At 40.5% G+C, this 288358-nt stretch overlaps 2 protein-coding genes and 2 pseudogenes across 2 annotated transcripts; 2 read left to right on the forward strand and 2 right to left on the reverse strand.

Moving 5' to 3' along the window:
* Positions 1-17923: 17923 nt before the first annotated feature.
* On the forward strand, positions 17924-161566 carry LOC113837788 (annotated as a pseudogene).
* A 1663-nt stretch (positions 161567-163229) lies between these two features.
* On the reverse strand, positions 163230-164351 carry LOC100761927 (protein FAM118B-like). Its single transcript, XM_035450146.1, is given in 3 exon segments — positions 163230-163403; positions 163405-163472; positions 163475-164351. Coding segments are annotated over 3 exon segments (1056 nt in total). The 5' UTR covers positions 164328-164351; the 3' UTR covers positions 163230-163268.
* Positions 164352-173857: 9506 nt separating this feature from the next.
* LOC100765332 lies at positions 173858-180828 on the reverse strand (annotated as a pseudogene).
* Positions 180829-285101: 104273 nt separating this feature from the next.
* LOC100765911 (ras-related protein Rab-1A-like) lies at positions 285102-285610 on the forward strand. Its single transcript, XM_035450197.1, is given in 2 exon segments — positions 285102-285153; positions 285156-285610. Coding segments are annotated over 2 exon segments (507 nt in total).
* Positions 285611-288358: the final 2748 nt, after the last annotated feature.

Raw genomic sequence — 288358 nt, forward strand, 5'->3', positions numbered from 1 at the left:
TACCGATGCCGATTGCAATCTGCCTAAGGACAAAGTTGGTGACTCTGGGGAAACAGAACTAAAAGAGAGACATACAGGAAAAAAATGAAGTATTATGCAAAATACTCTGCCCAGTGTAAGGAAGTATATTAGATGATTAATAAGGAAAGCATTGAGACGTGAAAAAGTATAAAGGCAGAGCCTATCTAGCTTTAAACTCCTAGACAGGCTAAGGTGGAAAAGGAGCAGGGTCATTTTCCAAGAGTTGCTTCTGAAGTATGTGATGTTTTGTGCTGTTGTGCAGTAGATAGGAAAATAGTCTTGAAAGAAGCCACAAAAGCAAATAGGAAAAGGAAATCCAACCGCTATAAGGATATAAGTTGAGTTGCCAGTTCATATATTACAACTGGAAAAATAAAGCTTCATTCATCAAAAGTTACCTTTAGATTATAAATATATACATGCACATAAGCGAAAAATAATGAAAGCCACTGCTTTGTAGGATAACTAAAAACACTTTAAAAAGGAACAAAACTGAAAAAGTTTTAATCTAAAAAAAACCCAAAAAAACAAAAAACAGGAACAACTCAACCTTGCACATTATTTGAGAACCCCAAACCACAAAGCAAAACCCATTTCAAACCAGGAAATGAAAGGTACTTGTTTTGCACACAATTACTCCCTTGCTGTCATTTTACATGGTTTAGTTTTCACACATTATTTTTCTTCAGGTTTAATAACATTCCTTTTTTTTTGGTTTCTTTCTGAAACAGGGTTTTTCTGTAGCTTTGGAGGCTGTCCTGGAACTCGATCTATAAATCAGGCTGGCCTCGAACTCACAGAGATCTGCCTGCCTCTGCCTGCCAAATGCTGACATTATTTTTTAGTGATTTATTTGTTCTCACTTTATGTGCATTGGTGTTTCACTTGCATGTGTGAGGTCTCTGGATCCCTGAGCTGGAGTCCAGACAATTGTGAGCTGCCATGTAGACGCTGGGAATTGAACCTGGGTTCTCTGAATGAGCAGCTAGTGATCTTAAGCACTGACCCATATCTACAACTCCACAATAACATTTTAAAATAAAAAGAATATGAGCAAAATGGATGTAGAAACATGGATATGATTTGATTCTAGCTTTATATTTGTAAAGAGTGAAATATACTCCTAGTTATATTCTGTTTTTTTCTTAAGATTTATTTTTATCGTGTGTGTGTGTGTGTGTGTGTGTGTGTGTGTGTGTGTGTGTGTGTGTGCATGCTCATGTGTGCAGGTGCCACAAAGGTCAGAAGAGTGAGTCAGATCACCTAGAACTGGAGTTATAGGCAATTGTGAGCTGCAGGACATACATGAGTGCTGAGAACCAAACCTCAGTTCTCAGCAATATCACCAAGTACTATTAACTACTGAACCACTTCTTCAACAGCCTCCCCTGCCCCATTCTTAAACTGTTTGGAATCAATACGTCCAAAACATTGTGATTTCTGCTACCCTAAGGCACTATTGTGTTTCTTATGGCATGACAACAGAATGCTCAAAGGAATGTAAGGAGAGCAGATTCTAGCTTGGACTGACTCTACATCATCCCAGAGCCAAGATCTTCCATTCCTTCCTCCTCTTCCTGCTGCCTCCTTCTGTTTGCTGCTTGTCATGATCTCTCCTTCTCCTTGTCCTCATCCTCATCACCATCCTCCTCCTTTTGAGACAGTCTTACATAGTCCAGCTAGCCTCAAACTCAAAATCCTCTTGCTTTAGCTGCCAGTGAACTGGCATGTGTCGTTCCATTGGAGCCAAAATGTTCCTTTCATCTTCTAGTAACTCTGCTTTGTTTTGTGTCATATCCCAAATTTAGGAAACTACAAATGATTGTGACCCAGAAACTACTTTCATTGTGTATAAAGAATTGCCATTTCTTCATCATTTTCTTTTTCTTCTTTTTTCATTTCTCTCTCTCTCTCTCTCTCTCTCTCTCTCTCTCTCTCTCTCTCTCTCTTCCTCTCTCTCTCTTTTGAGAAAGGGTTGCCTTGGCTGTCCTGGAACTCACTCTGTAGAGCAGGCTGGCCTTGAACTCACAGAGTTCCACCTGCCTCTGCCTTCTGAGTGCTGGGATTAAAGGTGTGCACCACAAATGCCCTGCTGAAAGTCATTTTTTAATAAGATTGACTCAACACTTCTCCCTTCCATTTGCTCAGCAGAAAATATACTTACAATGAATATGTACTAAATAAATAAGTGAATGGGGAAATGGCTACCTAAAGGAGGAGCCAGATCACTTACCTAACTATCCAGTACATTTCAGTTCAACATTGACTACACCATGTGGCCTACTTGGCACTGTGCTGTGGGACTTAGGATGGCTAAAGCACCAGCCATGTTTTCATTATCTTTTGGAGTGGCAATACAGGGCAGTAATTGAAAGACCCCTGGAGGCTCAGGCCCCCAGGATCTCGGCCCAGGACTGCGGCCACCCCAATCACTAGGAGGAGGCGAAAGCTTGATGCAAATAACAAGAGGCTCTATTGCAGTTGTTTAATGAGCTAACCACATTAGCTCAGGCCTTTCATCCACCCACCATGGTGGATGGCTGGGAAAAGAACCCAAAAGCCATGGGACAGAGAGCTTATAGGGCAGTGTCAGGGGAGTGTCTAGGAGTATGCACAGGCTCAGGATTGGTGTATCTCCAGGCTTGGAGGACTTGCCCCAAGTTGATTGGTCAACTGGTTGTTATGGCCCATAGGCCCTCCCAGGGTGGTTGCTATGCTCTGCACGTCATTGCTGTGCACTTGTCCATAAAGCACACCCAGAGCCGTAAAGCATAGCACCACCAGCTAACTTGTGATTCCTTGCTACCAGGCAGGCATCTGACCTCCTAGTGACCAAGGCAAGTCAGGCAAGCACGTGTTAGGCTGTTATGGCTGCCGAAATGGGGAACTGGTCCCCTTCATAATGACCTGGTGCTTTTAATTCTTTTGAGTTTGGAAGACATCTATTACTCTTACGGAAGAAGGGTGCATTAGAAAGGCAGCTCCACCAAGACCCTTCTAGCCCCATGACAGCCTGAACACATTCTCAGCAATCCTGAGAGGTAGAAGGTTCTTGTTATCAAGTATTTCACTTTATTTGTATATGAGCAGTAGTATTTAAGTTTTTTTTAATGCGTGCCCCAAATATAGAACCCGATGTAAAAGGGATGCAAATAGCAGGAAGATCCTTTACTTGGGCTTAAAATGTAAGTAAAACTAACACCGTTCAAGCAATTCATGAAGGGAACAGAGGACCTTAGGTAAGGCCCAGAATGTTTCTAGGAATAAATGTGGGAGGAAAGATTTGTATATAGTGATTAGAATTTAGACTTTGAATATAGACCTTTGGTTTCTTTTGTCTTTTAAACGGCTAGTTTGGGGTTTGCTTAAGACAAGGTCTCACTATGAAGCCCTGGCTGATCTGAAACTCTAGAGAAAGCTGGACTCAAGTTGTGGTGATCCTCTGGCTTCTGCCTTCTAAGTGTTAGGATTATTATAGGCACGTGCCAGTCACGATGGTTGTGCTGGCTATGATGGTTGTGGTGTCTGTACATGTTAGAATGCTATCCTAGTTCCCCACAGTCTTCTGTTTGAAAGCTGAATTCCTTTTCACTACCAGGCTGCTGGAGGTATGTTCTTTTTTTTTCTGGTACTGGGGATAGAAGTCAGTTCCTCAGGTGTGCCAAATAATTGTTCTATGCCCCAGCTGCATCTCCAACAGCAGCATGCTCAACGTAAGGCTAAGTTTCTACTCACAACAAAACTTACATTATAGTCACTTCAAGGACCGGGAAAGGGTAAGGTTAATGAATTAATATTATCCCTGCCTCATTTATTGTACCTAGAAACTGAAGAAGCAGAAAAATGCAAACATGAACAAATGAATATAGCAGTGCTGTGGAAGGGTAGGAAGCAGGAGCAAAATAAGGATGCAGGGTGGCTGGGATGGGGCTCAGTAGCAGAGTTCTTGCTTAGCATAAGAAAGGTCCTGCGTTCCAATGCCAACATGGAAAACAAAACAAAACAAAAATGCTCAGAGTATAATGGCCAATGGTAAAGAGAAAAAGGAAAGGGACAAGCAGAAGATCCTTAAACAGGGCATGCTAATGATTCTAAATAGCAGTGTCAACTCTGCTCCTTCCTGCATAGGCTCAGAATGTGGGGAGTAACTATTTGACCCAACCTCCTTGCTCTACAGAAGGAAAGGATGCCATTAGGAAATAGCTTGCTCAAGGTCACACAGGGAGGCATTAGCTAAGCTAATTTTAAAATTAAGACCTTAAATCTTTCAAGTTTTTTTTCCCCCCATGCAATGGCAGGTGAGCCTCTTAAGAGAAGGGCCACTCTTTTGTTTTGTTTTGTTTTGTTTTGTTTTTCGAGACATGGTTTCTCTGTGTAGCTTTGGAGCCTATCCTGGCACTCGCTCTGGAGACCAGGCTGGCCTCGAACTCACAGAGATCTGTCTGTCTCTGCCTCCCGAGTGCTGGGATTAAAGGCGTGCGCCTCCAACACCCGGCTGAGAAGGGCCACTCTTATAAAGGAAAACATTTCATTGTGGTGGCTGACTTACAGTTTCAGAGGTTCAGTCCATTATCGTCATGTCTGGACATGGAACTGTGCAGGTGGACATGGAACTGTGCAGGCAGACATGGAGCTAGAGAAGTCCCTGGGAGTCCTTTGTCTTTATTGTTGCCCTCTCCCTACCTTCTTTTCTTAGTGCTCGACTTCACTTCAAGTACCTCCACCTTCTGCTTTATTTTGCAAATATTTTATTACCATGCAACCATTTAGACTTCTTCCTCCCTTCTCATAGGCCCCTTTCTATGCCCTACACACACACACACACACACACACACACACACACACACACACACACACACACAGGCCTCACCCGTCCCCCATACTTAATTTTAACACTACAACTTGGTAGGGGGACTTATTTAAACCATTGCAACCATGAAATGAGTTGAGTAGGACAGAGATAGGTGAGTTCCAGAATCCAGGATCTCTTTTCTTTATTTTTTCATTGTTAGTGTTATATGAGAGGCATGGGTGTGGTTGTGTGCATGCCATGGCACAGGAGGAGGGGTCAAGGGACAATTCTGTGATGTCCTGCTTCCATCTTTCCTTTGGTTCTAGCAATTGAACTCAGGTTGTCAGAGCTCAGGCTTTACTTGCTGAGCCATCTTGCCAGTCCCAGAATACGGGATATCTTAAGTCTTTAGGGATGTCATGAATTTCACTGTTTGTAATGTGTCCCAAGTCATTTAGTTAGTGAGCAAGCCCAGCATCCACACCGACATTGTCATCGTCAGTGTTAAGTTCCATGCCAATTAAAGAGGGCAATACCAGGGTCAGTGGTGGCTCTCTTCTTCCTGGTAATCAAGTCTAGACAGCAGCATGAAAGTTCAGTTGAAGGTTCTGCTTCAGGAGACCAAATTAGTTTAAATTAGCTCATCAAAGGAAAACCAGAATTTTAATGTAGGGTGAAAAGCACTGAGAAACACAAATGAGTCAATAAAGAAAGAAACAGTGGCATTTGTGAATCTGAAGGGTCTCAAGGTCTTCAGTCCTAGCCAAGGAGAATGCTATTGGTATACTAATGTTAGTACTCTGGTCTGACCTCAGGCCTTCCATCCCTTTCTGTGTGCAGAGTGACTTGGTATCAGTGGCTTTATTTCCCTCAACTGTTTCTACTTACAACTTATTTGCTCCCAGTGTTTACTGTGAGAGTATCCTGGCTTCTGTCACTCCTACCCTGCAAGATCAATATCATTCAAAGAACAGATGTCAGAATAGATAACATGAAACAACACCACAAAGTGGCCAGCTACCTTCAGCCGTTCTTGTATGATAATGATAGTCTTTAAGAACCCATCATTTTGAGATTTCAAACTACTAGAATACATTCTAACTGGGCTCACATTCATTGTTCCCAAAGTGAAAGGTAATCGTGACTCTATTTTTCTTCTTGCCTAATTGCTTCCTACAATGACGAGCGTCTGGTGTCATGTACAGTGCTCTTTACAGCATGCACAGCTGGTTTCTGGTTTTGAAAAGGCCCATGTTTCGAGGTGTTATGAACAGACAGCAAATCTTAGGTCCTTGATTCAGTGAGTATTTTGACCTCAACTTCTCAGCCAAGATTCTAAAAGGTCTGGTTTTATTTTTGGTTTATTTTTGAAGTCTAATATACTTTTGGGGGTGGGAGCACATGAGCACACATCACAACGTGTCTCTCTTTTTATGTTCACTTACTGTCAAGAAATAAATGATTCTCATTTCTCAGGTCGTGTTGGGTCCCCATCCTAATGCGACTAGGTCCACCATTCCAGTCCTACCTACCTTTTTTACCTCCAAATCTGGAAATAGGGTTTGACAGTGACGAGTGTGCCCTCTGCTGACTGGATGTCTCCTCTGCAGCTATGTTCACAAAATCCACTCACACCTGCACAGCTGCTACCTCAGTTACCTGAGAGACACATTAAACAGAGAGGAGACCTGGACACCTCACCATCTCCTTTCCCTCTTAGAAAGAGTCTACCAGCTTCCAAGCAAAGTGTCACCTCTGAACCCTTGATCGGTCCCTATAATAAGAAAACTCCCTTGCTTTCTTTCCAGAAGTTTCCAGGGGCTGACTTTCTACCAACTGAGGCACAAAAGTGCATTTCTAGTCCTTGCCACTCTTGCAGCTGACACACACGGTTATAATGTATAAGCTACACTTTCCAGTGTGAGATATAACTCAGTACAATAACGAGCTTTTAAAACAGGGCTTAAAAACGACCCCTTTTCGGAGAGCATGAAAAGTAATTAGAAATACATTTTGAGTCCTTCCTAGATCCTCAGCTCTCCTGGGGTTTGCTTTAGGATGTGTCACTTTTCTCACACGCCTCCTCCTGCCCTCCCCCCACCAGAGCCGCCTTGGGAGCCTCAGCCTCATTCTCAAGCCTTTTCAGCTGGAGGCCTCCTGCGCCTTCCCAGCACAGCTTTCTACCAGGGCCTCTCCTTTCCCACTCCTTTCTGTTTTTCTTTCTTTGCCGACTGAGAGCAGGAGAGGCACCTCCAAGCTTGCATGCAGCCCCACAGGAACAGACCTTGGCATGGATACTGGAGTATGTTTGCCACCTGCAGAGAAGTGCAGCCACCACTGAGGGACAAACACCAACCCATTTGGAAGCGTTCCCTTCATAGGCCTGCTTGGGTGTGAGATGAGTGGGGAAGGGGCTGGAATGTCATGGCTGTCTTCACATGCTCTCAGACCACGTTGTGGGAGGGGACAGATCCACAGTTTGCCTTGAGGTTCTGACTCTGTGGTATTTGGATTCTTTCCCCAAACTCAGGTGATGAGAGGTCAGGAAAGCGGTCCTGGACAGCTTGGGGTTAAAAGCAACAGCAGACGCTTCCGTGGAAGTTTCAGATTCAGACAGGACAAGGACCAGAAGAATCATCAGATGTATCCAGGATGACGGAGTAAATTCATGAGGAGCCAGGTAGAAGGACCACCCCCAGAAGGCTCGACAGAACCAGAACAGGCATTCAACCCTAAGCTAGGGAAAGCAGGGCTGACTCTGTCACTACCAACTACACAGGTGGCAAGTGGCCACCTATTCGAACTCCTGGCCCTGTAGTTTGGGGATCACTGCTTCCAAATCTAAGAAAGGAGACCTCAGAACCTGTTTAGAAAAGATAATGTCAGAGTTCATGACAGGACATTTTGAGTGTTTCCCCAACTTGGGGGAGTGGCGGTGACCCAAGAAAAGGTTGGATAAATTCTCAAGGCCGATGCTTGCTTAATTAGAAGATGGAAAAATATCATCTAGAAAAAGTTAGCATCATTTGTTGTGGTGAGGAAACCTTAGGGTAGATTGTAGAACATGACAATAGGGAATAGAGAGGAGGGAGGGGAGTTCGGCTGCTGGGTGTTGGTGGCTGGCGCTTAGTTCTACTAGACCCTCCCTCTATCCCAGGGCTATCGCAAGGACAGTTAGAGGAGAAACCCGACCCCTCCTCCAACTCTAAGGACTGCCGTGTAAAGTTAGAGGTTTCATGGGTTTGGTGACCGCGGTTGGCAACGTTTGCGGGAGGGGGTAGATAGGGAGAGAGGGGCGGAGCGCCAATGTGTGCCCCTAGGGGTGTGTGCAACTAAGGCGCGGAGTTGATCTTCACTGTCTGTGGCTATAGGCATGAATTGTGCCCAAGTATTTTGTGCCACCTTCGCCAGTTTTTAACAGATGTTTCTGAAATGTCCCTGGGGGAATTTCAGGTCCACTTTCTTCACAAGAAACCTGAAATGTCTAGAACTGTGAGAACCGCGTCGCACTCCTTTCTCCCCTGTGCTTGGTTGGCTTTGCGACAGGTTTGGGCTCCCCACCTGCGCCAGATCCGCTCCCCACCCTTCCCACTCCATCTTCCCGGCCTGGCAGGGGCCAGAGTGGTCCCAGACCTCAACTTGAACCAAAACCCCATCCTCCCTCGCCCTCACTACCTGTATTTGTGGGTCCCCCAAATCCTAGGCTGGCCGCTATGAATGTGTTGTGCAGATCTCAATGTTGATTTAATACAATGGCACCGTGAACGCGGAAAAATAAATAGAAGGGCCGGACATATGACTCTCGGTAGTGAAGCCTTTTCGAATAAATACGAGGCTGAGTTTTCACTGTTGAATGTAAATTCCTTTCAAGTGGAACTAATCATTTCAAGATAGTTCACGTTGTCCTAACAACGCGGTGAATGGCAAGGGCCCTTCTTTTTGTTAAAGATATGTTTTCTTTCTTTCAGTCAAAACTGATGATGATAACCCTTTCACGCTCTGTCCTCCAGGATCGTAAATCTCCACTCCCAGCTACCCAAACCGCACTTTCAGAAGCCAAACCCCCGCGGGTGATCGCTTCTCAGGAGCGGCTCGAGTGCACCAGTTTCGCGTCCACTCGCCTCCCGCCAGCCCTCAGCGGGTCCCCGGCACTTGAAGCCCACCAGGGTCCACCTCCCGGCCGTAGGGGGCGCTGCGGCCAGAGGAGCGCGGACCAGCCAGACTCTGCTTGCAGCTGCCCGCCGGATAGGGCAAAGTTCTGGGACTCACAGACTGCGAATTTTATACTGGGAGGACAGATAGGGTGACCTTCACATATTCTAAGTCTCTTTGTCAATCTTCCTCTAGCCCCGGGAATGTGAAAACTTGCACAAAAGCTGAGTTTCCCTTACCCGCGCTTATCATAAAGCAGCCGGTGCCTACTTACTGGGGGAGAAAAGGTCACTCCAAAACAATCCGGTCCAGCCAAGCGGTTCAGATCTTAACTTTTCTTTCCCAACGGGGGCCTCCCTCAACAATCCCGAAAACCATTGCGGCCCAAGCCCCTGGCCTCCCTGCCTACAGGACATGTAGCCCACCACCCCTCCTTCAACGTCCTGGGACCTCGAGGCCACGGTTTATTTGTGCCCCAAAGAGGGGCGGGCTGAATTTCACAACCTAAAGAAAGTGTACTTGTGACTAGGGTAGGAAGAAAGTTGCTTCTAGTTCACCTACTCAGAGGCGCGGTGGTGGGGGAGGTTGCTGCAGAAGGTCATGTATGTCCCCCCCCCTTGGACCCTAGAGGTGTTAAACCTAGGTAGGACTCGGGTGGATAGCTGGCTTCCCCGTTGGGTAGTCCTCATCCTTCTGCCACCCCCCCAAAAAAAAAAACAAGGAAAAGTTACATGCTTCGGAGCAACGAATGTAACTGGCCCTGAACAGCCTGACAAAGTTAGGCCAGCGCTGGACGGTCCCTGGAGGAGCTTGGTGAGTGGGAGCTTTTCCGAAAGAAAGAAACTGTCTGGGCACTTGGTTCCCAGGTTCAGAGACAGGGCGGGATTCCTGGAGGCCTAGTCCAAGCTGACTTCATTCCCTTCCCCGACTCTCCAGAGCACGGCCCTGTAAAAATCAAATGCTAAAGGCGATTCCTAAGGGCTTATTTATTCCTTTTACATCACGCCTTGCATCTGCGGAAAAGAACACTGCCCTGGCCCGGGTCCTAACGTGTACCTTTTGTATTCGCTTGGGTTTTAAGCTCTTCTCCGCACTTGTGGGGGTGGGGGTCAGAGCCAGTATGCGCGTGGAGAGCGATCTCTTAATAAAGGCAGCCGGTGCAGCCTCCCTAAAGTGAGCGAGCCGGGATGGGAGGGCCATCCATCGACACCCCCGCCCACTCGCGGTCTAGGTGGCGTCCCACTGCCGGGCCGAGTCAGCACTGCCCCTCTTGCCCGGCTGTACCTTGCCAACACGGAGGATCCAATTTAGATGGACCCTCAGAATGCCAGGGGAAGCAAGCTACAGAAAGTTCACCAGCTGGGCGACTCCGATGAACTTGGAGCGGGACTTTAGCTTAGCTCGAGTTCTGATTACTCAATCGAGCGCGTCTTTCTTTGAAACAAAACGAAACAAAGATTCGAAACTCGACCGGAAGACTTTCCACCGCTAAGCAGGAGAAATAAGCTGGGTCCTGCAGCAGCTTCTACGCTGTCCTTTTATGTCCCCTAGACAAAGTTATCCTGTATACTATTTGGAGGGCTTTCCGACAAATTAGCGACGGTTTGTGGCACATATTTCCTCCCCCATAAAAGCCAGCTTGGTCAATGAGTCAAGGTAGCTAAGGCGTTGCTGCCTAGAACTCCCAAACGTCCTTCCTGCCTCAGTTTCCGGATCTGTTAAGGACTAAGAGTAATAACTTCCCATTTATTGCTTAGTGAAAGGAAACTAGTGTTTGTGAAGTACAGGGTTTGCAGCACACAGTAGGTGTTCAATAAATCCCCCCTCTCTCTGCATCCTATAGGCCCTGAGCCCTTAATCCACACACTTGGCTATTCAAAAAGAGTAAAGAAAACCCGCATGAGCGACAAAGGTGGCTTCATTGTCCAAATGCTTGCTTGCAGAGTGAGTTTAGGGCTCCATGTCCAGAATCCCTGGTTAGTGTGGTGCTAATTTAGTTGCTTCAGCCTAGCAGTCAGGACTCAAGGGACAGCGGTCAGGGGCCGCTCCTCCCTGCCTAGCCTCCCAGCCTCTGGTGTTAAGGCCTGAAAATGGGCTTAGGGGAGGTCTCCTAGCTGAGCAACAAGACCCTGGGGCAGCGTTTTGCAACTCTGAGTAGGCAGGCGGCTGGCACACGGTCTCTCTCGGCAGGCCACTCAGTTCTGGTTTACTGTGGGGCTGTGCGCTTCAGGCGGAGGGGGCCGAGCTTGGAGCCTCCGCTTGTGCTCTGTTTGGCCCGGCAGGGAGGCTAGCAGTCCTTGGCTGGGTGGAGCTACCCTAGAGGTTCCTGCCCGCCACGGCGTCTGCTGAGGAGGTAACATCTGTGCCCACCCCCACACCCGCTTCCACCCTCCACACCACCTCTCTCCCCCAACCCATTTTTTTTAAAGAAAGAAAACGAAAAACCAACCTTCCTTTCCCTCCACAATAGACACAACGGGGGGCCTTTCACTTGGCCAATCTCAGGAGTTTCATATGAACTTCATTAAATCAATTACTCGGTGAACACATCACAATTTATTTGCAATTAGTATCAAAATGTCTTACTTTTCTTAATAGGTCGGAGCAGATGTAGCTACAGAAGGGACAACGCGTTTTCGTGAAATCTATCTCTTGCAACATATTAAATCTTCTGGTCAGAAGAGAAGGAGAAATTCAAAGGCAGTTTAGAGGAGGAGTGAAAAACCACGCTGGAGACAAATGCGATCCGTGCAGGTGTTGGAGCAGCTTGCGTTATAATTGTATCTAGCGAAAAGGTTGCCTTTATTATCCGTAATGATCGAACAAAAGTCACCATAATTAAACGTCTGGTTTTCTCCGATGACTGAGAGGTGCGTGTTTGAAAGGCGCTGGGTACAGCAAGGGACTTCAGAAATGGTTAACAAGACGCCTCATTCTTTGAATAGTGGCTTTGTCTTAATGGGGTTGGGGTGAGAAGAGAGAAAGAGAGACAGTTATCTAATTTTTATTGCCCCAAACCAGAGATTTATTGATTGAGACAACAGTTTTATTGTACTAGGGGAGGGGGTTGCTGCGGGTTTACAGAAACTCATTTACTTTCCTTTGGATGTAAATTCATCTGCAACAGCCTCCCTTTGGAAGGTTGGACCTCAGCTCCTGTTAATACCATTAGTGACACAGGATCGAATTTCAAATGAAGCCTGGTGACAATTACAGACGGAAACAGATGCCCTTGGAAATTTAGGTCAAGTGTTCAAGATTCTGGTTTCATGGTCAAGGCTGTCTTGGGGGTAGCCTTGAGGAGACCTTCATAAATCTGTCCTCTCTGAATTGGGGATGAGCCTCGTAGGGGCTGGATTTCAGGGGGTGGGGAGAGAAATTTTTTAGAGGGGTGCTGAAAAAAAAGCTCACTGAAAAAAACGAAGACATGCCAAAGTGCTGTAAAGTTGAGCGAGTGTGCTGGACTGGACAGTGGTCATGTGCCGGCAGAGAGCAACAGCCCATTCCCGGGGCTCCCTGGAAAAACTGCACTGGCCCCCAGGGAGAGACCTGGACCCCAGCATCCTACTTAATCGTCAGCAGGCATACACCCGCACCATGCCTCAGTCACAGAGCCTTTTCTTAACCCATCTACGAAATGGGAATCAAATCCTTGGCCTGCTCTTCTGGAGAGTGGCTTCGAGGATCAGGGTGATAACGAATTTGAAAGCGGCTCAGCCCCCTTCCTATGCTTTTTAGTCACTTGCCCCTCTGCTAAGTGGAAAGGACATCCTGTCTCTCCCCTTCTCCCGCTGGGAATCGTCCTCGAGAGCCCTGAGTTGGCAGCACCCACGCCTTCCTTCGGGTTATAAAACATGTCTTTTCACCATGTTCTTGGTCCCAACCCGCTTCTTTGAGCATGGCAGTCTTTGGGGTTTACGTCCCTCTGGTGGGTGTTTTCTACTTGACAACTCTTTTAAAGACGCAGAACCATATTTTATTTACTGCCAACTATAAATTATTTACTAGCAGGCTGAGGTAATTCCATTAAAGCCGCACGGTTTGTTTATACTAAATAGTTATCTGGGGACTCCTTGCTCAGTTTGGAGCTGCAAGGCTCGGGGGTGGGGGGAAGACAGCGAGGGCAAGACGCCCACAGAAAGGAACACATTCTTTGAAAACGAAAACGTCGTCATTTCTCTTTATGAATCATTAAAAATTAAATGTAATTTAACCATCGTTTTTGTTGTGAGTTGTCATGACCGGCCCGGCTTCCTTACTCCCCTGCCTGCCCCCTCATCCATACTCACTACCCTTTCCCCCTGTTATGGACAGGTTTCCACTTAATAGCAGGACGACTTCTTTCAAGGAATTGAGTCCACAGTGGCATCAAACAGATTAGGTAGAGGAAAATGTGTGAGGAGGCCCTTCCTGGCATGAGGGGAGGGGGTGGGGAATGAAAGCCCGGAGCTCCTAGCCCTGGCTACTGAGCTAAGAAAGAATGCTCCTCGAACTTTGTCTCTGGTCCCTTCCCCCAACCTTGTAACTAGGCAGAAAAGAGTAGAAAAAGCCAGCCTGAGGGAAGGGAAGGCACCAGGCTTTATAGATTGTGTGTGTGTGTGTGTGTGTGTGTGTGTGTGTGTGTGTGTGTGTGTGTGTGTGTGTGTTGCGCGCGCGCGGGGGGGGGGCGGGGGGGAGGGCGTGTACAGGCACGTGCGTGGATGTGTGTTTGTGAGTCACAGTCTCCTGCCCTGGCCAGTTGAGATATTTCTATTTTTTTTGACTGTGTGCACTTTGTGTCATATAAAACAATTGATTTGTATCTCTCCTCATTGGGACTTAAGTAGAGACATCAAACAAACCAAGAAACATACTGACCTTTGGGGGACGATAGAGGGGGTTGCACAACTGAACCTTAAATGAAATTTTCATTTGAACTTGCTGCTTTGGGTTATTCTGGCCTTAGAAGAGGGGCGTGATTTGTGTGGAAGTTGCAGAGCTTTCTCTCTCTCTCTCTCTCTCTCTCTCTCTCTCTCTCTCTCTCTCTTTAGAGGCTCTGGAGGAATGTAGCAAGGGAGTGTGAGTTTCACACCTGGTTTTGCACAGAGAGATTTGAGAATGTTTGGGCTATCCCTGAAACACAGGGAGATATAACTAAGCACTTTGACAAAAGGCCAGTTGTCTAAAGCAAAATTGGTAGGGTGCACAATAAGCAGAAAGGGTACTTATTTCATAATTTGTTTTCTATTTTGTCTTTCAGCTGAAACAGGTGTGCAAGGCAGGATAACACAATCCTGCTGGTCCCAGTGATGAAATACCTACGTCCTTTATTACACAGGTGAAGGATGGGAGTTAACCAAAGCATTTAGGGCATATCTTGTATTTACAGTAGTTAGGTTCCCCAACAATTAAAATCTCAATGACATATTTTTTTATAACTTAGTCTCCCTTGTTAGTTTAAATCCTGCTTTTATCAACACTAAAGGAAAATCAAACACCTATGTACACCTCAAGTATGCGAACACATACCAGGCATGTTGTGATGATGGAAACGCATACTAAACTTATGAACACCGAGTCAAATATTTATGGTTTAAACATAGCCCCTTTTATAAAGTCTTTCTTGTCTTTAAAAAAAAAAAGATTGGCATGACATAAAATTAAGTGTTTAAGAATGAATAATAGGATGATAATTAGCACACTCACCCTATTTTACAGCCTCCTAGTTATAAAACTAGTATGTTTACCTACCAAAAGTAAATCTTTCTACTCAGGTGGGTCTTACTTTGCTTGTCTCAAGCTCAGGCAAATCTTTTCTTGCCACTTTGATTCCTTAAAAATAACCATCTCTCAGGCAGCGTTTCTATATGTTACTGTTTCCTTCAAATCTATTATATCACATTCTATTTCATACTCCTCTAGCTACACATACAAAGAGAGAGGGGATAAACGACATAATCTGCTTATTTGTATTTGTTCTAGAAGCCAATAGGTTTCCAGATCCGTATTTGCAACATGAATCTTTTTAATGAGCTGTGGATCCCTGGGCAACACTTCCAAATACTTGGCTAGTCATTGTGGGAGAGACATGAGCTTGAGGCATCAGTTAATCTTGCTGTCATCAATAGAACGTGGATTAGAGTGGCATTTTCTCTTTTGAAATGTGATTCATAAAGTTTAACAAAGCAATAGTTATAGTCAAACTTCTGGAAAAAGAAAAGAGTGCTAGGATGAGTTGGAGCAAACCATTTGTTTCTGGTCATCAAAACTGTGCCCTGAATTTACAATACTGGGAAAACATTGTGACTAGCTTAGAAGAGCCAGTCTCACTTCCTTGCTCTTGCGTGTGCTAATGCATTCATTTGTTTCACACAGGCTCAACACAAAGGCGAAAGGAAATATGACTGTGGCTTAAGAGTTTTATTCAAAATTGAAGCCACTATTCACATAACTGGGACCCCAATATCCACGGAATTTGGAGGAGCTATTTCTGTAAGACAGCAGTAAGAGGTCAAGATTGACCCAGAGTCATGACCTCAGGCAGATTTTTGAACTCAGTTTACCACCCTGCATCAATGTGGAATTAAGGGGGTAAAGAACGTATTAGTGGGCAAAATCTTGGGTGGCCAGTCCTGTAGTTTAACATTTTGCTTCATTTTGTTTAGAGGATGGTAATTTTCAGAAAAGCTAGCTGACAATGACCCACACTGAATACTACAAAAAAGTACTTTGCATTGAAGTTTTGAAATAGTACATTACAAGAGGGAAATATAAAGTGATACCTCAAACAAAACGTGAATTCCTTTTGGCACATTCTTTCAATGAAACATATTTCCTTTTGACCTTAAACATTTTTTTCTACATCAGAAGTTTTCAGACGTTTCACTAGTGACATTTAGGGCTCTATTCCTTTTTGTGAGAAAACTGCCCTACACATTCCAGGACACTTAAACATTCTTTACTCCTTAGTCACAAGATGTGAGTCACAACAGGTCTCCAATTATTTGTGTCAAAATTAGACCTAGAAACTGTTAGATGTTTTCTCAGGACAAAGAATGCAATCAGTTGAGGAATAGTTTTTACAGAACAGAGTTGTATTTTAATTTTGAGGTAAACATTTTGTGTGTGTGTGGCAGATCTGGGGATTTCATACATGCGAGGCAAGCACTCTATCTATCAAGGAGTCGCATTGCAGACCCCAAACTGTTCTCTTGTTGGATGAAGTTGGTAAAAGACAATCTTAAGTCAGAAGAGATCATAAAGTTTCATTATTTATCTCACAGGGATGTTGTTAAGGTCACAGACATGAATATAAACCCCATACTCTGGCTCTGTGACTTCAGGAAAGCCATGGGGCCTCTGGGAACCTCAGGGTCTTCCCGAGAGAGAGGGTCAACCAAAGATCCATGTGAGTTGGAGCTGGAGGTGAAGTTCAATCATATGGCACTTGTTCAGTATGTACAAATCCACTTGGATTTAATATCCAACAGTGCATATTGAAAACAAAACAAAACAGAGTTTATGTGAGGACCACATAAGATAACAGGCTCTCAGGGCTAGCACAGGGCATGGCATGCAGTGGGAAAGTCATGCATATACCCTACAGCTAGTTACTAAGCACCAGTTGTGTGAGGAACCCTCATGTCTATTTAGGCCCAACATTCCTTATGAAAACAGTTACCAGTGAGCCATGACAGTTCTTCTCAGGAGCTCTACAAGGATAGGATTTTCTCCTTGGTCCTCAGAGTTTGGTCTTCATTTTTACTGGGGCCATTCCCTTAGGTTCCCAATGCCAAACTCATGTTCTCTTCTAGTTCCTGTGACTCAGGGCCAGCTAACGTACAAAATGCCCCTTACCCTTGCCCTTAGCACAGCTGGGAAACCTGACATTTTCCAAAAGAACTATATTAATCAGTAAGAAGAAACAAGGGAGGAACATAAAAATAGAGTCCTAAAATACAGGCTTCTGATTCTTACCCTAGTAAGTGTCACCAAGAGCCTTTCAGACGGCAAGTCTCATTTTAACGGAATTCTACTGTAGTAACTAGCTCCTAAGAAAACAAGTGCAGTTATTCATTTAACAAATTGTCATGATTGTCACAAAGACAAGGAAATCAGGTGTTCTAATAATGATGGCTGCATTGGGGTGAGGAAGTTCTCGGTGCTTTTTTTTTTTTTTTTTTTTTTTTTTTGACATGGTTTCTCTGTGTAGCACTGGCTGTCCAGAACTTACTCTGTAGACCAGGCTGGCCTCGAATTCAGATATATGATCTGTCTGCCTCTGCCTCCTGAGTGCTGGGTTTAAAGGTGTGCACCACCACTGTCCAGCTTCTGGGGTGCTTTTGTGAAGATGGCATTTATGTTGTGGTTTTGAGGTTGAAAAGGTGCTTCCTAATGATGATCTGATGTAAGAATATTCTAGACAAAATATAAATCCTGGAAAGACAGCTGTACAAGCCTACCATTATAGTAAGTCTCCCCACTATATTCCATGCACTATTTGAACAATCTTTCATACAAAAACTCATCCAATTCTTACAGTTAAGGAAGTTATTACCCATGAAATGGAGATCTTTGTTTTATTTTCAGATGTGGATTATTGAGGTACAAAAATCCCAAGTCAGTTGTCTAAGTTACCAAGTTGCTACATGGTCAAGACCAAGCAGTCTGGTTACAGAATTTAGCAGATAGCTAGCACTCCATTCCTTTGCTTGTAGCATGGTATATAGGGAAGAAGTATGACTTTCAGGGAGACCAGGGTGTTACAGCTGCTTCACCATCCATGTGGGAATTTTATATGTGTTTGAAAAGGATTTGTCTTTGTCTTTTGAGAATGGGGAATCCCTGAAATACTTTGAGTCAAGGAGTGACACGATCTGGTATGTATGTTCAAAGATTGCTCTCTTTTCTTCCTGAGAACAAGCTGTAGGGCCAAGAATGAAGTAAGCAAGACCACTCAGTGGTGTTATTTTTATCCAAATGGGAGATGAACGGGACCCTGACCAGGACAATGACAATGGAAAGAAATGGAGGGATTTGGCAAATAATCTGAAGACTGAGTTGATTCAATCTCCTGCTAAAACAGATGAGGAAAGTTAGGAGGTCACTTCCAGGTTTGGATTTGAAGCCATTTGCTTTCTTGATCTCTGGGAGCTGTTCAGCCACTGAATCTTTGCTCCTTTCCCAAAATAAATACCATCTCCTAGAATTCTCAGAATACTTAAATTCCACCCACTCACTTCCAATGTTCAAGTTGAACAAACACATATTTTAGAGCTAGTTTTCAGGGCAAATATCAATGGTAAAAAACCCTGAGCTGTGTTCAGTTCGTGCTTAAAGCACCCTCGGAAGCTTCAGATGGTATCACTTCCCACATATCTGGAGTAAGGAGGCAGAAAGAAAGAAAAGCCTTAGATTCTGGAACCAGATGCATTTAAATCCCTCAACCACTGTTATTGTCTATATCATTTAAAGCAAAATCTCAAACCAAACCAAAACAACAACAACAAAGCCCTCACCCTGAAAGTACCGCTTTTCTTACCTGCAGATTGGATATAATTGTTTTCATTGTTAAGTGAAAGGACACGTGTAAAGGACTCAGTAAATACCCAGTTCCCCAAATCTGATGAAGTCGTTCAGTTCATTATTACCATTTCCAGCCCATAGCATAGCTCCTGCTGTACAAGCCTACCATTATAGTAAGTCTCCCCACTATATTCCACGCACTATTTGAACAATCTTTCATACAAAAACTCATCCAATTCTTACAGTTAAGGAAGTTATTACCCATGAAATGGAGATCTTTGTTTTATTTTACAGATGTGGATTATTGAGGTACAAAAATCCACATTATTGAGGTAATAAAATAAGCCTCTTCCTCAAAGCAGCCTTTAGCATACTGAGAAATGTCTGCATTTCCAGAGTTCTCTTCATCTTTAGCTTTTTTTTTTAAAAAAAAAAACTTTTATTTATTTAATTATTTACTTATTTTATTTGCATTGGTGACTTGTTTGTGTGTATGTGTGAGGGTGTCAGATTTTGGAGTTACAGACAATTGTTAGCTTCCATGTGGGTGCTGGGAACTGAACCCGAGGCCTCTGGAAGAGCAGCCAGTGCTCTCAACTGCTGAGCCATCTCTCCAGTCACCTGTCTTTTGCTTCTTAACAATGTTTCCTTACCCACTGTGCTGCCGGCCCAGAGCATAAGGATAGTCTCAGCTGAACATTTGATTTATAAGTTGCAGTATAGTTTTTTTTCTAATGAAAAACTAGATTGTCCTGGAGATCATGGGAGGCTGTCCCTGGGTAAGCCATTAAAACTCTGATCCAGTTTCCTTTTATGTAAAATAGGTGGAGTACTTACTAACACTAACTTCACAAGAACATTGCTAAGTATAAGTGAGCAACAATGCAGAAACACTCAGAGAAAACAGGAAGACTAAAACATACCTTTCATACCTCAAAACTGGGAAATACAATATGACACAGTACGGTTAGTAACCTAATTTGCATATGAATTATTGGGGTAATGTTCAAGTGACAGAAACTTCTAAAAAAGTTTAAAAATTGTAAAGTCTGACATTTAGTCTTATGTTATAAAAAACTGGAAACTCATTGTGAGCAAAGACAATGGCATTGCAGGGAACCAGCTCAAATGTGTGGCTAGTTGCCAGGTTATGTATACTGTGGTTTCAAATGTTTATTACCTAACCTGCAGTTCAACCTTGACATGCAGAGTAGAAATGTCACACTCAATTCAAGATTTACAAACTTAAGTTCCCCCTATAACAGAGAAAAAAATAGAAAAGCAAATGCAAAGCTTTTGTGCTGGGTACTGTGATAAATCACATATTTATTTTTAAAAATTGAAAATAAAGATGCATCATGAATAAAAGAATACTATTTCTATGTTGTACTTATGAATATAATTTACTAAGAGATTTGTAGCAACAATAAAAAAGTATTTCTCTGTAAAAATTACTTACACTATTTGCAAATGTTGAAATGCTGTTTCCAGTACATTTTTCATCAATGACTGTACTATTTGGATATTCCAGATCTCATCAATTATATTTTTTTGCAGACTTCTTAAAATTATAAATTGGAGGAAGTGTACCAGTCTCTAATAAAAGATCCTGAAGTCTTAGAAATATGTGAGGTTTGACTTCATCAGAGCTGAAAAATCATCCTTGCTGCTTTCTATGCAAGCTTCAGCACTTTTTGAATTGTTTTTCAAGTGCTGAGGATCAAATCTAGAGCCTGGCACGTTCCCCACTTTTTAATTATTTAATAGCTGTAAAAGATCCATGGGGCCAAGTATTAACAACTGATACATCTAAATAAAGGCTATATATGTTTAAATTTTTTGTAGCTTTAAAAATTTCATAATGAAGTTCTAGAGAAATGTAAATTAAATACAGTTTAAAGTTCAAAAGAGGAATAAACATTTCGGTGCATATCAAAAACATAAAAATTCATATATAAATAAATGCAAATTGGCAAAATGTAAATTCAATTTATTGTGAAATATATGGATTCATGATTGACCTAAAATAACATTCACAAAAATAGATTTTGATTTTTGTTTAACTACCCTTATTATTGCTTTTGAAAATACTTCATAGCCTTCCATTTCTATAGTCAGTCCTTCCACAGATATTTATTGAGCACTGCTACCACAGCTAGTAATTATTTAGATGCTATGTGAGATACAAGGATCTATAAGACACGGCCTGTGCCCTCAAGGAATTTACAAGCTAGAGGCAGTATCATATTCTTCAAAAAGAATTCTCTGACTGTGTAAACAGAAACTATAAGCTTATAAAAGAAAGCCAGTAAATCTACTCCAGAGGTCTGTTTTGCAATATCACCACCTCTGATTCTGCACTGAATCCTACTCTAAAGCAGAGACAACTATGTCTGTCTTGTGTCAAATGCCACTGTCTTGTGATTCTCTTTTAGTCTTCCCTTTCTTACAGCTTCCCTTTCCTTCATTGTTCATGGTGTCACATTTTCATCCATTTGTTTAAAATGCTTGACAGTATTTTCATCTTTATAGCATTTATTGTTTTATGCTTTTAAATAGCACAAAAGCTAGAATAGTGGTTCTCATTTCGTCCTAATGCTGTGACCCTTTAACACAGTTCCTCATGTTGTGGTGACCCCCAAGCATAAAATTATTTTCTTAGTATTTCCTAACTGTAAGTTTGCTACTGTTATGAATCATAATGTGAATATCTGATCTATAGGACATCTGATATGTGACCCCTGTGAAAGGGTTGTTTGACCACCTCAGGTTAAGAACCAATGGGATAGAAGGACCAACTGTAATTGTCATATGCATATTTTGAAAATAAAAATTAAAAATTAGCTTTTAATTATTTTTATTTTTGCATTAAGTAGTGTCTCACTATGTCTTGGTTGGCTTGGAACTCACTATATAGACCAGGCTTGCCTCAAACTTATAGACACCAGCCTGCCTTTGCCTCCTGAGTGCTGGGATTAACAGCGTGTGCCACCATGCCCCAGCCTGATATTTTTCTTAAAATATATTATGACTGATAATTAGTACAGCTTTTTGTAGTTGTTGTTTAATTGCTGTCATTGTTTTCATGGTATATTTGTTTTCATCTTCTTACTTTCAACCTTCTAGCATTGTTGAATTTAAAATGTATTTCTGTAAAGAGAACATAATCATAGCATGCAATTTTTAGAATCAACCTGCCCAACCTCTGTCCTTTTAATAGGAGCCTATGATCAACCTACAGTGTGTCGATTAGTCTAATTAGTGCTAAGGTCAGATTTTCATCTTCCATTTGCTGTTTGCTTTCCAGACGCTTTGCATTTCTTACTCTTTTATGATTTTTATGTTATGTGCTTTCTTCTGTACTATTTTAATGCACATGCAATTTCCTTTATGGTACCTTTAAAAACTTATTTTCTTAGCGGCTGCCCTGGAATTGAAAACAATATCTTGTCCTAATAATCTATTTTAGATTAATAGCAAGAAAATTCCAATTGCACATAAAAAACACTTCTCTTAAATGCCTCCTTGCTGTCCCACCTCTGTAATATTACTGTCATACACATTACAACTTCATTCATTGTATGATCATCAAAACACAGTTACAATTAATGTTTTATGCAACTATCATTCAAATAAGAGAGGAGAAAAATGAGTTGTGGACAAGGATACAACTTAACTACACTATTTGGAGATTATTTATACCCACTTTCAATAATGTCTCTAATAAGGAGATAGAAGGTGACCAGAAAATGGGATATTAAAGAACCCCAAACATAAACTAGAATTATTACACACTCATAGGTTACTCTCCACAATAATGGTGACTATACAGCCTTCACAAGTGTACATGGTAGGTTCCATAATATTGAACATTGTTAGGTTAAATAATGTTACATAACCAAATTTCAGAATCAATTTGCTAGAAAAATCATAAAACATTTTGTCTATCCAGCGTGTCATAAAATTAAAAAATAAACTATTGGGGAAAATTCAGACACACATAGAAATTAAAGAATACACATCTTTAAAAATGTTAAGTTATCATACAAAATGAGTTTTATTATATGTCTTCGTGTGTGTTTAAAAAAACATACTTTCTAAATCAATGAATCCAAAAAGAAATTATAAAATGCTTACGTACAAAACAAAATAAAATCTAACTTATCAAACTGTATGAGCTGTAGTGACAGACATGTGAAGATCGAGCACTTATGGCATTTATATGTATATTCAAAAAGATAATCTTCAGGCTATAGATGCATCATGCATGCATCCACCAATACACGCATTCATACACGAGTGCACACACACACACACACAAATGGAGTTTTATAAAGAAGAACAAAATGCAAATGATGTCACGTGCAGGAAATAGATGGACCTGCAGATTGTCATGTTACATGAAGTAAGCCAGGCTTAGACAGAAAAGTATCACATGTTTTCTTTCAAATATAGAATCCAGATTTTGTTTAAAAGACATGGACGTAGAAATGGGACTATATGGAAAGAGGATGGGGTCTGGGGGAGAAGCAGGCCAAGAGAACATAATAGGAGATAAATATTATAAAGGGTATATTATATGTATGCAAAAAAGTCTCAATGAAACCCAATATTTTGTCCAAGTAGTATAAATTGATTCAAAACATAGCAAAAGAGGTCACACAATGGATCCAATAAAGGTATATAGTTGTTACATATTGAAATAAAAATTTTAATGAGAAAAATTTTATATGTAATGATAAAGAAAACCAAACTGTCCAAATTTGAATTTGCCTATTGATAGTGACAATCCCATATCTAGCAATCTGGCATATTCAATAATTAGTTTCAATTCTTCATTATATCAGTAGTTGAAGTGTATATCCACACCATTGTCTTTGCACTATGGTGAATGGCTTCTGGAGCCATTCAAAGAGCCAAGTGATTTGTGTTCTCTAATGTAAGAGGTTATATGCTTGGGCAGTTGGACACGCCCTCTTGCAATCCTATCATTGCATTTTGTGTATGAGGACACGGCACTGATAGCTAGCTTCTGGCTTTCCATCTTGGACTGTATGATGACATGTGTGGGGCTTAGTTCCCCGATGGACCCACCAACTTGAAAGCAAGAAAGAAATGTTTATTGCCACATACCACTGAAATCTGGCAGCTGTTTGTAGCACTGCCAATGATGACAGATGCATGATCAAATAACCCAAGCATTTCTGTGGTTCACAAGACAAAAGTTTAGTGCTTAGTCATGCTGTCCATCTTTTCTGGATTGACTTCAGCTAGTTTTATCAGTATTCATTCTGGGATCCTATTTGAAGAAACATTCCCCTCTCCAACACTGCTGGTCTTGTGGGCGAAGGAGAAAAGTAGTGAGCCCTCAGACAGTTTTTTTGGTTTTTATCTCAGAACATTTTATTTACATTCATGTGTCACAAGACACATACATGTGGAGGAAAAAGAGGGCTCTTCTCACGGAGTAAGGCATCATGGGTCACAAAGCCAAGGCTGATGTCAACATAACAGGGAGAAATGATCTTCCCCCAGGCAGGAATAGACAGCCTTTTTGAAACTATATTTTACTCACCCTTTCCCACCCAGCTTTGGGTTTTATATTTTTTCCTCATTGAATCTGCTTCATGTTGCCCAGGTAGTCTTGAAAGTGGGGGCTGCCCTGGAGTGTGGTTGACCTGCCAGGGGGCAGGCACATCATTAAGGAAAAGTGACTCTCCCTCTCCTAGCAGCTATCAAATAGCAAAAGCACCTCACTCAGTGGTGGGGTTTCCCGCCCACTTTCCTCCCTTCTATGTAGGAATTTTGTCTGGCTAAAGCTTCCAGAAGTCTTATTCACTGTGAGTTCATATGTGCAACTCCCCTGGACATATGCTTTTAAAAGCCATGGCACGATACATTTTAGTGCCCTTGGTGTTCTCTGAGCTCTCTGTGCCTTGCTTTCCTCGTCTCTAAAATAGAAATGACAATAGAACCTGTCTCATAAAGTTATGAGAATAAAAAAGACAATCGTTCGCATATTTAAAAGAGTGCCTCTCATATAATGAATGTTACATAAGCATTTGCAAATACAAATAAGCGTGTACCCACACTAGTGTTTCCTTTTGCCACAGTGGGAAAAAAAAGATACCTTAAAGGCATCAAAACAGCAAATCTTTTTTTTTAAAGTCTGTGATTTAAAAGTCAAGCGTTCAAAGGTTGGGCGATTGCTTAAACCCCTTCAAACATGCCCTTGTTGTGGGCTTGCAGTCCGATCATTTCTCGGTGGAAAAGGGAAGAAGAGATTCTGTGTGGTAGGAACAGGACAGCAGGTGGTGGTAGTAGAAAACAGAAGAGAGGCTTCATGGCTGGGAAAGGACGGCAGCCGATGGGTCCAAAAAGCTCTTCAGAACAGTGATACAGTCAAGAACCCAGGTGTGGAGCTGGCGTCTGAGCTGCCACCACAGTCACAAGAACACAGAGTTTTAGTCATATCGTGGCTTTCTTTTCCCTGATGTAGTCTAACTGTCCAGTTGCATATTATGACAAATACTCTCCTCATTCAGCGGGTTTATTAATGCCTCAAGCAGCATTCAGCATCCACTTTGCATTTATACAAGTGCTGAAAGGCTACCTTCACCTCACTCAGTTGCTTTGCTTTTTGCATTTAAAGGGGCAACAATTGATCCACACTTGAAAACAAATGAGGAAAAAAACCCAGAAAGGATACACAAACCCAGCCTGCTCCATCACCTCTTCTGGTCCCTTCCAAGAATATTACTATGTGAAGATGGAGAAGAAAGATATCTGATTGTTTTCTTATAAGACTGCCTTGTACAAAGTAAGCTTTAATCAGTGCCTATGGGGTTGCCCTTGCCATTACTTGCATCTTGACAATGCATACCTTATGATGTTTAATGTGCCTTCCAGCTCTGGAGATTCTGTACTGGATGTAAACATTCTATAATGTCTCACTGTGGGAATAGGGTGTTAGATGTCTTTAAGCATGTGTGTATATATAACCTTGCATTACAAAGAGCAGATACATTTTATGGATCCCTTAACAGATTTCCAAAATGTCTGCAGACCTGATTTACCTGCTGTAGATTCTACTGACTTTGCCAGTTTTCAAAGTTGATAGCAAAGCTTTAGTAACTACTATAGATGGCATTCTCTTTTACCACATGCTAGAGACAATACTATTTCACTTAACTTTGTGATTAAAGTTATCTATGCATCATCTCCATTTCACAAGCGAAGAAATGGTTTCCTAAGGCTGAAGATATGGCTAGGTGGTAGAGGGCTTGCCTACCATAGACAAGGCCTTGGGTTCCATATATAACATCACACACACACACACACACACACACACACACACACACACACACACACACACACACACACACACACACACACCTTAAATAAAAAGAAAGATATTAATGAAGTCCCTGAAAGATGATGTAAAAGTTTCAAAATTAGGATACAAGGGTTATTGAGTGGATTTTGAAATGGGACTCCTTGTTTTTAATTTTGACTTCATCCAACTTTAATAAAAATACAAATGGAAGTAGTGCTAAGGCAATTGGATATCCATGGACAAGAGAGGAACCTTCATTTATCTCTTTCTAAATCCAAACATCATCTTGAAGTAGACTATAGGCTTAAATGTAAAATACCAAACTACAGATCAGGCATAGTGGCACATGCCTTTAATACTAGCACTTGGGAGACAGAGGCAGGTGGATTTCTGTGAACTCAAGGCCAGCCTGGTCTATGTATCCTGTTTCAGGACAGCCAAGGTTTTCTAGGAGACCTTGTCTAAAGAAAATGAACAAAACTGTCTTAGTTAAGGTTACTATTGCTATGATGAAACACCATGCAAGCTGCCAAGAGAGAAGAACAATCAATAGTTTTATCTATCTATGAATCTATGAACCACAACAATGACCAGCATGGCAAGGCCCATTGGATAGGAGGAGTTGAGATTATAATTAGATCATTTCCTCTTTCTCCTTCCTCCTCTAAACCATCCCATATACCTCTCCTTTCTGTTTCAAATTCATGACCTCTTTTTTCATCACATACACACACACTCCTAAATATGTAAGTAAAACCTGCTCAGTCTGTATAATGTTACTTGTATGTATGTTTTCAGGGCCGACCATTTGGTATTGGATAATCAATTGGTGTGCTCTTCTCTGGGGAAGACTATTTCTCCCATTCTTAGCATCCTTAGTTGCCTGTAGTTTTTTTTTTGTCTAGGTTTAAGGCCTTTTAGGATTTCCCCCACCCATATTAGCATCTCTATTGTTGTCCTTGTTCAGCTAATGATCAGGCAGTAAGGTTGGTGAGACTTTTTGAATAGAGCTTCTGACATTATTAGGAAGCAGTCTCACTGCAAACTCCCTGTTTCTTTGGCTCTTACAATATTTTTGCCCCCTCATCTTCAATGATCCCTGAACCGTCGGTGCAGGAGTTGTATTGCAGATGCATCAATTAGGACTGGGCTCTGGAACTCTACATTTTGATTGGTTGTGGTTTTCTGTAGTTTTCTCCATTTGTTGCATGAAGAAGTCTCCTTGCCGAGGGATGAAGACTACACTGATACATGGGTATAAGGATAAATACTGATAATATAGTTAGGGATTATGCTGGTTTAGTAAAGTGGCAATTGCAGGTTCTCCTCCAGGAAGTATCACTTCAACCTCCCTGGGTGGTTGGCTAGGTTTCTGGTACCAGGCATGATTTCCCTCTCCTCTTGTTGAGTGGGTCTGAAATCCAATTGCAGACCTGTTGGTTATCAGCCAGATATGCATACCACTACTGCACACTTAGGGCTATTGTGCCATGCTGGCTGTTGTTGTGATTCCTAGGCACCATAGCTTGATAGGACTGTTGACTATTTGCCCTCCTTTGCAAGCTTACATGGTACATTGTGTTTCTCAGGGAGGAGGAGTTCAGGTCAGTTCCAGCTCAAAGGCCTCTGGGCCCTGTGTCTGTAGTACATGGTGTCTTCAGCAATAGGACTTGCCTTCCATATTTGGGAAGCAATCAAGGGCAATAGCAATAGACTGTAATGGTTTTTCAAATTACTTGAGGCTTCTTTTGTGGCCTAACTCATGCTGTACCCTGGACAGTGCCCTGTGGGAACTTCAGAATATGTATTCTACTATTGTGGGTGGGAGGTTTCACAATTCAGTAGACTTCACTGATGTATAGTGTTCCTTCAGTTCTCTGTCTCTACATTTCCCATGGCATTTTTTTATTTAACTGTTTATGCTGCTGCTGGTACTTAAGTGATATAAGCTGGACAGAAGAACATAAATTATCCTATGATGATACATATGTAAAATATCTGCAATGGGTAAATTTATAAAGACACAATATAGTTTAAAAGTGGCAAGAGGCTTGAGAAGGGAACTGGGAACTATCAATGTTTACAGAGTCTCTGTCAGAAGTAATGAGATAGTTTTAGAAACAGCTAGTGGATACCGTTGTACAATGTTGAAAATAAAATCAGTGCTGTAGAGCTGTAATGTTAGGATGGCCAAGATGTTGGTTCATAAAATTAATGCTGTATGTTGTCACTCATCATTGAAAAATCAAAAAAGGTGGGTATTGTAAAACTAGAGAGAAAATCGGGGACACCAGAAGCTGGCAGTGCTAAGGAGCAGGTGGCATAGAGAAGGGATGATAATCAGATATAACATACAGTTAGATAGGAGAATCAGGGTTTTATGTTCTGTGGCACAGTAGAGAGATGGTAAAGGTGTATTGTATAGGATTACATTTTTCCCCAACAAAAGGAAATGCCAAGTGGTTCAAGCAATAGATATACAGTGTAATAAACCTGATTCTATCAATAGCACATTGTTTGCATATATCAAAGTAGCGCACTGCTCCTCACAGAGTTGTACAATTGCTACATGTCAATTTGAAATTTTAGAATAGTTAAAACAGCAAATTATTAATAACATGTGTCAAAATTAAAAAATGTAAGTAATGAAAATCAGTATTTTGCAACAGTGAAGACAAACAATTCATGTTTCTTTTTATCAGTCTAACAAAAAGATTCATAGACAAGCAAATTGCAAAAGACTGTGCATATTATCATTTCATTTCCTTGAATTTTAAACATAGGCAAATGTCATTTACACTAAGGATATAGGTATAGGCTCAAAACTATAAAAGAAAGGAAGGCAGTGATTACTGCAGAGACTAGGGCAGTGGCTGACTGCAAGAGTGAGGAGATAGATGTACGGGTGGGAGTCTTTGAGTTTGCTGGCACCTTTCCCTCTTGATGTGCCTGGGATGTGTTTGCTATACATACATTCTTCTAACGCTTACTGCTAAAAGTCTTGACATCATTGGAAGCCTATTAGAAGGGCAAAGTGTCAGACTTTATCAAAAACTTGAGTTCCAAGGATCCTCAGACGATTTCTGTGCATATTATAGTTTGTAAACCTGACATGCACGCTACATAATTTTCTTTTTGTCTGAAGGTGACATGCGCATTGGAGTTAAAATTATGTTATCTGTTTGTTTTAGTTTCTACTGGGCTATCTGTTTTCCTTGAGTGATAAACACATAGGCTAATGATAGTTCTAGGCATTCTATGCCTGTTTTAGCAACTCTGAAAGAAACAGCTTGTATTGTAACCTTATTACAAACAAGGAAATTGAGATGCTGAACAAAGTCAGCTCATATATACGAGATATGAGACACTTCATTAATTTCCAAAACCCTCACATAGAAGCCCTGAATGAGGATAAGGGGGGCATGGAATTATTGGGGCTCTGGGCAGCTGTGCTGGTCACAGAGGCTGTGACTACCACAGCCGTGATGACGCCCTTGAGTCTGCCACTCAAATGGGTCTTTGTAGGCCACACCTTTATCCTAACCTTTTTGCAGGCTCAACCCATACCCCTCTTTTGGCTGCGGGGCATGGGAGTAGCTGCTGCTCTTCTTGTTTCTGATTTACTGAGGGCTTGGCCTGCTACTCTCTCCTGCCCTTCCAAAGCAGGTGGGACACAAAGCCACACAAAGGGGTAAAAGCTCTAGTGTTGCCCCTTAAAGTTCCTAGCCTTGCTCCAGAGGCCTACCCAGGGAGAAATCTCCTGGAGAGTCCTTGTCTCTCAAAGGGACACTGAAGGCCCTGGTGACAGGCCAGAGAGCTCCCTGGTATGCCTCACCTAGCAAACAGTCCAGGCTCATTGCTTCCAGAACAACTGCTCTGCCGCTGCCTCATTTGCAGAACTTCCTGGGCTCCGTTACTCCTTAACTGACAGAGAATTTTGTGCTTAATTTCCCCTTGCTAACCCATAAATAGCTGCGATTTTCTGACATTCCCTTCCCCCAACATCGGTCTGCGCAAATTCAGTGTGAATCACTGCTCCTGTAAATAAACGTCATGAGCTTTTAACGACGTTTTGAATATCACCTCGGGTTTCCACTTAATGCCATTGGTTAACTGACAATATATAGTTGTATTTTTAAAACATAAACTTAATCGGTGGTGAAAGGTAATGAGAAAATATTGTTCTTGAGGACAAGTCTGAAGTGCAAAATGCTCCAGAAAATCAATACTGTACATGGTAACTTACTACAGGAAGCGGTGTTATTTTTTTTAGTGATTTATTATTCATTAGGGCTACAATGAAAGATGCATGATATTAGGACTTCAAGCTTTATAAATCCAGCTGTTTGTTTTCCATATTTGTGTATACTTATTAGTTTTAATTACACTAATAATTTCCCTGGGTTCTTAAATTTACATTAGCTCTTAAAATATAGAGAAAACATTCCTCATATAATTTAATCATTTGTGTAAATGGCAGACAAGGAAGTTATTGGTTCATATAGTAATTATTGCAGTCCATGTTTTGAGCTCATTTGTGCAATTGCTAAATTAATAATTATCATTTACGTAAGCAGATTAGGTCATCTGCACTCATTTACAATTATAATTCAGAAATGATTGGATGTTCTTCAAATTTCCCAATTTCTTTAATGCCCTTATTAAAATGGTACATTAAAGAATTTTCCAATTAAGTCTATTATCATAAGTAAATTTGGCTTACTACGTGTAATTACTCCCATGCTATTGCATATAAATTTTCAATTAATCCATCTCTTTTCTAAAATGCATGGCAAAACAAGTTGATTGTCATAATGTTGTTTGCAGCACTTGCTTAAAAGCCAGCTTTGCTAAAATTCCCACTGCCACGCCATTATGAGTAGCAATGTATGAAATTATTCTATAAAATAGGCAACATGCCAGGGATAACTCAACACTTTCCACTCTTTACTGTGATATATAGTGTGCAAGAAATGAACTTTTGACGTAACGGCAAAAAATTCGCAATTTTATATAATGCCAAAGACTACTTAAAATATTTAAAACCCACATATAGTTTTAAAATGTCAAAATTTTCATTGATAAATGCAATATAACACATACTTGTTGGATGGTTTTTGGTAAATACAGAAATGCAAGAGGAGCTGGGTGGTGGTGGTGCATGCCTTTAGTCCCAGCACTTGGGAGGCAGAGGCATGCGGATCTCTGTGAGTTCGAGACCAGCCTGGTCTACAAGAGCTAATTCCAGGACAGACTCCAAAGTCACAGAGAAACCCTGTCTCAAAAGAAAAAAAAAACAGAAAAAAAGAAATGCAAGAGGAAGGAAAGAGATCATATATAATTTCATCAACCGGAGATAATCTTTATTTGTATCCATTGATTAGCAATCTACCCATGTGTGCCTTCAATATGCAGTCATAAAATTGAGGTCATATTGTACTGAAGGCTCCAGTGGAAAAACATCACTTACTTTTTGTATTTGTTATTAAAGTTTCATACTTGGAAGAAATTCTCTGTAGGTGAAGGTACTTCATTTTCAACCTTTTACACTTACCAGCTGGGTGTTCTTGGGCTTCAGCCTCCTCACTAGGAAAATGGAGATACTGATGCTGTGACTACTTAATAGAATTACTGGGAGGACTAAATGGACCAGCTTCATCACAGGAAGCTCACAGAGCAGCTATGCAGGAAATGTTGTCTCTTCTCTATTATTTTGCTAGCTTTCTATTGGCTAGACAATTAGTTTGCTCCCAAGTCTATAAATTCTTCTTATAAATTATGGACACAGACTATAGAAAGATTTTACTGATTTGTTTACAAAAGCAAAAAAATGTAAAGAAATTAAATTTATGATTGTATAATTTACAACCATACATTACACTGCTTGAATTTCTTCAAGATACAATTTGATGAGTTTTTATAATTATTCACTAGTGTAACCACCACCAAAATGGACCATTCTGTGAGTTACTGAGTTTGCATCTTCTATAATAGAAGTCTACAAAGATGTTCCTCAGTTTACCATGGCATTTCCAGACGATGGCATTGTAAGTTGAAAATGCCACAACCAACAATGCATTTGATAGGCTTTACTCAACATCCTAGTTCAGCCACCCAGTTCACTATAGCATATTAGTTTTTTTTTTTCTTTTTCTGTCTCTGCAATATGACTGTCTGGGAGATGCCAGTATCTGCCACTGTCCAGCATTAAGAGAAAGAATCATATCATATCACATGGTATTTTGGGGCCACATCAGTATCTAATCTTCCAAATGTGAATGCATATAATTTGCACACGATATATATAATATATATATATATATATATATATATATATGTGTGTGTGTGTGTGTGTGTGTGTGTGTGTGTGTGTGTGTACATATATATTCTATTGAGTCCAATTAGTGTTGTCTATATGTACATGGTGTAGAGTGTAGAGCCTGGACAACCTTTTAGGGAGCTCATCCCTGAAGAAAAATAATTCTATTTCCCTCAGAAGCCATCAACCTGAGCAATGTTCCCTTTTTATTTTTATATGTGTGCTTGCGTCTGTGTGTGGTATGTGCATGTGAACACAGGTGTTTACTGAGGCCAGAAGAAGTTGTCAGATCTCCTGGAGCGGGCCAGTGTAGGTGCTGGAAACTGACCCTCTGCAAGAGCAGTACTATCCTTCACTGCTGAGCTGTCTCTCCAGCTCCATTAGGCAGTCTTATAATTTGAACCATTCTAGCAGTTGTGTAGAAGTATCTTGGTGTAGTTTTAATTTGTCTTTCTGTGGTGAAGAAGATGATATTGAGAAATTCTCATGTCATTACTGGCAATTCCCATACTTTCAGCATTGAGTTTCTATTCATGCTTTTGACCATTTGGTGGTGGAAGAGTGTTTGCTTTCTTCTTACTGAATGGTGAGGCTTCTTTATACATTCTTTTCAATTAAAAAACTGTTATCAGTGGATGATGGGGAGTAAGTATATGCACACCACGGCACACGTGTGGAGGTCAGAGGATAACGTTGCAGAGCCGGTTCTCTGTTTTGAACTTTTTGTGACTTTGTGGTGATGAAACTCAGGTGACAAGGCTCGCACAGCCCATGCTTCACGTGCTGAACTATCTTGCAGGCTCTTCTTTACTTATTCTTGTTCTATGTCTCATATCAGACTTCTAGCACATTTCTGATAGTTTCCTCTAGCCAGTGGCTTCGCTTTGTTCTAATTATGAATACATGTATCTGGGTATGTGCAACTGGAGTGGCAGGTGATTGGTTGTTGGCCTTTAGATGAGGGCACAAGGAACCAAGCTCGGGGTCCTGAGGAAGAGTACCAAGTACTCCCAACTGTTGAGCCATCTCTGTAGCTCTCTTTTCATTTTCAAATGATTGTTTTTTTCAAACGATTGTTATAAAATTATACTCTAACAAATTTTCTTTTTAAATTTTAAATAGGTTTTTTCTCTTTTCTTTTTTTGATTTCATTTTGCATTCCAATCCCAGTTCTCCCTCCCACCCTCTACCCACTATCCTCACCTCCTCCCACCCTCCCTCACCTGCCCTCTTAGCCCACCCCAGTCCACTTCTCCTCATGGGTTAGGGCTCCCATGAGGAGTCAACATAGTCTGACACAATAGGGTGGGGCAGGGCTCAGCCCCTCTCCCATGCACTAAGGCTGAGCATGGCATCCCACCATAGGGAATGGGCTCCAACAAGCTAGCTCATGTACCAGGTTTGTATTGTGGTCCTACTACCAGGGACCTCTCTGATAGTCCAAGCCTCACATCTGTCTCCCCCATGTGGAGGGCCTCATTCAGTTCCCTGGAGTCTCCACAGTTGTATGTCTAGAGTCCAGGACTTTCCATTAGCTTGGTTCAGCTGTCCTGATCTCCCTTGCTCATATTAAAATAGAGTTTTTCATACAATATATTCTGATTACGATTTCCCATCCTACAACTCCTCCAATATCCTCTCTATCTCTCCTCAAATTTTATTTTATATTTACTAATTTTGTTTAAGTCAAAGTGGCAGGTTCTCACATTGTAGTCAAGGCTAGCCTGTAACTCATTATGTAGCTCAATATGGCCTCAAACTCATGGTAATCTTCTCACCTCAGCCTCTTAAATTCTGGGATTAATACACAGCTCAAGGCCACATACTTCAATCTCTTCTTCTGGAGGTATTATAGTTTTAGATATTATGTTAGAGACATGATCTATTATATATGGTTTGAGATATGCATTGATGTTGATTCTTTCTTTGTATGGATATCTAATAGTTCTAAAATTATTTATTCCTCCTAGACTTATCATGGAAGAAACACCCATGAAGTCTCAACATGGCTGTCTAAACAAGTCCTGAAGAAGGACAATACTAATGGACATGCTAACACAGAAGGGGAAATCCCATAGGGTCTCAATTCTAGATAAAGGACATAGGCAACTAAAAAAAGCTGAGAGCAGGAGAAATATTTTTCCCAAGGAAGAGCCTCACCACCACCCTCCCAATTGGTTGTTCAATACTGTCTTAGGGTTTCCATTTCTGTGAAGAGACACCATGCTAATGGTAACTCTTACAAAGGAAAACATGTAATTATGGCTGGCTTATAGTTCAAAGGTTCAGTCCATTACCATCATGGTGAGACATGGCAGCATGCAGGGTGACATGGTGCTGGAGAGGTAACTGGGAGTTTTATATCTTAAGCAGGCAACAGGAAGTGTTCTAAGACACTCGATGGTATCTTGAGCAAATATGAGACCTCAAAGCCCACCTCCACAGTGACACACTTCTAACAAGACATGCCTATTCCAACAAGGCCACACCTCCTAATAGCACCACTCCTTTTAGGGTCCATTTTCTTTTTTCCCCCTTTTTAATTTAAATTAGAAACCAGATTGTTTTACATGACAATCCCAGTTCCCTCTTCCCTCACCTCCTCCCCTGCCCCCCACTAACAGCTTACCTATCCCATACCCTTTCTGCTTCCCAGGGAGGGTAAGGCCTTCCATGGGGGGATCTTCAGAGTCTGTCATATCCTTTGGGATAGGGCCTAGGCCCTCTCTTGTGTGTCTAGGCTGAGGGAGCATCCCTCTGTGTGGAATGGGATCCCAAAGTCCATTCTCATGCTAGGGATAAGTACTGATCCACTACAAGAGGACCCATAGATTTCCCAGGCCTCCTCACTGACACCCACGTTCATGGAGTCTGGTTCAGTTCCATGCTGGTTTCCCAGTGCTCAGTCTGTGGACCAGGAGCTCCCCCTTGTTCAGGTCAGCTGTTTCTGTGGGTTTCACCAGTCTGGTTTTGATCCCTTTGCTCATCACTCCTCCCTCTCTGCAACTGGATTCCAGTTCAGTTCAGTGTTTAGCTGTGGGTGTCTGCTTCTGCTTCATCAGCTGCTGGATGAAGGCTCTAGGATGACATATAAGGCAGTCATCAATCTCATTATCAAGGGAGGGCATTTAAGGTAGCCTTTCTACTGTTGCTTAGATTGTTAGTTGGTGTCATCCTTGTAGATCTCTGGGCATATCCCTAGTGCCAGATTTCTCTTTAAACCTATCATGGCCCCCTCTATTATGGTATCTCTTTTCTTGCTCTCCTCTATTCTTCCCCCGACTCAACCTTCCTGCTCCCTCATGTCCTCCTCACCCCTCCTCTTCTCTCATTCTCATTCTCCTAGCTCCCTCTCCCCTCCTCCCATGCTCCCAATTTGCTCAGATATTATCACTTTCCCCTTCTCCAGGGGACCCATTTTCTTTTAATCCACCATAAATACCTCCTTAAAATCATATACACACAAGTAACATTATATAGACTTAGCATAGTGTATTATTATTAATTATTCAACAACAATTAAAGATAAATAGGTTAGAGGTCATGGTTTCAAGAGACAGCAAGAGGGAGGTACATGGGAAGGGTTGGAGGGAGGAAAGGGGAAATAATGTAATTATATTCAAATTTAATTTTTGTAAATTACATTTTTTACCCTACATAAATTTTTAAGACAGTTTTGTTGAAAATCAGTAAACTGTGTATGTGGGTTTATTTCTCCACTCATCTGCTACATTCACCTATATGGCTAGTCTTTCTTAAAGCTCAGAGCTTTGTATACTGTAGGGAGGTGTTCTACCACTGAACTAAAACTCTATTTGCCAAACATTGACTAAAGTATCCTTACAGTAAATTTCGAAATGAGATAATTTAAATCTTTTAGCTATATTCTGTTTTGCTTGCCATCATACTTCAAGGTCCAATGGCTCTAAACTTTCCATATCCTTATTCAGATTCCAAATACTCTCCAAATCCTGTTTTCTCTCTTATAGCCAAAAAATCTATTTAGCTTTATTGCCACTATTCTCTCTCAAAGTACCTTTGCCTCTTCTAATACATCCACTGATTATTTTTCCTGACAGGAGCTCATAATGGCCCTGTCAAGAAATAATTTGTTCTCTAAATTATTATTATTATTATTATTATTATTATTATTATTATTATTAATGTGTGTATGTGTTTCTGCATGCATACATGTCATTGATCATATGTGGAGGTCAGAGAACAACCTTCTTTAAGAGTTGGTTCTTATCTTCCACTGTGAATTCTGGGGGTCAAAATCAGCTCCTCAGGCTTGAATAAAAAAGTACTTTTATCTTCTGAGCCACCCCACTGGCTTTAATTTCTTCTTTTACTTTTATATGTGTGCAGTTGTGTCTATGTGTGCACATGCTATGTGTGAGTGCAGTGTTAGAGGAGACTGTAAGACTGCTTGAGATCACTTGGAGCAAGAGTTACAGGCAATTGGGTGGTGGGAATACAACGTGGGTCCTGGACAAGAGCAACAAGTGCTCTTAAGTGCTGATATTTCCTGTCCCTAATCTCTTCTTCTTTTTAAAATTTATTTATTTATGTATTTATTTATTTATTATGTATGCAGTGTTCTACCTTCATGTTTTGCCTGTACACCAGAAGAGAGCACCAGATCTCATTATGGACGGTTGATGAGCCATCATGTGGTTGCTGGGAATTGAACTCATCACCTCTGGAAGAGCTGCTAGTGCTCTTAACCTCTGCGCCATCTCTCCAGCTCTAATCTGTTCTTCTTAATTCAGGATTTGATTTACATAGAGCATGGGGATATTTAAATCATCCACTGGCTAATGTCACTATCCATGCCATAAAATAGTTAAAGGCATTAATAACGACATCCTATTATACTCAGAGTAAAAACCAACCCCCCATGCTCTGCAAAGACCTAAAAGATGACTATCCTGTTGATCTATCCTTATTCTGAGCCACTCTGCCCACAGCTCTTTACACAGAAGACACATAGCTCCTCCATTATTATAATGTTTCCAAGATCTTTCCCACCTGCAGATCCATTAGCCTGATGTCCACTTCCAACCCCACCTCTAAATCTTTGTCTGCTCACATCCCACTGAGGCAGAAAAGCTCTGTGGTTCCTAGCTCAGTTACCCACTACAGTTAGGTGCTTTCATAAAATCCTACTCTTTTCATTCAAGCAATTAGCAGAGTTTATAACCATGCCTTTTTGTGACATGAAAAATTTCTTTTTTACTTAATGGACCATAAGATCGGGAAAATAGAGACTGTCTCTTCTATCTCAGAATCCTTAATGGCACAGATACTGACACATAGTAGACACTTAAAACAAAACCTTATTGAATGGTAGATTTTCAGTTGTAACAGAAAGTTTCTCATTTGTCTATCCCCTTAATGAAAGCGGAATCCTACTTAGCTTAAGCCATAAGATCCCCAAGCTCTCTGTGTGCCAGAGACTAATCTTATTAACTTGTTTTGACTGCAGGAGTAGCTAACACCTGCTCCTGGCTTTATTAGGTGAGATTATACCAGTGCCTTGTATTAATTTCCTATAGTGTTCTTGAGAATTTCCACTGGAAATAGCTTTATGTTTTCTGCTAATGTACTTACTGGCTTATCCTCACTGTGCTCCATTCTCCAAGCTCTACCACCCACAACCCTATGTTATCCTCACAACTATGTCTGTACTTACTGTAGTCAAGGCAAACCATGAATTTAACATGGGAAGCCTTCTGGAAGACACTGTTTTAGAGTCAACCATTGGCCTCTGCTGTATGATGTAGGCATCTCAAAAGAGATCTATGGGAAGATTATCTACTCAAAAATCTTCTAAGTCCCCATATCAAGGGAATTATGACTGTGGGCCTTGAGTCCATTCACAATTATGCTCAGAGAATGTAATTCTCTTGGTTTATTACAGTCGCTGTGTTCAGATCCAAGCCCTTCTCACTTGCCTTGACCAAGTAAGTTTGCTTCTCTTTGCCTAGTCATATTAATTTCATTTGAGGATGCAGCTTACCATAATAGCTACGACCTTGAACTCCAAAGCCAAGCTGATAGGACTTGAACCATTCAGCAACTATTAGCTATGTGACCTTGGGTAAGCTACTTAACCTGACTGTGTAGCAGTTTCCTCAAACATAAAATTAGCATACTAATATTACCTCCTTTATATGATGAATAAAGGTTGGAGTGTGCACCAAAAGATGAACTGTAATCCGTGATAGTAAAGTCTCTTTATTCAAGAAAGCACCAGGGCAAAACGCAGGCCAGAGTGAGGTTACAGGAACCCAGCAAGCACGGCCAGAAAGAGAGGGCTAGGGTCTCCACGTGCAGCCCTTAAGAAGCTCCCTTATGTCACCCCGGCTTTCCTTCACCACGCCCTTATGGGCGAGTCCCGGGTCCACCTGGTACCTGTCCCAGGACTATTGGGCGGGGCTAGTGTGTCTCCCTACATTTATAGTTAGAAAAGAACACATATTCACATTGCTTGCAGTAAGGCTGGGCATATGAAACCTATGCTAGTAATTTATATCTGTTTATTTTCATTTTAAGTAAAGCTTTTACTTAAAAAGTGGAGCATGCAAGAATTTGTCTTACCTTTCTTACACTAAGTATTATTATTATTATTATTATTATCATCATCATTATCATTATTTTATTTTGTTTTTTTTGAGACAGGATTTCTCTGTGTAGCTTTGTAGACCAGGTTGGTCTCAAACTCACAGAGAACCGCCTGCCTTTGCTTCCCACATGTGTGCTGGCCACCCAGGTCTACACAAGATGGATCCAGTCCTAAAGAGAAACATTTCACATAAAGATGATCTCAGAAATTGGGATCACATGCCTTTAATCCCAGCACTGGAAGGGTGTAAACAATAGGAGCAGGATCTTCAGTATCAGGCACTCATTCTCCAGCCTCATTGAGGATAGGAAGACATTGAAGTCTCAGGATTCTCCAGCCACGCTGAGGAGAGGCAAGAGTCTGAAGCTTAGTGAGAGTTCGTGGAGACAGGCAGCCCATTCATCCTGAGGTAGAGGTAAGAACTAGTGGCCAGCTGCTTTGCTTTTCTGATCTTCAGCTTGAAGATTGAACCCCAATATCAGTCTTTGGGTCTTTCATTAATTCATATTACACATGTATTTTAAGAAATAAAAAGTAATGCAAACCATGTCATATCCAATTTGTCATCATTCCTTAAACTACTATCAATTCTAAAATTCTTTTCTTCTGGAGATGGATTCTGGGGCCTTCTCCATGCTGAGCATAAACCCTGCTGCTGTGCCACACACTAAGCCCTGACATAACTTTATGAAATGGCCTAGAAATGTAAAATAACCAAGGGCTACTTTCATTTTTACTTACCTTTTGATTTATAAATTCTTTCATTTTCTTTTATTAAAAGTGAAGCAAGTTCTGGAAAGCCTGTCTGCTTTTAATTTTCACTGCTTTAGTAATAAAGAAGGAGCTTTAATGTGGCAAACAAAACAGTTTGACAGTTGAAAACATTTTGCAGTAAAACTTTCTGTAGCTCAAACCTGAGAAGCCACTCAAGATAGTTTAGCATGTAAATTCGTATACTTGAGTTTAGTGAGGGAAGATGTGTCTGAGAGATTAGCCGTTGAGAGTATGAGATAAGGAAGGGTGGTAAAGTACAAAGAAAAGATTAGTGAACTTAATCATCCTTAAAGAACAACGTTCCACATCTTACTCACAAATTTTCCAAACTGCATGATGCCACTTGAAACGGCATGTAGAACAGGAATTGGTTTCACCAGAGAGGAGTCTCTAACTGAAGAGAAAGGTGTATGGGGGCAGATAGTAAAATAGCAAGTGTTGTAATTTTTAAAAGTGGCACATGAGAGAAAGACAGAGTTTAAGTGGAGAGTTTTTTTTTTTTAATTTGGGGAAAAGTTAATGGGAAAAGCAGGGAGGGGAGAAGGGAGAGTGGTCTCTGGAGACAAGAGTGGCAGAAGAGGAGAGGCAGAGGGAGGGAGGAGAGAGAAGGAAAGACAGAGAGACCAGAGACAGAGAGACAGGGAGACAGGGAGGGAGGGAGGGAGGGAGGGAGAGGGAGGGGAGGGAGGGAGAGGAGAGGGAGAGAGGGGGAGGGAGAGGGAGAGGGAGAGGAAGAGGGAGAGGAAGAGGGAGAGGGAGAGAGAGAGGAAGATTGGAGGTGGGCAGGGCCCCTTTAAAAGGGAACTTAGTGAATGTGCACAGGTGGTGCTCTTAGTGGCTGCAGCTGAGGGAGTATCCTGTCAGAACCCCAAGGACAGACCAGTACAGATGCCTGAATACTAACACAAGTATACCTGTATTAAAACACCTTATTAGAAAAGGGCATGGCACACAGTAGGCGCACAATAAATACTTGCTGAATTGATTGCATGAATTACACTGAAATTTACTATGAGAAGAACATACTGAGCTGTTTTTTTGATTGCCTACGAGGAAAGGGATTTTGCTAAGCAGCCATTCGTCCTTAATACAAAGATATGTTTCCCACATTGAGTATCTAAGCTGGCTCTGGACCTAAAGTAAATATCTGTGTGTATCTACAGAATTTGGATACACAGGAATACATTTTGCAGAAAACTTGGGATCTTAGGCTACGAGCCAGCTAGCTTCAGTAAGGTGGTTTGGTAAGGTGATTTAAAAGCTAGCTACTGATAAAACTCCAGGGAGATTTCTCTGACTTTGGAGATGTGTGTTTACTTTTCCAGGCAAAAGAAGCTAGGAACCTTACAGATGCTTCAAGGTTGTGGAAGTTGAAGACTTATTTGGTCCTTAGAAAGATTCATTATATTTTTAGGCTAGAGTAAGAACCCAGGGTCTGTTTACCTGTCTTTCTTTGGAGAGGAAAAGAGGAAATGGCTGCCTCTTTCTCTTATATATGGAGAAAACCCCACTTTTCTCTGTTCCTTACCTGCCATACAGTATGCATAAGACATCTGACCCGCTTTCATGGTGTCACCCCACGGGTGAGAATCAAGGTGAGCTGAACAGAGGCCATTATTTGCTTTATAACTGAATAACAATAATCTCTTCTTGATCCAGAACACCTCGAGTGCATTCAGAATAGAGTTAATGAAGATGAATATTAAAAAGCCAACACAAATGAATTTTTTCCAAGAACGGTTGTCACAGATGTATTTTCATTCAACTAAGAGTACGTGCTGTGCAAAGCACGTACAGGATTCTCAAGTATAATACTTGAAAATAATAACATGACAGACTCACAAAAAAGAAAAGAAAAACAAAAAAGAAAAAAAACAAATCTCTATTAGTCTGAGTTCTCCTCAAGGGTGGCTAGCCATCTGATTAATAGAGCCTGTATGGGGGCATGATAGAAATTGAAGCTCATATAAAAGATATCTCTCCAAAGAGATAAGGGTTTTATTTTGGAAATGCGAAGAGTGCTAAAATCTTGAAGGCTTTTTATTTTGTGTTTATTAAGATGATTCCATTTGTTGGTAACTTACAAAGGAGCTATCATAGCGATCGGCAGATAGGCCATGCCGGAAGGCACTACTACAAATGTGATTTCATTTCCTGCCCATACACATTTGAAATGGCTTAGAAAACTTACACAATATTTTTCAATTTGTGATAAATGGAAAAAAAACCCTTCACTGTTAGGTTTTTGTGTTCCATTTGGATCAAAATGATAAGAGACACAGAGGTCAGGAAATGTAGTTCTGGAAAGTCACCTGACATTTTGGCAGCAGAAAATAGCTGACCTACATTTTCGTTTTGTTTTGCTTTGCTGGTTCCAACTGAGACACAAGAATTGTATAGAGAAAGCCAAGGCTAAGCACAGAATCACAGAATGTCAGAGGCCAGCTTCCTGCCTCTAGCCTATACATGCTCAGGTCTCTGGGCATGATCTGTAATGATATGGCCCAACACTATGCTTCCTACCTCATCTCTTCTCTTGATTTCTGGCCATAGGAGAATTTACATTACTTCTGTAGTGGCAAATGGGCAGTATGATATATTTATGCATTTAATCATACTGGCCTCTCACTTAGAAGTCTTATGGTCTTGGGCCCTCACTTCACTTCTTTGACAAAAGGTAATCAATCCATCCTTTTGAATTGTGCTTTGTCATGACTTTCTACTCCATCATCTCCTTTAGATTATACTTCTCCACAATATCTCTATGACTTTGTCTGTCTGCTTCTACATATCTCATTCTTTTTATTTGTTGTTGTTTTTTTCTTCCCTAGGCAGGGTTTCTCTGTGTAACAGCCCTGGCTGTCCTGGAACTCACTCTATAGACCAGGCTGGCCTGGAACTCACAGAGGTACACCTGCCTCTGCCTCCAGCATGCTAGGATTAAAGGCTTGTGTAAGTCATTCTTTACTGGAGTTATCTGTGTTTATCTTTCTAACCTATATTTTGAGCTCTTATATTCCTTTACTTAGCGCAATACCTGGGATATAGTAGCCAGCCATTCAACACATTCTTGTTGAATAAATTAATGGATGACTAGGATTATACCACCCACCAGTGGATGGAAACATTAACAGCATAGCATCCATCCCTGTCAGAGGCATAGCCAGCTCTAACATCGCAAGGAAATAGTTTCTGCTTCCTGAGTCAATGAATTCTACTACTGGGTAGTTTTTATTTCTCTAAAGTTTATTTGTTCTGTTGATCTTTAATGTGCTTTCTTATAATGGCCACCTATTTGTTTTCAGTCTCTCTCCTGCAGTGATGAAAAACAATTGCATGCCTCTCTCCCATTTCCTATCTTGTAAAGAGTCAATATTTTAGAGCTTAGTTTTCTTCTTCAGTGGTCAAATATACAGTTCCTTGAACATTTTTAATTTTGTTACACAATTGCAACATCTCTCCTCATGCTGGTTACCTTCTTGGTACATTTCCATCCTTCCATTCCTGAATGTAATGTCTATATTTTAACGCGATGTTCTAGACATGTTCTGACCCCTGTCCAGTAAGGGTTACCACTTTACAGCTTTCATCTTGGGACACCAGTGCCAATGATGCCATCCCAGATCATCTTCTCCCATTACTCCTACCACTAATTCCCATTTCTGCAGTGCACTAATATTCTTGAAAGGAGTTTGAATTTTTTCTCTCATATTGAGAGGGTGTTCTGCCTATTATAAGCTCGGCATGGTGAGTACGGATGTATAGGTTGGTGAGCAAAAAAAAAAATGTACCTCAAAAGAAACAATAAACAAACCAATGCTGTAAGATCAGGACAGCATTACTTTAATGCACAAATTGGATCTTCTAGGCAGGCTGGCAATTACCTCCTGTACTGTCACCAGTTTGGTACACATAATAGAAAATGGAGATGGGGATAACAAGGCAAAGCTTTTAGCAATGTTGTTACATGAACATTCGGTCTAAAGACACAGTCTCACCTCACACCTCCACATACTGACATGCAAAATGACTGCTGCAGTCAATTTTGCCAGAGTGTGCTGGTAAATGACGCAAGCCTGCTATAGAGTTCTGACAACAGCCAAGAAACAGGTATATGAAAATTGGATCTTTCTGTCCTAGGGAGCATTGACAGGAGCAGAAGACTCTTTGTCAACAGATGGGATGGTAATTATCTCATGGTTTGCTCCCTCAGGAGTCTCTGATGAAATAACACCCACCTAAGTGGGCAGAGGGAAATCTCCTGGCAGCAGCCTGAGATTCCTATCTTTCCATGGCAAGCACCTACACAGTTTGACAGAGCCACTTGTGCTCTCATTCTGTTGACAAGAAAAGGATATTAAAATTTTTGTGCAGAGGAAGATTGAGATTGCTGTTTTCTATGATTAGAAAGTACATCTAATTGTTCACCAGGATGAAACTACTAATCACAACTCTCTATACACTGATTATTAAAGGTCTGTATGGGAAAGCTACTTTGTATAAGGGATACTCATACAGGCTTAGCATTTTAAGGAATCCTCCTGGGTGTGTGCTAAGGAGTTTTGACAATTTGGGCTTTAATAAGTTCCGCAGACTTGCCTGTGTGTGCTAATCTTCTCTTTTCTTGTGGGCATGTGTGTGTGAATGCCTCCCAAATCGCATGTTGTTCCCTGAATCCTGATAAGGCCGAGCTGTACTTCAAAGTGAATTTCTATATTCTTACATTTAGGGACATAACAGAAAAGTCATTGGATTCCCAACAAATGCAGCAAATCCTTTAGCATTTTCTTTCATATGGGCCAAAGCACAAGCTAATGGGAGAATCAGTGATCTCTGTATTCTGGCATTTTTTTCCATAGACATAAAGCATCCGGCATTCACTTCTTTATTCTTTGAGTAACAGCATTTTCTGAAACAATCCTACAACATGAAAGGAATTACATCATCCGTGCTTTCTTGTTGATCAGTTTGGTTCAGTTGTTTAATACTCTTTGTTAGCTCATAAATGTTATAGTAAGTGATAAAAACAATTTAAATGATATATATTTTCTGATGGTAGCTACTCATAAAAACATTGAAGTACTGAGGTAAAATACTAAGAATTATTTTAGTTCTCGATTACAGTATGGCAGTTCCACCACTGTACTACCCATTCATCCATGCTCCTTTATTTATTATTATTAAACCTCATGCAAACATAATGGGACAGATACTGCTGCAGTTTTCATTTTTTAGGTTATAAACCGAGGGCCAAGGAAGTGAACTGGTTTTCTCAAATTTACTCAGGTGCTAAGTGGAAGAGGTACTTCTTAAGTTCTGTCCTGTGTCCCTCATTCTCGACAGGGGAAAAACTGAGGGCCAGAGAAAAGAAGTTACTTTTTTTAAAATGCCTTGCTCCTGTTAATGGTGAGTCAAGGCTACAGTCTCAGCTTTGACTTCTAATTCAATGTTCCTTTTACAACTTCCAGCATCTAAGCTCTTCAGGGAAATGGACTATGTTCTGGACAACTAAATAAATGTTCCCTCTTCATCAAGACCTAGAAGCAAGAGGCGAGCAGGAAGTCGTCCTGGTTTTGTCTTGCAAAGCTTATTCATTAAACAGAAAATGAAGAAAGAAAATTGTCCATCCTTTAAAACAGCCCTTTCTGGATGTGCTGCTACATAATGGCATACTCAGGCAAATGGACATGGATCGATAGGGAGGCACAGAACAGTCTTCTCCGCACCAAAATGGTTCAATAGATTTGAGCTGGCTGGCTGCTTCAGGCACTAGTTGCATGGTACATCCATTACCGGGGAAAAGCTAAGCAGTTTGGAAATACTTCTCAATAATAAAGGAAGCTATCTTTCAAAAGCAAGAAAATACGTTTTGGTTGCTGTCCTTGGACATGGTTGATATGTGGATAAGGGGCAAGGGGTGGCACTCTTTGGAATAGGTATCATTGCCTCCTTCCTCTGTGTCTGAAGGCAGCAGATCAGTTGCTGGCCTGGTCCAAGATAGGTGCAAGTCACAGGTGAAAGTCATTGAGTTTGGTTGCAGCTTCAATAACCCTTGGTTACAAACTGTCTCAGAATGCCCTCCTATGTGTCCCCTGGACCCTGCTTTGCAGTCTCCTGGTGTGCCAAGCGTAGCATATGGTAGGTACTGCATAATTGCAAGCTCAACCAGTGACTGATGGGTCAATTTGGCTCAGATCACCAAGGGCTCAAAGCAGTGAACCTTGCCTTTTGGAAGGACTTAGGAAGCATAAAAGAGGATATAAAAGAGTGATTTATGATGCTTTTGGGAATGGGGCAAAATGTCTGTAAGGATTTGGTACTTGCTGTTGCTAGTATTCCTCTTCACACAGGGCACTTACTACTCCATGTAGACCCGTAGAGAGTATGCTGGCCTTCGCTCCAGACATGAAATCTGGATGTCTTTGCTGACACATGTGAGATGATCACTTGCCCTATGCCATGACAAGGCCTGTGGTTTGCCAGTTCACAATAGCACAGATTAACACACACACACACACACACACACACACACACACACACACACACACACACACACACCCCACACACACACCCCCTCTGAAGAGGCAGCTTAGTACAAGAAAGAAGCCATTTCCAACCATGGCCAGTCTGTTAGCACTGAAGGACAGAGAAATGTGAAGGAAGCACAGAAGGAAACTGCTACTGAGCTTTTTGGTGTTGCCCAGTCTTCACCTACAGGTCCCCTTGGCTTGGTCTTTTATAAAGGCTTTTTCCCGATAATTGATGTAGAAAGTAGAAAAGGAAGCAGTTGATCAGGGCAGAAGAGATAGAGTCAATCAAATCAGAAACACTACCTGCCACTGCCCATTTCTCAGAGAAGAAAATGTCACTGATGAAAACTTTTGACTGATTAATGATTGCATTGCCCCCAAAGAGTTCACAGGTGAAATACCTTGAATTTGACAGTGTGGGAGCACAAAAAAATATTCCTAAAGGAAAGAATGATAACAAAAAATCCAAAGCTTGTAGCAAGCATGCACTTATGTAGCTTGCATGACATGCCCCTCCCAACCTCTTCCAGCATTAACTGAGCAAGGCATGCTTTGAAGGTCTACCATTCAAACATGGTATCGGCACTGAGGGAATCCAGGGGATCTGAGGCTGCCCTAGGGACCAAAGGAGTGCTTCTACCATGGAGTAAGCAGACAGAAAGGGAGGAAGAGAGAGGGAAGGAGGGAAGGAGGTAGGGAGGGAGGGGAGGGAGAGTTATCAATTCTGACTCTGGTACTTTCTGTTGTCTGCTCTTCAGCAGGTCAGCTGCCCTGTCTGGGTCCCAGTTTCTTCATCTTTAGAGGAAAGGCCTTGAGATAGATGCTTTCAGCCGTCCTTCGGTGTGTCATCAGTTTATGAGTCATCACCACTTGTAATCTTCTTTGACGATGGTACAAGGAAAGCAAATAAAAATAGTTTCATTTGTATCAAGATAACCAATTTCCAGAGAGCTGGCTATGAACCAGGACTATCATAAATTTCTATGAGAAAAGCAGAAGCTGTTTGTTTGGCTTTAGAACTGCAAAAACATGGGCTAATCAAAATGTCATTTCCTCTCAGTAATTACAGCCCCAGCAAGAAATTCAAATGCAGCCAACATTTCTTGGCATTAATGCGTGTGAGACGAAGTAGTGGGAAGAGCTAGGTTACAGTTTGGAGTCTAGAATGCAAATGATGCCTCAACCTCTGATTAGCTATATGGCTTTGGGGAAGGTGTTTTTTCTCTCCACACTTCCTACCCCCCACACTGTTACTCCCCCCCTGTTTTAATGTACATTCTCACTGTGTAGCCCAGTCTGGTCACAAAGTTTCCTGCCTCAGCTTCCCTAGTACGGGGGCTGCAGTCATGTGTTACCACACCCAGCTTGGGTTCATTTCTTTACATGTGAACTACTGTTTGTTTCTTCTTTTTGTTTTGCTTTTTTGGTCAAAATTAATATATGTAATTAATTTATCTCAAATCTCCAGAAAGTAGCAGATGATCAAGAAATTATTTCCTTTCCCCTTTGTGCCCACCCTGCCAAAGTAATACTCAGAAAAATTCAGTCTCTTTTCTTTAGAAACGTACAATCTAGTGAATACAAAATTAGGCAACTGTGTTTGTGTTACCCATCAGGTAAAGACCCAAAGTACTGCAAAATAGACATGTATAGTCATAGAAATTTCTTATAGGAAGACCACATTACATTTGCATCTTTGTATCTTAGAACACACACACACACACACACACACACACACACACACACACACACACACACACACGGACATGGACAGAGAAAGGCCAGAAGAAGCATAGCAGAGTCAGAAGGAAACTGCCACTGAGCCTTTTGCATCTCCCAATCTTCACCTACATGTCCCTTTGCTATTTCATAAAGCTATTTCCTGAGAGTTCATGTCGAAACTAGAAAAGGAAGCAGTTGATCAGGGCAGAAGAGATAGAGTCAATCAAACCTGAAGCACTGCATGCTACTGCATATTATACACAGAGTTTTGTTCTGAATATAGAGACAAGGAAATAAGCCCAGTGGAGAGAAGCGACTTACTTGAAGTCATACAGTTTATGATTCAGACAAGATCTTAGACTGAGGTTTGCAGGTTCTGGTTTTCAAAGCAAACAGGCTGAGTCTGAATGGATAAAGAGGATTCAGTTAGGAAGGAACAGTATGAGGCAGGAGGTATGGCAGGAAGAGACACTTCTCTGGACAGATCAGACATCAGAGAATTAAAGAGGTCTACAAAGTAAAGTCTAGAACTAGATTGATAACAGGTTGTTTATTAAGAAATTGTACTCATGCAAGGGAGCCAGTGACCAGGTTTCCACTGGAGCAGGAGTGACCCACAAGATGCCTCCTAGTCCATTCAGCCAGGCAGAAGAGAGAAAAGAGAGGCCCATGTGCATGCCTCCCAACTACTTAAACCCTTGTTATGTCACTCAGGGCACCTGTGGCCAGGCCCAAACAGGCGTGCTCAGCAGTACCTCTAAACATGATTTCTCCCTACAGAGAATAACTGTTTTTTCTGTGTCTTCTACTCAGCTGGATACACAGGCTTTTTGCTGTGGGGTAAAGTGTTATTCTTGATCCCCCAAAACGGCTAGGTTAGCCCACCTTTCCTTTCTAAAGGATTTACCCTTATGATCCTTCCGTTTCCCACTTTCCATCATGACTTTGCTTCTATCCACAGGTTTCCATTTGTCACTCAGTTCTTTTTATAACTTTTATTATTTTCTCACATATTACATTCCAAGCGAAGTTTCCCTTCCCTTCACTCCTCCCAGTCTCTTCCATCCCCTCTCCTCTGCCCCAGATCAACTCCTCCCCCTTTGTTTTCCTTTAAAAAAAAAGAGCAAGCCTTCCAGGGATATCCATCAAATACGACCCAACAAGACACAATAAGAAACTTCATTGAAGGTGTTTATCAGTTGTAAGGGTTCCCTGGTAGAGTTTTGGTGGTAACTTATGTATACTATCATATCATCTGCAAATAGAGAAAGTTTGAATTCTTCCTTTCCAATTTGTATCTCCTTTTGTTGTCTTATTACTCTAGCTAGAACTTCAAGTTCTTCTACATCAAATAGATGATCATGTATTTTTTCCTTTCTGTTTGTTTATATCATGGATTACATTGACAGATTTTCATATGTTGAACCATCCCTGCATCTTAGGGATGAAGCCTGCTTGATCACTTGATCATGGTGGATGGTCTTTTTGATGTGTTTTTGAATTTGGTTTGTGAGTATTTTGTTGAGTATTTTTTACATCAATGTTCATAAGGGAAATTGATCTGTAATTCTCTTACTTTGTTGAGTCTCTGTGTGGTTTGGGTATTAGGGTGACTGTGACCTCATAAAATGAATTTGGCAATGTTCATTCTGTTTATATTTTATGGAATAATTTGAAGAGTATTGGTATTATCTCTTCTTTGAAAGTCTGGTAGAATTCTGCATTAAAACCATCTGGCCCTGGGCTTTTTTTGGTTGGGAGAATTTTAATGACTGTTTCTATTTCCTTTGGGGTAATAGATCTATTTAAATTGTGGATTTGATTTTGATTTAACTTTGCTAAGGGGTATCTATCAGGAAAATTGTCCATTTCTTTTAGGTTTTCCAATTTTGTGGATTTCAGGCTTTTGAAGTATGATCTAATGATTCTTTGGATTTACTAGGTGTCTATTGTTTTTGTTTCTGATTTTGTTAATTTGGGTATTCTCTCTCTGCCTTTTAGTTTGGATAATGGTTTGTCTATCAAAGAACCAACTCTTTATTTCTTTGATTCTTTATATTGTTCTCTTTGTTTCTATTTTATTGATTTCAGTTTGATATTTCCTGCCATCGGCTCCTCTTGGGTGTGTTTGCTTCTTTTTGTTCTACAACTTTTGGGCATGCTATTAAGTTGATAGTATGAGATCTCAGCAATTTCTTTATGAAAGCACTTAATGCTATGAACTTTCCTGCTAACAGAATAGATTTCGAAGGAGGACTGGGGATGAGTGAGGTTGGAAACTGGAGGAATTAACTTTGGGGGGGATACTGGGAGAAACCACAGGAACTGGGGGGCATTTCATGGGTGAGGTAGAAACATAGTGCAGTGGAAACTCTATGGAGTCTTTGAACATGACCCTAGCAAAGACTCCTAGGAATGGAGGACACAGAGCCCGAACTGGCCATCTTCTGTAACCAGACAAGGCCTCAAGTAGAGGGATTGGGACACTAATCTAGTCACAAAACTTTGACCTACAATTTGTCCTGCCTACTGAGTGTTCTGGGACCACAGCCTAGCAGAATCCTCACCAAAGAGACTAGAGACACTTCATCCAGTAACTGATGGGAGCACATGCAGAGATCCACAGCAAAACATTAGGTGCAGCCTAGGGAGTCCTGCAGAGGAGGGGGAGAAGGATCAGAGGAACCAGAGGAATCAGGGACACCAAGAAAACACGGTCCACAGAATCAATCAATCAGGACTCATGGGGGTTCACAGAGATCAGGGAGCTTGTATGGGTCTGACATAGGTTCTATGCATAGATGTTATGGCTGAGTAGCTTGGTGTTCTTGTGCGATTCTTGATAGTGAGAGTAGGGGTGGTGGCTGACTCTTTTGCCTACTTGTGGGATCTTTTTCCTCTACTGGGTTGCCTTATCCAGCCTTGATGTGAAGGTATGTACCTGGCTTCAGACTCTGTGAACCTCTAAGAACCCTACTTAGATGATTCTGTGGTCATATTCTCCTGGATATACTCAGTTCTTAACTGAATTCATTTCTTACAATATTGGGCATGGCTGACCACTGCTCTTTTCTGAAACTTCTTTCTTCTTTAGGCTTCCAAACACCCCTTTTCTCTTATTTGGCCAGTCCTACTCTACCTTTCTCGCTGATGATTCTTTATTGTCTTCTAAATGATGTAGGAACAAGACTCAATTATTCAATTCTATTATGGGATTATTTAAGCTTTGGGCATTCTTATCTGTTAGGTAGGGATGATAGAACCCAAGCCTACATCCCCAGACCCATCCTTTCAAATTCTCAACCCTGAGTCACTCAATGTGACCATACACAGGAACTGAGCCTTTTAGTTGGCTAGTGAAAGAAAACAGAACTCTTAGGGTGGATTCCAACCTAATCTGACTGGTGTTCTTATAAGAGAATATGTGGATACAGAGAGATGCAAGAGTTATGTCTACAGGTACATGGAGAAAGTAGATGTCTGCAAGGTAAGGATGGGGGACCAAAAATTAATCAGTTCCTGCCAACATCTTGATGCTGTCCTTCTTCCCTTCAGAACTGTGTGAAATATATTTCTTTTGTTTATGTCATTAAGCCTGTGATGTTCTGTTATGGCTACCTGTGTATACTACTACAGAGCTTATATCTGTTCTTAATGGTGATAACTACTGTTATTCTGATTTTTATCTAGCCTTTTGGCTAAAAAAGCCATCTATTTGCTGAGACATCCTAAATTTATCTGTCCATTTTCTATAGCCAACCACATACTCTTATAGCCAACCACATACTCAAAGTATCTGGTTGGTGGCTTAATAGGCAGAATCAGAACTAATACTCATGCCTTTAAGCATGTATTAGATTAGAGATATTTGTACTAATGTGGGATGTGATTGTGCTATTTGATTTCCTTTGGTCTTTTGTTGTTCTCATCAAAATACTGGTGACTCACACTGTCCTTGAAAGATTTGTTTTTTTTGTGTGCTGTCAGGACAAATATTCCTCATTATATAGTTTCGCAATTGACATTTCCAAAATATAAATTGAGTTCGTTAACATCATTTTGTGTCGATTTTCATCTTTTTGGCTTTTATTTATGATTATAACTCATTAAGATCTTATTATGACTTAGCTATGTCAGCCATTACATTTGCTCTCCGGCCTATGTTTGTTTCATTCATGAACTTGACAGGCGTGAGTTTTTTAGTACACAGCTTCATGTATCCAAGACTGACTTTAAATTCACTATGTAGACAAGGACGACCTTGCGTTTCTAACTTTCCTGCTTCCATCCCATGAGCGCTGGGCTTACAGAAATTTGCCACTGCATCCACTGTTGGGTACTGAACTCAGGATACAGCATGCTTTCAAAGAAAGAGTTCTTACCTACTGAGCTGTCTCTCTGATGAATTTTAAAAGTGCTTCTGGAAAATTTATTTGCAGAATCTCTTGAAGGTGTTCTTGGAGATTCCTTTGCTCATAAGTAGTATAAGCTACTGGTTTAAGTACTTAGAAAATAAAGCCACATGAAGGGTTTTAGAAGGCTTATCTATTCCCATTGTAACCATTTTTCAATTGGCTGCCCATCTCACATTTGTAAGTAGAACTTAAATGTTCCACGTTGGATTTCTTTCCTTTTTTGAGTAGGTTTGAGACAGGCATCTCATGTATCCCTGGCTGGCCTTAAACTTGCTGTATGACAGAAACTCACCCAGAACTCCTGATCTTCATGTTCCTGCATCCCAACTGCTGGAATTACAGACATATACCAAGACATATAGTTGATAAGTTAGTACTGTGCTAGAGATCAGGGCTTCAAGTATAGTAGACAAGCACTCTACCAGCTGAGATATACCCTTAGCTCAAAAGTTTTTATTTATAGCTCTCAGTAACAAGAGCTCTAAAATGTCAGAAATCCAAGTATAGAGTCTAACTGTAAAGACTCACACATAGATCAAGCTATTCAAATTTTACAAATGCCAGACACAAAGTTTTGTCTACTCACCAATGGGTTTCAGTCCTATCATTCAGGTATCTTCACTTTTCCTGCTAGATGTTGAGTAAATACACAGTAGGCAACACAGATGTGTACCTTAATACCCAATATCCTTATACTATATTTCTTATAAATATGATTTAAACCATGAAAGCATTATATTTTCCACATTTAAACAAATAAAGAGGGGGCATTGTTACAAACAATATGTATTGGGGGAAACCAAAATTCTCCTTAAGCAAGTTCTCCATTTACTTATAAAGTAGTAAAGGGCCAGCTAAAAGACTGGGATGACATTAAAAAATATAATCACACGCTATACTTCTGGATCCAAAGTGTTTTTACATGAGGCAACATCTTTTCCACCACGGGTTGTAGTTTAAAATATTTCATTAAAGGCCAGTCAGATGGCTCGGCAGGTAAAGATACTTGCTGCCAAACCCCGCAACCTAAGGATTCTCTGGAATCCACATGGTGGAAAGACAGAACCAACTCCCCTGAGTTCTGACCTGACCTCCACATGCACAGCATTGCACTCATGCATGCATGTGTGTGCACACACACCCACACATTGATTATATGTAATAAAATATTTAATTAGGGCTGTATAGTTTTGATTCAAATGTAAATTAATTGACGATCTTGTGTAGTAACTTCTAAAAGGTTTTTATAATGTGGGAAGTGGCAATTGCCTTATTTTTCAAAAGCAAGAGATTTCAAGGATATATTATAATTCTCAAATGAAAACATAAATTATTTTCTTTTGTATTTGATGCCATCCCAATTCTTTTAATCTTTATTTTTACATGTTCTCTAACCTATTGCATTAATTAAATCTTTCACAGAGTTCTTTGTTTTCACGTACAGTGGATTCTTGATTATCACAATTCAACAGTGCAATTGAACAAATATTTATTGAGCACTTGCTAATGGTGCAGCTAATCTAAACTAGCAGACCATCTTAAAAATAATTCATACTTGGCTTTGTAATAAATTATGATTTTATTATAAAAATACCTTGATTTGTATAGTACTCTATGATTTTCAGAGTCTTTTCTCATATATTATCTCATTTCGATTTTATGCAGATTCACTCCCCTACTCCGGAGAGGCTGATTTGGCTTAGGCTGATTGATATTAATATTAATTTGCATTCACTAAGCACACACTGGCTGAACAGCAGGAGCAGGCGGCTGCTGGAGTGTGTTGAGGAGCAGTGGGAGCTTGTCTGCGATTACAGCTCTGGGGTGGACAATAGAACTGATGCACATAATAGGGCAGTAATGACACACACACACACACACACACACACACACACACACACACACACACACACACACACACACTCTCACACTAGCATATATGCATGAATTTATTTCCCATTGCTATTAACCACTGAAACAGGCATTTTGAAGGTTTAAAAGGCTTAGCTAATTATGATGGTCAAATAGGACGGCATAATAATTGTGTTTGGATGAGTCACTCACTCGAGATCTGGTAGCTGAAGAAATCTTTGGGACTATCAGTATTGACACTGGAAAATGAATTTAAATGGAAATGAACAAAGCAACCACCGAAAAGACTTCAGCAGCACCTCTGAAAGTGGAGGCCAATGGCAGCAAGTCCACCAGTGGAGGAATGTTATATACCAGTGGCTGTGTTCCTTCTGGAAGCACATTTATACCTTGCCTTCATTGGGAAGTCAATAAGAGTGATATGGACAATGGAAACACTAGTGTTGGAGATTGGTATTGGAATTTAAGAGATGAGCATGTATACAGCTCTCAAGGTTTCAGGAAATTGCATGTATAAAGCTTTTGACACAGTGACTGGCACGTGCTCCATATTCAATATATGGTAGCTACCTACTGCTATAGGTTTTTTTTTTTTTTTTTAATCCTTTGAGCCACTCATGTATACTCCTGGACTAGAGGCAGCTGTTTGGAAACAGAGTGACAGCAGTAGGATATGGTTGCTCTGGGAAGCAGATCAATGCACAAGGGCAGGTAAGTAGTGACGGAGGAAAACCATATTGCTTTCCCTTATCTGGAAAGTGAGCATATATGGTAGGAAAGAATTTAAATAGAATGGTCTGCAGAAGCATTCGGGAAGATGCATCTTCCATTATTAGGGAGCAGATCACAAGGAAGCCTGCAGAAATGACTTATTTCCCTCAATCACCTGCAGCTTCCTGAAGTGGACCTGGGTTCTGCAACTCCAGCAGCACCAGAGCAGCAGAAGACCAGAGGGTATGTAGCCAGGGAAAGAAGAGCACATGATTCAAGGCAGGCACATGTGATGATCAAGGCATCTGTCAGAAGGATGCAAACAGAAAGAGAAAGAAACGATGCTCTAAGACAGGGGCTGAAACAGCTTATGTAGCAGTCCTTTCTGAAGAAGGCAGTGCAATTAAAACAAGGAATCAAAAATTCATACATCGAGTTTTTGTAGACAGGGACAGTTCTGTGAGTCTCTGAAGCTGTGACTGTCTATAGAGATCCAGTGATCGTAATGTGCTCTCTGGAAAAAGCAGATAGAGATCTCCCCAAGAAATGCTACCTACAATGGGAGTGGATTTGCATATCCCCTTAAACTCACTTTACAAACCTATGTTATCTCTGGTGGAAGTTAGATCAGAATTGATAGAAAAACATCAAACCAACCAACCACCACCACAACAAAAACAACATGAGTGGGGAGTTTTAAACCACAGGAGATAATCAAAGAGTTGCCCAGTTTATTTCAGTGCTTTTGAGGTGTTATTCAAAAATACTGAGTGAAATAGGAAGAAGCTAGTACAACTTTCACATAGTGCATGGGATCTGCCAATCATAGGCAACTGTTCATGAATGAACAATCCCTAGTGCCCACCAAAGTAAATCCCAAGCAACCTCTTGGTTCCGTCATGAGTGAATGCCTTCTAAGTCCACAAGGCTGTTGTATTAAGAAAAACAAAGCATGAGCGAAACTCTACAAATGTCTTCTGCCCCAGTGAGCAAGAGGCTAATTCAAACCTTCTGCATACAATCTGTTACCAACCTTTCCCCGTATCTCAACACTCTGCATTAAGATGACAGCATTGGCCAGAGCTACCGTGTATTTAATGTACTATTGCTTATTTTCTTAGCCCTACCAGAAGCACAGACAAGCTGCAAAGGTGGAAGAGTACTGGGTTAAGTACTCAAATGGCCACGGATCAAGTCACCATAATAAATAATGGAATATTTCTTGTTTGGACACTTTCAAATTCCACAACTCCAGAAATAGCAATTTAAATGACTTAATTTTCTTCTCCATTGATTTTAATGAAGATCTTCTTAAATTCAGCCATCCGGCAAAGCCAAAGCTCTTTCAACTATTGCTGCAAATGTTTGACTTGGGCCAGAAATGTCTGAGAAATGGAATCTGTTTATGCAACTGAGATATAAATTTGGATAAAATGATTTAATAACAAAGCCCCAAAAGGTGCTCATCTTAAAAGTTAACACACGCTAGCATGACTGCAGTAGCCTTTCAAACATCAAAGCTGACAGAGCTCAAACCTACAGACATTTAGGCTTCTTTTCATTTTATTCTTTCCTGCCAGACACTTTGGAAAGCAGCTATCAGACTGGAGTGTTGGGCATAGGCTGTTTTCCTTGTTGCCTTCCTAAGGCCAAGCAAAAACAAATGCGTGTCAGATGCAGTAGCTTACATCTGTAATGAGGTAGAGGTATATATATGGGGAGTGGTGGTGTTCAAGGCCAGCCAGGGCTAAGTAGATAGAATATTTCTCAACAGCAAAACATACAGACCTCAATGAGTCCTTGTCTGTTTTTAGATCTAAGTGCCAGCACTAGGTGGTCTTCTAGGGTTCCTCCTAGCCCCCAAACCCCAGATTAGGCTGAAAAACACCTAAGCACAGAGACGTAGGCTTAGACAGACAATGATCCTTTTAAGAAACCTGCAAGTTGGACACAGAAGAAGACTAAAATAAGTGGAGGATAGAGAAGACAGCAGGTGGCAGACAGTGTGACAATGCAGAACCAGAAACTCTTAGTGAGAATGACAGCCCAGTTTTGGGTTTAAGATTAGGAGGAAAACTGTATGCTGTGGAATAACCCTTTTGTATACTGTGAAGATTTGTTGTTGAGATTGGTTTAATAAAGAACCTGATTGGCTAGTAGCTGAAGAGGATAAAGTTACGTGGGACAGCCAGACTAGGAGAATGTCGGGAGGAAGAAGGGTGGAGTCGGTGGAGACGCCAATCAGATACAGAGAGAGCAGAAGATAAACATGCCAGCTAATAAAGGTCCAGCCAAATGGCAGAATGTAAATAAGGAATAGGGGTTAACTTAAAGCTAGTTACTTATAAGCCTGAGCTATTGGCTGAGCATTTATAATTAATATAAGCTTCAGCATGTTTATTTTTTTCTGAGACAGGGCTTCTCTGTATTGCTTTGGAGGCTGTCCTGTAACTAGCTCTTGTAGACCAGGCTGGTCTCGAACTCACAGAGATCTGCCTGCCTCTGCCTCCCGAGTGCTGGGATTAAAGGTGTATGCCACCAATGCCTGACCAGCATGTTTATTTGAAGGTATCTGTGGGCTAGGAAAACTCTGTCAACAATTGTGTGTGTTTAAGCTCAGCAACTCAAAAGTAACACCAATGGGAATGACCCTTGTTATAAGCACCTTTTTTGACATTTCTTGTGTTTTAGATGACAGCCTTTAGATGACATTAGCAAAAGTGAATTGTATATTTGTTGAGATGTAATCAGAATATTAGGTTAACAATGCTTCTCTCTTCTTCCTTATATATTTGTTTTGTTTTTTTGAGACAGGGTCTCTCTATTTTGTCCTAGCTGGCCTCGAACTCTCAGAGAGCCACCTGCCTCCTCCTCACTAATGCTGGGATTAAAGCTGCACGCCACCACACCTGGCTCTTCCTTAGTAATTTTTACATGGATTACCATTTAGTCATAAGTTTGTATTGATACTAAATTAGTATCATACCCGGAGAATTCCCTTCATCTGCCAGCATTTTCAGGATATTAGGCCACCAGTTTATAACATTAAATTCTCTGAATGGTGTCAACTGATATTACATAATTGCCAGGTCCCTTATGTCCTCAGTCTGTGTTGTTGAGACTTAACTCCAACACCCCATGCATATTCCTTGGTAGGAATGTAATTGTTGAGAACAGCATGAATAAACAGGTGAGACCAAAACTCATTTCTGTACCTTCAGTCTCAAAATTGAAGGGCTGTACAATGTCTGCTCTGAGCTGATGCTGATAACCTGACTCCCAAAGTCCACCAGCTTTTGATTAGGCGACATTTAGTTTACTCTACTCTCTGCTTCTCACTCAAGTTGATACAGACTACTTTTGTTTTTAGAAATGATAAGAAGACTGAAGAAGGTGAAGACTACCTCATATTTAGGCCTTCCAATGTGACAGGCATTGTTCCACAAGCATTACCTACGGAGCACAAAAACAGTGGTGGCACATGCCTTTAATCCCAGCTCTAGGGAGACAGAGGCAACCAGATCTCTGTGAGTCCCAGGCTATCCTGGTCTACAAAGGTAGTTCCAGGACAGCCATGCCTACACAGAGAAACCCTCTCTAGAAAAAAAGTAGATAGCAGAAAGTTCCTAACATAAATAAATCATAGATGTTTAAGGTAATTGGTATACCAATTGTCCTGATGTGATTGTAACAAATTACATATATGTATTGGAATGCCATACCACACTCTATAAATACTTGTAAATATTATGTTGATTTAAAATGAGAAAATTAAAATTTAAAGTGGGGTGTTGATAGATCAGCTCTTGAGATACTGGAGCATCAATACATGGGGTTACTGGACTGAGCATATAGTGAACCCAAACTTCCACACTAACCTTTGTTTGACACCATCTACTCCATTGTCTTTATCCATATATCCTTTATAAGGATTCAGGCATTATGCTGGCCTGCCCCTGTCATCTGGCAGAATGCACTCAGGCAGTACCCTGGTCAGCCCAGGTACAAAGGAACCCTTTAAAAGAAAGACCTCTGCCCACTTATGCTCTCTGTCTGCTCTCTCTTTCCCAATCTCTCTCTCTCTCTCTCTCTCTCTCTCTCTCTCTCTCTCTCTCTCTCTCTCTCTCTCTTTCCCACTGTTCCCATGAGGCCTACAGGACTTTTCCTGTCTCCCTCTTCTCCTCTGTCCTCTCTCTGTCTCCGTCTCTTCACCTCTTTTCTCTTTCCTCCCCCTCCCCCCCTTTCTAATAAAACTTCTCACTTAAACTCTGTCTGCCTCGGTCAAGCTCGCTCGACATGGAATACACCAATGTTCCCCATGCAAGGTTCCCCTTGATCTTTATCCTAACATCCTTCTCCTTTGGGCTGTTATAATTTAGAGTATGGAAAACCCAGTTTGTCAGTCCTGAGCTTTTCTTCCATTATGAGTAGAACAGTTAGCTTCTGGGGCAGTGCGGGCAGAAGAAAGGGGTAAGGGACTCCAATGTTTTGAAGAATTCATGTTTGTTCTGGTCAGTATTCAAAAAGAGCACAACAGATTATCTGCAGTCACCAGCACTGCCTTCCATCCTGCAGGGACAGTGTACAGGGAAAGCAGGCTGAAACATGTTTTGGAGTGAGCATCCCAAGGAGGGTGCAGAGTCATCCAGTGGATCCAACATATCATTCCCAAACTGTTTGCATGTAGGATTTTGCATTCTCTTGGTCTTCAAAATTAGACCATTGAAACTTACAAAAGCTGCAAAATAGATATTTGGCTAATTGTGATAGTTTAAGATCCCAATTATAGAGAAAAGCTGTTAAGAAAAATGTGTACCTTTGAAACTTGGTCCCAAGTCAAATGTTGCCACCAAATGTCTGTAGTTAATCAGAGAAATTCAAGTACAGCCTTGCTGATTGATAGGCGTGACCAAGCAATTACCCACACTCTATAAAGCGGCCTCCCTGCAACCACCCACACATTTGCTGATACCTGGGAGAAGCACAATGTAGTTCAAGCTCTGTTGGCAGTGAGAGAAAGCTCTGAAAAGGCTGGTTTTTTCCACCCCAGAAATAATATATTGCCCATGACCATCAACCCTCAGTCTCCCTAAAGAACGAGCCTTCAAAGATTTAGATAACTACAAGGGGATTTAGAAAGTCAGACCAGAAAGAGCCACAGGCAAAGATTAGTGTCAGGAAGGCTGACAGGTAAATTGTCATTGTGGTGTGCTAGGTGGAGAGAAATGTGTGCGGCCGTCACTAATTTCCCTCACTAATTTCCCCTAACAATGGGGTGGCCCAACCCACATGATCCAAGTTCACAGATTAGGAAGAAAGCAAAAATAATAATAATGAGTATAAATCGAGCTTACTGCATCACCAAACATATTATTATTATTTAACACTTAATGAGCACCCACGGTATGCTGGAAGCTGGTTCATCTCAACACTAGCAGCTTATTTTTATTCATAACACTTCATGGAAACTGAGTAGCATAATACAGTAGTTCAAGTTCACTTCAGGATTCCAGTTCCTCAGCAGCGGGGAATAATGTTATTGGGACCAGGCCAGATCTATAAACCCAAGGAGAAATTGTTCCTTTTGCTTGCTGTTAGCTTTGTCTGAACAATGAAAGAGGGAAGGAACTAAAAGAAGGAAAAGAAGCAAGCCCGTTACACAGAGAGGCAGAACGGGCATGGGGGTGGGGTGGGGCTGACTACATGTAAGAATGGGGGAAAGTACCTGGGTGAAACGGGGGCTTTGGGGGGGGGGTTGTACCTGGTTACAAACCAAGTGAATGCTTAGCTGCTATGTAGGTGAATGTTCGTCTAGCAATTATGCCTGTAGACTGGGCCACATCTTAGAACAAGAGTCAAATCTTTACCTGAATGTGGGAGCTCAGACCTCTGGCTCCCCAGGTACAATGTAAATCTTAAGTATACATGAGTGTTCAATGTCAGTGGTGTCTCAAGCTGTTTGAAAAAGGAAGATAGCCTAAAAGATCATGTTGACTGTCATCCGAACAGGAAAGATCTCCCAAAGCTGAACAGTTACTAAATAACAAAGCTAGAATTTGAGCCTAGGTCAGCCCAAGTTTAAAGGCAGACACTTCTAAGAGGAAACAAGACCTGTCCAGGAAGGAACCCTTGGGAAGCACACAGTACGCTATCAGCTTCCATGGGGAGAGAAGTGTTGGTGGGGAAGAGCCCGGGCTTAGAACCCTGGTGTGCCTCCTTTACTCCTTGGATAGGAACATATTTACTGAACCAGGCTCTGAATGTCTTCACAGACATTTCAGACAGAACAAGAATATGAATCAGTGTTTCTCTGGAGTGTCATTGAGGCAGCCTTGGCAGAGATGAGCAAAACTGTGGATAGTATCTTCATGAAGCTTCTGATCCTAACAGGAAGACACGTCTTAGTCAAACAGTCCCAGCTATGTGGTAGTGGACTAGGATATGTGCTCCAACAGGATGGAACACGTGGTTTTGTGAGGTCTCATTGAGGCCAGGGGCTCGGGGAAAGAGGAATTCTCTAAGAGTGATGCTTGGGCTGAGCTCTGAGAACAAATAGGCCGCAATCATGCAACTACACAGGTGACAGACATTTATGACAGAGGGACCCTGTACAACGGCTCAGTGCATTTGAGGGATGGAAGGGAGACCAATAACATGGTGTAGAGCCCTATGAGAGAGATGCAAGAAGTTGGAGATATAGGAACCAGAGAAGCAGAGAAGTACATCCTATGCAAATCTTACCTATTGATCTCTAAAGTTTTTGTGTGTCTTTTAAAGAAACAGGCATGAGAACATTGCTGAATGACATAAGTTCTTTAGGTATGGCAGGAAAGTCTAGCATGCATCATTTTATTCTTTTTTCTTGTTGTTGAGGCAGGGTCTCACTGTGTATCTCTGGCTGTATTGGAACTCACAATGTAGATCCAGAAGTTGCACTCAAATATGAAGTTGGAGTAAGAGGGGAAAGCCCCTAAAGGATGCTCCGGCCATGATGGTTCCCACTTTGAGAACCCACCCTTTGAGAGCCACTGTTCTAAGGTCTCCTGAATACCTGTAAAAACTTCTATTAAAGACTACCTCAGTGACGAGCAAAGGTCTCAAGACCAGGCTGGTGAAACTCATAGAAACAGCTGACCTGAACAAGGGGGAGCTCTTGGTCCCCAGAAGGATAGCTGGGAAACCAGCATAGGACTGATCCAGATCCCATGAACGTGTGTGTCAGTGAGGAGACCTCGGAAATCTATGGGGCCTCTGGCAGTGGATAAGTTCTTATCCCTAGCATTGTGAATGGACTTTGGGAGCCCATTTCACATAGAGAGATACTCCCTCAGCCTAGACACATGGGGGAGGGCCTAGGCCCTATCCCAAAGGATTTGACAGACTCTGAAGACCCCCCATGGAAGGCCTTACTCTCCCTGGGGAGCAGAAAGGGTATGGGATAGGTAGGGTGTTAGTTGGGGGCAGGGGAGGAGGGGAGGAAGAGGGAACTGGAATTGACACGTAAAACAACCTTGTTTTTAATTTAAATAAAAATGAAAAAAAGACTACCTTTATGCCAAAGAAAAACATAACAGAAAAGTTGCCAGAAGGAAGGAATACATTGTCAGAACCACCAGACCATCTTAAAAATAGACTTGGCCTGAAAGAATAGCCCTCTATGAACTGGAGCAGTTCAGGAAGTCGAGTGGCTTGAGTGCCAGGATGAAGAATGGGCTAATTTAAGGATTGGCAAGTAGGTACATAATGCCACTCAGGAGTTGGTGACACACTAACTTCCCAGCTGGGAAAGGCCTTCTTAAGTAGTCTTATTTTTATCTCAAAATTTGAGAATGGCAGGGCCAATTAAACACCCACTCCAGTGTTCCAAGCTAACCCATTTTGATTCCATCCAACCATTATTATTATTAAAGATAATTGTAGGTACAGGAGCTGAATCCAAAAATGTCCCTTGAGTCCCTCACACCCTTTTTAGGGGAAACACAGGCATACATTGTGACAAGGACAGAACCTTGCTGAGTTCTGTTTTTTTTTTTTTTTTTGAAAAAAACTGGCCATGTGGAATATGTTCACTTATGAGTTAGCAAATTACAATTACTGACCCCAGGGGTAGGTAGAGGAATTCTTTTTCAGCACTGGTTACAAAGGAACACTGAATCTGATAAGCAAGACAATCCTGTGCCTACATTAAACTCATATTTTTGAAAGGTAAAGGGCAGGGTGGGTGGAAAAAAAAACAGTGAGCTTCCTGCAGGCTCATATTCAAGGGGAGTTTAAGACTTCACTCCCCCGCTCTCAAACCTGGGAAGGCAAAATCCTTTATTTGCCATGGAATTATTAACTGATGATGGGATGTGTTTTAAAAGAGTAGACTGGGAAATAGAAGCTAAGAAACTACATGGCTTAAGAGTGTATGGACGATGTTCATTCCGAAAACTGACTAATGGGTCCAGAAGAGGCCAAGTGTAAGGTAAGGTAGCTTTGGGAGAGGGGTAGATGCTGCCTGGCCAGCTCCTAGAGGGTGGAGACCCACTTTTGGGATTGAATTGTGCTTACCAATAGTTGCCTTTTATGTGCCATGGTGCCTGTTTCCTTTGGCAACACCCTGTCTCTTGTTCATGTCATCTCCAGGAGTTCCTGCTGGCTTGCTGAGACCCAGAGAAGGAAAACAAAGTGAACTAAATTGCATGTTCTTCTTTCCAACTCTGACTGCCAGGGCTCTGTGAGCACAATGCAGGGAAATGACAAAGCCTGGAGGAGGTTTGACTATTCAGATATTCATGTCTCTGCCTTCTGCCTCTTCTTCTTGCCTCTTATCACTATCATGCATATAGGCCCACATGTGCACATACATAAACATGTGTTCAGTGCTTCCATACCAGGTGTTGTGCAAAGCTATTTTGGAAGTGGAAAAATTAGATAGTTGAGTAAACATGAGCTCAACTAAGGCATTTTGTGGTGAGACAAAATTTCATGTTTGATCTAAGTATCTGCAATTTGGAAGCTCACAGTCACTCCTGTGTAAGCATTTTTGGCTAAGGATGGTGGAAGGAAAGTCCCAAGAATCTGCTCAAGGGGTTACAGAAATAGGCAAACCTTCTGGTGTTATGTGTAACAATGAGGAAGCAGTACTCAGAAAGAGGACTATGGCATTCTGGTGACTGCTGATATATTCTGTCACAATTATGCTGTCCTGGTTAACCAACAAAAGTGGTACCTATATATGTCCTTCCCAAGTCTGTCTAAACATATGCACATGCATGTGTGCTTATGTGAGTGAATATATATATATATATATATATATATATATATATATATATATATATGCTATCTGTGTCTTCTCTCTATACACATATATATGAACATGTATCTCCTCAAGTCTCTCCAAATATGTATGTATGTGAATTAATATATCATTCATATATATTTTACTATCTTCCTTATATATATGTATATATTATATGACTATGTTACACACACACACACACACACACACACACAGAGTTTTGGTTTTCACGGAAACTTGGTTTCACTGTCACTAGCAGACATTTATACTTCACTGGCAGAGACCTTGGCAGACAGCAGTGATCACTCCACTCACCTGTCTGCTTTTGTTCTTGAGTCTTTGGCATCTTAGCTACATTCATCTTCTGCAATCCCGTGCCCCTCCACCCCAGGTTCTTTGGAGGTTGGTGTCCTGCTCTGGTTCAGTTTCTCTTTACCTGTTTTGCATCAGATCCAGTCACTCTCTAACAATTATAATTGCTGAGCCAGACACTTTATTAAGCCAACCACATTGGCTCAGAAGCTCATCACAATTTTGCCTCTACTATGGCAGAGACTAAAAATTCAAAATGGTTTCCTCAATAAGTCAGGGTATTTGCAAGTGAATAAAACAATTTGAGAAAAAAGCATGGTGTTTTTAAACTTCATGGTATTATAATTTCAGAACATTCCAAACCTCTGAGTTCCTATATGGATACTTGCTTAGAGTGTGATCTTCAGGGTATTCTTTAGGCTTCTTCATGCCTTAGCTGCATTATTATTAAATATAAGAAACAAAAGCCCTTACCTTCCAGAGTTGGTGAGAATACAGAGTAAGAAATTTGTTCAATGCCAAGCAGATAATAAATACTGAAAAAGATGTTATATTTCTTCTCTTTAATATTTGTCTTCAATGGCTCTCCTTATATACATCTTTTCCCTTATATGGAAGCAGTATTCCTGATTTCTCTGATTCATTACCATGTGAAATTATCTGGTCAGTGTATATAAAGATGTGCTTACGATATGCAAAGCCTGAACATTTCCCAGTTACCACACTCAACTTAGTAGAAAGTACCCAACACAATAAACAACTAAAATTATGATTCAAAATGTCCCTTTTAACTTCAAGAACAATAATAAACATATAACTTGATATATATCTTATACTAACAGAAATCCCTTAGCTTCAAAAGATCCTTTTGTAGTATTTGTATATTACTACCTGAAGAGATGCTTGGAGGTCCAGAGACTTTTATCTGTATGTAACTTACCTGGAACACAAGTCAAATACACAACTGATGGCGGCATTCAAGTTCCTCCAAATGGAGAGGGAAGCAGGTAGGTGATGTTCAGAGCTTCATCCTCCCATCTCTCCTCCTAATCCAATACCCCAGTTTCATCCCCAGCTCTGCATCGGACCACCTGCTTTCCTATCCCTTCCTCTTTGGCCCCATTTCTAGTAGGTTACACAGATCTCCTAGTTTCCTTCACCTGCCCCATCTTTGTCACAGTTGCCAGCTCCTGCAGGCATTCCCTGAGAACCCACTGGCCATGCTAGCTAGGGAAGCAGATAAGCAATATTCAGATCTTCATCCTGCCTCCTCTCTTCCAAATCCAATCCCAAAGTCTCATTCCTAGATCTGTACTGACGACTGGCTGTAGCCTCTCCTCCCTTTCTGCCCCCATTTCTAGGGGACTAAGTAGATGTGGTTAGAACATCCTAATTTCTTCCTTCCTGTGGACCCCCCCAGCCCCACTTCTAGCCCATCTCTATCCCTAAGTATCATATCCCAATATCAAACACATTCTAACCAGAACTCCCACTGTCTACACATGGCAGGATCTCAGAATCATTCTATACCAGGAAATTCATAGCAACTACACTCTCCTAAGTACCAGAGAGGGCTATAGAAACAAAGGAACAATACACTTACTCAACAAAAACAAGACCAAAGATGAGCACCTAGAATTATAACTATCCAAAACCCACATGCCTAGATAACAGTGTGAAAATACAATCAATAATGGCTAGGAAAATATGGGTCCATGAGAGCCCAGTAAACTTACTTCAGTAGACCCGAGAAATGCATCATAGCTGAAGCACAAGACAGAGACTTTAAAATAGTCTTTATGAGTATGATAGAGATCCTTAAAGAGGAAATGAATAAATCCTGTAAAGAAATCTATGAAAACACGGTGAAATAAAATGAAGAAAACTGTTGAAGACATGTAAGTACAAATAGAATTAAAAAAACTGAGAGAAAACTTGAAATAAAAAAATTGAGGTACTAGAATAGAAAACTCAGGGGCAAGCCTCACTAACAGAATACAAGAGATTGAAGACAAAATCTTGGACATTGAAGATATGATAGAAGAAATGGATATATTGCTCAGAGAAAATATTAAATCCAAAATCTCCTGACATAAAACATCCAGGAAATCTGGGTCATTGTGAAAAGACCAAATTTATAAATAATAAGAATAGAGGAGTGAGAAAAAACACAGGTCCAAGACAGAAAATATTTTCAACAAAATCATAGAAGAAATTTCCCAAACCTAAAGAAGTAGATGCCTATTAAGGAAAAAGAGACATGCAGAACACAAAATAGACTGGATCAGAAAAAAAAATCCCCACATCTAAAAGTGTAGACCAAAGACAGACTATTAAAAACAGCAAGGGAAAAGGACCAAATAACATATAAAAATAGAAGTTCCCCAAAATGGCTGTTAGCTAGCAGAACATAATATTTGACTTGCAAAGCATATTATAAAGTTCTCCAATGTGTTACAACATGAGAATAGTTGGAGAAAGAAGCAAGATAGTGAAGTCAAAGGTCACTCAACAAATCAAAGGCAGAGCCCACAAGCTGTAAGCTCTTGTTATTAGATCTTAACCATTCTTCCCACAGCCTTTACAGGATCTGCTATTGTCATAGGAAGGCTGCCAGGGCTATAGCAACAGTAAATAGTTAAATTCTCATGGCTTTTTTTTTCCTCATCTACTGGCCACTTTCTAATATTCTCTTTTTCTTTTCAGGAGCAACACCTGCCTTATCATTGCAATCCTGATTTGTTTCAGGCTGTGCCCTTTTCAAGACCCCAGAGAATTCCTGTGAAAAATGATCCAGAACACAGCTGGCTCAGATGGAGTCTTCAGCTAGCTTCTGAGCTCTTGGACTGTGAGCTGAAGAGCCAGTATTTGGCATTGTTCGTTGTAGTCAACCTGGGTTGAGAGGGAGATTTTGCTGTTGGAGCAAGAGGTTAACAAGAAGTGATTAATGACAAAACAATGAGGGATGACTTGGCCCAAAGGTCCTCAAGAGAATTTGGTTTGAGTTGGGTTTGTGTAGCCACAGAAACACCTGGCAGAACATTTTGAATACCTTGGTAAGGCTTGGGCATCTAGGGTGACAAAAGTAAGGAAGCAACCCTCTAAAAGTGCTGGAAGAACTCAGGAGGCAGAGGCAGGAGGATCTTTGTGAGTTCGAGGCCAGCCTGGTCTCCAGAGCGAGTGCCAGGATAGGCTCCAAAGCTACACAGAGAAACTCTGTCTCGAAAAACCAAAACAAAAAAAATGTGCTGGAAGAAAAGGAAGGTGGCTGAGGAGAACAGAGAATGAAAGGCTGAGAGCTGTCTGTGGAAGGTCTATGGATTCCAGCCTTCTCTATCATCTACAGACAATGTACTAGCCTCAACTATCTCATAATTAACACCAAATTCTCAGTGAATCTGATATAGAATAATGGCACAAGCTACAACTCAGGTTATCTCAATGTACAGTAAGAGTTATTTACTCATCAGGGAGGTCAGCCATCACACAATGTTGACATTCAATCCATTTAATGCCTGCAGCACTGGCTACATCTGTGAAGGGATTTATTTTAAAGATAACTCAGATGATTTTGGCAGTCAGGAGCATGTCAATGACTGCATTACTTATAAAGCCTAGCTAGTTCTTTTATCTCAAATATACAAAACCCAAGAAAGGAAGGCAACTAATAGAATCTCTATTGTTTACTGTTTCGGGGACTGAAAGAAGACAGCTGTGTTCAACTAATCCTTAAATTTCTTCACAGCTTGTTAATTTGAAATTAATTATCATTTGACTTGTATGTATGGGAAGCAGTATGACATTTTAATGTGCGTTTATAATATCTAAACATACTGTTTTTATGTTTTAGCGAACTTCTCAAAGAGCAGAAAAGATCTCTGTAAAAAAATGTTATGCAAAGTAGCAGAGTAGTATTTCCAGAAATTGTCATGCCAAAGAATAATCGTTTATTTCCTTAAAACTTTCCTATGTTGAAGCCTTAATTGTTAATGTGACTATATTGGACATCCAGTCTTTAAGGGGGAATTAAGGACAATTCAGCCAAAAGGGTATAGCTATAATTCAATAGGTCTGTTGCAGTACAAAGATGGAATGACACCAGGGATCTCACTTTCTCTCCAGGAAGATACACCCAAAGGAAAGGCCATAGGAGAAACCAGAGAGCAGAGAATGCTATCTGCAAGCCAGAAAGAGGGCTGTCACCTGATGCTGATCACACTGGTACTCCAACCTTAGACTTCTGCCTCCAATCTAGGAGAAAGTAAATACTGTTCAAGCTACTCAGTCTATGGTATTTTGTGGTGGCAGTTTAAGACTAATACGAGACCCTAAAGAACATTAGTCCTATGATGTTTGACTGTAGATCATCTTCATGGATTTCCTAAGATCAAACCTCTTCAGTAGGGCACTCAAAGTTTTGTAAACTTCTGCATCAAACTGTATTTTTAACCCCATCCCCCCAAACTATGTTATTATTTCAAGCTTTGTTCACATCTGTTCTCTCATTCCAGTTGTTCCTACTGTCACTTATCTTTCTTATACCTTTGCCACCTTATAATGGAGAGCAATGGAAAATTCTTTCCTTTATCCCCAGTCTCTCCTATCTTTCAAAGCCCCAAGCAGCCCAATGACTCAAAGACCCAGTTGCATGTATACTGAGCATTAGATTTGCAGCACTACACTTCTAAGTCCATTACTGGACATTCAGAGTTGAAGGCTTGGGGCCCTTTTGATACTTTTTGCCTATGCCTGGAAGAATAGTTAAAATTTTGTACATTGTATACAAAACAAGGATTAAAAACAAAAAAGACCTTCTGAACAATGAACTCTGAACCAAAAAACAGCACAGTGGGGTGGCCCCTAGGTTTTCCTTTTGCCATAATAACTAAAACTGCATGGTAGAGATGCTGGCAAGCTAGAAATGCCAGTAGACACAGGTAACCAATGTCCCAATAAGAACTAACTCAAATAGACAAAAGTTCTAGGGAAAGGCAAACTAGCAAGGCAGGAGCTTTTCTTTGATAACAACCACTCTACACTCTACACCTGGCAAGCATAAAAGTTCAGTTATACCATTATGTGAGCAAAAGCCATGTGAGGAAATTAGATGTTCATGTTCATACGGCGGCCACCATCACTGTCCAGTACTAATGAGGATACTATCCATCATCTTCATGATACAATCTCTCAGAAAACAATTAGAGACATGAAAGGTATTTTTCAAAGGAGCTAAGGTGATATTTCTATAAAGCTAAAATACTTTGTGTGAGATGAAAAATACACCGAGCAGCATTAATGCCAGACTGTATCTCACCAAAGAGAGAATTTATGAACTAGTGGCATAGCCATTGAAAATATCCTAAACAAAACATGGAGAGAAAAATATTACTGAGAAAAGGCTCAGGAAGCTCTGGGCCAACTTCAAGTACACAAATGTTTATGTAGAGTTCCTGGTGGAGCAGAGCAACTGAAAGTACATCAGAAGAAAATCAACTATGACCAAGTTGGCTTCATCCCAGAGTTTCAGGCATGGTTCAACATATGTAAATCAACAAATGTAATCCACATTTAAATAGACTGAAAGACAACAACCATACCATCATCATATTAGTTTAGAAAATGGCCTTTGACAAAATCCAACACCCCTCGCCTTGATAAAAATCCTGAAGAGACTAGGGATACAAAGGACATAATAAAGGTAACTTACAGCAAGCCTACAGCCTACATCATTTTAAAAGAGAGAAATTAAAAGCATTTCTACTAAAATCAGGAAAGAGAAAGGGGCATGCTCTCTTTCCATTGCTATTCAATATAGTACTTGAAGTCTTATCTAGAGAAATAAGACAGTTGAAGGAAATCAAGAGGATACCAATAGGAAAGGGAGAAATCAAAGCATCTTTGTTTGCAGATGATATGGCTTTATACATAAAAGATCCAAAAACTCCACCAAAAACTTCTACAGATGGTGTGTTAGTTTGAATCAGAGTGGCTCCCATAGACTCATATATTTTGATGCTTGTTTGGCAGTTGGTGGAAGTATTTGAGAAGGATTGAGAGGTGTGGCCTTGTTGGAGAAAGTGTGTTACTGGGGATAGGCTTTGAGCTTTCAAAAGCATAAGTCAGGCTCAGTCTCTCTTTTTCTGCCATATGCTTGTGGATCATCTAGATGTGAGCTTTCAGATACTGCTCCAGCACCATGCCTGATTACCTGCTGCCATGCTACCTGCCATAATGATCATGGATTAACCTGAAACTCTAAGAAAGTCCCCATTTAAATGCTTCTTTTTATAAGTTATCTTGGTCATGGTGTCTCTTTACAGCAACAGAATAGTAACCAAGAGAGCTGGTAAACATTTTCATTAAGGTGTCAGGATGCAAAATTAACACACAAAAATCAGTAGCCTTCCTATATGATAGACTAAGATATAGTCTAAGTCTATATATGTCTTAGTCTAAGTCTTAGTCTACAAATGATAGACTAAGAAAAAAATCAAGGAAACAGTACCCTTCACAATAGTCTCAAAAATAGCTTGGAATAAGTATAATTAATCAATTTAAAGCCATGTATAATTAAAACTTTAAAACATTGAAGAAAGAAACTTAAGAATACAACAGAGGAGAGAAAGATTTCCCACAGTCATGGATCAGTTGGATTAATACTATGAAAATGGTCATCCTACCAAAAGTTCCAAAAAATAACCCTAGACATCAAGAAAATAAATAACCAATTAAAAATAGGTTATACACTGTACAGAGTTCTCAAATGGTGAAAGGAAAATGGTTGAGAAACACTTAAAGAAAGTTTCAATATTGTCCACCACTAGGGAAATGCAAATTTCAACTAAAATACTTTGAGATTTCATCTTGCACCAGTCAGAATGGTCAAGATGAATAAAAGAAATGGCTGGACATGCTAGTGAGGACTTTGGGAAAAGGGAGCACTTATCCATTGCTGGTGGGAGTACAAACTTGTATAGCCATTTTATTGAACTGCTGAGACACTTGTTCTACCATGTTAAATGCTATTTTATTCAAAATAGCCAGAAATTGGAAACAGCCTAGATGTCCATTAGCTGATGAATGGATAATGAAAAAGTGGTATACTTACATAATGGAATATTATCAAACTGCTAAGAAAAATTAAATTATGAAATTTGTAGGCAAATGTATGGAGCTAGGAAAAATCATTCTCAGTGAGTTAGCCCAGATGTAAAGAGATAAATATTGTGGGTTTCTCTTAAAAGTAGATGTTATCTTTCAACCATTTAATATGAGTTAAACATTCTGAATAAGCATAGAGGTTAGGTATCTAGTAAGGGACTAGGGTGGGGGTAGAGAAAAGATCTTCTAAGGAATGGGAAATAGAACTTTTTGTTATGGTGAAAGGGGGGAACCTAGAATAGGAAGACTAAATAGGGAAGGGGACCAAAGAGGGTCACGTAGGAAATATGGGAGAGAAAACGAACACTAAAGACAATTTGAAAATCCCACTTCTATATAAGCTTCCTGAAACATATACATATGAAAGAAATCTAAATGGATTTACAAAATAAGAGGGAAGACAATGCCCTAGTTAGACAATTTATGCCACCAAGTAAAACCTCCAGTGCCAGGAATGGGGTATATCTTGTTGAGTCACTGGCCAAAGGGGTCCCTTGGAAATTTCCAAACATCATAGGTCATTTCCAAGTCTATTTGATGCTCTCCACAACCTGATAGTAAGCCCACTATTGCTGAAGAGAACACTTACATATATCATCAAGCATGGGGAAATTGAGCTGGTGCTTAACTAGAAGCTTCACCCCTACTGACTAGAACACATGATTCTAAAGTATGCTCAGCATACTACTAGAGGAGAAAGGTAATCATCAATATCTACCAACTAGAAACCATGAGACTTACAACAGTGATCTGCCTGCAAGATGTACTGGTGAATATTGGCACAAATGTTATGTTAGTAACCAATCACTTTCTTGTTGTATTTAAGGACTACTCCATGAGATAGAACTCATGACTGACATCACTAAAGTGGCCAAGAGCCTGAGACTAGATAGGGCATGGACCTAGGAAAAGCCTAATACTGTTATACTGCTAAAGGAACACAGCAATAAAATGGCTCAGCACCCAGCACAGAATGTTCTTGCAGTAGATGGGGAGTAACACAGAGACCCACAACTGGACAATATACAGAGAATAAGAGACATTGTAACACTCAGTCCTAATTGGGATGTCTCCATCAAATCCCTCCCTTTGGGGCTTACACATTTATGCAGAAGAGAAAGCAGGATGATTATAAGACACAGAGGTGGTAGTTGACTTGAAGAAATCAGTGTCTTCTAGATATAAAAGAACCGATGCACATATAAACTCACAGACGGTGGTAGCATGCACAGGGAATGCACAGGTCCAAACCAGATGTGGTCCCAGTACTGGGAGTGGGAAGTTGACATGGGCTCCCAACTCTAGCCAAGAAACTATGTCAATTGACACCTTCTGGCAAAACAAAACAAAAAAAATCAGGTTTTTGAAATGGGGTCTTACTGCGCATATTAATGGCACTTCAGGTCAGGGTCCATTCTCCAGGAGTAGTGAGTTAACTCAAAAGGAATGAAATGGCATTTTAAAGACTTTTTGTCTTATTTTGGTTTGCTTGGGCATTTTTGTCTTATTGTTATTTTGCTTGTTTACTTTTTTTTTCATTTTTGGGCTTTTGTGGGTTTTTTAATGTGTGTTTCTTGGACTTTGTTGTTTTGTCTTTGTTTTTATCTGTCATAGAGAGAGAGAGAGAGAGAGAGAGAGAGAGAGAGAGAGAGAGAGAGAGAGGAAAATAACAAAGTTGGGTGGATAGGAGGTGTGGAGGTTCTGGGAGGAATTGAGGGAAAGGAGAAACATGATCAAAATACATTGTGTCAAGTTATTGTTTTCAATAGAAGACGATCTAACATGAAATGAAGAAAACACACACACACACACACACACACACACACACACACACACACACACACACACAACTTAATAACCCCTCAATTTAAGTTTGTGTTGCCCATAGACTTATTAGTGTTGGGCCATCTACTGGAGCATGATCACCCTATCAGAAGTTACCCTCTTAAAGAAAAACATTTATATTATTTTGACAGTATCAAAAGAATCAAACACTTAGCAACACATTTTGCAAAACAAGTGCAGACCATGTGCATACTAAACACTATAACACATTCTGAGAGAAATGAAAGAAAACCTAAAGAAATGGAGGCAACGATTTTGTTAATTGATTGAAAGACAATGCTCCTAATATGGAAATTCTCCCCAAATGGCCTAATGATCTGGACAGATTCCATGCAATCCCAATGAAAACTCTAGCTGACAATTAGAGTCTACATTTAACATAGAAATACAAAATTCCCAGAACTGCCAAAATTAAGCTGAAAAAAATGACAAAATGGAGAATTTAAAGGCTTTCTATAAGGTGTCAGTAATCAACTCAGTGTGGTATTAGCATCAAAAATGGGGAAAACAGAGTCAGAAATAGACCCATACAAATATGAACAACAGATTTCAGAAAATGGTACAATTAAATTCACTTAGAAATGAAAACTTTTTCAACAAATAATGCAAGAATAATTGGTTATCCACATGCAAAGTCACCTCAAATAATATCTTGTACCACCCACATAAATCAACCAAAAATAGATCATAGGCCTTAATGTAAAACCTTAAAAGGATGCAAGAAAAAAAAGTATTCTAACCTTGGGTTAATGAAGAATTAATAGATATGACACCAAAGCATTATCTATCAATGACAATGATTAATAAGTTTTGCTGAATTGTGACTCAACCCTTCTTTTGCTCATCAAAATACATGCATATAAAAATAGAAATGCAACCCACAGACTACAAGCAAATATTTTCCAAGCACATTCTTGATAAAGAACTTGTGTCCTGAATAATTAACCCTGAAAACACAACAATAAGAAAAACTCCATTAAAAATGGGCACAATATCTCCTCAATAGTTGATTTACCAAAGTAGATAAAAAGACAGCAATTAGCTGTATAAAAAGATGCTCAACAGCATTAGTCAATAGTGACTAATTAAAGCACAAGAATTTGTATAGCTAAAATTGAAAAGGCCAACCACTCCATATGTTGATCAGAGCAAAGAAAAACAGGGACTTTCTACAAACCCTGAAGGAATCGAAAGCAGTACAATCACTTTGTAAAACGACTTTGGAGTTTCTTAAAAACTTAGACATATACCTACCATACGATCTATTCCTAGAAATTTACCCATGAAAAAGACATAATATTTCTGTATAGTGGCTGGCACATGAATATAAATAGCAGCTTTGTTTGAAATAGCTACAACCTAGAAACAACCCGAATGCCTAACCACAAAGGCATACAGAAATAAATTATGGTATATGGATTAATAAATTATAGATCAGCAACAAAAACGGTGAACTCTTTGATATATGGAACTGTATCATTAAAACTCAAGGTTTTTGCTTACATAAAGAAACTAGAAAACAAGGAGTATGTATTGTATGATTGTTTCTAAAACATTATAATGTGCAAATGAATGTCTAATAGTTTACTGCTTGGGACGAGGGAGAGCCAAAGTGGGGAGGAAAGATTTAGAAGGAGGAACAAGGAAACTTTTAAAGCCACAGTGTATTCATTATCTTGATTACATTGGTAGTTTCGTGTGTGTGTGTGTGTGTGTGTGTGTGTGTGTGTGTGTGTGTGTGTGTGTGTGTACAACTATTAAAGTATATACCTTTAAATAAATTCAGGTAACTGATTATCAATAAAGGAAAGGAGACAGAGAAATTCCTTCATCTTGAAAGTACTGGCACAGACTTAGCTAGGTTTAGGGTAACACTGGAAATTTATTTCCCACTCAGTTTATGAGCAAATTCCAGTTGCACCCTTTTGCCAAGCCATGTTTACTTTCCCCTTTACTTTTACCCATGGGGATTAGAGACCTCCTTTTGTAGGGAACTGCTTTGGGGAAAAATAGAGTCAAGTCTGTAAATCTTCCTCACATTGAAGCTGGCTGCATGAATGCATTCAGATAGATCTGAGATTGACCAGGGTGAAGGCAGCTTGGGCACCCAGACTCGTCTGTCCATGTGCTGCTCACAGAGGTCCTAGCCTCCAGGACTAGTACAGAAAAGTCAGGTTTGGAGTCCCCTGGTCTTGGCCTTCAAAGATTCATCCCAGCCAACTCTTTCAGGCTGTTGGGACAGTCTCCCTCCTCCTTCTTCATATTACTATGTTTTCAGAGTTAACTATTCTGGAATAAGTTCTTTATGAAAAATGTGCTTGGGAAATGTTTATTCACACTGCATTTAATCCATCATGGAATCACATTTCCCCCTGGCATTTTGTAGTAATCTCTCTAGAGCTCAGATTTCTTTTAATGGTGAATCTCAAATCCCTCCATTCTTAAATTATACTTGGTGAAGGAAGCTTCTAATCCATCCAGGACCTGGCGCATACATACATAAAGTCATGGACAAAAATGCCCCTTTCCCTTGCCCCTTGCTGTATAACAGAGATATTTTTGGAGATGCATGTAAAGTTAGAGAGCTCCTTTTCCACATGTATTTCATTTGATTGTTGGAAGAACCTTCCAGGAAAACATAACTGAATCGCCTGTTTTACAGATGGAACCGAAGACTTGAATGACCTAAAATTCCTTGACAAAATGAAAAGTGCTAATGAGTGATACAGCCTCAATTCACATTTATAGTGAATCTTCCATCAAAGCACGTTGGAAACTAAATGGGACAATGTCCATCAAGTGCATAACACAGGGTCTGGTCCAGCCCTGGTTCTCAGTTTTCTCTCTTCCAAACCCCATGCTTTATCTACAGTGCCTCCCCCTTAATAAAGAAAGTGGAGAGAACTCATTGCTCTTTGATTATCATACAACTCTTAGTCTTGATCTCCTCATACACACCCTCAAATCTGGGTTACACCTCTCATATTTGATTTTTACTTATTTTATTGAGATGGAATCTCAACTATGTAGTCTAGGCTGCCCTGGAAGTTGTAATATTTTTTTCTCAGCAGCTAGAGTGTTGGTATTATAGGTATGTGCCACAAAGTCCAGCTCATCTTGTATTTAACAGGTCCGTATTCCATTAACTCTAATGAGAAATAAGACCTTTGCTTCATAGGCACCCCCCAAATCTCTCAAACAAAAGCTCTAGTTGGTGTAGATAGAATTTCTGTTCTGCCTGGCCTGGCTACTGTCCAATCAGTGTTTTATTCATCAACCAACAAGAGAAACATATATACAGAAGGACATCCCCCATCAAGTTGGGTTATATATATAACCACTACCTCTTATCAGAGTATTTTTGAAACTGTATCTTCTGGTTAGAACTTTCTGTTTGATTCTGATAATTGATATCAGGTATCCTAACAAAAATGCTCAACTTTCCTACTCAAAACAATATCCTTCATTTTGATAAGAATATTAATGGGAACAAAAATAGGGTTAAAATTACTTCTGGTTAGCTGGATATGGGAAGGATTCATGCTTGAATTATTGTTGAATTTGGGCTTTGGGAAGGCAGTGTTGAATAGACAGAATGAGAGAATGGAGCTGAACAGGTTAAGGAAGGTAGGTAGGAAGCAAGGCATAATGTTTGGCATGGAAAGTGATCTTATTTGCCCATAATTATAGGTGAGGAGGAAAAAGAGAGGGCAGTGGAGTTAGAAGTGATAATGATGGCTGTGGTAATGGTCTTAAAGACATTGGGAGAAAAGGACATTGTTGGAAAACTAGCCTAGGGCGATGTTTTGTTTTTTGTTTGTTTGTTTGTTTGTTTTTTTGAGACAGGGTTTCTCTGTGTATCTTTGGAGCCTATCCTGGCACTTGCTCTGGAGACCAGGATGGCCTTGAACTCACAGAGATCTGCCTGCCTCTGCCTCCTGAGTGCTGGGAGTCAAAGCCTGCGCCACCAACGACCGGCCAGCCTAGGGTGATGTTAAAGAAAGGTTTGGTTGGTTTTATGGGTAAGAGGACTATCAAGGGCAGGATACAAGATTAACTCAAAAAAATTCAGTAGCCCTACTATATACACATGATAAACACGCTGGGAAAGAAGTCAGAGAAACATCACCCTTTACAATTGCCACAAACAACATAAAATACCTTGGGGTAATGCTAACCAAAAATGTTTTCTAAAAAATCCTTCTATGCAGTGATTATATTATTGGTGATAAGGATGATCATAATGATATCTAGTATACCCATCACCACGTATCTTTATTTTTACCTGGGAACACAACGTGTATCTTTCACTTAGGGGACCACAGAACCATAGTTTCTCCAAGAACCAAGTTTATATCATGTTCCAGGCCCAGTGCACACATTAACTCACAGTGATCAAAGAAGCTATAATTTCAAAACAGATGAGGGAGGGGCTTAGTCTCTACCCAAAGCTGAGGAGCTACTGGCAGTTGATGTCTAGTTGAGGAAGAAGTATCTGTTTACCTCAGCTATGTGATCCCTGGCATGCTGCCCATACTATAGTGGATGTCCCTACAAGCACACATATTAGACTAATGGTTAATAAAAAAGAGTACATGAAGTTGAGAGGGAGATGTGGAGGGGTACCTAGAAGGAGTTGGCAAGGAAAGACTGTGGTTAATTTGATCAAGACACATGGCATGTATGAAATTCCCAGAGAGCACATTATAAACACATTTAAAAAAGCCTATTAAAGATGCCTTGCCAAAAGATATTGCAAGCAAAATAGATGTTTTCCATTTGTACTTTTTCTTGCATGATCTCCCCATAGATGGAGGTTTTGTACTTGGGTTGATGGAATAGATGAGAAGGGTAAAACATAGAGTCGTTAGTCAGTGTGCTTGCTTCCCGTTCAACATTGCAACTCAGATGCCTTTCCTTCCTTCTCCAAGTCCTTCACCCAGCTTCAAGGCACTTTGTTAGTTTCAGATATTCTTTGCACAGCTTTCCACAAGCTGGAAGTATATTTCTACTTCACAAATAGATTTTGCATTATGAATCAATGTCAGGAGGCAGTGAAATGATGGCAGTCATGGTCTCTGGATGGGGAGATTAGAGATGATTCTTTATTTTCTTCTTGCTTATCTGGACTGTCTGGACTTGCTGCAGTGAATACATATTGCCAGTGAATGGAGCCATAATCAAAGCAGTCTTAAAGAAAATTCAATTTCATTATAATGTCAAAGTAAATAAGCCTAGATGGAGAAGTGTAAAAGCAGCAAAATCTTGACTTGGTGAAACAAATAACTGATTAGGCGAGCTCACCCGAAGGAGCTATGAGGGAAACATGTCCAAATATTCCTACTTGCCTGGGGCATCAGGACACTGCAGGCAGGGTCTGGGCTAAGGGTGAGAAAGGGAGGCAAGCCACTAAATGTTCACAATGTCAGCTGCATCTCAGTGGCAAAGTCTAACAAGCATAAAACCCTAGGTTTGATCCTGAACACTATAGAAAACAAAGTAGCAGCTGCAGATGAAAGTCCCTATAAGGAAGATCATGAGCTCATAGTTAGTCTCTGCTATATCGCAAGTTCAAGGCCAGCCTTGGCTACAAGAGATCCTGTCATGAGGTCTACATTATCAGAGTCATGCAAACACAGTACAGGCATGTGAGAGTGAGGCCTTGTCTTGGCTTCACAATTTAAACAACCTCTCTCTCTCTCTCTCTCTCTCTCTCTCTCTCTCTCTCTCTCTCTCTCTCTCTCTGTGTGTGTGTGTGTGTGTGTGTGTATGGGGTTGTATGCGGCACTGTGAATGAATAGAGGTCATACAGCTTTATCGTGTTGATTCCCTTTTACATCTATGTAGGTTCCAGGGATTGAACTCAGGTAGCCAGGCTTGCACAGGATGCACTGTTACCTGCCCAACCAGCTTGCTGGTCCTCAGCAACTTCTTTTGGAAGGACTACTTGCTTGTTGACTTGTTATGGAAAAATTCAGTGTATCAACCATTTCTCTTGAGTCTGTCAGCTTTGTGGCATCTCTGTCTTGTTAGATTCCCAAGTGTGCTCACTTTCAACTATTCTTTTTACCAATACTCTGAACTCATTTGTCCTTTTGTAGTTCTGATCATGAGTAAGCCAACAAACTGCTTTCTCTAATCCTATGTAAAGACAACTTCCAATGTTAGCTGAGAACTTGTTTTAAGTGTTTCAGACAATTCTGCATGTCGCTTGTCAGCTCCATGTTCCTTTGCTCATAGACCTGATTTCCAACCCTTCCCACTGTCCTTAATCTATCCCACCGTATTGTTTTCTTCCCCAGTTAATGATTTTGCCTGCTTTATCCACCTGGGCCTTGTCAGGAATCAAGTGTTCCATTCACAATGGGCCATTGAAATGGATAATGAAGGGATTATAAAGGTGAAGGCACAATTTCAGGATACTAACATGAGTGTTGAAACTGGCACTACCAATAGGAGCATTCTAACTCTATGGTCTTGGCAGATTCAGAAAAGCAAGTGGTCATGAGAAACTTCTGCCTCCTAGGAGTGTGTCTTTCATGGAGAGAAGTCACTCTAAAGCAACCCACTAAAGGAGGTACAGGGTAAATACCAAAGCCTCCCTTGCCTCACCATTATCCACTTCTTGTTGGCACTTCCTCTTGTCACACCCAGTCTGATGCTCCACATAGATCAGCATCCCATGTACTGAGCACGGTGGAGAAAGGGTATGACAGATCTGAAGGCAATCACATGCTAATGCTGGGAAGGGGCCATTGGGAAGGATTTCCCTCCATTTCTCGGATTCTTTCTGGATCTGCCTACAATCTTTTAAAATCTCTTTTCCACATCAGTGCAAGTGATGACTCTCGTCCTCTACTGAGTGAGTTACATGCTAGGTCATCATGTATCCTGACTTTCTGTCCTTCACTCACATCACAGTCCTATCTTTATTCTTTCTTTAAAGGTTCTGTCATACGTAGGGTTTACATTGCTGAAAAAAAAAAAAAAAAAACACTACGAGCTACGAGCAAAAGCAGCCTGGGAAGGACAGGGTTTATTTCATTCTACAGCTTATGGTCCATCACAAAGGAAAATCAGGGCAGGGATTCAAGGCAGGAACCTGGAGGCAGGAACTGAAGCAGAGGCCATGGGGGAACTCTGCTTACTGGCTTGCTCCCACACATTCAGCTAACTTTCTTACACAGTCCAAGACCACCTGCCCAGAGGCAGTATCCCCACAGTGGGATGGGACCGCCACCATCAATCAGTAATCCAAGAAATTCCACATAGATTTGCCTATATATGATCATGGGAGGCATCTTCTTAGTTAATGTTCCTTCTCTCAAAAGACTCTAGCTTATATCAACCTAACCAACAAACAAGCAGTGCAGGGTTCTTACAATTGAGTACATCAACATGCATAGGCCTCTCTCGTGTGGAAAATAAGCGACAAAAGAAAATTAGAACATGTTTTCTCCTAGTTTACCGACTCTGCCTTTGTACTTGCCCTCCTCTTCACAGACAAGGTCCTGATAAAGACAACTACCCCTGAAAACCTTTCTGTACCTCCTCCCTGACCAGTTCCTTCCTGATCAATTGAGCACTGACCCTTGACAAACCACAGAGAGAGAGAGAGAGAGAGAGAGAGAGAGAGAGAGAGAGAGAGAGAGAGAGAGAGTCGGGCCACAGAGTCAGCCCAGAGCTATGCTCTGCAGAGGATTACTGTAACTTGTGGGTTATCACTTTCCTGAAGTTTGAAACTGAGCTAGTAATATTAGCAATCCTAAGGCTGACTAGGAAGGTAATGGTCTCATATAAGGAGCCTAGTTCAATTTCTGACATCTGGAAAGCACCTCATACACGAGAACCACAGCTCTCTCTGTTTCAAGAATTATGTGTTTTGTTTTTTTAAAAAAACAATTTTCTGTCCTTTGTCCATTCTGCATGTTAAACTCAGTGAGAACCACTGTTTTAACTATAATTTTCTATGCTGTTAACGTCTACTCTCTAAAATCAATCTACTTCTCCCTCCTATGCTAAAAACTGCTGAATTCATGTAAGGTCCCATTGGCATGGAAAACTCCAAGCTAAAAATCACACTCAGGATCTTGCTTTTTTCTCCTTTTCTTTCTCCTTCTCCTTCTCCTTCTTCTTCTTCCTACTTCTCTTCCTTCCTTCCTTCCTTCCTTCCTTCCTTCCTTCCTTCTTTCCTCCTCCTCCTCTTCCTCCTTCAAGTCAGGGTTTCTCTCTGTAGCCCTGGATGTCCTGTAACTTGCTCTGTAGACCAGGCTGGCCTCATACTCAGAGATCTTCCTGCCTCTGCCCCTCCATGCTTGGATTAAAGGTGTGTGCCACATTACCACCTGGCTCCAGGGTCTTCTCTTCGGTTGTTCATTGATGCTCCTTTTCCCTTGTTCATTATCTCAAAGAATATCACCCAAAACTCTCAGCTGCACAATTCAAAATTAGGCACTCCTATGGCTCACTCACTGTTCTTAAGGACTGTTCTCTCTCAATGTCATCAGTCATCTCCTGCTGTCTGTACTATTGCTTTAATTTTTGGTAGATTATTTTATTTATATGAGTATTTGGACTGTCTGAATGTGTACCACATCTATGCCTGGTTCCTATGAAAGTCAGAAGAAGGTATCAGATCCCCTAGGACTAAAGTACAGAAAGTGTGAGCTGTTATGTGCGTGCTTCTCAGAGTCAAACCTGGGTCAAAGACCAGAAAATGCTCTTAACCACTGGGCCATCTCTCCAGCTCCCTGTTTTATTTCTTTGCATATTTTACATGCCTACACATCTCCTTATCAATGTTCACAGTTTCATTACTTTTTCTATCACCACTGCAATCATTTCTTAACTGTTACTAGTCTACTACATCACCCTCCTAATATGACATCTTCCTCTGTCAGAGTGCTCTTTAGAAAATGGGATTCAATGATGCCACTGTTCCCCACGGTCTTCAAGATAAAACATAGAATCCATGGACCAACATATAAAGTTTGTCATGGTCTGGCTCCTGCATATTTGTTCTCATCTGTACAGGTTACTTTATTACCTCTCTAATACCTGCTGTGTACTTGAGCCATAACAACTATTTTTAGGTCCATCAACTCTCCATGTTCACTTAATAGCTATCGCTGCCACTGATTTTCTCCTTGGAAGATTTTCCTTCCATTCACCCCCTGCCTTGTCCTGCTTTTACTGACCAGCTCGTCGTACACATGCATCAAGGTTCAGCAGTAATTTCACCATTTCCTGAATGATGTTCTTCACAAAATTTTACATTTACTAAACTGAACTGTAATCTTTGATGTGCTTTGATACACTGTTTTTAGGAGTGAGGAATCTATGCTCTACCTTCTGTTTTTCTTTTTCTTTCTTTCTTTTTTAAATAACGTTGTGGTGCAGCACAGCCATTGCCATTCCCTATATGTTCCCTGTTGCTTTGGAATTTCAGTCAAAGCTGAGTAGCTGTAGCAGAAATAAATGCCTGGTCTAGAAAGTCTAAAATATTTACTCTCTGGCTCCTTACAGAGAATGTTTCACATCCCCTGCTCTCAATTAGTGGTTTCAAACTCTAGCTACATAATTAAACCACCCAGAAATATCCTGATACCTAGGTTGAATATCTCCCATAAACAGATTCTGATTTTGTTGCTATAGAAGCAGTATTGAGAGTTTTTAAAGTCTCTTAGGTGACTTTGACACATAAAATTGAAATTCACTGCTGCAGACTATAAATTCTGTCAGCTGTAAAACTACAGCTTTTCATTTCATCTTTTGATCTCTTAGCTCTAGCAAAAACAGACCTCATGGTAGGTGGTTGATAAACGACTGCTATACAGGTAACATTAAAGGATATAAGATAGTATTTCTTAAGTATTTACTTATTCCTCATACACTACATCTTCTGTTTTCAGCATAAACTTGCAAGTATTATTATAGTCCCCATTTTACATAGGAGAAAATTGATAGCCAAAGAGCTTGAGTGACTTATTCATGGTCAACTAGTTAGTAGGGAACAGAGTTACGACTTGAAGTTAAACTAGTCTAAGTTAGAATCTGTCTTTTCAGTTTTTCTTATATGCTATCATGCCCATAGCATTGTCCATGCTAGGTAAGAGTTCTACCTCTGATCTATACCCCCCAGCCTACAACCTGAATTTATTTTAAAAAATATACTGCATTGATGATATGATAGTCTACATAAGTGAACCAAAAAACTCTACCAGGGAACTCCTACAGCTGATAAACACCTTCAGCAAAGTGGCAGGATACAAGATTAACTTAAAAAAAGTCAGTAGCCCTACTATATATGGATGATAAATGTGCTAAGAAAGAAATCAGAGAAACATCACCCTTTACAATTGCCACAAACAACATAAAATATCTCGGGGTAAATTTTGAGTCTTTAAAGAAAGAAATTAAAGAAGATACCAGAAAATGGAAGGATCTCCCATGCTCTTGGATAGGTAGGATCATGTCTTAGTGACATGCCTGTTTACATGCTGAGCCATCTCAGCAGCCTCAGAACCTGCATTATTAATCACACCATCTACTGTATCACTTTGAAGAGTGACCAGAATTTTTTAGGGAAGAAATTACCTGCCTATTGAGAGTTGTTATTCTATGGAAGTGAAATGCTTTTAATAATCAGAGACATGAGATGATTTTAGCAATGTACACAAGCAACGATAATAGCATGCTTCATTTCTTGAGCATGTAAGTGGAAGATGCCAGATGTGATGGGTGTTGATCTTGATTGCCAATTGGACTATCTAGAATCACCCAGGATAAAGCCTCTGAGCATGTCTTTGAGGTATTATTTAAGTTAGAATAGTTCATGGGAATGTCTGTGGGACATTACTTAGATTAGGTTATTTGAGATGAGAAGACCCACCTGGAATGTGGGCTGCACCGTTTGGGGTCCTATAATAACACAAAAAGGATTCATCTCCTTTGCTTCCTCATAGTGGATATAATGTGACAAGCTGTCTTAAGATCCAGCTGCAGGACTTCCCTGCCATGACAGGCTGCAGCCCCGAGACTGTAGAAGCGAAGTAACTCCTTCCTTTCTTAAGTTGCCTTTGTCAAGGCATTTTGTCACATCAACAAGACAAGTAACTGATACAGAAAGTAATCATCTTAAATCCCATTGCTTCATTACAACCTGGCAAGAATCTTTCTAAAGAGATTTCAGTCTTAGGCTGGGTAACATGGTGATGAATCTCAAGCAAGCATAAAATGAAAGCGACTCTGCAGGCTTTAGGGGTTCCGGATAGCAGAGAAGGTAAAGATACTGAAGACAAATATTGTCTAACTTGGAGTGTTCACTGGGGCCAGATTTGCCTACATAACAAAAATAGCTACTACTATCATCAATTATAATGAATTCATATTTTATATCAAACTAAGAGTATATATTATCTCAATTTTTCTTACAATGCCTATGCAATTGGTATTATATTTAATTTTACAGTTAAAATTACCCTGAGACTTAGGGAGATAGAAAGCATCTCCAATACTGTATGTTTGATGGGTAGTATAATCTGGATTCTAGGTCAAGTCTCATTTAAGTCCAATGTTGGGGTCCTTGCCACACTATACATGAATACATCAGCTATATGGAGCAGGGTGCAATGATGCAAACTTAATGTCAACTGCAGATGAAACACTGTAACTTAGAACTCTTAAAACTTGGGCTTTGGGACCTGGAGAGATGTCTCAGTGGTTAAAAACACTGACTGCTTCTTCAGAAGACCCTGGTTCAATTCCCAGCACCCATATGGAAGCTCACAATTGTCTGTAACCCCATTTCCTGGGGACCCAACACCCATGGCAAAATACCAATGCACATTAAAAAACACTTGAGCTTTCATGATGATCCCCCTCTCCAAAATCAAGGGTCTAAAGAAGGAATACATGAACCAACCTAAAGAGCAAAAAAAACCAAAAAACCAAAAACAAAAAAAAAAAACCAAAACAACAACAAAAATAAAACCAGCTTTAAGCATCTGTGCAAGCCTGAAAGCACTGATGCTGGATTTTCATGGTAGCATCAGTAGAATAAGGGCACCTTCCTTCCTTACCTGTCCTCTATGTCCTTTCTTTGACCATTGAGGAAGTCAAGGACCATGGTGAGCTAGGCATAGGGAAACAGTGGAAGCAAAAGGTTTAGAACCCAACAATCAGATGGCCAACACGTCTCTTTCCCCCTTCAGGTCCTACTTGGATGAATGGAGAAGTGTTAGCTTGAAGAGACGGTTTTTTTGACTTTTAAGTACAATTGGATTGGTCGCTGAAAATAGTATGTGTTATATGACTTGAGTGGCCAGGAAAGTCAGTCAGAAGACTTGACTTTCTTCAAGGGAAGAGATAAAATCTAAGGTCCATCAAGTAGGTTTGGATGGCTGGTGAAGGAGTCCCACTCATCCAATGGGCCAGACACGTATTCTGAATATATAAACATTCCATTAGTAGGCAGAGGATGAAACTCATTGTCCAGGCCTTAACAACCTATGGTCCTGTAACTTCACCTAGGCTACTTAATCTTGCAGTGCCTCCACTTCCTTATCTGAAACCTAAGGTGTCTCTCATGGTATCACAAAGTTGTGAGGAGGATATGATGAGATAAAAATATATAGTGTGGCTGTACACACATAAGAGAATACTAACATAAATATGCACAAATTTGAGAGGAAAAACATCACAGAACTTAGGGAAGAAAGTTACTAAGGGTTATTTTAGTGTGTGTGCTTGTGTGTGTGTGTGTACATGTTAGAAGTTAATGAAACATAAATCAGTAAATCAATAACCCACATTTGTTGTTTAGTTTTTCAAAATCCAATTTTTTGCTCTTGTATAACCAGACAGGCAATTTCCATGGCTTCTTGATTCCTCATGTTGTTTGTTAGGATTATACAAACAATTCTAGCACCTCTTTCCTAATGATATATTGTAAAGTGAGATATAAGTATGTGAGCTATTCAAACAACAGCATTCTCTTTCCTTGTACCTTCTCTCCCCTTTATGTGTATATGCAATAAAAAGAAAGAGGGAGGGAGGGAGGGAGGAGAGAGGGCGAGGATGGGAGAGGGTGAGTTAGAAAGGAATGCTAGGAGGGAGGATCGCTACTGGGCTCATGTTATCAGGAGCTTGTCACAACTTTTGACACTTTGCCATTTGTCTCATGAACTCTGGTGCCCTAATATTACTACAAGAAACCACTTTTCAGGTTGTCAACAAGAAATGCTTAACTTTTGACCTTCAAAACTAATGAGTTTTTCATTTCCTCCAGAGTTATTTTCTGTCAAGGCTGAGTTTTCTCCACAGTTGCAGAAAAACTCCTGTCTTAGTTACCTTTATATTGCTCTGATAAGACACCCTATAGAAGAAAGAGACTATTTGGAACTTACAGTTTCAGAGGGTTAGAGTCAATGACCTTCGTAACTCATAGCAGCAAGCATGACAACAGGCAGGCAGGCATGGTGCTGAAACAGTAGCTGAGAGCGTTCATTTTGAGATAGAACCATGAGGCAGAGAGAATGACATCAAGCTTGGCCTGGGCTTTTGAAACCTCAAAGTTCACCTCCTCCTCCAAGAAGGTCACACCTAATCATTTCCAAACAGTTCTACTAACTGGGAGCTAAGTATCCAAACATATGAGACTATGGGGGGGGGAATTCTCATTCAAACTACCACATTTCCCATCTATGCCTAAATTGTATTTCAGATATAAGTAGTGACAGTATTAGGAGTGTGACTTCTTAATACTAAAAACAAGGATGGGTGCAACACAGTAATGTAAGGCAAAGAAAATAACCATCTTAGTTATTCACAACACTGGTGAATGGTAAATGGATGACTGAGCTAATAATTATCTGTCGATTAGCCTAGCTGTACCTCATAAACAATTATCAATATGTACATAAATCAATTTTATTCCAAGATTCTTGAGATGATATCAGAAGATTCAAATTATGATTTTTTATTCTGCAACCCAGTTGAAACCTGGGCGCACATTAGATATGCTGTCTGGTTTTATAGGGGTGGGGGATAATTAGCATGCCATCCACACAGGAGTTGCCTTACTGACCACAAGTGTGCCATGCAATTATAGTTTTCTATTGTAGGCAGAGTTGAAAGCATCACTTGAGGTTCTTAATATATTTTACACACAAAATTTCATAATGCTATATGTTCAAGTAAGATCTACCTCATAAATTTTAGGGCCGTTGGCCTGACAAATGATCAGGATAAAGTAGAATGTTGATGTCTTTGTGAATTTCCCAGACTAAAGCCACATGAAGAGCAGAAGACGATAGGTTTGCCAGTTCAGTGATTTGCTTTCAACCGTCACGATCTGAAACCTCCACAATAATACCTTAGATATGTCTAACCTTGTGAATTGACTCCTCAGTAAGATGAGCCTGAGGAGTGTCAGTAGAGAGCATCATAATGCTTTCTGTGGATCAAGGACACACCACGTGAAGCAATCAATCCTTCCCACCACTGTAGGGGCAGGTGTGAGTACCATCTCCATTTTACATAGCAGGAGGCAGACAGAGGTCAAGACTTGAAGGAAAGAGATATTCTGGAGTGAAATTCTAATGTTCTCTGACATTTTGTGACTCAACAATAAAGAGGGCCATATCACAGGCAGAACCAAAAGTGGCATCTTTTTTTCTGAACTGTCTTGTACCTTACTTGTGCCTCTTGTAGCCTTTTTACTGCATTTGTCCCTAAGGTGCAGTTACTTTTGCATATCTTTCATCCAGTCTCCAAGGTCAGACAAAAATCAGTGTCTGTTCCATCTCTATAACCAAAAATATTTAGCACAGTGCCTGGAAACTGTATCTAAATGAACGTTTCACAGAGACTAACACTGAGCTTCACAGAAATGAGAGTTGTATCCCAATAACAGGATAAATAGATACGATGGGTCTTCGGAGTGTGGTTCTGCTTGGAATATTTCTTTTCATCAGTAAAGCAATGTTATGTAAATTAATCATAAGGATACTATGACATTATACTGAGTGAGATACTATAACTCTTGTTAAAAGAGAATTCTTATTATATAAATAGCTAGCTACTAATATTATACTTGCAAAATGTGCTGAGAGCTTTATATGAATTCTCCCACTAAATCTCCCTTTTGACTCTTGAGTGAGGTCTGTCTTCAACTCTACTTTCCAAATTAAGAAAGTGGGGCTCAAAACAGCTCAGGAACTTGTTCCAAATCACACAGTAGAGCTGGAATCTGTAACATCTAACCATTTTTTTTTTGTAAGAATCTGTGACATCTAACCATTTTGTTGTAAGTTCTATCTGAAAGAGCCATTTTCCTTCCCTATCATGGACAAGGAAAACAACCTGTTCTTAATTCTCCTACTGGGTGAACATGAGTGCACATGGGTGCGCGCATACACACACACACACACACACACACACACACACACACACACACACACACACACACACGTGCATGCGCCAGAAGGAGGAAGGAAGTTGTTGACTTCCTAGATATCCCATTAGCCTTAGCAATAAATACTCAGAACATGGGGGATTTTAATAATCTTTTTCTTTCCTTCTACTTAATCTAACTTAGAAGTAAGTTATTGGGGAAAATTGTAGAGTCATTTTACCCTGATCATTCATAAACATTAAAGTACCAATCTTTCAGAGATGTTAAGTTCAACCTTCCCAAAGATTTCATCTAAGTCTGAGATTTTGAATAAAGAAAGCAATTATTACTATCAAATATTGTTTTGTTGTTGTTTTTGTTTTTGTTTTTCAAGACAGGGTTTCTTTATGTAGCTTTGTAACCTGTCCTGGAACTCACTTTGTAGACCAGACTGGCCTTGAACTCACAGAGATCCAACTGCCTTTGTTTCCTGAGTACTGGGATTAAAGGTGTGAGCTACCACTACCCTGCCCAAATATTTTTTATACCTTGAAAATTGTCATGATACAACATTGCCTTTTGAAAGAAGCACCATGCAGAATCCTAGAAGAAAGAGAAATTATTTGCCTTCAATGAGCATACAATTTAAGTGAAGAGGTAAATCAATTCACCATCCCTACTATTTATAAATGTTGATGGGGTTCTTATTACATGCCAAAAACTGTGCAAGGAAATATGAGACATGTGGACACCCAATTCTCAATAAAAACATGGGAACATATCTGCTGATAGTTTATAAAAATACTGGGGTCAAAACACATATGTATGACTGACCTATGCTTTATTGGTATATGCTTTCTGCCACTAAGAATCTCAGAATCATGGAAGAGTAATAATGCCACCACAACATTTTAGCATGTATATCATGCCCCATCCATGCCCATTTTTATAAGAGAGGAACCTGAGGTAAAGAAGGATGCACACCAAGGAAGTGGCTATATTTGTCATGGATCTCTATAGAGGTAGGATGAACAGTGTGTGTGTGTGTGTGTGTGTGTGTGTGTGTGTGAGAGAGAGAGAGAGAGAGAGAGAGAGAGAGAGAGAGATACAGAGACAGTGAGACACATACAGAGACAGACACAGAGACAGAGACAGAGAGACAGAGAGGTGGATAACAGGATTTGCTGTAGAACTTGACTCATGATTATGGTGACCAACAGGTCCTACCATACAGTGGTGTAGTTTCCAGAGGCCAAAGGCCTGAGAAACAGGAGCTCTAATAACTGAGGACCAAAGAACATGGGTGTTTCAGTTCAGGACATAAGTAGAAACTCTCCTTCCCTCTGTCTTACTTTTCTTCTATTTGAACTATGAAAATATTGGATCATGACCACCTATGCTGATGCCGCCAGTCTTCTCTACTGATTGAAACAATAATCTCTTGTGGAAGTACCCTGACATACCAGGGACTAATATTTTACCACCTATCTGAGATTCCTTAACCTAGTCAGGTTGACATATAAAATTGACCATCACAGTGAGTAATCATGCTATTTGAATCCAGGTCAAAGCAAGTGGACTAGGGGGAGCGGCAGGTAGATTACAGTGGGTAGAAATTAATTTGTAAGCAGAGAAACAGAGGGGACCATAAATGACTCTTTTCCAAATCCATGAATTTCAGAGAGAACTATGTCAGAAATCTGTAAGTCTGGGGAAGTTTGTTGTCTTGCTTGCTTTGTTTGAGCATGAGAGTGATGAAGTATAGTGCTTGTCGTCTGTAAACTACAGAACTGAGCACTATTCAGTTTTTGCATGTAAAATACAATTTCTAGGATGCATATTACTTGAGATCCATAGATTAATCATAGATATGAAATACTCTAATTGATCTTCTTTGCTATTCAGTAATTCGTAACAGTCCTTAAACACAGGAAGCAGAATGGTGTCACCAGGAGCACAGGAACTGACTGACACTTTGCCATTTGTCTCATGATCTCTGGTGCTCTAATATTACTACAAGAAACAATTTCTTCAGGTTGTCAAGCAGAAATGCCACTGTTTTTCTCCTTGGCAGATTTTCCTTCCATTCACCCCCTGCCTTGTCATACTTTTACTGACCAGTTTGTACATATGTGTCAAGGTTCAGCACTAACTTCACTGTTTCCTGAATGTTCTTCACAAGCTTTTGCATGAATCTCAAGCATTTATAACTTGCTCTCTAGTACTCTCTGGATATTCAGTCACAGTGGACAAAGGTTAAGCTGCCTGCAGAGTCCTGCCTTTTCATGTGAGGGCCCTGTGTCATGCTCTTAAGAGTAATTCCAGCACTCGGGAGGCAGAGGCAGGCAGGTGGATCTCTGTGAGTTCGAGGCCAGCCTGGTCTCTAGAGCAAGTGCCAGGATAGGCTCCAAAGATACACAGAGAAACCCTATCTCGAAAAACCCAAAAAAAGTAAAATAAAAATAAAAAGAAAAGAAAAGAAACAACAACATCAAAGCATGTGACCTGTGAAGGCAAAGTGAGCTATCATTGCCATGCTTGTGGAGTTGAACCTGAATAGTCTGGGTTAACCTGGTGAGTACTTTGAAAACAAACTTTGGCTGCTTGAAGAGAAGGCTGACAAATATTTGTAATTTGAGAAGGATTTGGTATACTATTATAACTTTAATACAGAAGGAACCCCATGGCAAGTGATACAGGCAACCCATGAGTTGAAGGTAATCTTTGGTTGATAATTCTCAAAGAAAGAAGGACTTCAGTGCAATATTCTCCATGAATTGAGTACAACCAACAACTTGAATGACTTTGAAAACACATTTTTTCGGCATCAATGGGAAACTAAAATCTCAACACTTGAGAAGCTGAGGCTAGCTTAAGCTATATAATTTGTTCAGGGCAAGCCTGGGGGGATGGGGCGCAGGGGAGAGTGCATCCAGAAGCACTTCCTGATTAGCTCTCCCTTAACTGTTCTCCTGAGAGCAGGGACCAGGCCTTATACATCACCAGTCCTTATACATCACCAGTCCTTATACATCATCATGCCTTTTGCTCCTTGTAGGGCCAGAAACAAACAAAAACACTCAAGTACATAAAAATTACACTGACTAATAAAAACCAGAGAGTAAGTTTTGGATTGGGCATAGTGACACACACCTTTAATCACAGCACTCAGGAGGCAGAGGCAGGTGGATTTCTGAGTTTTGAGGTCAGCCTGGTCTACAGAGTGAGTTCCAGGACAGCCAGGGCTGTTACACAGAGAAACCCTGTCTCAAAACAAGAGGAAGTTTTGCCTTATCAAATCACTGGAGAAGTGCTTCCTGGGCATGGATTTTTGGTGTGAATGTACAAGAAAGTACCTCTTGCACATGAACAGCTTCAATATCAAGTTGTAAGAACTCAGCTATTATGCAAAGTGAGGGAACACTTAGGTACATCTGTGTATATGGTATAAACATAGCCCCATCTGTGCTGGCAGCTCTGTTTTCTGTACTGCTTAGACAGATGTTTTTAAACCCTAGAAGATGTGCATAATCCAAACAAAGTTCTCTCCAGTGTCTTTATCCTTCACTGTGGATCCTGAGATATGCATGCAGATTGACTACATCTCTTTACCTTACACATGTGTCAACAATTATACAGATGTGACTCTTAAATTCCCTTGCACTGAAATAGAATTTGTGTGCTAAAGAGAGGGCCCACTAGTTAAGAATACTTGTCGCTCTTGCAGAGGACTACAGCTCAGTTTCCAGCACCCACATGGTGGTTTACAACCAAACATAACTTTAGTTCCAGGAGATCTGGTGTCCTCTTCTGACCTCTGTGGGCACCAGGCACACACGTGGTCCATAGATACATGCAGGCAAAACATTTCTACACATAAAGAATAAATAAATCTTTCAAAATAAATAGAATTTGGGACAATGTGTCCAAACAGGGTTATATAAAGATACAAATGTCACAGGAAAAATAAGACTCTGTGTTACATAATAATTTAGTTTCTACCAGCAGGTTACAATTTAGTTTACATGAACATACATGCCTCACAAATGTGTGCTTTATACACATACATACTTTACAATTTATAAAGTTATTCTGCATCTCCTGTGTTATTTGAGCTTCCCAACTCTCTGAGGCAGAAAGAACAAAGAGTGTATCTCATTTATAAGTTACAAATTAAGGCCAATTGAAATAATTTGCCCAAGTTCACACAACAAATCAGGGGAATTGCTGAAGGAACTAGCACCCTACCCCAGTGCATACTGGTGTCATCTGCAATAGTTACGTATTATATATGCTTTGGACCAGCTTTTGATCAATACCTGGAGATATTCATGAGGCCAATTTATAGGTATTGGTTAATTGAAAGCCCTTTTAAGTGATATATTTTGTGGTCCTAAAGATTACATTTTGGGCCTTGTACTTGCTGAAAAAGTGCTATGCCACTGAACTATCCCCTAAGCCCTTAAAGTTATTTTAAAGTCAAACTGTATTATACCCAAAGATGTGAAAGTTTTTTTATCCCATATTCTTCAACAAGAACCTTTTGAATGCCTACAACAGGTACTGCTGGTGTATGCAGAGATACAACAGTGGACAAGAGAGTCGCTTCCTTGGGATTTTCATGACTTATTCACTGAAATTTGTAGAATTTCCACTACTGATTTCAGCAAAGATGCTCACACGCTTTCCTCTTTGACTCCTTCAAGCAGAAGTGAGTTTCTACCATAAGGGAGAACTGTTATTTTAAATACACAGGACTTAATTTTGTTTTTCTGTCACACAATTTGTTGTAAGGAAGATTCACCTTTGGTAACTACCCCGTTAAAAACATAATTCTTCCAAATGGCTAGTAATTTTAGTCATATTCAAATTAGATTGAAGATATTCTTGGCACCTGACAAAGAACATTTAGGTACTGACAATAAATGAACAAAACATTTCTGTAACTAAGCACACAGAAACTTGTTGCCATGGGTCTGTGACCCATATAACCTATCTGTTCACGGGGTAGTGAATACTTACTGCCACTGTAGACATACTTCTCCAGTCCATAGTCAATGCTTCAACACAACAAAGACCATAGATCTCCTTGGCAACCTTTCTCCAAGTAACTCAGTGTGATGCCCCCATATCAGAGAGATTATTGCCAACCTCATGAAGACAAGGGTACCGTCTTAAACTGCCTAGACTTGAAGAAGCACATCATAGCAGATCATTCCTCATGATAAGAACTTTAAATAGCCCTCTAAGAAAGACTGGGAAATGTGCTCTTCCTGGGTGATCAGGAAGGGGAAATAAGATGATGAACATAACATTATCTTTGCCATGTGTGCCATGGGAGGAATCAAGTGGCCCAAATACTTTTACTTCTGACTTAATTCTAGTCATACCCCTTTTGCTTCATTGTGGCTTGACTTGCCCCAAACCCATTATCTTCAAGGAAAATGAAGAGAATATGGCAAACTTCAGTGGAACTAGTCTTGAAACAATGACAAGAGCATAGATGGCTACTTTCTCCAAGCTCTCTCAGAGGCTGCCATTCATTCATTCATTCCTTTCATTGTAAGTATCTGCTTAACTTTGTATATTTTCTTCATTCATCTTTCTAGAGATCTGGTTTCATAACACTTCTACCTCTTCCATAGCCCAGAATGGCCTACCTGGCCCTGAATCTCCCTTACCACTTCTACTTCTGTAGAACAGTTCCTCTTCCCTATGTAAAACTCCTGAGGGGCATAAGTCTATTTGTCTATGTGTGTTTTATTTTCAAATCAGGCTATCCACAGCCAAAACAACCCTGTACAATAAAGGAACTTCTGGAGGCATCACCATCCCTGACTTCAAGCTCTATTACAGAGCTATAGTCCTGAAAACAGCTTGGTATTGATACAAAAATAGACAGGTAGACCAATGGAATAGAGTTGAAAACACTGATATTAACGCACACACCTATGAATACCTGATTTTTGATAAACAATTCAAATTTGTATGATGGAACAAAGAGAACATCTTCAACAAATGGTGCTGGCATAACTGGTTGCGGACATGTAGAAGACTGCAGTTAGTTAGACCCAAGCCTATTGCCTTGCACAAAACTTAAGTCAAATGGATAAAAGACCTCAACATAAATCCAGCTACATTGAACCTATTAGAAGACAAAGTGGGAAATACCCTTGAATTAATTGGTACAGGAGACTGCTTCTTGAACATTACACCAGTAGCATAGACACTGAGGTCAACAATTGATAAATGGGACCTCCAGTAGCTTCTGTAAGGCAAAGGACACAGTCAGCAAGTCAGCACAGTCAAATGGCAGCCCACAGACTGGGAAAAGATATTCACCAACCCCACATCTGGCAGAGGGCTGATCTCCAAAATATACAAAGAACTCAAGAAGCTAGTCTCCAAAACACCAAACAATCCAATTAAAAAGTGGGGTACAGAACTTAATAGACAATTCTCAATAGAGGAATCTAAAATGGCTGAAAGACACATAAGTTCAACATCCTTAGTCACCAGGGAAATGCAAATCAAAACAACTCTGAGATACCATCTTATTTCTGTCAGAATGGCAAAAATCAAAAACACCAATGACAGTTTATGCTGGAGAGGATGTGGAGAAAGAGGAACACTCCTCCACTGCTGGTGGGAATGCAAACTTGTACAGCCACTTTGGAAATCAGTATGGCAACTCCTCAAGAAAATGGGAATGAGTCCACCACAAGATCCAGCAATTCCACTCCTAGGCATATACCCAAAAGAAGCACATTCATATAACAAGGACATCTGTTCAACGATGTTCATATCAGCATTATTTGTAATATCCAGAAACTGGAAGCAGCCTAGATGCCCCTCAACCGAAGAATGGATAGAGAAAATGTGGTACATTTACACAATGGAGTACAACTCACCAGCAAAAAAAAACAAACAATGGAATCGTGAAATTTGCAGGCAAATGGATGGAACTAGAAGAAACCATTCTGAGTGAGGTAACTCAATCACAAAAAGACAAACATGATATGTACTCACTCATATGCGGATTTTAGACGTAGAGTAAAGGATTACCAGCCTACAATCCATACTGCCAAAGAAGCTAATAAACAAGGAGGAACCTAAGAGAGATATACATGGTCCCCTGGAGAAGGGGAAAGGGTCAAGATCTCTTGAGAAAATTGGGAGCACGGGAAGAGGGGGAGGGAGCTAGAGAATGAGAAGGGGAAAGAGGAGGGATGCAGAGAACATGAGGGAGCAGAAAGGTTGAGTTGGGGGAAGAATAGAAGAAAACAAGAAAGGAGATAACATTATAGAAGGAGACATTTCAGGTTTACAGAGAAATCAGGCACTAGGGAAAGGTCTGCTGATCTACAATGACACCAACTAACAATCTAAGCAACAGAGGAGAGGCTACCTTAAATGCCTTCCCCTGATAATGAGATTGATGACTGACTTATATGCCATCCTATAGCCTTCATCCAGCAGCTGGTGGAAGTAGAAGCAGACACCCACAGCTAATCACTGAACTGAATTGGAATCCAGTGCAGAAAAGGACGATTGAAAAGCAAAGGGGTCCCGACCAGGCTGGTGAAACCCACAGAAACAGCTTACATGAACATCCAGGACCTCTTGCTCCCCAGACTGATAGCTGGAATACCAGCATGGGACTGATCCAGACCCCAGGAACATGGGTTTCTGTGAGGAAGCCTTGGAAATCTTTGGGCCCTCCTGTAGTAGTAGGTCAGTACTTATCCCTAGCATAGGTGTGGACTTTGGGAACCCATTCCACATAGAGGAATACTCCCTGAGCCAAGACACATGGGGGTGGGCCTAGGTCCTATCCCAAAGGATACAATAGACTCTGATGACACCCTATGGAAGGCCTTGCCATCTAGGGGGAGCAGAAAGGATATGTGATAGATAGTGTTTCAGTTGGGGGGGTAGGGGAGGATGGGAGGGAGAAGGGAATTGAGATTGTCATGTAAAACAATCCTGTTTCTAATTCAAATAAAAAAAAGCTGAAAAAAAAAGAAAAAAAAAGAAAATAAAATCCATGTTCCAATTTTAAAATTAAAAAAAATAGGCTATCCACATCACACAGGTCCCTGACAAGACTACATGGGAGCCACTGCTGGGCTCATCCCTGATCACATAACATACATCCAAGAGGGTGGGTCACACAATCCATTGGCCATTGAGCAAGGATGTGGGACAGATTCTCTTGAAGCATCTTTTGCTGTGGGTGTGGCAGACAATGGCTAACCTAATGATGAGTTTATGATAGTGTGTCTATCTGACCATAGGGCAGAAACATTTTCTGTGCCACAAACACTCAAGGCTAACAGACTAACCCAGAATTATTTTGTGAGGATGCTGTATATCACCTCACTCAGTCTCTAATTAGGCCTCCTTTGGATATCTCTTTCTGTGTTTCAGAACTTACAAAATTAGAAACTACATTTTCTAGTCTCCCCTGTTGTTAAGCCCTTGACATAAAATACATTCCTGCTATGAGATGCATTTAATCATATTTTTGGAGGTAGAAGCAAAATGTAGACAATTCTCCACCCTTTTAATTATTTCCTGATTGGCAATCAAATTCCATGTCCCATTTCCCACGTGTTTTAGTTAGGGTTTCCACTGCTGCAATGAAACACCACAACCAAAAGCAACTTGGAGAGGAAAGGGTTTATTTGGCTTACACTTGCACATTGTAGTTCATAATTGAAGGAAATCAGGATAAGAGCTCAAACAGGTCAGGAACCTGGAGTCAGGAGCTGATAGAGACCATGGAAGGGTGCAACTTACTGTCTTACTCATCATGGCTTACCCATTCTACTTTTCTAAATACAACTCAGGAGCACAAGCCCAGGGGTGTTTCCCCCCACAATTATTTGGGCCCTCTCTCATCAATCACTACTTAAGAAAATGCCCCAACTGTCACCCACATTCAGTGGGCCTAGTTTCAGTCTTATGCAGATTCCTCAGCTGTTAGCCTAGAGTCAGTGAGCTCAGGTCAGCTGTCTCTGTGGGTTTCCCCAACATGGTCTTGACCCCTTTGCTCATATTATCTCTCCCCTCTCTTCAATAGTTTGGCCTAGTGCTTAGATGTGGATCTCTGTATCTGCTTCCATCAGTTACTGGATGAAGGCTCTATGATGACAGTTAAGGTAGTAATCAATCTGATTACAGGGGAAGGACAGTTAAGGTACCCTCTCCACTATTGCTTAGATTCTTAGTTTGGGAAGTTTGTAGGGCCATTAGCAGGAGGACCATTATTTATCCCTAGGAGATGAGCTCCAAAAAGCCAGCTTATACACAGAGATACCTTGCCCATCCTAGATTGGCACCTGGTGGTGGTGGGGGGCTTTGTCTTGCCTGAAGTGATGTGACAGACTTAGTTGATTCTTCATAGGAGGTCTCACCCTCTTTGTGGTGTGAACTGGGGGGAGATGGTAGGGGTCATGGGAGGATTGGAGGGAGAGAAAACTGGGATTAGTATGTAAAATATGATTGTTTTAAAACATTTTTAGAAATGAAAAAAAAGCAAAATGCCCTACAGCTAGATCTTACGGAGGCATTTTCTCAACTGAGGTTCTCCCTTTGGGATAACTCTAGCCTGTGTCAAGTTCATGTACAACTAGCCAGCACACCAGACATCTTCACTCTAGAGACTAAGAGGCAAATAGGGTAGGAACAATGGGAATGCTAGCTTCCTGAATCCAGAACCACAGAAAAATTAGTGTGGTCTTGGATTTGGCAGTCAAATCGGTGACCTTAGAAATAGCAGTTATTCAGATGGGTCATTTCAATTATATTCTAGAGGTCATATTTCAAGGTCCAGCATTGAGTCCACTCATTTATCCTTTTAAATAGTTTTAAGTATAATTTCAAGGGTGTATAATTTCAGTAGTTTCTTATTTTCTTTACCCTGAATGGTGAGGGACACATCAGCATTTTGAATAGATAGTTCAGGAGGCACGAGTCCAAAGTACACTCATCAACCAAGCCTGATACATACAATTTTGGTGAAAGTTTGTAACTGGAAGATGCTGATGTGTCATCCCCCACAGTTATTTTAACTCCAGAATGTAAACAGTTTCATTAATCACCTAAGGGCCTTTGTCAAAAGGCATGCTGCAGCAAATTTCAAACTTATAACGCAACTGATTTTCGATTCATCCCGGCAAACAGTGATTGAGCGCATCCTCTTTGCCAGGAATTACACTGAGCCTGGATGATGCAGAGATAAGTAAAACTTGGTGGCTGTTTCCTGACAGTGTGCTGCCTTTGTGTTGCAGAGAATCACTTTAATATTAGGGAGTTCACGATAAACATCTAAGAAGAATTCTAGACAAAACAATGCAATGGAGCACAGAGGATAAAGAAAGAGATAAAATCTGCCTGGGGTGAGAATGAGAATGAGTCCTACATAGGGAGTCAACTAAGATGGGTCTTGAAAGATGAATAGAGTTTTGTAAGTTTCTAGGAAATCTGCTAAACCTTAAAAACTTCAATGTGAGGCTATTTTTCACTATACATTCTTTTCCTACCTCTACTTTTCCACTTGAAGTATATGTGAGCTTCATATACATCTCAGAGCAAACAGGGAGTGGAAATATCATAGAGATAAACTTTACTATGAAATGTTCAGTGAGTAGGCACTGGCAATCCATGATGGGGAGGCAACTATTAGAGCTAAGCACTTGCTGAAATTACTTTCTATCAGTGATACAAGATGTAATCAAATTAAAGAATATAGGCCTTGGGCAAAATAACAGAGGATGAATCCATGTGTGAAAATTATTTTCTAGGGGCCTCACAACAAATCAGAAGAAAGTTGAGGAGGAGGTGGAGGAGGACACAGTTGAAAGAGCATGGCTCAGAGGCACAGAGAACTCCAATGCTGTTCTTTCCTCTGACATTCACGGAGGCTGTGATCTCAGAGCCATTTCCTTTTGTTAACACTTAATGATTTATTTATTTTCATTTGGATGACAAAACAGAGACAAACTGTGGCCAGCAAACACTGGGCTAGATTCCAGAATCCAAGAACTGAGACATGAAATAGGCCCTGAGGTGAAATTACCACAGTCCCAATGTTCCCCACTGCTACCTTCGCTAAAATCTTTGGAAGCAAGCGAGCTATACTCTGCAATCTCCATTGAAACCCCAGCCTGGAGAAACCAGGTTGCAGCCTGCTCCCAGTTGAAACCCTTTTCTCCGGATCAGCATGTCAAACTCTTCACAGTACCCTACCTCCAGTTAGTCAATGACAACAGGAACACGGGCCCGGGAAACGGCATAGCTGGTGGGTAAGGAGAGCACAAAGGGACTCGATTTCTTCTCTAAGTCAAATGGCCTCAAGGCTGTCTCCAGAGCCCAATCCGCATTCCAAAACGGAAGTTCTCAGTTGCCTATGTCTCGAAACAAAATGGATAAGGCCAGCCTTCGGAATCTCTGTAACTGTATGAGAGACAGAGAGAGAGAGAGAGAGAGAGAGAGAGAGAGAGAGAGAGAGAGAGAGAGAGAGAGAGAGAGAGAGAGAGAGAGAGAGAGACAGAGACAGAGAGAGAGAGAGAGAGACAGAGAGAGAGAGACAGAGAGAGAGACAGAGAGAGAGAGACAGAGAGAGAGAGACAGAGAGAGACAGAGAGACAGAGAGAGAGATAGAGAGACAGACAGACAGAGACAGACAGAGAGAATTATGGATCATGAGTTTTAGACTCCAGTGTTACTGACTTATCTAAAATAGCCATGATTTAGCAGTTTGGAACAGTTACTAATTACAACTCTCTTGGGGCCTACCTATAAATGATAGCTTCACCGAAGCCTTTTTGAGTCCCTGAGTGGAAGACTCAGCTGAGGTGGCTTCAGGTTGGGAAAAAGAGCCCATGGCTATAAGCAGGGTTCACTGTGCTGCCACAGAGGAACTCACATCAGCGTCCCCTCCAAGGCTCACAGAAACCTTCTCTATTTTGCATCTGGTTTTCCAATGGAAGTTTTCCATATTATTATGAGAAATTTAACAAGCACTAAAAACAATGATTTCATTTTGTTACCTTTCAGCACTTTAGGTCCCCAAGTTAATAGAAACAAGTGCTAACAGAAATCCTGCCTACTTTGCAGGGTTGTTTAGAGGACACCATTAGAACTTACAAGTTAGTAAACATTAGTGTACTGTAGCACAGAGGGTTAACTAACCCTACAATAACCTACTATGCATTTTACAAAGAAGTAGAAGCAAGGAGCTTAAAGGCTCTAAACACAAAGAAATAGTGAGGAGAAGGAAGTGCTAGTTACTCATTTTGATACATTCTACAATACATGTGTTACAATGCCATATGGTATCCAGTAATATGTACAAACTGGATGAGAGTTTTTAAAATAATTGAATTTGATAAGATATGTGGAAAATTCTCACATAGTAGCATATTCAAGTAGGTTTTAATGAATAGTAGCCATGAAAAGGAAGACAAGAGAGCCCCTGTTGGAGGTGGCTAGTGATCTCCCAGGCCTCTGGGAAGATGCAGCACACAGCTCTCCATCTACTGCCAAGTTCCACTAGAAAGCTTAACAAGAGTTGTGTATGATGTGTTCAAGAGCTGTTTGGGAATGAATAGCAAGAAAAGTCCTATAACTTTTTAGAAAAATATACTAAATGGTAAGTAGAAAATAACATGTTTTCTCATTGAACACAAGGTTCAAGACCTATGTTAGTTCATTCTACTACACAATTTGAAGGTTAAAAAAGGCATTTTTCCTTAATCATGAGTTTATACTCTTTAAAAGTGAGCAAAGTAGATAATATGTTTTCTTTTGTTTGCATAATTAGAGTTATCGTGTGTGTGTGTGTGTGTGTGTGTGTGTGTGTGTGTGTGTGTGTGTTGTGTTGAAAAGTAATGGGATAACATTCAGGTTTTTACTTATTCTTATATATTCTCCATTTTATTTTTATAGGTTTCTTGTCTTCTATGAACATTATTACTTTCCAGTCCTACAGTATCTGACTTTACCAAAAGCAGGTGTACACAAAGCAATACAGGGAAATGCCTCAACTAATCAAAAGTGATATAACCCATGGTTTGTTTGGTTTGGTTTGTGTGTCATTGTAACTATAGAAGAGACAATGAGAAACTCTGGTAGAGGGTTAGTCCATGAACCAAACCCAGTAAGCATATTTGTAACACATAAATAAATGTTAACATAATGAAATATAATCTCGGTAGTTTTTAGGTATTTTTGTTTGTTAGACTAAAGCCAAAACCTGATGAATCATTATTTTAAAAGCATTTTTTGTATAATACAATGCATAGCTGGATTTTAGCCTATCAATTAGGTACTGATGATATTTAGCGTGTCATTTTTCTTTAATCATGGCTTGTACCAGCTCTTATAAGACCCTGGCTTCTACCATTCAGAGGCAATGGTCTGACCCAAATACTGACAGTTTTTATAACTGACCAACTCAATTATATAGAAGCCCTACATGTTCTCTTAGCTTAACTTGGCATGCCTGATGACTAGATGAACCTCCACACAAGTTTAGCCAGTCCTCAGGTAGAGTGTTCCATGGTAAAAGTAGTATGAGAGTTGCCAATACCATCAATGTCCAGAGGTATCAGTTTAATTACTCAGCTATTATACTATTTACTCTCTTTGGGGATCCAATTATTTATTGTAGTTTTAATTCTTTTCATTAGTGTATATTCATTGTGTCCTTACTCATATATTCATCATGAGAATTGAAGTTGTTTGGTCATCAAAAATGTATTTCAAGAACCAGAATTATCTACAGTTATACATTCATGTTGGTGTGCCTTAGTAAAATAAAAAAACAAAAAAACAAAAACAAAAAACATTTCTACTCTTCTTTCAACACAACAGAAGTTTCATAGTCATGAATAGCTTTTAGTTTTGTCTTATAAAACTGAATATGGTGATAGGAATTTTTCATGAAAAAGATTGCCATTCTATCTCAAATGGTAATTATCAAATTGTCCTTCATGCCACATGATTTTAGCATCTCCCGGTTTATTGACTTGTTAGACAAGTCCTGAGGACCAAGTTTATTAAATTAAATGCTTTCATTCCTTTGTTTACTCTACTAGAATTTAGTTATCATTAACAACTATTTGTTAAGAAAAATTTCCAGATATTTTAAATGTTAGGTACTTCATTCATAAAAGGATGTTTATGCTAAGTTTAAAACATGAGGAAATTGAAGTTAATGGAAGCACAGCAAGTTGTTTTTACCCATCCCAAACTGCATGATTAGTAAGTAGTAGAGCTTGAATTTGAATAGAGTTTGTTAACTCAACTAAATAAGAACATGGACTCCCCAGCCAGATCCAGCTGAGAGTGAAAGGTATCTCTCTTGAGGCCAAAACATAGCTCTATGATTTCAGGCAAAATAATCATTGTCTTCAAAATTGGCACACTCCACCTCCACAGCAAAGTTGTAAGAATCAATGGGGCACCACCATGGAGATTTCTGAAATGTTAAAACAATACACACTAGCTTCGTGTGATAAAGGAAATTAAGGGCAGTGATGGAGCTTGAACTAAATGAAGAGCTCAGGAGGACAGAGAATGCATACTTTTCTTCTGAATCTTTACTGTGTCACGGGTGCTACTCTGCCCATGGACAGGCAATAAAGCATTGTTGAGTGTCATAACTTCAGATACACCTGTGGCTCTTATGATTCCCTATATCAATTCCTGTGAAAGTTGTCTATGAACCACATATATAAAATGATGAAGAAGAAAGATGTAAGGGGCTGGAGAGATGACTAAACAGTAAGACCACATGCTGTTCTTGCAGAGGACCTAGGTTTGGTTCTGAGCACCTATCTAGAAGCTCATAACCATCTGTAACTCCAGTTCCAGGGAATCTGAAACCCTCTTGTAGTGCCTATGAGCACTGCACCCATGTAGTGCACTCCTGTAAACACAGGCAAAATACTTCTATACATAAAACAAAATAAATACATTTTAAAAATACTTTGAAAAAGAAGCAAGGTATAATAACACAGGTGAGTGAAGGAACCTAATAGTTTCAATGAATGAGCATACTTTTGGAAAACATTTAGTAGGAAAATAAGAGCAAAAACTAAAAGAATAAAGTAATGACAGTGCATTGGAGTGTACCAGTGGAAACGGGTGTGTGTTTAATGTAAAATGATTCCAAGGTATGTTATCTATTTCAAATGGCCAAAGCACATTCTGATTCTCCATCCCCTTCACTACTATCATCAGAACCATTGGTACAGAGTATTAAAGATGATCTTAAAACGATGAGTTACTAGATCATTTTCAGTAAATATCTAAAAAGACTAGCTATTTCACAACTATTATAGAGTCCATTTACTTGCACAAAAAAAGAAAAGAAAGAAAAGGTAAAAGGCCATAGCAAATAAATTTCAGCAAGCTGACTTGACCTTATGAAGGAAAATTGAGTAAAAGGGTTTTTGATAGTATTATATCATTTCCATCAGTCCCAGAAAACCAACAATATCCTCTCTATAGGAAACTGAACATAGACTTCCACACACAATGTAAAAGTGAATGGCTCCCATGGAATCACCATAGACTTTTTTTTTTATTTATCAGTTTAAAGGTTTAGCTTAAACTGAAAAATAAATTTGTTTAAATTAAATTTCTTTTAATTTTAACAAAAATTGAAAGATGCTACACTTCAAAGGGAATTTGAGTTTACATGGTACACACAAAGGTTTTAGGAGCTGTCCAAGGTCATCTCCAAAATTTCCTATCTTCACAATGAGATACATTCTCTTCATCCTCACCAGAGTAACTGCCCCGAGACTGCAAAAGCCTTGAGGGAAGATATGCTTACTTCATTTTCATTTTTAGGCTCCCACAATGACACACAGAGGGGATTCAAGTCATGCTCACTAAATAAAGGGGGGGTTCATTGGCTGCTCAAAGCCCCTTAAACTAAGTTCTGCTCCTGTAGTTTTTAAAAATTCCCTGCTAGTGGAAGATGGATGGATTAGGAAAACAGAAGGACAGTTAGAGATCAAGTCCCAAAGAGCTTTGCATACCAAAGAGTGTGGATTCTGTTCTCATTGGGAAGGGAAGATATTAGAGGGTTTAAAGGTGAAATGATCAGATTTACATTTTACAAAGCTCAGTCTGCTCACTGAGCTGGCAATGGACTCGAAGAAGCATGTGAATATGAGGAGGGTGTTACAGCCAGACCCAGGGAGATACTGATAGCCTTGATGAGGGTGTTTCATACTGAAAGTACAGGGGGATATAAGGGGATGTAGAGGAAGCTGTGAGAGGCCAGGTCCTCTAGGGCTATCTAGGCAATGGGAACTACTTGGGACATTATATCTACTGTAGTGTGAAGCCTGGAAGATTGAAGCAAGAGGCAAACATGAATTACCCAGGCTAGACAAATACTTTCCCTCTGTCTGGCCTTGCTGCCCACCACCCAGGCCCAGTTTATGTTTTAACAAGGTTTTTAATAGGTTTTTACTTTTCATGGACACTGGACTACAGAGAGACAAGAGTAGATGTAAGGAGAAAAGTAGAGATTATTAAGTGAGAGCTACTAACTTGGGAAAAGGTTCTAAAATACAAGCCTCTCTTGCGAAATATGGATATATTGCAAGGCATATTTTCTCAACTGATGAGATACAATATTCTATCAGTTTCAAATATATGTTTAACTGGATAAGAAATTGACTGGTCTTGAGAAATGATATGTAATATATTGCTTTGAACTTGTATCCATCTGAGAGAGAAATTCCAGAAAACTATGGTAAAATACTGTCATGAAAATCTAGATTACAAATTCTTTGCCCATTTCCTCAGTCCATTTTTATTGGATTATTTGTTTTCCTTCTTCTTTTTTCTTTCTTTCTTTTTTTTTTTTTTACAATTTTTGTTCTTTCAGCTTCAAAATATTGAAATAATGGATCACCCCCAAAGAATTAAATTTTCCACAAGAATTTCATACTGTGGAAAGAGAAAGGTTGAAGTCTGGTGCCAGACTTCAGTTAAATTGACATAAGCGTATTTCCTGTCTTTCTTTCATCTTTGCTATAAAATTATAATACCACTATGAAAAAGCTTGAGAAATAAGCAGTAGCCTTTCCTTTGGGGTTTGGGCAAATTATGAATAAATACACTTATTTATTTATTTATTACCAATTTTCCTTTCCCACTTTATTTTTAAAGATATTGGGGGTCTTCCCTCGACCCTCTGCCCTCCACCTACAGCCTGAGGTAAGTCTGGGTGATGCTCTGCTCCCAACTTCGCCCATCACCCACTCCTTGCTTCTTCCTGAGCCTCCCCCTCCACAAGAGTAGACCTGCCCAGACAGGAAGGCCCACCCTGAGTCTGGCCATACCTCACCCTTGTCTTGCCTCCACCCTCCACTCTCTGCCTGCCACCTGAGGTGACTCTGGTCACTGCTCTGTCCCCAACTTCCCCCACCACACCAACCTGTCTTCTTCCTGAGCCTGCCCCTTGAGTAGATTGGACCTACTCAGACCAGAAGGCCCACCCTGAGTCTGGCCATACCTCACCCTTGTCTTGCCTCCACCCTCCACTCTCTGCCTGCCACCTGAGGTGACTCTGGTCACTGCTCTGTCCCCAGCTTCCCCCACCACACCATCCTGTCTTCTTCCTCAGCCTGCCCCTTGAGCAGATTGGACCTACTCAGACCAGAAGGCCCATCCTGAGTCTGGCCACACCTCATCCTTGTACTCCCTCTGCCTTCTGCCCTCTACCTGCCACCTGAGGTGAGTCTGGGCACTGCTCTGCCCATAGCTTCCCCCATCACCCCCAGTTTGCTTCTTCTTGAGCCTGCCTATCAAGTAGAGTGGACCCTCCCAGAGCAGAAGGCCTACCCTGAGTCTGGACACACTTAACTCTTGGTCCCCCCTCTGCCATCCACCTTTTGCTTGAGGAGACTAGAAGAGAGGGAGAGACCCCACCTGCACCCACTGGAAGAAGGGATGGAAAGATGACAGAATAAGATCACACTCAATAACAGAAAGACCAATATGACACCACCAGAATCTAGGGACTCCACACTAGCAAGATCTGAAAAGCTTAACACAGAGGATGAAGAAGAGATCAACCTTAAAAATTATCTTTTGAAGATGATAGAGACCATTAAAGAGGAAACAAGAAAATCCCTTAAAGGAATAGAAGAAAAAACACCAAAAATTACATGAATTGGAGGAAAAGACAAAGCAAAAAATTCAAGAAATGAACAAATCTCTTAAAGAATCTAAAGAAAGCCAAGAAAAAAAAAAAACAACCAAACAAGTGAATGAAACAATTCAAACAGTTCACGGTTTGAAAGCTGAATTAGAAACAATAAGGAAAACACAGAATGAGGGGATGCTGGAAAAAGAAAAGCTGGGTAAATGATCAGGAACCACTGATATAAGTATAATCAATAGAATACACCAGATGGAAGAGAGAATCTCAGGTGTTGAAGACTCACTAAAGGATATACAGTCATTGACCAAAGAAAATCTCAAGTCCAACAAATCCCTAACACAAAATATCCAGGAAATATAGGACACCATGGTAAGACCAAACCTAAGAATAATAGGTATAAAAGAAGGCAAAAAAATTCAGCTCAAAGGTACTGAAAACTTATTCAACAAAATAATAGAAGAAAACTTCCCCAACCTACAGAAGGCTATGCCTATGAAAGTACAAGAAGCTTACAGAACACCAAATAGATAGGACCACAAAGAAAAGTCCCCTCGGCACATAATAATCAAAACAACAAACTTACAGAATAAAGAAAAATATTAAGAGCAGCAAAAGAAACACTAACCAAAAAAGTGAAAGACCTATACAATAAGAACTTTGAGACTTTAAAGAAAGAAATTAAAGAAGATACCAGAAAATGGAAAGATCTCCCATGCTCTTGGAGAGGTAGAATTAACAGTAAAAATGGCAATCCTGCCAAAAGCAATCTACAGATTCAATGCACTCCCCATCAAAATCCCAACACTGTTCTTCACAGACATTGAAAGAACAATATTCAACTTTATATGGAAAGACAAAAAACCCAGGATAGCCAAAATAACTCTTTACAACAAAGGATCTTCTGGAGGCATCACCATCCCTGACTTCAAGCTCTACTATAGAGCCATAGTTCAGAAAACAGCTTGGTATTGACACAAAAATAGACAGATAGACCAATGGAATCGAATTGAAAACCCTGATACTAACCCACGCACCTACGAACACCTTATTTTTGACAAAGTGGAAAAAAAGATAGCATCTTCAACAAATGGTGCTGGTACAATTGGATTCGGACATGCAGAAAATTGCAGATAGATCCATACCTGTCACCATGCACAAAACATAAGTCCAAATGGATCAAATACCTCAACATAAATTCAGCCACACTGAACCTCCTAGAAGAGAAGGTAGATGGTACTCTCGAACAAATTCATAAAGGAGACCACTTTCTGAACATAACACCAGTAGCACAGACATTGAGATAAACAATTAATAAATGGGACCTCCTGAGACTGAGAAGTTCCTGTAAGGCACAGAACACAGTCAGCAAGACAAAATGCCAGCCTACAACATGGGAAAAGATCTTCACTAACCCCACATCTGAGAGAGGGTTGATCACCAAAATATACAATGAACACAAGAAGCTAGCCACCAAAACACCAAACAATGCAATTAAAAACTGAAGTGCAGAACTAAATAGAGAATTCTCAACAGATGAATCTAAAATGGCTGAAAGACACTTGAGAAAGTGCTCAACATCCTTAGCCATCAAGGGAAATGCAAATCAAAACTACTCGGAGATACCATCTTACTCCTTTCAGAATGGTTAAAATCAATAACACCAATGACAGTCTATGCTGACGAGGATGTGGAGAAAGAGGAAACTCCTCCACTGCTGATTGGGGTGCAAACTTATATAACCACTTTGGAAATCAGTATGGCAGTTTCTCAGGAAAATGGGAATCAGTCTACCTCAAGATCCAGCAATTCCTCTCTTGGGCAGATACCCAAAGAATACACATTCATACAATAAGAACATATGTTCAACTATGTTCATCGGAGCATTATTTGTAATAGCCAGAACCTGGAAGCAACCTAGATGCCCCTCAACTGAAGAATGGATATAGAAAATGTGGTACATTTACACAATGGAGTACTACTCAGGGGAAAAAACAATAGAATCTTGAAATTTGCATGCAAATGGATGGAACTAGAAGAAACCATCCTGAGTGAGGTAACCCAGTCAAAAAAAGTAAACATGGTATGTAATCACTGATATATGATTTTTAGACATGGAACAAAGTATTACCAGTCCATAATCCATACTGCCAGAGGAGCTAGGAAACAAGGAGAACCCCAGAAAAAGATTGAATAGTCCCTTGAAGAAGGGGAGGAGGACAAGAACACATGAGCAAAGTGGGAACACGGGGGGGGGGGTGGAGGAGAGGAAGGAGGTGGGAAGGGAAGAAGGAGAGGGAGAGGAGAACAAGAGGACTGAGACAGGGGAGGAACAGAGGAGGACAAGAAAGGAGATGCCTTGATAGAGGGAGACTCACAGGTTTGGAGAGAGGTCTGGCACATGGCAAATGTTAGGGGATTCACAGGGATGACCCCAACTAAGAATCCAGGAAGTGGCAGAGAAGATGCCATTAATGCCCTTCCCCTATAATGATATTGATGACTACTTTGGTTACCATTCCTAGAGCCTTCATCTAGTAGCTGTTCAAAGCACAAACAGGCACCCACAGCTAAACACTGAACCATACTCCTGGAATCCAGGTGTGGAGAGGGAGGAGGAATGAGCAAAGGAGCCAAGAGCGGGCTGGAGAAACCCACAGAAACAGTTGACCTGACCTACTGAGAGCATGGAGACCCTAGTCATAAAGCTGGGGAAACCACATAGGTCCAACCCAAGCCCTCTGAATGTGGATGCCAGCTAGGAGGTCAAGACAGTCTTTGGGACCTCTAAAGGTGGAGCCAGTCTTTAACCCTAGAGCACAAATGGACTTTGGGAGCCCATTTTCTATGGAGGGATACTATTGCAGTCCAAATGCAGCAAGGAGGGCCTAGGCCCTGAAGGTCCCCTGTGGAGGGCCTCACTATCCCTGAGGAGAGTTGGGGGATAGGTTGGGGGGGTTGATGTAGAACATGGGAGGATGGGAGGGTGAGGGAATGGGGAGGATGGATATGTAAATATGAGTAGCAGTTAAAGAATAAAAAAAGAAAAAGAAAAAATTAAGAAATAGACATGAAAAGAAGATATTAGGAAACCATGTTGTGAGTTTCTAAATCTATGTGACCAGCTAACAGAGGATTGGATGAAGCATACCCACAAGAAGAACAATCCACTTTACTAAGATTTCTGAATTGAATATTACTCCCTCACCATACATGCGCGCGCGCGCGCGCGCACACACACACACACACACACACACACACACACACACACGAGAGACGGCTGGAGACAGAAAAAGATGGAGACCTAGAGAGAAACAGAAAGAAAGAGATCTAAGAAGATATTTGGATATCCTGTAATCCAGTCAAGTTGACACAAAATTATTTCTCACAGGGGGATTTGCAGCCAGACTAGCTGGTACCTTTGGGTTGCTCAGATAAGTAGGACTAGAGGTTGATGAAGCACAAGCAAGCCTGGCTTCAAGCATCTCCAAATTATGCTGTATTCAGTGCTCACAATAGCCACTTGAGAAAGGGTGCCATCATCATTTGCCCATTTTACAGATAGAGTCAGGATTCTGTTACATGATTTCCAAACAGTCCTCCAGCCTGTATGTGGCAGACCTAGGACTCAAAGTCATGTTTGACTGACAACTGGTCCCAGTGATTTTCAGTAAAGCATCCTTCTTGTCTGTAAGGGTTTAAGTTGGACTACATGACTGCTCTATGAATGGTATCATCTGTTCTCTGGTTTCTGGGGACATAGAAGCTGGCTGGAGGTTATGGCTCTTCTAAATTTGTATGTTGAAAATGAATCTGCAATGCATTATTAAGAGGTAAGGACTTGCCTTAAAAAGATCTAAACAAAGACAATGCCACCACACATGTAAACATGCAAGGGGGAAATTACATGGGCCCCATTCCTAATTAGGCAGCGAAAGAATGTTGAAAGAGGGAGAAATAGTCATTCCCAGCGAGAAGGCACACACTTGATTATCCAATACCAAGTGGTCTGCCCTGAAATCATGTATATAAAGCAATAATGAACAGATGCATCAGGCTGTATTTACATGTGTATAGATGTATATATAACTATAACATTTAAATGAGGAGGGTTGGGGAGATGTGGAACAAGTTGAAGGAAGAAAAGGGAATGGAGGGAAATGATGTAATATATTTTAATTAAAAAGGGGTGGAGCTTTTTGGAGGTATTGGGTCTTAAAGGGCATTTGTATCTTCATAAAAGAAAATCCAAGGGTGCTCTTTTGGCTTTCTTGTCACTTAGAAACATAGAAGAAGGCTCATTTATGAAGGAGAAAGTAAGCACTTAGATGATAATAAATTTGTCAGTACCTTTATCTTGGATTTCTCAGCCTCTAAAACTATGTGCAATAAAATTTCCATTGTGTGTAATTGACATGGTCTAAGGTGAACTGTGAGAGGCTCTGAGACCAAAAGAATGGCCAGAACAGAAAAACACGTGGGGGAGGGAAAGCCAAAACATCAGGAAGGGATTTATGCAGAGGAGCTGAAAGTGTCTCTAAAAGTTGGGGTATACAGCCAGGAATAAGGCGTAACATATATTAGCTGGGGGCTCACAGAAATGGGGGAGAGAGGGGCTCTTACAGCCAGTCTCTTTCTGGTGTATCCCTATGACACCACTGATAAAGTGCTGACATTTTTTGAACCAAACACTGAGATTTCCCAGAATCACCCCCATTTTGCCCTTCAGCAGCTCCAGAGAGTAATTAGATCAACCCTGCACTTTTTTTCTGAGGGTAAACTGAGGCTCAGAGTGATTAAAGGACTCAGACATGGCCGCACAGCCAAGGAATGCTAGATACGGAAAACAGCTCAGGTCTGGCTTTCACCAGAGGCCAAGCTTTCATGAGTGAACCTTCCTGATATGTTTCACAAATATGAAACCCTGGTGAGTGCTCACCTGAAGGCCACAAGGCCAAATGACCTCCATCTTTCCAACCCTGCCAAGCCAGGATCTGTTGCTGGTAATATCTGAGACTGACAATTAGGATTCTTCTGCCTCTTGCCAACTTTTCTCCAGGCAATTAAATTCTGTCTCCCAAGAGGGGAAAGTGATTTCTAATTCTAATTTATAGTCAACCCAAACTTTCAGAAGACTCTATAGAGTTTGCTTCTAATTTTGCATAAGTGGATAAGTATAGCCTGCAGGAATACCACAGAGATTTTATTCATTTATCTCCCATATTAACTCATCTATGGCCTGTGGGAAGTATAATTAAAAGTGAAGTGGCACAAAAAATTAATTAAAAGAATTAAACAATGTTAGAGAGATTTTACTTTTCAAACCCACTGACAATGGAAGAAAGAAAATGGTCAGAAGTTCAAGAAGGAATAGCGGGGACCAGGCTGTTGGTGTAGCAACTATCTAGGAGGCTGAGGATCAAGGTCTCAGAGAACAAGCACAGATTCATTGAAAATCATAGTTTTCAACTTAACTGATCCTACCAGATGGCCTTGGGCTGAATGTGCTCCACATGTTCCCCGAGGTTCACTGTCTACTCTCCTCTTTACTATATATGTCTGCAATGCCAACCTATGTTAAGACTCTCACCTGGGCTCCTTAATATTCTGTTTTCCAATCAGAAAGACTACTGAGAAGTTGCGGTCCTGATTTTCCTGGCTTTCCATGGATGGGGCCACCACTTGCCAGTGACTAGATTTCTTTACCAAAAGCTACTCCACCTGCCGTAGTCACTCTTTCACAGTTATCCTTTCAATGGATCTCATACCTATGCCTTCCCAGTTCTCATTCAGGTGATGGGCGGCAAACAGCTCCCTGCACTAGCTAGTCCCTGGCATTTTTACCATTCTTTTATTAATTCCATTTCCTTTACCCAACCAACAAACATTTCTTTGTAAGTATTCCTTCCATGCACTCCCTTTAAATCATGCCTTTGGGTATGCCAGCTTTCTCCTGCTGATGCCATGCTGGACAGATACATAACCTCTGTGGGGTCAACATCTCTGCTTAGGAAATGATATTTTGTTTTCCATCCTTCCTGGGGCATTCCAGAATTCAACCAATATTTCTGGAGTGCTTATATATGTGGGTGCCCGGAGTAGAAATCAGTAGGTAATGTTGTCTTTTGGTCCTACTACTAAGAGGAGATACTACTTGCATTTTAGGAGGGGACTGAGTGGCATTCGGCTCTGTTGTTTCTAGCAGGGAAGTTAGAGCTACATCAAAGCTGCCTGCTTCACAAAGGAATACCTGCCGTCCAAATGAAGGCTTCCTTCTCAAGGATCTTGGCTTCTGGGTTAGTAGGTACACTGCAGGATGTAGACCTCAGGAGTCGTGGAGGCTGTAAACAAACCTCTCATGATAATTATGTGATAATTATAACCACGATTAAATGTAAAGCCATCCAGAAACCTTGAGGTTTAGGCCCAGCTACTTAAATGAAGAAATGTATCGAAAGACGTAAGCACAGAGTCTGGCATATTCTGAATATGTTGGTAATGATAACAGTAATGGCTGTGACAATAACTAATACTTAAAAGGGGATTATAACATGAAAGGCACTGTTTGAAAGACCTTTACATGTACTAATTAACTCACAACAAGCCTATGATGTGGGCTTTAGCTTTACTGCTGTGTTTCCAATCGAGGAAAGTTAGGCATGGAGACTGTGCATTTCCAATGGCTTATACTACAAATTACCAGTTTTGTTGGCTTAAAATGAGAAAAAAATCCTCTCACATTTCTGACTGTTAAAATTTTAAAATCAGTGGAATTGGATGGCAGGTTCTATAAGCAAATCCATTACTTGGTACTTCCAGGTTTGATGGAGTCTCCTGGGATCCCACACAAGTCTTTGGCATATCCTTTGACCCACAGAGGCTTAGCCTCACTAGCCATGGAGCAGGTCAACCATGCTCTAAATATTTCAAGGGCCATTAATGAACGTACCATGAGCACATTAAATATCTCATCTGTGGTCACACAGAAACTATATACTTTACTTGTCATGATGACTAAAATATCTACCAGAAAGAATTTAGTGGATGAAAGGCTTATTTTTGCTAGAGTTTTCAGAGGGACTTTGGTTCATCATGGCAGGGAGAACATGCCAGTAGGCAAGAAGTCTATCAGTGTATGAAGAAAAAGTGAGGTAGAAGCTTGCTTCCATGATGACAAACCAGGAAGCCAGTATAACTTTCAAAGACCTGCTACTATAACCCAATTCTGTCAACCAGGCAACACCTCCTACAAGCTCTACAGCATTGAAAACAGCACTCAAACCACAAGACTGTGGGGGACATTTTAGACTCAAACCATAACCTATTATTAATTCTGTGTTACTACTCAAATTTGATTTGAGACAAATTACTTAACTTTATCTGTGACATGGTAGTAAAAATATCTGCCCTCTGGTACACAAAGGAAAATTATCAAGGTCACCAAGGAGACTGTCAACATAGAATGGCAAAGCCTCTGTCTTCTCACCTTTCTGTCTGCCTCAGCCTATAATAAGCACTAAGAACAAATGCTTGTAGGATTTGTTAATACATTCATTAATGCTAATAGCACAATATATTCTACTAAATTTCCCAGTGTGCAAGGTCCTCCATATTTACTATTTTATTTGCTCTTTCAGTAGGCCTCTGAAATTGATAGCACTAGCTCTGTTAACCTAATTTTATCCAAGTGAAGCAGGCTCAAGAATGCTAATAAGAATAACTTCAGTGACAGTATTGCATGCCAGGTGCTGTGTTAAGCCCTAGTTCAATTTTATGCAGTGCTATAGTGAGTAGGTTTTGAGAGGTAAACAAGAAAGCCAAATGATCTTTCAAACTGGGATTCTCAGGGCTGAGACCCAAAACTGTGTAGGGCTAACCAAAGGCTCTGGGTATTTTGCCTGAAAATGTCTAAAATCCCTGGACTTCGGAAGACCAAGACACATGACTACTTTTGGGTTAGAGAGCCTGTGTCATAAAGATATCAGTGTAGGCAGAGTTTCTCTGTGTTCTAGCAGCTCTCAAATATCCACTTAGAGACTTATTAATTACAAATGCCCAGCTCATAGCTCAGGCTTCTTACTAGCTAACACTTACATTTTAAACTAACTCATATTTCTTATCTACCCTCTGCCATGTGGTGGTACCTTTTTTAAAATGGCATGTTCATCTTGCTTCTCTCTGCATCTCTCACAACTCTTGAGACTCCACCCTTTTTCTTCCCAGTATTTTCTCTGCCCTGAAAATCCTGCCTAGCAATCAGCTAATCAGCTTTTTATTAACAATGAGAGCAACACAGTTTCACAGTGTACAGAAGAATTATTCCACAGTATATCAGTTTGAAAGTGGGTTTCATTTTTTTTTTTTGACAAAATCTACTTCACCTCGTTTGTTCTAGTTTATTTTCTGTTGCTGTGATAAAACACTGACCAAAACCAAGTTAGGGACGAAAGGGTTCATTTCATTTTAGTTACAATCCATCACTGAGGGAGGTCAGGGTAGGAACTTCAGGTAGGAATCTGGATGCAGTAATTAAATCAGAAACCCTCGAGGAACACCTTTTACTGGTTTATTCCATCTGTCTTGCTTGGCTAGCTACTATTTTCATACATCCCAGGCCCACCTACTTAGTGATGTACTACTGCCCACCATGTCCTCCCATGTTAATTAGCAAAAAGAAAATTCTCCCACAGATACACTGACAGACCACTCTGATCCATATAACCTCCAATTGAGGTTCCCTCAGATAACTCTGTGCTTTATCAGTTGACAGCTAAAGCTAACCATACAGTTAGCTTATAAGATCTTTTGATCCAATTCCCTCCTATTTGACAGTTGTTAGAACACTGAAGAAAGGAGGCCTACATAGGCACTTAGTACAGGACCCACAAACATATGGGGTTCAACAACTATCACTACTCTTGTCACCATTGGTCCCAGTGCTGTTAACTTTAGTAATATGTAGCCAATGTGTACCTGCAGACATCCATAACCTGAACATAGCCTAAGCCATAGCTTTCTTTCCTGGTCAAGGTAGTTTCCATGGCCATTGAATTAAGCTGCTTTCCCAAGGTTCAGATGTCTTCTGTGGTAGGAAAGAAAGTGGTGACACTTAGAACCATTTCAGTTACATACTGAGTCTCTCTGGTCCTTGGCCTCAGCCTCCTCCAGGCCTGACATGCTCCTGCTGACCACTCAGTCTACCTAGACTCTATCAGAGATACCTCAGGCTGCACCTTCCTCTGGTGAAGACCTGACTTTGGTCACCTGGTTACCCACAGAGAGATCACTTATCATAGCCCTCGTGGCCTTCTCAAGGAAAGGCTTGTAACTAGCTGCTTCTACAGTATTTAGCAGGAGCACAGCACTGGGGGACTTTACTTATACAACACCCTACCCCACCCCTGCTGTTCCACAGGAGATGAGGCCTCTATTGGGACAAGTGAATCATCTTGCTCGTCACCCTGCACCATCACCAGGCTGGCATGGGACCTGGCCAACTGTACTAGCTATGAGCCTTTCCAATAAAAACCCAAGATGAAAACTCAAAGCTAGATGCCAGGAAAGGGGCTGCTTTCTTTTTCCCCCTTTTAAATTTAAATTAGAAACAAGCTTGTTTTACATGTCAATTCCAGGTCCCTCTCCCTCCCCTCCTCCCCTGCCCCCCCCCACTGGCCCCCTGTCCCATCCCATTCCCTATCTGCTCCCCAGGGAGGGTGGGGCCTTCTAATGGGAGATCTTCACAGTCTGTCACATCATTTAGAACAGGGCCTAGACCCTCCCCTGTGTGTCTAGGCTGAGAGAGTATCCCTCTATGTGGAGTAGGCTCTAGGGGCTATATTCTTAAAACTATGTTTGAAACCCATTTTTAGCTCACCTAAGAAATTTAAATATATATATATATATATATATATATATAGTGCTATTAGCATGATTCATTATAGCTAATGTTAGGTTTCATAGAGATAATTTATTTCAATGGCGTCATGTATTTTGAACATATTCAACCTTTGAACTCTTTCTCTCCCTTTTTTTCATTCTTGCTGGTCTTCCTTTCATGAAATCTTTTCTAATTATATGAAATAAATTATATTATGTATCAATAGTAATGGCTATTTAAAATCTTCTGTGTAATAAGCGAATGGTATATCCACTGCCTTATTTATTTATTTATTTATTTATTTATTTATTTATTATTTATTAGTTCTAGTTAGAGAACAAGCTTGTTTCACATGTAAGTCCCTTCTCCCTCTCCCTCCCCTCACCCCAGCCTACCCCCCACCCCATCCACCCACCACTCCCCAGGCAGGGTAGGGCCCTCAACGGGGGCTCTGCAAAGTCCACCAAATCTTCCTGTGCTGGGCCTGGGCCCTTCCTCGTGTGTCCAGGGCCAGAGTGTAACCCTTCACGTGAGATGGGCTCTCAAAGTCCCTTCTTACACCAGGGAAAAGTACTAATCCACCACCAGAGGTTCCCTGGTGTGCCGAGGCCTCCTTATTGACATCCATGTTCAGGGTTCTGGATCAGTCTTGTACTGGACTCCCAGACAGCATCTGGGGTCGATGTGCTCTCCTTTGTTCAGGCCAACTGTTTCTGTGGGTTTCTCCAACCTGGTACAGACCCCTTCACTCTTCATTCCTCCCTCTCTTCAACTAAATTCCAGATTTCAGCTCAGGGTGTATCTGTGGATGTCTGTCTCTGTTTCCATCAGCCACTGGATGAGGGCTCTAGGATGGCATAAAGAGAAGTCATCAATCTCATTATAGGGGAAGGGCTTTTAGGTTATCCTCTCCACCACTGCCTGGATTGTCAGATCGTGTCATCCTTGTAGGTCTCTGGAGATCTCCCTGGTTCCAGATTTCTTCTCGAACCTATAGTGGCTCCCTCTGATATGGTATCTCTCATCCTGCTCTCTCTCCTCTATTCTTCCCCCAACTCAATATTTCTGCCCCTCCATTTCCTCTCCTCTACTCCTCTTCTCTTGCTCTTATTGTACACTGCCTTATTTAATACCCACATTGACCCAGTAATCCTTTCACTGTTAGGGATGAGAAAGTGGATGCTCTTCTCAAAGTTTCACATAGACAGTCAAAGGCAGAGCTAGATTGCGAAGCCAAGCCGATGCAGCTCCAGAATATGTTCTCATGATGCCATGAATATGGGTAACTGGGCCTGTTGCCCTTTATTGCTCTTCTTCAGTGTGCGTGTGCGTGCGTGTGTGCATGCGTATGTGTGTGTGTGTAATTATATTATTTTTTTATTCTTATTTTGGGTTTTTGAGACAGGATCTCATTAGCTCAGGATGGTCTCAAAGTTGCTATGCGGCCAAAGATAGCTTTGAACTCTTGATCTTCCTACTTCTACCTTCTGAGGCTGGGATTACAGATGTGTGTTACCACATCCAGATTTTCAGTTAATTTAAAAAAAAATTATTCACAAAGAAACTCCACTTTTCACCAGATACAGGCACTCCATCCCCTGGGACACTTGGGTCCTTTCTTGTCACCTTTACTCAGACTTTGCATGCAACTTTCCTCTTAAAGTCAGACCTATGGCTTCTAGTTACGTAATCTGGACCTGCATAGGCTATCATTCACAGAACAGCAGTGAATGGATTAGCCCAATTCTTGCTCAACATTGTGCCATGAGCAGTGGGACCCCGTGTTTGGTAAATTCTTAGACATTTTACAAGTGGAGGTCAACCTATGGTGGTTTAGCATGCATTATTTCATTTGTTCATTTAGCAAGTATGTAACTGAGCTTCTGATATGACTCGTGTATTACATGGCTGCTAGTAAGACACTAATAAATAAGGATGCCAAGAACTTTACAGTATAGTAGAGAAGGCATGAAGTGAAACACATTGAAAATTGACAAATTAGTACACATTGCACAAAAGTAACAAGTAGAGAATTACAGGAAAATAAGATAGGAATACTCTACTGTCAATTGTGTATTCATGGAAGGCCCCCCTCAAAAAAGAATGTAGAAACTTAGATTACGTGAAAAATAAACAAAATGTAGGAAAAATGAAGAGAAGGATATTGTAAGTAGAGGTCACAGTGTGCATGGCATATGGTGGTCAGTTGTCCTGGTCTGCCTGGGACTGATAGAGAGCTGAGATGTTGGGATTTTTTTAAAAATTTATAAAAAGTTTGTTGAGGGTTTGATTATAGTTCCAGAGGGTTAGTCCATGGCCATCATGGCAGGGAGCATAGCAGCAGGCAGGCAGGCATGGTATGGGAGCAGCAGCTGAGAGCTTACATCTGATCTACAAGCATGAGGCAGAGAGAGAAAGAAAAAGCTAACTGGGAATGGTATGGGTTTTTGAAATCTCAAAGTCCACCTGCAGTGACACACCTTCTCCAACAATAAGAGATTACAATAATCAGGAAGAAAGATGTTGGCTCAGAGCAGACTTTGTTCCCTTGAGCATTTGACAAAAAAAACAGTCACCAGCAGTGAATGGTTGACCAAACAGCTTCTTGAAGCAATACACAAAGTTGAAGGCATACAGTAGACTAACCAGAAGTCAAATGTCCACCTGAGTCCTTGAAGTGGCTCAACAGACACGTGGGAACCCAGAAGGCCACGTACATACAGGTACAGGACTAGGCACATGTAAAAGGTTGTGCAAATACTTAGGAAAGTCCCCACCCTCCCAACCTCACTCTAATCCCCACCCCACCTTACCTCTACCTCGCTTTGCACCTTTAGCAAGCAGGGAGTGAAAACCAAGACACAGGGACAAGTGCTTGCTGGAGTATTGAAGGAATACCCCAACACACATATATAGTCCATCAGAGGAGACCAAAGAGACTTGCATTTTGAGATATTTAAAGAAATCTCTGTCCATCTACAAGCTAACCACCAAAATCATGCTTCAGTGACTCTAGGATAAAGAACAAAGTCTTTATGTAGTTTGTTCAGAAAAAATAATAGACAAATAACAGCAATAAAGAGAAGCAGCAACAACTCCTGGCCAGGGGATGGAAGGGATCTAGAAAACCCCCATGTTATTGGAAATGAGGAAATGAACATATTTCCACAAAAAAGCAATGGTCAATTATGCTGCCTGCTGCCATTTTATCGTGCAAGCTGAGGAAGGAAACATAATCCTTGGGTTTTTAAGACATGCGGGTAATTGGTGACATAGCTAAGAGCAATTTTAGTCTGAGAGTAGGATTTGAAACCTGATTAGTATAACTTCCTGATTCTCTCTTTCTTCCTTCCTCCCCCTCCCTTTCTATATAATCTCTCTCTATTTTCTATCTATCTATCTATCTATCTATCTATCTATCTATCTATCTTTCCTGATTTAATGCTTATTTTATTTACAGGTAATTTGAAGTTTGTGGAATTTCTTGATTTTTTAAAGTTAAAATATAGTTATATCACTTCCCCATTCCCTTTAAATGAAATCATGAAACCTGCAGGTAAATGGATAGAATTAGAAATATTATATTGAGTGATGTAACCCAGACTCAAAAAGATAAATGCAACATATCCTCTCTCATCTGTGATTCCCAGCTCCAAATCATCAGATGTGAGTACATAACCTGGAGTAATCACAGAAACCAAAACAGTAAAAAGGGAACATACAGGAGCAATAAAGAGGGGAATAGACTTCTTATTTGCTCCTTTTCAACAAAAGCCATTAAGTTATATGAAATGAAGTTGATGAATAGCACAAGAAGACCATTGGGCGTCTTCAAAGCTCTGACACTCTTCAAAGTCTCCATTCTGTTTGCTGCTTCTGACTCAGAAAGCACTTGTTAGCAGGAGGTCTTTGGTCCATATCCATGTCTCTTTAATAATTTATGAAATGATGGCTTAGATCTAGGTTAATATAGTCCAAAGTCAGTGTCATGGCATATTAATTGCAACATTTGTTTGGTGAACACTAAGTATTTTGTGGGGAAATATGATTGGAAATCACAAGGCTAACCCAAGTTAGATAATTATATTTTGCAGGCCTTCTCAGAACCTTTGATGGTCTGATGTGAATTTCATGTTCCCAAGAGTGGGCTATATGCAGCATGTCATTATATGATTGAGCAAAGATCCTTTGATTCTTGTCTGCTTTATAGACAGATGGAGAGAACAGTGTTCCAAGAAACATGCTTTGAGAAACACTAGATCTCTAAGGTCTCTTCTAGAGGTGGTTTTTTTTGACACGTGTACTGGAATACCTATAACGCCTTCCCTGATGTATGTTCAAGTCAGTCTAGAACATCAAAAGATCTGCATTAATGACAGCAGTGGCTTTACTGTGTGGTTAGTGTGGATAAGATTGTGTGTAAAGTGCTTCATGTGTGCTAGTAAAAAGACAGATCACCTTCCCCCTTTGTAAAATCAGGGAGGTAAATGACAAATTGCCTACAACTTAGCAAAATGATTCTACTAGCTCAGCCCACGCCCCAGTCAGACCCTGGCTTATCGCAAAATAAATCCAAGGCTGAGGGTTAAGGGTTAGAGAGGGTCAGTTTGCTGGGTACCAGACAGTTGGAAACCTGGCTCCTTGGTAAGACAGAGGGGAACACCGCAAATGGTGAGTGGGTGACATGGGAGAGCTTTCAAGGGACTTGGAGTGACTGTCTCAATTGTAAGCTGTTTACTTTTCTACAACTCTCCCAAACCCTCAGTAAGGTTTTATACATACCTAGGCTTTGTGAACTAATTGCTTCCATTCCTACTATCCGGAGTGTGTTGTAGAAATAAAGGGTGGGGACTTTATGTACAGAGGTTTTGTTTTTGTTGTGCCAACTGGTCATATTATGAATCCCAGGAATTCATGGATAGAAAAAGCCAGGAACAAAGGGGACATACACTCGTAAACTTCCACCTCCAAAATTTACAGCAGTCTTGTGGAGGAGATATGGAAGACTGAGCAAATATAATTTGTGTCTTAAAAGTACTTCAGGGCTAGGGGTATAGTTTAGATGGTTGAGTGTCCACCTAGCTTGCTCAAAGCCCTGGGCTTCAGCATGGTGGTGCATGTCTATAATCCTAACACCTGGAAGGTAAAAATAGGAGGAGCAGAAATTCAAGGCCATCCTCAGCTACACAGACAGTTTAAGGGTAGCCTGGGATACAACAGACTCTGTAGAAAACAAGAAAGTACTCTGCTTTTGGACATTCATTGTACAAGCAGGGTTTCACCAAATCCTCCCCAAAGCCTTATAAAGTAGGTACTATTTATTATATATCCTTCTATAGATGTAAGGAAACAGAGCCAAAAGAAGCTCAACAAGGTCAAGAGACTCATCCAAAGTCATCCAGATTATCATTCATCCTTAGCAAAGGTACAGGTATGATTGTGGATCAGGTCAGTTAGACTCAATGACTCATGTCTGTAGACACTTTCCAAACTGAAAAGGGTTGCCAGGAGAGGGGTAACTGATGCAAGATTCAGTTTCTATTTGTAGATTTTGTTCAGTAGCCAAGCCACAGGCCCTAAATAGCGTGTGAAGATAGCAGTGTCAGAATGTTCAGGCTTTTTTACAGGATCAGTGTGGGTACCCCAGAGCTCTCCACACCCTGGCACCATGGCTGGGTATCCCAGAGCTCTCTACACACTGGCCTGATGCTCTTCGGGAAAGAGATGGCTCCATCACGAATGTCTGGTTCTTATTGAGTCTTTTAACTTGATTTTCTATCCAGTCTGAAACAATTCCCTGGTGTTTCAGAAAGCACAGTCTCAACCATGTGTCATTGCCCCCTCCTATGTGAGACACTGTGTGTGTTAAAACAGCAGTGTGCACCTTGCCAATCACCAGTGTCTGGTAAGCACAGTGCTCGGCAGATGTGGGCTAAATGCAGTTGCAGATGATCCCGGGCAGGGATGGCGCCCACCCCTGCTGGTCTGGGGCTTGGGGAATTCAGAGAATCACAGCAGAAGACACTGGAGCCCATTTGTGTTGTTTTTACACACATTCCTCTTTCTCCTGTGGGGACCATGCGAAAGGTGGCGATGGAGGGCAGACTGGCTTGATTTCATTTTTATTCTACATGGACCTCATTCTCTGAAATCGGCTCTTCAGCCTGAAAGGACAAAGCTACCTTAAATAGAAAGTCAGCCTGCTATAGCCAAGTGTCATTATATTAATATGCAAAGCTACCAGTCAGCTAATCTCCACAAACCATTTGTTTCCTTAATTGCCCTCTTAGGGCAAAAGTGAAAAAAATAGGGAAGATGAATAACAATTGTATCTAATTCTCCCTTCCTGTTCCCCCAGTTCCACTTACTGATGCAGTGATGAAGCTGGCAATTTCCAGCTTAAACTGTCTAACCACTCCTCACTCACCGAGTCCCTGCCCAGCGGCCTTCACTCACATCAGACTTAGTCTCTCAGGATAACTGAGTCCTGTCCACTGACCCCACTCGGAGAAGTACCCTGGGCTCTGACTCTCAAAACCATCTCCCAGGGGTTAAGGGCAATTACAAAGGTAGCAAGGTATCTTTATCCCCCGGAGAGAGGGAGAGCATTATCAGTCTCTGAGCGTTGGCTCTGAAGAGGCAGGATGCAGGATGTATTGGGAACCCCGTCTCTACTGCTTACTAGGTCTGTGGCTCTGGGTAGGTCGCTTGACTTCTCTGGGTCTCAAAAGCCTCCTTTGGAAAGCCAGGGCAGAGTAAATGCAGCTGTGTGGTAGCAACTGCTGCTCAGGGCTGGGAGGGGTGGATCAGAGGCTGGGCATCCTGTAAGAGAATGGAACATTGGGCTGCTCAATGACCTTAGTTGCTGTTGCCTGTTAGGTCCCCTTTCCCATTCACTGCCCAACCATACGGCAGGAAGCAGGAGTACTAGTGTTTTACATGACAGTTTGAGTAGCTAAAAAAGAGAAGGAATGAACAAATGAACATGGTGGTTACCATGAATGATCCATTTAAGCCCTTTGTATCCCTCATCTTCAGTATCAGAACTTTCCTCTCTCTAATCAGGCCTGACCTCTCAGCAACTAGAACTTTCTCAAAGCTGTTTGTTTGTATCCCACAGTATCAAAGTTTGTTGCAACAGAATAGCCAAAAGAGCACACTCTCCACCTCACTTGGTAACCTCTAGTACAGATTTGGAGGGCAGTTGTGTCTAAGAAATGGGGCTTCAGACATGCTAAAACCCAAGCACTCAGTGCAACATGCTCAACCCCAGAACCTGACACCAGGAAAGGCCAGTGGAAACCAGTCTGTGGCAGTCTATAGATTCCCAAGAAGGCTTGACAAATTGTTTCTTTTTAAAGATTTCTTTCTTTCTTTATTGTTTCATGAATACATGCATGCCTTTGTTAGTATCAAATGTATGCAGGTGCCCTCAGAGGCCAGAAGGTGTCAGATCCCCTGGAACTCCAGTAACAGGCTTTTGTAAGCTGCTTTGCAGGTGCTGGGAACCAAACCTAGGTTCTCTGAAGAGCAGAGAATGCCCTTCACCAACAATTCATGAGTCCAACCTAGAAAATTCTGTTTCTAAGGCCAGAAGACTTTCAAAATTAAAGAGAAGCTCTCGCCCCTGGAGAGCAGCCATTGATAGACTGGAGCATCTCCAGCCAGTGGGGGTGGTGTCGGTGCTCATCTCTCTAGGGATGTGATGAGGATTAAATAGTAATTATTTTCCCAGAAAAGGTGGGTTTCCTTTGTTTCTCCCAACTCCTCCTTAGGGAAGATTTTGAAAGAGGTCCCTACTCATCTGTCTTGAATTGGCATTGAGAGGAATAACACAGGCGGATGACTTAACCTTGTGGAGTCCCAATTTCCCCATCTGTGAATGCAGATTGATACCAACAGTTACTTTACAGGTTTGAGAGACTTCAAAAGGTAATTCTTACGAAGATGTCAGTGGAGTGTTGGAGTGTGCAAATCCTCTATGAAAGTTAGTTTGCAGTAAACATTGCTATTTGTGTACTCTTTGAGAACTGTTTTGGGGCTCTTGAAGCATATTTTCTTTCCGTTTCAGTAACTTCCTGAGGGTTCCTATCATTGCTTTTATCTGCTATTGTGAATACTCTAACATAGACAGAAACAGATGAATCCCATGGTCCCTCCTGCTCTGAAGGTCATGGTCAACACTGGTGCTTTGCCTGCCATTGCAAATGATACCACCGATCTCTTGATAATGTGCCATTCCAACCCTGTTCTCCAGCAAACAACTCCACTGGGTTTCATTATTGATGCTCAGGGAGTCAGTGTAATTACAATGTTGAATGGTGCACATGTTCATACAACTTCTATATTAGCTGCCATCTCCTTGAGTGCTCTTTAGTACGTAATAAACATTATCCTTCACCAAAGCCACGATCTGATTTCTCATCTTCAACACATTATGGTCATTTGCAAACCTCTGATTCTACTGACATAAAAAGGCTCATCTGAGACCTTGTGATTGAGGACAGACTGTTCTGGACTCTGGTTCCAAGGCATAAGGGGAGGATCTCTTCAGGGCCATAAACTCCAAAGTGAGTAGTAGCAAAGTGACTTTTCTGGCAAGGACATCTGGAGATGCTGCAAGTTGTCCATGCAAGAATGGGATGGAGGTTTGCTCTGCTACTCACAGGCTGCAGTGATGGCGAGTCTGGAGGAGCCACGTGATCACTTTGAGGGGAGCACATTCCTGTCTGGATAAGTCTGAATTGAACAGTAGTGGGTAAGTTCTGCCCTGGACTTACCTCTGGCAGGAAACTCAGGTCATAAAAAACATCTGCCAAGTCCGTTAAACAAGTATGAAAGTGCGTGGTCCCTGCTATAGACTGCCGGCATCCTTGATGCTTTGCAAAAGGCCTACTTGGTAATTTTAAATTCATGTAACATAGAATTAATTATTTTTAGATGCTCAGTTTTATATTATTTAATATATTTGGAGTTATGTACAATCATCACTTATACCTAGCCTTCAAATATTTCATCATTCTAAATGGAGACCTTATATGTAACAAAGAATCTGCATCCTCCTTCCATACCTACTGTGAGTCCCTGGCAAACACTAGTATGCTTTCCACATGATAGAGCTATATAATCTGGATATTTAGATACAATAACACAATGTGTGACCCATGTGTACCTGCTTTCATTCCCTTGGAATAATATTTAAGGTTTATCCATGCTCTAACATATGTCATCCCTTTATTTTTTGTATTACCTAGCTGTAGTCCATTACATGGGTACAACACATTTTACCTGTTCAATGGTCAGTGGCCATCTGTGTTGCTTTCAGTTTCTGCTTGCTGTGATTACAGCCCCTGTGAACACGTGTGGAGTGTCTGTTCTCGATGCCTTGGGATATATACCTCACAGTAGATTTAGTAGGAATATAGAAAATCTGTTTAACATTTTGAGGAAATAACAAGCTGATTTACATGTACATTATGATCTCAAGTCTTCCAGTCTCTGAACACAGGACAGCTTTTCTGCATATTTAGGTATTCAAAAACCTGAGGGGAAGGATTCTGAGGCTTTACTGAGACAAGCTGAAGCCACCAGCTGGGGCAGGATGACACTTTCTTGGACTACCATAGGTTGAGTTTAGCACATGCTGCCAATAAAAGTGAATAAATTCCCCAATTTTCAGACGGAGCAAAGGAAATCCAGAATGGAAGGGAAGGGGTATCTCTCAGCGACTAAGTTTGGCATTCACTGGGTGTCACTGCAGATGCTCACAGTCTTGTCCAGGAAAGTTAATCTCTGGTAAGATCTGTGGTATGAACATCAATACACCTCTACATGGAAGATGTGGAACATTCCCTAATTGTTGTTATAGTTAGTAAACTGGCTCTGGCCCCAAAACATCTAATGAAGGATGCAACCCTTTTCCCCATTGATCCACTCCTGTGAGGCATTGTGTATGGCAAGCTGGATTTGGGTGCAGAAGCAATTTTGTCCCCAGGATCTCTTGTTCCTCCAACATGTTCCAGGTGGGGCATCTTCTGAACTAGACATTAAAAAACCCAGGTGTGAATGCCAGATCTGATACTTAACTTACGCTATGACTTTGGGAAAAGCATTGACATTCCTCAAGATGTACACTCATCTGTAATATGAACATTTTTGTAATATCTGTTGAATTCACAGGGACATTGTTGTGTCAAGCAGCTAAGGAATGAATCTGTGTATACACTGAGCTCAGATTACAGAGCTCCTGGTGAAAGAAATTTAAATGAGAGAAAAGTCTGGCTCTCTCTGATCCTCGAGGGGATGAAAATCATTGTATAAAAGAATGAAAAGAGGATTGGATGTATGGATAAGGAATAAGATCAAAGCCAGAAAATGGCCAATATTTTGCTATTAAGAGAACCAAAATCCAGGAAGCAAACACATGTATATTGAGTGTCTAGTGCAGGTCATGTACCAGCTGGAACTCTTGGAACTGTCTAGCCAGCTATATCATGGGGTAAAGGTATGATTAGCCTGGTTTCAAAGCCAAATGTTACTTAAGGGGTGCACAAGATGACTATGACTTACTCCATGTCTTGCTTCAACACTTAGGTGATAGAAGCTACACCTACACAATAACAGTAAGATATAACAGAAAGACTCCCTGAGCATCAATAATGAAATCCAGGGCGGTTGTTTGCTGGAGAACAGGGTTGCAATGGCAGGCAAACCACCAGTGTTGACCATGACCTTCAGAGCAGGAAGGATCATGGGATTCACCTGTTTCTGCCTAAGTTAGAGTATTCACAATAGCAGAACAATAAATAGAAAGCATATAGGTATACAATGGTGGGGGTTGTGCTGCTACAAAGAACAGGTATGCAATTAGGAATGTGACATGACAGTGGGAAAGTCTGATTTTATTTAGGATGTTCAGGGGTTATCTAACTATTGGGATGACATTTAATTGGAGACCTGAAAGGAGAAATTTAGCAAGGTGACTTACTATGTGGAACTTGCTTTAAATTGTTCTTTTATTTGTTCTATTCTTGAGTTGATTCAACATCTGATTTTTATCTTTCTCATTTCCTCTCCTCATTGCTCTTTCCATCAAATGTTAGGTTATTCTTGTCTTGATCATCTATATTTAATTTGCATGCATACTCCAGCTACTCTACTTACTCCCACTCTGGTAACCCTTACCCCTTGCTTCTCCACTGTTTAATCACAGAGCTCTAATCTCCTCACTTCAGCAACAATCCCTTCTCACACATGGGAGATAAGATGATTGTGCTTGTTTGGTTCATTGAACTATTAAGGGAATGAAAGAGGTAACCAAGACCACACAGACATTTAGCCTGACCAGAATGCTTGGGATCTTTCTTTCTTTCTTTCTTTCTTTCTTTCTTTCTTTCTTTCTTTCCTTTCTTCCTTCCTTCTTTCCTTCCTTCCTTCCTTCCTTCCTTCCTTCCTTCCTCCCTTCCTTCCCTCCTTCCTTCCTTTCTGATTAAAATGTGAAGTCATCATATAAACTAATTCATTTTTGTCCCCCACTGCCCTCCACTGTGCTCCTTCTTCTCAAGTGGTCTCCCTTTCTACATTCACACCACAAATATTCCATACCCTCTCTTTCTTCTGCCTCCCTTAAGACCTCATCCTCTAAGGTGGACAGATTGTAAGAGCCAGAGTTGCTGGATGAACCTCAGGAAGCAGCACTTTTCAGCCCCCAAAGGGCTGATGCACATATAAACTCACTGAGACTGTGACAGCATGCACTAGACCTCCACAATTTCAAGCCAGACAAAATCCCAGAAGTGGAAGTGAGCACAAAGTCCCACCCCTAACCGAGAAACTATTTGGAATTGCTGCCTGCTAGACAAGGGAAAATCACTTTTCTTCAATAGTGTAACACTGGGCATATCAACCACGCTTCAGGGCAGACCTATGCCCAGGGCTATTTGGCCAACACAAAATCAACTCCATGTTTTTGTTTTTGTTTTGTTTTGTGTGTGTGTGCTTTCTGTTTTAGTTTTTGAAAATTTTGTCCTATTTGTTTTTTGTTTGTTTGTTTTGATTTTCATTTTGACAGAGAAAGAATATAAAGTTGGATGGGTAGAGAGACAAGGCAGATCTTGAAGGAGTTGTGGATGGGTAGAGAGACAAGGCAGATCTTGAAGGAGTTGCAGGAGTTGCAGGAGGGGAAAAATATGATCAAAATATATTATGCAAAACATTTATCTTTAAAGTACAAAACAGAAAAGACCTCTTCATCTACAGAGGGGAAACATTTCAAAATCATAAGTCGCATCATTTTATGGGAAGTTTGATTCCTGATTTATAAATACTTACCATTGATAGGAACAAAAGGCAAAGCTAAATGTAGGCATGGTGTAGACAAGTAACAGGCTGGCTGCTTGTACTTGCTGATAATATGAAAGACCTCCGAGAAGAGAAAACAACTGTTGCCCTTCCATTACCAAGGTGAAACATAACACATCATTGTTCTGATCTTGATGGAAAGCAGCATTGATGGAGTACATAGGAGGGAGTGTTTACAACCAGACACTCTTACAGCAGATACTTATTGAGTGTCTGCTAAAGGCTAGGCACTAATTACTAGCCATGGGAATAGGCCATCATAATAAGAAGTCCTTCTTGTAGTGATTTTCAAAGAGTCACTAGCATCTACTGGATCAGCTGAGCAAAAGCTGTGCAAGAAATATAGATATATAAGGTAAGAATATGTTGGAAGAATTAGATTATGATGAGAAAGAAAAATGAGAAGAATCCAAAGCGAGAATTTTACTAGCCAGGAACACTGTTCTAGCTAGAAAGATAGGGAAGGGCTCTCTACAGAAGAGCTCTTTGCACAGAGAGCTAAGCGATATAAGGGAAAGAGCCATTCAGCTGACTAGAGGGAGAACTTTCCAGCAGAAAGAACAATAGTGAGTATGATGATCCTGAGGTGGGACCGGATCTTGCCTTGTCAAGAAGAAAGGCCAATGGACACCAATGGGACACCAATGTCTCCTTGGAGGCATTTTCAAAGTGTTGAGTGACTGTCTTTTTATTTAACTCTTCCAATAGTGGGAAAAGCCTACTTAGAGGAGGACCGGTGGTGTCAGGAAATAACATAATTGATTTTGTTTGGAACATCATCAAGAACTGTTCACCAGCCCAGTGTAGAGAAAGGAAATTCTTGTATGTTATTGGTGGGAAAGTAAACTGATACCACCATTAGGGGGACCAGTAGAGAGGTTGCTCCACATGCTGAAAATCGACTAGTGTCGATTCATTGACCCACTAATCCCATTTCTGGATACATATCTAAAGGAACTGAAGTCAGCATGCCAAAGAGATATCTTCACTCCATACTCACACCAGAATCATTCACAATAGTGAAAGCATGCATGTGCATGTGTGGCTTACAGTGGAAAACCAAGCAAGGGCTGCAAATATTAACAGTGGTTATTACCAGGCATCAGGTTTGGGGGCATATTTTGGTTCTGCACAGTATTCCATATTTCCAAAAATGCCTTCTATTTCATATCTGAAGTTAGAAATGAAGACTTAATGCTATGCAAAGCAAACTGCTTTGTCATATAGGCCACGCAGGCACTGGCCTGATGATTCAGTCCTCCTTGCAATTACTTCCAATGAGCTCTTTTCTGGGTGTTGGTGGCCAACCAGGGAATGATGGTTTCTTGACTGCTCCTTGATTTTAGGCCGCTGCTGGCTGCCTCATCCTGGCTGGTTAATGGAATCCTCTCCTGAGAGTCCCTCTGCAACTCCACATGCTGGATCAATCATCCTGTCATCTTGCCTGTCTTCTTCCATTTTCTGAGCCCCAATTTCTTTCAACAGCCCTATTTTTCTTGCCTCCCTCTAGAATTGCCATCAGATCCCACCAGCGGGCTTGTCATGGAGATTGCCTGCAAAGTAATTCTTGAATGCCACAAACATTATTAAAGTCTATTTTCCATCATGAGCACTTCCAGCCCAGAGGAAGAAGGCTGCTCTCAAGCCCATCCATAAACAATTTTGAAAAATTTCCTGTATAGCCCATGGAACACTAAGAATATTTCCCATCTCCTTGTTACCTCCCCCAACTACTAGCTCACTTCCAAGGCAGTAACATATTTGAAGTCTTCCTCTTGAGTCTGTGAGATGTCTAGCTATAGGAAAACTAACCCCAACTCCTGTGGGATAGTGCAGGAGAAGCAGATGGTGGGCTCGCTCTCCTCCTGTCCCTTTTGCAGGCCAGGAAAACCCATATTCAGCCATGCTATTTCTATGGTTTCAAGTGCATCAGGGTGTCTGGGAAAGTTGCCGGGAACTTGGAGGGAACAGGTAGCAAAGAGGTGAAGGCAGCAACCTCGCTTTCACTGGCACACCTCTCTCCATATGCCCATTCTTTGGTGCCAATCCCTAGTGCTTTCCCAGACCCATGGTTGATAGCTACACAGCGTCTAAGCAATTACAATCCATAATATTGGAGAATTTGCACAGGGACACAAAGAACAACTCTCTCCTCCTACTCAGGCCATGGTTTAAGGAATAGATAGATAGAATCATTTGACAGAAAACCAGAGGTAAGAATGGATAGAATATTAAGTGGGTTCTTCTAGAAGCAGCTCTCTGGAAGTTTACTGCAGAATCAAAGAGTTGTGAGTTGGAAAGGAACTTTTATAAATATTCTTACCGAGACTTATGATGCTAATTTACTGTCTCTGAGAGATAGGAAAAGAGTTATGGTCTATTGCTCCCTCACTTGATGAATAGAGGTGTTTATTCCCTTGCCTTCTGGCTAGGCAGTGGGACGCAGCATCAAAGGCCACAAGATGGATAGCCCATAGTGATTCTACAAGCACAATGAACTACAGCTAAACCAGGCAAGGCATTGCTTATCCTCTTCAGCAGCTCAGCTTGGAGACACAGCATCAGTAGCCTTCAAACCAGTTGACCCCTCTTATTTTCTTAGGCAAGCCCTCTCACTGTGGTTTTACATGGTCTAAATCCCCTCTTCTGTCCAGTAATTCTTAGTAGTGGCATGGAAAAGAAATTGGTGTGGAAAGATTGTTTCCTACACACATTAGACTTCTCTCTTTCTTCCCTAAAACTTCATAACTTCAAACCAAAGTCAGTTCACATTCAGAGGTGAACCTTTGATTTCTTCCATGAAACAGGTATCTGTCTCAAACAGGTGCCTAATCTTAAGTGATGCCTCTTAAGAGTGGTAATTTTAAAAGGGATTCTTCAGCACCTTTGGCCAAAGAGCTTCAAAGCTTCAAAGCTTCAAAATACTGCTTAAGTCATCCAGCAGATCACTATAGACATGCTAAAAAATATTAAAGCCAAATTGAAGGTCCAGGGTTTAAGGGAGCTGTTTCCTAATGTTAGGCTAGGTTTCCTTTAGACTGGTAACCTCTTCCGGGGCCGGGGTCATGAACAGTGAGGGTATCTGAATTCCTGAAGAAGGGAGCAGAGGTAATCTGTGTAACGAGATAATACTTCTACCACTTAAAAAATGTCAAGTGTCAAATGTCCAGCTTGGAAGACCTTCCTGATTATGAAGAAAGCACAGAATGGTTAGTAGAACATAATATATAGGAAGACTGAGGGAGAAAAGACAGGGAGCATTGCTGAGACCCGAGTGACACTCTAGACACAAGAAGTTTGAGAGTGAATACTGACACATCAGCCCAAACCAATCCATTCCACTAGGATTGCTCTCCCAGATGCAGCCTTTTTTTCATCGCAGACCATAAGCAAGGCAAATATCCAAGTTACAGGAAACTTCTGGAACCATTGCTGGACCATATTTTCCTTTGGAACAAAGTCAGGGTTTGTGCACAACTTTATAGTTACAGATCTGTAACCTGATACAGAATATCTTCCCCATGAAGAAGTGCTTCTAATATAAATTGTGACAAAATGGGCAAGACATATTATAGATATGTGAATGATTTCTTCATCTACCATATTCCCTCTTTCTGTATCAGTAAAATGGAAGGCATGGCACAAAAATGCAATCCTATTATATTTGATATACCCAAATAATAGACGTTTAGGTTCAATTTCATCTGAATGCAGTACCTTGAATGTTAGTCATATATTAGGCATCAAATAAACACATCTTGCATGAATACAGATGTGGCTTCAAAGGACATTTATGCTAAGAGAATACCTTACAAACTGTAGACTCAACACAATGTAGCAGGTTAATTAAGACAAAGGAAGTTGGTTAAAAATAACACCAGCCTGCTCTTCACAAGAAAAGGGTGTAATGTATACTTTACGTACCCATGAAGTTGCATATGCTCATTCCCGCCCCAATCCATCTGTGATCCGTCGAGCAAAACTGGAAAATCATTCCAGGAACCATAGTACATCTGAATGGCCAATGGGGAAAAATTAGCTGCTCTGGGTGAAAGGGAAACACCAATGTCTGTTTGTATTTTCATGAACAGTAATACTGTTTTCTCAGTTTGAAGTCCAGTTTACACTACTTTTATTATCAGGCCAAACAGATTTTTAAAAGAATAATCAAATGAAAGGTGATGTTTTTCCAATGCAGGTATTTACATACGACCATTTGCTCAGTCTGAAGAGCTTCCTCGTTTCTTCTCTGTACTGTGGGGCCATCCCAGAGACGGTTTGCATAAGTAATGCATTTATTTACTAATCTTCAAAGAGTCTCTATTTTTCCTGCCTTCCCACTGTAGTCATTAGGGGTCACAACCCTGCAGGAAATATGGGCTGCCATGGTAACACAAAATGTCTGCTGCTGGGCTTAGCGTAATTCCTCCCTAATAGAAAAACAACGAGCAGTAAATCCCATCTTTGATAAACTGGCTTATTGTTATATGGAGCCTCTACCTGGGAGGTGGCGATCCCCCAGAGCAGTTTAAAATGATACAAATGCAATTTGTATCTGGATTGATTTCTCATTTTGCACAAGGAACTGGGTAAAATTGTGCTAGGTCAAGTGAAATTCCTTGTCACATTTAAAACTCATTGGCATTGCACTCAGTCAGTCATCTGCTGGGCACATTTATCAGATGCTGTATGTTGCTGTGCTAGGGACTGGAACAAAGCAAATCATTTCCCCCAATCACTTTTAATCCCCATAGAGAACTAGAAATAAAATGCACCAGCTCCATCATTTTGAACTATTTAGTGATGATAACTATTTTATTAGTTTATAGTCTTTGTGTATTGAAAGTAGAGGAAGCCTGCTTAGGGTTAAGAGACCAGTCAGGAGAGGAAAACATCTGATATTAACCTAAACAGGAAATCATACACAACAACCAAAAAAAAAAAAGCTCTCTTGCTTCTATTTAGGAACAAAAGAAATGTAAACCAAGAAAAGAAGAGCCACTACCCAATTATTTTGTTCTGGAAGGAGGATGTTCAGGAAAAAAAAAAACAACCTGAAACTAATAATAAGTACTTAAAATTATACTGCAACTGAGACAAAACACAAAACACAATTCTTGTCAAAAAAAAGTACATATTCATCAACATGTATCCCTTTGAGGACGAGTCACATGGTCAGCCTCCTAGATGCTGACAGGAAGACTCACTGCAGAGATGCTGGGTCTTTTCTCACAGAACTGATTCCCTCTTAAATCCTTGAGGTAACTTGGTTCTGCTGGCCTGGCCTGCTGCTTAATCAGACCACTTCAACACTGACGCTCTCCAAGCAGCTGATCACAGTGTTTGCCAATAGAGCAGGCTTGCTCTCCCTCCATGGTATGGTATGGATACACCACACTCCTCATCTGGAATGCCTTTCTCTTCTCTGTCTCACTGACCCTCCTGTCCAAGTTTCATGACTCCTTCACAGCACACATCAGACAGTTGTGCTCTAAATTATTGTCTCTCACACATATTGCTTGCCAATTGCCTCCTATGTACAGACCAAACTTTGACAAAAAGACTACAGACTCCCAGAAAACAAGCATCGAGGGTCTCCTTTTGCTTCATTGGCTGTCATACTTTGATGAAGAAGGTGGCACGATGGACAAGTACACAGGGCAAGTGATTAATAGTAGCCACCAGCCATTGGCCAGAAGGGAACTGAGACCATTGGTCCAATAACTCTTCAGAAACTGAATTCTGACAACGATCACATAAGCTTGGAAGCAGTTTTCTCCCATTTCAACCTTCAAATATGATCTTAACCTTCATAGCAGATTGGAAAAGGCCTTGAGACAAAAGGCCCAGGTAAGCCATTCCCGAGTTTCTGACTTATAGCCCGTGACATAGTAAATATGTTTCTATATCAGTGGCTAAGTTTTGTTTTGTTTTTTTTTCTTGAATAATTTGCTATACAATATTAGATAACTGATAGTATGAGTCTAGCTATGAGATTTCTAGCAGAGACTTCACAAATACTGGAGAATCAGATATTTGCAAGACAGAATTCCATTTTTGGTATATTCTACAGTTATGTAAATGTTTGGGAAACTAGAATCACACTTCTTAGATGAAGGTCAGGACCCGGAAGTGATTTTCTGAGTTAGATGTTAATGTCAGGACATAAGGTAAACAGCAGGGCCTCCACTGTTACATTACCTCTTCCGAGCTCACTGGATGGATAGTAAAGTGTCTTGCATCCTCACAGGCCTCCCTTCCCACTGCATGCTCGAGGGAGCCCCGTTTGCCAGTCTCTGCTTTAGGTAGGTCCCTTCTTACCAGCTTAACTAAATTTAATTCCTTGACCTGTTGTTTGAGACTTTTCACAGGTGGACCTAAACTCCCTGCCTAGCTTCCTCTCACTCCATTTTCTGTCTCTGCCACACCCCTGACAGCCACCAGACTTAAACCACAAATGTAAACATGTCTTTCTTATGCTTAAAGCTCTCCCATAAGTTTCTGTTGCTCTGTGAACAAACACCCCGCACACCTGCAGCCATCTCTTTCTCTCTCCTTCCTCAGTGCCCCCTTCTGTAACCACCATGACCTGCTTTCTGCTTTCTCTTCCTTGTACTAAGTTCTCCCATCGCATAGATGCTTCAGACATGCCCTCGCAATCTACCTGGCTAGCTCCCGTGTGTCTGTTTGCTCTCACCACAGTACCAGAGAGGCATTGGCTAATCTTCCTGACCTGCATTGCATTCCATGTCATGCTCCCTTAGCATGATTCCCTCTCTGCTGTGGCTTTCATAGATGTTTCTGTGACATAGTCTTGTCAGTCTTTGTCAGTCAGACCTACAAGGCTAAGCCTTTTTCGCCTCATTCACTATTGGAACCTCAGCACCTGGTACATAGTAGGTATTCATTATGCATGTAGATGTATTTTTATACATAATATAAATATATTGCAATAGTATTTATACTTTATGTATTTTAAATAATACACACTTCAAGTTAATTTTAATAGACGAAATTATATGTATTCATTATCTACATATGACATTTTGATATATATATATATATACATACATTATGAAATCTAGCTAATTAAGCATATAGACCATCACACATTTATCAGTTTTATTGTGAGAAAACAGCATCTTTCAAGAATGAAATATGGTATTTCCTGTTTCCAATGTTAACTATAGAATTTGGAACTTCCTCCTCTTTTCTAATTGAAAGTTTGTGAATTTTGAAAACATTTACCAATCCCTTCTTAAATATCCCAATGCCCAATAACCACTATTGTATTCCTATTGTGCATCAACTTTTCTTCCTTTTGGTTGTAGGCCTTTAACAGCTGATCCATCTCCCCCGCCCTATGTATCAACTTGTTAAGATTTCACACAGGAGTAAGATGGTACAGTGATTTTCTTACTGTGAATGGCTTATTTCACTTTATACAATGTCTCCAGGTTCATCCCTCATTCCATAGCTAAATAGAATTCTACTGTGTATGAATATATAAGAACTCTTCATTAAATCTCTGCTGTGTCCATCTAGCTAGTGAGAGAAGGATGTGCTCTCTCTTAGTTCTGAGTAGTTTGTGATTCTGGGTTGGATACTATTCCCCACCTTGCACCCCCATTTCCCATCTCCTAAGACAGCAACCTTTCTGGGATACTGCATTCCATTTGTTGAGACTCCTGAAATAAAAAGCAGACCCCCATCTCAGTCCACTTCTCTAGTTCCAGTAACTAAAATATCAGCATTCAGAAAAAAAAAATCTGAGTGAAAACTTTTTCTCTTTTACAGTCAAAAACATCCAAAGAATTAAAAACTATCCCCGGGCTGGGAGTCTAGCTCATTGCCAGGGCAATTGTTTTAGCATGTCAGTGGCTATGTTCCATTCTCAACACTTAAAAGTTACGAAATTGATCAAAGTATATGAGTCATGTGTTTGGTTATTTAAATCTAATCAGTCCACCTCTACATCTTTCCTGGCTAAAAAAGCTATTTCAGGTGCTTCCGGTGGCTTCACGTTAGTGAATCCTCAGTGATGACATTTTTGCTGGCGTCACACACACACACACACACACACACACACACACACACACAGCTTGAAGGGAGTACATAGCTTTGAGTAGTCATTTCCTGTAAGGTCATAAGACCATATCCCCACCTCCTCCCAGTCCCACCTCTTCACATTACAAACGGGTACACCGAGGACTGGAGAGGGAAGGTCAATTCACCTGCCCTTTGCCAAAATGAACAAACAAGTCAGTGAAGAGCTGAGTCTAAAAGTCAAGATTCTCTTCAACTTTTTCACTTTATGTTGTCTCTTGTTTCTACTCAATCTATTTCCATCCCCCAACAGTTAGGAAAGTCTTGATGAAGTTAAAGACAAGTAAATAGCTGAAGACTAAATCTATAATGATTATGATGAGGAAATGGAAGTAAAATGAACCCTTTAAACTTAGGAAGGGCATCCAGAAAACTTGATCTCCAGCCTCTCTCCAATTCACAAATCCTACTATTATATAATTGGCATATATAATTTCCTCCATAAAACTTCTATTTTTCTCCTAAGAACCATCACATTCTTATGAAGTCAATCTCTCTATCATACTAGTTCTGAAATATGTGCAATTCAAATTTATGCCTCAGTGAAATTACAAATTACTACACATCATGGGCCTTTAAAACCAACTCTTAATTAGTTGAAGGTATGAATGCTGTAACAAAAAATGACCCAGGTCTACTGATTCTTTAAAGTAACAACCTTGTAAAGCCTGTGTAAGTATTTGAGTCACTGGTTCTCATTCAAAGGAGATACTACATTATGTCAGTGTGAAATTTGCAAACTACTAGCTCAAGTGTTACCTAATATATAGAATACACAAGAGTAAGGACAATCAAACCCATCCTGATCATGGAAGTGCCTTCTCCCTCTATCCTTTTTGATTGTTGAATTCTGTTTAGTTTGAAGGTATGAAGTGAATATTTATATCCAGCCCCATGGGGAGTCACAAATAAATATCTAGATTATGTTTCTGCATTTTAGTTCTAGAAATTTTACCTGAAATTGGGTAAATATCAAAGCGAGGGAAGAGAGACTATTTGTCAACATTTAGTGGGAAAGATAGCATTTGAACTATACCATGGAAGGTAAGAAGGCAGATGTAGATTTGGTAAAGTCCATGGAAGAACTCAAAGATGAACAGGAGTTTCTAATCACTCTAACTGTCCAAGTGAGACACAGGCCTGTTTCCAGTGTTGTTATTTGATCTCTTTGGAAGGAGTAAGAGTTCCCAATTTCACACAATTATATAATTTGTATGGAGTTTATACATAGTGAGGTCTAATGGACTCCTTTAAAGAAAACTTTTTATTGCAATATAATATGTTCTCAGAAATATGAACAAAAGAAAAGTGTTCATGTCTATGGGATTTCAAAACTCAGCTATGCTCTTATAACCTATGTACATACCACAATAAGAAAATATTTCCAGCACCCTAAAAATCTGTCTAGCTCCTCTTCCCAGTCTAATAAGACTAACGTTAGCTGGTTTGGGACTACACATAAATGAATGTGCAGTATGTTATTATGTCATCTTTCTCCTTTTAAACAGGCTCCTTCGCTTTAACAAAATCTTTGGCAGATTCTACCACTATTATTGTGTGTAGCTGTATAGATAGGCCATTTGGGGAGGGATGCCGCAGTTTCATGGTGGCTGCATGTAGTTATTGCACTTCGGGAACACATGGAATCATCCACTTAACTATTTCTAGGAATAATCAAATGAAATAGATGTCCACTGGTGAAGGAAGAGCAAGAAGGAATCTACAGCCGGGTCCTCAAGGAAAATTGGCAATTAGGTGAAAGGTGAAGGGGATAAGAGGACTGAGTGGCAGACCTGATTGAGATTAACATGATCCATTAAGTTAGCCCAGAGACAAATAGGAGTGGCACTTGAAATTTACATAAATGCTATACCCAGGCGCAATCAAGTTTCTGTAGGAAGAAGAAAATTGACGAAAGAAACCTCGTAACTTGAATTGAATAGAAACAACGGTGGCCTGAATTGCCTTTGTCTGGCAGAAAATCTAGGACTGAAGACAGATGCTAGAAAAGATTGCCATTTCATTGTTGTGGTTGTTGTTGTTTGCTTTTTGTTTTTTTCTAAGTTGCCACTGAAGTCCATAATGAATGGTGAGGCTTAATGCTCCCCCGCCCCACCTCCTCGGGGAAAGGAAAAATTCACATGCCGTCCTAGTAGGCTCCCTTTCTTTTCTGAGTCAGGAGTACTGTATGCATACATGGCCTATTTCTTGTGTTTGTGCCAAGCATAGGATTAAGTGACTAGTTCTGAACAAATTCAATCCCTGTCTTCACGGAACTTGTATTCTGTGCAAATAGATGGTCAGCCACACCTAACACTGCACCAGCAGTCTTGTTCAGCTATGAACCACTCAGAATCCCTCAGGAAGATTCTTCCTCTGCAATGCAAAGCTGCCCCTACCATCTCTGTACCCCATTCTGAAGCAGGAAATCAATTCTCATCCTTCGGTGGACATTCTCCATCCCTTCAGCCATTCTGTATTGCCTGTGGCTAAACCATGACTAAAGAGAAAGGGACTGTTTCTCAGGGCCTGTAGAAGGCTTGCAAGGAACAAGACCAGTGCTGGACAGTTAGGCTCGCTCTATTTCTGGAACGTGTGTGTGTGTGTGTGTGTGTGTGTGTGTGTGTGTGTGTCAGGGGTCTGGGTCTGTGTTTTAGGGGGATTATCTCAACCCCGGGGGGGGGGGGACAGGGAGGGAGAGAGATAGAGAGATAGAGAGTCTTCTAGAGTTACTTTAAATATCTTCCCCTATCACTCTGCTCCATACACCCATATCCTGGAGTTCAAGACTCATAGTCTCTCTCCTGCCTCTCCCTGCCAGTAATGATGTAACTGGCCCTTAGGACCATGACTCTATCTACAGCATATTTCTTAGGACTTCACAATGAAGAGTACTGACCACTATACTATCTTGGCTTCTTGGAACTTAAAATCTAAGCTAGACCAGTGTTTGAGAAATTTTCAAAAACAATATAGGCTGCGACTATTCCAGAAAGCAAGAGGGACTGTGCCCAACACAAGAGAAATAAGAGCTGCCAGTTTTAATAGTCTTGAACACATTGCATAATAGAAAAATAATGGAACACTTATTGTGGGACAAGCTCTATCTAAAGAGACTAACCATATTAATCCATTTAGTCCTCCCAGAAGCATCTATATGAAGATGATGCTATTCCCTTTCATTTTGTAGTTGATTTAAATTGCTTCAGTTCACACAACTGGCTACTTACAGAAGCTGCAATCTAAACTCCAAGTGCTGGGTGCTATAGATTGAGTCCTTAGCAGTATACCACACAAGGTCTTCTGCAGCGTTTGTTTGAAACCTTTTACCAATCCTATGAGAAAGTAGTAACGTCTGTTACAGAAGAGGAGACTATATGTCAGAGAAACTTGGGTTCCCATTAACAGTAGGGAGCAGAGCAATGTTTGAAGCTAAATCTCATAAAGGCAATCAAATGAGTCACACAATAACTTGGAGATTCGGAGGTTAGGAGGGATTGCTGCTTGGCCTGATCTGATTAAGTCACCACCTTTTCCCTTATTCAATGTACCCCCACAAAAGGTCAGAGTCCTCAGAGACAAAGGTGAAAGATTGAAACTAAATAGATTTCATGGAGGGTGGGGAAGGGAACCTCAATATTTTAAAGTTATCAAAAGAAAGACCATGGCACAGTGGATCAAAGCAGCCGCACAAGAATACATCCAGCCTGGGCTTCAATTTCCATTTTGATTATTTCTCAGCCATGCATCCCTTAGAAAAGTTTCTTAATCTCTCTGAGCCTGTGTTTCCTTGGTGGTGAAAGGAAGACAATGGTTTTTTGTTTGTTTGTTTGTTTTACAAGATGTAGGTTGTGTTATAAACACCTCTTAGAGAATTTGAGACAGAGTGAGAGAGAGAGAGAGAGAGAGAGAAGGAAAGAAAAAGAAAGCCAAGGCTAGAGACACAGCTCACAGTAGAGTGTTTGCCTAGTGCATGGATACAGCTCACAATAAAGTGCTTGCCTAGCGTATGAGAATCCCGGGGATTGAGACTCCCCAGCCCTACAGAAGTCAGACATAGTGTCATAGATCAAGCATGGTAACAGATGCTGGTAATCCAAGCAGGAGGTAGAGGCAGGAGTATCAGAATGTCAAGGCTATTCTTGGCGACACAGTAAGTTTCAGGCCACCTTGGAATATAGGAATCCCTGGAGAGAGAGAGAGAGAGAGAGAGAGAGAGAGAGAGAGAGAGAGAGAGAGAGAGAGACAGACAGACAGACAGAGACAGACAGAGACAGAGACAGAGAGAAACAATGACCACAAGAAGAATGAATAAAATCTGAGCTTGTACTTATCACCCCAGCACTAGAGGCTTGCTGTGAGTTCCAGGCCAGCCTGGACTAAAATGTAAGACTGCATATTAACAAAAGAAAAACAAAATACTTTTTAAAATCCCTAAATTAAGGCAAGCCATTTCTTTCCAGCCCTGAATGACGATGAATGTCTAGTCAAGTGCTGTTGGTGAGGGCTCTCGTGTCCTTGCCACCTGCCTCACTCCGTCTCTGAGCATGAGGGTACACCTGGTGCTTTAGAGCTCCTCCTGGTGAGGACAGGAAGGCCAGAGGCACCAAAGCCACTTCCAATTGCCAACATGAACTGGCCAAGTTTAAAATCACTCTCAAAGAGATTGGTTAGAAAGTAAAGATTTAAAAAAAAACCCAAACAAACAAACAAACAAACAAACAAAAACTTCAAGAAGCTGCTAAAGTGTTTTGCTGTTCCCAACAGCAAACTATTGCTCTGGTCTTCAAAAGTGCTTAACCAAACGATAAATGATAATACATAAAACTGGCCCAAAGATTGTCTTTTAGGTGAGCACGATAATCTCTTTCCCAGGGGAAAACATATGTTGAATTCGTGCTGGCTTCATGGTACAGCATGATTACCATGTCCTGTTGCTGCCAGAGAGTTAGCTTGCTGAAGTGAGAGGGGAGGGTCTGGCTAGGTCATCTTGCACAGCTGTCCTCTACAGTTGGTTCCCAGAGCTGTGGCTTGGGGCTATTCAGAGTTATTTTATCTCAGTCCAGGGTCTGGTTATCTCTTTCCATTCCCTTGGACTGAGGGCAGAGTTTTGGACTGACTGTACTTCTAAAAGCCTCAAATCTGTTTATAGCCCCAACCAGAGTAGCCACTTCCTTCTCTCCTGGCTCTCTTGAGTCAGAACTGCAAATACCACTTAGGCTTCAACTAGGAAGCAAATATTACTATTGCTAATATTTTCAAGTGCTTTTTATTGTGCTGTACTCTGGTTGAAGCACTTCAACTGCATTAGTTCATTAAATGTTCAACAACTCTCCGGGTTCAGAGCCTGTTCTGAACACTCATTTAATAGATGTGCACAGAGGCCTTGCGAGATTGAGTAACTTCTGGGGTTTTCATTAACTGAAAGTGCAGAGCTACAGATGAAAACTCAATTTATTTTGATTAAAAGTAGGATGATGCTTCCTTCAGAAAGGGAAAAAGAATTTTCTGGATTCTGATGACTGCTATTTTTTAGATGTTAGATAATTATGACTGTACCATAGCACCAAATTGCCATTTTCAGCATCCCTCAGCAGCTCCCATTGGAAACATATTGGAGAGGAAAGCTCCCAAACTATATAGGATGGAGAATAAAAACAAAATGGTTTCGAGATATTGTTTTAAAAGTATACATGCAGGGCAGTGGTGGCGCATGCCTTTAATCCCAGCACTTGGGAGGCAGAGGCAGGTGGATCTCTGTGAGTTTGAGACCAGCCTGGTCTACAAGAGCTAGTTCCAGGACAGGCTCCAAAGCCACAAAGAAACCCTTTCTCAAAAGACCAAAAAGACAAAAAAGTATCCATATCTTGTTTATGTTATCCTAGTACTAAATTTCTAAGAATACCTTACTGTAATAAATTATTTTAAGTATAAGACCAGAGAGTATATATACCTGATGGTTACAGAATCACAAAAGTGCTCCTACAGAATAGAAATTGTAAGTGAATTTCGGCAGAGAGAAAGAAAGAAAGAAATATAACACCAAATGCTTTTATTGGAAATGAGCTACCCTTGAAGAATTACTTTGCAAGCCCCTGAATCTCAAGTTCTAATAGCTGTCAGACAGAATTGTCATATTGTGGTGGGAAATGTGCTCACTTTCCGGAGATGTGCCTATTTTTGGCACTTAGTAGCTGAAAAAAATTGCTAAAGAATCAGGTAAAGGATATTACAAAAGGCCCAGGGACTCGACAAGTACTTTCTGTTGGGTTTTGTTAAATCTTATGAGTCAGATCAGTTTGGAGTCTTCAAATTTTGTGGATGGTGGTTTTGTTTATTTCTTTTAAGAAACACCTCTCAGGTCAATAATAAGAGGGGAAAAACACCCATAATATTCCATCTTTTCTATACCCCCCCCACCAAAGCTCCTAAAAACAAAATGAAGTCCTTTTCAAAGCATGGTTTGGGTGGCCATTTTACTTGTCATCAAGTATTTGAATTGAATTCCTCTGAAAAGCCTAGTGTACAGCCATACTAAAACACTCTTGTTTTGAATGATAGACTAACAAGGTAATCATAACAGCTTTTGTATTGTATAACACAAGTCACTGTGGGGTGACATGGATTCTAGTGCTCAAAATGGCTAAGAACCTACTACATGCAAAACTCACTATACTAGGTGGTGGGTTAAGCAAAAAGTAATAAGTCGAAGTCTTTGGCCCCAAGGACCTTGTCATTCAGTAACAACGCAGGGAATTTCCAAACAGTGAATCAGATGGCATGGGCAAGTCTCTCAGAACTTCTGTTTCATATCCATAAGGTGACAAAAGACAGTAGTTCAATAATAGCATTCCAATTCTGGGAATGTCAATATTCTAAAAGCAATGTGGACCATAAGAGCTGAAACACTAGCTGCGTGGAGGTGACACACACTTTTAATCCCAGCACTTGGGAGACAGAGGCAGGCCACTCCCTGAATTCGAGGCCAGCCTGATATAGTAAGTTCCAGGATAGCCAAGGCTATACAAAGAAAACCTGTCTTGGAAAAAAAAGAGATGAGAAAGTTCAGAAGAACGGAAAGGTCACTGGGGTTCACATTCTATAGCACCCACAACTGCCACTTCCAGAACAGGTGGGTGGCATTGTGCTGACAGGCATTTCTCAGAACAACGGCATGGAACATTGACTACAATGCCTTTGAAGATCATGAGCACAAGAAAGCAAACACCTCATGCAACTGGCAAGCTTTCAGTGATCTGTCTGCCCAGGCTCCAGTAGTCAGACCTTGGAGGCTGAGTTTACACAACTGGAAGCGCGTGTGCGCGCGCGCACACACACACACACACACACACACACACACACACACACACACACACACACACACACCTGAAGCATCAATTCAAGGACACTTTTTTTCCTGAAGCTGATTGGAATTCTGTAGATATGGCCTCCACATCAAATGAGAAAAATGCAAATTAAAAAATCTTTCAAATAGGAGTAAACAGGATTGGCAATTCTGATTCCCTTCTCACAACTCCACTTATAGAACATTTCTGCAGATCATCACTCTGGTGGTAAAGCAGCTATCATGTTCTCCATGCCCTAGAGATTTCCTGATGGCACACTGTGTGCCAGTCATTGTGCTGTGGTCTGCTGGAGTTCCAAAGACAAATGGCACCACATATTGGCCCTTGGATACTTATTTCTTTGTTGGGCAGGGAAGACTGAGATATACAACCGGTCAGCAAGTTTTGCTTGTTTTTTTTTTTCAGTTTGAAACTAAACCTCTGATTCAAAAAAGCATGATAATCATTGGTTTTATATAGATGGTTTTAAGTTAAAATATCCAGAGGAGAAAACAAGAAATAAGGCAGACCAGATAGACATGAGCTGCAGCCATGGGTAACGGCCCCTGTTGGAAAACAAGGTGGGTAGTCAAAGTCTTCATTTTTCCATAAAATTCAATCATCTTGATAAAAAACACATTTCTCTCCACAGTTAACATCATCAGCTAATGCAAATTAAAAAACAAACTGTACTGGGCTAAACAAGAATCATCTTTAAGTCCACTGCAGACATCTTCAGGATGCCACCAGCAGCATACTGGATTTCTGCAACAAACTGACCATTTGACTTGGAGAAAGTCCTTTGACTTCCTGGGCCTTGACCTCCTCCAGAGAAAAATGTGTGTGTGTGTGGACTTTCTCAGATTATGATAGGGAGTCTAATCTGGTGAGACATGGGAGAATGGTTAAGAAATGTCTGGTTTTTAAAGGACAAAGACTTGGAATCCCGAGACACCAGCTTCAGTTGCTTTGTCTGAGCAGCCCATTTGAAATCAGAATAATGGCACTGATGCTTTCAAACCAAGACTCCAATTTCCTCTTTCCATGGTTTTGTAAGGTGAAGCAAAGCATTTCTATATAGGTGAACTTCATTAGAAATGCACCCAGTTCTACATGCTGTAAACACTGTGTTAATGGGTTTAGGGCAAATAATAAAACTATATTCATGTGCATCTGATTTGGCAATTATTTAGAATCATATTAGGCCTTGTCTGACGCACAAGACATAATTGGCCTTTCTCAGTACTGCAGATTAGCACCTTTGTTCTCTCTATTCAAACTGAGAGAACTGAATTTCATAAATAGAGAAATTGGGATTGTCTCCACATCCGTTCAGAGAAATGTTTTAAATTGTCAAGTTTGGAACACCTCTTTAATTTAATTCTGGTCATCCCTGCTCTAATCACATCACCAAGCAACACTGACGAATAAGACTGATTTCTGATCAACAACTGCACGAAGGCCAGTTAAGCTGCAAGTCCATTGTGAATTTAGAGATTCCTGCTGAATAACAAATCAAACCAGCTATCAAGTTTCATATAAACAATTTTGCTGCCTGTGTTGGGGTGGGTGGGGGTACAAACATGTAGTTTTATATGGTTTCTTTAGAATCTGACTCTGCTCTGTTTTTTTTTTACTTTAATTTTGCCCAATACAAATATCAAGTTTTAAGAAGTTCTGCATATTAGTATTTGTTTTTAGTCCCTGAAATTAGCTCTCTCTCTCTCTCTCTCTCTCTCTCTCTCTCTCTCTCTCTCTCTCTCTCTCTCTCTCTCCCTCTCTCCCTCCCTCCCTCCCTCCTGTGTGTGTGTGTGTGTGTGTGTTAACATGCATATGTAGAGTGTTTGCTTTTAGAATTGTATAGACTTTCCTTTGAAAAGAAAGTTTTGCTTAATTTCACCAGGTTTTCTATACTTCTTGCCTGTCTTTATAATGAGAGGCCAAATTGCCCCTTTAATTCTTTAGGCAGAGATCAAGCTAGATTCTGGAGGTAAAAAGTAAAACTTGTGATGGAAAACTGCAGATCGTGCTCATGTAGGCAAATCAGCCTGTGAAAATTAAATGCCATATCTAATGTGAAACCCCTCTGTAGAGTTTTCAAAGAATACACTATGCCAGAACATAGAACAGGGGCCCTTGCAGCTGGGATTTCCATGACCCCCTTCAATCCAGAGCTAGTTTCCCTGAAGGAGAAAATCCCCTTTGGAGACCTTTCTGAGTTTTAGGATGGTTATTCCATAAGCTCTCTTTAATCACTTATTTGCTTCTTTGGAGAAGCAACTTGAAAACCCCACAAAGTAAGCCTTTAAGCATAAGGATGGGGCAGATTTTTAAGCATTAGCAAATGGACATTGGGAGGAAAACTTAAGGCAGAAAAAGTCTTTATGGACTAACATGCAGTCTTATGACAAGAAAGGCCAGGCAGGCAGAGGAGCTAGAAAGCATAGACCAGAACCTGACCCACATCTTACTTTGTTGCTTGGTCTCAAATACCGCCATGTGAACATTTCCTCAATCTGGGACAGCATTTGAAACCCAAATCAAAGCCTCCAAAAGCACAGTCTGGAGATCACAACAAAACTCCGGTTATCAATGCCATGATAATTGCATTTTCAGATCATGGACATTTGGGCTTGCTGTTAGTTCAAAAATGTACAACACCGGAATTAATCAGCTACACTGACATTTTGTCAAAGTGGCACGGCATGAAAAGCACACAGAGAAGTATAAGTTCCACGTGAGTATCCATATCTGTGGAATATTTCCCATACCCATAATTTACAAAGCACGACTCTGAAAAAGTATGCTGTTCTTTTTCAGAGATACTAAGGAACTGCAATACTTCAAAGAAGAAGCAATGTAATGACATTAATAAAAAATTCCATTTTCTTTAAAAATTGAAAGTGTCTGGCTAGGTGCAACAATATTTCTTGGTCAGATTTTAAATATTCCACAACCAAGGCAAACATCCTAGTATTCTTTATGATGCACGTGAGGGGAGAATCCCAACAAACAAAAAGCAACTGTAGCTTGCGTGCTCAGCCTTTATGCGGGCATTTCAGCATGCTCATTACGACAGTGGTGATAATAGCAGGGAAGATATGAAATTCAATAATCCCATTCTATTTTTATTTCAAATAAACAACAGAGCCATAAAACCTTCTAGATACTGCCATATTTTGAAATAAAATTACAGCTCTCTTCTAGCACTACACAGAACAATTTATTGTACTTGAATAATTACTCCAGCTGAATAAAGTCCATATGTTCCAAATAAACCTGAGAGATGCTTGTTTTTCTCATCTATTCTCCCAGTTAAACAATATACTAATTAGTCACATATTTCATAAAAGTTACAGGGATGTAATAGCAGCTTGTAAATTGCCTCACATTACATAATATATGATTTCATCAATCATCACAAAGCACAAAACAATGGGTAAAAATTAAACTATAAAACACACCCTGAACTAAATGTATCATTTTGTTTTTTTTTAAAGAAGCAGTGACAGCCAGACATATAAAAATAAAAAAAGAGAAAATGCTTTCCATGAAGAGACAGGCCATTTTGTTTCGATTGCAGCCATCTTTGGAAACCTTACAGACATACAGAGAAAACAGGATCACACAGCCACTGATTTACATTTTTAAGAGGAATTATTAGCTAACCAACCAGTGGAGATTTGATTACATATCAAAGGTCTCTATTTCATGTGGAGGAGGGAAAGGGCGTAGGATCAGGGTGATGAGAAAAACCACATAAATAGCACTATTCAACCACTAACAAAATTAGACATTGAACTGCTTTTTACTCTCCTTAGGTGACATTAAAGTAAGAGAGGCATTCACTTGCATTGCATATATTTACAACTCCATTATAGACTACATTGCATCTGTTTTCTTCCACCAAATTCCCTTTGCCAAAGTCACAGAAATTAGATAGCATTAATCAAACATGTGCAATTTGAAAGTCTCTCCCAGAAAATGAATTCTGTTCTCTCTATTAAGCCTAAATTCTGTATGCTTTGGTACACAACTTCTAAATTAGCTACTATTTGCCATAACCCACAGATTCTCGCATCCAGCACATTCTCTCACAATAGCCAATACAGAAGGCTTATTTCTTCCATCTAGAAAGACACACACATACACACAAAATATCCTCATACTTGCTAAATCTTATACAATAAGAAAAATTTCTATTTTAATACAGAACAGTCAAAAAGCACACTCATAAAATATCATGAATATTAATACCAAATTCTAAGTATTCAGACAAAGGTATTTTTCTTTATATCATTTTTCTAACATAAAATATAGTTTCCCTGTACTTATTTCATCAGACTCTAAAGATATAAGACTCCACATCAATAGGAAATTCCATTCAGTTATCAAAATTTCGTCTTATCAAAATACTTGGAATCACTCAATCAACTTTTCAAACAGCAACTCTAAAAATCATGTACATAACAATTATCCTCCAAACCTCTTCGAACTTCACTTAATTTCATTTGTAAACTCCGAAAATATCACAACTTCTTTAATACCCTGGTGCCCCCTTTTGGTGTAGCTAGATCAAGGCTTTCAGCTAAAAAAATCATATACACTGTACATATTCACTCACAACACACAGTGTTTAACTTGGGAAATGTTGATCCACATTGCAGATGGCTCATGGTTATTAGAGCTTTTGTTCTGCCTTTACTATTACCAGTTATTGATCTAAAACATGTGCAAACAAACAAAGCTAACTCCTTTGAGTGGGAAAGGAAAAGCGTCCTTTCCCTTAGACAATTGGCATAGCACCGCTCAGATTCCTTGAGTTCTTGTCCCAGTCTTCATGGTAAATAAGTGACCCGTTACCTTTGCTACAGGACATTCAATGGCTTGCTGCTGGCGGCATTCAGAAGATATTTTGTTTTTTGTCCTCGATACATTTATGCTGTATATCTGTCTGTCATCCTGAGGAAAGAAAGGCCAGTGGACATGCATAGATCCCAACATCTATTGACAAACAGCAAGCTCAAGCATGGAGACACAGCCTAGTAAACAAGCTTTGTCAATGGGGAAAGTAAAAACTTAGCAGTTTAAAGAGTTGACCAACATTTAAGAAAAGGAAAAGAAATTGAAATATCCTTACGCCTTCTCATATGTTAGAGCCGGTAATTATGCTCCAGAAATAAGGTCTCTCCACGTTCAACGGCACTGTATGAAGAAGACGAGCTGATTTCCAGCAGGGATATTGAATCCTTCCATTTGAAGGACCAATCAAGTGTGAAGTACAGTATAGTTTTAGATTCAATTGAAAGGAAAAAGCTTGACTACTAGTTCATAGCATGACAACTTTCATGGATTAGTTCAGACCCTATTCTCCTCCCTGAAAGGGTATCACAGCATGAAGACAGTTTTCAATGCACTAAACTTTAATAGCTGAGTGGGGGAGCCAAAGCTTGCCTTTGGTCTCTATAGAAACAGTAGAGCCAAAATTTGAGGCAAAATTAAGGTTTTTGGTCTTAGGTGCTGTATCTCCCCTCAGAGGTTTCTTTTCACAAACAGACTTTGGCCCTCATCAAATGTACACTCTTTTGGGCAGCTACTGTAAAAGAGAGGAGGCAAAACCTACTTCATTATTTTTGCCTCTGAACTCCACACAGGCAGCCATTTCAATGAAATAGCAGCAAGCCAGATGTGTGGCAGCTGGTGTCACAGGCAGGTGGAATGAGCCTCGGAGGAAAGACGTTTCTTCTCATCATTGTGATTGTGTGATGGTTGCAGGCATCCACAGAAAGCAGTGGCTGCTTAACTGCCAGTGACCACTGCAATGTGCTTGCAGTAGCACTCATGCTTGGGTAGCCCCCCTCCCTTCTTTCCCCTCTGCCTTCCACTGTTAGCTCGGAGATTTTCCCACAGAGGCCACCACAGCATTCCCTGACTAGTTCCCTGACCCCCACCTCTGAATCCAAACTGTGTACATTGCTAAAAGAAAGAGGTGTTTCAATAACTGGGGGTGGGGGAGCTATTTAAGGTGGTGGAAGACAAACTTTTAACACATATTTATTTATTTATTATTGATTTCTTTATTTTACATCCTGGCTGTATTTTTTTCTTGTCTCGTCTCCTCCCATTCCCTCCCCCCACTTCCCCTCTGCCCCCCACTCAATTCACTCCTCTTCTGTTTCTGTTCAGAAAGGGGCAGGCCTCCCATGGGTATTAACAAAGCGTAGCATATCAAGTTGCAGTAAGACTAAGCTCCTCCCCTTGTATTAAGGCTGGGCAAGGCAATCCAGCATGAGGAATAGTATAGCCAGCCAAAGCATTATGGACAGCCCCTGCTCTCATTGTTAAGAGTCCCAAAATAGACAAAACTACACAACTGTCACATATTTGCAGAGGGTCTAGTTTGGTACCATACAGAGTCCCTAGTTGTTGGTTCATACTCTGTCAGTTCCTATGCGCCAGACTAGACATTTCTGTGGTTTTCTTATGGTATCCTTGACTTCCCTGGCTCCACCAATCCTTCCTCCCTCTCTTCAGTAGGATTTCCCGAGCTTGGCCTCTAATGCTTGGCTCTGGGTCTCTGCATCTGTTTTCATCAGTTACTGGATGAATAGTCTCTGATCGCAATTGGGGTAGTCACTGATCTGATCACAGGAGAGAACCAGGTCAGGTAATGTATCCACTACTGCTACGAGTCTTAGCTTGGGTCATACTTGTAGATTTGTGGGAGTTTTCTTTGCATCAGGCTTCTAATGCCCCCCGATGCCCCCCATATCAAGACATCTGTTTCAATACTCTCCCTATCTACCCATCCCCCAACCCCATCCCTCAAGTTCCCATCCCCACCCTTTTTCCCCAGTCCACCCAGGAGATCTCTCCTATTTCCCCATCCCAGGGAGAACCATGCATCCACCCTTGATCTCTCCTTGTTACCTAGACTCTCTGTGTTTATGGATTATAGCATTGTTATCCTTTACTTTATAGCTAATATCCACTTATAAGTGAGCACATACCATGTTTGTATTTCTGGGTCTGGGTTACCTCACTCTGGATGATTTTTTTTTTCTAGTTCCATCCATTTGCCTGAAAATTTCCTGATGTCACTGTTCATAACAGTTGAGTAGTACTCCATTGTGTAAATATACCACATTTTCTTTATCTATTCTTTGGTTGAGGGGTATCCAGGCTTTTCCCAGGTTCTGGCTATTATGAAAAATGCTGCTATGAACATAGTTGATCAAGTGTCCTTGTGGTAAGAGTGTATATGTATCCTTTGGGTATATGCCCAAGAGTGATATAGCTGGTTCTGGAGTTAAACAATCAATTCCCAAATTTCTGAGAAAATGCCATATTGATTTCCAAAGTGGCTATACAAGTTTGCACTCCCACCAGCAATGGGGGAGTGTTTCCCTGGCTCCACATCCTCTCCAGCATATGCTGTCACTTGTGTTTTTGATCTTAGGTATTCTGGCAGGTGTAAGATGGAGTCTCAGAGACATTTTGATTTGTATTTCCCTCATGGCTAAGGATGTTGAATATTTGTTTCCCAGACATTCAAGTTTGCTCTATTGAGAATTCTCTATTTAGAGCTGCACTCCATTTTAAACTGGATTATATGTTTTTTGATGTCTAGTTTTTTAAGTTATTTATATATTTTGTGCAGGCAGATTTTAGTAGGGACTTTTTAATCTGTCATATAGACATGCATTTAGTTCTTTGGCTTACCACTCAACTTCTAGGGATATATTCTCAAGTACCAGGTAAAGATGTGCACAACACAAATCACAAAGGTTTCATTATTATATATATTATTATATATAAAGAAAAGACTAATTTGAATAAGGATTTTGAATGAATTGGGCTATTCATCTAATGGACTATAAAGTAGCTATAGAAATTATTTTTTAGAAGAATACTAACATAAAAACATACCAAAAAAACACTGAGTTGAAAGGTAACAAGTCTAAAAATCTTCATTAATGTCAACAGCCATTCAAACTAAACAAAATAAAAGAGAATTAAAAGCATAAATCCACTGCAAGACAAGAAATAATCAACTGTTAAGTTTGCACACACACGTCAAGGTTTATTTGTTTTGCATATACAAATAATAGTAAGTTTCACACAAGTCACAAAACAAAACCCTTACCACCTTCCATATTGTCTTCCATCATTCCTGTAGAAAAGACACAACATAGATTTAAGTAGTTATTTAGAATTCTCTTCCCTCAAAATAAGCAAGGCTTACAACTGAAGTTCAAGGTGGCATCTGCTACAGGTGAAGGACCTCCAGCCAGTAAAGAAGCTATGGTTTGTCCTCCTTTAGACCTTCAGCCCCTTTCATATATCACTAAATATAGTTTGTTACTCTATTTCCAGCTGCAATAACAATGGAGGATACCCAGTTAAACTGAAATCTGAGATAAACAGATAAAATTAATCCTTTTAGTATAAATACACATTGCAGGCAACATCATCCTAAACATAAAATTCCATGAGAGGTAGTCCCTGGTAATTTTTTCTGATTTAACTCAACTCACGTTGATTTGCTGTGTGTGGGAGCCCTACCTAGTTCAGAAATGCAGAAAGAAAAGGGAATGATGTGAGGGAGACCACAGAGTTCTTTCTGGACTGATCCTTTTCTGGACAATCCAGGACAAGCAGATGTTCAAAGATGTCTCTTTCAGAGATGCTTTTGTGATTTCTTCTGAAACCTCCACATTACAGAAGACCCTTAACCCGCAGACCTTTCCTGCATGTGCAGCTCTTGTCTGATCCTTAGGGTATACAGCACATCCCTCACTCTGCCGGCTTCTGGAGCACTGGGAAGCCTTTTACATTTACTTACCAGGTGAGAGTCACACACTGTCTCATAATGTCTGCCCAGCCCTTGGAGACAGACATCAAGGTTTCTTAAGTGCCCCTTGAAATTCCCCTTTCCCATCTTGATGTAGAAGAAGCCTTCCTCACTCATATCCCGAAACAGCATAGCCATCTTGAAAGAAATCTTCCTTATATATTTTTTCTTCTGATGTCCAAGATCCAGACCTGTTTCAACCATCATTGTAGATAAAGAATTTAAGGGATTGGAATTCTGTTTTTTTGTTGTTGTTCTCAGGTAGCATCTCTCACTAATTATTTCATTATCTTAGATGCTAGTCTGTCTTGATGGCTCAGCCAAAGTTTTAATAGAAGTCTTGTTACTCATCTGACACTTGCCGTGCTTCCTCCAATCAGTTCTTACACATGTTCCGTTGCAAACCTTCTTGACCATCCTCATACTTTGCCCTCACCATCAATATTTGTGGTTCTCACAATAAATGATACTTGGAAAATCCAGCGGAGTCCCTGGGCCAGTTTTGCATTAGCATTATCTGGGAGCTTGTTGAAAATGCACCTTCCTGGCACATCTTCCTCTGCACTGAGTTTGAGTCCATGAGCCAGGAGCAACCACTCTGTTCTTCAGCAGATCTACCAGGGTTGTAACAGGTTTTCTTTTGGGCCACCAACCAGCTCCCAAATCATGATATGGAGACTTATTATTATGTTATGAATGTTTAGCCTTACCTTATGCTTGTCCCACTCAATCTTATAACTTAAATTAACCTGTTTCTCTTCCTTTAGGTTTTGCCTCGGGATTTTTACCTTTTTTTCATTCTGTATGTCTTATTCCAGGTGGCTTCCTGGCTGGCCCTGGGCACCTCCCTCTCTTTCTCGCTCACTCTCTCCCTCCTTTGAGCCTAGATTTCTCTTCCTACTTACTCTCTCTGCCATCTAGCACCACTTTTCCTGCCTCTGCCTAGCTATTGACCATTTAGCTTTTTATTGGACCAATCAGGCACCTAAGGCAGGTAAGGTAAAACAAATGCAACACATCCTTACATAATCAAACAAATACAGCATAAACAAATGTTTCTGCCTACTTAAAGTGCTATTCTGCAACATAAAGAAATGTAAGACAACTTTCCGTAGTTAAGGTACTATTTCACAACACAGGGGTTTCTGATGGATGTTCAGGCTTGAGAGCCACAACTCTAGTAATGCTCTATCGTCCTTCTTTGCAGAGTTACAGCATTCTGTTCATAACCTGTTCTCAAGTCAGAAAATGAACTCACTCTCAAGTTTACATAAAATGGCAAGTCTCAGATTGAAATTTCTTAGCCTTCTTGTTACCAAGTCTAGTGACATCCCTGTAGTTCTGCTAAAGTCTTTTCTACAGACTAGAGAAGATACATCTTCCAACACAGACCCCTGACACCCAAGCTCTGGGTCAGCCTTTCCCCCTGATTGGGAATGTGCTTGTATACTTTTTTCAGTAAGATGCACTCTCTATAGGGTTTCAAGACTCTCTTCCTAAAATATATCCACATAGCTTCCTTTTTCAGGAGTCATGCTTGAACTGGTTTCCTGTTTACCATCCAAGTTCTCAAAGAAGCTTTGAAACTTACTGCTTCAATTTCTTTATCCCCGTTAATGTTGCATTCTGAGTTTTCTCCTCCTAAAATATTATTAGGAAGACTCCCCGTGATCTCCACATCACTAAGTGCCACTGGACACTTTATGGTACTTATCTCATTGCATGTTTAGCCTACTGTCTTACAGAATTCTCTCCAATGGGGAAAATGGTTTATAGTTTTGCTATCCAATATGACAGCCAAACAGCATATGTGGCTGTTGATAATTAAACGTAGCAAGTGTGATGGAATACTGAATTTCTTATTTGATTGTATTTAGTATGAAATAGTTACATATGGCTCGTGGCTACTGTATTTATTGGTCAAAGCAATTCTAGACTTTGGGCACACCTTTTTCCTTGAAGTATTTTATTTATGTTGGATTACATGCTGTACCACTTTAGGAATCTGGTGAGCCTCCTTCAATGACTGCTGTTTTGCTACTGGCTAGTTTAAGGTTCTGCTACAGGCCCCCTGATCATTATGCTTTATACTCCAGGCTTCACCAAGCATCTATAGAGAGATCAATCAGAAATTTGTACACCCAGAGAAAGTTCGTGCATGTTCCTTAAATTGCATGTCTATTAATTAAACATATTAACAAAGAGAAATGGGATTTTTCTTTTAAAGGTGCAGTTAAAATTAGTTTCCCCAATGCTACCTTTCTGGAAAAGAATTTAGAAAAAGCATATCAATTTTTATTTTTAAGAGACAGGCTACCTTCACAAGCAATTCTGAATAGCCTCAGGTCTTTGCTTCCATTTACCTTGTTGCTTGACTGACAAAACAAATAAGCTCAGGCCACCTACTTTTGGCAGCTGTTCCAGATATTCCTCCATAAGCCATAAATCTTTCTCCAGTTTATGAGAATATTTCCATTGGATATAGTTTTGGGTTTCATAGAAACATTTTCATACAAGAGTACATAATGTATGTTGAGGGCCAGCAAGATTGTTTGGCAGGAAAAGGGACTTGCCACACAACAATTCAGTCCTCAGAACCCATGTAATGGTAGAGGAGAGAAGTCTACAAAATTGTCTTCTAACTTCCACACCCATATCATAACACATGCATGTGTGTGTACATATGAACACACACCACACACACACACACACACACATACACACACACACACTAGCCAATAGATTTTTTTACAACAATGTAAACTGAACATAGTCCTCTAATGCTCCTTTGCCCCTGCTTTGTCTCTTCTCCCTCCTCCTATTAGTCCCTATGGATATTTCACTTCTATTTTCATGTTGTACATGTACACATGACTTTGTGTATTTTGATAAAATCCACAATCCATGAATAAGGGAAACATTCAATATTTGCCTTTCTAAGCTTGACTTAATTTCTTAAAGATGATTACTTCCAATCGTATCCTATTTCTCTCAAAGATATGATTTAATTCTTCTTTATAGCTGAATAGAGCTCTACTCTGTATATATACCACATTTTCATTATCTGTTTCTTCATCAATAGAATAATTAAAGGGTGGCTCCATACCTTGGCCACTCTGAATGGTGCTGCAATAAACGTTGACGTGCAAGCATTACTGTGATATGTTGGCTTAGAGTGCTTCTCTCTGTGTGTAGTTTTCATTTGTTTTGGGAGCTTTTTTGTTGTTTGAAGTGCTTGCAATTGAACATTGGTTCTTAGATTAACTGTACTAACGTTCTATCACTAACCTCTATCCCTAGACTCACCCTCTGTATTTTATCTGGTGATTTCTCCTTCCTTCCTGAGCCAAGGATTTTTGCTTCCTAAGTTAGTCTTTTCATTCATGAAAAACTCTAAACATAGAGTACTTGCCCTTCAAGAAGACTCATGATTGACCCTTGCCACATATAGCACATCAAACTTCCATCCACCACTTTTTGTCTTATGCACATAAGGAAATTTATGCACACTGCTCCTGTTAGTACTAGATTTGCATCTTGGCACTTTTGCTTATTGTGATCTCAACAAATGTGCCGAACCCTCTCCAGTGCTAGTCTTCTAATTCCTAAACTCACATGGTTTGCAGAAGCACTGGGATTGATCTCCAGCACTTCAGAAACAAATTGTGTCAGAGCACACCAGTAATCTCAGCACTTGGTAGAGGCAGGGGGAATAGATGTTCAAGGTCATTCTCAGTTACTCACTGAACTCAAAGCCAGGCTGAGATACACATCATACTGTCTCAAACAAACAAACAAGCAAGCAACATGTTTCACAAGGGTGCTCTGAGGATTAATTATACATGTGAGAAAAAGAGATGTTAATTCATAAAAGCATATATATAATACACACACACACACACACACACACACACACACACACACACACACACATATATATATATATATATATATATATATATATGAGAGAAAATGGGGAAAAGGAGTTAACACATATGTCAACTGCCTCCCCACAACTCTTTCTTTGAGGGTATCTCACACATGTTTACCTTTACTGAAGCATTACACAATGTATACAGCCATAAAAACATTACTTTCTATCCAATAAATGTACAATGTTTAATGATCTGAGGTGTAAGTCTTATAAAAATTCAGGCATACAGTGAGAGTGGTGTGGGGTCTTAAGAGAATCCAGCAAAAGGAAAAGATTTTTATTTCTGTCTAGAGAGTCTTGGCACAAGGACAAAGACAACACCCAGAAAATAACATGACAAGTGATTACAGTCTCTAGGGGGTATAATTAATAAAAAAAGAATACAAATTAAATGCAAGTGCCTGTGACAAAAGTGTAATTTGATATAGGCCATTCTCTAGCAGCTAGTGCGCTAGAGTGTGCGTCTCTGTCCTTTAACCAGATGTGGCTGCTGCTACTGCTGCTGCTGTCCCCTTCACCCCCTTCTCTTCCCCCTTCCTTTCTCCATTTCTTTGTGAGACAAGTTCCTACTCTGTAGCCCCGATGCTCTGAACCTCACCAGGGAACCAAGGCTGGTCCTCAATTCATGGCACTTTTCCTGTCTCAGCTTATGAAAATACTGACTTTTTTTTGGTTTTTTGAGACAGGGTTTCTCTGTGTAGCTTTGGAGCCTATCCTGGCACTCGCTCTGGAGACCAGGCTGGCCTCAAACTCACAGAGATCCACCTGCCTCTGCCTCTGCCTCTGCCTTGCGAGTGCCGGGATTAAAGGCGTGTGCCACCAACGCCCAGCGAAAGTATTGGCTTTTAATCATTTTTTCCCTATGTGCAGCCATGTGATGAAGTTTACTGTCTTAGTCTAGCATGGTAAACATTAGTAACAATAACTAATAATATGTCAGAACAATGACAATAATAATATAGTGTAGTAAAGTGGTTAGCATTGTAGCCTTCTTCAAAGTCGCCTTTCCAGTTTTTCTAATTATATGAGCCACTCAGTATTCTTGCAGTGCATTTGGCAAAACTAGTTACCACTTGTAACCAAAGACAGCTAGATGTCATAATGGATACTCTCCAAAATCAAATGTATTTGTAAACAAAGAAAAAAACAGGTAAATGAGAAAAATCCAAAGATTGGTGAGTTTATTGAAAATAGTTAAAACTTGTACACAGTAAAATATTGGGAAATATGGGGACTAGGGAGATGGCTCAGTGGGAAATGTGCTTTTTGTGCAAGCATGAGGACCTGAGTTCAATTTTGTAGCACCCAACTAAAAGGCCGAATGTAGCAGCAAATCTATGATTGTAGAACTGAGGAAGTGGAGACAGGAGGATGTCTTAGGCTTGCTAGACAGCCAGCATATTGTTGTCAGCAGCATCTGCATGTTTATTGTGTTTTGTCTTTGGCTCTTTTTTTCTGCTTGCTTGTTTTGTCCTATTCTGATTTGTTTGTTTAATTTTTGCCTCATTTAATATTGTTATTTAGATGCCTGTTTGTATTCTAGTGTGTGTGTGTGTGGGGGGGGATTTGGGCGGGTGGGGAAATGGGAAGGATCTGCAAAGAACTGGGGAAGGGAAAACCATAATCAGAATATAGTATATGAAAAAATAATCTAATTTCAGCTCATTGAATGTGGTGGAAGCTTTTGGGGATTCAGGTGGCCTTGTTGCCAGTACAGCTGGGCCTACATGTAAGCAGTCATATATAAGACACTGGTGGCTAACAATTGTTACGATAAATCTTTCCACCAAAAGCCACCTGAGCCCCACAGGCACGTGTGAGCTTTACGCCAGTCGCCCGCCTGAGTTAGGGCCCAAATGAATACACAGAAACTTGTATTAGGTTCAAAGCTGCTTGGCCAATGACTAGGATTCTTCATCTGCTAGCTCAGTCTTAATTATCATAAATCTATATATTTTATAAGACTTATCTTATCGGACGCCTTATTGGCGTCCCTCCTTGCTGGTGGATCACATCGTGCCGCTGGAGCAGGAGCGGAGGGGAAAAAGGCCCCTTCCTGTTTCTCCTTCACTTAAATATGAGTCTCCTTACTATGTCACTTCCTGCCGGGATCACCACTTCTCTACTACATTTCCCAGAATCCTCTTTGACTCCTAGTCCTGCCTAACTTGCCGTTTCATTGTCCAAGCAGAACTTTATTAAACAGTCAATAAGATAAACATACACAGAAGCACTTCCCCCCTCAGACAATGATTTGGGTGTCACCTATGACTTTGTGGGAGCTTTCCAGCATTGAAAGATGTAAATAATTGCCAATGGCCAGGGCAACTGAACCACACCAAGCTATGCTGCTTTTACTGATTCAGAACAATTAATTGGAGATGCTGTGAAGAATGAAGCAGTGAACCCCACCAGGATAGTTTGGATGCAAAACATCTGGTTGGGCACAGGTATGACCATGCTGTTGTTCACTGTGATATGAAGCATTGGTCCTTCATGGTGGTGAATGATGAATGCAGGCCAAAGTCCAAGTAGAAAACAAAGGAGAGACAAAAAGTTTCTTCCCAGGGCAGGTATCCTCTATGGTTTCAAAAAAGATGAAGGAAATTGGAGAAGCCTATATTGGGAAGACTGTTACTAATGACTGTCAGTAGTAGGCAACAAAAGATGCTGGAACTATTGGGGGCCTCAATGTATTTTTAACTATCAATAAACCTGCTACTGTGTCGGCTTACTGCTTAGATAAGGTTAGAGGTGAAGGGAATGTGTCAAATCTATTCATTTGGAAGGTAGTACTTTTGCTGTGTAATTTCTCACTATTGAGAATGAATTTTTTGGTGAAATCTACAGCTGAAGATACCCATTTGGGTAAAGAAGACTGACTATCTAGTGGTCTACCATTTTATTGCTGAGTCTAAATGCAAATACAAGAAGGACATTGGTGAGAACAAGAGAGCTGTCCTACATCTGTAATGTAGGCTTGTAAATGGGCTAAATGTACCCTCTCCTCTGGTACCCAGGCCAGTATTGAGATTGATTCTCTCATGAGGGGATTGACTTCTATGCCTCTATTACCTGTCCTTGATTTGAAGACTTGAGTGCTGACCTGTTCCATGGCACTCTGAACCCTGTAGAAAAAACCCTCTAACATGCCAAACTAGACAAGTCACAGATCTATGATATTGTCCTGGTGAGTGGTTCTACCAGAATCCCCAAGATTCGGAAGTTTCAGAGACTTCTTCAATGGAAACGATTTGAATGTGAGCATTAGCCCTGATGAGGCTATCACATATGGAGCAGCTGTCCAAGAGGACATCCTGTCTGAAGACAAGTCTGAGGATGTTCAGGATTTGCTGTTCTCAGATGTCTCTCCTCATTCTCTTGGTACTGAAACTGATGATGGAGTCATGACTGTCTTCACTGAGCACAATGCTATAATGCCTATCCAGCAGACAGATCTTTAGCACCTACTCTGACAACTAGCTGAGTGTGCTCCTTCAGTTATATGAAGGTGAAAAGACCATTACTAAGGATAACAAACTGCTTGGAAAGTTTGAACTCATAGACATATCTCTAGCACCTCTTGGCATTCTTCAGAAGGAAGTCACTTTGACTTTGATGCCAATGGCACTCTCACAGTTTCTGCTATAGATAAGAACACAGGAAAGGAGAACAAGATCACCATCACTGACAACAAGGGTCACTTGAGCAAGGAGGAGTGCATGACCCAGGAAGATGAGAAGCACAAAGCTAAAGATGAGAAGCAGAGAGATAAGGTACCACCTCAAAATTCACTGGAGTCCTGTGCATTCAGCATGACAGCAACAGCTGAAGATGAGAAACTTCAAGGTAAGATCAATGAGAACAAACAGAAGATTCTAGATGAGTATGATGAAATCATCAGTTGACTGGATAAGAATCCAACTACAGACAAGGAAGGTGCTGAACACTGGCAGAAGAAAAAACTGGAGGAATTCCACAACTCCATCATTACCAAGCTGTACCAGAGCTTGGTCATGCTAGTAAGGTAACAAGCTAGGGAGAATGTTTGGGGGCTTTCTTGGAGGGGACCCTCTTTCTGGTGGTGTTTCCTCAGGACATACAATCAAAGAGGTTGGTTAAGTGAATCCCAGAAGAGATGTAGCATTGTTGCACAGGGGAACATGTGAAGGACCAAAATCTACCAAGTTCTGTGGCAGTTTTAAAGTTAAGCTCCTACAACAAATTACGGGGTATTCTATAATACTTGAACATGGAACATGTGCATAGGGAGAGGAGACAGAAGATTGAGCTTAAATAGAATATATAAAATAAAACTAATTAACATTGGTTAAAAAGTATTTTCAGTTGAAAACAAAAGCAATCAAACATACGAGAGAGTAGAAATTTTTAAATCATTTAAGTAAGGTATGTTTCACACAGCAAAACTGTATGAGTATTAAGTGCATATGCTGGCGAGCTTTTAAGCATGGATAAGCTATTATAGCTGTCACCTGGTGTCTGAAAAATGTTTGTAAATGGCATTAAATATTCGTTTGCCACTGTTGTCCCCTCTGGATGTGATGATGTTTTCCCAGTGTCACAGGCTTTCAGTTGTTGTCAAGTCTACTCCCTGCATTATTATTTCTATTTCCTGGAAGGTAATTTGCCTTTCTTCTTCTTCTTCTTCTTCTTCTTCTTCTTCTTCTTCTTCTTCTTCTTCTTCTTCTTCTTCTTCTTCTTCTTCTTCTAAATATTATTTTGTCTCTGGTATCCTGGATTTTGCAAACTTAGCCTGAAGATATCCTGACATTCCTGCATCTGAATACTAACATCCTACATCTCATTTGTAACACAATCAACCACAATCTCCTGAAGTTTCTAGATTTTCTTTAATTCTTTATATTCCTCTACCTTTGATATTCTCATTGGATTAAAGGATAGGCTTTCTTACTCTCTCTTCTATGTCTTTCCAGAAATCAACTTATAATCATATAATTAGCATTGTTAAAGTACACCTATTCAAAGTGAATACTTTCATGAGTTATACCTAATATTTATACTAGAATAAACATCATATAGATAGCACTTAGCCCTAGGTGATCACTGATATGTTTAATATTATTGTTTATTTTAACTAGTCTAGAATTTCATACACATGGACTCACAGGGATTAAATTCTTTATGTCACTTCAATCAACACATAATGTTTTGAGATTTATCCATGACTGGAGAATATCAGTTGGCTATTACCTTTCATTGCTGAGTAGTGTGTCAAACATTTGATTTATTCATCTACCTGTTCATGAATATTTAGGTTGTTTCCAACTCTAAGCTACTATGTGTAAAGGAGCTTCATTAGCTAATCAATGTTTGCTTCTAATTTTAAGCTGCTGTGACTAAAGAATCTGTGAATATATATGTCTACTGATAATCTTTTATTTGTCTGAGGTAAATACCTAAGAGTTGAATAGCTAGGGTATGTGACAAATGTGTACTATGCTTCCTAGGGACCCATCAAACTGTTTTCACAAGCTGGTATACATATCTAAGACCCATCACATTGGTCTGCTGTGTAGATAAGCATGTCCAGCCTTGGGGTAGGTAGGGGCTGCATTGGGTCCTGATGTCATTGGGTACTAAATTGGACTAGGCAGCAGAGTATCAAACAGCCAGCATGAAGGGAAGGTGCAACACTGCAATCCAATTCTACCCCAAGCTTCAGCTTGTGGGTATTGGTACTTCCTGGGAGCTGTGCTGAGTTCTTGTATGTTTGCTTGGTAAACACATCCACATCCACAGGAAGGCCCCACAGCGGGGTCTAATGGTGATTTCTCCAGCTTGCTCATGTACTACAGCCTCTTATTTCCCTGTGTGCTGCAGATGAACCATTTAGATGGCCTTCTCTTGCCATCCCTGGTCTGCCTCTTGTGGAGATCTCATATGTCAGTTGCTTGAAATATTCTGGAAGATCAGCATAAGTCATTCCCATAGGAGATGACTTTAATCCCCTCATCCAGCATGTTTTCTCGAAGCTTCTTGAACTCACTACATCTCCTCTCCGAACCAGCATGAAATGTTCTAAGTCAGATTTATGCTTGACAGCCTCTAGGAACAGGGCCTGGAAAGTGGTGTTGTCCACCGTCCAGCCACAACCTAAGAAAAGAAATGACTTGTTTTCATAGAGTTTCTGAATCTCTCTCCTAACTTCAGTGTTCCTGAGCACATTCTGATATCCAGCTGGGTGGAGGACAATGCCACTAGGATTGGGATAGACCCCATAGATGTGTGACACACTTAGCTTCCACTTCTCCTGAGCCCACTCCAGGACTTTTTTCTTTTTCTCATCAGTAAGGTCGAGGGATTCAAGCTGTTTTCCCTGGTCAGCTGCATATAGTTCTAGAAGATTATCAAAATTTGTAGTTAATATTAGAGCTCCATTTTCCATCAGATGGAGAACAGACTGAAGGAGCTGTTTTCCAGAATCTCCCATCTTTGACTCCAGGTCATCAAATACTTCATATAAACAGTCTTTGAAAAATGTGTATCCAACATTACTGGTATGAAGGGAGAGTTTCTGAATGAGGTCATGGGCAACATGGACGAGGTTCTTGTCTCCATGGAGATACTTCTGAAACTTTTTGCTTTCCTCATCTTCTAAAAGATCAAAATCAATAGCAGCATCAAGCAAGGCCTGAAATAACCCCTTCCAGGATTTCAGGGCTGGGACTTGCGGTGCAACTGCAGCACTAATGCCAGTTCCAATCACTAGCACAAGTTCTCGAGGTTTCCTGGTTTTCAAGCTTGGAAGTAGCTTCCTGGGCTTTTTGGTTGGGGGTTCGCCATCATTGAAGAATCCAAAAATCTTGTCTATATCAGAGGCCTGGCTCCCTGTAGAAGCCATCCAGTTTCGTGTCTGCTTCAAACGCCACCGCTCCAGCTCCAGAGTATCAACTCTTACCTTTGAGTCTATAACCATTGAGTCTATAACCATTGCCTATCAAGTAAAATTTCAGATGACATTTTCTGTACAGCATCAGGTAAAGATGTAGTTTCTGGTTTTATTTGTTTTGTTTTTAAAGGATGTTTAGTCATCTAGAACCATGTGTTGAAATCATATTTGCCCTGTACTAATTGCCCTGGCACCTTTGCCAGACATTGGTTGACCATATATTTATGGGTCAATCTAGACCTTCTTAATGAAAACGTTTATCATCATCATCATCATCATCATCATCATCATCATCATCATCATCATCACTGTGTGTGTAATGTATGTGTGAGCACAACTGTGCTATATAGTGCACATATGGTGTTATGCCAAGTTCATGAGACTCCCCAAAAAAGATCACCAAGGAGCCAACTCACTGATGCAAATGAATAAGGGTTAATGCTAACTTACAAGTCTCGGCAGGGACCCAGCAAACTGGCACAGCAGCTGCAGGAGAAGGGTACATGGCCTTAATTGCAAGGGGCTTTTAAAGGAAAAAAAACACAAGCAGGGTGGTACGTGCCTTGACTGTTCAGGATTGGGTAAGAATAGGTGACCTTTGGATTCATTGATGTGGGGGCTAGGGGAATTTCAAAATTGTTACTAACGGTTGCCTACTAGGACAGTTGTGACAAGAAGATGTTATTTACCAAAATTAGTCATTGTCTGACCACCCAGATGGGGTCACTTTGTCCGGGGTGGGCACAGTTTGGGTGCTCCTTGGAACTGTTTATGGATCCTTGGCTGAAGCTGAGTCAGCCAAGGTGGCTTTTCCTGATGGAGTCAGTTTACCTTGCTCTTACATGGAAGTCAGAAGGCAGCTTTGTAGAGTTGTTCTCTCCTTCTACCTTTTCCTGGGTTCCAGGGATCAAACTTCTACAGCAAGTATATCTTACCTGAGCTATCCCTCCTAAGTCAGCTGACTTTATTTCATTCCCACACTCATTTGATGCTAAGAGCTGTGCACAGTGCTCTGAAATCAGGTAGCTAAAGGTCTCCTGCCTTTTTGATTATTGTTTGCTTTTTAAATTTTAAAACAGTCTTTTCTTCTTTTACATACCAACCCCAGTTCCCACTTCCTCCCTTCCTTTTGCTCTGCCCACCTTCCTCCCAACCCACCCCATCCACTCCTCAGAAATTATTCCAACTATTCTAGTATCTGTGCCTTGTCACACACCTTTTATAATTGGAGCACCAATTCTTCAAAATGCTATGTTGAGAGTCTAATTGGAATGTATTGAATATAGACCAACTTGCAGAGAATTCACATTCCAACAATACCCTTATGTCTTCCAATCTACTTATCTGTATCTTGAATTCCCCTTGATAGCATTTTGCAATATCTAGTATAAAAGTCTTTTACACACTTGTTAAAATTATCCTTAATTAAGAGAAGCTGGCAAGAAACAAGCCAAGCTAAGGCCAGGCATTCATAACTAAGAAAAAATTATCCTCTATTATTTCAAAGTTTTGTATGTTGCTGAAAATGCTTTCTTTAAATTTTATTTTTCAATGATTCATTACTAGACTATCAAAATTTGTACAATGATACTGTAACATCTGAAAGTGCTAACTTCACCCATCAAATCTATGTTTTTCAAATTTTTCTAATTTGTCTATATATACAACCATGCCATCAACAGTGGAAATGGTTTTTGTGTCTTTCAATCTATATGCCGTCTCCCTCCCCCTTGCCTCGTTTCACTGACAAGCTATTTCAATTTAATGGTGAATAGAAGTGAGGAAAGCAGACAGATTTGGCCTCATTCTTGCTGTCTGGAAGAAAAAAATCTAGTTATTCATATGTTTATAATAGATACCTGTAATCAGCTAGAGGAAGCTGCTCTCTATTCTTAGTTACCTAAATACCCCCTCCAATCTCTTGACATGGTTGCTATGTTACCCAGGCTGGCCTTGAACTCAAGTGGGCTCCAATGATCCTCCTACCTTAGTCTCTTGAATAGCTGCGACTAGGCACATATCACCCCATGCCCGGTTTCAAGGGCCTTTCTTGTCTTTGGTTTTATTCCTTTATGCTTTTAAAAACAGAAGGATCAATGTAAATGAATATTGAGAATAAGCTCATTGATTCAATGACAAAAAGCCTCTAGAAACCTTTGAAAGAACACTGCTTATTCTGCAAGAAAATTTGACACACAATAACAAAGGATGAGAAATAAGCAAGTAAAAGAAGCACTGAAGTCAAATAATCTGCATGTTAAGAAAATTTATTTGGAAACATGAATATAAAAACAACATAAAAATACCAGGGAGAAAAACAATGAAAATGGAGAAAGGAAAAGGGAAAAGAATTGTCTGTGTACCTTGAAGACATGGGAAGAAGCCAGTAAAGATCAGATGTCTGGCAAAGAACTAGAGAGCAGAGCAGAGAGAGAGAGAGAGAGAGAGAGAGAGAGAGAGAGAGAGAGAGAGAGAGAGAGAGAGAGAGAGAGAGAGAGAGAGAGAGGAGCTGTGAAAAGCTCAGTTAAGCTAATGGCTAATTTCTTCAGATTGGGCTCTGATGTCAGGGTTTTGCAAGGCCACCTAGTTACCTTACCACACAGTCTACATTCTCTACACGATCTCCACACTCATAAAAGACTGTCTGTCTTCCCACCCCTCCACCTACAGAGCCCTATACTATCCTGGCTCATAGTCTTCCTCTGCATCGTAGCCCCAAACCACTTCCTTGCTTTTATGCCATTCTAACTCTTCTCTCTTGTTCATTTCCTGAAGGATGCCTGCCATGACTATCTCATTATAGTCTGTCCCTCCTTTGACCTACTTCAGTACTTGTCCAAGGTCCTCTTTGGTTTTTATGTGCCACCTTTTATTGTTATTTATCTTTCAATGTATCTTCTTATTTTCCAAGTGGATTCTAAGCACCTTGAGGGTCTTATTCATCTTTGTATTTGCCATAATGAGCACACAGAATCGTTCAATACCTGGCTATTGTTGATGATGATTACATCAAATTGAATTGAGAAATAATGTCATCAGCCTATGGCAGTCTGGTGACTCATCCTTCTCATTGTAGACAGACTTATCAAGGGAATAGAAGCACTCATATTAGTCTGACAGGGCATTCTTCCTAGGGTGATATAAGCGTCATAGTACTTCCCCCCCCTTCATGATCCTATTTAGCTATCTTAATGAATGGCATCCAACTTGCAATATGCTCTGACTTCTAAAAGTTCAAGTCATTTAGGGAAGTATCCACACTTTGTATATTTTGTTGTGAAATTATGCCTGTGGCTCTGGAGGTTTATTTTCTTGTTTTCTTTCTCTAACATATCAGGAAATTCTGTAGGTAATGTACTAAACTCCCCTATCCATATATTTTGACTTAAAAAATTTAAATATTCAGGAAAGTCGAGGATTCAATCCCTGCTATCCTTTCGTTTGTTGACATCTTACTGCATTTTCTTTCTCTCTCTCTCAGATGTACATATATAAGTGTAGATTTATCAATAAGTATGTCTATATTACATATATCATTTGTTAATTATTTGAAAGAAACTTGTGGAGATTACAACATGTTTTTCCCGAATATTTCAGCACATAGTCAACCTCTTACATAATCACATGATTATCAAAACTGAGCAATATAATCATCATGCTATAAATCCATCTGATGAGGAATGTTATTCTTTGTATATGTTTGTCTTATTGGTTGATGAATAAAACACTGATTGGTCAGGCAGGATGATAGGTAGGACTAGGAGACAAGGAGGATTCAGGGAAGTGTAGGCAGAGAGGAGTTGCCATGTGATCCCAGGAAGTGATGTAGCTGGACAGAAACTGCCACGAGCTAACCTTAGACGTCTGGAGGTCTGTACAGACAGGCAGGAAGTGATGTAGCTGGTCAGAATCAGAATATAAGCAGGGACAAACTGGAAATCGCCCTCTTCTGTTCTCTCTGGAGATGCTTAGGAGGTAAGGTGTGGTGTGGCTTGTTCATTCTCTCTGATCTCTCTCAGCATTTCCCTCTATGTCTCACTCCAGCCTTTTCTTATCTAGACCAATTAAGGATTCCTTTTACATCCATCAAATCTCAGGTTTCCACCAAAATGCCTTTAATGTTTTATTTTACACACTCCAGCTATAATCAGGTTTTACACCATGCACTTAATGACACATCTCTTTAGTGTCTTTACCTCTATGCAAGTGCTGTCACCATTTTGATTTTTTTGTTGTTTTGAGAAAGGATCCTACTCTGTGGTTCAGGCTGGCTTGAAATTTATCATGTAGCCCATAGTAGACTTACAATCATGGGAATCCTCCTGCTTCACCCTCCCTAGCACCAAGATTACAAGAATGAGCCACCAGGCCTAGCTTTTGTATTCAAGAGTTCAGGCTAGTGGCCTTATAGAATGGTCTACATTCTGTCTTTGAATACTCGTGATTAGATTGAGGGTAAATACTCTTGACAAATTGAGTACTGTGTTTTGGTTTATTGTGCTTAAAACAGGGTCTCATGTAGCCCAGGCTGATCTTCAGAGTATCTATGTATACAAGAATGACCTTGAATTCCTGATCACCCTGCCTCTACCTCCAAAGAGTTGCCATACTGAAATATTTCATATCTAATGTGTGGTTGTTGTTTATAGCACACATAAATAAATGACCCGGAGACTGATATTGGGGTTCAAGCTTCAAGCTGAATATTAGAAAAGCAAAGCAGCTGGCCAGTAGCTTATTACCTCTACCTCAGGCTGAATGGGTTGGTCCCGTCTCCACAAGCTCTCACCAAGCCTCAGACTATAACCTTTCCTCAGCTGGCTGGAGAATGAATGCCTCTCTGAGACCTTGCTTCTGTCTTATATACTTCCCTAATGTTGGAATTAAAGGTTTGAGCTATAATTCTCTTTTAGACTGATTCACTCTTGTGTAGATCTGGGTGGCCTTGGACTCACAGAGATCCCTCTACCTCTTAATCCTAAGTCCTAGGCTTAAAGGTGTGTACCTCCACTTCCCAGCTCTGGCTGCTGGGATTAAAGGTGTGTATCACCACTTCCTGATCTCTATAGCTTGAGGCTGACTTCATTTTTCGAAACCCTCAGTCAAGTTTTAATAAATCATAAATAATATATCACTAGAGTTGTTATTTTATTGGGAGAAATATAGCATGATACTGGCAATACTAAAACTGATCACTTTATTAAAACAAAGTGTATCTGAGTTCCTCATTATAAAACTACATTGTTCTCTTTGCAGTTGGTAAGTAATTTATGGGATGATACTTTAACACCATCTGAATATTCTATTGCACTGTCTTTCACTCAATGGTTTTAGCACCCATTAATGATCATTGATAGATTAATTATTACATTTCAGGTCGAAAAACAATGAGACTCAATGTATGTCATTCTTCCTACATTTGATTTGGTAGTACTCTGAAAAAAGTTTTCATTCCTCCCTTAACTACTCCTCCCAAACACATATAAGACTTTCACCTCTTGTGTTCAAACTCATTGATGATTTCAATTCAATGTATTAAACATTATCAAGATCATTGCTTTGTAATATTAAAATTGTAATAGATTCGACCAATTGAAATCCTTTAGCCAGCCCATGTCCTCTAAATTGACATCATTAATATTTAAGTACTTCCCTTTGTTTTGACAAAACAAAATATCCCAGGCTCACCTTGTACCCTCCCTTCCTCTGGAATCAATTATTTTCCTAAGGGACTCCATTTAGTGTGAATGATATTTAGAAAATAAAACTTGAGGCCAGGTGTGTTATAGAACATGCTTATAATCTCAGCATTCAGGAGGCAGAGGCAGGAGGATTCCCAGGACTGTAAAGACACCTGAACCTATAGTAATGGTTTCCTTTAAATTTTTGTTTGTGTGTGTGTGTGTGTGTGTGTGTGTGTGTGTGTGTGTGTGTGTGTGTGTGTACCCACTTTTACAATAGTGGGTGTGTGGAAAAAGAGGACAACTTTTGGGAATCAGTTCTCTCTTTCCACCTTGGGATCAAACTTAGGATGTTGGGTTTGTGCAGCAAGTATTTTTACCGCTAAACCATCTTTTTTAGTTCGTTTTAAATTTATTTTTATTTTTTTTTAGTTCTACATTATTGGTTTTGATGCTTGCCAGGGATAAAGTGTGAGAAGCTGTCTCAAAGTAGAAAAGAAAATTAAAAAAAGAAAGAGACTTAATTGAAATAAAGGAAGGAAGAAAACAGAGGTGAGGAGGAAGGAAGCTAGGAAGCAAGCAAGGAAGGAAAATAATAAAGTTCTTGGAGGGGCCAGTGGCATTGGGAGCTAAAGGGGTCATTATTGCTAAGTCCTTTGGGTGACTAGAGATAGGGTAAAACAAAATAAATCTTTCCTTGAAATTAAATTTTAAGGCCAACAGGATAGCTTAGCAGGTAAAAGCACCGACAGCCCAGCCTGGCAACCTGAGGGCCGTCCCAGGGACCCAAATGGTGCAGGGAAATGACTCTTCATCAGAAGTGTCCTGGACCCCAGCATGGCCTTTTGTCTCCACATGCACACACAGCATGAATAAATTAATTAAAATTTGGATTTTTACATCTCTTCTTACTGAATTGTGTCAATATTTAAAAAGACTTACGTTTTAAAAGTTGATATTTTCAAGAAGACTACGAGATAATTCATTCTTCTAACCCTGTCCTCTCTTTTCCTTTTTGTATTAGTTTTTGTAGGAGCTCATTTGTGATCACACACACAGAATGTTCTGCTGTGTATATTTTTGTATTATTGGTTGATGAATAAAACACTGATTGGTCAGTCAGGATGATAGGTGGGACTAGGAGACAAGGAGGATTCTGGGAAGTGTAGGCAGAGGGGAGTTGTCATGTGATCCCAGGAAGTGATGTAGCTGGGCAAAAACTGCCACTAGCTAACCATAGCGGTCTGGAAGTCTGTACAGACAGGCAGGAAGTGATGTAGCTGGTCAGAATCAGTATATAAGCAGGGACAAACAAGAAATCACTCTCTTCTCTTCTCTCTGGAGATGCTGAACAGTCGAGATTTAAGATGCCAGAGGAGTAAGATGTCCCTGGACTTTTCTCCGGTAAGATAAGTACCACGTGGAGGTACTTAGATTTATAGAAATGGGTTAATGATTAAGAAAAAGAAACCTTAGCTAAAGGCCCACAGCTTTATAACTATATAGAGTCTGCATGCTTCTTTGGGGCTGAGAAGGGCAGTGAGACCTAACCAGGCCAGAAACATTCATGTTACACTTGCACACACACACACTCTCATGCATACACACATGCTCATACACACTCATACATTCATACACATACGCACTCATATACACATGCTCATACATACTCATGCACACATATATGCACATACACACTTATTCACACAGATTCATGCACACACGTGCATGTACACACTCATGCACACACACTTCTTTTTTCTTATCTATTATACACAAAGTAGCATGCTATGTTTGAACTGTTTTCATGAATACACTGTATCAGATTATAATATATGCCTCACTCTTTTACACAACTTTTTGTACTACATGCTTTAAAAATCTTTATCTATTTCACAGTACTTAGCACCAAACTAAACTGATAATATGACTAATTGCAAATATTTTAGAATTAGCTAAACCAAATATTAATGGTGTGTCAAAATATTAATGCTGCATGATAAAAATCAACATACAAAAATCAATACCATTTCATATATCAATAATGAGTTTGAAGAAATTAAAAAAGCAATTTCATTCATAATAACTTGTAAATGCCTAGGAACAAATTTGACTAAGGAAGTCAATGATTTCTTGTGATGAAGGTTATAAAACATTAATGAAAGAAATTCAATATGATACACAAACTAATGGAAAAGACAGCTCATGTTCTTTTGTTGGAAGAATTAATATTGCTAAAATAGCCATCTACAAATTCAATGCAATTCTTACCAATAATTACATTCTTCATAGAACTACAAAAACTTGTAGACTTGTAGATGGTAATGGAACCAAAAACCTTGGTTATGGATCTTGGAGAACATATAGGCAGTACTTTATTAAACCAGCATAATCTCTAATTACACTCTAAACATTTGTCCTGATACCCATATGTAAGTGTAGTCCTCGCTCCTCATAAAGGAAATTTTGCTTTGTAATTGACAGAGACAATTACAGGAAACCACAAGCAATCAAAATGCAAAGTTGTGAAGCCCAGTCCTAACTAATACATCTATAACACAACCCCATGGCTAAGTTCAAGCAACATTGCAGAAAAGGGAATAGAAAGATTGTTAACAGCCAAAGGAACAGAGAGTTTTCTGTATGAATTTGTCTACTAGTATTGTCAGAAGCCACACTCTAAAGGCTCACCAACATGACTGCCTAAACACAAGATGAACAAGGACAACAACAACAGACATTTCAAAGTGGATGGGGAAAAGACCATGGGCCTCAACCCTACACAAAGAACTATAGGCCACTAAGGAATGTAAGAGTAGGAGATACAGTATTCCCCAGGGAAGAGCTTCTCAATTGATTATATAATATCAAATGATCAGCCTGGAAAACACACACACGTGTGTGTGTGTGTGTGTGTGTGTGTGTGTGTGTGTGTGTGTGTGTGTAACATTATACAGACTAAGCAGGTTGCTGTGTATGTGTATGTATATATACATACATATGTGCATGCAACAATTAATGAAGAAAAGAGGTCACAAATTTGGAAGAGAGCAAGGAGAGGTATATGGGAGAGTTTGGAAGGAGGAAAGGGAAGGGGGAAACTATATATGATTACATTATAATCTCAAAAATAAGGAAAAATACTAGAAAAAACAAAAAACTCAAAATAACCTTGAATATTCCAAGTGATCTCATGAAAAAAAGAAAAACTAGGTTAATCATAATGCCTGATTTCATGCTCAACAGTTTTATTTTACTTACTGGGAACTATAATGCTAAGGATGGTGGGGGAAGTTAATTTCCGGAGAAAGACAGTTCACACCTCAGTAGTGAGAATACTGCATGCTCAACACCAGTTCTTCAGTCAACATTATTGTTCACAAAAGAAATATATGTGCATATTTACAAATCTTTATCTAAGATGGACAAGGAAAAGTCTGACGCCAAACAAAGACAGAGACATGGAACACACTTCATCAAGTCCCTTATGTGTTTGTACTATCCTCTGTCTTTTCCCCCTTCCCTATGTCTATGGTCTCTCATACACTGATTGTGTGCTGGGATGCAATTCCTACCATTTTCCAATCTCTTTTTCTGTCCAAAGTTGGGCCTTCACTATTGGCCCTCAGCAGATCAGGAGCCCCTGGTTCTCCAGGTCAAAGATTCTCTCTCTAGTCTGAATCAATAGAAAAATACTGCTTCCAAATAAATCCAAGACACCTTGAACAAACATGCTCTGTGTCTCTAATAAGTCACTTGAGTCCTGGCTTTCATTTCTCAGAGCCCAGCAGTAATCTCTCATTATTTATTGCCAACAGGAACATAGTGATGCCTCCAGGTCATAGAAACAAATCTCCAGCACTGTAGACATCTCCTACTCACAAAAGAGACCTCTTTCGGCTCTCTTATACCCCTGAGTGTTTCCAAGAGCTCAGAACAATGTTGGGCAAATCTGTCCGGCAGAACATTACTAATGCCATCATAGACTTCTTCTGGAGCAGGGTATGTCTCTCAGGTCAACTGTTTCAGGTTGGCAGTGTGCTGCAGCAGCTTCTTACGGCTGGACAGAGACAGAAAGTTCCTCACAAATTTGAGCTAAACCAGGAACACTGGCTCGGGGCAGGGAGGAGGACACTGATTTGGAAGTCCTTGAGTGTACAATCCTTCATTTTTAATGTCTGCAGAGTAGCTGTCAGTTTCTCTAGCAGCCTTCCTAGAAGGGGATGAATTAAATCTACAAAGCTGACCCCACTCAGGTCCAGATGTGTGAGCTGATGGACGCTTGGACACTGGGACAGATACCTCATGTTTGCTTCTGATAGCATGCAGTGAGTGATTGCAAGGGTCTCTAAGGGACTCTCCAAGGACCTGAGCACTTGGTCTACTCTTTCATTCAGGAAGAAAACACCATTCAAATAGAGATGCTGGAGCTTGATGAGATGGGAGAACTGGGATATGATCTTTCTAATACACCATACATTCATCTCTCGGTTCCTAATTGATTCCAAAGGCATGCAGATATTGTTGAGATGGGGTTTCTGAAGGTTTCTCATCTGACCCAGGCCAGAGGTAAACATTGCCAGGGTTCTCATGTCCCAGTGAACATTCACCACCAACTCCAGTATAGATCTTGGCTCAAATACTTCCAGCAGCCTTATAGGGTTATAGGCAGGGATGGTCCCAAACTCCAGCTTTTCACAGATCACCTGCAGCACATCTTTTCTCTGACTGGCCCACCGGCAGAAATATTTTAGGTATTTGCAGAGATACCTGGACTTGAGGGAAAGGTTCATCATTACAGTCACAACCTGTTTTCCCTGTTACAGGGGATGACCCACCACTGGTTTGTTTCTCACTAACGACATCTGGGGAGCAGACACCATCCTCTAATCCAGCCCATGCATTCCATAAGTTATGTTGGGCATCCCGAAGATCAAGCACTTCTAATTTGCAACTCCTAGGTCGATCCTTTTGCTTGATCAGCAAATCAAGTCACCCAGCACAGACTTCAAGGTCTCCAGGTCAGGGGTCTTCATCAGGGCTCCCACAGGAAGGCATCTGAAGGGCCAGGCTGCAGACATCGCCCTCAGGAGGTTTGTTTGTTTGCCATCGGAAGCACCTTTGAATAGCGGTGGGAAGAGTTCCATGGGCAGGATCTTCAGAGCAGAGATAACCAGGGCTTCATCTTTTAGCAGGCATAATGCCTGATTTCAAAACAAACCACAAAACTATAATAACCAAAAGAGTGTTTTATTCACATGATAATGAATGCATAGATTAATGGAATAGAATAGAGAACTAAGAATAAATCTACCAAAACAATAACAACAAAGCTACCTTGGAGAATGAGGAAAAAAATCAATATTGTATTAACATAAGACCTGGATCTTTCACCCTATAAGAAAAAATGCAAAATAAATCAGAGATATAAAGACAAGACCAGAAATCCTGAACCAACTAAGAATAAAACAAACAAACAAAAATGTTCAGAGCATTGATCTGTGATGAGAATTTTGTTGGGTTATGATGAGAAAAATACAGACAACACAATTGGAAAAATTAAAATGGGATTATATTAAACATAACAGTTTCTAAGAGCAAAAGTGTCAATCAACACAGTGAAGAGACAGCAAGAGATTTATATTCAGAATACATACAGACAACACAAACTCAATAGCTTAAAAATAACAAAAATTGGAGAAAAGATTTTCTCATTTTTCAAAAAAAGATACACTAGTAGCCAGCACATATGTGAAAGTAATGCTCACATTACTAGCCAGGGTACTTACAAATCAAAACCACACCGAAATGCTATCTCATTCCAATTGTGATGCCTTGTACCAGGATTTTTTCCTTTTAGGCCACCAACCAGCTCCCAAATCATGACACAGAAATTTCCTACTAGTTTTGAATGCTCTGCCTTAGCTTAGCTCATTTCTTTCTATCTCTTTTAACTTAATCTGCTTCTCCTTATCTATGTGATACCTCAGGGCTTATTACCTTTCTTACTTCTGCATATCTTCCTTTCACTGCTTCTCTATGTCTGTCTGTCTGGTGTCTGCCTGGCTGCTTGCCTCAGGTATGTCCCTTATTCTCTCATTCTTCCCTTCTCTCTTGAGCCTAGGCTTATCCTCCTATTTATTCTCTCTCCCTATCAGTCCTGCCTACCTTTCCTTTGCCTCACTATTGGCCGTTCAACTCTTTATTAGACCAATCAGGTGCATAGTCAGGAAAGGTGAAGCAGATGCAACACATCATTACATAATTAAACACATACCGTTACATGTTAAACAAATGGAGCATAATCAAAAGTAACACATCTTTACACAGTTGAAGTCGTATTGTGCAGCAGAAACAAATGCAGCACATCTTGACATAATCAAGCACACATCCTTCCATCGTTCAACAAATCCATCATAAACCGATGTAACACACCTTCACACAGTCAAAGTAATATTCTACATCATAGACAAATGTAACACACTTTCACACAGTTAAAGTAATATTCTATATCATAGACAAATGTAACACACCTTCACACAGTCAAAGTAATATTCTACATCATAGACAAATGTAACACACTTTCACACAGTTAAAGTAATATTCTATATCATAGACAAATGTAACACACCTTCACACAGTCAAAGTAATATTCTACATCATAGACAAATGTAACACATCTTTGCCTAGTTAAAACAATATTCCACAACAATGGCTCTTACCGAAAGACAAATATAACAAATGCTATAAAGAATATAGAGAAGGGGAACTCTTCAATGCTCTTGGTGAGACGTAAGTCAGTAATCATTATGGAACCAACAAGGAGGCTCAGTATATTACCAAAAAGGTGTCAATATTGGTGGCACACACTCATAGGATATGCTGAAGTGGCAGAGGCAGGAGGATCATGATTTCTGGGCTAGCCTGGGCTAGCAAAAAGGAAAGAAAATCAGCACAGCAAAGAAACATTTGTACTCACATGTCTAATTGTACAACTATTAACAGCAGCCAAGGGTGTTGGGTTGTAGCTTAATGGTAGACCAGTACCTACCATTCACAAGTCCTTGGGCTCTAATCCAAGCACCACACACAAAAACTTAAATATGGAACCAAACTAACTATGCATTTTTAATGGATGGAGAACTATGAGGAACACACACTGAGACTATATATAGCATTAAAAAGGGCTTTTTTCATTTGCATCAACAGGAATGTAACTGAAAAACATTATGTTAAGTGAAACAAGTCCATGCATATTTTAACCTATATGTGGAAGATAAAAGTGGCGAGGAGAATAGTAATTAGCACAGCATAGAAAGGGTATAAGAGAAGGTTGATGGAGAGAAAATGGTTAACACATGTACGGGAGCAGAAAAGTGAGAGGAATGTCTTTTAAGATTCTATAGCATAATAGCTATGTTTGATATACTTTTATGTTTCAAATTCTCTAGTACAGAAGATTTATATTGTTCCCAACACAAAGAAATGATGTATCTCTGAAGCATATGCCAATAACTACAACCTCATCGTTATACAATGTGCACACACACACTGGATTGTTACATTGATCCCATTAATACATACAATTATCATGTCCCAGCTAAACATAAAAATACAAATTTGAATTAGTAATGATGTGGCGGTGGGGGATGGGATGGGGGTCTGTGGGGGGGTCATGGAGGAGGGGAGGGAGGGAGAGGGAACTAGGAGGCATGGGAGGAGGGAGGGAGAGGGAACTAGGAGGCATGGGAGGAGGGGAGGCAGAGGGAACTGGGATTGATATGGAAAAGAAGATTGTTTCTAATTTAAAGAAAATCTATTAAAAAAGAAATAGTAATGATGCACTTTGGGGTGAATGCAGGGGGATCAAGATTTCAAGGTCATTCTTGGCAATATAGAGTTCTAGGTCAGCTTGTACTACATTAGACCCCCATAGTAATAATAATAGAAATTGCAGTATAACTTACCAGTATGACTAGGCATAAACAAGAACATCCTACAATAAGAACTATTAAGTTCATTCAAAACTCACTTAGAGTCTGTCATGGTCACTGCAATGAACACAGTATCTGTGCATACCTTTAGGTTAGCAGAAGGCTGGATCCTTCCATATGCCATCAATGGGGAAGGTCACCCCTGAAGCCATCCCCTTTCTTGAGGAACTAATGGCAGGGAATGGCTGCTGTGGGAAGGAAGAACAATTTCTTCAGTAGAACAACTGCAAGTGAGTTTACCTCTGCCCATGCTTATGGAAGCAAGCCTAACCAAACTCAGTGGACCAAAAATCAGTCAGGAGAGGAAGGGGAGGACTAGCTGGAAAGAAGGAATGATTCAGAGGAAGAGGGAAAAGAGAGGGTAAGTAGGGATTTTATCACAATACGTTGTATTTACATATGAAATTGTCAAAGAAAATTGAGGATCACTCCCTGCCCCATGCTCGCACAATCCTTTAGAGTGATAGCAGACAATCTTTCCCTAAAAGTTTTAGGAATTAAAGAAGAAAACAGGAGTCTAGAGTAAGGTTTATTGCTAGTCCAGCATCTACTCAGACAGACTTCAGCACTAAGGAAGTTTCAGGAGCTGAAAAGTATTAAAATAACTGCTATGCTGATATTAAAAAGTCATTTGTTGAAATGTCATTACGGAGCTAAAATATTCACCCAGCTGAGAACCCTTTCTCCACAGTAAAACTCCCAAGATTGAATTTAATAGTAAGTTTCCTTAACACTTCAAAATCCTATAATAAGAGGTCATTTATTTCCCTTCAATCTTCCCCTACTCCCAATTGTGACCATCAGCTCAAATTGCCTGCAGTTATCAATGAAATTATTTTTAATGTAGAAAAGCTTATGTGAGGACTGGCAGGTACTTCTGCTGAATATTGAAAGAGGCTAGTTAACACGGAGACCTTAAGAAACACCTTCATGTTATGATGCCCTTTAACTCCCCTCAAGAACCTTGTTCGGGTTTCTACACCTTGATCAGAGTATTTGACTCTAACAAAACAGTATTGGCATATGGCAGCTTGCTTGTCACAGAAGGCGTGAAAAAGTCTGCTCTATAACTGGGACTCCAGTGGCATTGGCATCCTGTGGGAATTCATTAGCAATGCAGAATCTCAGGCACCACCACACCCCCTGTAGAATCAAGATCTGTGGTTTAACATGGGGCACATTCCAGTTTGATACGCATCATAAAACATTTGTGTAAGGGAGAATCAAGCAGGCAAACAGGAGTGTCTGAACAAACCATCAGATGGACACTGCTAATCCTGTTGTTTGGTACTGAAAGGCTAAAAGGAAGATGGTAGAAGAGACACACTGAAGTAGTACAGGTGAGAAGAAGATAAAGAAAGATGGCATTGATGGCACCCCAAGTCAGAGAGGTGCAAATCCTCATTGCCATCGAAGGGGAGGGAAGCATGGACAGAGAAGAGGAGATACAGGTGATACATTTGGTAGAGGATTTAGGGACTCAGTCAGAAAATCTTGGACTCATTCCTGTTGGCAGTACAATCAGGACAAATCAGTGTTCATATAGGGTTATGCTGAGGTCCCCATTAAGAGCAGTAAGCAGAGCAGAGGTCCACACACAGCTCTTATGCTATGCATTTTCCCAGAGCTGAGTCCTTCCTGTCCTCACCACTTTCTGAAGCCCTGCACCTACCTTCTCATAATGATATGTGGAACTTTTCTCACTGAAATGCAGTCTCCTAATTCATGGCAGAGTTTCTTAAGCAACAATGCCAGTTGTTTGTGTGTGCATGAGTGTGTGAGGTGGGCCAAGTAAGGGGCAGGCAATTGAATCCTTATCCTTGCAGATCTGATATGGGAAATGTACCAGTGCAGAGGGTAAGATAATCCCCAAATTACAACAGGGATAATTCTAACCTCAAGTATCAAAGGAGAAGGCACCATTGGAATCCCCTGCCACCCATGTTACATATCCTTATTGACTTTTCATTAAAGAAAATGAAGACACCCAAACAAGAGTTGATGGATCTAAATTTTCTAAGTTTTCTTCATGATTTATAAGGCAGAAGTCACCTAGAGGGAGGGAGAGGGGGAGAAGGAGAAAGTTGGGAATAGATGCAAGATTAGATGACACTAGGGAGGGCACACTTCCTGACATTAACCCACATGGATTCTCTTCTCCCTTCTAGTCTAACTGAGAAGAGGTTTAGTGTTCCAGTTTTGCAATGATCTGTATTGTCTGAGTCTTTGCCCTCATTCTCCTGTTCTGTGCCCCCTTACAATATTTGTTTAGAATCATAAGGAGAGAGGAATGCACCTTTCACCTGAATTTTCAATAACTCAACCAAGGAATGAGAAGCCCAGAAGAAATATGAAAGCCACCATTTATGTGCATGAAATACCATGGAGTGTACCCACTTATTTCTTTTAATAAATAAACAAGTAAATTAGTTTCACAGAGGAATACTGAGATTGGCTTCCTCCCTGCACAAAACCATGAAGATATTTATATATAATCTATCTTTCTAAGTTGTCATGTGGCAAAAGGCCGCTCGCTGTGCAGCAAGCTTCTCTTGCTACTTAGAGAGAATTACGTGATTAAATAGAGACCTGAAAAGTTTTGAACAAGCACTGAAGGAGAAAAGGTTTCCTCTTCAAGCCTTAATGAAGTGAGCTCATTCCTCCTCCAACATCAACTTAGCCTTGTGTAGTTTGTTTTCTCGCGGGTTAATCACTGACCGGAGCCACAGTGCGGACCACCAGTTTCCAATAAACCATAAAAGGCCGATCAGCAGCCATTGTGCTTTTCTGTAGGGCTTAGCAGACAGCAGCTGAATAAACCTGTTCAAAGTCAGAACAGTCAAGCAGGAACGCAGAGGCCCAACTGGTGCCTCTGGTGAATCCTGAAAAGCAAATTAATTTATTAGGACGTAATTGATGGCATGCGCAAATACACTAGCCAAAGACTCCCCTGTGCTAATTTTGGCATAATTAAATATGGGGCAGCTAATGAATGGTGTACCGGGAAAGCAACATTATGATAAATATCCAATTATTACTTACTGTATTCCATACTTGGTATGTTAGATGCAAGCCAATGCCTCTACTTTTGGACTTCAGAGAAAGTCCAGAGGGAAGGAACAAAGCTTACTAACCGATTCCTCTGAATTCTGCATTAAATAAAGACAGTTGCAAGGGAAATGCACCCAGATAGAGACTCACTGGCATATGCGGAGAAGAGAAGACAGGAAAATGTATTGACTGTATTTCCGTGCAAATATGCATGTTCATTCTTCTTTGGAGTCTTATAACTTGTGAGTCTATTAAAAGTACCCATGTAAATGTTGTCTGCAGAAGGACTTCCCTTCAAGGAAAATCCACCTGCCAAGGGGAGGATGGTGCTGGCTGCCTCAGCCTGCTGGGATATTATAAGACAAACCTAAGCTACCTGCTAATGTGCTTGCCTACGGATGGGTGGGAACCATTGTCTCCCTTTGTTTTCCTCCACATTGCCCCAGAGATTCCTGGACCCCAAAAGTGCAGCCCAGGATCTAAGATTCAGCAGTCTTTCTAGGCTCACAACACTGTAACAACTGATGCTGTCTTGGCCTACTTTGTCTACAAGTGAGAGAAACAAAACAAAAAGGAGAAGGGAATGACATTCCTGGTTAAAACAAACATGACTTCCCAAGTTTGCTTAAGAAATGGAGCTTCCAAAGTTGCAGCATCAGGATGCATGGGGAATGGCAAATATCCAAACTGCCATTATTCTCCAAGTCGTCTACGAAGTGATGTTTAAAGGAGGAAGAAATTATTCCCTTTGGGCTTGTAAACAAAGGTGACTTCTCCCATCACAACTCATCTGCTAACCCCTGAAACTGACCAGCAAAGATTCTCTTTCAAGTAGTCTGGTTTGTAGAGGGTTCCTGGTTCCTTGTTCCTTGTCATGACTATGTGGTTATGTTTATCTTTCCAAACAGGAGCCCTTTTAGCACATCTTAACCACTTTCAGCCTTAAAGGGCCAGGACATTCCAGATTCCATGCTGCTTAGTCTGAAACACAGCAGGAGGCAGAGAAAACTGCAGGCTAACCTCATCTGCTCTGGTGAGTTTCACTCATTCCCCTAGCTGGCAAGAGTGCCATTGCTATTTTCCGAATTCTTGGCATCTCTGACAGTAAAAGCTGCCAGATAAATGATCATCCTTCATACATCCGAGAAGTACAATGTACTGTAGAAAGCAACCAACGTCAGAGTAAGCTTAAGAAGCATCTTAGAAATTGGATACAGGAGTTCATAGTGTGCGTCATCTATATGCTTATTTTCAGGTCCTGGTGGGTGTGCCATCAATTTGATATTTTCTACAGCTTGGTGCAACAGGAGACTCTAGATAAACAAAGTTGCCATTTTCAAAGTCTCAGGAATTGCCTCATGGAGGAGACTTGACTGTGTCATTTGACCATCTGAAGCCGGACTGCTATGGAAGAGATCCCTCCATATAATAATGACGCTTTGGAAAGGCAAAATGGAATCCGACTGTAACTGGCAGTGAACTGATTTACATTTCCAAAGTTATCAAGGTCAAAGAGTCCAAGGACACTTCAAAGGAGAAAAACCTAAGTACCAAAAGATAGTCTCTCTTTCAACAGAGCCCTGGTCCATGGGGACACTTTCCAATGGACAATGTGGACCTGCTGATCTGGGAGAGACAGAAACATCATCATGGACAGATGAGAGCCTGGATCCTAAAAGAAGTGTGTACAACTCACCTGCCTCCAGCAAACACGACAGAAGCTCACTATAGCGTGCCAGGCCAAAGAGAAAACACTGAGCCATTTGTCTGTGTCATGTTATCAGATATCTTTCCAGGGGCTGGCTACTTTATTCTGGGGAGTCTTGCAAAACAGATGCCTTAAACTCTAGTTTTGCACATAATTTGCTATTTTTGAGCAATTTATTTCTCTCACCTGCACACCCCATAGGGACTCACTGATTGCTTGAATTCTAACATTTGGAGTGGAACCCATTCATGAAACTTTCTGGCTGTGTGACTCAAACGAAGGCTTCTCTTTCCTCTTTTTGTTCTCACAAGAAAATCAATTCACTTGAAGAGCCTCTTAATCCCATTTTTGCAATCAACAATTGCCACTTGTATATCGCTCTAATAGATTAAGAAGTGGGATGATGCGGTTGTCTGGTCTAATTCAACCCTATTCAGGTAGCTGCAGCCCAAGGCACTTTGTAGTGCCAAGTGCAGAGCTCGACAGGAAGACTTTTGCTATCATAATTTCCTGTGGAGCTATGCACTGCCCCCACTGTGGAGCCTGAATTACTTTGAATTAGGCCCGACAACCACAGAGACTCGAAATCCAGCAAGCAACAATAACCAACTCTTTGAGCATGACTTGCATGGGTTATTTTTTTCTTTGCATTAGCAAAGAAAGGAGGAATTTCAAAATGTACATCTATTTAAATGACAGCAACCTGCCATAAATCAAGTGTGAAACAAAAGAGGAAACAGTTGAAGTGAGAGAGAAGTTGGGAGTGAAGGAAAAATTAATCAAAACAGTTTTCAAAAACTTCATCGTTTGAGCCTGTGAAAATGTTCAGGCCTACACTATCACCATGACAACCCGTAGCAGGCCCATGTTGGATAACCAGATCAGAAAGGGGCTGTTTTGTAAGGATGAAGCCCTCACATATTCATCCGAAGTTCAAGTTTCACTTCTGAATGCCTAAATTTTTTTCTTTTGCAAAAGTAAGAATGTAGACAAAAGTTTTCTTTTGGTGCAGATGCTGGCAAATCTTCTTGTAGAATTTTAAGGTCATCTTACCATGAAGTTTGTTCGAAACCCCATGCAGGCCTCACCTCAGGTAGGCAGTGTTTGTATGCTAAAGCCATTGCTACAAAGGCTCAGACCCAAGTGGGAAACAAACAGCTCTCCATTAAATCACTAAGCATATTCCTAGAATCCCAGATATTGGAAACATATGGCTAAAGTGCATTCTTGCCCAAGATACCAGGTCAGTAAAATGTTGTAGGTAAGGAAACTGAGCTCTCAAAGCTCTGTTCCCTGCAACTCCCCAACTCTTACTGCCATGGCCCAAAAATGAATTAAATCTAAATAAATATAGGTTTCTCTCCTTAAGAATCCCAATCCCTATTTCTACTCTTTTACCTTTCGGTGTTCGGAAAATAAAGAGAACAAAGAGGGAGTCCCACTGATTCCAAACTAGCAGAACAGCCAGACAACAGAGCACAACTGTTCTCTCATGCATGACTGGGATGAGGATAAAAGCAGAGAAAGACTTCTGAGAAAAAGCAAGCAACAAAGGAAACAGGAGTGCTGACAAAACTTTTTTTCTTTCTATTGAGGCAAAAGAGAGGGGGAGAAAAGAGGACTGCTTTAAAAAAGATAGAAGAAGAGAGATTAACAAACAGAAGTAAGGGCTTTCACCTCCTCTTTTACTTTTAGTCCAATCTGGTCAGAGAACCAAAACCTAGAAGTAAAGTAGATGATAACCTAAGACACTTGGGCAATTTTCACACTCAGAAAAGGAAGCTGATGGCTATGAGCCCCGGTTTTATATTATCAGTTCATTACTTGCTCAGATACCCAGGATGTGGGACAATGTCTCCTGACTGGAATTTTCCCCTGCACAGTTAGAACAGGATGCATGTGAATTCACATATTTTTCCCCAGAGGGAAACCCAGGGAAGGCAGGGGAGCTTTTGCATTAGGAAATCACATTCACAAATTAAACATAATTGTTTAAAAAAGAATGACCCTGAGGTCAACGCCACCAGCGTGGCATCACTGGACGGCTGAAGGGAGGGATTGAAAGCACAGGCAACTGCAAACTTTGATTCAGGGCCCCTCACAAAGGCTTTCAGATCAGTCATATTCTGCGGTGACTCCCCCAAGCCTGTTCTGCTAGCGTTTTTACAGATCCCGTTAGACACTAATGATTAGAGGGCTAAGGAGAGCACCAGTTTTCACAAGTTTTCAACCTACATCTCAAAGATCTTTACCATACCTTAAAATAGGAATTTGATTCATATTCTACTACTGTTAGGTATCTTGAGATTTATATATATATATATATATATATATATATATATATATATATATCCACGGGTATGTCTATTTCAGGAGCAAAATCTTGATCTCTCACAATACATTTCAACCATGAAAGAACCAACAAACATAATGCCTGCTCTTTAATTTAATCCCACCTTCAATGAACTACTTCCATACACCCTGAAAATTACATAGAAGGGTTGAAATTTAATGAGAAGCTTCTATTGCCAGGAGAAAAATGGCTTTTATGTACATGACAGGACTGTAGAACAAATATTGTGATAACATAAAATTACTTTTAGATGCCTATTATGATATTTTCTTGCATGTTTATTGTCTGATGTACCCACAAGCCGATCTCTCCACATCTATGAATAGTTTAGATACATTATTCGTTATCTATCTAGCATGAACTATATACTAGGCATGCATTTACATCCTTGTGCAAACCGTTGCAGTAACACAATGACATCACATCCATTACTCTGCTTTATAGCACTGAATTCTGCTTTACTTTAACCGTGAGTTAGTACCTATCCTATTCTAGGTAGCAGAAATCACAAAGAAGGAAATAATGTTGTAAACACCATCTCTGTCATTCAGGAGCTTACTGTCCTGTTAGGTAAAGTAAGACTGAACCAGTGGTGGCACAAATAATTGTTTAGTTACAGCTGGAACCTTGTTAACAAAAGAAAATCCGGGGATGCTGAGAGCTAAGCAGAGCTGAAGCATGCAAGGCAAGAAGAAAGGAGTGGCTTGAGTGCCTAGGTGGAGATGAGGGAAAATGTAAACAGACGGGAGGGAGGTTGGTACATTTGAGGAGCTACAAGGAGATCAGTGAGCCTGAAGGTTAGTGAGGGAGGCTATGAGTGCTGGAAGACAAAATGCAGCATGCAGGGCCCAGTCAACTTTTCTTTTGGAATTCAAGGCAAAGATTTGTTTCAAGCAGATGAGTTTCAAACACACCGAGTTTGCTGTCATTTACTCTGACTGCTATGTGGAGAATAGAATGGAGCCAAGTGAGCAGGGCTGCAAGGACAGTTGCACTGGCTGCTTGTGCACAAGGAGGGTTTCCTGATGGACAAATGGAGGCTGTAATCCAAACTGAGCAAAATTGTTGTCAAGCCGTAAGCCCAAGAACTTGGGCATGTCTATTTAAAAGATGGGTTCTTGTGGCTAGAGTGGTAGTTCTGTTGTTAAGATAACTTTCTGCTCTTCCAGGGGATCCTGGTTAGATTCCCAGAACCCACATGGTGGCTTACAACTATGTGTAACTCCATTTCCAGGGAATCTGATGCCATCTTTTGGCCTCTGTGGGTACCAGACATACATGTGGTACACAGACACATCTTAGGCAACCTACTCATACACATAAATAATACAAATAAAAATAAATATATCTTTAAGAGGGGGGGATTCTTTTCTTCTCATGAATCCAAGGATTGTAGTGGCTCCAAGAGGAAGAACAAAAGGAAGACGACTCAGAATTCTGATGAAGTGGGGAAGCTGATAATCAAACATTTCATTCTGTCCAAATCGACCAGGAAAGTTACACTAATATAAAAGGTTGAAATATTGATTGAGACCTAGATATTTGGAAAACACCAAAGTGTTGCCCTATAGTTTCCTTCTTGCAAGACAGAGTATCCCTGGGGATCATTATGTTACCCCACCCCGGGATTTCTCTGTCAAACTTCATGATGGGGTACAGCATGAGTTTACAAAACTACCTATGGAATATATATGTGCTTGCTAGCACTGGTGTAACAAATTACGACAGATTGAATATCTTAAACAACCCAAATGTATTTTCTCACCATTCTGAGCCAGAAAGTTGGAAATCAAGATGTTCTCTGGGCTGGTGTCTTCTTGGGCCTCACTTCTGAGTTTGTCCATCTCTCACTATGTTCTCTGTTCCTGAAAATCTGATGCTGTCTTGTTATCTGAGCTGACATGAGTTGACCTAGATTAGAGTCCATCCTAATGACTACATTTTAATTTTTAAAATCACTTTTATTTAATTTTTGGATCTATTTATTTTATTTTATGTGTATGAATATTTTGCCTACATGTATGTCTGTGTACCATATGTGTTTTGGGTGCCTGCAGAAGCCAGAAGACATCAGATCCCCTGAAAATGGAGCTAGAGAAAGTTGTAAGCCACCTTGTGGGCGCTAGGAACTGGACCCAGGTCCTCTGGAAGAGCTACAATTGGTCTTAACTGCCATCTCTGTAGCCTAACCCCACTTAACTTAACCACCTTCTTAAAGACCGTAGTTCAAATGCAGTCAAAATTCAAGATACTGGGTGTTTGAGATTTCAACATATGATACTTAGGAGAGCACAACTCAATCCAAAAATAAGGATTGATGCCTAAATGGTTTGACCTGAATACAGTCAGGGCTCACTATATTTAACTTCCAGTATTCAGAAGATGCTGGGCTTAGTAAAACAAGTTAAGCAATATCACAGTGTAGCAACTGCAAAAAGAGGGAAACATTCTATAGGAAAACATATGTCCCCTTTAGAAATCCAATGTTTAAAAAATGTGAATAAGCTGAGTCTGGTGGTTCAGGCCTGTAATTCCTGTCTTTGGGAGGTGGAGGCAGGAACATCAGGAAGTCAAGGCTGTTTTAAGGCTACATAGTGAGTTAGAGGCCCTGATCTACTTACGCGACATCTTATCTCAGAAAACCAAATATTGTGGGGGTTCTTACAGGGTAATTCTTGATATTAAAGAAAGTAGTAGTGTATAGTAGATGGTCCTTTATGGAATTGTCCTGTTTGGATCACATTTCTCTGGTGCTTTTGGGACAACTGAAGAAACTTGAATATGAACAGAGTATTAGATATTATTAAATAATTATTCATTTACTACATGTGATATACTAGAGGCTTGTTTTAAGGTATTAAAGTTAATATGTATTCTAAAATATGCCTATAAAGCAATTTTTCTAAATATGAATGATTAAATTCAGTGAGAGAAACATACATGGCTATCACATAATTTCATTTTTCTATGTGTTTTGATGTATTCCTGAGAAAACACTACACATGAGATTAGCTCTAAATGGGAAAAAGAAAGAAAAATTAGAGGTGACAAATAATGCTATTTTGGGTTAGTATCACAAGAAGAATAGATAATGGGTCTTTTGTTGTTGTATTTTGCATACAAAACTTTCTGTATCCTAGGCAAGTGCTCTGCCGCTGAGATGTATCCCCAATCCTAACAGTATGAGTATCAAGAAATAGGTGAATTGAGGTGATTAAATTGAATGAAAAAAGGCAGATATTAGTAACTTAACTGGATGTGGAGAATGAGTGATGAGCATATTCCTTGGAGTTTTGAATGTCCTACTAGAAAAGATAGTGACACCTTTTCCTGAAATGGATAAAACAGGAAGCAAAGACCTTGGGTTGAAGATGAGTTCCATTGAGTTGATGTTCATTCAGTTCAATGTGTTTTTAAGTTGTTTGGTAGTTTGAATGTCCATAAGCTTATTAGGGAATGGCACTATTGGGAGGTGTGGCTTTGTGGGATTATGTATGGCTTTGTTGGAGGAAGTGTGTCACTGTGGAGACAGATTTTGAAGTCTCATATATGCTCAAGCCACAGCCAATATTTCAGTTCCTATTGTCTGCTGATTAAGGACTCTGAGCTCTAGCACCATGTCTGCCTACATGCTGCCATATCCCATCATGATGATAATGGACTGAGCCTCTGAACCCATTAAGTGTTTTTCTTTATGAGTTGCTTCACAGCAAGAGAAACTCTAAGACAGGGTGCAAGTAGATGGGTTCATTTAAATCAGAGGAGATAATAGAACCAGATAGAAATCTAAAAACAATCACCACAGAGAAGATAATAATCACAGCTGAGTAGAACAGGACCTTCCGAGGAATGGGATATAGAATGAGTATAAAAACAATGATTGATAACATAAAAATGGAGATTTCTACTCTGACTTAAGTAGGGAAACTCATGGTCAATTTGACATGTATTTATTTATAACATATTGTATGGTAGCCACTGGTTTATAAAAGTAAGTAAAATACTGCCTATGTGCCTAAGGAACTTAATATATAGCATAGAGAGTTATATGACCAACAATATAAGAACACAATGAATGTGCTAAGGACCAACAAGACATAATATTGCAGAGTGATTCATTAATTGGTACCAGGATAGAGTTAGACTGAAGGAATAAGTTCTGCTATTCTGCAGCACAGGGGACACTGGAGTTCACAACAACCTAGTACATGTTTTATGAAAATGTAGATAAGAAGAATTTGAAAGCTCCCAAAGAGCTGATGAGGAGAGGGAAACGCTGATTGTCTTGATTTGATCAGTGCATGCTGTGTGCATGTGTTCAAATATTACAGTTTACCCCCATTAACATGTACAATTAATTCATGCTAATCAAAATTTAAGTAAAATACCAAACAAACTAGACAGTTCCAATCAAAAGTATATTTTGCTTACTTATTTCAAATCACTGTGTTTGGGGTTGGTTTTTAATAAATGGACTCATTGCATGCTATTAAAATACTTTTGCTAAAACAGGCACAAGTGGAGTTTTTATTCTTACTACTATAACTGCCATTGGAAAACCTGTAAGAACAATAAAAGTAAATCAATTCATAAAACAGATAAAAGAACACAAAGTAGATAAGCTTGATTGTCATATAAGAAACATTAAAAAAAAGAAACATTCCAAACAATACAAAGTAGCACTAATGGGATAAATGTCACATGACATCACTGTGCTAGCTACATGACCACACATAGTTACATTGAATTCATAAAACAACCCAATAGTTTACAATCCTGACCTTTTCCAGTTATGTCTAAAAGATATATGGAGAAGCTTGACCAGAGCACAGTTAGTAGCCCCAGCTAGAAGAAGCCCCTTCCTACTTGTTTGGAACTACAATGAAAAATGTTACTATTTAAAGAAGCCTCAGTGGTACAAGCCTATAATCCCAGCTCTTGGGATAGCTAAAGCTGAATGAGAAGTTCAAAGCCTGTCTCAACAACTGAGTGAAGATTATATCTTTAAAAGTAAAAACCAAAAACAAAGATCTAGAGAGATGGATTCTATGGTTTAGAATACTGGCTGCTCTTCCAGAGGACCTAGGTTCAGTTCCCAGCACCCACATGGCAGTTCCCAACCACCTGTAACTCCAGTTTCAGGGGATCCAATGTCCTCTTCTGGCCTCCAAGAATTTAGTGTCCTTTTCTGCTCTCCGTGGGGTCCTGCATGCATGCGGCTCACATAAATAAATTCAGGCGAATGCTCATGAAAATAAAATAAAACTATATTTAAAAAAAGAAAGAAGAGAAGTGAAGGGGAGGGAAGAGGAGAGGATGAAGGAAAGAAGGGAAGGAGGGAGGGAGGGAAGGAGGGAGGGAGGGAGGGAAGGAGGGAAGGGAGGGAGGGGGAAGAAAGGAAGAAAGGGAAGGAGAAAAGGAAGGAAGAGATGAAGGAAGAAAAGAAGAAAGGAAGGAGGGAAGGAAAGAAGAGGAGGGAGGGAAGGAAGACAAGGAAGGAAGGAAGGAAGGAAGGAAGGAAGGAAGGAAGGAAGGAAGGAAGGAAGAGAAGAAGGAAAGAAGGAAGGAGGAAGCTTTATAGTTCAGCAATGTAAAAAAATGTGCTTGGCCCTGAGTTTGATCCCCAGGACCAAAAAGCAAAAAGTAAAAAGGCACCCCAGGATAAGTCTTTTTAAAGAGAAAATAACTCATTTTGACACTTATCACAACCCAAGCTCCCTATTTGGTAAAGTTTGGGTTTTTGTGCAGTGGGTTTCTTTTAAGAAACAGTCACGTCTATTTTAGAGGCCTTTCAGGATGGAAATTGTCCCTGATGATTGCCCCTGACTACTAGAGCTAGGTGATTAAATAACCTAACACAACTCCTGTTCTTGGACAATGGCAGGGGCACCAATGCACAGATTACACATTCAGTAAATGTACTTTAAATTTCCCCTCATTTTCTATAATAATTAGATACTGTGTTATGATTTGAGAAATATTGACCTTTAAAAATATATATAGCCACCTCTTGGGTTATGTCTACACTTTAAAAAGACACCATTCAAATGCCTTCATGAATCAATAACACCACTAACTCCTCTGACCTTTTAAAAAATGGCCATTAGTAACAAGTTTCAAGGAGCACACTCTTTTCTCTTCTTTAAGGCATCAAACAGCAGTCAAAAGTAGAGCCACAGTTGGTACAGTGCTTGCTGTGCAAGTATGAGGATTTGCATTCATTTCCAGGGCTCATGTAAGTGTTAAGCATGATGGCCCACACTTGTAACTCCAGGACTAGGGAAGCAGGCACAGGAGAATCCCTGGGGTTTGTTGGCCAACCAATCCAACCAAGTCAGTAAGCGAAAGGTTCAATGAGAGACCTTGTGTCAAAATAGAAGATAGAGAATGACCGAGTAAGACATTTGCTGTTGACCTCTGGCCTCTGTAGGCATGCATGCTTGTGTGCACAATTCAAATATCCACACATGGTGTGAGGGCCATAAGAAAAACAGCACTAAAAGATGATAATGTGTGGATTATAGCCTGTCTCAGCAATGCCTGTTTTCTTCAGTGACTATCTTGGATTAGATCATTTTCTTTTTTTTTTATCATTTTCTTCCTAAAGCATCATAAAAAACAGAAAGGCATTTTCAACACTAGGCCTGGGAAACAAAAACATGTAACAGAACTAATCAGAACTGCCAAAGAACAGAGCCCAACTTGCTTTTAACATTTTCCAAAACCTGGCACTTCTTTGTTTCTTCAGACAACTTGGGGGTCATTTATAATGCACTAAGCCAGTAATTTTCAACCTTCCTTGTGCTGAGACCCTTTAAACACAGTTCCTCATGTTGTGGTGACCCCAAACATAAAATTATTTTCTTTGCTACTTCATAACTGTAATTTTGCTACTGTTACCAATTGTGAATTGTGAATGATTTCTGGAGATAAATTTGATAGAGGGGTTGAGAACCTCTGCACTAAACTGGCCTATCACCATCCTTTGTCAATGCATGAGCATTGCTTGGGCTTGTAGGAACAGGCAGTTTATTGAGAGGCTCACATACTTGAATTTTAAGACTAGCCACTAGCCTCATGCTTGCATGGCCAAATATTCACAGAGGCTGCGGAACCATCTTTGCACTTGCTATTGCGTTTCACAAGGAGAGGCATCTTTCTGTGACTTCCCCACACTGCTTTGGCATGTCTGTGAGGCTGGGATGGAGAGAGGAGAGGAGGGGAAATGCCACAGATGCTCAGCTGCTACTCTTCTCAGCTTCTAGTTTTGAAACAAGTGGCCCACTTTCTAGAAAGGAATGTGAGTAGTTCACGGCGTGAAGTCCAAGTTTGATGAGACTGAAAAGGAGAAAGCATTCTCTCTGCCTGACTTCATCACCTCCAGTCATTAGGAGGGAGGGCCTGGCACTCTCGTAGTCATTCACATCTAATTGCTCCAGGGGTTTTCCCTTTCACCACAACTTGTCACTTTGTACCACATATACCTAGACACATATGGACATAAACTCCTACCATTATTAATTTGGGGCCAAAAATATGAAATCCTTCATGAGCAAATTTAGTGCTTAGCACGGTCTGCAGAAAGTGCAAAGCATTGGAAGAAATAAGGGCAAGGTTATTCAGGAAATGATTGATGAGCTATCTCTATAGCAATAAATGTTTTCTCTACATACATGCCAGCACACAAGCACACAGTAACCCTTCCCAGCTGTCCATAGTTACAACTTGCCCAAAAGTGAGAGCTGGCCCTACCGTGGGGATTAATTGAATGCCCCTGTTCAGTCCAGCCCCAAGTACCAGCATATTTCTGACTAGGCAGCCCTTCTTCGGAGATGGTCAAGATTCTTCCACTTCTTGGTTAAAATCTGTGTCTCGTATATTTGTTTGTAAGCAGTATAAACTAGAAAACAAACTCACGACAGAAAACAAAATCATTGACTAAGCATTAACAGAAATACTCTAGGCCTGCAACAGGACCAAAATGTCCAATTTCACAGTTTTGTCTATAAAATCTTAGCTATCAGAGGTGGTACAAAAACATTTTTTCACAAGACTGTGAAGAAACAGAACAAAAGTCAGTCAACTACACAGGTCATCTGATCCTACAACTGACTGCTTTTTAAACTTTACAATAGCAAAGGAGAGATGCACAGGAGAAGAAACCTCCCCTTGAATCTGTAGCCTTGTTGTGCTGGCAGTCAGCCTCACATAAGAGGGGAAACAGTTGATACTCTACAGTGCAGCTTCTTAAACCATGAGACCACAACTGAAACAGTTGGCAGCTGTTAAAGGTTTCTAATTCAAAATCAAATGTATAATGATTCTGAGTCATTTCTGGCAGTGCTGGCCCATATGCATTGTGGGACTCCGCTGTCATCTTGGTTTGGAACATGCAATGTGCCTTCTTTGCACTGAGCATGCTTTTATACCCTGCAATGCTCTTGACCACTGTCTGATTCAAGATGATCATAACCTGTGAGTTGCAGGGTTCTCAATATACATATAAAGTTTTCTGCTCTGATAAAATGATAATGGTTTATTTATGGAAAACAAAAACCTTTAACATTTTCCTGCCATCATTCCTCAGCATGTATGAAATTAATCTGTCTTTAGATTGTACTGTATTAGAATGCTTAAATTTAAACATTACTATTTGGGATGATCACTTGATTTTCATGGGGAAAAGTTCTTCAATTTTTGGTTGGGATTAGGACAAAATTTCCAACAATTTCTGAAATGGCCCTAAACATACTTCTGCAATTTCTTAACACATATTTATACAAAGCAACATTGTCAGCACTGACAATTATAAAAACCCCTCTGATTTCTCCTGCAGGACTCCACATATCTTGAAGTGTCTGCAAACAGTAGTACTACATAAATGATATCACAGCAAATTACTTTAAATACAGTCTGAAAAAGCACAAATTCTCCCTGGCACTAGGACCAAAGCCAGTGCTCCTGAGACCTGTGTTAGGCACTAAATTTCTCTCATTAAGTTTCTGGTATTGGGGCTGGAGAGATGACTCAGTGGTTAAGAGCACTGGCTGCTCTTCCAGAGGTTCTGGGTTCAATTCACAGCACCCGTATGACAGCTCACAACTGTCTATAACTGCAGTTCCAGGGGATTAGACATCCTTACTCAGACTTACATGCAGGCAAAACACCAATGCACATAAAACAAAAATAAATAAATTGCTAAAAAGTTTCTGCTATTCACAGACAAAAATATTACATTAGATGGTGATCAGTGGTAACTAAAGGTAACTAAAGGTATTTCAGAAAGCTCTAGTTGAACAGCTCTGTGACTTACATTTGACCAAGAATATATGGCATAGACAATATTTATAGATAAAACTGGAATATTGACCTTCAGATAATATATTTATTCATCCAGAAAGTTTTATTGACCATTCATGATGCATCAAGTGCTGTGCTAAACATCATGAAGAAGGCATAACCCCAATAAGCCATGCCGCCTCATTGCTAAGGGTGGACAGACATAGGTATGAATGACTCTAGGACACTATGGTATCATACAAAGGGGCCTAATGTAGTCTCAAATGGCCAAGAAGGAAGGATATAAAAACTGAGGTTGGAAAATTCATTGAGTCACCAGAAAAAGGAGGGGAAATGCTTAGAGGAAGATGGCTTACTTAAAGCCTGGGAAGGCTCTGATAAAGGAGAGAGATGCTGTATTTAGATAGAGAAATGGAGAACTTAAGGACTTTAGCTTCTTTCCCGAGGGCACTGGTGAGTACTGAGGTGCTTTCATCACGGGAAAGATACATTTAATTTGCTGTTCAGAAATACTCTCTGGCTGCCACATGGAAGACAGATTGAGAACAGTATGGAGACAGAGCCATCAGCCAGGGGGATATTGTAGTCATTCAAGTGAGAAATGCAGGCAGGCCAAACTAGAAGAGTGACAGTGGAGGATATACAGAAGTGTACCAACTGAAGAGACTGCCATGCTCCATGGAGGCTACTGTGACAGAAATGTCATAAACCGAGTAACTTAAAACTAACAGAAAGCTATTTTTCCCAGTCATGGAGGCTCAAAAGTTCAAGAGCAATGAGCCAACAGATTCAGAGACTTGTGGAGACTTGTTTCCTTGGGTACAGGTGATACCCTCTCATTGTGTCCACTTATGGTCAAAAGAAAAAGGCAGGTTTCCAAGGCTTCTGGGACAGCTCTCCTCATAGCCTCACTGCCTCTCAAAGCCTCACCACTCTCATCAACATGACCTTGGGAAGAAGGCATTCTTGGGGTCTCAGGCATTCAGACAATATCATATACCTAAAGCAATGGTCTTCAACCTGTGAGTCAAGACACTAGTAGGTAGACCAATTCTTTCACAGGGGTTGCCTAAGACCGTCTCAAAACACAGACATTTACATTAGGATTCACAAAATTATAGTTATGAAGTAGTAGTGAAAATAATTTCATGGTTGGGGGTTGCCACAATATGAGAAACTGTATTAAAGGGTCACAGCATTAGGAAGGGTGAGAACCACTGTCTAGACCATCAACATGAGGAACTGTATTAAAGGGTCACAGCATTAGACCATCAACATGAGGAACTGTATTAAAGGGTCACAGCATTAGGAAGGGTGAGAACCACTGTCTAGACCATCAACATGAGGAACTGTATTAAAGGGTCACAGCATTAGGAAGGGTGAGAACCACTGTCTAGACCATCAACATGAAGAACTGTATTAAAGGGTCACAGCATTAGGAAGGTTGAGAACCACTGTTGATGGGGAATGTACTTCTGTGTATGTTTATCTTATTGATTGTTAAATAAAATACTGCTTGGCCAATGAGATAGCAAGTTAGACAGAACTAGGAGTCAAAGAGGATTCTGGGAAATATAGTAGAGAAGTGCTGATCCAGGCAGGAAGTGACATAGCAAGGAGACTCATATTTAAGCAAAGGAAAAACAGGAAGGGTCCCTTTTTCCCCTTCCTCCTCCAGCGGCAGGATGTGATCCACCAACAAGGAGGGACGCCAATAAGGCATCCGATAAGATAAGTCTTATAACATATATAGATTTATGATAGTTAAGACTGAGCTAACAGATGAGGAATTCTAGTCATTGGCCAAGCTGCTTTAAACCTAATACAAGTTTCTGTGTATTTATTTGGGCCTAACTTGGGCAGGTGGCTGGCACAGAGCGCACACGTGGCAGTGGACGCGTGGCAGCTTTTGGCAGAAAGATTTATCATAACACACTGTCTAGACCATCAACATGAGGAACTGTATTAAAGGGTCACAGCATTAGGAAGGGTGAGAACCACTGTCTGGACCATCAACATGAGGAACTGTATTAAATGGTCCCAGCATTAGGAAGGGTGAGAACCACTGTCTAGACCATCAACATGAAGAACTGTATTAAAGGGTCATAGCATTAGGAAGGTTGAGAATCACTGTCTAGAACATCAATATCTAGAACTGCATTAAAGAGTCACAACATTAGGAAAGGTGAGAACCACTGCTCTAAAGGATGAAATTGATAATAGTAACATGTTTTATTTCATGCTTTGTGGGAGCACTTAGGTCATCTCAATCTACAGAACAAAACTATGAGGTGGTCACTGCAGGGAAAACTGAAGTTCAAATAAATGAAGTATTTTACTCAAGATCCCTCAACTAGTACCAAGTGCCAGCTCTTCCTCACTGTGTTGGTCTACAGAAAACTGGCATGATGGTACACATCCAATGATCCCAAGAGTTAGGAGGTAGAGACAGCAGGATAGATAGTGAGTACAGGCCAGCTATGTTACATACCAATACCTTGTCTTAAAACAAAACAACAAAAAAACACCAACAAAGAAAACAAAATATCTTTTCCTCACTTACCCTCAGTTTTTATAATGAAAGACAAATTAGCAAGAGAAAATGATATCGAGTTCTATATGAGATGCATAGGAATTTCCTATGGAAATGAAGGCTCAAAGGAAGGCTTAAGTTATATATATTTTGCTGGATTAGATGGCTATATGGATATCCACAGAAATATAAGATTGGACAAAGGGCTTCCAGTGCCCTGCTCAGAGCCTCCTGACTCCACACATGGGAAGAGGACAGCCATCAGAGTATTGGACCTGCTTGCACCCACCAGAAGAGAACCTTGGTCCTGTACATACAAGTAGAGGGATTGACCCCACTGGAAGAAGGGATGGGAAGATGACAGTACAAAAAACATAGTCAACAACAGAAAGATCAATATGACACCACCAGAGTCTAGGGACTCCGCACCAGCAAGACCTGAACATCCCAACACAGATGTAGCAGAAGAGAACAAACCTAAAAACTACTTTATGAAGGTGATAGAAGCTCTCAAAGAGGTAATGAGAATATCCCTTAAAGAAATGGAAGGAAAAAACAAACAACAAATTTAAGAAATGAAGAAAAGACAAACTAAAAACTGCAAGGAATAAACAAATCTCTTAAAGAAAACAAGGAAAGCCAAGAAAAAAAAACAACCAAACAAGTGAAGAAAACAATTCAAACAGTGCAAGACTTGAAAGCTGAAACGCAGACAATAAAACCACAGTCCTGAGGGAATGCTGGAAATAGAAAAGTTGGGTAAATGATCAGGAACTACAAATGCAAGCCTAACCAACAGAATACAAGAGATGGAAGAGAGAATCTCAGGCATTGAAGATACATTAGGAGAAATAGATTCATTGACCAAAAAAAAAAAATCTTAAGTCCAAAAATCCCTAACACAAAATATCCAGGAAATAAGGGACACCATGAAAAGGCCAAACCTAAGAATAATAGATACAGAAGAAGGTAAAGAAACCCATCTCAAAGGTTCAGAAAACATATTCATCAAAATGATACAAGAAAATTTTCCCAACCTAAAGAAAGACATGCCGAAAGGTTGAGTCAGGTCTAGATTAGAAGAAAGGATATGTGATAGGTAGGGTTTTAGTTGGGGCATGGTAGGGGAGGAAGGGAGGGAGAAGGGAACTGGGATTGTCATGTAATTCAATCTTGTTTCTAATTCAAATAAAAAATTATAAAAAGAAAGACACGCTAATGGAAGTACAAGGAGCTTACAGAACACCAAATAGAGTGGACCACAAAAAGTCCCCTCGCTACATAATAATCAAAACCCCAAACATACAGAATAAAGAAAGAATATTAAGAGCAGCAAAGGGAAAAGGCCAAGTAACATATAAAGACAAACCTATCAGAATTACACATGCCTTCTCCATGGAAACTCTGAATGTCAGTAGGTCCTGGATAGATATTCTACCAACACTAAGAGATCACGGATACCAGCCCAGACAGTATACCCAGAGAAGCTTTCAATTACTATATACGGAGAAAACATGATATTCCATGACAAACCCAGATTTAAACAATACATATCCACTAATCTAGCCCTACAGAAAGTTCTGGAAGGAAAATTCCAACCCAAGCAAGTTAACTACATTCACAGAAACATAGGCAATAGATAATTCTACTTAACCAACAGCCAAAAGAAAAAAAGGCAGGGGAAACCATACACAATACCATGACCACCACCAAATCCAAAACAAACAAGAATTAACAATCAATGGTCATTAATATCACTCAATATTAATTGTCTTAACTCACCTATATAAACAAACAGGTCAATAGAATACATACAAAGACAAAATCTATCCTTCTGCTGCATATAAGAAACACACCTCAACTTCAAAGACACATGGTACCCCAAAGTTAAGGGTTGGGAAAAGATTTTCCCATCAAATGAACCCAAGAAAAAAGCTGGTGTAGCAATCCTAATATCTAACAAATTAGACTTCAAACTAAAAATCAATCAAAAGAGATGAAGAAGGTCATTTCATATTCATCACAGGAAAAGCCCATCAAGATGAAGTTTGAATTCTGAACATCTATGCCCCAAATACAAAGGCACCCACATTCATAAAAGAAACATTACTAAAGCTCAAATCACACATAAAACCACATTTCTAAAGCTCAAATCACACACAAAACCTCACACACTTATAGTGGGAGACTTCAACACCCAGCTCTCACCACTAGACATGACCACCAGACAGAAACTTAACAAAGAAACAAAGGAATTAACAGAAGTTATGACCCAATTGGGTTTAACAGAAATCCATAGAATAGTCCATCCAAACACAAAATATACCTTTTTCTCAGTGCCACGTGGTACCTTCTCTAAAATTGACCATATACTTGGCAACATAGAAAAACTCAACAGGTACAAAACAAATTGGGATAATCCCCTGCATCTTATCAGATCACATGCTTTAAAGTTAGAATTCAACAACAATACAAATTGCAGAAACCCTACAAACTCATGGAAATTGAACAATGAGCAATTGCAGCATTCCTGAGTTAAGAAAGAAATAAAAAAATTAAAGACTACCTAGAACTCAATGAGAATGAAGATACAACATACTCAATCTTGTAGGAGACATTGAAAGTAGTGCCAAGAGGAAAGTACATAGCACTAAGTGCCCACATGAGAAACTGGAGAATAGTCACACCAGAGAATTAACAGCACAACTGGAAGTTCTAGAACAAAAAGAAGCAAACTTACTCTAGAGGAGTAGATGTCAGGAAATAATCAAATTGAGGAATGAACACAAAACCTCCTAGAAGAGAAGGTAGGTAGTATCCTCAAACAAATTGGTACAGGAGATCTCTTTCTGAACATAACACCAATAGCACAAACATTGAGATCGACAATTAATAAATGGGACCTCCTGAAACTGAGAAGCTTCTGTAAGGCAAAGGACACAGTCAGCAAGACAAAATGGCAGCCCACAAACTGGGAAAAGATATTCACCAACCCCACATCTGACAGAGGGCTGATCTCCAAAATATACAAAGAACTCAAGAAGCTAGTATCCAAAACACCAAACAATCCAATTAAAAAGTGGGGTACAGAACTTAATAGAAAATTCTCAATAGAGAAATCTAAAATGGCTGAAAGACAATTAAGAAAGTGTTCAACATCCTTAGCCATCAGGGAAATGCAAATCAAAACAACTGTGAGATACCACCTTACTCCTGTCAGAATGGCTAAAATCAAAAACACCAATGACAGTCTATGCTGAAGAGGATGTGGAGAAAGAGGAACACTTCTCCACTGCTGGTGGGAGTGCCAACTTGTACAGCCACTTTGGATATCAGTATGGCGACTTCTCAAGAAAATGGGAATCAGTCTACCACAAGAACCAGCAATTCCACTCTTAGGCATATACCCAAAAGAAGCACATTCATACAACAAGGACATCTGTTCAACCATGTTCATATCAGCATTATTTGTAATAGCCAGAACCTGGAAGCAACCTAGATGCCCTTCAACTGAAGAATGGATAAAGAAAATGTGGTACATTTACACCATGGAGTACTACTTAGCGGAAAAAAAAAAAAAAACATTGGAATCTTGAAATTTGCAGGCAAATGGATGGAACTAGAAGAAACCATCCTGAGTGAGGTAACCCAGTCACAAAAGATAAACATGGTATGCACTCACTCATATATGGATTTTAGACATAGAGCAAAGGATTACCAGCCTACAATCCACAACGCCAGAGAAGCTAGGAAACAAGGAGAACCCTAAGAGAGACATACATGGTCCCCTGGGAAATGAGGAAAGGGACAAGATCTCCTGAGCAAATTGGGAGCATGGGGTGAGGTGAGAGGGAGCTAGGAGAATGAGAAGGGGAGAAGAGGAGGGGAGAGAGGAGGAAGTTTGAGTCAGGGGAAGAATAGAGGAGAGCAAGAAAAGAGATACCTTAATAGAGGGAGCCATTATAGGTTTAAAGAGAAATCAGGCACTAGGGAAATGTCCAGAGATCCACAAGGATGACCCCAACTAACAATCTAAGCAATAGCTGAGAGGCTACCTTAAATGCCCTTCCCCTACAATGAGATTGCCATCCTAGAGCCTTCATCCAGTAGCTGATGGAAGCAGAGGCAGACACCCACAGCTAAGCACTGACCTGAATTCCTGGAATCCAGTTTCAAAGAGGGAGGAGTGATAAGCAAAGGGGTCAAGACCAGGCTGGAGAAACCCACAGAAACAGCTGACCTGAACAAGGGGGAGCTCATGGACCCCAGACTGATAGCTAGGAACCCAGCATAGGAATGACCGAGGCCCCCTGATTGTGGGTGTCAGTTAGGAGGCCTGGGAAATCTGTGGGTTCTCTGGCAGTGGAACAGTATTTATGGCTAGTATACGAATGGACTTTTGATGCCCATTCCACACAGAGGGATACTCTTTCAGCCTAGACACATGGGGGAGGCCCTAGGCTTTGCTCCAAATGATATGACAGACTTTGAAGATCCCTCATGGAAGGCCTCACCCTCCCTGGGGAGCAGAAAGGGGATGGGATAGGGGTTTGTTGGGGGTAGGGGAAGAAGGGAGGGAGAGGGATAGGGAACTGGGATTGGCATGTAAAACAAGCTTGTTTCTAATTTAAATAAAAAAGATTTGACAAAAGAATTACCATCTATTGCTTCACAGAAAGGCTTCAAAATTCCTTCCCTATGTTATGTGACCTGTTTAGGGTAAGAGAAGTCAGAGAAGGCTAAGGATCTCTTCTTGTTAAGCACTCGTGACAAGTGCTTTGGGAGATGTATGTTGTGTTCTGAAGCCTTGCTCTAAGAACAGGTTCTTTGTTTTGTTATTTTTTGTCTTGGAAGCCAAGAACTTGTAGGTTTCTTAAGCTAATCCACTTTCTTTAAGGTAGGAAATACGGTCACCTGCCTGATATAAGAGGGCAGGAATATTGGTAGAAGACTTAAGAAGAATGAAAGGCATTTGAAACAGAACCTGTGGAAAATGTAAGAAATGAAAAGAAAACTAAGCTGGGCCTAATGGCCCGTGTCTTTAATCACAGAATTTTGGAGGCTGAGGCAGGCAGATCTCTGTGAGTTCGAGGCCAGCCTGGTCTGCAGAGAGAGTGCCAGGACAGTCAGAGCTAAATAGTGAGACCCCGTTTTAAACATACAAACAAAGAAACACAAGATTAAAGAGTATGAGCCAGTATCTAGGATTTAAGACTGTTTGGAAACCTTAAACTGGTGTGCCTGTTTTGAACTTCTGTGATTTTTCTCTACCAACTCACAGAATCCAGCTCACAAAAACCAGAAGTTGTTCTAGAGCTTCAACTTTTCCTGGTTGTTAGAATATAGGCACCAACTACCTAAGGAGTTGAGATGTAGCCAAGGAAATTGCTGAGTTGATCAACCATGGGAACAAGTTGGAAGATGAAAGAATAAGTTTATAGCAGAGACCAAGGAAGCAACAAGAGATCCAAACATGGAGAGAATGAAGAACATGTATAGTAGGAAATCTGGACAAATAAGCATTTTGATCTTACTACTTAAATTGGGCAGTTCTGGGAAGTAAGGTCAGTGGTACGAACATGGGAAAAGGTGGCTGAAGTGAGGTAGTGGTAAAGGTCACTGAAATTTTAGAGGTAAAAACGAAGAAAGAAAGTGGTGATTAGATCACCTTTGTTAATGAAGACATCCCCTTAGGAGGGTAGCAGATCTAAGGATGGAAAGGAAATCTCTAAAGTCTCAGATGAATGAAAGGAACGAAAATCTGTGAGCATCAGACCACAGAGTGAAGGGGCATTTCTCTTTCTCATTTTTTTCCAGAATGGATTTAATATAGCTAAGAAAACTATATATATATATATATATATAATATATATATATATATTATATATATATATATCACTGTAACTGCTATAGTTAAAATGAATAATCCCCAAATCTCAGTGACTTAACACAAAGTTTTGAGTTAACTGAGTTCTCACTATGTATCTATTGCTTTTTTATATAAATACTTTACATATTTAGCGCTTCTCTTTATCTATGCTTCCACTGTCATTTGCAGTCAAGTGGCATTGTTTCATTCAGCTCAACAACCCTCCTTTATCCTTAGAAAGATAATAGTAGCCTGACACCATGATACTCATCTCAGATCATCACTTCATGTGTCATGTCACATCATCAAGGAAAAGGGAGACCATATTATAGCAGAGGAAAAGATCATATTCACTTAACAGTAATTATGATGTGTTTCATTTGGATATTAGTTATTGATTGTCTTATGTCACTATACTTAGTGTGCAAATTAAACTTTATTATAAGGTTGTATGTTCAGGAAAACCATGGGTTTGATACTATTAGCAGCTTCCAGCATTCACTGCAAGTCTTAGCCTGTGATCCTTGTGGATGAAAAGGAACATCTGAAGTACACCATTTGTTCCTCAAAATAACCTTATGAGATACTTACTAATACCACTGCCCTCATCTTTTACTTGAGAAAACTAGAGCCAGTGAGGATAAATAGTTTTTCTAAAATTGTCCAGCTTGTAACTGGCAAAGCTAGTACTTGAACCTGGGCTCTCTGGCTGCATGCCCTATACGGACAATCAACAAAACACTATGGGAGCTATACTGTATAGGGTACTGTCTATATACCAGATACTGTACCATGTGTGTCACATACATCATCTGTCCCACTCAACCGTGGCATTAGTGCAGGATAGATATTGCTAGTCCATCTATTTACAAATAAGAAAGATAAAGCCCAGAATTAGGTAATTCTTCTGCTATAGTACCTCCAATGAACATGTTTTCTCGAGGAAAACATGCCTCTCCTATTTCAATGTATAGCACATACTGCAGGAACACCACACTCCTCTAATTCAAGTATTTGGATATTTACATCTGCAAATTTCTAACTTGCCTTTCAAGCATTGTTCTTTGAAGTGGCTGGTCAGTAAAGCAAATTGTGTTACCTGATTAAAAGAGTAGAAAAGGAGGAAATGGGCTGGTAGAAGAATAGTTAATGATGCTATAGTCATCTAGTACTTTCATGTTTCACAAAGTGCCTCAGCATATTTTATTTGATCCTTCCCAAAGAAGAGTTTCCTGAAAATGAAAGTTCTAAGACCCCTTAACACAATACCTTAGGGAAACCCCACCTCAGAGGCATGCTGTTGTTGTTATTTCATAGAAGGTTCAAAGGGCTATCATGTCTAAGAGGATAAAAACTACTTCCCTCTGGGGGGAGATGGTGCTCCAGTCTAGGATAAGTTATTTGATGTCTTTGAAATCTTGTGAGAATGTTGAATGTATGGCCCTATTCTGAGTCATGGATTCATAAAGTTTTCAGCAACTGGGACCTCTCTTTTCATCCCCACCCCCCTTAGTCCTAAAGGTTTGGTGGGCTATATTTTTGAAAAACAGTTCATTTAAAATATTTTGCAAATGTTAAGGTCATAGCCAATTATCAGAGCTGTCTAATATGTCCTAAAATAGTACTCATACTGAAACCTCTGTCCTCTATCTAACAATATTCCTAAGTGTTAATTGTGAATAAAGACAAAATAAAGAAGTAGGGACAAAAAATGGATGTATTCAAGATTCATTTGCCAAGTCTTTGTGTTAAGTGTTGAAGTTCTCATAGCTTGCTACATTAATCAGGGTAGGCTGATTGCTATGGTTACAATGAATAATCCTCAAATCTTGGTGGCTTAAGACAAAGTTTGGCGTTCCCTTGTGCAAATCCCAACTCAGATGTCCCTGTTAGCTCCCCTAAGGAGCTTTTCTGCAAAATGGGACTTGGGGATTCAGGTTCCTCACATCTATTGGTTTTGTCATTCCTGAGAGCTGTAAAATCCTACTGGATAAGATGCAACTGGCTGGTAATAAAGGAAGGGACAGTGAACAAAGGAACTCAAAATATGTTTTTGAAGTCAAAGCAAGGGGTAGCAAACTAGAACTCAGCTTCATAGCCCCAACTTTACTGCAAGGGAGCCTGGAAAGCACAGTCTTCCCTACTGTCACAGAAAAGAAAGGGGCTTGGTTAATATACAGACAGCCTTGGCCTCAGGGGCTCTTACACTTCAGATACAGACTGGCCCTCAAGACTGCTCTCCAACTGGTTGTGCTACTGAAAGGTCATTAGACCTTGATGGTTCTAGTCTTATCAATGGACTTATCCTTTGGTAAATTTATAGCTGTATAAGTCATTAGGCGTTAGGGCCTACTTGAAAAAGTAAGTCACAGAACATGTACCTTTGAAGGCTGTAACTGATCCTGAATCCATTTATTATGCCTTCAAAGCAAGAATTATCACTCAACAAAAATCACACATTCCCAGAAACAGAGAAAAAGGCATGCTATTTGTAAGGGAGAAAGATTTGTGCGCAAGGAATTGAAAGTTAGTGTTTATCGGCTGCATTTCCTGTTTTTGAGATTCTGTTTCTGGGCTTACTCATCTTTGCTCCAAAGGAAGGCAAATTCAGGCAGGCCCTTGCTGATAGCCCCAGCTGCTCAAAGTACAATGAAAAAACTAGTGATTCTTTACTTCCAGCCTTCATGGGAAGAGAAAAGAGAGAAATGCAAGCCTGCCAACTGGGCAGAGGTAAATGAGTGAATACTAACTAGGTCTCTCCTGCCCAGCCTGTGGCAAGTCACCAGCTGTGCCTTTAATTTGGCCCTTTGTCTTCCCTAGAAAGGCCAAGGCCATTGTGCTTGTGAAACAGGCTCCTCCAGCAAGCTGTTCAAAAGCAGAGATTGAAATCTCAGAGGACAGAAAAGATATTTATTAAAAGAAAACAATATTCTGAAAATGAAATGAAAGGACACCCGTTTGAGAAGAAAACAAGTAAATCTGGTCATTTTGCTGCACTTTATGTACACAATAAGAACTCAGTTCAGAGGGTCATCAGTTGTTTTTAAGGGGAAAATCTTGCTCTCTTTTTGACAGCAATACCAACCATAGAGACAGCTTGGTGGGAGATAAAATTACAGATCTGAAGGGAAGACCCCAGAGAGTCAAACCCCAAATGGAGCCATCACTGAGTGTTTAGTTGAGGTTTTCCTATTTTCTCTTGTCAGAATGGAGAGAGAGCAGGCAGGGGTGTTGATTACTGACTTTCAGTTTCCACGATGAAAAATCAGTTATAGCTGGAGAAGTGTTTTTGGGTTTCTACGAAGGGAACCCAGAACTTTGTGTTTATGCTTTCTGAGTGAACGAATTAGGCAGAAAATGAGGAAATGCACTGGAACGAAACCAAGTTTTGGCGATGTCCTCACGGAGACAAGAAAGAAGATGCAAGTGGGGCAGCCTGCCTGCAGGAATCTTGCCGGGGTTAGGGAGAAACCTGGTGCTAGGGAAATAACCAGGAACCCACAAGGATGACCCCAGCCAAGACTCCTAGCAATAGTGCAGAGGGTGTCTGAACTGACCTTCCCCTATAATCAGATTGGTGACTACCCTATAATTGTCATCAGAGAGCCTTCATCCAGTAACTGATGGAAGCAGATGCAGAGATCCACAACTAAGCACTGAGGCAAGCTCCTGGAGTCTAGTCGAAGAAAGGGAGGAGGGATTATATAAGCAAAGAAGTCAAGATCATGATGGGGAAACCCACAGAGACAGCTGACCTGAGCCTGTGGGAGCTCAAAGACCCTGAACAGACAGCTATGGAACCAGCATGGGACAGAACTAGGCCCTCTACATCTGGGTGACAGTTTTATAGCTTGGTCTGTTTGAGGGGCTTCTGGCACTGGGACCAGGATCTATCCCTGGTGCATGAGGTGGCTTTTTGAAGCCCATTCCCTATGGTGGGATTCACTGCTTAGTATTGATGCAGTGGGGAGGGGTCTTGGTCCTGCCTCAACTTAATGTTCCAGGCTTTGTGGACTCCCCATGGGAGGCCTTACGCTTTCTGAGGAGTGGATGTGGGTGGGTGGGGGGAGGTGGAGAGCAGGAGGAAGGGAGGGAGGGGAACTATGGTTGGTATGTAAAATGAATAAAATATTTAAAATAAAAAAATTTAAAAAACAAGATGCAATTGGGAAAGACAAGAGGATGTGGATCTGAAAATTCTCAATTTGCCAACACCTAGATTTCCCAGTCTGTAATATTGTCAGGAATAGATTCTCTCTCTCTCTCTCTCTCTCTCTCTCTCTCTCTCTCTCTCTCTCAGATCTATGCTTCTTTCTCTAGCCTTTCTTACCTTTGGTGCAAGTGTAAGTAGCAAGAACCACTCCATCACTACTCCAGCCCAAGAACCATGTGCAAACATGAGACATGAACACATGGGCCTTGGCCTGGAGTTTGAAACAACACATGCTCAATGAAAGTTAACTACTCTAGGTCAGTACTTATCCCTAGCACAGGTGTGGACTTTGGGAGCCCATTCTACATAGAGGGATACTCCCTGAGCCAAGGCACACGGGGTGGGTCTAGGCCCTATCCCAAAGGATATGACAGACTCCGAAGACCCCCTGTGGAAGGTCTCACCCTTCCTTGGGAGCAGAAAGGGTATGTGATAGGTAAGGTTTTGGTTGCGGAGGAGGGGAGGGAAAGGGAACTGGGATTGACATGTAAAACAATCTTATTTCTAATTCAAATAAAAAATGAAAAAAAAAAGAAAGTTAACTACTCTACTAAAACCATTCTCTGACAGGAGCCATGTGATTTCTTTGGGGAATAAGGCCCAAGAATAGCATGAATGGCTCTCCTTGTGGCAAGACCTTGGAGATCCTGACCCACTTGGCAAAGACCTGTAGACAGTTCACTGTGTAACTCTGGGCATGATCCTGGGAACATATGTGCTACCTGCTCTCCTTGCTTTCACCACACTAGCCATTCTGCTGGCCTGAATGAATCACAGTAGCTCATGAAGTTTAATATTACATATTTGCATAACTGTTTTAGAAAGAATGATTTTAACCACTTGAATCTTGGGGAAATGTTAATAAATAGATGATATCAGGAGTTAATGGAAACAGTCTAGAGATAAGGAATGAAGCAGAATCATAGAAACCCACAGATCCCCCATTTCTGTTTTTCCTAATAACTGCCAATACCCCAAGAAGTTGAAAGAGATGGAAACAAGTGCTAACTATTAACAGTAAGCTTCCAAGTTATGTTGCCTTATAGAATAAGTGGAAAAACCTAGTATATCCCCAGAGGAGACAAAGTAGTACAAAATGTAGAATGAATTGTTCCAGCTTGGCTGGTGAGTTGATTATGAGAACCCAGACCCTACAGATGTAAATATTAACCACTAGAGACAAAACTGTCTCTCACTCTGCATGATGCTATAACCACATATGCTGCCAACCTGGCACACTGCTCGACCTGTAGGTATGCCTAGTCTGAAAACTTCCTTTGTGGCTTGCAAAACTGCTTATGCTTCTAACAGTAGAGCTATAGATCAAAAAGGTATGGCTACCCGTGGGAAAGTTGGGGGACATAAGGGGAAAGAGGCAAAGGAACAAACTGGTAATTATTGTAACCATTTTTAGAAACATAGGAAGCAAAACTGATTATAAAATTATTCATGCAAACCATCAAAATTGTATAAAGACAGCCCAGGCTATCCAGGGCCACTTGTTTGAAGAACAACAGGTGGTCAAAATTTCTTCATGGCACTTGCTTCACACATCCATCCTAGGTCATTGAACCTATCTGAAGCAAGGCTTATAGAAATTATCCTTAATATAAAGAGATTATAAGACTGGTTATAGTTACAATCAAAGAAACAAGTACTGGGCTGCAAAGTAGTGATTACAATTACAGTATGGCTCTTCTCCTGCCTATGTGACCTTAAGAAAGTCCCTTCTGGGCACTGTTTTGTGAAAGCTAAAAGGCAGATACAGAGTTCAGTAATATTTGGGGGTCATACAAACTTATGGATTCCATTTAAAAAATCAACAAATTAAACGTTGGTTCATAATCTTCCCAACTTTGGGCGTTCCAAATGCTGCTATCTGTAAATCAGTTCTGGAGAGAGAGCAGACCCAGAATCATTCCAAATAGCAGCAATGAAAACAACACTAATGCAGCCTGAAGCACATGGTTAATAGACCTGAGATTTCCTTTCTGTATAGAAAAGAGGCTTATGTGGACAGAGTTCACATGCTTAGAAAATTCGGACATTCTGGCATCTAACATTTTGGTCTTCATGTTGCTTTCCAGTTAACACTATTCAGACAGTTCTTGTGTATTCCAGACAAAAACAGGGCATGTCATGGCCCTGCCTTGGCTCTGGCCCTACTTTGTAAGCCTTGGCCATGTTACTAAGGATCTCTGTAACAGTGTCCTGGTTGGCATATGGAGCTCAAGGCTTTTCTGCCAGTCTCAGAAGGAGTTTGAGACTAAAAAGAAGCAACACATGAAACCACTTGGCAGAACAGAACTGTTCCCAAATGTATTCTCTTTCCACATGTCTAGAGTGCTAACCCCATTAGAAAGTCAGGGAGTTTCCCAAAATGGAATTACTCATTATTCTTGATAGAGTATTTGGTGTGCAACACCATTGCTTTCTCTTCACCACTGAAAATCGAGTAATCACAATTTCATATAAGCATTCAGTCATTTCTTTTTAAAAACGTTCTATAGCTCAAGGGTTAAAGCAAGATCATTTTTATTATAAGAAAACTCATTTATATCTGTGTTTAAAAGCTACTTTTAGAAAAATTATTTAAAAGGTAGAGCAACATTTATTTATTTTTTTAAAAAAGCAGATGTTTGGTACAAACTAAAGTCCCACAAGGTAGCTTATAAACACAATGGTAAACAACTTAGGACACTTTGTACTTTATAATAAACTGGGAATCAAATTAAAGTTTATTGAGAGCCTGCTATGTACCCAGGCATGTGGGAGAATCAAATGATGAGAAACAATCCCTATCTTGTCCACTACCTAGGATAGTCCCAGAGCTTCATGTGAGACTTGTGAGGTGACACTCCAAGCCCCAGGAAAGATGGAGTCATCAGGACTCCAGGGACACAGACTCAGGATGTTTGGTGCCTCCTAGTCTGGACCCATCTGCCTCTTGACAGGTTGGGTGACAGGTATTACCATTTTGCTTTGCCTCAGAAACACCTTCTGTCCACAATGGCAATATTCCAGAAGGGATGACAGGTGGATATGAGTGTTACTGAGATTATAACCCTCTATATTCCAGAGTGGAAAGCTGGAGATTGTATCCACTAAATACTTGGGCAAGAAATTTTGAGAACATCACAAAGTAATAAGTTAATATAGGGTTGATGCATATAATTTGTCTCCTAATCATTGATTCTTAACTGGCACATGGCAACTGTCCATGGGGAGGGCTAGAAAACCCAGCAGTTAAGAGTACTTGTTGAACGATCATGAAGACCACAGTTTGGAACTCAGCACCCATGTAGCAAGCTGGGCATCCCATGTAACCAGCTCTGATGGACAGCATCCTTTTCTGGATTCTGTATGTGCTCACAAGCACAAACTGTCTCCCACAGTCACATAACACTCACACACAAAAAAATAAACAAAATAGATTTTAAAAATTGTCTATGCAGTGTAATGGGATGTTTTAACCTTATGTGCACATTGTAGAGAGGTACAATTCAGCTAATTAATATATTTATCACCTTTGTGGTGAGAATATTACCAAACATTAACATCAATTCTCTCAGCAATTTTGAAATCACAGTATATTACTATTGAGTGTGGTCACATTGTAGATGATAACAACTCATCCCTCCTATCTGAGACTTTGTGCCCTCAGGCTGTATGTCTCTTTGCTCATCTCTCAATAGCTTTCTCCTTCCCAACAAGTTCCATTCTAACCTTCATGTGTTTATTTTATGCTCCACTACTTTTAATTGAGATTGCGTACATTAGCATAGAGGATTATTTACTTGAGTAAGGGCAGCTTACCAGCGGCTACACCATTAAGAAATATGATCCGAACCCCCCCCACACACACACCCTGTTGTCAGTGACTGAAAGTCCAGCAACAGCCATCCTGTGGAGTTCAGCTACACCTCCTTTGGAAAAGAACTCTCCAGCTGAGTTTGTTAACTGTTTATACCCTCTCCGTGGAGGGGTGGGGAGACTTGAGTATCTAGCATTCCTTACATTAGTATACAACTCTGCCTTAATTGTACATGAGCTCCTCAGGGAGAGGCAACAGTGTACAGGTGGAGGAAGACTAGAGGAGGGGGGCTCCATCTTTGTGCCTATGGGAAAGCTCTTATCCCTAGTGAAAAAGGATTTCCAGGTGTGGTCTATTATGGGGAGGAATATCTAAACCCCTGTAAGAAATCCCTCACTTACTCTCAGTAGGGAAGCCCAATAAACTAATTGGTTCCAAATAGAGTAAACTTTGGTGGAACTGTGTCCCAGTTTATCATTGGGACCTTAGGTGAAAGGGTAGATATGGCTTATGTCTCTCCCGGGAAGGGATTTTTGTAAAAACCCTTGTAAAATATCCCAATCTTGGTTTATCCAATAATTTCCCCCACTATAAGACTCATGCTGTGGGGTTTTGCTATATGCTCATCTATATTTTTCCTTCCCCAGTCCTAGAATCAGCTGTTTCTCCAAGGAGTCTGGGTTCCTTTTCCTAGAGTATGGTTTTAGAAGCCAAAATCTACACACTAGATGCTCTCCATGATAGCAGGGCATCATTGCTCTGACGTAGCCAGAAAATGCATGATATGTACTAATCCATGTATGTATATGTAGGTGCTTAATGTGTTTATTCATCTGTACCTGTAATCAACTAAAGCTTATTTCATATTGATGTCTTCAACTCAATATAAAGTGTCATAAGATTCATTGAGTCAGGGTTTCAAAAGGCCACTCCTAAAATATTGGTGATATACCAAAAAGGGTAGCAATCTGCTACAAGAATAGGGGCTTTGGTGTCATCAAGACAAGAGATGGTGCAGACCTGAACTACGGAAAGTGGCTCCAGACATTGTAGATGAGGTTGGCAGGGATTGATGATGGTTTGAGTGAGGACCAGGGAATAAAAGAATGAGGAAACAGAAAGGTGCAGGGATGGCTCCCCAACCTGGGTTCTGAGAAGCTGTGCACAGTGGTGCTACGTGCTGAGATGGAGAGGATCTAGACAGGACCAGCTTTAGAAGGAAGGGCTTGGGTTTTGCTAAATCTGAGGGGGTTCTTCCACTAGCCCACACTGAGACGTCACATAAAGAAGAGTGCATAAGTGTGTGGGACTCACACAAGAGTCCTGAGCTTGAGATGGACATGTGGGAGTTATCAGTTTGTGAATGGAAACTGAAGTCAATGTCTAGATGAGATGGGCTGGGGAAGAAACAAGGTGGTAACAGAGGAAGAGGCCAGCACTACATCCTGAGCAATTAGGGATGGGAAGAGACAGAGTCAGACACAGCAACTGGCCTTCAGGAGAGCTCAAGGCTTGCAGGGCTCTTATCTGAGGTCCTTACTATCCATTTCCTCAGTGCCCGTGCTTTCCCACTGACAAGAGTAGGAATTTCCATTTTTATTTTTATTTTACTGTGTAACTGCTATGAGGCGGCAGGGGGAGGTGACTCAGCCTTTTATTCCATGGACTCTTCAGGAGTGGTGGTGGTTGGCTGGCCTGTTATGTAGCCTTCTCTTGTGAAGATTATCATTCTGCTTTGTTTTCTCAAAGGTCCAGCTGACTAACCCTCTGTCCTCATTTCCCTCACCATGACACAGAATACCTTCATCAAGAGGCAAGCAGGGAGTGAGGGCTTGTCTTTGGGGTGAGCGCTGGTTGAGCACTCGAGTACTTTGTATTACCAGCATAAATGCATCTGTTTATGATCAAGGACCTCTTCTCCATTCTCCAATGGGGAAACATTCCAAATCTCCAAAGCTTGCCCACTTCCCAGACCAGTGTGCAATTCTACCTTTTATACCACCAGCCATGCTCCTCCCCTCCCCACAAGATTAAAGACCCTCTGACCATGGGCCTGCAACTAAACATTCCCCACAGTACTTAGTAACTGTACAGATTTAGACAAATTGTTTAACTTTCTTATGCTGTATTTTCTTTGCTTATAGTGAGAACCTAATAATCATGTGACATTCTGAGTGACATTTGACTATTACATTCATACTAATTGCTGCATAAGTATGAACTGCTTTTTCCTGCAACTGACCGGCATGCCCATTAACAAGCCTCCAGCCTTCCTGGGCATTGTGTTCCTTGACAGCTTCTTTCGTTATTTTCCCGATTCTTTGATTCCTTTTTTAACTCAACTACCATGAATCAGGCACTGTTCTGGACACTGAAGATATGGTTCCAAACAAGATAATGGTTCCAAACAAGGTCTTTGACTCCCTGGAACCACTTCTGAGCAAGAAGAGACAGCATACAATAAAGCACCTAATTTGGGATAAGCACGCACCTGCCTTTGCAGTGAAGCGAAGAAGACAATGGAACTGCTGTGATAGGAGGAGACTCTTGCTATACACGATAAGGAAAAGCCTTTCTAATGTGGCGATTTCTCATCAGTGAGGCAGGGTTTTTTCTATAAGAGGTACAGATAAAATCATTGCAAAGACCCAGAAGACAAGGACTGTAACATGAGGAGAGAACTGTCAGGCCAGTGAGATGGACTATAGTGGCCACAGGGGCATGCAGCAGAGGTGGTGAGTGTTCACCATCCCCCACCTTCCCCTCTCCTTAGAAATCATATAACAAGTCTCCAGAATCAGCACTGTCATTCCATGGGGCCATAAGACTGAGTTATGGCCAATGAAATGTAAGCAGGCAGAGGGGACACACACACACACACACACACACACACACACACACACACACACACACACACACACACGAATATACCTTCCAACATGTGATTCTGAATCCTCTTTTAACTACTTGCCGTTTATAAAGCAATCCACAGGCCGTCCCCCAAGGCCCTTGAAGATCTCAGAGCCATAAGAACAGTTAAGAGTTTGGGAATTGGGAACCACACAGGCTCCTAGCATTACCCATCTCAATACTATAAGGTGGTACAAGATGAGGGCATAGAGAAAGTACCGAAAGTTCCTGTCTCAGGGTTACTATTGCTGTGATGAAACACCATAACCAAAGCAACATGTGGAGGAGTGTTTATTTCATCTCCGTTCCAGATAGCAGTTCATCATCAAAAGCAGTGAAGACAGGAACTCAAACAGGGCAGGAACCTGGAGGCAGAGCTGATGCAGAGGCCATGCGGGGGTATGACTTACTGGCTTTTGTCTCATGGCTTGCTCAGTCTGCTTTCTTATAGAATCCAGGGCTGCTAGCCCAGGGACGGCACCACCCATAATGGGTTGGGCCCTTCCCCACCAATCACTAATTAAGACAATGCCTACAGGCCCCATTTTTTTGGTTTTTCAAGACAGGGTTTCTCTGTGTAGCTTTGTAGTCCAGGCTGACCTCAAACTCACAGAGATCTGCTTGCCTCTGCCTCCTGAGTGCTGGGATTAAAGGTGTGCGCCACCACTGCCCATTTTCTTAATTGAGGTTCTCTCCTCTCAGATGACCTTAGTTTGTGTCAAGTTGACATAAAACAATCAAGCACAGTTTCTCAAACAAAAATTTCACCACCCATCATCTTATTCCCTGTTGTCCAGACTCATTTTAAGCCCTAGCTATGAGGGTTGTTTTGTAATTCCCACTCTATGATCTCTCCTTGATCTAGTTTTTAGGTTCTAGTTAGGTAGTATTGTCATTGTCCATTCTTTTTTGTGTAGTCAACCCTACTGGCTTCCAAACACCCACTGTTTTTAGCCGCTACATTCTCCAAATGCCATTGGCTCTTGAGATTTTTGCTTCACTGTTCATAGATGGGTTTGCAGATGATGGTTTATTTACTTTGCAGACTTGGTCCCAGATTCTTTCTGATCCTTCACAGTAGTCTATCAAATGTCCACCTCCTAGACAGCATTCCACAAATGCTTAATTGCAAACATGGAACTCATTGGAGAGAACTCATCAGCTCCACTTTTACATGCAAGGATCTGTTTTAAAAGCCACATTTAGATGACTGTAGTTTGCATAGAAGAGTCACACCAAATATTCCTGACATGGCATTTTCATCCTCCTACAAGAAATAGCTGGTATTTACTTAGTAAGATCTCCCTAGGAGCTTCAAGTGGAGCCTCCAGCATTACCATGACAACTGAAGTCTCCTGCTCATTTTCCAACAAACCTCAGACAATAGGTACCATAGACCCTCGAGTCTGAGACATCCTAAATCCAGCTGTCACACCTTCCAGTTCTGCATCTTATACAGTATCAGCTCTCGCCAATGTCTATCTTGTTTGAAATTCCACTTATCCGTTCCAAATCTGACGACCTAGGTCCTGAGCCTCTAAGCTAAGTTGGTTATTTTTCTCCAACCCAGTTTTCTGCTAACACAGTTTCTTTCCCAGTATCCTCAGAGACCTAATCGGACCTAAACAGCTGAAAGATGGCTCACAGAGCCCTGCAAGGCTTGCAGCCCCACCCTCATAATTTTCATATGACTGATTAAGAAAGCATCCGAAAAGATTTCCATTTAGTTTGATTTGCCTTCTAAGGCAAGTGGCCCTCAGTTCCAGGAACAGAGAGCATTTGGAGCTAGCATTCATTAAGGCTAGAGGAGGAATGGGCTAGAGAGACACGTTTCACCTGCCTTTTTCTTTAACCCTGCCATTAACCTTGTTCTCAGAGGGACTGCTGCGGCAGCAGCTAGGGCTGCTGCTCTCAATCAGCACATTTCTCCCAGATGGTGCCGACAGTGTGAGGACTGTGGACTTCAGTAATCACAGCTGAGGGCTGACTCTTTACCAGGAAGACATGCCACTCTCTGCATTTTGAGGCCAGAATGAAATTATTTGCATCTCTTTTCTGCTGCTCTGCCCATTCCCCTCGGTTCCTCCCATATGTTGGCTTTCTATGCCTGCTTGCTGTGTGCTTGGATCTTCCCCAGCATGGTCACTTCTTCACAGCCACAGCTAAGCTTTCTCACAGTGAGACAGAGTTGGCACCCATTAAGTCTCAGCTTGAGGACTTTGCCCAGCCCTTTGAGGCATACTTAACACCTGTGTGCATACATGCACGTACATGTGTACTTACACACATTTAAATGAATATATTGCATAATGGATGCATGGATGCATGCATATATGTGTGTGTGTATTCTCCTTTATTCTTCCACACCAAATCTATGAGTAAGTTAGGCTTCTTCCAACATCAGGAAACTTGGGGTCAGGCAAAAGAAAAGGGATCAGAAGTTAGATCTGGGATACGCATCCAGATCTGATTGTTTTCAAAGCTTGTTTCTAAAGGTATGTGTACAATGATGAGATCATGTTCTTGCTTGTAAGCAATTATGTTGTTGAGAGCATGCCATTTTCCATCAATAGAGAGAGCAGAAATGATCTCCACACTGTACCTGTATGAGCTCCTCCTAGGGATAAAACAGCAAATGCTGTGTTCAGCTAAGACCCACGTTCAGCAAAATGATCCCAGAATATTACTACTGTGCAGACTCATTTGAGATTTCTGTTGCCAGAGAAACAGATGGAGGCCAGGGACAAGGCATTCACATGCACAGAGTGGCGACACGTGCTGGTCAAGCTCAGGAGCCAGATTGCCTGTCTTCTCATCACCTGAACCACTCAGCAGGCAGGCAAGCTTGGGCAAGATCAGATCTACTATCCAAATACTCTTCAACTACAGAAACAATCACCTAACGTGGAGTCATTTCCTGATGGGTGCTATTTCTGTGCACATCAGCTTTCCAAAGGAGACTTGCCGATGCTCCCATTTTATTCAGGAGAAAACTAAGGCCTGGAAAACTTAGATGGAGTGCCTTGAGTTACACAGACTGATTCCCACGTGGTTGATTCTGCCTGAGCTTCTCAATGTCACTGTCCTTATGGGAACACTTGTGACACTTCAGCTGTAGGCTCACTGCTGCTGTATTTCAATATGCCTGGCAAAAAAGAAAGCTCCCATGGTCAGCCACTGATCTTCTTAAAGTAAGAATGTTGAATTCAGGAGCAGCAAGTCACTTTGAATGCACTAGTTTGGACAGAAGGCACAGTGAGCATTGTAAAAAATGTGAGGCACCCGAATCACCCCTTCACTCTGATCATGTTTCCACACCCCCACCAGAACCTGGCCGTTTATTGTCCTGCTCTTTCTGCTTAAGAAGGCAAAGGACATCCTATTACTGTTCTCTGGGGCTTAGAATGGGCTGTCTGAGTGCACCAATGCTTGGTTTTGTTTTGAAGGAAAAGCAAGGTAGAAGGGCACAGAGCAGTCAGAATTGTCGTCTATCCTCTCCCCCTAAACCAAACTGTAAACCCTCTGAGGGCAAAGGGCCACGCTCTCTTTCTCATAACTATAACTCCAGCTCCTGGCACAGAACCTGGTAAGCAATGAGCATTCAGTGAGTACTCCGGAAATGGTTGAAAGAATGACACCTGTGCTCCAGGGTTATAGGGCAAGTGAGTGAACTTGTACTTCTCAAGATCAGGGGCAATGACAGATTAGTGCAGTTCCCAGGTGTTGCCAAAAGGTGGCAGAGCGACTCTGCAAACACTCCCATCCCGGCAGTCAGTGCTGAAAATGACTCAGCCTAGAAGCTGGGTAGCTTGTCAGAAACTGGAAATTTCTGGAATGATTTCTAAAAACCTCACGTTGTACAGCAGAGTCACTGAAAATCGTTACATTCTTCCAAAATATCTGTTGAAAAAGAGAACTGTTCTTTCAATTAGCAGTTTTATTCAATTATCGCTTTTCAAGAAGAGACTTTAACCAAACGTTCATCAAGTGCCTGCTATGTAAGTACGGAGGGGACAAAGATGAATGAGGCCGGCCTCGTTTCTGCTCTCTTTGAGCTCATGTCTAGCAGGAAGGAGATGGGAAATGAGACAAATACAAATGTTGTGAGGAGGGCACCCTGCTCTGGTTCCGAAAAATCAGGAGTACTTTGTGGAAACGTCATTAGCACTGAGGACTAATTATGTATTTGTACAGCTCCATGAGTCACCACCACTTTAAATAAGAGATAATTTCTTGGTTACATAAGCCATTTCACGGCAGAGTGAATATCAAGCAGAAAAGTTTAGACGATGCCACCATTGGCCTTTTCCCCCTTTACATCCACAAGCTAGACAAACGTCTTCCCGGAAGTTATGTGTTATTGAAGAGCAAAGACAAATGCAGGTGGATTTCCAATATGCACTTAGGCTTTCCTGCTTTCTTCACTTAGTGGGGTTTCTTGGCTTTCATTTCTTTTTGTTGTTTCTCATGATATTCTATGTGGATCCAGGGCTTTCCATTTCCTCCAATGTTGACTTAAGTCTCCTAACAAAATGGTTAGGACCTCAGTATCACATATCCAACCTGTGGTTAAGAATAGCTCACAAAACCACATAAACTTCCTTCAAATGTTATATTTTTGGAAATAAAACTTTTCATTAGCATATATTAGGTACAAATAGCAATGAGTTTCAGGAGGACACTGTTTTTTCATGGAGGAAGGGCTTATTTTGGCTCACAGTTTGAGTGCTGCCCATCATGGTGAGGAAGGCATGTCAGCAGCAGCTTGAGGCACCTGGTCACATGGCATCCACAGTCAGGATGCAGAGAGAAAAGGATGTTGGTGCTCAGTTTGCTTTCCCTTTTTTTATGCACTCTGTGAGCCCAGCCCTTACAATGGTGCCAAGCACATTTAGGGTGAGTCTTTCCACCCTAATTAACCTAATCCAGACATCACTTCACAGACAGGCCCGGAGTTCTATTTCCATGGGAAGACTAACTTCCATCAAGTTGACAAGCTTTACCACTACAGACTATTATTCAGTAATTTAAGAAAATGAACCATCAACTAGAAAAGATAGTGGGAAAGCTAAAATGCACAGTTCTAATGACAGAAGCCAAGATGGAAGGATACAGTACACGGGAGCTGATATCACAGAAAGGCTTGCTTGCTAGGTATTTGTATAAATGACAGCAAATACTACCATTCTTCAGAAAGACACGGTGGTGGTTTGAATATAATTGGCCCCCATCATCTCCTAGAGAGTGGCACTATTATGAGCTGTGGCCTTTTTGGAGGAAGTGTGTCACTGTGGGGGCGGGCTCTGAGGTCTCTTATGTTCAAGCTACTCCCAGTGTTAGTCCACTTCCTGTAGCCAGCAAGATGTAGCCAGTGCCATGTCTGCCTGCCCTCTGCCATGCTCCTCACCATCATGATAACGGACTGAACCTCTGAAACTGTAAGCAAGCCACCCTCAATTAATTGCTGTCCTTTATAAGAGTTGCCATGGCCATGGTGTCTCTTCACAGCAATAGAAACCCTAACTAAGACAGGCACGTCATACATGTCTATAATGCATTTTGGTCATATTAATATCCATCAGCCTCTCTTGTCCCCCTCCCACTGATCCTGTTTCTTTTCCCAACTGGTCTCCCCTTCCAATTTCATCAGCTTCTTTTTATAACTTAATTGTGTTATTCTTGAGCATGAACTTTGTCGATGACACAAACATTGTGTTGCAATATAAGAAGGATGAACATGCCTGTTTCCCAGGGTGAAATGGATGGAAATCACAAAAGCTATATAAGTAGTCACAGTCCTAAGGGATAGAGCCAGCACCACAGCCTGACTCTGAGCTAGGTATTCTACAATATGCCAAGCCACACACATCAAAAATACATCCTTGGGCATTTCTGTGTTGACATACCACTTGCATTTGTGTTTTCATTGGTTCTCTATGTTCTGGAATACGTTACAAAAGAAAGCAGTTGCATGTTCTCTAAATTTCTCCTATGATAATACATTTATTCAGATTCTTTATATGTGTGTCTGGGGGCAAAATTGGAACATATTATATGGAAATTTGTCCTGAGATTGACAATTTTATATACATAAAGTAATATAAAGTAATCAAAATGATACTTTTGCAGAGCCAAGCATGGTGGCTCAGAATTGTAATCTCAGCATTTAGAAGGTAGATGCTGGAAGATAGGAGTTCAAGGCCAGCCTTGACAACATAGTAAGTTCAAGGCCATCCTGGGCTACAAGAGATTACAAGTAAAATAAGAATAATTTGGCAGTATTTTCTTCCTATACCCTATATCTTCATAACTGTATAAACACTACATTTTGTGACCAGTGTTGTGGAATATTTAACTTGGCAAAGATGTGCTATATCTGTTTATGTTGCAGAATAGTATATTAACTATGTAAAGACATGTTACATTTGTTTATGCTGTATCTGTTTAACAATGTAAAGATGTGTTACATTTGTTTATGCTGAATTTATTTAATTCTGTACCAATTAGTGCTGTTTTAACTTGCTTACCTAAGGCACCTGATTGGTCTAATAAAAAGCTGAATGGTCTGAATGGTCAATAGCAAAGCAGAGGAGGGACAGTTGGGGCTGGTGGGCAGAGAAAATAGATAGGAGTAGGAATCTAGGCTCAGGAGAGTGAGATGAAAGGAAGACAGGAAGATGCCTGGGGCCAACCAGCCAGCCAGCAGCCAGCCAGTCAGACATAAGAAGCAGAAAAAGTAAGACATACATAATGAAAGAGAGATAAAATGCCCCGAGGCAAAACATAGAGAAAGAGAAATAGGTTAAAAGAAGTTATAAGAGCTAGCAAGAAATGAGCATAAGATAAGGCCAAACATTTATTTATTTTCCATTTTTTAATTTAAATTTTTAATTACTATTCATATTTACATATCCATCACCCCCATTCCCTCACCCTCTCATGTTCCCCACCAACTCCCCAACCCATCCCCCCAACTCCTCCTCAGGGATAGTGAGGCTCTCCACCAGGGACCTCCAAAGTCTGTCATATCATTGGGGAGGGTCTAGGCCCTCCTTGCTGTATCTGGGCTGCAATAGTATCTCTCCATACGGAATGGACTCCCAAAGTCCATTTGTGCTCTAGGGTTAAAGACTGGCTCCACTGTTAGAGGTCCCATAGACTGTCTTGGCCTCCTAGCTGGCATCCACATTCAGAGGGCTTGGTTTGGTCCAATGCTGTTTCCCCAACTTTATGACTAGGGTCTCCATGCTCTCACTAGGTCAGGTCAACTGTTTCTGCGGGTTTCTCCAGCATCATCTTGGTTCCTTTGCTCATCCCTCCTCCCTCTCCACAACTGGATTCCAGGAGTATGGTTCAGTGCTTAGCTGTGGGTGCCTGTTTCTGTTTTGAAGGCTCTAGGAATGGTTACCAAGGTAGACATCAATCTCATTCTAGGGGAAGGGCATCAATGGCATGCTCTCCACCACTGCTTGGACTCTTAGTTGGGGTCATCCCTGTGGATCCCCTAACATTTCCCCTGTGCCAGACCTCTTTCCATACCTGTACTGTCTCCCTCTATCAAGGCCTCTCCTTTCTTGTCCTCCTCTATTCCTCCCCTGTCTCAGTCTTCTTATTCTCCTCCTCCCTCCCCTTCTTCCCTTCCCACAACCTTCCTCTCCACCCACGCCCCATGCTAAGGCCAAGCATTTATAACTGATAGTAAGTCTCTGTGTCGTGATTTGGGAGCTGGTTGGTGGCCCAAAAGAAAGCCTGTTAAAGACCAGTGTTGATAGTAAGTCACAGCTACAAACAGCCAGTCATCATAAAATACCTCAGCATATGCTCATAAACAAACAAGAATTTTTCTTGCACTGTCACAATAAAATGACAAAAAAGTTTATTTATTCTTTGATTTTCCACACTTGTTTGCACACATAGCACTAAATGGACTTAATGGTTATTTTTTTAAATGTTTAATATCAATAAAATACTAATACCTGAAATATATTCCAAAATAAATTAGAAATTTTACCAATAATTCCAATCAAGTCTATAGCACTTGCCTCCCAATCGGGCTCCCAGTCTAGGGCTACACATTACATTTAGTTATCCTGGCTTTTTAACCTCCTTCAACAAGTCCTTAGCCTATCTTTCTCATCCTTGTTCTCAGGGTATCAGGGGTTGAACCTAGGTTCTCATACATTCTAGACTCTACCTTCCATGGTCCTTTTTCTTATTTTTAAATTTTTCTTCCCCATGTTGACATTGAACTCTGTCCATAGCCCAGGCAGGCATTGAACTTATTCCTCAGCATTCATGCTAGCTGAGAACACAGGTTCTGCTACCAAGCCTGACTCATGACATTCCCTTCAAAGAGGACAAATCAATCCCTTTATCAAATGGCTTTCAGCTTGGCTTATTTGATTTAGTATGTTTTTCCTCCCTGACTTTAGGTTTTAGTATCAGTTTAGACTTATAAATCTAATTTGTTAGAGTCTATTTGTTAAATCTATTGGTTTCCGGATTTTGATGGCAAAATGGTTCCAAATGAGAATGTAGGAGCCTTTCCAGCTGTCTCTTATGACCATGCTTGAGCACTGCCATGCATCTTGGCACAACAAGATGTTACCTGTTTACTTCAAACTTCTTTTGCTCCAATCCTAGAATCATCTCGTCCTCCTTTTGCTGAAGAAAGCAACTGAGAGAACAAAATCTTGGCAGAACTATGCTCATTGCTAGGGCGGGTTCCTACTTGTAGACGCCTCCATAGAGCAGCAGAGACACCGATGAGTTCATACCAATGTCTCTAATTCCAATGCAGCACCACAGGCTTCTTCCTTTGCTTCTGCCATTCCAAAGATTCATCCTTCCTTTCACACTGTGAGAACCCTGGCTCCCAACAACATTAATCTAATCACTCATTTGCTCAGTCTCACAAGCAGGCACAAAACAGTTTCAAAATTGCTATACTGTCACTGTCACAAACAGCAAAGCTACCAGGAAAGATTTAAGGTTCACAGGCAGTTCCTTTTCTCTTTGGGGTCTGGAGGAGACGGTCAAAGCTTGCTTCCATTAGGTTTTATTTTCTTCGGAGTTGGTTATATGATCAACTTGGCAACTAGTCTTTCCACCTCTATTTGAGTTCAATTTTAAGGAGTTTCTCCTTCTTGCTGACTTCATTTCACTTTCAGAAAGTGTAAGATGTCAACAGGATTTCAGGAGTTAAAGCTATAAACACATAGTACAGTCTCTGAAAATGTTTCCATTTTCAAACTTTCACTTTTTCTACTAGACTCACTTCCTTGATCCATGGATAACTTGCATGGACCTCTTTTTCCTTATCCTTAACTAGACTTCTGCTTTTGGAAACTTGAATTATATTCTCATTTACTCCTCGATATTTTTATTGCTGTTCTCCTGGATCCTGTCACTGGATACTTTATTCAAATAGTGTCTGATTTCCCTCTTTCATGAGCACTCAGGGCTCCAGTTTTCTAGACTGTTGTAGCCACTTCCAAGGATTTGCTTATGTGATTTCCTTTGCTTTCATTCAATTCCAAACAGCATTGATTGGTCCTGTGCTTTTCCAAAAATGAATTACCAAACTAGCATTGTCATTCCCCTCTCATTGTATGTAACTTATAAAGTGTTCATTCTATATTTTAAAACACAATCTAAAAGTAACTGTGACATTTACTTCATTGACAGTTATTGTAATTATCTTACATCCCTATTGTGTATTTAATGGATTTTCTCCCCCTTTTGCTATGTTCTTAGTGTTTGAAACATGACTTCTGGTGGAAAAAAAAGAAAAATATATTTTTCACTAGTCTAAGGCAATTGAGCCTAACTATTCTAGCTAGAACACCGATTCTCTGACAAGACTTATAAGCAAACCCAGTGGCTACATAATCAACAACATTCAATTCCCATTGTAGAATTCCTTCCGTGGAGATCCTTCTGCTGCAGGTGCTGAGTCCTGGGGGCTCAGCCTCTACCACTACTACCACTGGCAAACAGGATGCATCTACCACTAGACTTAGTAGGTGTCTGCGTGGCGCACCCTCTCTTTTCCAGTGTGATGCAGGTGTATCTGACTAAATGCAGGCCTCATGCCCACATCCTCATTTGAGAGAGGCTGGGGAAGCAATTCTCTGGCTTCTACATTGGAAATGCCCAAACGTTTCAGATGAGAATCTCTCCCACACAGGTGAAGAAAGATCACAGACACTGGCTATGGTGTCATATGTACTGGGAGAATGCAATGATAATGAATTCTTTGAAAAATGAATTTAGTCTTCTAGATTTTTGGGGGCCTTTATCTTATAGATATTTTATACATGGGGTTTTTAAGGAAGGAGATTAATTGTTGCTACTCTTAAGACCATTCTGACAGTTTGTGTGGCATAATTTGCAAGTATTTTCAAAGGAGGCACTGCATTTGTGAAGACCACTGCAGGTACAGACTTATTTATAAAGACATCTTGGTTTGAAGGCAGGTTGAGGAAAAAGATTAAAAACTGGAATATATAATTCTAATAGCTTTGTACATATAATGGTAGGAGCATTATGCATAATTCTCTAAAATGTTTAATGCTTTGAAAAGTCCTTACTGCTTTCATTGCTTTTGTGTATTCATTGTTTGTCCTTTGGTGGTTGGAACACCAGGCATCTGGTTTCTGTTTTGCTACTAGTTGCCTTAAAAATCTTAACCACGTCACAAAAAGCTAGAATGAATAAACTTCCATATTTAGTCCAAACCAAATAAGCAAGCTATCACTCTTATGGTTTGACTATGATGTGTCCCTCACAGGTTTGTGTGATTGAATATCTGCTTTTGAGCTATTTGTGCTGTTTTGACAGCCTGTGGATACTCTGGGCACTGTGGCCTAGCTTGGGGAAGGGATTAGGGCTGGGGGATTTACAGCCTGGCCCCACCTCCTGTCCTGTGCTTCATATTCCACTGAGATGTGAGACAATGAGGAATCTAGCTGGGGTCCATGGAGCTAGCTGCCACCATGCTGTCCCTGCTGTGACGGATTGCAGCCCCTCAAACTATGAGCTAATCATGCCTTCCTTACTGAAGTTGCTCCTTGTCAGCCATTTGGAGCCAGGTATGAAAAAAGTAACTACTTCCAACCCTAACCCCCTGGCCTCTCCATCCTCTCTTGGGTGACTATCTCAATACTTTTTATGTTCTGTTTATTACTTTTGAATAATATTTCCATCTATTCTTTAGAAATTTCATTTGTGTATCCAGTGCGTTTTTGCCATAGCCACCTGCAATTATCTCCCTTCAACTCCCTTCAGTATTCCCCAACCCACTCCCTCCCAATTCCACGTCTTCTTTTATTTCTGTTACTATCATTGTTATCATTACTACCATTAATAGCCCTCCTGAGTCCAATTAGTGCTGACCTTATGCACATGGATATGTGTCCATTCACTGTGGCTTGAATACCTCATCAGAGATGTTTATCTTCAGATCCTCGCTCACTGGGTCCGCTATAGGCATTAGCATCTATTGAGACCTAGCTGAAGGGTGTGCCTTCAGGTTTCAATGTCCATCATTGTTTCTTACAGTGCTGTGCTACAGTCAGGTCACACCAGCTCACAAAGCCAAGTGTTAGCATTTCTTCCTAATTCTGTTCAGTGCTGTACTCCCAGTATCTTAATGCCTGCCATGGTGGGAACAAGTTCTGTGATACAAATCAACCCTTTCCCCAGAGAGCCAGCTGTTACATGTTTACCAGCACACTATTGGTTTCTCGTATGTTATGCCATCCACTTTATTACTTAAAATTTTAGCATTTAAGTATTTCAAAGGGCTCATGGATAATAAAACCTATTACTATGTATTTGGTCTTACTCTTGAATTTTGCCCAAGACCAAGGTTCATCATAGAGCCTGCTATGTCCACTTCAGCATTTTTTCTCTGCAAGAAAACTTCAAATATCGGCAGGGTACTCAATGGAATGTTTCTGGGTATATCAACTATATACCAGGGTAGACCCCAGGCCCAGGAATAGGTCAATACACAATGGACTCCATTTTTGTGTGTCTGTCTCTCTGTGCAACTTTTGGTTTTGTTTGGTGTTTTTTTTTTTTCGTATTGTGTTCTTGTTTGTTTTTATTTTCATTCTGTCTTTTTTTTTAAAGAAAGAACATGAAGGTGGGTGGATATGAAGGTGGAGAGGATGCTAGAGGAATTGGGAGAGGTGAAGAGTATTATCAAAATATAGTATATGAAAACAGTTTAAATAAAAAATATTAGCAGAGCACGCTGCTACCAGGAGTAAGCACCATATTCTTCAGTCTTTCTTTAGTCAAGTGTAGTTACCTATTAAAGCTTTGGCTGTGACTTTAAAATCAATACCATATGAGACTTCTAGAAAGTCTCCCTAAATAGAACTGACTAATCTGGGAGGAGGGTTTATCTTATTTTTTCCTCGGACTTCCTCCATTTCTCTGTGTGGATCATGGACAAGATAGCCGTAGCCCCGGAAGCTAATTGAGATTGTGAGGTTTACTAAGGATGGAAATTATATCTTGAAAACCATGGCAACAGAGAGATAAAAGGAGCCTGAGAAATGATGTTATGAGGCTGGGTTGATCACATTTGTCTCGGTTTTCCTCTGGTCATTTCCATCTCTTTCTATTGGATTTATAATTTGGAAGGTTTCTTCAATTTGAATTTTAAATAGCCAGTGTCTTCTTTGCATATACCTCTTCTATTACTCAACCATTCTCCTGAGGTTTTACCTCTGGCGGTTGGATTTTTAATAACTAAAAATACTCTTCCAATCTCTGATTATAGATCCAATATTGTAACACATTTTGGGGGAAGGGGGTAAGGTCCCATGCAGCCCAGGCTGGCTTCAAACTTGCTACATATCTGTGGGTAATCATGAACACACAGTCCTCCCACCTCTACCTGCTGAATGCTGGCATTTCAGGTATACACCACCATGCCCAGATTATGTGATGCTGAGGATCTGAGCAAGGGTGTTTGGGCACAGTAGGCAAGCACTCTCCCAACATGCTCCATTGTCAGCACAATGGATTCCGTACTATAACAAAACCCCTTTCCCTCTTGCTTAGCTCCTTTCAGGACAGATACTCAACATTCAGACTAGCAGTTACAGCAATGCCTTGAATTCCAAATTGCATCTCCCTAGTTGATATCTGTGCCTCTGTGAGCTCCTTGAAGATAGAGACAATATGAGTTGTTAACATTTGTGCTTAAATTTATTAGTAAAATTTTTACCATGTATCCTATTCCCAGTATGAAGGGGCCTATTTGTTAACATGTGACGTCTAGTTGTATGCTTTCTTCCTTATATAATATTAAAGAATAAATTATTTGAAAAGACACATTCATCTTCAAATCACTTCAAACGCTGACTTTAGTAAAGAATGTCAGTTGACAAATCACCATCTAATAAAAAACAACATCATTTCAGCACTCAAACTGGATAATTTGTTTTTATTTTGGTTTGTTTTATATAGGGACAGATAGGAAACTCTTATGGTTCAGTGGGCCATAGGGGTTCTGTCAGCATGACTCTGCCATGGTATTACAAAAGCACTCACAGACTGTACACAAAGGGGGCAGAACCTAAGTTTTAATACAAATAGTGAACATTGAATGTAGCTTGCAAGTTTAATGAAACCTTCCTTTGTTTGTATGAACTTCATGAAAATGTAATAAAATCATTCTATCTTGTTGAGCATAAGAGTTGAGGTGGCAGGCTGCATTTGTGCTGGGCACTAGAGTTTGGTGACACCTCTTTAAACTAGGACCAATTTGAGACCAACAATTCCAGTGGCCTTCAGATCTCTCTTCTTCTCACAGAAATTATATTACTAGGTCATAGACACTTGGAGGAAAAATCAGAGGAGTTTTTTTTTTCTGTTATTTGCTTTCTGTTCAGCGTCACTTTGGCCCCATTGCTTTAATTTGTTTGTTTTCCCTCATAATTTCATTATGGTTTTATTTTTAATCACTGAGCTGTTTCTCCAGGCTCAGTGATTAAAACTACAAAAATTTTGGTTTTTGAGATAGAATCTCATCCAATCACCCATGTTGCCCTGGGACTCACTATGTAGTCCAGACTGGCTTCAATCTCATGGCAATTCTACTCTTCCATGGATATGAACTAGATATGACTAGATATGATTTTTTTTTTTTGGTTTTTCGAGACAGGGTTTCTCTGTGTAGCTTTGGAGCCTATACTGGCAGTCGCTCTGGAGACCAGGCTGGCCTTGAACTCACAGAGATCTGCCTACCTCTGTCTCCTGAGTGCTGGGATTTTAATTTTTAATCCAACAATAATGTAAACTACACACACAGAAGAGAGAGAAAGACAGAGGGGAGGAAGGAAGAGAAAGGAGGAGGGTAATGAAGAAAAGAAGAGGAGGAGGAGAAAACAAAAAGTTGCAATGATCCTCTTTCCTTAATGATGGGAACCACTGAGATGACTGCATTGTTAATTGTTCTTTGATCCTCCAAACAACTGATAAATAATCCTTCACAGGGGAGGAAAGCAGTATGTCCTCAATCATAGTACTGGGGATTTTAGAATAAAAGAGGAGCCAAATATTCACTCCTGCAAACCTCAATGCTTGGTGGAACCTAGTTGTTCCTTATATTACAATCAAGATCTACTCTTGCAAATGACTCAAAGTGTTTAGAAAAGGGAATTCCAATCTATCACCTCTCTGATTCTCTTAGCTACGTGGCTTTATTATTCTGAAATGAAGTCAACTAAGATCCCTTAATGACCTATGCTGGGTTCTTCAAGAAACAAGGGGCATGTCTAAGCACTTCGCCAAAGTGTATGCCAAAGTGATATGCTTTGTTCCATTACTCCGCATATCAAATATGCATAAACATATACATCGATATTAAATATTATCAAATATTAATCTGTAGTCAACAGGTTTTTGCTGCTTAAACAGCACGGCATCAAAATTGGTTGAGCTGCATTCTATTCTCCTGGTTTTTTTTTTTTTTGAAGAGAATTAAGGTAAAATTAAGGTAAGTCTGTGGGGAAGCAGACATCATCACTTCAGGCTGCTCGAATTACTGGGGTCATCATGAATGCCACTGTCTGGTTTTCAGGCTAAGAGATTCAGAAACTTGATTTGTATGGCATTCACACAGAAGTGATCAAGCTTCAGGAGACTGACTCACACTAACCAAATTTACAGGGGACTAACTGATTAAATGGGAAGCCAGTTGATAGATTTACCCCCAAGAAATAGAACTGCCAGGCAGCCAACACTTCAGAAGAAAAGGTAACTGGGAAAACCAGACTAAAGTCCAAAGGATGTTGGGAGAGTCTAGGCAAAGACTATTAGATGTCAAGACACCCAACTGTGTCCATCTGATGAGCCCAGCTTCTCTGATGCAGGGACAGTCTTTCCTTTCTAATCCTAGTACCTATTGCAACTGATAGGAAACCCTCACTACCGGAAACACACTATCTTCTCTACAGCTCTCCTCTTGGCTCTAAGAAAAAAGTATCCTATGAAGCATAGCCCAGAAAGCCCAGAGACAACAAGCTGCTGCCATCACCCAGGGAACCTATTTTTTTGACATCATCATCTACTTTACGTTCCATAAATCCTTATTCTGTAATCTTATTCCATTTTCTGAAGTTTTCCTTTCCCTTTTGCTCTGACTAAATTCTCCCTTGAAAACACCCTCTCCCCTGCTGCCTTTTGAAATGCTAACTCTTCTCTTTTCTGATCCAGCTCTTCACACACTATTTCTGGGTCCTCCCTGGTTTTCATTTCCATCTCTACACCATTCTCCTTTCCTCTACCAGGGGACCCTCACTTTCATCTTGTGATGTCAGTCCAAAACACTTACTACCCCTTCCTTGAGGCCACCCAAAGACTCCTGGTTTCTATGTACTTTAGCACAGGACACACCTTTCCGCTCTGCTGTATGACATCTGCCTTCATTTTTGGTGGCTTCAATAATACATGTATGTAATCCTTCCTGCATCCGTGATTATCCCCAGTTCAATCACAGATTTCCAAAATCACACTCTAGTCCTAGTTACAACCAGCAAATAAATGTCACCTCCCCTCTAAAAGACAATGGAATCCCATCCTGTCCTAACACTTCCCTTACTATTCCAGTCAAAACCACCACTATATCATCTCTTTCCAAGGTTACCACAATATCTTCCTATCCAAGTTTCCCTGGAACACATAATACAATATGTTTTCTTTTCAACACATCATCTAGAATGGATTTTTGCTAAACTGAGAGAGCAGATCATGCTATGTGTCTTTCTACACTTTCCAGTAGTTTTTGTTTGTTTGTTTGTTTTTTTAATCTCCCTCAAAGTCAAAGCCAAAGTTTTTTTCCGGAGACACTACCTGTAATAGACCTGCATTTAATTGTCTTTCTGGCCTTATTTACTCAGTTCCACCAGCCCTGGCTTCTGTTCTTTCTCCAACCTACTGTGAAGACTTGGGAACTCTGTTCCAACTATTGTCTCCACCTGTAGCCATTTTCCTTTGTGCACCTCTGTGGCTAATTTCCATCACTTCTTTTAGGCTTTGCATACATGAGCACATTATTTGAAATTGCTCCAAAACAGCCAGCATCCTTCATATTCTTCCCTATTTTGCATTTTATTTTATTTAATTGCTTTATTTTCTTTATTTCATTTATTGCTATTGTGAATTGACTTGCTTATTGTTTGTGCTCTCCTTACCCAACCCCCATTAAAGTGTTAGCTACTCAAGGACAGGAGGTTGTTTTATTTGTTTCACTTACTCTTGATCCCCAGGACCTAGGAAAACACAAAATGGGTACTTAATAGGTGCATTAAAGAGAGGCAGATAGAGCAGAGTTGTGTAAAGTAAAAAGGATTTCTGTATTTGGAGGTCCGTATGCTATGAGAAATGTTGAGCTAAATTAGTTGATTGAGTCAAGACTGTATTTTGTTGTAGAAATCAGAAGGTTGCTATCAAAGCAATAGCTGTCTAAATACAGCATAGATCCTAGATTGGATCCTAGAACACAGAAAAGTCACTATGAAAAAACCGGAGAGGAGTCTAAGAAAAGCTCATCTCATTAGTAATAGTGTACCGGTGCACCGGTGCTGTTTCATGTGACAAATGTGCCATGGCAACATAAAATGCTAACATTAGGAAGAAATGAGAACTTTAATACTATCTTTCAAACTGTCTGAAAATCTAAAACTTTTCAGTGTGTGTGTGTGTGTGTGTGTGTGTGTGTGTGTGTGTGTGTGTACACACACATGTGCACAATGGCCCTCCACGATGTCCTGATCCCTATCCTCAAACCCAGGAATATGTTATGCTACATAGAAAAATGAATAGAGCTGAAGTTTGAATTAAGGTTGTTAGTACACCAACCTTTTAATGGGGGGGGGATTTATTCTGAATTACCTAGAAAAGTCAAATATAATCACGAGGTACCTCAAAATACAGAAGCAGAAATGAATGAGAAGGGAGATTTGACAGGGTCAAAATAGTTAAAGCATTCAACCCTGACCTTTGATGATGGTGGAAAGAGCCAAAGCATGCAGGAGCTGAAAAAGTTTGACCAACACTGGGAATGGACACGGGCTAGACACTTGCCTCACATGTGTGAAGCCTGAGTTCAATTCCCAGCACAGCATAAAAGAAGGCACGTTGGTGCATTCCTTGCAATCCCAGCCCTGGTAGGTGAAAGCAGGAGAATCAGAGGTTCAAGGCCATCCTCTGCTACAGAGTGAGTTTGAGGCCAGCCTGGGATACATCAAACTTTGTCTCAGAAAACTCACATCTCCCAAGAAAAACTTCAAAAGAACATTTCCTCCCTAGAGTTTCCAAAAGGAAGTAGTCATGAAAGCACTTAAGTTTGAGCCCAGTGAGATTTGGAACGTCTAGAATTTGCAACACAATCAACTTGTGTTATACTAGGGAAAGAATAGAGACAAAGGTAATTTCTAGGGAGAGCTGTGGTTCAGAAAAGCAGGCATTTTTTCCATTGTATGGAAGGAAATACTGACCCTCTTACAGACTACAATTGAATAATGAGTGCAGGACAGAACTATGGCCTGAGTGCTGGTTCATCCTATGCCTCACCATCAGCCTGCTGCCCCCTGCTTACAATCAGAGACAGCCCACAAAGTCTCATGGAACTCACAAGATGACTGTACTGCTATATGTTTGTTAAGTTTGGAAAATTAAAGTGACCGTGGGGGTCATTTTTTAATACAGACATAAAAAATGTGTTTTTAAAATGACATATTTAGACACCTTTATAATACATATGCACCACTTTGCTATTGTGTTTTAAAAGCAGCAAATGAAATGTCATATACTTCCATAGGTCCTGTCAATTTATCTTCATGACTCATGCTTTAGGTAAATCAGACTTAATTAGGAAAAAAAGCAGGGTAGAAGAAGACTTCTGGGGAGGAGCTAAAGGTAACGCCATGTCATTTTCCAAGCCTTTCAAGATTGAGGGCAGAGCAGCACTGGGTTGCGTGACATCTAATTTGACTTCAAAGCTTATGGATATAGACACATCAGTAGCACTGCTCTTCCCTGGCCTTGATCAGGCTTGTTTTCAGCTCACAAAAGAACATTGCCTTCACTCAGAATCAACAATAAAATTGCCCCAGGCCTCAAAGCAAAGTTTTCCGCATCCATTTTGCTTATTCTTTCTCTTACTTTCTGGATATCTGAGAATGTCATTGTCTCGGGTTCTGTGTTTTTCTACCTCCACTTAGAATACAGTTCTATCTGTACTTAGAGTTGGTAAAGGACTCCTCTCCACTTTTACTTTTACTAGTCTCAAAACCCTTTGATATTGCTGCTCATGCTCTATAGATGAGAAAACAAAGTTCAGACCATTGGAAGTAGTATACAAATCCAATAGAATCCAAGTTAGTGCTGTGCCCAGTAATCCTGCTACTTGGGCCCCCAATATAGAGTAACACCTTACTGATAACTCAAGTGGAAAATGATTCAACATAAGGAGATGTTATCCCCAAAGAGAAAAACTTGAAGAGATCCATACTATTGTTTGTTCCCATAGAGGGAGAATAAAAAGACAAGGTTTATGAGGTCTGCAGACGTACCAATCATTTATGTCCCTGGAGGCCAGCAGATGAAGGGTGAGACAGTCGGGGGAATGAAACTCTCTGCATGATGCTTTTTGACACTGTTGAAATAAGTGTGGGCCATCTCTCGGGTCCCCGTGCTGGAGCCAGTTATCCCGGCTCCTACTGAAACTGTCTCATACTTTCTAAGATCCTTCAATTAGGATGCCTCCAATTTACCTCACTGCCTTCCTTTACCTACTATAGAACAAAAAATATATAGAACAAAAAATAGAAGAAAGGATATGTGAAGCATATACGCTGACAAATGAAGTTAAAAGGAAGAAAGATGCTGGAATTACTAATCAACCATCATGGAAAGGTTAACTCACATTGAGTAGAGTGAAGACATAAATACAGTATATAGTAGTTAAAGGAGCAAGTTCAAATGATCTGGATAATTAAGCCTTTCTTCAACAAGCTGACATTTCCAAATGCTATGAAGAATTTGTCTTAAAAATTCTTCTTTGGGCTCACTGGCGAAAAAAGGATAGTTTATATTAAACAAAAACCCAAGTCAGAAATTTGGAACTCATTCTAAGCTTCATAAGCCAAATAAATTACTTTGTTTTCTATTCTAAGACAAAGGATATACCATTGAAGTATTTCATGCAGTGGCACACTATGATCAGATTTGTGTTAAAAATGATCACACGGTGCTACTGGTGTCATATTCAGGAAGTGGTCTCCTGAACCAATTTGTTCGAGGGTGCCCTACCTTCTCTTCTAGGATGTTCAGTGTGGCCATCCTAGAGCCCTCATTCAGTGGCTGATGAGCAGAGGCAGACACCCTCAATACACACTGAACTGAACTCTGAAACCCTGTTGCAGAGAGGGAGGAATGAAGATCAAAGGGGTCAGTACCAGGCTGGTAAAACCCACAGAAAACAGCTGGTCTGTACAAGGGGGAGCACATGGACCCCAGATGCTGTCTGGGAGGCCAGTACAGGTCTGATCCAGAACCCCGAACATGGATGTCAATGAGGAGGCCTCTGCACTCTATGGGGCCCCTGGTAGTGGATTAGTATTGTTCCCTGGTGTAAGAAGGGACTTTGGGAGCTCATCCCACGTGGAGGGATGCACTCTTGCCCTGGACACATGGGGGAGGGCCTAGGCCTGGCCCAGGATGATGTGGTGGACTTTGGGGAGCCCCTGTCAAGGGCCCTACCCTGCCTGGGGAGTGGAGGGTGGATGGGGTGGGGGCAGGTTGGGGGTTGGGAGGAGGAGAGGGAGGGAGAAGGGATTGACATGTGAAGCAGGCATGTTCCTAATTTGAACTAATAAAAAAATGATCACACTGATTACTGGATGGATACCAAACTTAAGGGATATTAAAACGGAAATGGAGAGACAAGTTAGGAAACTGGCAATTGTCCCAGGCTAGGGTTATGACAGTGACACTAGAGAGGAATGGGTAGGCCTGCCTATGTTTTGCAGGTTGAGGGGTGGTTGAGACTTCCTGAGATACTTGATATAAGGATTAGGGGTGGGCAGGTGCCATGATGATAACGGGGTTTCTGGCTCAGGCAACAAGATAGATGGAAGTGTCAGCTGAGATAGACAACGCTAGATGTGAGAATGTCTGCTCAAAGAGAATGGTGGAGAGAAACAGAGCAGCATGAGTTCTTTTAAGATAAATTTATTGAAATGTCTGGGGCTCATCAAGCAGGAGATGTCAAGCTGGCAGCTAGATGTATAGGTCCAAATTTCAGAGCAGAGTCCTGATCTAAAGATACAAACATGTGAGTCATCTTCCTATGAGTGATAATTGAAGCAGAGGCTGTAGATGAAATCACCCAAGGAGATAGTGTAGAGTGAGAAGGGATGAGTGTTGAAAGATTGAGCACTGGGGAGCCTCAATATTTAACAGCCGGACAAGCGTGCCTGCTCAAGATATAAGTTCAATAAATGTACATTGAACTATTTTATAAAAAAAATGGCTCCAATGCACCTGTTGTTGTTGCTTGGGCCCATAGAGATCCAAAGAGCATGTTCTTAAGTGTCACAATGGATTCCTGAAATATCTCCCATTCTGTTGGCACTCCTCCAGTCTTCCCCACAGAGGGTTGGGAGATTGCTGCCAAGTGGTACTGAGCTTCATTCAATCTGGACCTGTTCCTTGCCTGTTTACTTCTGCATCCCAGAATTAATCCACACAGGTTATTTTACTCATTCACTTCCTGGACTCATGAGATTATATATCTAGATTCTTGGCATTGGGATTTGAAATAGCACTAGCTCTTTAAAGGTGTACATTTTGTAAAATGTGCATCGTGCATCGGCACTTTCTAAAAGCCCCTTGATCACGGTGCTATGGCATAATGAAATATTTATTAAATGACTACTCTCCCTCCAGCACAGTAGGGAGCAGTAGGGAGAAAAGATAATGGGTACCACTGAGGAACGTTCAGTCTATTTAAGGAGACAAGACGGATACTAATGGCAGAAGTAAAGGAAGACAACGCCGCAGGAATAGGATGTTTAGCACGCAGCCTAAGAGCTAAGGGTCTGCTGGAATTCAGAGCCAGGCACACTGATTTACATTCACAGAACAAGGCATCCAAGGGACTTGATGAACTTGCGCTGCTCTCACGCCACCACACTTTTTGTTCCTGGGAGGAGCTGGACAGAAACCATATTTGACAAACAGATCTCAGGGGAAGAACGTTGCACAACCACCTGCAGAAACCAATTCAATCCCACATAATAGAATTTGATCCTCTTTTAAACGATTTAGGCCACTTGAGAGTTTTAGAACTCAGTTCCCAAATTAATTTAGCATTTATCTTCCAGACAGGCTATTACAGCTAACAATAAACTCCCGTTAAAGGAATTTAGATGAGTGCGGCCGAGGGAAGAAGCTCCTCATTTGTCATCCCACATGGCTTGTCTTCGGCATCTGACACTGCTGACCAGCTACTCCTACTCCCCACCCTCCAAAGCACTACACCCTGCCTGCAGCCCCTCCCACCTCTCCCACCGCTCAGCTTTGAGCTCAGTGGTGCTTGTCAAACATTGCTGAACTGAGCACTTCCTGTTCCCTTCTGTGGCTGATTCTCCTTACCCTTCCCTCTAGTACTTCAGCTTTCCAGACCTGACCTGCTTCGCTTTCACTGTGCTCGCCTTTCATGAGTGGCCCATCTGTTCTCATAGCTTCAACTGCCATGTACACACGGATGCCCCACACATGCATACTTCCATCTCTACTTCTAAGCCCCTATCAAGGGCCTCTCCTAGGTGTGTTGCAGCCACTTCAAGGATAGTTAGGTCAACATGGAACTCTTACCTTTCTCCTTGAGGTTACTGCATTAGTTACTTTCTTGCTGCTGTGACAAAATACTACAATCAAAGGCAATTTAAGGAAGCACTTGTTTTGACTTATGATTCCAGAGGACTAGATGTCCATATTGGCATGGAAGGCATGGTGGCAGGAGCAGAAAGCTGAGAGAGCACATCTCCATCCTGTACAAGAAGCAGACAGTGGACTGGAAGTAGAGCAAGGCTACTTGCAATAGCAAGCAATAGACCACAAGCAATAGACCCTTAGAGCTTATCCACAGCAATGTAATTCCTCCAACAAGGCCACACCGCCAAAAGGTTTCATAACTTGCTCAACAGCTCCACTAACCAGGCACAAAATGTTTGGATACCTCGACCTATGGTGTCCACTTCTCATTCAAACCACTACAGTTATGCTTACTTTTATATGGTAAATGGAAGCAGGGAGTCTCACCATTGCTACAGAAAACAGGATAAAACCTCCACGGCACATAGTTTGTCTCTCTGTCTCTGTCTGTTTTTCTGTCTCTCTTTCACTCTCTCACCCATCCACCCACTCACTCACCCCCCTCCCACACGCACACACATTCTGGGCCAAGCCCTATGTCCAACCAGTTGTGAGATGCTACCAGTGTGCCCTCTGCAGCTCCATGCCCCTGCAGTCTATTGCTCATGATGAACATTTCATCATTGCTTGATTCGCTAATACTCCCTACATGAATGTGTCCCCCCTTTTGAGACATGGTCTTATTCATGTATCCCAGGCCGACCTTGAACTCTCTGGAGCTGAGGAACATTGAACTTCTAATTCTTCTGTCTCCACCTCCCAGGGGCTGAGATTATGGCACACAGCTATCATACTGGGTTTATAGGGAGCTGGAGATGACATCTATGGCCTTGTGCACGTGAGGGAAGCACTCAGCAACATCTACATGGTTGCCCAACAAACTGAGTTTTCTTCTGAGAGCCCATAGTTGGAGGAAAGAATTAACTCCCTAACATTGTCCTCAGACTTCCACACAAGGCCCGTGGCACATGCAAGTGCACAATGTGTGTGCATGAACACATAATAATGTTAATAAATATGATGATTCTGATAATAATAAATACATAATGTAATAGGGACATAGGAGGTGATAAATGGGGGTAGCGAGTGGGTGTGATCAATATGCATTCTATACATGTATGGAAATTTCAAAGAATACAAAATGAGTATTTATTGCATAAAAAGAAAAAATATATCTTAAAGCATATATCTCTCATCTAAAAAGTCCTTTTTCATATCACTTTTTGGCTTACAAAATGCTTTCATAGCCTCTAGATCAGTTAAGAGTGCTTTTTGGACTGAAGATGTTGCTCTGTTGCTTTTATTATAAAAAAAGCTTTCTGCTACAAGTAACAAAGCCCTAGGAAGAATGACTCAGCCAAGGAAGAAGGCTGTTTTTCTCACAGAAGTCCAGAGGTAGCTGGCAGCTGGCATCTAGCCATTGGCGCCATCAAAAGTCTAGATTCTTTTCCCGTCTCTCTGCACTGCCATCCATCCTTTTTGTCAGCTTTCATCTTTGTTGTCACCAGTAATTCAGCTGCAAGATGGCTATTAGAACCCCAGGTATCATGCCTGCATTCATGGCAGAGACTAGCAGGAAGCAGGCAACATTAGCAATGCCTGGGTCTTTTCTTCAAGAAAGAAAACCTCTGCTAGAAGCCCCTCAGCCATCTTTTGTTTATGTATCATTAACTGATAAGTATGTCACTGTCATATGGCTGCCTTAAGCTCCAAGGGAAGCTGGGAAATGTTTGGCTTTTCAAGCCATTGTTATAGATGCTGGCAAGGGGAACAGGGAAATGGATGAAAATCAATGCCAGGTTATCCAGGCCCTGAGGGTTTGTTACAGTCCTGTTTCATTTGGTCAACACTAACACCTAAAATGTAGGATGTGCACCTTCGTTTTAAATGTAAGATCCAGTGATGATAGGTGGCTTGCCCAAAGTGTACCTATAGGTGACTTCCTGATTCTACTGAGAGCTTTACCACACTGTTTCTGTATGACAAGGGTCCCAACTCAGGGAATACATTAAATTCCAGGCAAATTAAGAGCTGTGGGACTTTGCGCCAGGCTATTTTTTGAAATTCATCTCTTACAACACCCCTCTACACTCTCTGTACACCATCCTGTCTTCATTGTTCTTTGGTGTTAGGTAATTAGAGGTCACTGTTCCTTCACTTTCAGTCATCCCTCAACTTGGAATGACCTTACTCTTCCAAACTGACCCAAACAACACGCTAAAGCTTTGTTGATAAAGCTAAAACCATATTCACACTTCAGGATCCAGATTAAATTCTATCTTCCAGTGGAAGCATTCCTTAGTTCATTATTTACGAGATGCCTGGGGCTCTATCATAAGATTTTATTTATTCTCTGATAGTTTCTTCCTTTCTTATCTGTCTCCTTAAATCATGAACTCTTTCATGGCTCCTGAGTCTTATCTCCGGAACTCTGTCTCTAGTATACGATACAGCAACAACAAGAGAATACCGGCAGCAAACATTTTCTTTGTAATAGCTTTATTGCAATGAAATTTGCACGCTGTATAATGCCCACATTTATTTTTTATATATTTTAATCATTTTTATTTGAATTAGAAACAAGATTGATATACATGAAAATCCCAGTTCCCTTCTCCCTCCCATCCTCCCCTACCCCCCAACTAAAACCTTACCTATCACATATCCTTTCTTTTTTTTTGAAAAATGTTGAAAACATTTTTTTTGAATTAGAAACAAGATTGATTTACATGACAATCCCAGTTGCCTTCTCCCTCCCGTCCTCCCCTACAGCCCCCAACTAAAACCCTACCTATCACATATCCTTTCTTCTAATCTACACCTGACTCAACCTTTCTGCTCCCTCATGACCTCTGCACCCCTCCTCTTCTTCCCTTCTCATTCTCATAGCTCCCTCCCCTCTCTTCCCATGCTCTCAATTTGCTCAGGGGATCTTTACCCTTTCCCCTTCTCCAGGGGACAATGTTTGTCTCTTTTAGGGTCCTCCTTGTTTACTAGTTTCTCTGGCAGTGTGGATTGTAGGCTGGTAATCCCTTACTATATGTCTAAAATCCACATATGAGTGAGTACATACCATGTTTGTCTTTTTGTGATTGGGTTACCTCGCTCAGAATGGTTTCTTCTAGTTCCAGCCACATCTGACAGAGGGCTGATCTCCAAAATATACAAAGAACTCAAGAAGCTAGTCTCCAAAACACCAAACAATCCAATTAAAAAGTGGGGTACAGAACTAAATAGACAATTCTCAATAGAGGAATCTAAAATGGCCGAAAGACACGTAAGAAAGTGTTCAACATCCTTAGCCATCAGTGAAATACAAATCAAAACAACTCTGAAATACCATCTTACTCCTGTCAGAATGGCTAAAATCAAAATCACCAATGACAGCTTATGCTGGAGAGGATGTGGAGAAAGAGGAACACTTCTCCACTGCTGGTGGGAGTGCAAACTTGTACAGCCACTCTGGAAATCAGTATGGCAGTTCCTCAGGAAAATGGGAATCAGTCTACCACAAGATCCAGCAATTCCACTCCTAGGCATATACCCAAAAGAAGCACATTCATATAACAAGGACATCTGTTCAACCATGTTCATAGCAGCATTATTTGTAATAGCCAGAACCTGGAAGCAGCCGAGATGCCCCTCAACTGAAGAGTGGACAGAGAAAATGTGGTCCATTCACACAATGGAGTACTACTCAGCAGAAAATAATGCCCACATTTAAAGTGTACAACTCAATTGGGTTTAGAATATTCACAAAACTGGGCATCTTCCTCACCCCCTTCTCCAGCTCTAAGTACTAATTCATTTTCTGTCTCTTTAGATCTGCCTATTTGGACATTTCATTTAAACATAATCACATATGTATTCTTCTGTGTTTTGTTTTTTCAAATAGCCTAAAGATTTTAAGGTTCATCAGTGTCATAGCATGTGTTAGCATTTCATTCCATTTAATGACTACACCATATTTTATTCATTCATCAGCTGATGAAAATTTGGCCTCTTTCTTTTCTTTCCATTTAAAAGATTTTTTTTTTACTACAAATATTCTCTCATTAACAGTGATGTGCAATTATCTGTTCAAGTCCCTGGTTTTGGTCCCTAGGTAGGATTGTAGTACTGGGTCATATCACAACTTTATGTTTGCCTAGTTGAAGGTTTGTTTGTCTTTTTCCATTACAGCTATACCATTTAATCGTCTCACCCAAATTGGATTAGGGGCCATTTTTTTCTACCTCCTTGTTAATGTTTGTTATCATCTCACATTTTGGTTACAACCATGCTGATGAATGTCAAGTGCTACCTTCCTATGATTTGGTTTCCATGTCCCTGAATAAAATACTGAGGATCATTTCATGCTTCTCAGTCATTGGTATTTTCTTTGGAAAAATGCCTCAGTAGATTCCTTATGCATTTTAAATTGAGCTCTTTGTTTTATCTTTGAGGTAAAATAGATTTTGTATATTCTAGATATAATTTTCATATAGATATATGATTTTCAATTATTGGCCACCAAGATTCTTTGTGTTAATTTTTATGGAAAAATACAAAACAATTGGTGTCATTATAGCATCTTCATACCTATGTATTCTTATACTTTGTTCTAATTCATCTACCTCCTACTACTCCTCCTCTTGCCCCAGCTCTGCTCTTACTCTCTTATTTCCTACAAGCTAATACCCCCTTGGATTTCATGTTCCATTGAAAATATTTTAAATGAAAGAAGTCTAAATGTCTCTTCCAAAATTCAGACATTCCTTGCAAAAATAACAGACAAATTTGAACAAAGTTTGCTTAAAGACATCATCTATAAATCATAGTTTCTATCATTTCCTCCGTAAAACTGGAGCTGGTTCTCTAAGGGAAAATTTTGTCCATTGACTTAAGCAACAGGAGTTTATTTATTTATGCTATAAAAGTACAATAAAACAGCAATAACAACTTCCATATACTATCAATTGCCTTAAAGTAGTCTCAAAAGAAAAGTAATAAAAAAGAAAAGGAAGCAACAAACCTGGTCATGAGCCGGGCATTGGTGGCACACGCCTTTAATCCCAGCACTCGGGAGGCAGAAGCAGGTGGATCTCTGTGAGTTCGAGGCCAGCCTGGTCTCCAGAGCAAGTGCCAGGATAAGCTTTGAAGCTACACAGAGAAACCCTGTGTCAAAAAAACAAAAAAAAAAAACAAAACAAAAAACCTGGTCATGAATTTGCCATCCTCTCCTAAGCACACATTGTGTTTAAACTTTGGCAATGGCCAGTCCTATAGCTTCAGGCATTTGGCAACACTTTTCAGCAGCATCAAGGTAGCTTAAGACATTCAACTTGTCATCTCCGTTCTAGCAGGTTCCTTTCCAGTTCCCTTTCCAATTGTCATTGGCAGATAACATCTAGCTATGTGGATAACATCATTGAATGGAAGAAGTTAGCAGCACACGCACTAACCCCTGGAGTTCCCAGATCAGCTTTACAGTAGTGACCCTCTCTCTATCTGTTGACTCAAACAACCGTGAGCGCCCCACAGTTACAAAAAATTCAGGAAATTGTAACTGTGAAGTTGTCACTGCCATTCTTTTAAAAGGATTGATACTCTTTTCCAGTAAACGTATTTTCTGTTGAAAACAACAACAAAAATCCCACAGACCCTGTATGGGTCAAAGCTGCATAGTTATGGTTGTGTGGGTGGGTTTTCTTGTGGGATCCTAACTGTGGGAGTGGGGGTTGTCTCTGACTCTTTTGCCTGCTCTTAGGACCTCTTTTTAACCCTACTGAGTTGCCTCATCCAGCCTTGATCTGAGGGTTTACACCTAGTTTTATTGTAACTTGTTAGGTCATGTTCAGTGGCTAATCCTTGGATGCCTGCTCTTGTTTTGAATGGAAATGGAGGAGGAGTGGATCTGGGGGAGAGGGGAGGTGGAGAGATTGAGAGGAGTGGAGGGAGGGGAAACTGTGGTTGGGATGCAATGCATGAGAGAAGAATAAAAGAAAGAAAAAAACCTATTGTCTTGGTATATCTAGAACGGTAGCTGACTTCAATCAGCAGAAGGATGTGTGAATTGAAGGTCACTTACATTGCAAGGATTAGGCAGGGGACTTAAATTAGCCCCATCTTATTGGAATTATGCTTTCTGTTTGCTGTATCCATTAAAAGTGTCCTTATCTCTGTTCCCAAATGTGGGTCTTTTAACAATGGGGAAACGATTGGTATAAGGATATAAAACTGCAGTTGGACAAGAGGCATGGACTCTGTGATGTCTTGAGGTCTACTGAGAGCATGATAAATATGGTTGATAACAATATGCTATATTTTAAAAGTTGTGAGATAGTATACTTTAAGTGTTCTCAAAACAAAAATGATGAATATGTGTGATATAATAACATGTTAATTGGTTTAATTTAGCCATGCCATTGTGAACATACTATATTGTGTATCATAACTGTGCATGACTTTATTTATGAGCTAAATAAATGAAGGGAAATAAAGTGTCCTTATCTTCTGGGAGAGTGAAGGATGGCAGAATCTGGCTTGAAGAACTAGGCTCCACTACAGGTTTAGTGTTCATACAAGTCCTATCTGTGCTGTTACTCACAAGTCTCTATGCCTCCATTTTCCTAAATTTAAAATGGTAATAATGATTAGATTTGCATTAAACTAATTTGGAGCCAGAAGAAGGAGGGGGAAGGGGAGAGGGAGAGAGAGGAGTGTGACCAAACTTAAGGATTTGTCAGCCTAGCCTTCTCTCCTGATTTGTTGGTTTTCCCATGCTTTCTACTTCTACACAGAATGCAAAATATGAAACATGACCCAAAATTTGTTTTATTTACAAAAAAAGAACATTGTTTACTGTAGCCAGAGAGAATGATTGGAGAGGATTAAAACTTAGGCTTACCCTTTTCTGAATAGAAATGGAGAAGTGGATGGGGGGAACAGGGAAGGTTGGGGAGGGACTAGGAGTAGAGGAGGGAAGGGAAACTGCAGTTAGGATGTTGAATAAATAAATAAATAAAACAAACTTGGGCTTCATTACAACGCCATACCATAAGTGTGAAGGGCCACTGTATTAGCCTATCAACAATGGTAAGCCATGGAAGCTTAGAGAAGCATGGAGTCCTATTTGCCCATTTCGGAAGCTCACTCCCATAACAGGTGGAGATGAGCTAAAACAAGAGACAAAACAATTAGCAACAGATAGGGAAATATTTGCTCATGTCTCACAAACTTTGGACAGAAATAAGACAATCTGGGCTATATTTAGAGGAATAGAGAGGGCTGCACATTTGATACCTTGTGAAAGGAAGGGACAAAGTACAGTATTCATATGTGGACAACTGAAGAATCATCGATAAGAAATGAAATACGAGAGATTCAGAAGACCATAGTTTTGTTTGGGACATATTGCAGTTATTTTCAAACATCAAATGTGTTTGGATAAATAAGGTCATATTGATCATAAAAGTAGTCATGTAATAAGAATATTTTGAAAATTGATGTCATTTTCAGACTTTTCCTATAAAAATAATACCTCAGGGCAAAGAAAGAAGACAGCCAATTAATTTCTCTTCATAAAAGTAAAATGTGAAAGATACTTATAAAGATAAATATTATGTTTCCTTATATATGTTGAATCAATATTTACATATCTCTATCTATCCCATATATATATATATATATATATATATATATATATATATATATCCCATAAAATTAGAAGAAAGAAAAATGTGAGCAGTGGAAGTGGGGAAAGGAAGATGAGCAAAATACATGATTTATCAAAAAATCATTATAAACCTCATGATGTTGTATAATATGCAAAATACTAGCAAAACATTTCAAGTAATACTATACACAAGCAAAGGAATTACTGAATTATAACATGATTGTGTAAACTCATAGTGTTTGTAAACTCATAATTCATAGTGTTTCTTAATCTCATAAAAATGAGACCACCAACTGAAATGGAGACATGAGTTTTCTTTAAGGATACGGGCTCTGGAAGGTGGGCCAAGATCCAATGGATATCCCCACACCCATGACCTACTATATGTGCAGTACAAACTGGACCTAGTAGGTTATAAAAAAAGAGAATATGGAATTGGGAGTGGGTAGAAGGATCTGGAAGGAGTTAGGGGGAAGGAGATGGGGATAAATATGATCAAAATACATTATATGAATTTACAAAATTCTCAAATAATTAATAAAAATATTATGTTGAAATTTAAAATAATTATAATTTAGTAATTCCCATTGATGAACCCAAAACAATTATTAGTGCTTGTTGCCTTCACAAAATGAGACAGCTAACTGAAATTAGAGCAGCATTTTAAAGCTGTGAAATTATGAAAAGCATGAAATATAAACACAAACATATAGAAATCACAGACCCAGAGAGACCTTCTACAGTATGTTAAATGCAGCTATGTAAGGGAACTTTTTTTTATTGAAACATCAATTTTATTTCCAGCTGCTTTTGCTAAACGTATCACCAGATTTGGGGGCTAACTTTACATTGGCTCTCATGGGTCTCTAGGTACTGGAGTTTAGATCCATTCTTTCAGTTCTTTTCAGCATTTACCACTTGTCAGACTGTGTATGCAGGGCAGATGACTCCCCTTTTCAAGACCAAAACAGCAGTAAGGATTGGAATGTTGACATCATTCTAAGGGAACTTTTATGAGCTTGAGATGCCCAAAACTATTCATGTCAGTCTTTACAAGTAGGTGTTTTAGCTCAATGAGAAGAAATGAGTGCTGTGGACTGGATTTGATTCTGAATACACGGAAATGGAACTGAAAACGTAATAGAAGACGACAGCTCATAAAGAACAGACAGCAACAAAAGAGTACCAGTAGCCAGCCCTGAGGACTAAGGACAGAGGAGGAAGAATGCACAGAAGATACTTGCCCAGAGTGATCAAGAATAATGCTCCAGGGATGAAAGTTTTTTGAAGTGGAGGGACAATCCAAAAGAACCAAATGCCACCGAGAACTCTAAGTCGAATGAGAACAGCAAAGATCATAGGTGCTAGTGATGAAATGTTACATACTCATTCCCAGGTCAAGGCAATTTCCACTGATGGGGACAGAACCTGAACAGTTCTGAGAGGCAATTATAGAGATACAGCAATGACAAATACCCTCAGGAAGTTTGGTGAAAGGACAGGGTTAGCAAGTGATTGTGAGACTAAAATGAATTCAACTGCAGTACTGAATGGGAAATTTCTGCCAAAAAAAGTACAGGATGGTTATTATTCTGCTAAGCAATAGCTAGTCTACAAAAAAGAAAACAGGCCCTCCTAGATACAAAGCTATGAGTCATTAGAGAAAGGGAATAAACAGAATAACTGTGATAATTCTACATTAATAGAAATGGCAACATTGTCCACCATCTACTTTTTGAGAGATCTTATGAAAAATTACCTTCTCAGAATCATGTCACTGCTTGCTATGGTAATCAGAGTGGTAGTGAGCAATGGGATAGTTCCTTTAAGGGAAATGTGATGAGTTTAACATCATCTGTTTTTAGTGACCTTTTTTTTCTTTTTGAGGTTATAATGTAATTACAATCATTTCCCCCTCTCTTTCCTTTCCCTAAACTCTCCTATATACCCCTCCTTGGTCTCTCTTTTTAAATTATTTCTAGGGTGTGAGAAATAGTCTTCCTCAGGGAAGAACACACCAGTTGGTTATCTTATACTAAATGGTCAGCCCTAGAACCACACATACATATATACAAGTAACATTATATAGACTGAGCAGGTAGTACTTATATATTTAGAGGTAGGTGTGTGTGTGTGTGTGTGTGTGTGTGTGTGTGTGTGTGTGTGTGTGTGTGTAAATATTTTGAGTCATGAGTGTATATAATATTATACATATATAACCAATCAAATCAAGTGTCTTGGAGATTTGATATTGTGTTAACCCATCCAAAGATTCTCCATCACAAACTCACCTTTGTAAATAGCACATTGTATGCAAGTTAGTAACAAGAGACAGCTGGGCCAAGCCAGCCTGAGATACCTTAGGGAAAGCTGAGAGAGGAGGCAGTGAGACTCATTAGGATAAAAATATAAAGCTATGGACAAATAAGGATTTTAATAGGGTGGACACTGATACCAGTTTCCTGCTGCTTCGGTGTTCTGTGAACTCAAGTAGACAAATCAGCCTTTCACAATTGACAAAACATTTTACATCCAGTACTTCATTGGATCTTAATAATCCTGGGAGGTAGAATACACACTAATTATCTTCCCATTTTAAAGTCACAGAAATGAAAACACAAAGGTTAAGTAAGTCATTGCAGGACATAATGTGATTGATATTTATTGTCCACTTGACCTCTGGACAGGTCTATGAGGGTGTTAACTCGGGAGGAAATATCCAGTCTGCATACAGGTAGCACCATCCCATGGGCTGAGGTCCTGGGCAGGAAGCCAGCTAAGCAACCAGCATTTCCCTGAGTCTGCTTCTTGATTGTGGACACAATGTGAACAGCCACCTCACACTCCTGATATCACACCTTCCCCCGCCATGATATCTTCAAGTTATGAGACAAAGTCTTCCTCCTCTAAGTGGTTTTTAACAGCTTATTTTTTTTATCACAACAGTGAAAAACATAACTAACATACAGGGCAAAGACACAAAGCAGCAGAGCCAATGCTGTCTCTAAAGCCAGCATTCTTTCCACCAGTGACACAACCAGGTTAAACCAAAAGCAGCCAGAGAATTCTGAGCTAATGGCACCACAGGTGCAACCACAAAAAGTAGAAACAAGGGCTCAAAGATATTGTGGTGCTCGTCTCTACACTGGGCTTTTGTTCTCAAAAGTTAACTTTTTCTTCCTGAATAGGCCATCATCCACTTAAAATCTTGGTGCATTATGTAAAAATTCCTGTTTGAGTAAGACAGACTGTCTTGCCCATACTGTGTCCGTATCTGATTTTCTGAACAATGTTCCGCACTTTGTTCAATCTTCCCAGGTTTCTTACTCATCTACCCCACACATTCAACAGAGAAAAGCCACCACACCTTGAATATCACATTCTGAATTTGAATTACAATTAGAGTTATTTCTATGACTATTATTATTGTTGAGCTGTAAGATGGGGAAAAATGGACACATCAGAGAAATGAATTCAGCATAATGAAGGTCATTTTCAATTGTGACTGCCCATTATAAAACTCTTTGGCTAGCATTACAGACAGATGCCATGCAATTGAATTTTTCTTGATATTAAGTTAGCTTCTTGGCAGACTCAGGCAGCTCATTAGTAATCTTGGATCTCTTTCCATATTTGTGATTTAACTCTAGATGTTAGATAGTAGGTGATCTAGGCTGTGTGCCATAAAAATCTACAATGATATTTCTTTACAAATCCTAATTATTGCAACAGGGGGTCTCTTTCCTGGGACTCTAGTCTGTTTTGTCCTAAATTAGTAGCTACAGCTCAGGGTGAGCCAGGTAAGAAGAAAGAACATGGACAATGTGCCAAAGAAGTTAGAGAGGACGAAGACAAAAAGACAGGTTTCAGCTTCACTTTGAGTAGCCTTTGAAAAAAATATAAACAAAAACCTACAGTTGACTGCACACAAGCTACAGGAGGGTTTGAAGGCATCTCTACAAAAGTGTGATATGGCATTGATTTTTGGGTATGTCCACTTTAACCTTAATGATTTTATTTTTGCTTACTTTGTGTGCTAAGGTTCTTTCTTAACCTAAATTAAAAAAAAAAACATCTACCTACCTACCTACCTACCTAGCTACCTAGCTACCTACCTATTTGTGTGTCTGTGTTTGTCTGTCTGCCTGCCTGCCTGCCTGCCTAACTGTGTGTCTGTGTATGTGTGTGCCGGATCCAGGGATCAAACTCAGGTTATCAGGCTTTTGTGCAATCAACTCTAGCCATTGAGCTGTCGTAGTACTCTGCTTAAAATATTCTGTTGGCTCCATCACCTATTACTCTATATCTTAGCCTCTCTAACCACACCAAACAAAAGAAAGAAGCACTGGACAAATGTGCAAATGCCTACTACCTTGTGTTTGCAATCATCTCTGATGGTTGTAGCTACTCTACTCTGACAGTGTTCTCTTCTGCTCTTTCCCTTTCTCTGAACCTTGAACTGGCTAATACTGAACATCTAGTCCCACCATCTTTCTCCATTGCTATGTTTGTTATTTTAAATGTGAGATATTTTTGTAAGTGGATGCACTTTGCACTTGTTCAGAGTCACCCTCCCACTAACCTTAGAACTATCCTAACACATACTACTCCCATTCTCACTGAATTCAACTAAACATGTATTATACTTTGTGGTAGAGAACCTTATGATCATGACCAGAAAAACCTCAACTACCCACTCCTAGCTCCTGCTATTGAGTGGAGAGAATGACATTTTATTTCATCCAATCCATCAATCCACTCATTAAGGGCATTTAATGAATTGCTACTCTCTTCATGTGACTGTGTTATGTGCTGAGGATACAGAGAGTAATTAAATAAGGTATCTGCCCTGAAGGGTAGAGTCTAACTAGGGAACAGACATGAAAACAAAACACCACAGCAGATATAATGAGCACTGCAAACAGAGTACAGAGTGCTAGACTGGGGCAGAAAAGGTTATATGAGAGGTGTCTGGTGCCGGAATCAGAATGCCTGGGAAATAACTCTATATTTACTATACATATATACACATTATATGCATACATATTTATACATACACATGTATTATATATTTGCATATGCATATACATTGCATTTGCATGCACACACTTATAAATTTAAGAGAGGTGATCTTATTACACAGCCAAGACTGCCCTCAAACTCCTGATTCTCCTCTCAAAAGCCTCCTGTGTGCTGGGATTATAAGTGTGTAACACTATGCCTGGCTGTGTATTTTGTTGGTTTTTTTTTCTTCTTCTTCTTCTTTTTTTTTTTTTTTGCCTTACTCATGTTCTCCGGGTTAGTTAACAAGCAACTTTACCCACTGAGCCATCTCACTGTCCTGCTTGTTTCTTTGTTTGAGACATGGTCTCATTATATAGATTAGGTTAACCTGAGTATGTGGACAAGTGCTGGCCAGACTTATGAGATAACAAGATGGTTGGGAAAAGCCAGGAGGACAAAATTTGTCTTCAGATTCTTGGCTGAGTGTGGAATCTAGTGTCTTGGCTTCCTTCCTGTTAGCTACATGTGGGTCTTCCCTACTGACCATTAGGTATCTGCTGCCTCCTGTGAGAGTGTCAAGAGAAAAGTCAGAACTAGGTCTTGCACAATCAGTTTTCATGAAGCAGGACATCTAGGAAAGCATGCAGCTGTCTAAAAGAATATTATGACTCAGGGTCTTCTGCCAAGCCTCTGTTGATGGCCTTTGGTCTCAAGTGTTACTGATCTCAATGATGCTAAAGACTCAGAATCACTCAGGGCAGGTAGAATTTTAACAAACGTTGTTTCAGATAGTGTAAGAAACTAAGCAGAGAAGATGCCTGTATTGTGTGCAAGTGCATTGGAATGTGCCTCCCTTTCCACACTCCTTAGTAGCAACAAGTAGCTTCGGGAATTTCAATTGAGCTCAAACTTGTACCATGGAAAGCCTGTTTGTTTACAAGCACTAAACATTCCGGAAACTACTGTTCAGAGATTCCAAATGCCATGGGAAAGTAACCAGGTCAGCAATGAGGGAAGAAGAGAAGATTGAGTGGCATTCATCATTGGCTCAGAGAAAATAGAAGGGTTTCTATGAACCATTTGGTGTTTTTAGGAATCTCTCTTTTCACCACAGATGTCATTGCTACAGTATCCAGCTGCAGCTTCACCACACCAACCCCCTCCCACAGATAATCCTACGAATCAGACAAACAAAAATGACACTAATGATGCAGACATTAGCAGTCCTAACATACGATGGGCATGAAAGCCTCCCTACCCTACCAGAGATGCGTAAAGAGGAGACAACACCTAGATCAGATCAAGCATGGAACCGTTTGGTGCTCCTACATTCCAAGAAGTCTTCATTGGGTAGTTTTCTAGATCACTAGCATTCCAATGATGGGAACCAAATTGTGAATTCAACAGAGTCTATAATTTACCCTTGCTGGTTCCTTGTGAGTACACACATAAAAGAAAATTGCTATTAGCCATTACACTATATTCTGATAGCACAGTGGTTTTGTGACCAAGCATTTAAAATTGCATGGAATCACTAAAGTTTTTCTTGCAACTGGCAGCAAGTCTCAGGGAAGATGACATCTATGTGGCCACCCATGCTGGTGCGATCCACTACCTCAGGAGTATCCTAAGTGATTACCTCTCAGTTTGCAAAGACCTGTCAGCCATCCTATGAAATTATAATTCCTTTGAAGAAGAAAGAGGTGAAAAATACATTTGTCCAGGCTTTGAAGCCCTATTAAAGGGACACATTTCCTCGTGTTATCAGAAGCTACACTAAGAATATTTTTTTCTGAATTCTCTATCATAAACACTAGCTCACATGTCTCCCAGTGACTAATTCTTCCTTCACTGGCTTATATTACTGTTTTTAGTCATCTCATGGTCACAGACACTTTTATACTTTCCTTCCCTACCTTCTTAAATCTATGTTAGACTAACCCACCATAACAACTTAGTGAACTTCTTTTTAGACACGTTTATTTGTTTGTTTTATTGATTTGCCTGTGAGTATGTAAGTGTAGATGTCCCACACTCATGTGGTGCACACGGAAGCCAGAAGAGTTCAGAAGGTTAGGAGCTGCCCTGTAGGTGCTCAGAATTAAATCCATGTTCCCCGCAGGTAACAAGAACTCTTAACATCTGGTCTATCCCTCTAGCCCCTGAGTGAACTTCTATTAGTACTTCTAACACTGTACAGTCATTGGAAAACTCTGCTAATTGTGTATGCTCCTGAGTTCCCAAACCAGGCTATGTTCACTGATGTAAGTATGGGACCCAGGACAGGGCTTAATACACAATAAATAACAAATATTACTTGATTTGCTAATGCTTAGAAAGATTCCTAGCCTCTCTTTCCTAATTGTAACCTAAGCTTTGTGTTCATGTCTTCTCCACATGTGTCCCCGATCCCCTTGAGTAGCACCAGCCACAACCCCTTTGGTTGACTTTGTCTGTCACAAGATATCCACAGTATGAATTTTATGAGCTTTCTTTTTTACATAGTATGTATTTGTGACATTAAATCAAGTGGTGCTTTTTTTGCATATGCACTGTATCTTGTTCAACATTCTTGGCACAAAATTATATTGAGAAGTTTAATTCACAGCAAGCAATATTTAACAACATTTGTTCAGTAGTTGGTATATGAAGCTGGCACATTCCCCATCCCCCATGCTGCCAAATTCCTATGTTTGTGAGCCAAGAGTCTTTCCACTCTGGTTTTATTGCCTTTGCTGTGTGCCCGCCTGCCTTTTCCACTTCAACCTTCCAGCCGACCACGTCTTTGTGGGATCTGGGGCCTGTTGTTCCAGCTGCAAACCCACCTGCATCATTAACTCCCAAGCCTCCCATTCCTAAACTCATCTTGCTGGGAGGCCAAAGCACTTTTCCCATAGAGCCTCACCTCCATCTCTCATGCATTCATTTTTCTACTGACTCTATATTTTTGCTTTTGCTTTTCTGATAGGAAAAGCATTATTTCTAGTATCAAGGGGAAGCCGTCCCCCTCCCCCAAGCATAATTTCAAATGCCTGTCATGAAGAAACACTGAGCTTATGGAGCATTCTCTGTTTATGATGAAGTCATATTCAGGTATTTCCACAGAATCTCAAAACTAAAAAATTTCATAGTCCTCCACTCCTAATCTCCTTGTAGAGCTTGTGTTCCTTTGATTCAAAGGTAAGTGAAGACTATGGCTAGAAAAAACTCTACATGTGGCAGGATTTACCACAGCTGTAGTTCTACAGGCTCAGCAGTTTATTGAATGGTTACCCTACTCTCAAAAAATTAAAACAAATGGCAAATGTACTCCCCCTTTTCTGAGCCTTCACGGCTTAGAACAAATACAGAAGAGTAATTTACACGTTGAGTAGAGGTTGCCACCATGTACACACCTCTGTGGTCCAGCATGACCACACTTAGGTCACATTATTGTTCAGGTGCCATATCTAGGGAGAGCAGCAGTGGCTAGTTGAATAGTTTCTTAAAGGCGAAAGGGTACAAGGGTTACCCGGAACACAAAGGCTTCTTGGATCTCCTTCCGCTGGCTCGCCTCTGCTCTCCCCTCATTGCCTATCTTACTACTCACACCAGAATCCTTTCTCAGGTCGTAGGTGCTGGCAGAGGACAGTAGCTTTGGTTGTTAGTCTCCTCATGAGGCACATATGATTTCAGTCTAAACTATATTGTGATTTGATGGACACCTTAATGTTTTTCTTTTTCCTTCCTTGCATTCCCTAATTTTAATTAACAAAGCTTGTATTTAAACCAAATACACACTGAGCTACATCTAGTACCTCCTGTAACCTAGAATTTCTAACAAGCTGCTTTCTTAGAGTCTTCATTCAAGTGCACAGCACTCCACCCATGAGAGGTGTAGTGCAGGCTTCTAATTTGATGTAGGGTTTTGCATTAGATTAGAACATTATCTTTTCTTGCCAATACATCTTACAGAGAATTCTCAAAATGGCCACAGTTCAGTTTTTCTTTTCACTCAGTTATACATTCCATAAGACAACTACACTCTCAGTAAAACAGAGGCAGACATTGAGGAAATTTGGAGCAGTTAACCATCAACTTGATGATTAACCTTTTCAATAATTGTACAGGAAAAATGCATGCAAAAATTAGCTACAGGACCAGTGAGATGGCACTGTGGGAAAAGTGTTTGCACAAGACTGACAACCCGAGTTCAATCCCAAGAACCCATAGTGCAGTGGTTCTCAACCTTCCTAATTCTGTGACCCTTTAATATTGTTCTGCATGTTGATGGTCTAGACAGTGGTTCTCACCCTTCCTAATGCTGTGACCCTTTAATACAGTTCCTCATGTGGATGGTCTAGACAGTGGTTCTCACCCTTCCTAATGCTGTGACCCTTTAATACAGTTCCTCATGTTGATGGTCTAATACTGTGACCCTTTAATACAGTTCCTCATGTTGATGGTCTAGACAGTGGTTCTCACCCTTCCTAATGCTGGGACCCTTTAGTACAGTTCCTCATGTGGATGGTCTAGACAGTGGTTCTCAACCTTCCTAATGCTGTGACCCTTTAACACAGTTCCTCATGTGGATGGTCTAAAGAGTGGTTCTCACCCTTCCTAATGCTGTGGCCCTTTAATACAGTTCCTCATGTTGTGGTGACCCCCAACCATAAAATTCATTGCTACTTCATAACTGTTATGTTGTTGCTACTGTTATGAATCATAATGTAAATATCTGTGTCTCCAATGGTCTTTTTTGGGGGGTCTCAACCCACAGTTTGAGAACTGCTGCCATAGGGAAAAGAGGTAGCCATTTCCTGAAAGTTGTCCTCTGATCTGCACTGTGGCACACACACAGCACATGTGCTAAAAAATAATAAATAAAGATGTTAATAGAAAAAGATTGGTTATAAATATATCCTCCTTCAAGTATTGCTTATCAGAATGAAAAATGGGGAGGAACTCATATGTCTTACTGTAATAACAATTCAAGTTTAAAAGTTTCCATGAAGCAGAATACCATACAATCATGAAAAATAAGTTGTTTCTATAAACTCTGTCACAGAGCTTTGACTCTTGGATGAGTTTCAATCCTATCAACTTGCCTGTCAATATAAATCATCAGAGGAGCCAAAGATGTTCTAGAAAGGTTGGTCACTGAAACAGGTTCCAAAGCACAGGGATGTTATGTCCCCAATCACTAATAAGCATTGTGAATGTACATGAAAGAGGGTATCTTGAATGCCATGCACCAAGAACTAATGTTATTTGTCTCCAGGTAGTGTCACCCTGGGAGGTGTCCACTTTTTCATTTTCCCTTCCCTACATACCCTAATTTTACTACATGAAGCTTCCACAGTTTTTGTAATTTTTTGTTTTTGAAATCAGCAATTGTTTTATTCTGAAAGGTAGAAATAGTCTCAACAGAAATAAGCTGCTCTTATACTTGTTAGTTGATCACTTTTTGGCTGGTAAAAGATTTAAAGTTGTTCTGGGAAACTTGTTGAAAACTATCACATTGGAAGTTTTCTTTAGCTTTTCATGTTATCCATGGAAGGCACTACGCAGACATTTGCAACATCATCATAGCGATATTTGGTCTTTAATGTTGCATCTATTATCTGTATGCCAGAGATGCTCCTCAGGCCTAGCTGCAAGCACAGTAGTGTCAGGGTAAATGACAGAGATGAGCCTGTCTTGAACCTACCAAGCTTTCTTCCTGAGCATCCACACTAACGGACAGAAGTTGTATCAAACATTTTCAAAAGCAGTTTCATTTTCTTATCAGTGCAATTTGTTATCTTGCAGGTAATTTGAAAAGGTTCTTCTCGGGCTATAGTATCTGGAATTTTCTCCAAAGACAGCTTCAGTTCTCCACAACTTGGAGCTTCTCTTCGAAGCGGGACTGTGTGTAGCACTGGCATTCCTCCAAGTTCCCTTTTCCACACGATCTCTAACTTCCCCATTTCCGTTAGCCCACTAAGGGTTCTCGCTTTCTCCAAATATTCCTCCTTGAAACGCAGGTGTTATAAGTAGTGGCGTCCTTCTGTTGCCTGCAGAAAGGGCCTGGTTCCAAACGTACACTCACCTTCTCCATCCAGGTTGAGAGTGCTTAATGCTTCCTCAGTGTACATTTCAGGTAGCTTCAAGGACACCTCTCATACAAACACAGGAAATGTTTTCAATCTGGACTTCAAGAAACAAGTCATCCTTGTCTGAATTGTAAAACTTGGTTTTGACATCCAGTGGTTTGGAAGGATAAAACACACAAAATTTGCTGAAAAACATCTGCACATTGAGTTGAAAAGACACTGAACTCTTGGGAATAAGTCTCCCAGGGTTCATTATTTTGTCACAAATGACATCATCAATACAATGTCCTACCGTTGTAGCCATGGAGACCAAAACATGTAAAGGTTGAGCTATTGTATAAAAACCAATGTTTTCATATGACTTAATTGTTATCCCTGGGAAACCTCGTGTAACTGTTCTCAGAAATGTAGCTCTGGGAATTTAAAGTGATGTCAATCTTCCCTTCAAACATTTACATTTCTGTACAGATCCACTTATATGGCATCCTAGAGCCTTCATCCAGTAGCTGGTGGAAGCAGAAGCAGACACCCACAGCTAAACACTGAGCTGAAATCTGGAATCCAGTTGCAGAGAGGGAGGAATGAGCAAAGACCTGGCTTGCATTAGTCTAGTTACACTTCTTCTGCCAGGAATCCATTTTTTCAGATCATTTCGCCAAGTATCCATGGACATTAGCCTGGACTGTGAAACATTAAACTTTATCATGGCTTCTTTCTGGAAATCTTTTCATTTTTATTTCTCATCTCTGTGCATGCCAAACCCAGAATGAAAACTCCATTGGCATTCCACTGAGAGCACTGGAGGTCTGTCTGTCCCACACTCCTTCCTCATAGCAACGTGAAGCCCACAGTCTGGAAGGATGAGATCCTGAAAAGTGAGTCGATGTTTCTCAGGTCTCCAGGGTCTGGCACATCATGTAGTCAGATGTTTCTTTGAGTCCGTACTGGAGACTGTGGGATGACTCTCGGGCCACACGGAACGGGGAGTCGAACTGTCTACAGCCAGATAAACAAACTCAAGCTTCAGTTTTTGTAATTTTTAAAACTACCTTAGATATTCACATTGCATATCAGAAAAGGCTGTCACAGCAGTAGCAGAGTCAGCAACAGCTTCTTTCTTTTGACTCTGCACCTGGAACAGGGCTCAGCAGAGATGGATGTTCATCCCTGACAAGGAGGTCATGATCCATGTAACACTAATTGAGACAGTCCTGTTGTAATTTAAGAAAAGCAGCTCAAGAGTGAAAGATGCCATGTGACAGCATTCAGGCAGAGGGATTTTTTATTATGGAACGGGATCATAAAAAAGGGGAAAGGAGAGGGGGGAACCAGCCTCCAGAGACAGGAGTAGCAGGAGAGAAGAAAGAGGGAGAGGGAGAGGGAGAGGGAGAGAGGAGGATGAGAGGTGGGCAAGGCCCTTTTAAAAGGGAATATAGTGAAAAAGGCACAGGTGGTGATCTTAGTGGCTGCAGCTGAGGGTGTATCATGTTAGAACCCCCAAAACAGGCTAGCACAGATGCCTGAATACTAACAAGCCCAACTTAGAGAAGCCATTTTCTTTGTTTTAGAAATAAATTATTTTTATTTAAATTAGAAACAAGCATCTTTTACATGTCAATCTCAATTCCCTCTCTGTCCCCTCCTTCCCTGCCCCCCACCAACTCCCCATCCTAACCCCTTTCTGCTCCCCAGGGAGAGTGAGGCCTTCCTTGGGGGATCTTCAAAGCCTGGAGAAGGGGAAAGGGAAAAGATCTCCTAAGCTAATGGGGGGTCATGGGGGAGGGGGAGGGAGTTAGAAGAAAGAGAAGGGGAGAAGGGGGAGGGGAGAGGAGGACAGGAGGGAACAGGAAGATTTAGTCAGGGCAGGAATGGAAGAGAGCAAGAAAAGAGATACCACCATAGAGGGAGCCATTATAGGTTTAAAGAGAATTCTGGCACTGGGGCAATGTCCAGAAATCTACAAGGTCGACCCCCAACTGACAGTCTAAGCAATAGTCAAGAGGTTTACCTTGCCCTTCTCCGATAATGAGATCGAGAAGCCACTTTCAAGATGACCCACTGCCAAGTCTGCTATCCTGGAGCTCAGCAGTAACTGTTGGTTTGGGACCTTACCTGGATATTCTCCAAAGAATTCTTCAAATGATGTGGCTTGCCTCCAACAATTTACATGGAAGCTATAATGATCTTTATAACATAGCCACAAAAGTCCAAACATTCTGATTCTGTTGTCTATGAAAATATTCAAGGGGAGGGCAATTAGACCATATTTCTCAATAATAAATGGCTCAGCAGATAAAAGCACTGTCCCCAAGTGCCTGGCAGTCTGAATCTGAGTGGATTTGATGCTTACTTCACAGGACAGGAATTGTGCCTAATACTGTGCAATGGTATGTATGCAGCCAGGAAACAGAGAGAGATGAATGCTGATGTTCAGCCCACTTTCTCTTTTAATCATTTTAGGACCCCAGCCCACAGAATGGAACTGCCCATATTCAAAGTGGGTCTCCCCTCCTCAAAGAAACCAATCTCAGCTCTGGCTATGTCAAGGTGATCCAGTCAAGTTGACAATGAATGTTAACCATCACATTGCCTCATACTCTAAAGCCCTGGCAGATCCACACCCCTCAGATTTCTGTTTTAGCAATGACCATAGTTTGCCTTTCTAGTACTGGGCCTCATTTACAGTGGCTATGTAATAAATATTAGTGTAATGTGTGAAAAATGAGTGCTTAAGCTATTGTCATAACAGTCTTCCTTATTAACATCATAGTCCCTTGTGGGCAGGCTCAACATCATAAGATATTCTTAAGATTCCACCCCCTCTCTGTGTATGTGTGTGTGTGTGTGTGTGTGTGTGTGTGTGTGTGTGTGTGTGTGTGTGTGTGTGTGTGTGTTCATGTGGGAAGTATGTATGTAGATCTATATGAATGTCTTTGTAGGTCAGAGGTCAACCTTGTATGTCCCTTTTCTGAGATCATCCACTTTGAGAGGGCACACTAGCTGGCTTGGGAGCCCAAGTGTTCTACCTGTCTGCCTTTGCAGCATAGGGATAACATGTGCACATCAACATGTCAACCTTTTTAGAGGGCTTCTGGGGATTGAGCTTAGGTCCTGATGCTTGCATAGCAAGCACTACCAAATGAGCTATCTCCCTGGCCCTATAAAATTACTCATAGTCTCATTCCATCTTAAATACCCCCAAATCATACAATCCCTCTTGATTGCTTGCTTGCTTTCATCTACCTTCCTTTGCATTCCTTCTCCCTTTCTCCTATCCCTTTCCTTGCCTTCCATTCTTTTAACAGTTACATATTAAAGTTTTAACATGAGCCATGTAATATGTCAGTTCCCATCTTTAAGGAGCATATATTCTAATGGATGAAACACACAAGAAAACAACCAAATAATTATGGAACATAACATTTCTACAAAGTAATAGAACAGCATACTGTCAAAGAGAATAACAGGGGTGGCATGTAGCTAAGATTGAGGAGTAACCAGGGAAAACTGTTAGGACTGGAGCCTGAATTAACATTGGCTTCAGGACAATGACTGTTGGAGATACTTAGTCTGCTTAACCTTGAGAACCACTCTTCCTTATTTCCTTTCTCCAACTGATAATTTAAAAAGTATAATTTTACAATTTCCTGTTTTAAAAGGAAAGCCAAATTTAAAATACCTATGTTTGCCTGAAATGACATGAAACATAGTATTTTCTTTCACTAACTTCAAACTGAATAAATAAATTGCAACTGGAACCAAATTAGCCAACGAGGTGATAATTGTTGAAACTGCATGATGTGTATATGGGAGTTCATAAACTGTTTTACATATTTTGTATGCTGGAGAGACTTTTCTATAATGAAAATGGCAAGATAATCACATTTCACTCCAACTATCCATTATCAGTTATGCAAAAGAGAGGGTAGAGCTACAATAGACCAGAAAAAGTGGGCAGGTGATACAAGACTGTAGTTACAAGTACTTCTTTTTCTTCTTTTTTGGTTTCTTTGAGACAGGGTTTCTCTGTATTGCTTTGGAGGTTGTCCTGGAACTCACTCTGTAGACCAGGCTGGTCTGGAACTCACAGAGATCCACCTGCCTCTGCCTCCTGAGTGCTGGGATTAAAGGCATGTGCCACCAACACCTGGCCAAGTACTTCTTTATTACAATTCGAGATACTGAAGTCTTTACAAGTTGTTTTTAGCAAAGCTGCAGAGACCACAGCGCTAGACTGGAACTCACAGTATAGTCCATATTTACCTCAAATTCCCATCCTTCTTTCTCAGAACTGCAAGTGTGGAATTTTAGGTTTCTACCTTCATACCTGGATTCTGTTTGTTTTTCTTAAGAGTCATTATGATTTATTACATTCAAAGTCCTGTTTCAGTAGAGGCATGCATTTTATTGTGAATCTTTCATGTCCTGCTATCTATGCAATATAACTCATTGTGTTAGTTGAGAATCAATGTGGTTAAATGAAAGACATTTTAAACAAAAGGGAATTCCAATGAAAAGATGAGTTCTCTCATACACAAATATATGGGGTGTTTTTGTGGCTCTATTGATTACTTCTCCTTTTACTATAACCCAAACACCTGATGGAGCCACTGAAAAAAAGGAAGGATTTATTTAGGATATATTTTGGTTTATATCTTCAGAGGGTTTAGTCTATGCTACTTTACCTAATGCTCCTTGGGCAGGACATGGCAGCTGGAATGTGTGGCAATGGAAGGCTGTTCACCTCAGATTGGATAGAAAACAGGGATGGATACAGGAAACAGTAAGTGACCATATACCTTGAAGGACCCACCCCAATGACCCACTTCTGGAGTTCACACTTAAATTCCCACAATCTTCCAGCGGCTAGCTGGGGACCAAAAACCTAAAACATGTGTGGAACATTGTACATTTAAACCACAGAACTAGCCTTGGTCTATGGTTCTAACCAGGATCCAGGCTCCTGATTTCTATTTTGCATTGAATTTTTTATACTTGGAAAAATCATGAATAGTATTAATATAAGCCCACAATTGCTTTCAAGATGTGTGTGCCCATAAGAATCCCTCAGACAAGAAGAAAACCATAAAGCTTGGATTTGTATCACAGGCAACCTGAGCTATCCTCTATAGATGTTGACCTCCATATGTCTACCCTGAACCTCAGCAAGTGAGTGTTAGTCAAAGACTGAGAGCCCTCTGATTTACATTCTAGAGCACATTTGACAGAGCTTCAATTTCAATGCTTTCTTTTTCAGAACTGAAATAAAATACAACTCATCAGGTTTGGATAGGTATATTTGTTCCTTTAACCAATGCATTGGAATTGGCTTCCCAGCCCTCAGGTATGCATCAGCTTTGAGAACTTCTTGCCTATAAGACCAAAAGGAAAAAAGTGTACAGGGAAAAGTATACTTTTGGTTTGGGAAGTGAAAAACATAATCTCTTATGGCCCTGGCTCCAAGGAAGCCTCAACCATGTCAGCACGGGCTACATTGAAATTGCCCCCCAAGGTTTCTGCTATTGTGATTATTCAATCAATTACTCCCATTATTAGATCTCATGGCAGAATATAGACAAAATGGTTCTTGGCCAAAGAAAATAACTTACAAATGACTGTAATAGTCCTCAGAGCTTAGATAAGCCTAAAGGAAAATATTGGGTCATTACCTGAAAGAGAATAAAGAGACTGCTGATTGTCTCTTTGAGTTACATGAAAATGCAGCCTTGACAGAGAAGAAAAGGGGCGGGGAAAGCATTTATGTAAGACTGAAAACTGCAGGCTATTCCAATAACAAATGAGTTATGCTCTAAGGGTCATTTAGAAGTTAGCTATTTGGATCTCCAATGTATTAGTCATAGTTGAAGGTTGTCTTGGTTAGGTATTTTAGTGCTGTAAAGAGACACCATGACCATGGCAACTCTCATCAAGAAAACATTTAATTGAGGGTGGCTTGTTTACAGTTTTAGAGGTTCAGTCCGCTATCATCATGATGGGGAGCATGGCAGTGTGCAGGCAGAGGTGGTGCTGGAGCTGAGAGTGCTACCTACATCTTGCAGGCAACAGGAAGTTGACTGCCACACTGAGGGAAACTTGAGCAAAAGAGACCTCAAAGCTAACCCCCACAGTGACACACTTCCTCTAACAAGAGCACGACACCTAATATTGCCACTCCCTTTGGGGGCCAATTTCTTTTAAATCAACACAAAGTGTACTAGACTGGTATTGCAAAGCCCACCATTCTCCATTCAGACACCATGTCCCTGGATCTAAGTCCTAGGTATCAAGGAAAAAAAAACACATCCTGCTGAACAAGCATGGTGTAAGAGTGGATGGGAACAGGGCTTTGGAGGCAGAGAACGCTCTCCTTCATCTGGATCTTTCCATCTGGTGCATTTTTTTAAAATTTGGAGGAGAAAGCATTCACACCACAGCACATATATGAAGGTCGAAGGATAACTTTTGGTAGTCAAATTCTCCTGCCATTATGTGGATTTCAGGAATGGAACTCAGGACACTAGGCTTGTATAGCAAGGCCCTGTTCATGACATGCCATCTTGCTAGCTTCAGAAATATGTGTTTTTATGGACAGTTTTCCAGAAGTATTGGAGGATATGAAGGTATACCCAATAGGAATATATTATGAGGAATTTTAGCCTGTTGGCTCAGATTATCCTTGACTGTCTGTGTTATACCACTTTTCCCTGAGGAGAGGAAGCCTACATAAACAAGACCACATGTAGTCAAAGATAGCTATGAATATTCTACAACAAAAATCATAACTTACTTGCCACATAATGAGTTTTCTGTGACTGTTTTTGTAACTCAATTGTGCAGCACCCACATGGCATCTCACTGACATCTGTAACTCCAGTTCCAGGGCACTTGACACCTTCTTCTGAACTTCAAGGCACCAGACATATACATGGTGCAAATACATACAGACAGACATACATTAGAATAACTGTCAAATTTTCAGCCAACCTGTGCAGATTTTGTCTGCTGGACCTGGGGTCTGAGGACCTGAAGGAATGGGGCAGACTACAGTCTAATGCTGTAGACAACTTGACTTCAGTTCCAGTGTACTTTTATACACGAATGCAACAAAGAAAGCAATGATCTAAGGAAGGTTGTTTTAGTTCAGAAAAACATGATCAGAGAAACATGATCAGAAAAACATGAAATTAAACATCAGCAAGTACATACTATTATTATTAACAGAGCAGCCCTTTCCCAGAACTTTCTCAGGACAGACACATTTAAACACAATTGCCTGGCATATGCTATAGATTCTATCTGGGGAAGCATGAAGGCAAGGCAGAAGGCCATGTCCAGATTGAGGATATACTGACCAGATTGGGTTCTAGAGCTTTGTTCTGATGTCCAATGAGAATAAACATGTCTCATGAATTGAATGTAAATATTTGTCACAGGCGTCACAAAATCACGTCCAAGAACAATCCAGGGAACAAAATGCACCTGAGGTAAAGGCCCTTTGCCTTTTTTCCTGGAGCCTCTATTACAGTTCCCCAAGGCATTGTTCACCATGTGTCATTCATTTGACCATGTCATTTGACCATGACAATAACTAGAGTATCCACTAAGACAAGCTACAGAAAAACAATATGACTCAGAACAAATTTTTAAAAAGCATTAAGATGCTAACTAACATATGTAACACCCATATACATAAAATTAAAAATTTAAATCTAAAGATAAATTTAAATATAAAACACAATTTACAAAATAATAGACAAACATATATCCACAGGTTAAGAACCCAGTAGCTAGTAGCAATAATTGATAGGAAAAAGTAGGCAAAATGTCAGCAAGAATAGAGAAGAAATCAGTAATACTAGCAAGCTATAGGATCAAATTGACATTTGTAGAACACTCTTCTCGATGGTGCAGCACCCACATGGCATTTCACTGACATCTGCAACTCTAGTTCCACAGTATCCAACGCTCAACACATATCCCTTTCAACTACCTATGGATCCTGCCACTTTATTAAAGGTGTTTATCAGCTGTAGGAGTTTCCTGGTAAAATTCTTCAGTAACTTATGTAAACTATCACATCATCTGCAAATAGTGAAAATTTGACTTCTTCCTTTCTAATTTGTATCCCATTGATCTCCTTTTGTTGTCTTATTGCTCTAGCTAGAACTTCAAGGACAATATTGAAATGATATGGAGAGAGTGGAAACCTTGTCTTGTTACTGATTTTAGAGGAATCACATTGAGTTTCTTTCCATTTAGTTTGCTGTTGGCTCTCAGTTTATACTGATAATAATAATAATAGTTATTATTATTATTAATTCAAGTTAATACTTTTTATAATAATATAATATATTACAATATATAATATGATATATATTATATAATAATATAATAATATATAATATAATAATATATAATATAATAATAATTATTATTAATTCAAAGTTAATACTTTTATTATTATTATTATTATTATTATTATTATTATTATTATTATTATTAATTCAAGTTAGGGAACAGGCTTGTTTCACATGTAAGTCCCCTCTCCCTCTCCCTCCCCTCATTCCTTCTCCCCCACCTCCAACCTACCCCCCACCCCATCCACCCACCACTCCCCAGGCAGGGTAGGGCCCCCAACAGGGGCTCCACAAAGTCCACCAAATCTTCCTGTGCTGGGCCTAGGCCCCTCCCCATGTGTCCAGAGACAGAGCGCATCCCTTCAAGTGGGATGGGCTCTCAAAGTCCCACACACACACCAGGGCAAAACGCCAGTCCACCTCCGGAGGCTCCCCGGAGTGCAGGGGCCTCCCCATTGGCATCCATGATCAGGGGGCTGTATCAGTCCCATACTGGCCTCCCAAAGAGCGCCTGGGGTCGATATGCTTTCCCTTTTTCAGGCCAACTGTTTCTGTGGGTTTCTCCAACCTGGTACAGATTCCTTCGTTCTTCATTCCTCCCTCTCTTCAACTAGGTTCCAGATTTCAGCTCAGTGTATTTCTGTGTATGTCTGTCTCTGCTTCCATCAGCCACTGGATGAGGGCTCTAGGATAGCACAGAGAGTAGTCATTACTCTCATTTTAGGGGAAGGGCTTCTAGGCCATCCTCTCCTCCACTGCCCGGACTGTCAGATCGTGTCATCCTTGTAGGTCTCTGGAGATCTCCCTAGTTCCAGATCTCTTCTCGGACCTATAGTGGCTCCCTCTGATATGGTATCTCTCATCCTGCTCTCTCTCCTCTATTCTTCCCCCAACTCAATATCTCTGCTCCTCCATTTCTTCTCCTTTACTCTTCTTCTTGTGCTCTTATTGTGGCAGCACCCTCTCCCCTACCCTCATGCTCTCAATTAGCTCAGGAATTCATGCCACTTCCCATTCCTGGGGTCTATTTATCCCTTAGAGTCCTTCATGATTTTTAGTTTCTTTGGTGAAGAGGATTATAGGCTGGTAAACCTTTGCTCTATGACTATAAATCATATAGGAGTGCGTACATACCATGTTTGTCTTTTTGTGATTGGGTTACCTCACTCAGGATGGTTTCTTCTAGTTTCGTCCATTTGCCTGCGAATTTCAAGATTCCATTGCTTTTTTCTGCTGAGTAGTACTCCATTGTATAAATGTACCACATTTTCTCTTTCCATTCTTCAGTTGAGGGGCATCTAGGTTGCTTCCAGGTTCTGGCTATTACAAACAATGCTGCTATGAACATGGTTGAACATATGTCCTTGTTGTATGAACATGCACTATTTGGGTATATACCCAAGAGAGGAATGGCTGGATCTTGAGGTAGATTGATTCCCATTTTTCTGAGCAACCGCCATACTGATTTCCAGAATAGTCTTACAAGTTCACACTCCCACCAGCAACGGAGGAGTGTTCCTTCTTCTCCGCATCCTCTCCAGCATAGGTTGTCATTGGTATTTTTGATTTTAGCCATTCTGACAGGTGTGAGGTGGTATCTCAGAGTTGTTTTGAGTTGCATTTCTCTGATGGCCAAGGATTTTGAGCACTTTCTTAAGTGTCTTTCAGCCATTTCAGATTCCTCTGTTGAAAAATCTCTGTTTAGTTCTGCACCCCACTTTTTAATTTCATTGTATGGTGTTTTGGTGGCTAGCTTCTTGAGCTCCTTGTATATTTTGGAAATCAGTCCTCTGTCAGATGTGGGGCTGGTGAAGATCTTTTCCCATTCTGTGGGTGGTCGTTTTGTCTTACTGACTGTGTCCTTTGCCTTACAGAATCTTCTCAGTTTCAGGAGGTCCCATTTATTGATTGCAGACCTCAGTGCCTGGACTTCTGGCGTGATGTTCAGGAATCGTTCTCCTGTGCCAATTTGTTCAAGGGTTATTCCCACTTTCTCTTCTAGAAGATTCAGTGTGGCTCTCAGTTTTCTGTATATTGTCTTTATCATGTTTAGGTATGTTCCTGTTATTCCTGATCTCTCTAGGACCTTTATCATGAAGGGGTGTTGGATTTTGTCAAAGGCTTTTTCAGCATCTAGTGAGATGATCATGTGATTTTTCTTTTTCAGATTGTTTATATGGTGGATTACATTGGTGGATTTTTTTATGTTGAACCATCCCTGTTATCCCTGGGATGAAGCCTACTTGATCATGGTGTATGATTTTTCTGACGTGTTCTTGGATTCGATTTGCCAGTATTTTATTGAGTATTCAACTGCCTATAGAACAAATACCAAGATGCTACCATCCTAGGCCAGAAGTTTAAACTCCATGAAATTCTATGATTTTATTGTCCAATCAGATCAGAATCAAGCCAGAAACAAAAACCAATCTGGGGTGAGGGAGTTGAAATTTCGAAAACTAAATAAAGCAAGAGTCAAATTTTCTTTGAAAAATTATTTATTTATCCCCAAATCCACTTACACATTAAAGTCTGATATAGTATTTAAGGTAGTTGATCTGGCTATGATTTGTTCATTTTAATGAATGGAGAAGCCCATGTTAAATCAATAAAGAGCAGACTTAAACAGAGATCAATTGTTGTGGATAATATCAGGTCCCTTACTTTCCTGTTAATGAAGAATATGGATGGAACTTCTAATGATTATCAATGTGGTATCATCTCTAGAATCTAATAGATCTGAGTTTCATCACTTTTGTTAGAGTAGAACTGAGCCATCTACTTAAATTCCTATGTTCCATAAGTGGACATCAAAACATTACCTAGGGGGTAGGGATATAGTTCAGTTAGGTAGAGTGAATCCTGGTACAGGAATAAACAAACAAACAAACAAACTACTGTTTTCTGGGTTGTTTTGAGGATTGTGATCAAAACAATACAGAGATTGTAGTGTTGTGCTGATTAACCAAACTTCCCATTAGGACAGAAAAATTAATCTGTGGCTGAAAGCACAGAAATTAAGAACCACAGATATCCTAATCATTGGTGATTGCAAATAACCTCTTCATAGAACAAAACTCTTCATGTGACTCAGATGACACATTCATAAGCACTGAAAAGTCTTTCTCAGATTTGTCCAATTTGAGTGGGTCGAACACCTTCCACCTAGCTGGTTACAAGATTGCTATTAAGCACACCACAAACATTTTCATATATTGGAAGTTTCAAATACTGTTTTAAATGAAGCACATAATTTCAGTCACTCCTGAGGTTTCCAAACCATATATTTAATAATTAATCCTCTTAAAACCTTACTGAAGAACATTGCATCCAATCTAACTGAGTACTGCAAAATTTCCCAGTGGGAAATTTCCACTTGTCAGCCTTGTTCTGAATACTAATACAACTACAAGTCACCAAAGCCACTGGGGATATCCTTTTTGAAATGTATCACTTAAAACTTCAAATTCTGAGATTTATAGCTGTAGTCATCTTGCAGGGCCACTGCCTGAAACCAACATTTATTCCCCTGCATGGGATTATGCTGAGCTCTTCCTACACGTTGCCTATGGCCAGCCACATACAGAGTGAAATTGGCTGAGGAGCTACCTGCAGTACCTTTGGAGTCAGGTACAGCCTTGAGCAAGAGCCAAACTGCCTGCAGCCAGGACTGAGAGGGCAGTGTGGAGGTCCCAGGGACCTCCACAAGAATGTCTGAGGCCAGAGGTTCCATGTGGTCTGGCTCAGACTTTCTCCAAGCTGCACTAAAATCTGATCCTTTATGTTCCCAATCCTACTTGCTACTGCTCCTGTCACAGATGCTAGAACTGCATGTGGCCTACAGGGTCTACCTGCCTACTGCTGTCCCCAGGCCTCCTTACCTTTCATAAATATTACTCTGAATAAAGGAGTCCTTCAAAGCCTATCCCAGCTTTCCAGAGGATCCAAACTGATGGTTAATGTTACAGAGTTATCGTTACATGTAGACATAATGGAATCAAGAATCACTTTGGAGACAGCATCTATGTACTTCTGTAAGGGATTATCTTGATTTTTATTAATTGAAGTTGAAAGACAAGTCCACTGTGGGCAGCACCTTTCCCTGACTAGAACCCTGAAGAAAATGAGATGAGCAGAAGTGCTCATCCATCCCTATTTCTTATTTGTGGTTGTGATGTGAGCAGATGCTTCAAGCTCCTGATGCCTTGATTTCCATCATAATGGACTGTACCATGAACTTTGAGATAAAATAAACCCCTTCTTTCTTATTTTTCTTTTGTCAGAATATTTTATCACAGCAACAGGAAAAGGAACTTGGATATAGAGCAATAAGTTTGATAAGTTTAAACTGTTGCTGAGCAATAGAATCCCTTGGAATGTCTAGTAATTATCATCTATGGAATTCTGCAAAGTATTTGGGGGTGCTGAAATAGACAGAGGAGTTAATAGCTAAGAAACAGGGACCATGGGAATTCTGGGCAGCTGGGCAGAGACATGTGTATATAACCTTGAAACAAGGGGCTAATGCAGAGGCATCTGGCCCCGGCTGTTCCCTTGGGATAGTTTTTAGATAGAGGTTACAAAAGGCACTAGATTCTAAATTGCCACTGGACAGTAATCACCAAAACATGAAGTTTAGTTAATTCAGTCTTTCACAGCGAGTCCCTAATACTGTGGAACAGCTGACAAAGTTTAACTGTTTAATGGCCATTCAAAATCTGTGGGCTGAGGGGGAAAATGACAAGATCTCCTGAGTAAACTGGGAGTGTGGGGGGCAAGGGGAGGGAGAGGGAGAGGGGAGGGAGTGGAGAAAAATGTAAGGCTCACTAAAAAATGGCAATAAAATAAAATAAATGCTGAGAAATGTAAATGCTCACAGAGAGACCAACCAGACAAAATATAAATTTCAGAGTTAACTTGCACCATAGAATGGAATTAATGAAATATTACATCCAGCAGATGTAGATTATATATTATTTACAGTAGCTTATGAAATTTTCTCCAAGTAGATCACAATTCAGTTCACAAAGTAAGTCTTAAAAATATAAAGATAAAGAAGTCTGTGGGCTCCTCCATGCATTTTAATGACTGACAAGGAGGTTAACATAGCATTTGGAATTGATATGTATATTAAGAATTTACCTGAAAATATGATTTATTCAAAGAAGATACCTGAATGAGCTCCTGAATTAAATCTAAGTTAGTCTTTCTTCCTGGAAAAAAACCCCCTGAGTTCCTGTGCATTCATTAAAACCCAGTCCTAATTGCTCCCTAGTCAGCTATAAATCCGAAGAAGCATAGAAGCTAAGTGTTTAAATTATGTTTGCTGATAGATAATGGGATTTCTGTAAATATTTGCTATGAATGCCTCAATATTGTTATTATAGCAATTTTACTAATACTATGTTTCAAGACTGAAAAACAAGAGACTGTTAAGTTGTACTTCATTCATTTAAAAATTAAACAGGTTAGCCAACCATCTCTGGATCTTGTTCAACAAAGAATTCCTGAAGGCATGGCTGGGAGGAAGTAGCATGGCTGGGAGGAAGTGCTACTGTGAGAGGCACTGTAGATACAAGACCACTTTCTAGATGTGAACTTTCCCTTTCAATGATCATGATAGGCCTGGGCTGGGGTCAGGGTAACAGGAAAGTTGGAGAAAGAAAGACCTTAATGTCCTCACTAAGCTTCTGGACCAAGTATAGCACACCCCTCATACCCCTGTCCAAATTGTCACCTCAGCCCCTTTAGCACTGCTAATCTACCTGTGTTCTCTTCAAACCCAGTTTGCAAGCTCACAAGTTTGCCATCTTTCTCCTTAGAGTGTGGCCACCAGCATCACCTCTGGCAGTTTGATATCCTGACTCCCTCATTTTCTTTTCTTTTTATTAATCTTTTTCATTTATTTTACATACCAACTAGTTTCCCCTCCCTCCTGTCTGCCTGTTCCCTCCTTCCACCTCCTGTCTATCCCTCCATCCACTCCTCCTCCATCCAGAAAGTGGCAGGCCTTCCATGGGAGTCAACAAAGCATGACATATCAAGTTGAGGCAGGACCAAGTTCCTCCCCTTGCGTCAAGGCTGGGCAAGGTATCCATGCATGAGGAATAGGTTCCAAAAGGCCAGCTCATGCACCAGGGGCAGGGTCTGAGCCCACTCACTGCTAGGGGCCCCACAAAAGAACAAGCTATACAACTGTCATCCACATGCAGAGGACCTAGGTTGGTCCCAGGCAGGATCCCTAGCTTAGTCCATCCAGAGTCCATGAGCGCCAATGAGCTCAGATCAGCTGTCTCTGTGGGTTTCCCTGTCATAATTTTGACCCTCCCCCATACAATCCCTCATCCCCCTCTTCAGCTGGACTTCTGGAGCTCAAACCAGTGTTTGGCTGTGAATCTGTGCATCTGCAGCAAGCCCCCCTTGCCTGGACATTTTAGGAGAGCTGTTTCACCTAGAATCCTTAACCCTGCCAACAACAGAATTTCCATACTTTTCATAAGGGAAAATGGAGAACGAGGAAGAAACAAGGAATGAGAAGATTCAGAGCTAGATGTGGCATGGGTGTAGAGGCATCACAATGCAACACCACTGGTCCTATCTCCTTCTTCCCCCACACCCTGCTCCTCTTCGAGTCTGTGTTATCTGCGTTCTCTCCACAGGAGCTGCTCAATGGTTCCCAGTGGCCTACTCCTAGATACGTGCAAATGTCTTTGATTGTTCTTCTGTTGACTTGCACTATTGAGTGTCCCCTTTCCTTGTTTTTCTTCACTTCACAAATCTCTTGGCATCTTCATATAGAACCCTCATTCACAATTTCAGTGATTCTTAAATTTATTCTTGGCCTGTAGATATTTCCTCCCCATATAAAAGGAATTGGATCTTATGCAGATGAGGAAGTTGAAATTTTATGGGCCAACTATGTAGCCTGCACAGTGTCAAGAGGAGCCAGGACTTACTCATTTCTACGCTTTCAACAGCCTCCTCCTCACCTCACCCGTCCCTACAACATTTCTACCACTGATTTTCAACCAGGGGAAGATGTGTTGAGTGGAGTAAGCTCCTAAATGCTTAGTAGCATCCCTGCCTACCTAAGATGACTCTAGAACTCCCAATTATCGGTGAGAAGTCTGCATCTCTTGGTGTGTGTGTGTGTGTGTGTGTGTGTGTGTGTGTGTGTGTGTGTGTGTCCAGATCAGGTGGAGGTACCAAGAACTGACAGTCAGAATGTGTACTGTCTCCGTAGAGATCCCTGTCCCTCAGAGTGAATGACAGCATTGAGGAAGTAGCATGGGCAGTTGAAATGAATGTGTTGAGCATTCTAGATCTCCTGATGATCTATAAGTGCTGCGGAATACTAAGGTACTCCTGGCTCCTATTTCTGTGTACTCCTAGAAGCCCCCAGGGACCATGAAAGGGCTTGAGAAAGGTAACATGTCAGGGAAGAGGGAATAACTATAGGAATGTCTTTCGTTACTATTTCTAGTTCTCATGGGTTACCAGCATTTGATCATAGGCAACATTTTTATATCCTTGAGCCTTCACTTATCCATCTTTGAATGGGAATTAAAACCCATACCCTAAATGATTATTATTGTTATTAAAACTTGTGTCTTCCAACAGGACCTAGCTTCATGTCACACATTTTTGGAAGCTTCCTGGAATCTCTGATGGTGACTCGAGTGAGGACTCCTAGGAATGGAGGGTATGAAGTCTGAACTTGACATCTTTTGTATCCAGGCAAGGCTTCCAGTGGTGAGACTAGGTTAAATTCCTTTTGATTTGTTGGCTGAAGGGTCCCATTGAGATCGCTAAGCCAAGGCTGATGCTAAGACAGAGGATCACTTTCTGAAAACTGACAGCGGAAGCCCCATTGCTGACGACAGCATCCACACAGCTCATTGAACATGGGAGGTTGAGCTGGTGCCTGCATGGAGCCTTCACCCTATAGTCTAGTCTCTGGTGTAAGAAGACACTCATTCTGCAGCCTATGGAAAGAGAAACTTGGATAGCAACCCAGCCACAAAACCCTCGATCTGGGGCAATGGTGGCACAGAATTTGTGGGAGTGGCCAACCAATGTTTGGTCTAACTTGAGGCCCAGGCCTTGAGAGAGCCCAATACTCTACACTGCCTGGATGGCCAGGTGTGGGAGATTAGACAGCCCAGAGATCTAGTCCTAGGGTAAAACCAAACACGACTGGCAAAAAAGTCAATGAAATAATTCCTGATGATATTCTGCTATACTCATAGATCAGAGCCTTGTCCAGTTATCAGAGCGACTTCCTCTGGCAGCAAATTGGAGTGGGTGCAGAGACCAGCAACCAGACACTATGCAGAGAAAGAGTCTAAATCAGGTCTCTATCAGGTCCCTCCCCTCAGAGATTGGGGAACCCCGTGAAGGAGGGTGAGGAAAGAGTAGGAGTCAAAGGGGATAATGGAGGAGAACAGGGCCCACTGAATCAACTATGCTGGGGTCACATGGGCTCACAGAGACTGAAGAGATAAGCACAGGGCTTGCATGGGTCTGCACGGGGTCTTTTGTGTACATGTTACGGCTGTTAGCTTGGTGTTTTGTGGGACTCCTAACAGTAGGAGCAGGTGTGTCTCAGACTCTTTTGCTTGCTCTTGGGACTGTCTTCCTCGTATTGGGTTGCTTTGTCCAGTCTCGATATGAGGGCTTTTGCCTTGTCCTCTATCTTGTTTGCTCCTGTCTGACTGCCATCTCTTAAGAGTCCTGTTCTTTCCTGAAGAGGAAACAGAATGGGAGTGGTTCTGGGAGAGAGAGGGCATGGGGTAAGCCAGGAGGAGTGGAGGGAGGGGAAACTGCGGTGGGCATGAAAGAAAACGCTATTTTCATTTAAAAATCACACGTTCTCACTCAAGTATATCATGAGTGTTAACTGTATTCACTGTCCATACCCTCCTCTTCCCTTCCCCTCACCCATTCTGTCAGTCTCCTTCCTCTCAACAATCTCACTTCTACTTTCAGATTATATAGCTATATATAAATTATTTTATGTATCTATAAAAATAGGAACCACAAACTAGAGAAAACATGATGTTTGTCTTTCTGAGCCTGACTGATATTTTTTCCTTTCGTTTTTTTTTGTTTTTTTTTTTGTTTGTTTTTTTCAAAACAGGGTTTCTCTGTGTAGCTTTGGAGCCTCTCCTGGCACTCGCTCTGGAGACCAGGCTGGCCTCGAACTCACAGAGATCCACCTGCCTCTACCTCCCGAGTGCTGGGATTAAAGGCGTGAGCCACCAACGCCCAGCGATATTTTTTCTTAACGTGAAATATCCAGTTGCACCATTTTCCTGAAAACAACATTTTGTTCTTCTTTATGGCTAAATAAAATTACATATTTTCTTTATTCATCATTGCCTTTTAACTTACCTTTTTACTAGTTTACTTGTACTACTGTTTTACTTTGATACACTTATTTATGTATGTATATGTTTGTTTAGTGTGTGCATGTGAGTGTGTGTGTGTGTGTGTGTGTGTGTGTGTGTGTGTGTGTGTGTGTGTGTGTGCACGCGTGCATGTACCGCAGTGCACATTGGAAGACAGAGACTAACTTGATGCTATTGATTCTCTCCTTACACTAGATGGGTCCCAGAGATTGAATTGATGTTATCAGGCTTGGTAACAGGTGACAAAACCCACCAAGTCATCTCACAGCCCCACCCCCAGTGATTTTTGTAATATGATGATTAATCTTGATGACCAGTTAGATTGAATTTAGAATCACCATGGAAACAAATTCCTGAGCAAGTAGAGGAAAGGTTATCTATATTGGGTTAATTGAAGTGAGAAGTCCTATTCAAAATGCAGATGCTACTGCTCCCTGGGTTTCAACCATGAACTGAATAAAAAGGCAAAGCAATCTAAGGGCAAATAAGTATTCAGCCCCTCTGCTTCTAGATGGTAGAAGCAATAGGACTACTTGCCTCAAGCTCCTGCAGCCACAGGATTTTTGCCATGATGGACTACACCCTCTAACTGTGAACCAAAAACCAAACACCTATTTATTTTCTTGAGATACTTTTTCTCAGGTATTTTGTCATAGAAACAAGAAATATAATTAATACACCTAGATTTTCTGATAACTATTTACAATAAGCCCAAATAGACTTTTAACTCTCATTATACTGTCCTACTGATCATGCAAGTGCCACACAATTGCAAAATACTCCTAATCCCCTATGTTCCTTGCATCATTGTTCTCATTCACTCCATGCACAGATATACATAGCATGCATTTATTTTTGCATACCTGGGGCTCTGAGCCAAGGCATTGTGCACACTAGGCATGCAATCAAAGCTACCATCCCAGCCTCTGTTGCTATGAAGAGACGGTTGTATATTAGAGCAGTTAAGAAGAGGAATAAGTCTTTTAATTTCATCCTTAATTACTTTTTTCTGATATTCTTCCTTTTTCTAATGCCTGACTTCTGTCAATTTCCTTTTTGCTGAGAAATTCATTCTAACATTTCTTTCAAGGCAGGTTGACTGACAACACATTACTTCAACTTTTGCCTGAAAATGTCTCTATTTCTTTTCATTTTTGAAGGCTAATTTTGTAATGTAGACAATTCTAGGTTTGATGTTTTTTTCCCTCACAACATTTATAATATTTCACTACATTCTATTCTTTTTTTTCTTTTGGTAGCATGATGAATTTAATGCAACAGCCACAACAAGGACAAGGAAAGGAAAGGCAGATAAGACTAACCTGCATCGTTGAGCAAGTACTTATGTAGGCTTTTATGTGTAGAGACAAGCAGGGGGCACTTTAAAAGCTTTTGGATTAAAATCCAACCAGGAGAAGCCTGGACCTGGTCTACATTTATTATCATTATCATTGCTATCAATAGTAACATACTTCTTATGAAGAGACATGCAGCAGAGACATCAGAGACAAAAGAGCCTAAGATTGTTCTGAAGGCAAAATGACACAAGAGTGCCCAGACTGTCATATCTCAATTACAAAAGTCAATGTTTTTACATTGACATTTCTTTAGTAGTAGTATCCGTTTGAAAATTTTTTAATTACAAAATTATTGGCAATGATATAAAGCCCTGGATGGTACTGATATTACTGTATTGGCACCCACTTGGTAAGGAAAATATCACCATCCAGCTATCTTAAATATCCTTTATCATCCAAATATGTTAAACCAATGCTCTTATAGTGTTATTCAAAGATACTTTTTATTCTTTCCCCATTACTCCATAATCAATATTCCTCTTAGAAATTATAACATTCACATATATAAAATAAAATATAATGCTTTAAAAATCTAAAAAAAAAATGTAATGTTATTAGTTCTAGTTATCTCAACTCAGCTTTCATGGAGTGGCTTTGGATTTCTATTGCCCAAATGGCTTAAAATAAAATCTTAGTTTCTGAGGAGATGACAGTGCATGGTTCTTATATTTTCTGCAGCTTGAATATGGTATGCCCAGGTGAAGGTTTTCTTTTTCTCTTTAAAAAAAAATCCAGGTCATTGTTGCTTAAAATATTGTTTCTGTTATTTTCTCCATTTTCACCCTCTGATATTCCATTCTGCATATGCATATTTGTTATTGTTTCTGTCTCACAGATGTGAGGTATTCTGTTCTTTTCTCTAATCTTTCTCTTTGCCTTTCATGTTTGGAAGTTTCTATTGTAGTACATTCAAAGTTATTCTTTTTTCAACTATGTCTCATTTCCTGAGTCCATCAAAAGTATTCTTTCTGTTTCAGTGGCTTTTTATTAGAATTTCCACCTCTCTAATTGCATAACCATCTATTCTTTGTTGTTGTTGCTGTTTGAGACAGGGTTTCTCTGTATTGTCTTAGAGGCTGTCCTAGAACTCGCTCTGTAGACCAGGCTGGCCTTGAACTCACAGAGATCTGCCTGCCTTTGCCTCCTGAGTGCTGGGATTAAAGGCATGCAACACCAACGCCCATCCTCTGTCTATTCTTTTGCATCAGTTAATGTATTTTATCATTTATGAACTTATACTTTTATTTATTTGTTTATTTATTTTACTTTCTTGAGACATGATCTCATTTAGCCCAGGCTGGCTTCAAACTCACTAAAGATGACCTTGAGCTTTTGACCTTCTTGTTTCTACCTCCCCAGTAGTGACATTAAAGACTGTCTTACCATACCTGGTTATAGCTGGTACTGAGGATCAAACCTAGGGTGAACTGAGGTACATATCCATCCCTTAATAGCTTTCTAAAACTCTGTATTCTGATACTTATAACCTCCCTGCTTAATCTAAGATTCTGATTTAATTTGTTTAACCTGTTATTCCCCCATCTGAGTATTATATACCTTACAACACATTGTTAAGAGGTGAATGATATCCCAGATAAAATGAACTATAGGGCTAGGAGACAGCTCAGTCAGTACTTGACCTGTGGCCCCATCCCCTGGACTCACACAAAAAGCTGGGCACAGTGGCTTGTACTTGTAGCACTAGTGCTCAGGAGATGGAGATTAGCAGAACCACAATGCTCACTGGCCAGCTCACTTACCCTACTAGGTAACAGTTCCAAGCTAGTGAAAGGCCTAATGTCAGCATTTTAAAGACAGACAGTACCAGAGGAACAGCAAAGAAGGTTGTTCTCTGATCTTCACATGCACATGTGTGAATGTGCCCCTATTCACACATGAACATAATCCTCCCCCAACATGCACAAAGGAACTATGATAACCAGGCCTTTAGTAATAGAGTAGAAAACTTTAGAAGGATTTAAAGGTATTCTCTATTTCCATGATAAAGCATTGGTCTTATGGTGAATCTGTCATTGTGAACTATGAGCTTCATAAGTCAGCCCCCACTTAGTGAGGCAGGATGACCAAAAGTGTTTGAAGGTGGATATACCTCTCCCTCTACATGAAGAGGGAGGGAACTGGAGTGGGACCTTCCCTTTCTTCCAGCAGCCTGGGTTCTGATACATACCCAGCAAGTGGGACTCGGGTAAAATAGTTTCTTCTGAGGGCAGGTCCCATAAAAGACAGACTGTTCTGTCATGCATCAAAGAAATTCCTTTTCCCTCTTCCCTGGTGGGAGCCTTTGCCATTACTCAGGAAGGGTCTGGTAGAATCCCTATAAGCACAACTTGTGAAATATGGGTCGTCCTGTGACTGTTTTCTTGAGGTTTCTAACTCTCAGAATCATCGTTATAGGTTCACTTACCATGGCAACAGTTCCCAGAGATGCTTCTTCTCGTGAGTAAGTTGTGATAAGTCCATCTTTTTAACTTCTGGGTAGCAGGTTTTCCTATGACCTCACTTTTCTGCTGGATCTAGATTTATTGATTTTTCAATTTGTTCAGTTTTCTACCCATTGTTATAATGGAGGGGGTGACTTCTAAGCTATAGTTATTTCTCTTTCCTACTTATGTATACCCTTTTCATCAGCTTGGCCACCCAATCACAGAAAGATAAACATGGTATGGACTCACTCATTTTTGATTTTTAGACATAGAGCAAAGAATCACTAGCTGACATTCCACACTGCCAGAGGAGCTAGGAAACAAGGAGGAACCCAAGAGAAGATTGCATAGTCCCTCGAAGAAGGGGAAGGGGATAAGAACCCCTGACCAAATTGGATCCTGGGGGCAGGGAGAAGAAGGAGATTCTTCATCCAGTTGCTGTTTGAAGCAGAAACAGAAACCCATAGCTAAGTGCAGTTTCTTTCTTAAAAAAAAAAAACTAATTCATTTTTTTATTTTATTTTATGTGCTTTGGTGCTTTGCCACGGGTGTCAGATCCATTGAAACTGGAGTTTAGACAGTTATGAGCTGCCATGTGGGTGTTGGGAATTGAATCCAGGTCCTCTGGAAGAGCAGTCAGTGCTCTAAACCATGGAACCATCTTTCCTGGCCATTGTCTCCTATACTAAATTGATAAACTGATTTGTTTGCTTTTTTAAAAAGTGATATACAAAAGTGAAGATGAAAATCACTCAATTCTTTAAATGCTGCTTAATTTTCATGAACAAATCCTCCTGTTGTGAAGTTTTGCTAAGTAATGATTGCATTAACTGGTATTTTGGGTGTGCTTTTCATCATCTTTCTCAAAAAACAAGTACCAAGATAACTCCCTAACAAACATCACTTAAGCACTAAATGACTCTATTTCATAGATAATGATAGTTTATTTGGATATTTCTCCTCATTCCATTTTCTTCACCATTCTATTTCTATTAACAATAATGAAATTTCCCCCACTTTCTCTGAAAAAATAATAGATTCTTTGAGCAATTGTTTCCTTACTGAATCTTATTGTGGAAGATGAAACATGTCTTTAGAATCATGTTTAATGGATCTAACCTTCCACACAGACCTCAAGCTTAGACTCCTCATCTGATTTGAGCTTTATTTATGGCCCTTATCATACTGCACTGTAACCGGCTGCTCACTTGTCTGTTTTTACAACAGACTAGACTTGGAGATCCTCAAGGGTAAAGACTGTGTGTCCTCCATGCCCAGAACCAAGCCTGCCACATAGCTCTCACTGAAGAAATTTTTGCAAAACTCAAAAGTACTTCCTGTGTGACCTTTAGCTGAGTTTTTGCCAAGTATTAATTCAATAACTCACTCATTGAACACACATTCATTGCACGTATGTTGTCCTCTATGAAAATGAAAAGAAAAAAATTCACGTGAATTTTTTTCTGTGTAGCTCATCAAAGAAACATTTTCATTATATGTTATTTATTCAACATTTTTATTACTTGCAAATGTTTTATTCTTTGAATGTCCCGTACATTTATACAAAGCTTGTTGCTCATTCCTCTCCAGCACTACTTCCCTTCAAACCCCGAGTACTCTCACCTCATCTTCCTGTCAGTTTCAAGTAGAATTTTATTGATCATATCATACATGCCATACATAATGCTTAGCATTTGAGCAACCAGAATGAGCAAAGTATATACCATGGGTGTTCTTTTAGTGAAAGAAACAGACGTTTGCTCTTTAGTTATTATTTTCATAATAACATGGTATCTTATAAAGGCACAATCACATTGTTTCAAACTTGTCTTTCTTGTCTATCCATAGGGCTGTTTGTCATTGAGGACATGAATTCTGTCTACCCGTTTTGCTGAGATTCTCCTTAAATATCTCCTAACATTGAGCACAGCACCTAACACACAACATAAACTTAGCAAGTGTGAGATAAATGATGTAATTAAACAGTGAAAGACTAAATGAATAATTACTTTAGTGTCACTTTATGATAAGATTAATTAGGCACATCCATGCCTCCTCTTGAGTAGTTCTTGGGGATATAAAAAAAAGAGATGCATTTTAAGGAACTAAGCAGCCTAGTCTGGCCATGGCCTATGTAGTATAAGTATACTCTATATTTGCCAAATCTATTCTTCTTCCCAGCAGAGAGAATAACCTTAGCAAAAAGTAAAAGATTTCCAAAAAAGCTTATCAATAACAGTATATAGAATTTATTGAGCATGGATGAAGATTTGTTGTAAGAGATTTACACATATTATCTCTTTAGTACTTACAACATCTCTTCAACATGATATAACAATCATTCCCACTTTGTTTCCTGTTCTCCAGTTTAACTGAAGTATAAATGACAAATAAAAAGTATGTGTATTCATCAACGTGATGATTTGGCATACCCACATATACATAATGTAATGATTGTCACATTAAAGCATACACATAACCACAATAGAGAACTAGTCCCACAGCTATTGAGTGCCCTTAATAGTCTACCGTGTATCACTTACATTTCAAACACAAAATGAGGTTCATAGAACTTAAGTGATTTTTCCATAGTCCATAGTATTGTAATAGTGTACCTGCAAATTGAACTCATGGCTGTCATTTCCTAAAACCCCACAACAGTTGCCCGATATAAATGACTACTAGTCCTCAGTGTATAAAAATGAAGTCATAATTGGCAGGAGGTCACCTGAAGTGTGAGAAAAAGATATTTACCCAGTTAAAGACACTTGTTGACAGCATATAGTTATCTCCCCCCCATTGTAAGATATTTCAAAGTGATTTTTGAAAAGAATGAAAACAGGATCAAACCCAGAATCCCTAAAAATGCTAGGAGAGAAGACATCAGTGGGTGAGAGAGCCCCATGCTTCCTAAGAGGAGAGCAGAAAGGAATCCGCATTCAGTAGCTGCAAAGGAAGATGCTGACTATGGGCTTGCTGTATTGCCCTGCAGAACTTGAGAAAGGCAAGTGGAATGAGGTGGGATGTGCAGAGCAGAAAACTGAGCACCAGTTTGGTGCCTATTACAAGGACTGAATACTCAAGTTCCCACCTTCATCTCCAAGCAAGAAACTTTTGTTTCTGGAAGCATCAAACAGAGAAGTTTGGAACTTAAAAGACATCAATATATTGGGGAAAAAGGCTAAGAATTGGGTCTTAAGAAAAGAGGATCTCAAAAATCTACTGAAACAGTAAGACTACCCCTCCACTCCAAGTTCTCAACTCTTAGTCTCCAAAACTGTCTGCAACCAAGCTAGTTGCATACCATACCTCAACAATAAGGAGATAAATCACTGGAGAAAAGGATTAATATGAACAAAGTACTCTCCACACATTACATGTAAGATGTGAGGATCCTTGCCCAAACACCCTTCTCTGCAATACCAGTTAACAATCAGTAACTATACATACAGTGCTTAAATGTTTAATGTATTTCTCTCTACTCTTTCTCCATATATATAAAATGAACTATAGGGCTAGGAGACAGCTCAGTCAGTGCTTGACCTGTGGTCCCATCCCCAGGACTCACACAAAAAGCTGGGTATAGTGGCTTGTACTTGTAACCCTAGTGCTCAGGAGATGGAGATTAGCAAAACCCCAGTGCTCACTGGCCAGCCTCCTTACCCTACTTGGTAAGAGTTCCAGGCTAGTGAAAGGCCTAATCTCAACATTTTATAAGACAGATAATACTGGAGGAGTGACAAATAAGATTGTCTTCTGATCTTCACATGCACATTTATGCATATGCCCCTATTCGTGAGAATAATCGTAGCATGTTTAATACTTTTGTGTGTCATTACCTATATAGGGCCATGCTCACAAGGCACTCTTTGTCTCTTACCTGGATTATTGCAATATTCTCTTAACTACTTTATATCTTTACCAGCTTATTTTCAACAGAGTAGGCAATGTAGTACTTTTAAGATATACTCATACCATGTCACTCCTCTTCATAATACCTGGCAATAGTTCCTCTTTAAAAAAAAAAGCCAGTGTATATTTCCAAGGCAATAGCAGACCAGAGGACTGTGATAGACAAAATTATAAAAGTAGGCATGTTAACACCTAAATATTTAATTCTGCATTCAAAATATATAAGACAATAAATTGCTTAAGCTATCCAGCTCTAAAAATGAATACAGCCACTATAATCACTATACTCAGCTTTTTCTCTCATCATAAATGTATTTTTAGTTTCAATGGTTCCAATATTAATTTTTGCTCTCAGTGGCTGTGCTACTAGTGTTCTATTTAGGAAGTGGTCTCCTGTGCCATGTGTTCAAGGCTACTTCCCACTTTCTCATCTATGAAGTTCAGTGTAACTGGATTTATGTTGAGGTCTTTGATCTACTTGAACTTGAGTTTTGTGCATGGGGATAGATAATGGCTATTTGCATTCTTCTACGTGCCAATATCCACTTATGCCGGCACCATTTGTTAAAGATGCTTTCTTTTTTCCATTGTATAATTCTGGCTTCAGGTGAAGAGAGGGAGGAGGGATCATATGATGAAGGGGGGTCAAGATCATGATGGTAAACCCACAGAGACAGCTGACTTAAGCTAGAGGGAGCTCACAGACTCTGGACTGACAGCTGGGAAACCTGAATGTGGGTGACACTTATTTGGCTTGATCTGTTTGGGAAGCCCTGGCAGTGGGACCATGAGTTATCCCAGGTGCATGAACTGGCTTTTTGAAGTCCAATCCCTATGATGGGAATCCTTGCTCAGCCTTGATACAGGGCGGGAAGGCTTGGTCCTGCCAGACTTTGTTGACTCCCCAAGGGAGGCCTTACCCCCTCTGAGGAGTGGATGGGGGATGGGATAAGGGGGATATGGAGGGACAGGAGAAAGGGAGGGAGGAGAACTGGGGCTAGTATGTGAAATGAAAACAATTTAAATAAAAAGAAATTAAGAAAAGTCTAAAAAAGAGAATTATTGCAATGTAACAAAGCATGACTAAGATCTAATATTAAACTAGAGCTAGTAAGTATGGCCAAAATTTTATTCTTAACTGTATCTCACAGTCAAGGGAAAGTAGCACACATGCATGCACAGGTGCGCACACGCGCACACACACACACACACACACACACACACACACACACACACACACTCATGCACGAATGCATACATACTCATTTGGAAATATAATCCCCATACTCAGAAGGTAGAGGCAAGTAGATGAGGTGTTCAAGGACATCTTCCACCATATAGTGAGTTCAAGGCCAGTCTCAGACACATAAGACTCTGTATCAAAAAGCAAGAAGCAAGGAAGATTCAGTCTAGCTCATAGTTACAAAGATTTTAACCTATGGTGAGTTGGCTCCATCACTTTGGACCCAAGATGAAAGAAAACATAATAGCAAAGAGGTCCATGTTTAAATAAACCCACTTCCCTCATAGTAGCCAGGAAAAACAGAGAGAAAGACACAGAGAGGGAGGAATGGAGGAAATGGTGGAGACAAGGAGAGAGATAGGAAGGTGGAGGGAGAGAGAGAGAGATCTAGGCAAAATGCAGTCCCTCCAATGCCATGCATCCAGTGACTCACTCCCTTCAACTCTCATGAGTTTCTACCATCTCGCAATAACCCACCAAAGTCATCAACATATTAAACCTATAATGAAGTCAGAGTCCTTATGACCCAATCACTTCCTGAAATCTCTACCTTCGAGCATTGATTCATAGAGGACCAAGCCTTCAATGCATGAGTTTCTATGGAATGGTTCATATCTAAACCAGAACACTTGCCTATGAAATGTTATATCAGTCACCTATAATTTTGGTCACAAGTTAAGGAAAGTCATATGTGAGTGTCTAAAACTGCATAATGAAACATAACTCTATAGATGAATAGGAAAGAACACAAACAATCTTATTTATTTATTCATATGTTTATTTTGTGGTACTGGAGATAAAGTCCACAGCATCACACATGCTAGTCAAGCAGTCTACCACTGATCAACATGGTCAATTGAAAGAAATACCTCTTAAGTAAAAAATTCAGCTTTACTCATAAAAGAGAAATACATCCTTAAACTACAATGAAATATTGAAATATTTACCTATCATATTGACAAAGAAAATATGTTTTTGGAGGCAAATGGATACTTTAACTCATTGTTGATGAAAGAATAAATGAAGGGGATGTCCTTCTATATGATGTGAATATATGTTTCTCTTTTTGGTTGATGAATAAAGCTGTTTCAGCCAATAGATAGGCAGGATTTAGCCAGGTGGGAAATCCAAACAGGGATAAAGAAAGGTAGTACATGCCTGCCAGAATGGCCAAAATCAAAAACACCAATAACAGTTTGTGCTGGAGAGGATGTGGAGAAAGGGGAACACTTCTCCACTGCTGGTGGGAGTGCCAACTTGTACAGCCACTTTGGAAATCAGTATGGCGACTCCTCAAGAAAATGGGAATCAGTCTACCACAAGATCCAGCAATTCCACTCCTAGGCATATACCCAAAAGAAGCACATTCATACAACAAGGACATCTGTTCAACCATGTTCATAGCAGCACTATTTGTAGTAGCCAGAAACTAGAAGCAGCCCAGATGCCCCTCAACCGAAGAATGGATAGAGAAAATGTGGTACATTTACACAATGGAGTACTAGTCAGCAGAAAAAAAACAATGGAATCTTGAAATTTGCAGGAAAATGGATGGAACTAGAAGAAACCATTCTGAGCGAGGTAACCCAATCACAAAAAGACAAACATGATATGTACTCATTCATATGTGGATTTTAGACATAGAATAAAGGATTACCAGCCTACAATCCACACTGCCAGAGAAACTAGTAAACAAGGAGGACCCTAAAAGAGACAACCATGGTCCCCTGGAGAAAGGTAAAGGGTCATGATCCCCTGAGCAAATTGAGAGCATGGGAAGAGGGGGGAGGGAGCTAGGAGAATGAGAAGGGAAGAAGAGGAGGGATGCAGAGGTCATGAGGGAGCAGAAAGGTTGAGTCAGGGGAAGAATAGAAGAAAGGGTGTGTGATAGGTAGGGTTTTAGTTGGGGGGTGGTAGGGGAGGACGGGAGGGAGAAGGGAACTGGGATTGTCATGTAAATCAATCTTGTTTCTAATTCAAATTAAAAATCTGAAAAGAAAAAAAAAGAATACACACACACACAAATAAAAGAAAGGTAGTAGGTGGAATCAGGAGAGACAACATGTAGCTGCCAAGGAAGCAACAGACCCAGACATCAGCAGTAAGCTAAGACTATGTAGAAACACAGAGATTAATAGAAATGGGTTAATAATTAAGAGAGAGGTAACCAATAAGAAGCCTGGACCATTGGCCAAACAGTTTATAATTAATATAAGCCTCTGTGTGTTTATTTGGGGCTAAACAGTTGTGGGACCAGGTGGGACAGAAACTTCCATCTACAAATAAATCTCTAGGAAAAATCTCTAGGGTTGCAGTCTAACAAAATATGTAAAAGTATAAAATGTATGTATTATTTGACTTAGGAATTCAATTTCTAGGAACTTATCTTATAGTTACTGTCATATGGAAACTTATATACACACAAGACCATGCACTGAAAAAAATGTTTTGTAATATCAGTTGTTGGGGGAAACCTGAATATTCAGCATAAGAAACTGCTAAAAATAATAATACAAATATATACTATAATATTATGCAACCATTAGTACATACACAATAGCTCTAATTGGAATAAATTGACATGGCTCCATTTCATGATATGAGAATAATAGAAAAAAATCAAATTTTGTGTGCCAACTATGAGCATTTTAATAAGTGCAAAAGTAAATTCAAGGACACTTTAATATGCAGTTGTGTGCTCACAGAATATTACTGGAAACATACACAGAGTTAAGAATTGTTACCACAAACTAAAGGAACAAAAAGACAAGCAGATTGTTGGAACAAAAATCAGAATTCAGAAATAGACTCACACACATATGGCTAATTCATGTTGGGCAAAGCAAACTTAAGGAAAGGATATTTTCAGCAAATTGAGCTTGAGCAACTAATTATGCCATATGCATTCTTATACAGAAAAAATAGCTTCACCAAAACTAAGGGAACAACTGGGATTAACAGGAGAATGTCCTCAATGACACCTGTGTGGAAAGCATGCTTTGTAATTAAGTAGTATGTACAATATATATATATATATATATATATATATATATATATATATATATTGAAAACACATAAACTACCCCGAACTAAAAAACACCTACATACAACAATAACATAAAAATAGTTTCGCATCTAAACCTCATATTTCACAAAAATTTAAATTGATCCTAAGTCTAAATATGCAACATAAAAATCTTAAAATGCATAGAATAGAAAATTAGGGGTGGAAGCGATCACTGAGTGGCAGCTGCTGATTGTGTTTGCTCTACCGCAACAGCTTAGCTCTTTCCTTCCCTTCGATTACCCTTGGCGCAGAGAGTCGGGGCAGTGACTGCATCAGCAAGGGCAGTGGTGGCGGCGGCCACTGCAGTGACATGTCCAGCATGAATCCTGAATATGATTATTTATTCAACTTACTTTTGATTGGCAATCTGGGCTTGGAAAGTCTTGCCTCCTCCTTAGGTTTGCAGATGACACATACACAGGAAGCTACATCAGCACGATTGGTGTGGATTTCAAGATCCGAACTATAGAATTAGACGGGAAGACAATCAAGCTTCAGATACGGGACCCAGCAGGCCAGGAAAGATTTCGAACAATCAGCTCCAGTTACTACAGAAGAGCCCGTGGCATCATAGTAGTGCATGATGTGACAGATCAGGAGTCCTTCAATGATGTTAAACAGTGGCTGCATGCCAATGAAAATGTCAACAAGTTGTTGGTAGGGAACAAATGTGACCTGACCACAAAGAAAGTAGTAGACTACACAACAGCGAAGGAATTTGCAGATTCCCTTGGAATTCCATTTTTGGAAACCAGTGCTAAGAATACAACGAATGTAGAACAGTCTTTCATGACGATGGCAGCAGGGATTAAAAAGTGAATGAGCCCTAACCAGTGGCTGATGGAAGCAGAGACAGACATCCACAGATACACCCTGAGCTGAAATCTGGAATTTAGTTGAAGAGAGGGAGAAATGAATAGGGAAGGGGTCTGTACCAGGTTGGAGAAACCCACAGGCACAGTTAGCCTGATCAAGGGAGAGCACATCGACCCCATATGCTGTCGGGGAGGCCAGGACAAGACTGATCCAGACCCCTGAACATGGATGTCAATAAGGAGTTCTTTGCACTCCAGGAAGCCTCTGGAAGTGGATTAGCATTTTTCCCTGGTGTAAGAAGGGACTTTGAGAGCCCATCCCACGTGAAGGGTTACACTCTGGCCCTGGACACATGGGGAAGGGCCCAGGCCCAGCACAGGAAGATTTGGTGGACTTTGCAGAGCCCCCGTTGAGGGCCCTACCCTGCCTGGGGAGTGGTGGGTGGATGGGGTGGGGGTAGGTTGGGGGTGGGGGAGGAGGGATGGGGTGAAGGGAGGGAGAGGGAGAAGGGACTTACATGTGAAACAAGCTTCCCTAACTAGAACTAATAAAAAAAAGTAAAAAAAAAAAAAAGAACCTTTAAAATCAATGATAGGGACTGAAGAGACAGCTCAGCTTGCTATACAATCATGAATACCAAAATTCAGATCCTAGTACCCACATAACAAGCCCAGTGATCAATGCACACATGTGACTATCTCTGAACACATTGCAGACAGGAAGGTCACTAGAGCTTACAGACCCCCCCAAAATGAACCTGAGGTTCTGTCTCAGCAGGACACTCACTGCATGTGTGTGTAGAGGAGCACACATCCACACACACACAAGTGTACATATACTCACACAAATAAAATTCTAAAATTTCTCAGCAATAGAGTTTGGTGTATAGTTCAGTGGCATGCATAAGGTCCTGTGTTCCATCACCAGCACCACAAAAGAATAAATATTCAACTTAAAAAAATTTAGAATACTTGTGACATAGTTATTTAATTTTATGTGTATGGGGCTCTATCTATCTGCCTATCTATCTGTCTATCTATCTGTCTATCTATCTCTTGAATGTATGTATGTACAACATATACATGCCTGGTGCCCATGCAGGCCAAAATAGGGCACTGAACTCGTTGGAACCAGAGTCATGGACAGTTGTGAGTCACCATAGGGGTGCTGAAATCAAACCTGTGTACTCTGCAAGAACAAGTACTCTGAACCACTGAGCCATCTGTCCATCCCTGAAAATTAAAATTTTGAATGGATAAAATAGTTGAATATATGATACACCAAACATTTACTACCAATGACTATAAGAAAACATGAAAAAATGTTCAAAACTATGAATCAATAGGGGAAAGAAAATGAACACCCCAACAAGACATCACCACACATTTACTCATGTTAAAATCAATAATATTGAAAATATTTGATGAAGATGCAGAGCAATTAAACTTGTGTCCATCGCTCTCGGTAATGCCAAATGGTACAGATGCTTTAATAATAATAATAATAATAATAATAATAATAATAATAAACAACTTGCTTTTTATTACAAAAAGAAACATGTACTATATAGCCAAGAAATTCTACTCTAGAGTATTCACTCAGATGAAATGAAAGCTCCTTTTCAGCCAGATTCAACCAGAAAACATTTGCTAAATGTGTGGCTTGATGAATGCAAAAATGAATGGATCTACAAAAACACAGAATGACTAAAAAGGGGCTGTGTTAGTCAGCTTTCCATTGCTGTCACAGAAATCTCTAAAAGAACCAATTAAGTGAAATGCATTGTTTGGACTGGTTTGTGCAGTGTCCAGGCCATGGTAGGTGGCCACGTTGTCTTGGAGCCCATGAATATCATAGAGAGGCAGAATATCATAGAGAGGTGCCTGCAAATGAGACTGGCTTCTTCCTCATGGTGGCCATGAGGCAAAGAATGAGAAAAGGAAAGAGGTGTCCATATTCCCTTTAGGGGCATGCCCCAGCGGTCCAATTTCCTCCCTTAAGGCCTACTTCCTAATGGTTCCCACAGCTCCTGACAGCACCACAGCCTGCCAGGCAACCCTTTAACACATGGGATTTGGGGAATATTTAAGATTCAAGCTATAACAATGTTTCCAACAAAAATTTCTAAGCAAAACCCAACAATATAAACCAATTTAGGAAGAAGGAAGTAACCACCACAATGACTAGTTAAGAGTTAAAAGAGATCAGCTCCCTCAGGGGCAGGATTGATATGTGGGAACCATTAGAAAGGACTGTTGTTTTTCATTATCAAACCTTCCAGGACTATTGGTTTTTTAACTATGTAAATATATTCCTTTCATAAAAATTTTAAAAGTAAAGTCATGCTGTGTGATTCTATTTCTATGGAGCACTAGAACTGGCTAAACTAATCTATGGTTATGTGCTGCCTACTCTCAAATGACTCAGAAAAATTTTCTGTATACCCAGAGGAAGCAAGTGCCAAATTAAATGAGTTAAATGGTAAAGAGAGGTGAACCTGGATGAAGCCCAGCTGTAGAGTCGTCATAGTGTTACTTTGCTTGCACATATTTGATCAGATTGAAAACAATTTCCGAATAAAAACTATTAAAATAAGCAGACTATGGTAGAAACAATTAAAAAATGGTTACCTATGGGGTGGTAATTGACTAGAAAGGAGGATGAGAACATTTCTGAGATACTGACAGTGTTCTGAATCTTGATAAGGGTTATGTGGTATGTGCATTTATAAAACCCCATGAAGGGTAAGGT

This window comes from Cricetulus griseus, chromosome X (genome assembly GCF_003668045.3).
Source record: "Cricetulus griseus strain 17A/GY chromosome X, alternate assembly CriGri-PICRH-1.0, whole genome shotgun sequence".
Lineage (NCBI taxonomy): Eukaryota > Metazoa > Chordata > Mammalia > Rodentia > Cricetidae > Cricetulus > Cricetulus griseus.